This window comes from Canis lupus, chromosome 22, assembly GCF_048164855.1.
Source record: "Canis lupus baileyi chromosome 22, mCanLup2.hap1, whole genome shotgun sequence".
Lineage (NCBI taxonomy): Eukaryota > Metazoa > Chordata > Mammalia > Carnivora > Canidae > Canis > Canis lupus.
Window position 1 is genome coordinate 29,334,498 of NC_132859.1, and position 288,358 is coordinate 29,622,855.

Sequence of the window (288,358 nt, forward strand, 5' to 3'; positions counted from 1 at the left end):
GGCGCAATCCTGGAGACCCAGGATCGAATCCCAATCGGGCTCCCGGTGCATGGAGCCTGCTTCTCCCTCTGCCTGTGTATCTGCCTCTCTCTCTCTGTGTGACTATCATAAATAAATAAATAAATAATTAAAACAAAGTTTTTTTAAAAAAAAGCAGACTACAGAGTTAGCATAAATATTTTTGTAAATTGTACACATGCGTAAAGAAATATCTGGAAAAATGTTTACCAAACTAATATTAGTTTTATCATTGTATAAGATTTTTACTCTTTCATATTTGCTTCTTTATTTAGATTTTTAATGAAATGTATTATTTCCCCTGAATAATTATGGTATTTTCAAATAAATCAATCTATATACCCTTTTTATATTTTTACATAAAAACTTCCATACATTTTTATTTTTTTTAAATAAATGAGGGTGCCTGTGTGCTCAGTTGGTTGCACAAATGGTTGCACAAATCCAACTCTTGATTTTGGCTTGGGTGGTGATCTTGGGGTCATGAGATGGAGCCCCACATTGGGCTCTGAGCTTGGCAGAGAGTCTGCTTGAGATTCTCTCTCTCCTTCTCCTTCTGCCCCTTGCCCTACTTGTGCCCTCTCTCTCATTCTCTCTCTTCCCCCTCTCAAATAAATAGATGAATCTTAAAAAAAATTATACTTAAACAATGCATAAATAAACAAAAAGATAAATAAATTTGGGGCTCTTGGCTGATTCAGTTGGTGAAACATGTGACTCTTGATCTCAAGGTTGTGAGTTTGAACCCCACGTTGAGTGTAGAGATAAACTTAAATACAAAATTTTAAAAAAATTTAAAAGAAAAGAGCATAAAACTTGTACTTGCTTCTTATTACAGTAGAAAATATAAGTGAGTAAGTGGTTTCTTACTTACTCACTGGTGAAAGTGTTCTTTCTTTCCTTCCTCAACCTATCATCCAAGGAGAGACTCCCCGGACAACAGGAATCCTTCCAACACAGGTCAGGAAACAAATTGATTGTATGTTATATATTCTCATGTTATGCATATACTGTTCTAGAATTTGCTTTTTTTTTACTTAGCAGTAATATTATTGACACTGTTCCATATTAGTTCACTTAGATCTACCTCATTCTTCTTTAATAGCTACATAATATTCTATTGTATGATTGTACAAAAAGTTATTTAATGTTTCCTCTATAGATGGACATTTAGTCTGGTAATAGCATTTGCCTTCGCAAACAATGCTGCAAGAAGGGGCACCTGGATGGCTCAGTTGCTTAAGCATCTGCCTTCAGCTTGGGTGGGGATCCCAGGGTCCTGGGATGGAGCCCTTCATCCAGCTTCCTGCTCAGCAGGGAGTCTGCTTGTTCCCCACCTCCCCCTCCTCCCTGCAGCTGTGCTCTCTCTCTCTCATTCTCATAAATAAATAAAATCTTTTAAAAACAGAATGAAACAAAATCCAATGTTACAACAATAAAAAATCCTGTACATATACCCATTTGATAAATTCCTGGTAGTAGAATTACTCTATCAATGACTAAATGCATTTTGGATTTTTCAAACTTATTTAACAACCCTTTATTGAAGATATACTATGTGTCAAGCTCTGTTTTTAGCCTAGGGATATCATGAAGAAAATAAATGTATCCATGCAAGGAACACACATTCCAAATTTGGCCAAATAGCCATTTATATATTTGATATCAATTTATACTATTTTGGAGTGTTTTATTTTTTCTCTATTGATTAATAAAGGGCATAAAAGAGAAAAATAGTTCACTGATATTTCTTTTCATTTTAAACTAAGAGAAAGGTTGACATTTTTGCAAATATTTGTAGGGTACTAAACTTTCTTTTTCTCTGAAACTGATGATTCAGATACTTTCCCCCCCTATTTTGTTGTTCACCTTTTTCTCATTGATTAGACACCTACCTTCCATAACATTTTCTTTCAAAGACTATTTATTGGGCAGCCCCGGTGGCTCAGTGGTTTAGCGCCGCCTTCAGCCCAGGGCGTGATCCTGGAGACCTGGGATCAAGTCCCACGTCAGGCTTCCTGCAGGGAGCCTGCTTCTCACTCTGCCTGTGTCTCTGCCTCTCTCTGTCTCTGTGTCCCAAATAAATAAATAAAATCTTTTTTTAAAAAAGGACTATTTATTCATGAGAGACACAGGCAGAGGAGAAGCAGGCTCCCCGTGGGGAACCCGAGGTGGGACCCAATCCCAGGACCCTGGATCACAACCTGAGCCAAAGACAGATGCTCAACCACTGAGCCACCCAGTCATCCCTATAATAGTAAACTTTTACTATATGTATCACTTTTCTGTATTGTTTATTTTTCCTTAATACATGCATAATTTTTTTCTGAAAAAAATAAATCTACTTTTAAATATATAAGTAGCCAACACAATATTGAAGGAGAACAAAGTTAGAAGATCGACACTGTCCAACACCAAGACATACTCTAAAGCTACAGTAATAGGAAAATGTCGTATTGGCGAAAGAACAAAGAGATCGATGGCACAGAACAGAGAGCCCAGACATAAACCTACACAAATATAATTGACTAATATTTAACAATGGAACAAAGGCAATTCAACGAAGAAAGGGACAATCTTCAACAAATGGTGCTGGAACAATAGACAGCCTCATGCAAAAAAAAAAAAAAATCTAGACACAGATCTAACACTTTTCACAGAATTCACTCAAAATGGCTCAAATAACTAAATTTAAAACAGAAAATCATAAAACTCCTAAAAGATAACATAGGAGACAATCTAGTAACCTTGGGTTAGGCAATGACTTTTTAGATATGAAAAGCTCGACCCATGGGAGAAAAATTGACAAGTTGAACTTCACTGAAATAAAAAACTACTCCGCAAAATACACTAATAGAATGGAAAGACAAACCACAATTTGGGAGAAAATATTTGTAAAACATATATTTGAGAAATGGCTGGTGTTCAAAAAAATGCAAAGAACTCTTAAAACCCCACAATAAGGGGCGCCTGGGTGGCTCAGTCAGTTAACTGCCCACCTTCAGCTCAGATCATGATCTGAGGGTGCTTTGGGCTCCCCACTCAGCGGGAGTCTGCTTCTTCCTTTCCTGCTCGCATTCCTGCTCCTGCTACTTGTGTCCTCTCTTTCTCTCTGTGTCAAATAAATAGATAAACAAATAAACATCTTAAAAAAAGAAAATCTATTAGAAAAAACGCAAAAACCCCCATAAGAAAACCAAACAACTTGATTTAAAAATGAGCATAAGATCTGAACAGATACTTCACCAAAGAAAAGATGCAGATGGCAAACAAGCATAGGAAATGATGTTTAATATTGTATGTCATTAGAAAATTGCAAATGAAGACAATGAGCTATCACTACACACCTATTAGAATGGCTAAAGTCCAAAACACTGATGACACCAAATGAAGGAGAAGATGATGAGCAGCAGGAACTCTCGTTTCTTACCCGTGGGAATTTAAAATGGTACAGTTGCTTTGGAAGACAGTTTGGCAGTTTTTTGCAAAGCTAAACATATGTTTACTATACGATAGAGCAATCACACTCCTATCACACTCCTAGGTATTTACCCAAATGAGTTGAAAACTTATATTCACATAAAACCTGCACATGACTGTTTACAGCAGCTTTATTCCTAATTGCCAAAGCTTGAAAGCCACCAGGATGTCCTTCAGCAGGTGATGGATAAATAAACTGTGGTACATGCATACAATGGATTAGTACTCAGTAATGAAAAGAAATGAGCTATCAGTCAGGAAAAGACATGAATGAATCTTTAATGCATATCACTAAGGGAAAGAAATCAATCTGAAAAGGCTATATATCCTATGACTAGCTACATGACACTCTAGAATAAAGGCAAAACCATGGAGATAATAAAAGGATTGATGCTTGCCAGGAGTTGGGAGGGAAGAGATGAATTGGTGGAGCACAGGGGATTTTTAGAGCAGTAAAACTATTCTGAATGATACTGTAATGGTGGATTCAAGTTATTATACATTTGTCAAAACTTATGGAATGTACAACACAAAGAATTATTTAAAATGTAAATGATGGGTTATTTCATAATGATGTATCAATATTGGTTTACTAATTATAACAAATGCATCATGCTGGGACATCTGGGTGGCTCAGTGGTTGAGCATCTGCCTTTGGCTCAGGGCGTGATCCCAAGGTCCCGGGATTGGGTTCCACATTGGGCTCCCTGTGGGGAGCCTGCTTTTCACCCCCCCACCCCCCATCCCTGCCTATATCTCTGCCTCTCTGTCTGTGTCTCAAATGAATGAATGAATGAATGAATGAGTGAATAAACAAATAAATAAATAAATAAAGCTTAGGGCACCAGGGTGGCTCAGTGGTTGAATGTCTGCCTTTGGCTCAGGTTGTAATCCTGGGGTCCTGGGGTCGAGTCCTATATCGGCTCCCTGCATGGATCTTGTTTCTCTTTTTGCCTATGTCTCTGCCTGTCTCTCTGCGTCTTGCATGAATACATAAATAAAATCTTTTAAAAATATTTTAAAAATATTTTTAGGGATCCCTGGGTGGAACAGCGGTTTGGCGCCTGCCTTTGGCCCAGGGCGCGATCCTGGAGATCCGGGATCGAATCCCACATCGGGCTCCCGGTGCATGGAGCCTGCTTCTCCCTCTGCCTGTGTCTCTGCCTCTCTCTCTCTCTCTCTCTCTCTCTCTCTGTGACTATCATAAAAAATGAATAAAAAAAAATTAAAATAAAATAAAATATTTTTAAAAATTATCATGCTAATGCAAGATGTTAGCAATATGGAGGGAAGGGAGTGAGGGGGCATATGGGAAATCTGTGCTTTTTTTTTTCTTTTCATTTTCCTTTTATTTTAGTTGGAAATCTGTACTTTCTGCATAATTTTTCTGTAATTCTAAAAATGCTCAAGAATAGGCTTACTAATTAAATAATATGTGTGTGTAAGTAGAAACATTCTAGGAAAATATCTTTCTGGAAATGTATCCAATAATTTTATTTTCCTAATTCTTGTCTAAAGCAGACAAACAGTACAGGCTGTAGGAAATTAAAAGACAGCCTATCTTAGGAAGGCTGACCACATAAGAGGAGAACCCTTTCCTATAAGATGGCTATATCAATTATTCATTTTATGTACTAAATACCTACAGGAGTCAGCACTTGACATAAAGGCCAGAAGCAGGTGTCTTTGCTTGAGGACGTCAGTGTCATGAGGAAGATAGACACACAGATGCAGTACTGGATAACAATACTGTCAGCCCAGGGACTATTTCTAATCATTTCGTCCACATTGTATTGCATCCACACGATGCTGCAAACAAACTATTAACCCATTTTACAGGCAAAGACACTAAGCTCAGGAAGGTGAATTAACTTGCTTAGAGTAAGTGGCAGAGTTGACAATCAAGCTCAAGTGTGTTGACCAGCAAAATGGGTGACTTTTCAATCATGCCAGGGACAGAGGTAAAGTCGATTCATTTTAGAAGAAGACAATCAGTGGTTATGTTGCTTAAGAAAGTTGGATTCTGGTTTGAAACTTTTGAAGTTCAAATACCTTAACAGGTCTTTTGTCTTCTATTCGAGATTCTTGCCTTTTCTTGCCACTGGAGTCAATTCTTTGGTTTGTCATTCTCCCAACCGAAGGTCCATCAACTACTGCATGTGGCTCAACAGAAAGATGACCAGACTAGAAAATACTGAAAGCCAAGCTCTCCAGCAGGCTTCCTTTGTTCACCTTAAACCTGTCTGTCAAATTCAAGTTTCCTAGATGTTCCACAACTATGCTTGTAAAAGTCGAGGCAGCAGGCATCATCAATCAGCCTGTGTGGAAGAGAGTTATATTTAGTTGTCTTTTAGGAGCTGTCTCTTTGGATATCACAGAGATTCTGGTACAGCTTGTTACTGTTTGAGGGCTTCTGGGCCTGCGGCAAGAGAAAATGGAGTGGGTGGTTTGCTGAAGTTTTTATAAATACCCCAGTATTTATTTAATGGTAGAAACACACAGAGAGAACACACAGAGTGTTAGAGGAAAGAACACAGCTTAGCTCCATTCATCCTCTGGGCCCACGACCAAGCACTTCCAGTCTGTTCTGAGGATCTGCCTCTGGAGCCAGCTGCAGCCCTGTGTCTGGGGAAGTCACCTGCCTGGCTGCTGGAAGAGGAAGGAAGGAAGGAACAGGGAACAATGAAGCCCTTGTTAAAAGCCAAGTTTTTTGTTGTTGTTGTTTGGTTTTGTTTTTTAAGTTTATTTTCTAATCATGTCACTCCTCTGCTCAGAACCTTTCAGTAGCTTGCCACTGCTTCTAGGATAAAGGTCAAAAGCCCTGATATGGCAGATGAGGCTCTCTAGCCTGCTCTTCAGTTTCATCTCTTCCCACATTCTTTTTCTTTAAAGTCCCTTAAACATGTCCCTGCTCTGCCCACGTGAGGCCTATCCATGCTATTCCCTCCACCTGGAATGCTTTTCCCTCCACTGTCAAAAATTCTAGCTCATTATTCATTTCTCAGCTAAAACATCACTTCTACAAGCTGGACTTCAGCATCATCAAAAAAGTGTTTCCAGGGGCTTCAAATCAATCTTCCCTCCTCATCACCTTCCCAACTCCTTATACTTTTCCTTTATTCGAATTTCTAATGATGTATCTGTATGATTATTTAATTAATGTCTGTCTCTCCATTCCTGTCTTGCTTCCCATTTTCACTCCAGAGCCAATGCATAGACTTATAGTAGATATATCTGCCTTGTAAGGAGACTATAAAATAAGCATTTGATCACTTTAATATTCAATTTTTAATAAAGGAAGTAAAAAAAGATCCTGATTAGTTTCCCCCTTTCTCAATTCTTAGCTGTGCCTTAGTCTGAAGATATACTTCCCTGAAGCTAGTCAATAATAGGACTAAGAAAAAGGACAATGTAGTATCAGAAGCTCTTAGACTCTGCTGCTGGGAACTTGGCCACCAAGCAGTCTTATAATTACACCTGTGTTGTCTGGCATGGTAGCCACTAGCCATGTGTCCTGTTTAAATTTAATCTAGTTAAGGGACACTTGGCTAGCTCAGTCAGTAGGCCATGGGACTCTTAATCTCAGGGTCAAGAGGTCAAGCCCTATGTTGGGTGTGGTGCCTACTTAAAAGAAATAAACTAGTTTAAATTAAATAAAATTAAAATTTCATCAACTAATCAAGTTAAAAAATTATCAATCCAACTAGCCATGTTCCACATATCAATGATCACACGTGGTCCATAATTACCATATTGGACTGTGTCAATGTAGAACATTTCCATTATCACAGCAAGTTCTATTGAATAGTAGTGCTGCTCTAGAATGAACAGAACAGGGAGCCTGGGTGGCTCAGTGGTTGAGCGTCTGCCTTTGGCTCAGGTCGTGATCCTGGGGTCCTGGGATCAAGTCCTAAATTGGGTTCCTCGCAGGGAGACTGCTTCTCCCTCTGCCTGTGTCTCTGCCTCTCTCTCGGTGTCTCTCATGAGTAAATAAATAAAATCTTAAAAAAACAAAACAAAACCAAAGTAATACATGTACATAGTCAAAATGTAATTGTATGTAAAATTTACCAATTTTGAATGTATTTTCTTCCAAAAATGTGAATGATGATAAATATAAAAAAAGAAATTAAAATTATTTTTCGCATTTTAAAAAATGCTATCTTTCTTCCAAAATATTCTGAATGACCTATCAAAACTAAAAGACAAAGTGAAGTTACAGTCAATCACTATCAAATTTCTAGTCAAAGGTATTAAACAAATTGCATGTTTTATTAGCTTCTTAGAAATTTCAGTTAAGTCTTCCATAATTTTTTAAAAAATATTTTATTTATTTATTCATGAGAGACACAGAGAAAGAGAGAGAAGCAGAGGCATAGGCAGAAGGAGAAGCAGGTTCCATGCAGGGAGCCTGATGTGGGACTCGATCCCGGGACTCGATCCCGGGACTCCAGGATCACGCCCTGGGCCAAAGGCAGGCGCTAGACCACTGAGCCACCCAGGGATCCCCAGTCTTCCATAGTTTTATAGAACTGTTTACAGTTTTGCATTTACTACTCATCTATTTGCCAATGGAAAAATCTGTCATTCTTCCCATATGTAATGTTTAGATTTATATACACACACATTTAAGGGTAAAAAATTGACTAATACTACAAAATGTTCCTCTGACACTGCAATGTTAGTCAATACTTGTGCTAATTTAGGAAGATCTTCAGAAGCATGAATTGGAGCACAAAGAGAAGCAAGAAAACAGCTGCCTGGCATGCTGGGAAACAATACTTTATATGCAACAGTCTTTTGCATTCACGCTAAGAAGGAGGATTTGACAAGTTAATTTGTCTTTTCTCTTACCTAAGCATTCCTGCCACTCAGATCCTTCCTGCACTTCCAAACTGTGCTCTCTCATACTCAAACTTCTCAATATTTTAATGCAGGCGCCTTCTGTTTTGAGGATTTAGGACAAGAAAGGCAAGGAAGTGTGTCTCTTAGGGCATGATACGGTTAGGCAAAAGGATGAATGTATAGGTTTACAAGGTTGTCTAGAGCGCCTACCAAGTGACAAATGACAGAGATTCCCCTCCTCCAGTCTGCTTTTGAGTGTTTATGGCATGAGAGATGCTATAAACTCCGGGTCTCAGAGTAGAGACTCCTCTTGCCGGAGGCTAAGGGCCATGCTGTTTTAAAAACTAATTAGAGAGAGACTGCCTGGGTGGCTCGGTGGTTGAGTGTCTGCCTTCAGCTCAGGGCCTAATCCCAGGGTCCTCAAGGGGTTCTGGGTTTGAGTCCCACATCAGGCTCCCTGCATGGAGCCTGCTTCTCCCTCTGCCTATGTTTCTGCCTCTCTCTGTGTGTCTCTCATGAATAAATAAAACCTTAAAAAAAAAAGAAAGAAAGAAAAACTGGGCAGCCTTGGTGGCTAGAGGTTTGGCGCCTGCCTTCAGCCCAGGGCGTGATCCTGGAGACCCCGGATCGAGTCCCATGTCGGGCTTCTTGCATGGAGCCTGCTTCTCCCTCTGCCTGTGTCTCTGCCTCTCTGTGTGTGTGTGTGTCTCTCATGAATAAATAAATAAAATCTTTTTTTTTTTTTTAAAGAAAAACTAATTAGAGAACATTCAATCGTTAATGGAGTACCAGACTATTTTTCAAAAGCACTACAGTGAACTTGCTATAAAGATGGACCTATAAGCTCATGCTCTAAGGCACTTCTACTCCAAACATTTAACAATGATAGTTTACAAATGGTATACAAGGACACAAATTTAATAGGATGCTGCCCACTACCTCACACTATACTCAGCAATTGACTGAAATGCAACAGAACTTAAATGTGAAAGATAAGAACAAAAAAACTCAAAGAGTATGTATAAGAGTATCTTCATGAACTGCGGTAGGCAAAGAGATTTTTGGGGTTTTTAAAAGATTTTATTTATTTATTCATTAGAGACACAGGGAGCGAGTAAGCGAACGAGAGAGAAAGAGAGATAGGCAGAGACATAGGCAGAGGGAGAAGCAGGCTCTCTGCAGGGAGCCTGATGCAGGACTTGATCCCAGGACCCAGAGATCCTGACCTGAGCCGAAGGCAGATGCTCTATGGCTGAGCCACCCAGATGCCCCATCAGGGATACTATTAAGAGAGTGAAAGGTCAAGCCTCAGACTAAGAGAAGAGATTTGCAACATATATATCCATTGAAAGATTCAAATACTAAATACACATTAAAAATCTACTAAATAATAAAAAAAGACATTTTAAAGAGTGTAGAAGACTTGAATAGGCGTTTATTTCACAAAAGTGGAAATCTAAAATGCCAATAAGCAAATGAAAATGTGCTCAACATTATTATGCATGCTGAAAATGCTAATTAAAACCACAAAGAGGTGCACCTGGTTGGCTCAGTGGTTGAGTGTCTGCCTTTGGCTCAGGTCTTGATCCTGGGGTCCTGGGATGGAGTCCTGTATCAGGCTCCCTGCAGGGAGTTGTCCTTCTGCCTATGTCTCTGTCTTTCTGTGTCTTTCATGAATAAGTACAGTCTTAAACAAAACAAAACAAAACAAAACAAAACAAAACAAAACAAAACAAAACCAAACCACAAAGAGATACCATTCTACAACCACCAAAATGAATGGTGAAAATGAAAGAGATTGATGATACCAAAATTTGATAATAATGTGGAATACTGTCATTTTCATATACTGCATATAGGAGCATATATTGGTACAGCCATTTTAGAAAAATGGCATTAATCTATTAGAGGTCATTGTACACTTTCCCTGTGATCCAGCAACCGTACTCCTAGGTATAGGAGAAATGAGCATATATGAGCACAAAAGAGCTTTATAATAACATTCAGGGGCACATAGGTGGCTCATTGGTTGAATGTCTGACTCTCAGTTTCAGCTCAGGTTTCATGGTTGTGGGATCTAGCCTTGTGTCAGGTTCCATGCTCAGTGCAGAGTCGGCTTCAGATTCTTTCTCCCTCTCCCTCTGCTCCTCCCCTGCTCTCATGCTCACACTTTCTACAATGAATATATTTTCTTTTTAAAGATTTTATTTATTTATTCATGAAAGACAGGGAGAGAGAGACAGAAAGAGAGAGAGAGAGAGAGAGAGGCAGAGACACAGGCAGCAGGAGAAGCAGGATCCATGCAGCCTGAGCCACCTAGGGATCCCCTGAATAAATCTTTTCAAAAAACTCAACCAACCAAACAAACAAAAGAGTATTCATAGAAACTTTATTCATATTAAGTAAAGAACTGGAAATATTCATCAATAGGAGAATGGATAAGCAATGATATAGTCATATAATGGAATACTATACAACAGTAAAAAGAAGTGACATATGGCTACATAGAACAACATGATGATGTCATATTCATAACCATATTCACAAAGGGGCCTTACAGTAAGAGTCCATGCTATATGATTAAAGTTACATGAAGTTCAAGAATAGGCAAGACTAATCTATGATAATGAAGCCAGAATAATGATTGCCTTAGGGCACTGACTAGAAAGTGGTGAAAGGGAGGCTTCTTTGGTGTTGGGAATACTCTATATCTTCATCTGGGTGGTGAGTAGCCAAGTATACACATATAAAAAAATTCGTTGAGAGGCACCATTACAATGAGTATACTTAATAGATGTTATATCTTAAAAGTCTACTCAAAGAAAATAGAATAAATATCCCAGAATGACATCCCAGCACCTGTTTTCACCAACTGAAAGAAATCTGAAGAGGATTTTGCTTTTTACAAAAAAAGCCCATTATCAAACTAACTTAGGTCTTTCATAAAAGTGAAGGGGAGGAATGTGAACTTTCTGAAAATTGGAGGATACCTCTATTCAGATATGGAAAATTGTTGCAGAAAATTTAGGTCATATCAAAGTTTGGTTCTTTGAAAATTTGATTTTTTTTTTTAAAGTAGGCTCTATGCCCAAAGTTGGGCTCAGACTCACAAACCTGAGATCAAGAGTTGCATGCTCTACTGACTACACCAGTTGCATATCGCAAAATTTGATTTTTTATTTATTTTTATTTTTTTATTTTTTATTTTTATTTTTTTAAAGATTTTATTTATTTATTCATGAGAGAGAGAGAGAGAGAGAGAGAGGCAGAGACACAGGCAGACAGAGAAGCAGGCTGCATGCAAGGAGCCCGATGTGGGACTTGAACCTGGGAATCCAGGATCACACCTTGAGCCAAAGGCAGGCGCTCAACCTCTGAGGCACCCAGGCATACCAAATTTGATTTTTTAATATAATTTTCAAGTTATTCAAAGAGATAGATACTCACATAATGCCCTAGAAAAGTAGTCAGCCACTCACTTGAATTCAGAAGAAAAAAGTCTTTATTTCTTTTACTTACTTTGTATCTTTATTGTAAATGGTAGGTAGGCTGATAAACATATGTGTTAAAATTTAAGAAGAAAACAATGACAATGGGGAAAAACCATCTCTTTTTACAAGGGCAGTGCTCAGCCAGACACATTTAGGCCTATTATTAAATATGAAAAATTGTTTTTAAGAACAATTAAAAATAAAAATGAATACGATGGCACTAATGGTATTTGGGGGCATGGCTAAGACTCACTGTAGAAATGAGGATTTAATTGCATAAATGCTTGAAAACTGGGGAAAAATAATTTATATCTCTGTACAGTAGGAATCATTTTATAATTGTTTTTCGATAATTTTTCCTTAGAAGGAAAAATTTTATTTTAGAGGTTATTAAAATAAATGTCCAGTAATTACAGCAACTTGTTCCAGAGGGAAGTTAGTCCAAAGAGCTCCGCACTAAGGCAGGTAGGTACCTTCCATGTTTTTATTTTTCCATCACATCAAGCTGCAATCTCTAGAAACAGGTGGCTGTGCCGGAAAGGATGCCAGCCATTGGCCACACACTGGGCCAAACTTACTCTGATATCACCTGATCCAGACTCAGCCCTTGGAGTCTGGGTCCTCAGAGGGGGCAGTTTCAATCTACCTGTGGCTTCAGGCTTGTTGGTGTTTTGCAGAAGCTGTATTGCCTTGGTAGGAAAGAATATGGCAAAAAGGTGCTGGGTGTTGCAGTAACAATAGATGGTCACAAAATTTGACTTTCTCAGACAAGAAGGCATGTCTGAGCAAGGGATGCTAGATCAACAGGGGCCAGCTATACCGTCTGCTGGAGGGAGTCAGGCAATATTGCCAAGGGGAAGGCTCCCTGGCAGGAAAGAGCTTCCAGAGTTTGGCTGAAGTAAACAATTAATTGGGGAGAAGGGGTGGGAGAGGTTGGACTTTGCCAATCAACTGACTGAGTTGAGACTATTTTAAACGTTATGAGAAGCCATGAAAGAGTTCTAAGCAGGGAATTGTGGGGTCAGGTTTGCACTTACAGTTTTAAAACTGTCCTTCTGCCGTCTGGGTCGCTCAGTGGTTGAGAGCCTTTGGCCCAGGGCGTGATCCCGGAGTCCTGGGATTGAGTCCCACATCGGACTTCCTGCAGGGAACTTGCTTCTCCCTCTGTTTCTGTCTCTCTCTGTGGTCTCTCATGAATAAATAAATAAAACCTTTTAAAAAAAACAACACGACTCTGTCCTTTGAAGAGGGGATTGTGATAGAGCCAGAGTAAAAGCAGAGAGACCGATTAGGAAGTTGTTATTAGTAGTCCGGGAAGAGATAATAGTCGTGGAGATAAATATGAACAGATGGGATATAGAGTTTATAGGGATAAATGACTACTAGTACTTACTAAGAACTTTGAGGAACTAGAGATATGAAAAAATGAGAAAAATCAGTTTTATTTTTATTTATTTTTTAAAAAAGATTTTATTTATTTATTTGAGATAAAATGCCTGTGTGAGAATGAGCACAAGTTGGGGGGGGGGGGAGGTGTTTAGAGGCAGAAGGAGAAGCAGGCTCCCAGCTGAGCAGGGACCCCGAAGCAGGGTTCTATCCCGGGACCCTGGGATCATGACCTGAGTGGAAGGCAGACACTTAACTGACTGAGCCACCCAGGAGACCCAAGAAGAATCAGCTTTTACTCTCAAGGATGGCCAGTGAAAGATAAATACATCTAAGAATTTGCTATGTATCTTTCTTTCTTTTCTTTTTTTTTTTTTTTTAAGATTTTATTTATTCATGACACACACACACACACACACACACACAGAGGCAGAGACATGGGCAGAGGGAGAAGCAGGTTCCATACAGGGAGCCCGACGTGGGACTCAATCCGGGGAGTTCGGGACCACGCCCTGAGCGAAAGGCGGACGCTTGACAACTGAGCCACCCAGGTGTCCCACTAATGGATCTCTCTAAATCTTGCTCTTGCTTTTTTCTAGGTGCTTATTGAACATATACAAAACTGGGCTTACATGTCAGTGTGGCTGTTTTTAATATAAATGGTATTATACTATACAAGGTTCATTCAACAGTACTTCTTGGAGATCTATCTATGCTATTACATCCGTATAAAGATCATTCTTTGTAACAGCAACATAATACTCTATAATATTAATATGCCAGAAGTAAACTCCAGTGGTCAAACTGCCCCCTACAATTCCCACTCTCCAAGCCCTTCATTTTCTAATTGTGGCTTCCTTAAGTAAATTGTGTTAACCTCAATAAAGAGGTAAAGTGAGGCAAGATCAAATTACCAGAAATTGAATTTATTTGGGAATAGCAGAGGAATTGCCATTCAGGAAACACACACTGTAGCAAGCTACAGGTGAATCCATTGAATGCTTGGGGTGGGCTATATTTACCGGCAAGGTGGAAGTCTGGCCAGAGTCCAGGCAGGTAAGTTGATTGGCTTGAGGGTAGGAAGAGATTCTTAGTGCATGTTCACAGGTCTTCTATAAATCATGCACTTACAGAAAGCATCCTCAGTTCTTAAGTTCTGTTCTTTTGAGGATGCATGCGATTCTCCATTTCATATCCTCCAGTTCCATTTTTATTTTATTTCTTTATTTAATGAAGTAAATAAACTCTGTGCCTAACCTGGGCCTCAAACTCACAACCTGGAGATCAAGAGTCACATGCTCTACCAACTGAGCCAGCTAGGCGCCCCCCTCTGGTTCCATTTTAGATAGAAAGCCTTTCACAGTTGTAAATACTTCATAAACCCAAACACTGCTTTTTATTTTCTTGGTACTCACTTCGTAAAAGGGCTCTGCACACAGGAACTTACTGAATGCTCACAACAGTCTGATTGTGAAGAGGCAAGCCTCCTGAATCCTTTGCCCTTGAAATGTCCCCCTGCCTGGTGTTCATAACACAATTTGAATAGGCCTTGAAATTGTGGGCCTGCAGCCTAAGGCAGGATGTCATCTGGGTGCTCTGAGCAGGGAAATAATGAAAAATAATGTTCAGTTGATGTCACAAGCCATTCACCATTCAGACAGTGATGTTTTTCAGGGTGGACTGAAATGAGTTTGCTTTCTTCTGCTTCAAAACATCCTGGAAATAGCCTGCCTCCTGAATTCTGAGGCTGACTGTGGAGGGTGAAGGTGATGGGTGAGTTAATATTAAAGCTGGCTTTTTCCCTCAACATTTTATTATGGAAAATTTCAAACATACAGAAAAGTTGAAAGAATTGCAGAGTGACCACTCCTATACCCACTACCTAGATTCAATTATTAACATTTTGCTGATTGCTTTATCACCTAATCTGTTCATCTGCTGATTTGCCCATTCACAGATGCATCAGTTCATCTTTTTTTTTTTTTTTAATTTTTAGAAAAATTTTTAGAGAGGGAAGAAGGGGCATAGATAGAGAGATTTTTTTTTTTTTTTTTACTTAAAAAAAATTTTAAATTTATTTTAGAGAGAGAGGGCATGCAGGGGAAGGGTCAGGGGCAGAGGGAAAGAATCCTCAAGCTGACTCCCAGCTGAGTGCACAGCAGGTCATAGGCCTGGATCCCAGCACCCCAAGATCATGACCTGAGCCCAAATCAAGAGTCAGCCATTTAACCTATGAGCCACCCAGGTGCCCCAATTCATTTTATATTTTGACACTGCCCCCTAAATTTTCAGCATGAGCACCATTAACTGGAGTTTAATATTTATGACTTAAAAAAAATACTTGACGGAAATTTATAACCAGTGCACAAATCTCAAGTGGACCATCTCATCAATCTGACAAGCACCTACGCGTGGAACCCAAGCCCCTATCAATATCTGTTAGACTGATCAGTGGATCACAGCCTTTAAGATTCCCATTTGGTGTGGTGAGAATGGCAAAGAGTCTGCAAAACCTCAGCAGAAGTAGGAGAGAGGAATAATGGGAAAGAGAAGCCACACGAGTGACTGTCCTGATGGAACCTGACCAGAGTCTGCCATTTCCCCTCATCAGGCTGGACTCAAGTTGGGAGATGCCGTTTCCCTTTGTGCTATCTCACATCATTGTTTAAATATACAAACTTTTTTTTTTTTCACTTTATTACTCTGCATTAAAAGTCACAAGCACTTCCAGAGAATCTGGAAAAAAAAAAAAAAAAGAAAAAAAAAAGAGAAAATTAACTGGAAAAACGGGATGGCTGGGGAAGTTTCCAGGCAAAAGCACATTCCTTAAGGCATCTCTGGCTGAGAGCTAGAAGGCATGCAAAGAATTTGATAATACGCACATTATGACCCATATTACACAAAATTATGACTCATATTACGAAAGCACAGCACTTGTGAAGGGTCCCGAGAAACAGCGCTGGGTTTTCAAACGCTGTTTCAGAAAGGCCGACCGAGGGTGCACAACTTTCAAATGAAAAACTGGGACGTGCACTCCACCTTCCAAACGCCACCCTCCTCGTTGTCATCAACAATGAAAACGACAGTTTTCGACAACAGTTGAAAACGCTGAGTGGAGGTTTTTAAAATCTTAATTTTTTTTTTTTTTTTAAGTGTGAGGCCAAAAATCAACACTCTTTCTTTTGGAGGCTGCTTACATTTTTTCCCGGTTAACGTGAAGGCTAGCGATACCAACTTTGAAAACTTTGTGACATTATATAAACGAAAATAGCAAAAGGTTATAATCGCACCGCGCAGAGCTGAGCCCCATGAACAAACTTTCGGTGTTCAAACTCTCCTCGCTGCGAACGGTTTTCATTTTGAGAGCGCACTTAGATAACCGTTTTTTTTTTTTTTTTTTAAACAACCAGGGCTTTTAAACAAAAATTACAGAAAGTATTGTCTTTTTTTTTTTTTTTTGTCGTCATCTAGCAGATGGGATCCAAAAATTGCGGTAGGAAGAAACCGTTAATTAAAAAAAAAAAACAAACAAAAACAGTAGCACAGAAAAGTACTTAGAGAGAGAGAGAGAAAACATTACGCCTTCATTTTGGTGAATTAGCAACAAAGAAAAGGATTAGCTTGGACGGGTCCTTTTCAAAAAAATAAATATTTTTTCCCTCCGGCTCCCGCTAGGGCGGAGGAAGTTGTGCCTCGGGTCGGAGAGGGTGGGATGGAGGGAAGGACAAATAGCGGGGAGGCTCGGCCCGGGCGGGGGCGGGGGCGGGGGCGGCTCGCGGGGGGCGGCTCGCGGGGGGCGGGGGGGGCGCAGCCCGCGGCGGCCGGCAGGTGCCTGGGCTCAGCCCCCTACCCCCGCCCTCCCCGGAGCGTGGCCTCGCCCCCTGGCGGGCGAGCGCTAGGTGCCGCGGCGCGGGCGGGGGGCACAGACCCCGCGGGCGGCGCGCTGGAGGCCGGGGTCGGCCGGGCCCCCACCCCCGAGGGCCGGCCCGTCGGCGCGCGCCCAGGAGCATGCCCGCGGCCGCGGCGCGCGGCGGAGCCCCGGGGAGGAGAGCCGCGGGAGGGCGTGTGCGGCGGCGGCGGCGGCGGCGGCGGCGGAGGAGCCGCTAGTCCCTCCCTCCTGGGGGAGCAGCTGCCGCGGCCGCCACCATCAGCGCGCGGGCCGCGGCCGGAGCGAGCCCGGCGAGCGGCGCGCGCGGGGGAGGGCGGGGGCGGGGGCGGGGAGGGGGGTGGGCGGAGGGGGCGGGAGGGCGTGGGGGGAGGGTCTCGCGCTCCCGGCGACCAGAGCCCGAGAGGGAGACCCTGGCGGCGGCGGCGGCGGCGGCGGCGGCGCCTGACACTCTGCGCCTCCTGCCGTGCTCCGGGGCGGCATGTCCGAGGCTGGCGGGGCCGGGCCGGGCGGCGGCGGGGCAGGGGCCGGGGCCGGGGCCGGGGCCGGGGCCGGGGCAGGGGCAGGGGCCGGGCTCGGGGCGCTGCCCCCGCAGCCCCCCGCGCCGCCGCCCGCGCCGCCGCAGGGCTCCCCGTGCTCCGCCGCCGCCGCCGCCGCCGGGGGCTCGGGCGCCTGCGGACCGGCGACGGCAGTGGCGGCGGCGGGCACGGCCGAAGGACCGGGAGGCGGCGGCTCGGCCCGGATCGCCGTGAAGAAGGCGCAGCTGCGCTCGGCTCCGCGGGCCAAGAAACTGGAGAAACTCGGAGTGTACTCCGCCTGCAAGGTAGTGGCCCGCCGCTCCCGGGCCGGGCCGGGCCGCCGCGGGGGGCTGGGGCCTGCCGCGGGGACCCCCGCCCCTCCCCCGCCCCTCCCCTCCCCTCCCCTCCCGCGCGCGCCCCCGCCCCCGCCCCCGCGCCCGCCTCCCGCCCGGGGCCGCTGCACCGCGGAAGTGCTGCTGTCGCCCGCGCCCAATTAGCTGCTTCTCGGACCAGAGTCCCGTGGGGCTGGACGGAGGGGATCACCGCGGTCGGAGCCTTTCATTCTTCCCCTTCGGAAGGAGTTGCCTCTGCGTCTGCGCTCCTGGGCTGCCCTGGGGCTTTGTTGCTCTGTAGGAGCTCGTCGGAGGCACCTTCCCGAGAGCCGAGCGGCGCTGGCTTAGCGGCGAGCGCCCCGGGGCTAAGGAAACCTCTTTTTTGGGGGGGGGGTGGGCGGGGGGATGTGTGCGCCCCGTCTTCGCGCGTCCTCTCCCCGCGCGCCCCGCCGCGAGGAGCCGAGCTGGGTGGAAGGAGTGAGAGCGAAGTCGGCTTCGGGGCTCGGGCGCTGTGCGGATCCGAGGGGCGGGCCGTCGGGGTGGGCCGTCGGGCTGGGAGCCCGGGGCCAGGGTCCGGGAGCTCCCCGCGCCCCAGGCTGAGGGCGGGGGCGCCGCTGCGCGCCGTGACAGCCCCGTCATTATTGTATTATTACTTGTTTAGTTCAAACGCTGTCCCAGCTGCTCGAGGTGTAAACAGGCTTTGGCAAGGTGACAGCCTGCGCGGCGGGCGCTGCTGCTCAGTTTGAGGACGCGCGTTTCTCGCCGCCCCCTTTGCACCGCAGCTCCCGGCCCCCCGCAGCCCCTCGGCCGCAGATCCAGATGTGGGCGCCGGGCTCCCGGGGTGGGAGGATCGCCCGAGGCCGCGGGGCAGGCTGGCCCTGCGCTGTCAGCAGCGGCTTTGTTTTGACAGGGTGACAGCTGAGGGGGGCGGGGACTTGGCCTTGTCAGCTCCTGCGGCCTGTGGCTGAGGCCGGGAAGACACACTCACACACCTCCCTTGTGCATCTCCCGCCTGCTGCAAACAGGGTCAAGTTCCCAGGTTCCAGATTCCCACGGCCAAACTGCATCGACCGCTTCTGGATTTTGACGTAAAGATTGTTCATCCTGCTGGAACCTCTCTCCCTACAGTGATGCCGTTTTCAGTATTTACTGGAGCTTCTCAAGCGCACGGGAATGTCTGTGCTTACTAACTGCCCTTTTCCCCCACACCATTCACATCCTCGTGTGTGGGATGAATGCCCACCGTGTCCCCTACATGGGTGTAATAAATAATTGCTGAAGGAATGTAGTAGGATCTAGCTCTACTGCTTTTCAAACTTTGAGGTGCATAGGGATCACCTGGGGAGCTTTACTTTTTTTTTCTTAAGATTTTATTTATTTCTTCATGAGAGACATAGAGCACGAGAGAGAGGCAGAGACACAGGCAGAGGGAGAAGCAGACTCCATGCGAGGAGCCAGACATGGGACTCGATCCCGGGTCTCCAGAGTCACCACCTGGGCCAAAGGTGGCGCTAAACCTCTGAGCCACCCAGGCTGCTCACCTGGGGAGCTTTAAAATGCAAATTCTGAATCGGTGGATCTGGAGTGGGGCTGAGATTCTGCATCTCGAACAAACTCTCAGATGATGTGATGCCAGTCCAATGACCACGCTCCAAGTAGCAAGTCCCTGGTTCAGACGTGGGCAATGTTTTATTAATCCCTTTTGAATTCAGCCAAGAAAGCAAACTGCCCTCCTCTGAGGGCAATACAGGGTTGGTGTTTATGAAGGACTGCAAAAAAGATAGAGGGGAGGATACTTCTAAGAAAGGTGAAAGGCCACAAGGTGATCATAAGGGGCATAAGGCTAGTGGCAACAAGGCATGGAGTCTAGTAGGCAGATGGGAGAACTGTGCCCAGAATGGAAAACAAGGTCATTTATTTATTGGACTTGACATTCTGCAGCTGGAATGGGTTCATGTAGTAACTGTCAGTTCAGTCACTTTTTATTAGGTTCCCCACACCAACACCTTCTCTCCCAGCAGCCTGCCTTAATATCTGAAAAATTCCCTGAAGTTTTGGTCCCAAGAACCATGAGCCTATGTGATGTGCCCTGCACTGATGTCTTTGATCCTTTCAGATTTCTGAGAGTGAGGTGTAGCACCTTTCCTCAGGTTTGTGACTTGCGTGGTTTCATGTTCACACGCACAAACTTTTAGGAAGGGAAAGCTGCTCATTAAAGGCCTCTCTTTCTGCTCTTGGGAGACTCTGGACATGTCCATTTTTATTTGCTCATTCGTTCAGTAAATATTTAGAGGGGTCACAACTAGGTGCCAGGCATTGTGCTAGATGCTGGGGATGTGACACCCAGAATGTGTTCTTCTGGAGCTGCTGAGCGTATGTGTACGTGTGCATGCACGTGCATGCATTGTTTGGGGCCCGGGGATGTAGGCAGTAGACCGTTTACAATGTTGTTAGAAAACTCTGCTTGCTTAGGATGGTGTTGGAACCCAGAGGTGGGCAGTTCTAGGGCTGGAGCATGGGTGGGGTAGGAATGGCTTCCTGGAGGAAGTGTCAGTGGGTGCTTAGGACTCTTGGCAGTGCAGGGTGGGGTGACGTGAAGCTTCTTGAAGTGGAGAAACTGAAAGCACTTGTGAAAGCTTGGACCTGGGCCAGCAGGAGCTAAAGCTGCATTGGCTGAGGCCACCAGGTTGGGGGGCAATGTGTGTGGCCAAGAGGGCATTGTGGAATCCAGGAATTTTAACGTGGGGAGTAACATTCTCTCAGATTTGCTTTAAAAAAAAAAAAAAAAAACCAAAACCAAAAACAAAAAAACCTCTGTTTGGTTGGGTGTGAGGGGAGTGTGAGAGAGCAGATCTGTGGTTCTTTATCAGCTTGTCTCTATCCTTCATATAAGAAAGCCCCCAAAGGACAGATTCCTCTACCTTTTGTCACTGATGGGCCCCTTGGCAAAGTGGAGGGAGTAGAGAGGTGAGAGAATGAGGAGGAAAGAGAGGAGTAGTTTACTGGGGGTTATTAGAAGAAAAGCAGGTCCCAGACCTGATAAAAGATCTGGCCTTTAAACTTCACAAACGAAACAGGAGGAGGGAGCTAGTTCACAGCCTGGGTGGTATGCCACACCCTGGAGAGAAGAAAAAAGAAGAAACAAACAAACTTGTTTTGCAGGATCTAGAGTAGAGTTCTTTGAACTATGTTCTGGCAAAGGTTGCTTCAGAGAGTCCCTTTGCTTCTGTGTGACACAGCCAGAGTAATCATTAAAAATGTAGATCTGACCACATTATATCTCTACTTGGGTCCCTTAATTTCTCTTTGCTGGAGTCCACAAAGCCCTGCAGGGCCTGACCACTGCTATGTCTGGCCCTTTTTCAGGGCGCTGCATGCATGGTTCCCTTCTACCTCAGGGCCTTTGCACATATTGTCCACTGGAACTGAAAGCTCTTCTCTCAACTCATTTTCACATTAACTCCCAACTCTTCCTGCCACTCTCACATTTCTTGCATTTCCTTTATCTGCTTGACCAGCCTTTCTGTTATAAATTGTTTGGAACCCCCTTGTGCTTGCTTTTCCTTCCCAGTGCTTTTATCCCAAATTTTAATTGTGTGATTATTTGATATGTGTTTGTCTCTGAATAGATTCTAAGTGGTGTGGTTATTGACTTGGGTGAATGAACTGGAGAGAACTGAGGAAAAGGTTAGCTCTTCAGGATAGCGGTAGTGAAATTTGAGCCTGACTGCTTCTTGACAGTCAGGTAGAGGGAATTCTTTCATATAGTGCATTTTTAGGTATCTCACAGGTGTGCACAGGACTGGGTTTTTAGTGTTATTGAAGAAACTTAAGTAAATATATAAGTAGGTCAAATCTCAGTCTCCATGAGTTTAAGTATAATTTATCTACTAAAAAACCCCATTGACTCTTCCTAATGAATAGGCCATTTATACATGCAAGGAAGCAGTAGGGTATAGTGGCCCACAGCATGTGCTTGAGTTCAGACTTCAGGATATCCAGGGGTGTGAGCTTGGACAATGACTTTACCTCAGCCTCCATTTCCTTGTCAATAATGATACTGTCTCATTGCATAACAGGGAGGGTTTAAACTGGGCTAATCTGTATAAGGCATCCAGCTGGGTGTCTGGCCCAGGGTAAGCCCCTACAGCAGCTCGGAGTAGGGAATACACTGTTAATGTGGAAGTCTGGAAAGACCGTGGGATTTAGAGGATCTCAAATCTCAGCTCTGCCACTCGTGTGATCTTGGGCACAAGTCATCCAGTTTTGCTCTGAGCCTTGATGACTTCCTCTATAAAATGGAGACTAAAACTTCAACCTTGAAGTTAAAAGAGAAGAGGTCCTCCAAAGTTCCTGGAACCCAAAAGTGTCGGATTAATGCTGGGTGAATGGAGTTGCTGCATTGTCTGTCAGAGTCAATGGCCAAAGAGCATTTATTCAGAACCCAGTTGCTTTGATTCTGGGCTGACTGCCATACTTGGTGAGTGACACAGGCTATAAAATTAGGCTGCATTTAAAACATAATGGTTTATAATCAAAGTAACACTGATTGTCGAACATACAGAGGCAGAGAAAAAACTCTCCTACGTTGGCCAGGAGCTGGTGAATGGGGCAGGGAGAGCAAGTTCTTAAAGTTGGGGAGAGCCTCCAACACTTTTGCATTTGTTGGTCACTCCTCCAGAGAGCAAATTTCTTTTTCAGCTGTCAATATCTAGAACAGTGGCTCTTACCCAGGAGCTGTTTTGCACGTGCCCCTCCTACCCCCCCTCTCCCGGGGTATTTGGCGATGTCTGGAGGCATTTTTGGTGTCATTGTTAATGTGAGGGAGGAAGTGGTACTGGCAGCTAGTGAGTAGAAGCCCAGGATGTTACTAAGCATCTCACTCTGCACAGGACATACCTGCCCAACAATTATCTGGCCCCAAGTGACAGTAGTGCTGAAGTTGAGAAACCCTGTTTTAGAGGAAAATTGTATTGACCTGTAGTGCCATGAATACATTTGCAGCATAGGAAAAATTAATGCTTTTAAGGCTAATTTGCATAACACTTAAAACCTGAAAATGTCACTGTGAATCATGGGGCATATTTCTAAACAGCTTTATTGTGGTATAATTTGTAGATCGTAAAAGTCACCAGCTGTAAGCGTGCAGTCAGATGCTTTTGAGTAAAAGTATATAGTTATGCCTCCATCACTACAGTTTGGTGTTATAACTCTTCCATTGCCCTAAAAACTTTCCTCCTGCCCTGGGCATCTTTTTAAAGTGATACTTTGTATTAATTCACAGTTTGCAAATGGAAACCAAATTAAAAAATCTTTTTGGAGCTCATTAGATAAGTAGTAATATAAGAAAGCACAAAACATGCAGGGGTGTCGACAAAATGTTTTCTAAGAGTGGTCCTTAGCCACATAACTCTATAGCATAGAATTATGTCTTGCGTGGTGACTTCTCTAAGAGGCGGTATCATGGAGCATGGAGTCAGGCACACATAGGAAAAATATTTCATTTGGCAGGCACAATACAAAAAGCCCAAGAGAAAGATGACCAAAAAAAAAAAAAAAAAACAAAAAAAAACAAAAGAGAAAGATGACCAAATTTAATTGTTTCCTCATAAACTTTCAGGGAAGATGGAAATTCAAGCCTGCAAAGCCTTCAGATTGCAATTTACCGTTTTATGTAACTGAGAAAGTAGTTTATAGGGCAAAAGAGAACAAAAATCTGCTGAGGAGTGTTTTGTTTTAGGAAGCATGTGTTTGCAACTAGCATTTTGTGATGCAGTGCTGGTGTGTTTTTTGATCTCCTTTTCTTTCTTTGTTTCTTTCTTTCTTTCTTTCTTTCTTTCTTTTTTTTTTTTTTTTTTGGTTTGTTTTATTTCTTTAAACCACTGAGCAGATTTAAACTTGGTTACCTGTCCACATAGGCAGGATTTAATTCTGTGTCTATCAGGGAAATCCACAAGTCTAAGCCATCATAGGGAATGTCGAGGGTAAAACAGACATTTCATGTGAGGTACCTTGGAACAATCAGAACATCTGCTTCTCAGATTAAAGATTTGGATACACTGTGCAGTGCCAATAAAACTTGGATGTCCAAGGCTTAGTGGCTTCTGATTTAGTTTGTCCCTCTCTCCAGGAGAGGAAGGTAGTTGTTTAGGAATGGTTGTCAGTGGTTTCTTATTCTTCATGGTTTCCTACTCCTAATCTGCTGCAAACGCAAAGCACCTGTGGCAGGATAGTAGGCGCACTGACTGCCTGGCTACCTGGAGCAAACTTGGAGAACCCTCCTTCTCCCTCCATGCTGGGTGCCTTTGGGCAGCCACTTAACAGCCTTGGGGTTCAGTTTCCTTACTGGTGAAGTGGGAGTCAAGGCACCACCTCATTGACTCGCTGTGAAGATGGAATACGGTAGCATGTATGAAAGGTCTTGGAATACATGTATTCCCACCTATGTCTATTTTTTTTTTTAACATTCTATTTATTTATTCATGAGAGAGAGAGAGAGGAAGAGACATAGGTAGAGGGAGAAGCAGGTTCTCTGTGGGGAGCCCAATGCCGGACTTGATCCTAGGACCCCGGGATCATGCCCTGAGAAAATGGCAGACGCTCAACCACTAAGCCACCCAGGTGTCCCCCCCCCCCCCCACCTATGTTTATTTTAGTTCATTTCTGGAAACCTTCTGTGGGTATCAGCAGTTTTGTGATAGTGTTTTTGCCAGAGTGTTCAGCCTCCTGTCATTTGATCCTTCTACCTGGGGCAAGAAGAGGGTGAGGAAAGTCATTTTACTAGCAGGGAACTGAGACCCAAAGAGGTGAAGCAACTTCCTCAAGCAGCAGTGGTTGCTCAGGGAAGAGCTTGCCCCCAAAGTAGATCTTTCTAGTGCACAATTTTGCATCCCCTTTCCGTAATATGGGGAGTGGAGGGGATGGTGTTCTCGGTGGCTTACCGAGAGGATTTAGTTTCAGGAGTTTGATGGCTCTCATTTGACATTTATTGTTACTCCTATTGTGAGGTATGTTCAAAGGCTTTCCTAGTTCATTGAGACTGTGCAGGCCATAAAGCAAACAAAATAACCATTTTTTATTATGGGCCTAGACAGACAGATGCATGCCCTTGATTGTTTTAAAGCTGACAATCAAGGATGGCCACTATGCTGGCCCATTAGAATTCCTTGTTGAAAGAAGATGAAAGTGATACCTACAGAGGCTGTAGAAGGTGCCAGATATGCCAGAGAGGCAAGGAATTGACTGTCCTGGACATTTAGAAGTCCAAAAACAGCTCTGCAGAAGACTGCACACAGTAGTGTTTCAGCCCAATTCAGAGGAAAGTCATTTTTGTTTAACTTAATTTTATTATGCAGACAGTGAAGTGCTTATGTCATAAGCATATATAGCTTGATGAATTTTTACATAGGCACACAGCCATGCAGCTGCCACTCAGATGAAGCTGAAGGCCGCTTGTGCCTCCTCCCCACCTCGAGTAACCCTTATTCTTTTTTTTTTTTAAAGATTTTATTCATTTATTCATGAGAGACAGAGAGAGAGAGAGAGAGAGAGAGGCAGAGACACAGGCAGAGGGAGAAGCAGGCTCCATGCAGGGAGCCCGATGTGGGACTCGAACCTGGGTATCCAGGATCACGCCCTGGGCTGAAGGCGGCGCTAAACCACTGAGCCACCCTGGCTGCCCCCCTTATTCTTTTAATACTAGAGATTACTTTTGCTTTTCTTAAACTTGACCCAAATGGGATGGTGTGGTATGAATTCTTTTGAACCTGGCTTTTGTCACTCACATGATGTCTGTGAGCTGCATCCCTGTTGTTGCATATAGAAGTAGTTTGTAAAGACACATTTTTTTAAACTAAAACGTTTTAAAAATTGTCAACCATTTTCAGGATGAAAGTCATTGGATGCGGACTTCATAAAATGAATTTTAATTAAATCTTTGGAAGAAAAGATGAGAATTTGATATTTCCGAATTTAGCATATGTGAATGTTTTTGGAATGTAGGGAAGAACCCTTGAAGGCAAGAATGGGACAAGAAACCAAGGAGGGCTGTAGATAAGCTTTGGGATGGAGGTGGGTGCTGGGGGCCTGTGATGTCACAGCTGGTAAAATGTGTAGCCTACATCTTCTCCTCTGGAGTCTGTATTGGTGAGTCTTTACTGGTAAATATCCATGTGAAGAAGCCCTCCTGTCACACATCTTTGGTTCTAGAAGATGTCTAGAATTATATGTTGTATTCTGCAAGCCATGCAGAACCATACGTGTTGGGAGCTGTGGCAGGGTCTCTAGAAGGCTGGCTAGAACCCAGCCAATAAAGCTCCAACACCTCTGTGTTGTGTTATTGGCCTGTGGGATTGAGATGCAGGAAAGAGATCATCCTCCTCGGCCCTCCCCTCATGGCCCTAATCTCCGAAAGTGTGAGGCCACCTCTCTTCAGGAGTGGCAGTGAGGAGCACAGATTACTCTATTACTCAAAACGCAGTTTCAGCATAACAACTCATCCTTGAAAACTCATGTGTGATATGTAAGCTTATTATTTAATAGAATCATATGGACTATCCACTTATGAAGTAATCTGTTGTGTAATTGGTGTATTTAATGCAACAGGATTTTTGTCTTTTTTACTTGGGTGCACATGTACATGGGGGTGTTGTACCTAATGCCATTTATTTATTCTTCATTTATTTCCATGGGTTGCTTTAAATTTCTACTTAAGTAGCTCCTGTCTAAATTCCTTATGATGGTTCATCCCCTTTCATCACAATTGAAATAACATTGAATCCTTATATATTTTTAAAGATTTATTTATTATTTTAGCGAGTGCACATGGAGACAGCGAGCATACACGGGGGAGGGGCAGAGGGAGAAAGAATCTTTTATTTATTTATTTTTTTAAGATTTCATTATTTATTCATGAGAGACACACACACACACAGAGGCAGAGACACAGGCAGAGGGAGAAGCAGGCTCCATGCAGGGAGTCTGATGTGGGACTCGATCCCGGGACTCCAGGATCAGGCCCTGGGCCAAAGGGAGACGCTCAGCCACTGAGCCACTCAGGTGTCCCAGAGAGAGAGAATATTAAGTAGACTCCCTGCTGAGTGTGGAGTCTGATGCTGGGGGGTAAGAGGGTGCTCAATCCCAGGACCCTGAGATCACGACGTGAGCCAAATCCAAGAGTCAGTCACTTTTACCAACTTAGCCATCCAGGTGCCCCTTGAATCTTTGTAATGAATTGTTTTCATCTCTGGCATTTAATTATACATGCTGATACTCCCTGCATTGCACACTTTTTTTTTCTTTAAGATTTTATTTACTTACTTATAAGAAACACACACACAGAGAGGCAGAGACATAGGCAGAGGGAGAAGCAGGCTCCATGCAGGGGAGCCCGATGTGGGACTCGATCCCAGGACTCCAGGATCACACCCCGGGCCGAAGGCGGCACTAAACCACCGAGCTACCCGGGCTGCCTGCACGCTTTTCTTCTCTGGGTATTGACGTGGTATTATTGTCAAGCGTCATTCTGGTCCATTCTCAAATACCAACTTTTCAGAGATGCCTCCCTGTCAAAAAATAGCAGCACCCCATCACTCTGTAAGGTTATTTGTTTTCCTTTACTTCATCTTCAACACTTGGAAATCATATATATATATTATAATATTGTTTCATTTGTGACAATAGAAGTTTCATGAAGCAGAGACTTTGGTTTGCTTTGTATCCCAGGTCTGCTGACTGTGCCTTGTGAATAGTAGGTGCTCAATATGTATTTGTTGAATAAATGAGTAATTTCATATTCACAGTGCATTTCATATTCAGAGGCTTTGTGAGATTGGAAGGAAGATTTAGAGACAAGGTAACTGAGGCTCAGAGAGGTTTAGTAACTTGTCCAAAGCCACGTAGTCCCAGGGGCAGGGCAGCCAGGGCTGAGGCTAGAACAGCATCTTCCCGACTCTGTAGCTAAGTGTGGTTCCCTGTGAGCTTACAACAGACCTGGTGACCTGCAGTACTTGTTTGATGGCCTGGATTTCTCCTACAATATAGAGCAAGGAGGGTCACATCCACTTTTGATCCTTCTCTGAGGGAATGATGTGAACTTCTGACCACTGTTTCCTCTTCTGCAAATTGGAAGTAAATTGGTATCCCTGGGTGGCGCGGCGGTTTAGCGCCTGCCTTTGGTCCAGGGCTTGATCCTGGAGACCTGGGATTGAATCCCACGTCGGGCTCCCAGTGCATGGAGCCTGCTTCTCCCTCTGCCTGTGTCTCTGCCTCTCTCTCTCTCTGTGTGACTATCATAAATTAAAAAAAAAAAAAAAAAAAAATGGAAGTAAATTCTCACAAGGGAGTTGTAAGTATTGTGAGACTAGTGAGTTAAAACCTATGAAGTGAGTAAAGGCTCTTATCATATATTTTAAAAGTCTATATGGTGTTGTGAACTAGAAAAAAAATCACCTACAAAGACATGTTTTCTAACTACTACTTATATTTTGTTGCTTTGCTGCCCACTTAAACTAAAGGTTACCATAGGCTTTCTTTAATTTGTTGTTCTGTTTGTACCCAGAAGCCCAGTCACAAGGCTTATTATTATTTTTTAATCAGGAGATGAATGGGGGTGTCCGGATGGCTCAGCAGTTTATCGCCCGCCTTCGGCCCAGGTCGTGATCCTGGAGTCCCGGGATTGAGTCCCACATTGGGCTCCCTGCGTGGAGCCTGCTTCTCCCTCTGCCTGTATCTCTACTTCTCTCTGTGTGTCTCTCATGAATAAATAAATAAAATAAAATTTAAAAAAAAAAGAATCTGGGGCAGCCCCGGTGGCTTAGCAGTTAAGTGCGGCCTTCAGAGCCTGATCCTGGAGACCTGGGATTGAGTCCCACGTCGGGCTCCCTGCATGGAGCTTGCTTCTCCCTCTGCCTGTGTCTCTGCCTCTCTCTCTCTCTCTCTCTTTCTGTCTCTCTGTGTCTCTCATGAATAAATAAACAAAATCTTTTAAGAAAAAAATCAGGAGATGAATGAATGCATGTATTTTGCACAAAAGTGTGACTAACGTCTCCTAATGATCCATTTGGAGTGATACACTACCTACCCTTAGGAGGAGGCTTTGAGTAACCTCTGCAGTGACCTCAGGGCTGGACATGGTGGGGATGCTTCCATTAGCTCTATACTCTCTGGAAAAGCCCCCATCATTGCATGCTCTTGGCCCGTGCAGGCTCCTGTGGTATGCAGGAGATTCCAGAAGTGCAGGGATGAGACCTGAATCGTATCATAGTGACTGGTGATGGCAGCTCTAATTTGCATTAGCTCTAACGAGCTGGTGTTGAAACCGGATGGCAGGATGCCAAGGAAGCCAAGGTCAGCTTACTTGGAAATAGCAAAGTGAGTCATGTAACCCAGGATTTGCACATACCCAGGACTACCTGACTCACCCTACCTCCAAGGGAACACATCCATGAGTACTGGTTAGGTGCCTGTGTCCAGGCTCTGTCCTGGTGGCGGGTGAGTGACAAAGGGAAGTGCAAGCCATAAGGAGCCCCTCATCTTGCTGGGGAGACAGAGAGGGAAAGAAAAATTCAAGGGAATAATCAAGCATGAAGTCAGCTCAGAGAAAAACAACCATCAGCTGGGGCAGGTGGAAGTGTAGGGGGGAGGCTCAGCCTAGGTGGAGTGAAGGCGAGAAAACAGCAGAGAAGCAGAAGCGAAGGGAGCAAGACGTCAGAGTGGCTTGGAACATGGACCTAGGGAACCGACTGCCTGGGTTTGAATACTGACATGCTGCTTTCTCGCCGTGTGACCATGGGGAGATTACTTACCCTTTACAAGCCTGTGATTTCATAACTGAAAAATGGGAGAGTGTGATATTGTCAACTTTACCCATTCATTCAACAAACTGTTATATCATGTGCCAGGCATTGATTTAGATGCTGGCGATACAGTGACAGATGGGTTTTTACTCTTGCAGAGCTTGCTTCTGGTAGCAGAAGCAGACACAGTAAACAAGAAAATAACAGAAAGTGGTAAATGCCACATGCCACACAGAATGAAAACAGAGAAGTAAATGAGAGTGCCTGGGGAGTCCTTCCAATACGTGCCCAGAAAGGTCTCTCTGTGGATGGGATATGGTCTGGGGCCTGCCTGATAACAAGGAGCCAAGCTACTGGAGGCGGGAGGGTATGTGTGTCTGTTTACGTGTGTCGAGGGTGCCAGGTGGGGAGTGCAAAGACTCAGGGCAGAAATGGCTTGGCATGCTCCAGGGTGGCCAGGTGACCCTTGTGGCCAGGTGGGGGGCAAGGGAACGAGTGTAGGGGATGAAGTGGGAGAGGTTGATAGGGCCAGATGGCTGAGCATGTATAATTTTCACACAGTGAAATGATTTCATTTCCAGTTCTGATCATTTCCAACAAATGCGTATCAAGACCCAGAACATTTTAAATCACCCTAGAAAGTTATCTTCTGCTCCTTGCCACTCAAATGCCTCCCCCTCAGAAGCAACCACTGATCTACTTTGTATCACAATATATTCATTTTTGATACTCTAGAATTATTCATGTAAAGGATGCCACACAGTACATACTCTTATTTTTTCACTCAGTGTAGTTTTGAGATTCACGCATGTTAGATGCATCAGTGGTTAATTTCTTCTTCTTGCTGAGAGGTATTCCACTGTATGGATATACAAGTTTGTTTATCCGTTCACCTGCTGTTAGGCATCTGGGCTGTTTCAGATGGATTCAGATAAGATTTGGGTTTTAAAGCATCCCCTTTCACTGCTTTGAGAAGAGTACAGTGTACAAGAGAAAAAAAGAGGGCTAGTTGAAGTTACTGCAGTGTAGGTGTAAGTGGGTGATGGCTTGCGTGTGGGTGATGACAGTGGAGAGGGTGAGAATAGCTAGTTTGGGGCAATATTATGAGTGTGAAGGCAACAGGACTTGATTTGTGGTGGGAGGTGGCAGTGAGAAAAAGACAGAAATGAACCTAATATCTAGGATTTTGGCTTAAGCAATGGAAAGGATGGAAACCTCTATTTACGAGGTTGGGCAGGACCACAAGAGAGGCAGCTTTAGAGTGGATGAGAATCAAGAGTCCTTTTCCTGGATGTGTTAAATTAGGTGTGTCTTTTAGTAGTTAAGTTTTGTTTTGATAATAAAATGAGATAATCCACTTGGCAGTTTGGTTTAGTATCTGGAATATGCTAACTGCTCAAAAAAAATAGTAGCTACTATTACAGTTAAAAGTAACTGCTGATCTTAATAAAGAGACCAGCCAAATTGAAGAAAAAGGAAAAACAAATACACAAATCGGGGGAAAATAGGAACCTCTCTCTGGGTAAAGAAGAAACCTGTCGATAGAAAGTCTTGAGTTTCAGGTAGAACATTTTGGACTGAAGTCATTTAATAATAGCGAGTCATTGCACTTTAAGAAGGAGGAGACCCGAGATATTTTAGAGTGCCAGCGAAAAGTTTTAGGTTTTGGTTTTGGCTCCTTGCTCCTTTGCCAGCTGGGGTAACTCAGGCAAGCCACACCCCTTCTGCAAGCATCGAATTACTTGTCCTGTGGGGTTATTGGGAGGGGAAAATAAAATGATGTAGGCTAAAATTGCCTTGGAAAGTATTGGGCAGAAATGTTGGACATTGTTAGATGACATTTAGAGGCGAGTGATGTGTCCCATGCCTGTTAGATGGAGTGGGAGTGGGGATGTATTGAAAGTGAGAAGAAAGCTGTTTCTTCGAACTGGCTATTCAAGGCCTGACCCAGGGCCACACCAGTGAGAATGGAGAAGGTATAAATCTGGGAGAGATTTCGAAAGAAGAATCAGATGGCCTTGGGTGAGGGCAATGAATTCAGATATACTGAGCCTCAGGAGCTGGGAGAAAGGCGGATGCCATTGAAGGGAATAGGTTAGTTGCAAAGGGGTTCTGGGGTTTAGGGCAAGCTTCCTGGGCAGGGATGCCAGGTGTGGGCAGTTGGGAATGCAGGCTGGAGTTCTGCTTTGCAGGTTGGGCTGGTTATGTGGATTGGCGAGTCATCAGCCCGGATAATGACGGATATCATGAGAACGTGAGCTGTCCAAGGAAGCAACATATATGGCGCTGTTTATTTTGCTCATCCCAGCTGACTTGGTACCAGAACAACAGACCGAAGAGTGAAAAATTTTGTCAGCTGGTTGTCTGGCCTGCTCAATGTCAGCCAAACAGTTTGACAAGTCTTTCCAGTGTTGAAGACTGAGCTGTCTGCGTTGGCAAGTTCACCGATAAACTCTGAGATTAATTCTGTGTATATTAGAAGAGATTCAGGGATTGTCTGGGATTTAGGATTCTGGGGCACCAAGTTTCTTGGTCTTGGTGTCATTCAGGACTTCTTGAGGCCCTTCCAGGGATGATGTGTGTTTGGGTGATGCGACTCAGATGTGAGGCAGGGTCTGGTCCCTCCCTAGGCCATTTGGTAGTGCTGGAGTCACTTAGCACCTTTTTAGATAATGCCTGAGGGTTGAGCTTTTGATTCCATCAGACCTCATTAATTAGCATAAAGAGGGAGGTTCCTGACTGAGCTCTAGCCCAGGCCTAGGCTGTCTTCCAGACAGCAAGGTCAGAAAGGTTTTTTGTAGATTTGATGTTGGAGTCATCTTGGAGAGCTTGGAAGAGCAGCATTTGAATTATACCCGGGTCATCTCCTCGTGGCATATTTTCCATTCTCCTCCTCTATCCTTGACCACTCTGCAGTATTTGGTTTGTGACTTTCCAGACCAAAGTGGCACTGTTCATTAATGTCTTCAGAGATGTTTCTGCCTGAATTACCATGCTACTTATCTTCCCTTCCACTTCTGTTTTTACTTTCAATTCCAGGCAAATTTGTCTCCCGCCCCCACTCCTGCCTTCTCTTTTTCACTTAGGCCAAATACCCAGATTTTGGGGGCACCTGTCTGGCTCAGTTGGCTCAGTTGGTGGAGCATGTGACTGGGTGGGTCTCACCTGGGAACTTTTTTCTTAAAAAGATTTATTTATTTATTTATTTATTTATTTATTTATTTATTTATTTATTCATTCATTCATTCATTCATTCATTCATTCGAGACAGAGAATAAGAGAGAGAGACACAGGCAGAGGGAGAAACAGGCTCCATGCAGAGAGCCTGATGCAGGACTTGATCCCGGGACCCCAGGATCACGACCTGAGTCAAAGGCAGACACTCAACTGCTGAGCCACCCAGGTGTCCCGCTGGGAACTTTTTAGAACTGCAGCACCTTGGGCCCCACCCTAGATTTACTGAATCTGAATCTGCATTTTAAGATTTCCTAGGTGATCTGGAGGCAGATTAAAGTTTGAGAAGCACTGCTTCCAATCACAAGAACATTATTTATCCAAATTGCTTCCAAAGCAGTTCCCTTCCAAATTTATTGAGATCACAACAGCTTACGGGGACTTTCAGTGGTGGTGTTTTAAAAATAGGATTAAGGGACCCCTGGGTGGCTCAGCGGTTTGGTGCCTGCCTTTGGTCCAGGGCGTGATCCTGGAGCCCTGGGATCGAGTCCCATGTTGGGCTCTGGGTGGAGCCTGCTTCTCTCTCTGCCTGAGTCTCTGCCTCTCTCTCTCTTTCTCTCTCATTAATAAATAAATTAAATCTTTTAAAAAAATAAAATAGGATTAAAAGATTCCTCCCCCCTCCCCCCAGAGTAACACATGCACACCGTTAACAGAATTCAGGCAGCTTGCTACAGTGACAAATGAGAATGTTGGTTCTCTCCCCTGTCTTCCTCCATCCTGGCTTTCACTCCCTTTCTGTCACCTCCAGAATGAGTCAGTCTCCCCCTCCCCTGCCGTCCAGAGGCTGCACCCTACAGTTTATACTACAATCCAAGGAGGGGAACTAGATTCATTGTATAGAAATCCATTTAGATTCCAGTTAGGGTCAAATGAAGCTGTGAACATGCCAGAAAGTTGGATGTCAGCAAGTCAAGGGTGTTGAATGAAGGAGCCCAAAAGAAGCACCAGCAGATAAGGCTGTATTATTAGCAAGTTTTAATTATTTCAAAGTTTCCATTCATTTTAAAAGCAGGGCAACCTACTTAATGACTTATTCCCATCATTTCCCTTTGGCCAAGACAAATTCTGACAGTGGAGGTCGTAGCCACCTAGACACTAACTTCTTTTGCTTTTTTAGATTAGAAAAGGACAAAGATGGAGGCCCCCATTTGCTGGTCCTTTTTTTTTTTTTTTTTCCTTTCCCCCAAATGTAGCTTATTAAGCTTTTTTTTTTTAATTTGTGAGGAGAAAACATACCTCAATTTTGGGATGAGTTTTGGTGAAACTTTGCAGAAGACCTGTATTTGAAGTGATAATTAGTAATTAGCACTTCTTGCCTTTTAATTTTTATATGTTTAAAGACTTATTTTAGTGAGGGGAGGGGCAGAGAAAGAGGGAGATGTAAGCCAACTCCACGGAGAATTTGGAGCTCAACACAGGGCTTGGTCTCATGACCCTGAGATCACCACCAAAGCTGACCTGAGCCAAAACCAAGAGTTGGACACTCAACCAACTGTGCCACCCAGGTGCCCCAGTTCTTGCCTTAAAAAAACTTTAGTGAGGAACACTTGGGTGGCTCAGTGGCTGAGCATCTATCTGCCTTTGGCTCAAGTCATGATCCCAGGGTCCTAGGATTGAGTCCCATATTGGGCTCCCTGTGGGGAGCTTGCTTCTCCTTCTGCCTATGTCTCTGCCTCTCTCTCTGTGTCTCTCATGAATAAATAAATAAAACCTTTAAAAAAATAAATAAAATTTAAAAAACCTTAGTGAGATATAATTGGATGCCCCAAAAGTCTGTGGTTTTAAGTTGACGATTCAACGACTTTTAGGAAATTGAGTTTTAGATTTCTACCTCTCCCAAAAGATCCTTGCGTCCATTTGGTATCAGGCCTCTTTGCATTTTAGTCTCAGATTATTCAATCTACTTCTATGTCTATAGACGTGCCTTTTCTGGAATTCATATATATGGAATTATGCAGAATGGGACTGGCTTCTTAGGATAATGTTTTTGGGCTCATTCATATAGCATATAATCAGCATCTCATTCTTTTTTAATGCCAAATAATATTCCCCTGTGTGGATATGGCATGTTTTGTTTATGTATTCACAAGTTGATGGACATTTGGATGCTTTCCACCTTTTGGCTAACTGACATGAATAACACTGAGTGGACATCTGTGTGCAAATCTTTGCATGGATATATGTTTCATTTCTCTTGGACAGATACTTTGGAATGGGTTTGTGGGATCATGTGGTAAATTCATGTTTAACTTTTAAAAACATTTATTTTTTTTTAAGTTGTGATAAAATACACATCACATAAAATTTACCATCTTAACCATTTTTAAGTTATACTTCATTAGTATTAAGAAACTCAGCGGGATAACTGAGTGGCTTGGTCAGTTAAGTGTCTGACTTTGGCTCAGGTCATGATCTCAGGGTCCTGGGATAGTCAGACTCCACGCTCAGTGAGAAGTCTGCTTGTCCTTCTGCCTGTATCCCCACTCGTGGACACTCAAATAAATAAAATCTTTAAAAAAAAGGAAAAGAAACTCATATTGTTGTGCAACTATCACTATCTACAAACTCATATCATCTTTCCAAACTGAAACTTTATACCTATTAAACAATAATTCTCATTCCTCCTTCCTTTCATCTCTTGGCAAGCATTACAATCCTACTGATTTTCTGTGATCTGTCTATGCTAGGTACCTCATACAAGTGGAACCATACAGTATTTTTCCTTTTGTGACTGGCTTATTTTACCTAACATACTGTCCTCAAGGCTCATCCATGTTGAAACACGTGTTAGAATTTCTTTTATTTTTTAAGGCTGAATAGTGTATTCTCTTGTATTCATATACTACAGTTTATCCATTTTCTGTCAGTGGACACTTGGGTTGCTTCTACCTTTTGGTTTTTATAAATGTTTTTGTGAACTAGGGTTATGAACTTAAATATTTAAGTTCCTGCTTTCAATTCTTTTGGGTATATTCCCAGAAGTGGAATTGCTAGATCATATGGTAATTCTATTTTTAATATTCTGAGGAACTGTCATAACTTTTTCATAGTGCCTGACCAATTTTCCTTTCCACCAATAATGCACAAAGGTTCCTGTTTCTCTACATCCTCACCAACACTTGTTGTTTTCTGTGTTTGTGATAATAGCTGTCCTAATGAGTATGAGGGGATATCTCACTGTGGTTTGGATTTGCATTTTCCTAGTGATTAGTGATTTTGAGTATCTTTTTATGTATTTATTTGATTATTTGTATGTCTTTGGAGAAATGTCTATTCATATCTTTTGCCCATTTTTTAAAAATTGGGTTGTATGTTATTTTGTTGCGGAGTTGTAGGAGTTCTTTATATAGTCTGAATATTAACCCCTTACCAGGTATTTGATTGGCAGCGTTTTTTTTTTTTTTTTTTTTTTAATTCTGTGAGTTGTGTTCTATTGATTGTATTCTTTGATGCACAGAAGTTTTTAATTTTGGCTAAATCCAGTTTATTTTTTTTCTGTTGCATGTATTTTCAGTGTCCTATCAAGAAATCATTGCCAAATTTCAATGTCATGAAGCTCTTCCTGTTTTCTTTTAAGAATTCTATAGTTTTAGGTTTTAGACTTAAGTCCTTGATGGATTTGGAGTTTATTTTTGTGTATGGTATGAGTCTGGGGTTGAACCACTTCGTTCTTTTGCAAGTGAGTATCTGGTTTTTCTAACGGCATTTGTTGAAAAAACTGTCCTTTCCTCATTCAATGGTCTTGGAAAATCACTTGATTTTTATGTGAAGGTTTATTTTTGGGCTCTCTATTCTATTCCATTGGTCTATGTTTAACTTTTTACAAAACCACCAAACTCTTTTTGACTTTGGCTATTATTTTACATCCTCTCCAACAGTGTTTGAAGTTTCCCATTTCTCTACATCCTTGTCAACATTTATTATTATCTGACAGATTATATGGCTATTGATTATAGCCATCCTCGAGCCATTGTATCTTGTAATGATTTTGGTGTTGACTTTTAAACATTCTACTTTTGTCTAACATGGGGCAGAGAGGTAGTTAAATAGAGTGAAGACCTCCACACACAACCACGGGACTCCAGTTAACGGCCTGAATATACTCAAGGCTTCTTGCAGAAGAAGACTGAAAAAGTTCAGGCAAATCTCTTAACATCTTAGAGCCTCAGCTTCCTATTCTGAATAATGAATACCTTCCTCATACAGGATAAGAACAAGTGTACAAGTGTTTTTCTCACTTGAGGGGCTTAATAAATGTTGGATTCACAGTTTTACTCCATAAATTTCCCTTCAGTGTGTTCTTGCTGTGGGACATCCCTGTCACTGGGTTAAGTTTTCCAGCAAATAGGACTTCCCAGCGTTTTAAGCATGACTGAATCCTGTGAGTCAGCTTGGCTGTCTTTCTCTTGTTCCTCTGGATGTCACCCAAATATCTTCACACCCATCTCATCGACACTGAGTGAACTGTAAGCACCCTGCTCCCTCATCTGTCATCTGAGCCATGATTGCCTGTTTATCCAGTTCAGTTTCTTCTTCATCCTCTGTCCTGGCTTCTGCACACTACAACAAGGGCTGTTGCCATTTAACCCTGGATTCTATTGGGGCAAACCCATTCTTATCCCGGGCCTGCTGGAGCAATCCAGTGGCCTTTGCTTCTTTCTTGGTTCTCCCATGTCTGCAGAGACGTGCTCCTGGGGGAGATGAAGTCATCGGGGCAGCTTTCCCCTCTTTGTGCCCAGGTTGCTAGCTGCTGCAGTAATTGGCTTGGCAGCGCTCTCCCTAAAAGGTTGTCCTTCAGCTGGTACTTTGTTAAAGCTGCAAGGCCAATCCCCTTGGGAGTTCCTGTAGCTAGCAGCTGTCTTGCCTAATTAAGGAGAGATGGGAAAGGTGTTTTGAAGGAAAACCTCTTATCTGGAAGAACAGGGCTGGGCCTGCACTTCTGGAAAGGAGATAGATGATAGATATAAAGGCCAAGGCAGAGGGCATGGGGGCTGTGGCTTGGATCACGTGGCAGAAGGTGCTTTGCTGGCAGTCAAGGATACTGGCATTGAATGTTTTGTAAAGGACAAAACATTAGCATGTCCTCTTTAGTAAATTGGGCAAGAAGTCCCACACTTATTAAAAGTTTTGTGCACTTAGATTTCCAAGTGTCCCATGGTGAATGTACACATGTAGGAAGTACTTTGTATATCCTACCAAAAAAAAAAAATATCCTGAAACAAGTGAGCCAAGCTCAAGGAATTTCCAGATAATCTCAGAGAGGTATAACCTGAACTACTTAGATCCACTTAGGAAATGTTGGGACTATTCTAGGCATAAGCTGTTAGGGTCCATAGCAAATACTTGGGTTTTGGAGGATAGATTCCTCTTAAACTCTAGTGCAGTGATGTCCAATAGAAATAGAATATGAGCTACATATGTAACTCAGCATTTTCTAGTAGCTACATGTAATAGTTTCCTAGGACTGCTGTGACAAATTATCACCAACAAGGTGAGTTTTAAGCAACAGAAACTTGCCTTATTCACAGTGTTGGAGGCCAGTGGTCTGAAATCAAGATATCAGCAGGGCCATACTTCCTCCGAAGGCTCTCAGAAGAATCCTTTCTTGCCTCCTGCAGTCATTGGCATTCCTTGATGTATAGATGCATAAGTCCAGTGTTTGCCTCTGTCTTCACTTGGCCTGTGTGTATGACTTGGTTCAAATCTCTCTCTCCTTTCTTTTATAAAAGCACCAATTATTGGTTTCAGGGCCCAGATTAAGTCTCGGGTAATTTCATCTCCATATCCTTAAGTAAATCGTATCTACAAAAAAATCATATCTATTTTCAAAAAGAGCCTATCTAGGGTTCCAATGAACATGCACTTAGGGGAACACTGTTCCACCCACCCCAACACATTAAAAAAGGAGAAAGAAAAACCAACCATTGAATTTTATTAATTCTAATACATTCTTTAACCTAATATTTCCACAATATCATTATAACATGTAATCAATAGAAAATAATTCTTAGATATTTTAACATTCTTTTGTTTTTGACACTAAGCCTTTGGAATCTGGTGTTTATTTTACACTTAACAAAGCATCTCACCTTGGACCTGCTACCTTTTGAAGACAGGATACCCATTTGTGACTGGCTGCCACATACTGGCCAGCACAGTGGCAGTGCCGTGGGGCTGACAAAACGTTTATACTTTTCAGTGTTTTGCCTGTGTTTTCTTCCTCTCTCCTTTGCGCTCTCTGTCCTTTTATCTTCTTATTAGTTTTCAGGGAATTTCTCTTTATTTGGAGAAAGTCTCAGTTGTTCCGAACAAAGGAAATAAAAGTCTACATTGTGAAAGCTACTGGGATCCCAGGACTCAGCGGGGGAAGCAAAGTGAGCCAGTTCTGAAAGAAAAGTCCTTTATTCAGTTACATTTTTAAGTGTTTATTGTTCGTTGAATTCATTAAGCACTTCTATGGCAAGTAGCTTATTAAACAAGTGTGGTTAATATTTGGGATGTAACGTTTTTTATTAGGAAAGGCAATATAAGTCTTTATTATTCGACAGTCTCTCTGCCATGAGATCTGTGACCCATTTTCAGCCCCCCATGAACACAGCCATTCTTCTCTTGTCATGTTAAGACAAGAAGGGGAATAAACTTTTTTCTTTCTGGGCTGATGACTCTAAGTCTGTTGCAATAGTGAAGTTAAGATTTATATCTCTAGGAAATCTATATTGTCTTCTCCAAGAATTGCAGGCTTGTTACATTTTGGCTTGGACCTCAGTAAAGGGTTTTATAAGCAACCCCACGGGGAAAAAAATTTGGATCTTTGAATTCTTAAATGTGGTTTGTGATAAGGATGTGGTTTCTACCCTTCCTCCCCCACAACTGATTTATACTGAGCCTGTTACTGTTGTTGGAATTTTTCTGGAATTACGATCTCTTCTCAGATGAATTAATGTTAAAGAAAATTAACAACCCATGAATATGAATACCATAGAGAAGAATATAAAGTACAATGTGATTGTCTCTCTTCCTCTTCCCGTAAGTCTATATGTCTCATTTCTCTGTATATCCAAATACATATATGTTTAAATTGCCTATTCACTTATTTTTTAAATAAGAGATATTGGATTATGCTTTGTATTGTTCTATAGTTTGCTTTTTCAGCCTTTTACTAGGACCTAGAGAGGTTCCAAGCCTACCCAGCCATATGGATAAAAGTGGCAAAATAGTCTGTAGTACAAATCTCTATAGTTTAATAAATTATTTTATTGATCACATTTTACCCGATGTATATTTTTCTTTTGCTCTAATAGATGGTATACAAATATTGAGCACATGTGAGTATTTCTGTAGGAAAACTTCCAAGTAGTGCAGTTGGGCCAAAGAGCCATGAACATTGCAGTTTGGTTTCTGAAAGGCTGTACCAGTGTCTCTTCCCACACATGATATATGAGAGGGTGTGTGTTTCCTCACATCTTGGTCACCTTTAGATATCAGCATCAACCTTTTATTTATTTATTTTTGCCAATTTAATTAGTCTGAGAATATATGCACAGGGCCTTTAATTTTTCATTTCTTCATTACTAGTTACTTTGACCAATTTTTATAGGTTTATTGGCCATTAGTATTCATCTCCTCAAAGATTTTTCCTAAGTATTTGATGGCTTTTGCTATTAGGATGATTTTTTTCCTGTTACGTTTACCAGGGGTTGATATATATTGCTGATATAAAGAAAATTTGCTGAGTTTTATATGTTGATCTTATTATCCAGCCAATTTATTGCTTTCTTTATAAAGGTTTTGATAATCTCTAAGAATTGTATAGCAATTTTTATAGTTTTTGTGTACTTCCGGGACAGTGTTGAACAGTAGACGTAATGAGAGCTTCTTTGTTTTGGTAACTTTAATAGGAACGTGTGTCTATTTAGTATAATGTTTGTTTTCAAGTTAAGATAATTTTTTTCTATGGCAAATTTGCTATTTTTGAAAATCAGAAATTGATCAGCTTTTTTGACATCAATTGTAATTGTTTTTTCTTAATTTGTTAAAATAATTTGTTTAAAATGATTATCTGTGCATTCTTGTAATAAACTTTACTTAGTTATTATGTGCCAGTTAAAATACATGACTTTAATTTTGTACTGTTGGATTTAATTTGCAGATATTTTATTTTAGTTTTCTTTTTTTGTTGTGATATTGGGCTAGTGACCTTTTCAGTGTTTTTGCTATCTTTGTTTTTGTGTCAGGGTTATACTGGATCCATAGAATGACAAGAATTTTTCATCTTTGTCTAATGCTCTGAAACAATGTACAGTTCAAAGGAATAATGTGGTCCCCTGCTGTCCACAATGGTAGCCACTAGCCACAGATGACCATGGAGCACCTGATACATGACTAGTCTGAATTGAAATGTGCTGTCATGTATGCCTTGGATTTTGAAGACTTAGTGTAAAAAATATGTAAAATGTTTTATTAGTAATGTTTTATTCTTTTTTTTAATTTTTAAATTCTTATTACATGTCTAAATGGTAATATTTTAGATGTGTTATATTAAATAATTTTATTACTTAAATTAAATTTACTGTTTTAACTTTTTAAAATGTGGCTACTAAAAAAATTAAAAATTTTATATGTGGTTCACATGGTATTTATTTTGGATCATTCTTGAGAGTTAACTGAAACTTAACTATATAAACATCTGATCCTGGGCCTTTTTTAGATCTTTACCTTTTCATTATCTTCTTCTAGGGTTGTCAGAAAACTTTACTACCAGTTAAATCAGGTTTGATAATTTATATTTTCCTAGTAGTAACTTGTTTCATCTAGTTTTACATATTTATTGATGTAAAGTTCTACAGAGTACTTACTTTATTTTTATAGCTTTTTAAATTTATTCATTTGAGAGAGAGAGAGAGACAGAGACAGAGGGTGTAAGCAGGGAGAGAGGCGGAGGGAAAGGGAGAAGTAGACTCCATACTGAGCTGAGAGCCCAACGCTGGCTGGATCCTAGGACCTGGAGATCATGACCTGAGCTGAAGGTGGATGCTCAACCATCTGAGCCATCCAGGCACCCCTATAGTACTTATTTTAGTTATAAATAAATAAATATTTGTAGTTTTGTCTCCTTTCTCACTGTTCTCCCCCCCCGCCTTCATTAGAATTATCAAGTTTATTTTTAAATTTTTATTTTATTTTTATTTTTTTAAAGATTTTATTTATTCATTCATGAGAGACCGAGAGAGAGAAAGAGGGAGAGAGAGGGGCAAGAGACATAGGCAAAGGGAGAAGCAGGCTCCCTGCAGGGAACCCGACATGGGACTCAGTCCCGGGACCCCCAGGATCATGCCCTGAGTCAAAGGCAGATGCTCAACCACTGAGCCACCCAGGTGCCCCAAGAGTTTATTTTAATGGTCTTTTCAAAAATCAATAATTTATTATACTGGTTAGGTATGTGATTTTGTTATTGATTCCCCCCCCCCTTTTTTTTAACATAGTTCCTTTTGTCAATTTTTCTTGAGTTTGTTACTTTTTTTTCTAGATTATTGAATTGAATGAATAGTTGGTTTATTTTTAATCTTCGTTTTCCCCATAAATGCATTTAGGGATGTATGGTTCTCTTTAAAGTGTTGCCTTGACCATACCCCATAGGTTTTGATATATTGTATTCTTACTAGGTGATTGTGTATATGTAATCTGGCCATCTCTTTCTCTTCACCTCTGCTTTGTTATAAAAATGTCCACCAAGATCACCCAGTGAGCCTTTGAGTAACTTCCCACTGCTCTCACCTATAGTGGAAATGGAGCTGATTTATTCTTTAAGGAGCATAACTTTTTAGGTAAATTGTAAGCTGTCCTGTCTTTTGTTAGGTAAGAGCTATAGCCTCTTTCATAGTAATTGGGGCCAGTATCCTCAAACTGCTTCCATTGGTTGCATCCTCAAGTCCTTTCTTTAAGGTATTAATTGTCATAATTCATCATGACCTCACCATTCACCTAACAGAGTACTCCTAGCATATTATCATTATTACTACCATTTATTCAGTATCTACCCACATTAATTGCTTAAGGCCCCAACAGTCTTGTGAAATAGGTATTTTATTTTTTATTTTATTTTATTATTTTATTTTATTTTATTTTTTTATTTTTTTTGAAATAGGTATTTTAAAACCCACTTTATAGATTAGGAAGCTTGGAGAAGTTAAGTGATTCACCTAAGTTCACCTAGTGATTGTTGGAGATTTGAAACTGTATTTCTGAAACTACAAGTCCTTTCCTCTTGACCACAGCAACTGTGCTGTATACTATCACCTGAGGCTTTTCTACCAACTTCAAACTAAGCTGAAACATTTTGCTGTCCCAGTTTTGCCTGTGTTCCTTCTCCTGTTGCTGCTGTGGGTTGGTTGAGGGCAGGGTGTTGAGGGGCAGTGGAGAAAGCGAAAGAGCCCTTGCAAGAGTGCACAGAAAGAACTCTTTCCCAGAGTTGGCGGCCGATCTCTTGTATGAGGGCGGATAGCCTCAAACTTCATATTTTTCCACCGGCCCCTTTTCTCTATCCCTGGCCTCTTTGCTCCTCCACAGTCTAAGGAAGGCAGTAGAGCCTGCAAGAACGTTCTAGTTCATAGATTTTGCTGCAGGAAGATCTTGTCTCTTTCCACGCGACTATCTGGGAAAATTTCCAGGAATCTATTTGCTGAGCAGAGCTTCAGGAGGCACAAGTATTCACCTATTTGATTCAGTATCAAAATCTTATCTCTCCTAGGCCACTGGTTCTCAGCCTTTGGTTTTTAATTTAGGCTGAATTTTTAAGATAAGTGTCATGACTAAAAAAAGCAAGGGACAAGCAGACAGGCTCTAAAAAAGAAAAAGTAATTTTATATTTGTTTATACTGATGATTTTAGAATTTTAAACTATACATGTTCTTTTATCCCCTTCGTAAAAATCTTAGAAAATTCTGACACAGAGAAGTTGTTAACCTGCCTCTTTTTTCCTCTATCACCCGGCTTCAGGGCAGTACCACTGGTCTCAAATTACATAAACATGTTTTGGAGAGCGCAGGCACCTACATATTTAACTTGACAGGAGGTGAGGAATAAGAAGTATGCTCCCAAGCACACATATTCTGTTCTGAAATGAACTGTTCTTCCCCTCCTCTCATCCCATTTGAAGGGCTCCTTGTCTGTAGAGATCTTCCTGACATGCTCTAGTTAGGGTGTGTGTGTTTGTGTTTAAGATGTTATTTTTAAGTAATCTCCACATCCAGGGTGGGGTTTGAACTCACAACCCCAAGATCAAGGGTTGCATGCTCTACTGAGTCAGCCAGATGCTCCAAGTGAGCATTTTTTTCATGGATCCATTACTAGTAACTCTTCCTTTTAGATCAGAGATGCTCAACTTTGTCTACACATGGGAATCAATGTGCTTCAATCAGCTTAAAATATTGATGCCTGGGATCTATCTACAGAGATCTTGATTTAATTAGTCTGGGGTCAATTGTGGGTATCAGGCTTAATGGAGCTCCCCAGTAATTCTAATATGCCTCAAAGGTTGAGAACCACTGTATAGATTATTTTTCTTCTTCTTCTTCCTCCTCTTCCTCCTCTTCTTCCTCCTTCCTTTCCTCCTCCTCCTCCTCCTCCTCCTTCTTCTTCTTCCTCCTCCTCCTCCTCCTCCTCCTCCTCCTCCTTCTCCTTCTCCTTCTTCGTCTTCTTTTGAGAGAAAGAACTCATGCACAGGGCAGAGGGAGAGAATCCTAAGCAGGTTCCATGCTCAGCATAGAGCCTTATGTGGGGCTTGATCCCTAGACCCTATGATCATGACCTGAGCCAAAAGCAAGAGTCGGATACTTACCTGACTGAGCCACCCAGCCGCCCCTAGATTTTTATTTCTGCAGAAATTTGTTGTGTCTGAGGTAACTGGTCCTATGATTGACATGTAGTAGGCTCTCAGTGTTTGAAGAAGAAATAAATAGTGCATTAGAGAGTGGGAAGAGTTCACTTTGCCTCTGCATTCTTCTCGCCCAGCCTCCAAATGCAGAGAAAACATTCCCCGTTAGCATTGTCTTCTGAGATAATTCATTCCTAACAGTGTCCTAAGTGAAAAGCTATGGTACGATCCCATGGATTTCAACCCCAAGCACAATATGGAGAGATTTCTTACCCATAGACTCGTACCTTTGAACCACAAAGTGTTTTGTTTTCAAAGTTGATGGCTCTTGCAGAGGTGGAGTACATAGGCCAACAATGCTTCTTGATTGATTCAGGGCAAGTTGGCTTCTCAAGCTTCCTTGTAATGAGGAACTTCATGTCTCACTGGGTCACTGTCTGAGAATCTGGAGTTATAAATGCTGGCTGTGAGTAGTTTTATTCTGGCCCATACAGACCTAGGCTATGATTGCTAATGTGCCCAGATGCAAAATCTATCACTTTTGTAAGAAGTTAATGTGGTTACCTAGGTGAATGAGGACATAATCCCAGATTACATAATTCCTGGGGTTTTGAACTGAAGTTATTACCCACTGGATCTCTAGCCCTAAAGTTAATCTTGGGCCTTAGTAAGTGATGATACTCTTAACTAGACAACTTGGCATATTTATGGTAATTCCAGGGAATCCTGTGTTCTCTTGGTGGGCCTTGACTAAGATATCAGAGTTGCTTTCCATCTAGATATCAAAGGGATTTATAAATTCTGGAATGTATGATTAATTATTGTGCTTCCCTGTGTATCGGAATGCGTAGTTGGTCCTGGATTAGAAATTAAAAATGAAAGGAATGGGGGATCCCTGGGTGGCTCAGCGGTTTAGTGCCTGCCTTTGGCCCAGGGCGTGATCCTGGAGTCCCGGGATCGAGTCCCACGTTGGGCTCCCGGCATGGAGCCTGCTTCTCCCTCCTCCTGTGTCTCTGCCTCTCTCTCTCTCTCTCTCTATGTCTATCATAAATAAATAAATAAATAAATAAATACATAAATAAATAAATCTTTAAAAAAAAAGGGAGTAGGATGATTTGCTACTATAAGTTAGTGACAGAAAAATGGATGCCTCTGCGAGTAATGCTGAAGGAAAAGAGAAAATGAGGAGTCTTTATACAAATGAGGAAAGGAGAAAAATCAAAGAAAGAAATGAGTTTGGAAACATCTGGCCTTGTGTCCTGGTATTCTCTTCCTATCCCTGTTTCAAGACTAGAGGGTCCTGTTGGGTAAGGAGAGATGACAGTTCAAGTAACCAAGTTAAAGTCCTTCTAATTGCCTGTGAGGCCTTGTAGAATTCCTCCTACTTCCAATTCAGCTCTTTCTTTTGCTCATTTTGCTCTTGCCATGCTGGCCTTTGCCCTCCATTGAGCAAGCCCACCACTCTTGACTTTGCATTGGCTGTTCTGCTTGTCTGGGATGTTCTTCCACCATATATCTGATGGTCAACTCCCTTTGCTCCTTCAAGTCTTTGCTATATTGCCACTTTCTCATAAAGGCCTACTTAAAATTGCAGATTCTACCCTCTTTCCCCTCAGATTTCCCCAGATTCTACTTTCCCCTCAGCCCCCACTTTACACATCTCTTCATCTTTCTTTCCCTGGCACTGTCACTTTCTAATATGCTATGTAATTTGTTAAATTTGTGTTGCCTATTTTCCCCAATCCATCACCACCCCAAGGGCAGGGTCTTTATTTGTTCCTTTCTATACCTAGCAAAAGTACCTGGCACAGAGTAGGCCCTCAATACATACTGTTAAATGAAATGATTCAATATTCATTGTAGTTCTTTGGCTTGGAAATTAGTTCTACAGACTCAAAGGTTTTGGGCCATTGCTGGTTCTCCTTCTAGGTTTGTCCGACTGTATTTAATTGATTTGTTGGGACTGTTGTCATCATTTTTCTTTCTTTTACCAAAGGCTTTTGTGGAAGGGGGTAGCTGAATCAGACCAACTACTCAGAAAATCCAGAGGCTGTGGGAGTCCCTTGAAGAAGATAGGCCACTGTTAGGAGAAGAGTGGTCCATAGTAGGGGTGGTTTCTTCCATCCCTACAAAGGTTATAGGGATGCTTTCTTGGATGCAAGTTCTCATGAGAGTCCTTCTCAAAAACATGGCCCTTGAGAGCTTTCTGATTTCTAAAGAAGTGAATGGCTCATCCTTTGAAGTAGGGAATTTCAAGGTCCCGCTCAGCTTAGTTAACTGAGCAGTGGTGTTAGCAGTCAGGTCCTGCCTGATGCCTGGCCAAACCGAAGAGGGTCACTTGAACTACTCATTGGGGCTTGTGCTACTAAATTGCTGTTTTTGTTCTTGCCTTCTCCATCCTCACTATGATAAAATGTGAGAAGCAGTCAGGTTGGGCTTGCCAGCATTTGCAGGGCCTACTGAAAAGGACTTATCTTCAAAAGCATAGGGACTTATCTTCAGAAACATATTTTCCTTCTTTCACCTGCCATCTTGCCTTTGCCAATTATTTATTCTTTCTTTTCTCACTCTTCTAGATGTATACACTTTTCAGAAACTGTCCCTGTCTTGGAGAATTTTCTGCATGAGGTTAAAGTAGCAGCTATCCTGTCATTTTCTATACATAAGACTTTTACTAACTTCAGCCATCTGCAATGGGGTTTGGAGACTGGGAAGGGTAAGAAGCAGGAAGAGAACACCTGTGATCAAAGATCTAACTCAAAACCAAAGCACAAAAATCTGTGCCATTTGTTTTGTTAGACCAGTGCTATTCAGGAGAAGTAGCATGTGAACTGCATATGTAATTTTAAATGTTCAGTAGCCCCATTAAAAAAGTAAAAATGAACAGGTCAAATGAATTTTAATATCTTTTATTTAACTCTATGCATCTAAAATATTAATGTTTTAGCATGTAACCAATGTGAAATTAATGTTTCAACATGTAACCAATTTGTTTTTACATTACCCTTCTACATCTGATATTTTATATCTGCAGCATATTTCAGTTTGGACTGGCTATATATCATGTGCTTAACAGCCAATTGCAGCTCGTGGTTACTATATTGGACAGTGTACACAGAAAGCTCTTACCCACAGTCAGCTATGTTACATGTTATTTTTATGATTGAAAATAGTTGATATCAAAAAAAAAATAGTTGATATCTTTCTGCCCTCCACTTTATAACCCAAGTCACCACAAAAAGGCTAAAACATAAACCATATTCAGTGTTCTCAGAAAAGGTAGGGAAATGTGAAGAGTAGGGAAGATTTCTGGTAAGCGTTGCTAAAATAATACATACTGGTGTTCTAGTACAAGGAACCTGAGAAGTATCCTAGATGGAAACCCCAGACTGCACTGTGAGGCCCTCTCCATTTCTAAAACTGGGAGCCTACTAAGGACCCGGAGGAGCCAGCAAATGTGGCTTTAGCTGGGTGTGTCCCTCCTCGTGTCCCTGAGATTGCTAACTTCCCCAGTTTGGCGAGTTTCCCTTCTGGTCCATGGGGCAGAGTTGCAGCTGGGGCCTTCAAGTGCTAAAGGCTCAGTAATGGCCGAGGCCCCAGCTGTGTTCCAGGGACATCAGGACAGTCTGGCTTGTCACCTTGGCAAGCTTTATGGATGGACTCTCTTGGAACTCACCACTCCAAGGACATTTGCTTGGGGGCAATGGTAGTAAAGGGCACGGGGTGGCTGTGTAAGCTGCAGTTCTCGGATTCCAGCCAGCAGAAAGGAAACCAACAAAAAGACATTAAAAACTGAAATGTCTAGATCAAACAGCCTCTTTGCCTTTTTCTCTGTTTTTGTTTCTTGTGCGTATGTAGGAAATTAGTCAGGAATGGGGAGGGGAGCTGTCTTATAACTAGTGTGTATTGATCTTGGGTAAAGCATTGAGCCCATTGCTGGCTGTTACCTAATTTTCTCTCTATTCCCTTTTCAGGCCGAGGAGTCTTGTAAATGTAATGGCTGGAAAAATCCCAACCCTTCTCCCACTCCCCCCAGAGCTGATCTGCAGCAAATAATCGTCAGTCTAACAGAATCCTGCCGGAGTTGTAGCCATGCCCTAGGTGAGTTCCTAAATCTTCAAGGGAACTTTAATGTTGCCTGAAAGTTCTAACTTGCTGAATTCTGTGTGTTAGCCAAACTTGCATGCTATTTACCTCTAAGCGAGGCAGTAACAAAAGAGTCTATTTAGTCTCATGAATTTACTTATGGGAGACAAGCCCTGCACTGTTTGCACTGACTCCTTATCCATCTCTTCCCCTTTTCCCTAAGAGCTGGCTTCGACTGGGGGATTGCCAGATAAGATGAAACAGGTCAACTGAGCTAGAATGAAGTGTAACACGTCCTGATTCATTCTGATGGGGGCCTGAGGGTCTTTCATCTCCAGGGTAGAAAGCTCAACCAACTGGTTTTTTGTCTAATTGTTACTACTATTATTATTATTTTATTTTCTGATTCCCTGAACTTTCTGGAAGTGCTACATTTTATCTTTATATTCTTTAGTTTCCTGCTTCTGGTAGCTCTTTCTTCATTGGGGTTGTGCTTGGTGAATGTTTACTTGTGTTTTCCCTTTCAACCTTCTTATCTCTATCCCTGCAAGATAATCATTGTCAGTTTGGCAAGATAGACTGCCAGAGTTACTCAATGGGACTGTGCTAATATGTTCTTGTCCTGATACAAGTTTTAAGATAAAATTTTTAAAATTGTCTTTGGTTAGAGTAGATAAAAGTTAACGGGTAGCTTTCCCTAGATATTAAAATTCTAGTTCATACAGGATCATCTTGGCATATTATACTTACTTTTCCACCTTTAGTTATCTAGTCTCCTATAGAACATCTCTGTCCTGTTTACTGTCTAGTATTGCTCCATGTAGAACATTCTCAATGAAGTGGCTTTTCCCCCTCACCCTTTCTAAGTCGGTGCCTTCTTTTGACATCATCTCTCAATCTTCCTGGTGATATCAAATGATACAGCATCAGGCTTCAAGGTAGCATGGTGTCAGGCCAAGTCTGAATTAATTTTATTTTGTACTCAGCTGGAGAGTATTTCAATACTTATAGAGCAAAAAAGTAGATAATGTGATCTTCCCTGGAAGTTACTGCACTAGACTTTCTGAGAAAGGAAATCGAGAACCGTGATCTCTCAAAAGAAATAAACACACTAATAATTACATCGTTGTATAACTGGTGTCTAAAATAGTGTAAGTTTGATGTTTGAAACAGCCGTGCAAAGGAAGGATTCCAGCAGTCACAGAATACCTTTGCTTATAACTTACCTTTTTCACCATTGATCCTTGAGTGACTGCCCTTTAGAATTTGCCTCAGGAAATATGATGCAATAAAAAACTGGCTCAGAAACTTCTTAACCACTGGGCTTGAACTGTATTTGGTATTGATTGGGAAATCCAATTATCTTACATCAATTAACATTTAAAAACAGAAGTCTTCTTTCTTAGTTGAACAGATTGTCTCCATTCTGAGCATGTAAACACACATGAATGCCCAAAGGCAGAAATGGCCTTTTGGAAAGAAAAGCCAACTTTGTTCCCTTTTATATTTCTTAACAAGCTTTGAAAACAAATACCCTTATTGGATGATACATAATCAAGAATGGGAAAAAAAAGTACATATCCTTTGACCTGGCAAATCCATGCCAGAAATTTAACCTACCTATAAATTAAGATGTGCCCTTAAATTAAACTATAAAGTTATTATAGCCATATCAATGATATTAAAAAAACTGGAAACAACCTAAATATCCCACTGTTAGGAGATAATTGCTTGAATTATGAAAATCTATATTAAAAATTCAATATGGCTATTAAGATGATATATTTTCCAATATGGAAAGACATTCTTAACATTATTAATGAAAAAAAGCAAGTCATAAAGCAATTTAATTGGAGGTTTTGTAATTTAGGACTAAATTAAGGATCCACCAGGCCAAATTCAAATCTTGGCTCTGCAACCAGTCACTGTGAGTTGGGACATGCTATTTCATCTGGAGCTCCACTTTCTTAGCTCTGAATCGAAGTTAATAGTAGTATTTATCTCATAGAATTGTTGTGAGGATTCAATGAGATAAAACACAGTACCTGGCAAATTATTATGCATTACTGATGAAGTTTTGGAATACAAGTGAGGTCCAGAGCTGATGACAAAGAAAGGATTCTTGAGACATCTTTGGTGCAAAATGGTGGTTTTAGTAAAGTACAGGGACAAGCACCCACGGGCAGGAAGAGCTGTTGCTCTGGGCCTGTGAGTAGTGGCTGATTATATATACCCAGGAGTTGGGGGAGGTAAGCAAAAGGGAGATTTTCATATGCTAAGGAGGACATACAAGGTACTGGAGGCCTTGCTTTTCCCTATAACAAGGCATTAACATTAAGACAACTGGAAGCTTCCTGAAGAATGTCACAGGCATCCCACTCTGGGTAGGGGTTGTTTGTGGGTTATCAGCTATGCTTTGTCCTCAGCTAGCCCTGCTCCTTCATCATTACTACTAGCTCTTGTTGTTAGTAGTAGTATTACCAGGCTACTAGAGTTCTTTCACTTCAACCAACAGATATGAATTCTGCTCAAATAAGAAAACTGTTTTAAAAGGATACTGGTAGTACCCAGAAGCTGAAAACAAAGGGAAACCCAGTTTTCAGTGTAGTCCATGGAACCTTAGCTGCAAAAATTTGTAAGCCTTCTGTCCAGGACACTCAACACTGGATGATTCAGCTCCACCTGCCCCTGTCCCTGTGAGTATTGACTTAGAAGGATTTACATCCCTAGAGGATGGAGTCTGATTGGTGTAGCATATGTGATGTGCTGAGCCCTCAGTTGCACCCTTAGAGACCTGCATGGAAGGCGGTCTTTCCCATGCAGGCATGCGGGCTTAAGAACAGCATCATAAGTATAATCTCATTTATCAGTTGAGAAAATATTACATTTTAATAGGTACTAACAGGAATGGATCTGGAAGGATTATGTTGAGTTATTCACAATGCTTTTCTCAGGGTATGGAGGTTTGTAGGCGTTTTAAAAATATTTCCCCCCACTTCCTTCCTTTCTCCCCCCTCTTTCCCCTCTATCTCTCTTCAGTCTGCTTTCTTAAAATTGAAATGTCTGTACACTTTCAAGTGCTCTTGGAATTATTGTCGGAATGCCATAGTTTATTTCTTGGTTTTATCATCAGGGCTCTAGAAAACCTTTTTCAGAGGTTATGCTTCCTCTCCTCTACATCCCTCCACTTAAAAAAAAACTTTTGTTATGGAAAAGCTCATGCATATATAAAGGTAGAAAGAATAGCTTAATAGGTGCATTGTACTTACCACCCAGCTTGAATAATTATTAAAATTTGCCAATTTTTGGAGTGCCTGGGTGACTCAGGTGGTTAAGCATCCGACTCTTGATTTTGAATCAGATCAAGATCTCAGGGTCTTGGGACAGAGCCCTAAGTTAGGCACTGTGTCAGGCTGTGTGCTCAGCAGGGAGTCTGCTTCAGGATTTTCTTTCTTCCTCTACCCCTAGCCCAACATCCCTGCTTGTTCACTTGCACGCACTCTCACAAACAAACAAATCTTTAAATTAAGATTTGTCAATTTCCTTCCCCTCATTTTTTCTTGTCCAGAGTATTTAAATCAAGTTCCACACATATTTCCTATTTGTGCATATTACTTCTTTAAATATTACCAATGAAGTAGAGATATTAGGGCATATGGAATTTGTTAGTCATCACACAGGCCTGAATTCTCAAATGCATTTGAATTTGTGTACACTGTCCTGATTCTACAGTCACTATGCTGAGTATGGTGGATTTAGTTCCTAGAGATCATGCGCATGTGTCAATTTGTAACATTCCTGTACTTATAAATAAATAACCTCCAGGCTTCCCAATTGAGATGATATCTGTTCTGTTGCTTTGCTGTTGGGTACCCTTTCTTTGGTGCAGCCATACATTTTCTCTTGACAGTGAGCTCTGGTTTCATGTGGTCTCCTGACACTTACTTCTTTCCAGGTATCCTTGGCCTGCCATCATTGGATGCTCTTCTGTGTTTCCTGGGTATAAAACATTCAATTGGGAATTAGGGAACAAGAATTCTAGGCCTGGGTCAGCAGTTTACCAGTCCCGTAAATGCTTTGCAGTTCAGTATCTTCATCCATGTTATAGCCACTTGCTACATGAGCTAATGAACACTTGAAATATAGCTACTCCAAATTAAGATGAGCTTTAAGTATAAAATACATGCCAGATTCTGAAAGCTTAGTATAAAGAAAAAGTGAGCTATCTCATGAATATTGATATGTTGAAATGACATTTTAGGAATATTGGGTTGATAAAATATATAATTAAAATTAATTTCACCTGTTTCATTTTCAGTGTTGCTAGTTATAAACTTATACATATGGCTCAAATTATATTTCCTTTGGATAGTGCTGTCTGAGAACTTTCTAGTCCATTTTCTGAAATTGTTATTTGGGATTGTTACAATCAAGTTCATTTTACAAAAATTTAAAAGGGGGTACTAACAAAACACTTCAGTAGCCCAAACATTTCTCCTTATTTTAGTATTAATAAAAATTCCTTATCTTGGGACTACTTATTTAAATAGCAATCTGCTTCTATGATCAGGAAGGAGGAAATAAAGCATTGTGATCAAACACAATTGAAACTTTTGTTGTCATTTTGGATTCCATTGTTCTGAACTGTGCCAGGACGTACTGATTATTACATTTGACTAGTGATAGTTTTTTGCAGTTGTGTGTGGGAGGTTTTTGGTTATTTTTCAGTGCCTTCGCTTTTTTCTGATAAACATACACACATCCATACATCACACAGACACACTCATCTTTAAGCATCACAGTGGTAGAAATTGACAGCTTTTTGTTTTCTACTATGGTTACCTCTGCTTACCTGCTTATTTACAGTAGAAACTTTCTAAAGAAAGTAAAGACTAACATTGACCAGTTATGCTAGAGCTTACTTTCTTGAATAGAAGGAAGTATGAAGTTTTTCTCATGGACTATTTCAAACATTGAAATCATAGGTAAATCATTTGACCCAAATCATTTTCTTTAGCCTTACCACATTTGCATAGACCTCCACCACTTAATCACCCCAGTTCCAATTTACATATGTGTTGTGCAGATTCTAAATGATATAAATAGGGTGCCCAGCACCCTGATACAGTTTTGTGAATCAAGTCAGCATATTTTTTTTTGGCTGAGTGTCTTCTGTTTCTGTTTTTTTTTTTTTTTTAAGATTTTTTTTTTTTTAAGATTTTATTTATTTATTCATAGAGACAGAGAGAGAGAGAGGCAGAGACACAGGCAGAGAGAGAAGCCGGCATCATACAGAGAGCCTGACGTGGGACTCGATCCAGGTTCTCCAGGATCATGCCCTGGGCTGCAGGCTGCGCTAAACCACTGCCACCGGGGCTGCCCCTAAGATTTTATTTTTAAGTAATCTCTACACCCAACACAGGGCTTGAACCTACAACCCCAAGATCAAGAGTTGCATGCTCTACCAACTGAGCCACCCAGCTGTCCGTGTTTTTACTAACGCCATCTTTTACACATAGGTTTCAGAGTTGTTAGGAGCTGTGAGTCTGGTACAGCAGGAGTTAAGGGTATAGTTTGGTAATATATTTCCTGGTCACTTGTTATAAGTTACATTTCCCTACCTTCCTTGGGTCATGAATTTGATTTTCTCTCCATGTGCCTCTTCCCAGCTCTGCCTGAATTGAGGTTTCTTCTCTGTATTCTTCAGTTCTAGCTGCAGTAGCACCTGGAGTCCCCAGCTCCATCCCTGTGCACCTGGCTTCCCAAGAGAGTAGTGATCTAATCTGATCTAAACGTTCTCCTGTTTAACCCCTCTGAGCCTCCCACTACTCTCAGAACGAAATCCTGGTTTTGTAGAGCGTGAAGGATTGTTCTGGCCTCTGCCATCTGGTCCTTCCCCCAACCGTCTATGCTGCATTCTGGCCACCACGCCGCTCCATGTTCTTCGAATGTTCTTGACACTTTCTCCCACCCTTGCAGTAGATGCAGAGGCTCGCAGCACCCACAGTGCTTTTTCTTCATTCTCCTCCAGGGGAACCCTGCTCACCTCCCAGGTTTGACTTTTTAGAGCTTGGTAGAGAGAATAAAGGCTTTCTTGAGGCTTTACTGCAATGTTCCTTGCATAACTATAATCATTTATAATTATATATATACACTATATATAATAAATGGTTTTATAATATGTAATTATCTAATATATAATTTATAGTAATTTATTGTAGGTTTTCTGTAGTAGGCTAAGGTTAAGGACTGACTTTTTCTCTAATTCCTAATAGATTTAGTTCCTGGAGCATAACTGGGCTTTATTCCTTCATTGATAAACACTCACTGAATTCAGGAATAACTAAAAAGATGACTGGTTGCATTTATTTGCAGGGGAGCTTACATAGTTTATAATCTGTACCTGAACTATCCAGAACATTAGTCACTTATCACATGTGGCTGCTGAGCTCTTGAAACATGGCTAGCTTGAACTGAAATGCACTGCAATTGTAAAATGCACACTGGTTTTGAAGACTTAGTATGACAAAAGAATGTAAAATATTGATAATTTTTTACATTGAGTACATATTGAAATGAAAAATCTGGTGTATGTCAGGTTAAATAAAATATGAATAAAATTAATTTCACCTGTTTTACCTTTCTAAAGGGGGCTAGTAGAGTACTTATATGTACATAGGTGGCTTATATTATATTTCTATTGGACTGAACTCATGTAAAGGGCTCTTAATCTTAAACTTCCCTTTTTTCTCCATCCAGAGCTGAGACTATAAAAGAGGAAACCATTTTTAAATGATAAACTTTTGCACATTAGTATATTAAAAAGGTTTCATTGAAGGAATTTGTTTTACCTCTTCTAGCTTTGACCTCAAATTCCCATGAGCAAAAAATGTATTTGAACAGCTTACAAATGCTACGGATGCTCTGCTGTTTGCTTTCTTTCCAGTCCAAAGGAGCAGAGACATGTTAGCTGCCCGCCCAGCTGCTGCCTGTTCACACTGCAGGGCATGTGAGGACTGGCAGGCTGTCCTCAAGAGAAGTGCAGGCCAGTAATACAGGGAGCCAGAGCTCAGAGAGGGTCACAGCCTATGGTGACAGTGTGCTTCCTGTTCCCAGCAAGGCAACAGCTGCACCGTGATCCTTGGCAGCGTGCGTTTGGCAGGTCTCTCTGTGGCACCCTGGGTATTTTGCGAGTCTGGCACAGCACTGGGAGGCGCCAAGGTACATCCTCCTGGAGAGATATAAAGAGAGTAAAACCTCCCCCAGTCTTCTGGCTCACACCTTCCCTCTGTTTCCCTCTGCTCTCTGTGCAGGGTGGATACTGGGGGAAGACCATGGCTGAGGAGAGTGAGCTTTTCCCACAAGTAAAGGCTTGGCCAGTTTTGAGTAATTATATTGATGCTTTGTACCATACTCTTGGAAGACTATTTGAAATGAAAGGGTCCTTTATATATGATTATTAAATTCCGGGTGGATGAAAATTTTTTTTTTTAAAAAACCTTTTATTGGGAAATAGTATCAAATTTATAGAAAAGTCATAGGAATAGGAATAGTAACAAAGGACATCCCAAAGCAAAGTCCCATTTTGCTCAGATTTACCTGTTAATAGGATTATGCCCTATTTGCTTTGTTTTTTGCTCTCATATATCTACAAATGTACAGACTCTCTCTCTGTGTGTGTGTATAAGTCTGTGTGTAGTTGTATATATATATTTTTTTCTGGACCATATAAACATACGTTGCATAGACATGTTGGCCTTTCCCCCCCGAATACAATGTATATTTCCTAAAATTAGGGTATTCTTTTATATAACTTTAGTTCATTTACCAACTTAAGTAAGTTTCTGTGTTAATGTAATATTTTAATGTACTGTTTGTATTCTCCTTTTATCATTTGACCCAGAAATATCCTTTATAGCATATTTTCCTTCACATTAAGCAGCCAGTCTAGAATCACATGTGTAGTTAGTTGTCATGTGAAAGGAGAACACTTTGTCTACTCTACTAATACTCAACACTTCCAGGATATGTCTGGCACCAAATATGTGGGGTTTTACACACAAGCAGTTTTCCAGCTCTCTAGTGGACAGCTACAGGGTGTCTTGCAAATTTTAACTCAGTTCTCACACTAACTGCCTGTAGTTAGTGCAGACCCCACAGGGTGAGGGCTCAGTCCCCTTCCTTCCCCTTACTTCAGGTGCCAATCGCAAGCCCGTGTTTTACCTGTGCTTCTGACCCGCTGGCTAGAGATGGGAGATTCTCATGACCTCTTCCTGGGGTTGGATAATTTTCTGGAGCAGCTCACAGAACTTAGGAAAACAGTTTTTTATTTGATTACTGGTTTATCATAAAAGGATACGGGGTCAGGAATAGCCAGTCACTCAGAGCAAGGCAGGGGGAAAGGAGCACGGAGTTCTAAGTATGCCACTCTCCGAGCACCTTCCTGTGCATGCCAAGCTGGAAGCTCTCAAAACCCCTTCATTTTTTTTTTTTTTTAAGATTTTATTTATTTATTCATGAGAGACACAGACTGAGAGACAGAGACATAGGCAGAGGGAGAAGCAGGCTCCCTGCAAGGAGCCTGATGTGGGACTCTATCCCAGGACCCTGGGATCACCACCTGAGCAGAAAGGCAGACACAGACACCCAACCACTGAGCCACCCAGGCACCTCTCTTCAGACCCTTTCAGTTAGGGTTTAACGGTGACCACATTATGTAGGCATGATTGATTACATCTTTGGCTATTAGTGATTAATTCAGCTTCCAGATGACTTCCTCCTCCCACCACAGGTAGAAGAAAAGGGGCTGAAAGTTCCAACCCTTAGGCAAACAGTCCCCATCCTTTAGGGACTTTTAAAGGTCATTAACATAAGCTGTGATGTGGTTGCAAGGGACTTGTTATGAAAAACAAAAGACACTTCCTTCACATTATTGCACTCATTACTTATGACATTCCAAGGGTTTTAGAGAAGCCCAGTGCCAGGGGGAAAAAAAAAAGAAGCACTATATCAGCAACAAAGAGCAAATATATATTTCTTATTATAAGTTATTATAAGTTACAATATCACAGCAATATCAATATTTCTATTGATCTGGAACAGCTCCTCAGCTTTTTTTTCTGGTTTTTTTTTGGGGGGGAGCGGCGGGTCTTTTATGACATTGACATTTTGGTGGAGGAATGTTTTAAATTTTAAAAACAAACCTGTTAAAGAGCCTAGGAGAAAATACATTTTTGTCATCTCTTGTGTATGAAGGGAAGACCTTTGCAAGCCAGACCTTAAAGAAATGCCAGACCTAGATTTGACTTTATGAAAAATTTAAAATTCCTTTAGAACCCACCCAAAACCCAACAAAATCCAGAAGCATTTACAAAGAAGATGAGAGACACAAAGCTCTTTCAAGGCAGTAAGAAAAAGACTACCATCCCAAAACAGGAGCAAAGGATCTGAATAAGTAGTTGCACAAAAGAACCAATACAGATGGCCAGTGAGTGACCTTGCATGGCCAAGGACATGCAAATCAAAATTGCTGGGGACTCATTAATTTTCAAGATTTACTTAATTACTGAGAAAGATTCCTCACTATAGGCAAGAGTGGGCACATTCTTTCACACAGTTGATAGAGTGTACATTGATGGGCGAAGGTAAACTAGGGAGCATATACAAAAGCTTTATTTATTTAAATGATTTTATTTTTAAATAATCTCCACACCCAACCTGGGGCTCAAACTCATAACCCTGAGATCAAGAGTTGCACGCTCTACCAACCAAGCCAGCCAGGCACCCCTACGAAAGCTTTAAAGGGCAATGATTCAGTGTTATGAGTTCTATGGCAGATTAACTGCTGCAGATTTGTGCATTGTAGTTTACAGATTTTTAATTTAATTAAATTTTTAAAAAAGATTTTGCTTATTTATTCGTGAGAGACACAGAGAGGGGCAGAGATACAGGCAGACAGAGAAGCAGGCTTCATGCAAGGAGCCCGATGTGGGACTCCATCCGGGGACTCCGGGATTATACCCTGGGCTGAAGGCGGTGCTTAACTGCTGAACCACCCAGGTGTCCCAGGTTTTTAATTTTATTTTTTAGTTTTTAGTAATGTGCTTTCAAATTACACGATAGGGGCATATCTCTATAGGTATATGTTAGATGTCTAACAAGTTTTAGATAATTGAAGGTAATCTATTGGCATCAAAAAAGACTTCTTGGGATCCCTGGGTGGCGCAGCGGTTTGGCGCCTGCCTTTGGCCCAGGGCGCGATCCTGGAGACCCGGGATCGAATCCCGCGTCGGGCTCCCGGTGCATGGAGCCTGCTTCTCCCTCTGCCTGTGTCTCTGCCTCTCTCTCTCTCTCTGTGACTATCATGAATAAATAAATAAAAAATCTTTAAAAAAAAAAAAAAAAAAAGACTTCTTTAGAAAAGACTAAAAGGAGGGTTTCTTTCCATTATGAGTGACCCTTTTTAATTAAAAATGAATTATCAGTACAATAAATAGTTTGGCTTTGTAGTTAGAATGAAGTACACCTGGATGTTTGCATGGGTTAGGATGTTTGCACTGTGGGTTCCTGAGTAAGTCCTTTCCAGTTTTGGCCAATAGCTCCAAAGAGTCAGTCTTTGGATTTGGTGGAGATGGGGTTGTTTGAAGAAAGTGATGTTTTAGGAAGAGTACCCTGTACTCAGAGAAAACGGTCTGGGGCTCTTTTGGTACTCTGGGCTTGAGAGCTCAGTCACCACATGGAGAAGTGGTGATTCTGAGAGACAGTGAGGAAGCTCACCTGAATCTGGTGACTGGGAAGATGAAGGAGGTAAAGGACAATGAAGGAATGAATGACAGGCTTCTTGTCACACATGGGGCTGGCTGGGAGGAATTGCCATCTTGAGGAGGGCCTGAGGATTTTGACCCTAGGGTCAAGGTTGTCTTGATGGTATACACTGATGTTGTTGGGATGGGGAGGCACTAAGGTACAGTTAGTTGGTAGGGTGGATCTGATGAGAGAGAGAGCTGACAGCTAGATGGAGAGACTAGAAAAGGACTCTTGGTCAGAAGGGGCCCATAGTTGGAGAATCTGAGAACATGACAGGTCCAAACAACTAAGTATTTGTACAGTGTAGATATAACATGCTTGTCTAGCTTTCTCATCCAGGGAAGCTTCTCTTTCCTAGCAACTTGTATAGACCTTCTACTTTCCCTTCTCAAGCTGATGGTCCACCCTTCTACTGTCATCTGTCTTCACCCACCCCATCATTTATTCTAGGAAGCTTAACCTTTTTCATATAGTATTATCCTTCTGCCTCAGTATACCCCCTTTCACTCCAGACCCACTTTTCCTTTAGTGTCAGAAGAAGAAATACTGATGCTGTTGTGCTGCAAAGTTAGCCCCATTTGTCCAGCACAGCTGAATTTCCCTCCCTCCTCCTGAGAAACGTGCTGTTCCATTCATCCTCCCTCCTGAGTCCTGTGTGCTTTAGCTTACACACACACAGCTTTGAGGAGAGGTCACAGATTTCATTATGCACAGGATCAGAAGGAAATGAACTTCCTCAGGTCTCACTTCTTAAGCATATTGATGTTTTTATCTGGTCTGTTCTTCAGAATATGCTGGGAGATGTTCCCAAACAGTGGTTTTCAAACTGTAGAGCCCCCTCACACGGGGAGGAGATGCCCCCCAACCTCGCCTTCTGAAAAATAGGCACTTCCACTTCTGTTTCAATCAGAACAGCTCTAATTCTGATTAAGAATTCATTTGGGTTAAGCGTTTTGTAACTTAAAGAAAATGAACCATTGGTTTAAAAAATAAATCATAGCTTGTACTTCCATGAGGTAAACCCACTTAATGTTAGCACCTTAGTTACACTGTTTTATATTGTAGAGAATCTGAAGGAATTGATGTAAACTGACTGCTTTCATAGCTTATCACTGAAAAGCAATTAAACATTACAAGGTAAAAATAGTCTTCAATAAAATTATTTCTGTAAATAACTGACATAAAAAATTTTGACCTAGTTGTCTCCAGAATGAGGCCTATGTCCCAAAGGCTTCAGACTGACCTCAAGGAAAATTTTTTAAGTAAAAAAAAAAAAAAAAAAAAAAAAAAAAGATGACCTGGCAAACAGTCTGCCTAAAAGGAAGTCTAATTTTGGACATCTTTTAGAAAATGATGAAGTCATATATTGTATAACCAATAGAAAGTAATAGATTTGCATGTTAATTTTTTATTTACACACATGTATATATGTGTAATTTTTCCATGATATGTTACTTATGTTCTGAGTTTAGTCAGTTACTCTCTTTTTGGTAATGTTGATGTTTTCAAGTTTAGATGTATGTACTAGATTTATTCCACAATTTCTAAGGTAGACAGATCACCAAATTTCCTTCCTCTTCTCTTACCCCTAAAAATGCTTTATGGGGTTCCCATGCATGCACACACATGCACACACACACACACACAGGTCTAGATATGTGCACATCACACTCATCACTAGTGGCCTGTGACGTTGGGCCCATCACTCTGTTTTTCTTTTTCTCTGCATAAGAAAGGAATGAAAAGTGAGTGGCTGCTGCCCCTCTAATTATGAGTTCTTTAATCTGGCTTCCTCATGTACACTTACAAGTCCCAATCTCTTGGTATTTAATCCTCTTGACTCTCTGAAAATGCTTCTTATCGGATATTTTAGTTTGAGCTCCCTCAGAAGCAGAGTCCAAGACAAGGATTTGAGTGCAAGTAGTTTATTTGGCATGAAGCGAGGGGAGTAGGAAAGCTAAATGAGGAGGAAAAAGTGGCCAATAAAGGGTGAATTACTGAGCCGGCTTCCCACCTTAGGCAACTGCTACTTAATTTTGTGGGGGAAATTTTGGGAGTCAGTTTTTCAACCTGAGGGATGAGAGATCTAGGGTATTTATTTTTAGGCTAATGTCTTAGTATTGGGTTGAAGGCTGCTGCTGAGTGGCAGGTAGGTGGCAGAGCAGATTACAGTGACAGAAAAAGCCCTTAGGTAGAGAAACAGAGCTGTTGGTAGTTGGATGCTAGGAGGTATGCCCTGAAGTGGGAAAGAAAGGGGATATGGGAAGGTACCAGCAGCATTCTCTGTCCCAGTCTCCTGATTGAGCTTCATGGTTTATTTAAAAATTTTAAAGATTATTTATTTGAGAGAGCATGCACAAGCTGAGGACAGGGGCAGAGGGGGAGGGAGAGATTGAGGACAAGCAGACTCCTCACTGAGTGTGGGGGCCTTATGTGGGGCTCTACCTCAGGACCCCGAGATCATGATCTGAGCCAACACCAGGAGTCTGACGCTTAACACTTAACCGTCTAAGCCACCTGGGTGCCCCAGGCTTCATAGTTTAATGACAAGAGCACCATGGTCTCTGGAGTAGACTGACCCATGCCTGACACCTAACAAGTATTCCTGAATAATCTTTAGTTTTATCTCCTTTTAAGAAGGCAAACGAAAGCCCACTACTCTTCTACATAGTTTAGTCTTTAACTTCTGTGTTTCAGCATTTTGAAGCCAGCACACCAAGAGCTATATCCAATAAGTTTCCCCTTGAAGTGTTATGTGATAAACATAGTGATAAGTACTGGAGATGCAGAGGTAAGAGACATGATCCTGACCCAGAGGAGTTCCTGAGCTAGGGACTGATTATTGAGTGGCTGATCCAGAAAACTCTTTTCAAGTGAGAAAAGAAGTGAATCAGCTGATCAACAAAAAGTGTGCTTGTGGGTGCTGTGGAATTTGGTTCAAGTGTTCTTCCCATTTGGAACCTGGCCCTGCATTGTTCACTAAGTTTGGATAAAACAGCATCTATTCTCTAAGCCTCAGTTTCCTCAGTTGTCAGATGGGATCGCTAATGCCTACTCATGGGATTATTTGAGGATTAAATGCAATAACCTTAATAAGTGGACTGGATCTGTGTAGAAGAGAGGACAGGGGCCTGGGAGGGAAGGTTGATGGTGAGGTCACTTACTATCGATCTTATAGAACTAGGTCAGAAAAATGGGTTTGTGGGCTTGATCATGGAAGGCTTTGAATCTCAAACTCAAATAGGCCTTGGGATTCTGGTACAAGGAGAGGCTGAAGGAATGTCAGTCTTCACACTAATATGATAATCTTGGCTCACAGCTTTCACAGCCATGGTGGAGACCAGCCATATTCTTATGTGGAAACACAGGAATTAAACACTGTCAAAAAGCAGAAAGAGACCCATAAGTACAAAATGATGGTTGCCAGAGGAGTGGAGGTGGGTGGATGGGCAAAGTGGGTGAAGGGGGTAAGGGGAAGTCCAGGTTTCTAGTTAGGGAATGAATAGGTCATGGGGATAAAAAGTATAGCACAGAGATTATAACCAATGTTATTGTGATAACGTTGTGTGGTGATGGCAGCTCCATGGTGGTGAGCACAGCATAATGTATGTATAGACTTGTCAAATCACCATATTGTACATTGGGAATTAATGTAATGTTGTATGTTGACTATACTTCAATTAAAAGAATTTAGGGACACCTGGGTGGCTCAGCGGTTGAGCGTCTGCCTTCAGCTCAGGGCATGATCCCAGAGTCCTGGGATCGAGTTCCCCATTGGGCTCCCTGTATGGAGCCTGCTTCTCCCTCTGCCTGTGTCTCTGCCTCTCTCTCTGTCTCTCATGAATAAATAAATAAAATCTTAAAAAAAAAAAAGAATTTAATACTATGATGACCAACAAGTGGTGCCAACACTGGATCTTAAACAATCCATTATCAGGATGCATTAGCCACTGGCCTATTTTTGGTCTTGAAAGGGGAGGCTAAGGCTCAGCAAGGTGACAGTCTTTTTTTTTTTTTTTTTTTTAAGATTTTATTTATTTACTCATGAGAGATAGAGAGAGAGGCAGAGACATAGGCAGAGGGAGAAGTAGGCTCCTTGTAGGAGCCTGATATGCGACTTGATCCTAGGACCCCAGGATCACACCCTGAGCCAGAGGCAGATGCTCAACCACTGAACCACCCAGGTGCCCCAAGGTGTCAGTCTTTTAATTATAAGTCGACTTTGTGAGAAGATGTAGATCTTAGAAGAGTTCAGATATTTCCTCTGTCTACAATGTAATCTAATGGACTGGTGTCCCAGAAGGTTTGGAGAGAGACCCTTTTCTATTTTAAAATTGAGAACATTTGCAGTTTCCAACTGATGTGTCACCTATGTTCCTTTGATCTTTGTCTTCAGCTGCTCATGTCTCCCACCTGGAAAATGTGTCAGAGGAAGAAATGAACAGACTCCTGGGAATAGTGTTGGATGTGGAATATCTCTTTACCTGCGTCCACAAGGAAGAAGATGCAGATACCAAACAAGTTTATTTCTATCTATTTAAGGTGAGGTTTTACCATTATAAAAAGGTGTTTCTTCTTTCTCTCATTGTTCAAATGTGCTCAGTTTCTGCACACCAGGTCATGGGTGGGAATGATATGTTTGCCTTCAGGGTTTATGGAAGCATGCATTTTTTCATGAGGGATTCTCTAAAATGACCCACCATGTGTTGAACACATCACTCTCCTTGAAAGCCTTCATATTTGTATGCAGATTTGAATATCTTTATTTGCTTATGCTTATAGATTTCTTTCCATCCACCCATCCATTCATCCATCCAAGTATGTATTGCACACCTGCTCTGTGCATGGCACTCATGTAGGCATGAGGGATAGAGCAGTGGGCAAACAAAGTCCTTGCCCTCATGGAGTTGACATTTCAGTAGAAGAGGCAGACAATCAACCCATAAATAATATATTTGCAGGTGGTGATAAGTGCTGTGAAGAGAAACAAAGTAGGGTAAGTGGAATCAGAATGGCAGGGATGGTGGTGGGTGGGAGGACATAATAATAAGGAAGAGCAGTTAAGAAAGGCCTCTTTGAGAAGACCACAGTTGAGCAGAAACCTGAGTTGGGGGCCAGGATCCATTGCTGAAAATGGCTGAGGGAAGAGCTTTCCAGGCAACAGAAGGAACGCCATCTAGGCCTTGCCCTGACTGAGCTTGGTGTGATGAGGGAACAGCAAGGAGGCCTGTGTAATGGAGCCCGGTGAGCAAGGGGAGGGTGGGAGGAGATGTGGTTGGAGGGTGGCGCCAGGGCCTTTGACTCTCAGGCTTCAAGGGGAGGAATCAAGAATTTCCAAATTTGGGCATCTCACCACTGTCCTCTGTGTCTTGTTGACAGCAGCCCCCGATTTCTGCTGCCACTCCCTATAGCTTCTTCTTCATGGCTCTGCCTCAGCTCCACCTAGGTCACATCCACTCCCTTCCTACAGACATAGGTCTCCCCAGGCTCTGATTGCTGTCAGGCTGGACAGATGGGGGAGAGAAACTGGTGGTGGGAACAGACAGAAAGACTTCTGGTTGCCAAAAATACATTCTTAAAGGGGGCTGACAGAAGAAGTAATTAAAAAAAACAAAAACAGAGGGGCACTGTTGATTATGTTGTATTGTATAATATTTATAAGGTTCTTTAAAAAAGAAAACAAAACGCTCTACTCAGTTTATAGCTAGGAAAGGTTTGCCTCTTTAATAACCACTGTGCTTCATTTTATATGACAAGGATAGGAAAATTTTCCATTGAGTTCCCTCTTTTGCCTTTGACTGCTAGGGATCTCAGGCAAATTTTGTATCCCAGTTCCTGTAGCTGTTTTTTCCTTTTTTTTTTTTTTTTTAAGTCTGAATTTACCTGATACATAATTTTCCCTTCTTCCTATTTATTAGCTTTTATCTTTTTTTTTTTTTTTTGGTGGGGGGAGTGGTTTGAGGATAGAGAGGAGACAGGTGTGGGAGTGAGAATTGTATTTTTAAGCTTTGGGGTCATGTGGGGATATTAGTTCTGATAAGATTAATGGGAGGTGGGGGAGAGGAGAAAGAGAGAGAATGAGAGGACAGGTGTGGGCAGAAAGAGAGGAACCCCTGAATTCCCCACTACCATTATCAGGCCCTGGGCTACTCCAGGTGACAACTTGTTGACATGGCCCTGAGGCCTGAGTCATCCAGATTGAACCCCCTGGCAGGTTCATGCTGTTTAGAGCTTCTTTGGAAAAAGATCTTAGTTGAAGAAAAACAGCGTCTGCATGACTGCAGCGATTATTTGTCTTGGAACCAAGCGCCCTGGCAGCCCCACCGCCCTGCTGGAAGTGAAGGTGGTGTCAAGGTTTCCATCCTGCCAGCCTCCTCTTGATTCCGTTTATAACTAACCAAATAGGCCAGACAGCATTGCTTGGCTTTGAAGTACGTTTTGTCTCTCCTTCTCATAACCTCCCTCATCTTTAACAGCGCAAATATATTTACTCATGGGAACAAAATCTAAAATATTCAGCAGTCTCCCCCAACTCCTCCCAGAGTTGTTCTTTGGGCAAATAGGTAATAAATCATCCATTCCTTGGCTTTTGTAAAGCAGTTCTTGTGTCTCATATGTCTCTATAATTAAATTAGAATGAAATATATTCTACATCTAAGTAACATTTAACAAATTTCAGGCTTCAGTGTTGAAAATAAACCCAGTGGAAAGCTGCTTCCTAAAGCTCAGTGTATCCTAGAGCTTGTAAATGTGGCTCTGGAGCTCGACTCTCTGGGCTTTAGTCCTGGCGCCATCTCATGTGAAATGTGACTTTGGGCAAGTTGTCATCCCCCACTTTCCTTATCTATAAAATACAGACAGTAATAGAGCCTACATCTAAAGGTTGTTAGGAGTATTAAACAAGATAAGACTTATAAAGAACTATAAAGAGTGCCTGGTGAGAGTTAAGGATGCAAATGTTTGCTGCTACTATTAAATTTCTTTTATATGCCCACTCATCCCGGCTCCATCCTTTTGTAGATGGAGAAGTTGAGATTCAGTGTCTCCCTAACCATCAGTTTCTCTCCAAATTGAAACTCTCAGTGGACCACGTTCCTAGATGGTCATATTTAAAGTGGGCAAAGTAGGCAGCCAGAATTATTTGTACTTAAATTCTGCACTCAATCTTTCCATATCCTTAGAAACACATATATTGACGTATCATTCTTGCATGTTTATTTTTATAAAAATGGGCATAATACATTGAAAGGATCAACAGATTCCCCGTGCTACTAATGTATATGGCACCCCTAGAAGAAATTGAAGCCCTTGTAAGACATGGCTCAGGGGGACACATGGGGATCTTCAACCTTGGCTGTTTGTCCATTTCCATTAACTACTGGGAGCATGGTTGCCATGTTTTGCTTCTATTGAAAAGGCAGTAAGTGGAGAAAAGAGAGAAAGATGTAACTTAAATAAACGCATGGTCGTGTCATACCTGGCCCACATGGAAAGGTTACAGAATTTTCCAGCAAAAGTTGAAGGCAAAGGATTTCGATATCAAATTTATTTTCAGATTAGGTCTTGATTAGTGACTCTTGTGTTCCCTTTTCTCTCAGATATTTGCTCTTTGAGGGCTTTAAATTCCAGTGGCAGGATTAAGAGCAGTGTTTTGTTTTGTGGGCATTGAGATGCCGAACACTTGGCTTGTATTCTGTGCATGGAGAGGAAATGAAAAGAGACCGCAACACTGAAAGTTGCCAATTGACAGCCCTGCAGAATTCCTTCCTGAAGGGCCCAGGCCCTAGTTTATGCATATGACATACAGCTGGGACAAACAGCCCTCTCCTCTGGCCTCAAGCGTGCAGAATGGATCTCTGCTTTTCAGGGGCTTAAATATGAACCTACTTAGGGGCTGGATGGGTGGTGCGGCCGATTAAGGGTCCGACTCTTGGTTTTGACACCAGTTGTAATCTGCATGAGATGGAGCCCCGTGTGGGTGAGGAGCCGGCTTAGGATGCTCCCTCCCTCTCTCTGTCCCTCCTCCCCATGTGCCCTCTTTCTAAAATAAATAAATAAATCTTAAAGAAAACCCTCCAGAGCATCAGCATACCTGCAGCGGCTTAGACGGGCACATGCAAAGTGTGAGTGTTGTATACCAGGCCTTGGGTCAGTGGGAATCTAGAAATGGTGGGGAGAAGGGAAAGTAAGTAGGATAGGGGTGCCTGATGGCTACTGCTGGTGCTCTAGGCTGCTCTGGTCATGAGTATGAAGGCAAATTTGGGTTACCTGGTAGTAACCCATTTTATTGATTTAAGGATTTATTTACATGTAGATAAGATTATTAGAATATGGTGACTTCCCTTCAGAGGCTGTGAGGTGTGTGTGTGTGTGTGAGAGAGAGAGAGAGAGAGAGAGAGAGAGATAGACATTGATTTTTTTTTTCTTAATGATTTTTTTTTTTGCAGCTCTTGAGAAAGTCTATTTTACAAAGAGGAAAACCTGTGGTTGAAGGCTCTTTGGAGAAGAAACCCCCATTTGAAAAACCTAGTATTGAACAGGTAAAAATTTAGGAAAAAAAAAAAAGAGAAGCCCCTTTTTATTGCTTTGAGGCTGAACAAACCTAATCTTCCATCTCTATATGTGTCTTCTTTCCATTCTCTATACTTGGCTAGAGATGCTCACTGAGTCTGTAGATTGTCTTGGACTTTTTGCATCAGAAATGCATACTTAATTTAATAAATGATCTAGCTTTTGTCTTTTTTTTTTTTTTTTTTTTTTTAGCTTTTGTCTTTTATGGTTGCTGTATACTCAGAATTCACTGTGTTTGGGGAAGAAAAAAATTAAGCAGAACATGTAGGTCATAAGAACACATGGAATGTGCTTTTTCTTGATGTTGATATTTTAAAATTAAGTCTTTGTCCTTTTGTTTGTCCCTGTCTGAAAAAGCCTATTGAGGTGAAGGGAATTCAGGAGCATTGTGACAAACATTGTAAGTCAAGCAAAAAACACAAAAAAGAAATGAGACTTTGCATCCAGAAATTGACTTCCTGTTACATTGTGATTCCTGGAAAGACATTGGTTTACTTGAGGAATCTGTTGACACATATAGACTTTTTTTGTGAGGTATTGTATCTCTCCTCAAAGTCACTTTTTAGTCTACCATTATTTGGTTAACAAAATCTCAGGCACTCTTGACTGAATTTCTTTATGGGAATGATTATAGAAGCTAGGACATCAGAGTCACTACAAATACAAATAAGAAATTTTATTTCTTATTTGTCTCCAAACTCTATTCAATAAGAATTTATTGCTCTTTTATTTGAAATTAGATTAGATGGGATGTTTTACAGAAACATTAATCTACAGATTCTCTTAAAAGCTTATAATTTTGAATAAGAATTTTTTTTTTTTTCTTGTTAAGCTTGCCAAAGCCAAAAGAGTGATAGTAAAGAGTTTAAATTTTAGTGGTTTGGTTCAATGGAAGACCTGTGAGCAGCCCAGCCTTGTGATTAAAATTTTGGTAATATAAAAACATAATGTTTATCAAAGAACCTCATTATATGTTGACCTACTATTTTGATAGTGCAACAAGAATTATTCTGCAAAATACTGATATTTTATTAAGAGGTTTTGACCTTTTCTGTCTGTGATTTTGATTTTCTCTTTAATGCTTGAGAATTGCAGCAGGCATAGAAGAGCAACCCACAGCTTCTCTGTCTTGTCACTTTTCATCCACTATGATCTGTGGCATGATCCCCTCTAGGCATTTGCGTTTTCTAATAGAGAAAAGGAAGAGATTTTTGTGAATAGAGAAATGTCTGTTCTCTAGCTAATAACCACCAATGGTACTGACTGTGTGGGTGTTCAGAATTAGTATGGTTGCATAGCTGTACGAATAAATTGCCTTCCCTCCTTTTAAGGGTGTGAATAACTTTGTACAGTACAAATTTAGTCACCTGCCATCCAAAGAAAGGCAAACAATAGTTGAGTTGGCAAAAATGTTCCTAAACCGCATCAACTATTGGCACCTGGAGGCACCATCTCAACGAAGACTGCGATCTCCCAATGATGATATTTCTGGATACAAAGAGAACTACACAAGGTAATCAGATGACCAGTTCTTTTCTTTTGGCCTCTTAGAGCCTGTTGTAGACATAAAATTACTACTTGTCTCTGCAAGCAGAGGGTTGCCCTCTTACATGGAAACTCCATCAATTCAGAGAGAATGTTTCTATAATTTAACTTTTTATTAATATCATGATATTTTGGGGGATGAGGTCCCGTAATATCCAGTGTGAGAGTGATAGCTACATGGAGCTACTGAGCACTTGAAATGTGGCTAGTATGAATTGAGATTTTGAAGATTATACAAAAAAAAGAATGTAAAATATTTCATTAGTACTTTTTAATATTGATTACATTTGAAATGATAATATTTTGGATATACAATTAAATAAGATATTAAAGTTAATTTCATCTATTTCTTTTTACCTTTTCAATAACTACTAGAAAACTTAAAATACTTAAAGTGGCTTGTATTGTATTTCTACTGAAAATCACTGACCTAGGTAATCATACTATGACTCTGCAATTATTATATAGAAACTTCACTCATTTAAAAAAACATTGACATATGAATATAATAATGTTAAAAAATTTTTATAAAGGAGTGATCACCCTAGTCCTAGCACCATGTTGAGACTGATATCATTACACATGTTGTCTTCCAGTCTTTGCCCTTTAAATAATTATTTTATGTTAGCTAGAATGAAAAATATATATATATAGAATTTGCATTCTTTTGTCCCCCTACTTAACATCATATCAAACATTTTACTGGTTACATTATGGTCTGTTGAGTTGATGTACTGTAATTTACACAACCTTTTCCCTGTTGGTGGACTTCAGACTGTGCGAATATTCTTGGATTGCACATTTCTTCCCCCTAACATGGAAATTTGTTTTTATTGTTTATGAATTACAGAATAATAGAATTGACTTCAAAAATCTTTGACATGGGCCACACAAAATTGGATGACTTACATTTATTTTTATTTGAATGAGAGTGTCTTGAATTATCCATTCTATTTCCCTTTTTATAACTTTCCCCTTTTTTATTTTATTTATTTATTTAAGCAATCTATACTTACTGTGGGGCTCGAACTCATGACCTAGAGATCAAGAGTCACATGCTCTTCTGAATGAGCCAGCCAGATACCCCATCCTCTTTTATATTTTATTGGCACAGTAAGCTTGCTTCAGAAGGTATTCCTGACTTAAAGTAGGCAATGTTTTTTTGAAAGCCTGAGAGCACTTGTATTCAAGTTTTTAAGTTTTTTTGAGGGACGCCTGGGTGACTCAGCACTTGAGTGTCTGCCTTCAGCTCAGGGCGTGATCCCGGAATCCTGGAATTGAGTCCCACTTTGGGTTCCCTGGATGGAGCCTGCTTCTCACTCTGCCTATGTCTTTACCTTTCTTTCTCTCTGTGTCTCTTATGAATAAATAAATAAAATCTTAAAAAAAAAAAGCTTTATTTATGAGAAAGAACAGGCAGTGTGAGCAAGGGGAGGGGTAGAGGGAGAGAGTCTTCAAGCAGACTGCCCACTGAGTGCAGAGCCCAATGAGGGGCTTGATCTCAGGACCCTGAGATCATGACCAGAGCTGAAACCAAGAGTCAGATGCTTAACCGACTGAGCCACCTAGATACCCCTCCAGCTTATTTTCTGTAACAGCAGATGACCTGTAGAAATGAATATAGTTTAAGATAAGTTACCTCTCTGATCATTGACCAGATATTCATGAGTGATATCTCCTTTCCTCTCCTCCTTTCTTTTAAAATATATATGATTTGAGTTATAAAGTATTTCCTTACTAATTGACTTTTATGGGAATTACAGATTCGCTCAATATCAGTTTTTTAAATTCTATCTTTTTTCTATACTTTCATTTCAGATTTTTTCATGAAATAATATGGTTCCTATATTATTTTAACTTGTTTATAATAAGGGTAGAAATAATAAATCTATCAAAAATACAGTGATGACTGGCTGGCTCAGAGGACCTTGCAACTCTTAACCTTGGGTTCATGAGTTTGAGCCCCATGTTGGGTGCAGAAATTACTTTAAAAAATCTATCTGTCTTTTAAATCCATCTATGAACAATTGGCTAAGCTGAATATTTGCCAAAGGCAGACCACTGAATGTATTTACATATACTCTTAACAGAGGAAAAGTTGTTTCATCGAGAAGGAGAATTAAATGTAAGGCAACATAGAAGAGATCACTGTATTTTACAAACCAGTAAAAATGCTATGTAGCATTTGGGAATTACCAAGAATTGGGAATTACCAAGAATTACCAAATACTTATGGAGTAGTGAAATTAGAAATCAAACTGTGAAATGAACAGTGGGTTTGAATCATAGCTCTATCCCTCCCTAGTTCTGGATGTTTCAGACCAGTCATGTCACCTCCTTGACCTTCAGTTTCTTCATCTGTCCGAGTCTCATGAGTACTGTGAGTGTTGTGTGTAGTGTCTGGCACACAGAGCAGGCACTCGGAAGAAGCTAGTCATCATTTTCCTCCCACACATGTTGTTCTCTGAACCTCAGTCACTGCGTGGGACTCTTAAGTGAGAGCATGTACAACTGCATGAGAGTGTCATTATTTGAATATCACTTTAGAAACTAAAATAACAGGGAATAGAAAGACAGCAGCAGATTCCTTTCTGTTGGCCCAGCATCTTGAGCCAATGACTGAGGGTAGAAGAGTGGAGTCCGACGATGGTGAAGAGAAACCTGCTGAGAGACTCGAATGAATACACCCTGATGAGTTCTGAAACCTGCTGATCTCTAGGTGGAATGTAGACCAAGAGCCTCTTAATAATAAATAAGGAAATGAAGGTAGACGACACTCGCCTCCTCTGCTTGCCTGCTATCACACCATGTTGATGATGAAAGGAGAGTACAGAGAAGCAACCTGTGAAAATTATGAGAATCAGTAATTGTTTCAGAGTAAAATCTCATTGTCATGACAATTTAGGATTTTAATAAACCACATTCCACTACAGCATGGTGTCTCACTGATACTAATCTTCTCAAAAATGGGTAATATTACAGGCTGCAGGTTTTATCTTGATGTGTAAGTGAACCACAGGACCTGGAATGCTGGTTCAGCATATAATTGACAGCAGTTGTAGCAATTAGAAGGGGCGGAACATTTACTTCTGGAGCTTAAACATCAGCACGAAAATGGGGGAAATAGGACTCTGTGGAAGAGATCAGACTGAGAAAATTATTATTGCAGACCCAACCTGTGAAGATTTTCCAATAAAAATTAAGTGCTCATTGAACAGTAGAACTGCTTAAATGACTCTCTGCTCTGAGTAAAGGAAAATTACAAATATTTTACATATTGAAAATATTTGACATTGTAATGTTAACAGATAATTGATACCTACTAGAAGTATATATCCCCTGGAAATCACTGGATTTAGAAAAAGCTCTGGACAAATGTTTTGAAGTTCCCCGAATTTCATGATGGTGCACTAATATAATTCCATGAAGAGACAACATGAAAATAAAGTGTCAGAAGAATGTGACTTTTTAAAATATTCTGGCCAACAGAATTGGCTACTGGAAGCAGCAAATAATTAGTCTTAGATTCTGAGTTGTGCAGACCTTCTGAAAGGTGTAATGGTCGCCCCTGTATTGGGGAGATGTTCTATAAGAATACAGTGCAAGTTGGATATAACTAAGTTGATTTCGGTGAAACAGTTTCATGTAACCATTGCTCTGTGTTACTGAGCATTCATCATGTAAGTCTAGAACAGCACTTATCAGGAAGCATGGAAAGAACAGTGGGCTAGGGGATAGAAGATCCTTCCATTTATTTCAGGTGAACTAGGAGAGATCACTTAATTCCTGCAAACCTTAGGATTTTCATTCCAGCAAGTAGGATGACATGGTCTATGCCCAAGTTCTCCAGTCCTGTTCACATTAAAAAAAAAAAAAAAAAAAAAAAAAGATTTTAGGAATGCATGGTGGCTCAGTGGTTGAGCATTTGCTTTCAGCTCAGGTCATGATCCTGGAGTTCTGAGATCAAGTCCCACATGAGGCTCCCCTTGGGGAGCCTGCTTCTCCTTCTGCCTATGTCTCTGCCTCTCTCTCTGTGTCTCTCATGAATAAATAAATAAAATAAAGAAAAATATTTTAATTTATTTATTATAGAGGGAGAGAAAGCAAGGGAGAGAGAGCATGAGCAGGGGGAAGGGTAGAGGGAGAAGCAGACTCCCCACTGAATGGGGCTTAGTTGACCCCCAGGATCATAACTTGAGGAGAAGGTGGATGCTTAACTGACTGAACCACCCAGGTGCCCTGTTCTGTTCACATTTTAAAGAAAGTAAGGTAGTTGCAAATTATCATAGTGCTGTCAAAACTCTTGAGTTATTTGCATACACGTGCCATTTTTATTAGGCATACGAAAATGAATAAACTGTCCTTTTACTGCTTTTTAGAAGACCTGAAGCCAGTCATTTAGGTAAAATCTTTTCCTATGGTTGCTTAAGTGTTTGGAGGAATGTGTGTGCAGAGACGAGGCACATAAATTCCCATTTCTTCTTTCCATCCCACTACTCCCAATGACTGTAGTAGCATTTATTGAAATAGCACCAAAAGACCACACATTGACTCAGTCTCTGTCTTACCATACTGTGTACCTTACAGATTTATAAAATGCAGTTAATCTTGCAAGTAAAAACAAAACAAAGTTAAAAAGCATAAACGGTAGTCTATAAAATGACTTTCAGAGGAAATGAATGGAAGCCTATTATTCGAAACATTTTACTAGGCAGTAACAGTTTGTGTTGCCTTCCCCTCCCCTGGAAGATTGCATGGCCTGTTAAGCACTTCTTTATAACACTTTATGATTTTACGATAATATTTATGACCTACCATTGCTGTCGCAGAAATAACAGCAGTTTTAAGTAGAGTATTGGACATCTGTGACCCCTCAACAGATGGAAGTGCTCTTAAGACTCAAAAACAGAAAAAAAAAAAAAAGGAGACTCAAAAACAGGGCCTCCCATAGATACATAGTGTGAGCCACAAAATTTTCTAGTAGTTACATTTAAAAAAGTAAATAGGCACAGGACATTAATTTCAATAATGTCTTATTTTACCCAATATATAAATATTATTTCACTGTGTGATCAATGTGAAAAATTACTAATGATTGCATTTTTATCTTCTTTTGTGTTGTCTTTAAAATCCAATGTGTGTTTTATACTTATGGCACATCTCAATTCACTCCCTCTAAAGCTAAATGGAGTTCCTATGGAAGCAGTAAAGTTATGTTTCATGGAAAAATATTTCACACTGTTTCCATGTCAAAGTAAATTTTAAATTGATTAAATGATATTAAAAATTAAGCTCCTCACTTGTACAAGCCATGTTTCAGATGTTCAGTAGTTACACGTGGCTGGTAGCCATCGTATCAGCACAGATAGAGAACATCTCCATCAGCATAGATGGGTGTTTTGGACAGTACTGATCTAAATTCTGAGAATCTTCAACCTTCCATTGCAGAAAATTGGACATATTTTTAACATTATAGTCCTGTGATGGCCTAAGTCTCGTGAAACTGAATTTCTGAATTATTAAGGTTTGTAATTTTAACTATTAACGTTTGTTGTTTCATAATTAGTCACTTGGGAGCTGGCCACCCTTCAGCCCCAAATATCGTATAACCTCATCAGGTGGCCACAGACTAATATCCAGCCTTGAAGGTGATGCAGTTCTATGTGAAGTGCCTTATGAATTACAAAATAAATGCACCTCCTAACTTGTCTGCCACCAGGACCACTGTTTCTGGTTTGACAAGATACAGTAGAACACTTAAGATGCCCATTTTGGTACTGTAATCATAAAATGACATTTGGGTATAAATTATTAAGACAGAAAAGCTGAGAGAAGAGTTGGAATAGTAGCAGGGTTTTAAGGTCAATTTTGAATTTAGGCAGGTGAACTAATGAAAATTTTCTTTCCGAAAGATGAACTACCACCACCACTACCACCATCACACCACAGGGAAGATACAAAGTGATACAGAATAAGAGAAAGAGAGCAATAAGTACAAGTTAATTACTATTATTCCACTCTTTATTAAGGGTTGGAACATTCATCAGGAGCTTCCCATTAGCAGTTTGGGCATATTAGAGCTCTTCCTCCCACTTTAAAGGTATCAGGAAGGCACACCAAGAAGAGAGGTGTTAATTTTTTGGAAAGCAGTCCTGTCCCGGAAAAGGAGGTTTGGATCTGCTGCCAAGGAATGAGGATTTGTGTGATGAAGCTTCTGACCCCTGGTCTGGCAACATCTTCTGACCCCTACTGTACAGTTATATTACTGGGTCCTGGGAATTTGAGACCTTGCATCCTGGGAGACTATAAAGAAAGAGGGTCGATTTTGAATAAACTTTGATTCTCTAGCTTCTCTTGGCTGAATGAGCCTTCTCCATTGTTTGCCCTACATAGCCAGTGTACCCCAGAACCGCGGTCAGATCTCAAGAAAGCCTCTGGCTTCCCCCTGGGCCTGGGCACTCGTCCAGCTTTTGTAATGCCGAAGTGCATTTTTAAGTTGAAGGCTGAGTCATTGAAGACACACTTAAGCGACAGATGGTGAAGCTTATTACTTCCTGCGTTTTGACTGAGTTTTGAATAGTCTTGAAGATCTTTATCTTCTCATCAAAGCTTCAGGGGTATGTGAGTGCTGTGTAGGCATTTTAAATTTTACCCAGAGAACTAGATGTTGGAATTCTGAGTCATTCACAAATGGGACTTCCTCAGCTTCTCCTTTAATATCTTCTTTTATTTAAACTACCACTTACATACCAGAAACTCGAATTGCACCTTGCACTTTCCATATCATGCTCATAACAATTCAACGAGGTAGGTATTATTGCTGCCCCCCCCTTTACAGGTAAGGACTAGGAGACTTATAAACATGATTACATTTCCCCAAGTCATGCAGCCAGTTAAGTGGCAAAGCAGGGATTTGACCCCAGGACCGTGTGACTGTAGGACTCCCTGCATGATGCTGCAGAATGGAATGATTTTCACAGAACTGGACCCAAATGCTTGTATATGGGCAAACTAAACAAATTTCCAAGTTTCAGTAGCTGGCAGTGGTACTACTACTCGTCAATGCAGACCTAGTTTCTTCTGCTGTGGTTAGACATCCATCAATGGATGTTTCAGATGGACCTGGGGGCTTAAGGTATATTGATGGTGCTTGTCTCCTCTTATCACAGGTGGCTGTGTTATTGCAATGTGCCCCAGTTCTGTGACAGTCTACCTCGCTATGAAACCACCCAGGTGTTTGGGAGAACACTGCTGCGCTCAGTCTTCACAGTCATGAGAAGACAACTCCTGGAACAAGCGAGACAGGAGAAAGACAAACTGCCACTTGAAAAAAGAACTCTCATCCTGACCCATTTCCCAAAGTAAGAGAGCGCCCTTGCAGGTCTTTGATTGTGGAGCTTGAGATTGATAGACATTCACCAAAGCCTGTATCAGTAACAAGATCAGGAATGATAGGAAAAGCGTCCCAGGGAAGAGGGAGAAGGGACTCTCTCCTTCTCAGCTCCCTTTTTAGGTACTACACAGTGTATCTGTTGTTAGTGTGGGATTTGTGTTGCTGTAGTGCCACCTCATCTCACCTGGGTCCTTGTCTTTGGGTCTCGGAATGGGGTTGTGCTCTGTTGGGTATATTCAGCTGCCAGGGAGCTAGCGGAAGATGGAGGAGAGTGGTAGAAACAGTTTCCATCTACTCAGCAGGACAACCCAAGTGGCTGATTTTTTTTCCATCCCACATCTCCAACCCTTTCTAAGTCTGGTGAATCACTTCTGCCTCAGCTACGGTCTACCTGCCCCTCACTCTTTGAAAACTAGACCCCAAGGACGGGGCTGGGTGGGAATAGAGAGACTTCCTTCAGAATGATCTTTGTACCTCTCTACTCAGTTTTTTGTAGAATATATGTAACTCTTGTGTACCTGCCAGAGCTCCAACATATAAATAATCAAGGAAATATTTTTCAAACAAAGGAAATGTGTTAAAGGAATAGGACGTGGGATGCCTGGGTGTCTTTGTGGTTAAGTGTCTGCCTTTGGCTCAGGGCATGATCCTGGAGTCCTGGGATCAAGTCCCACATTGGGCTACCAGCATGAAGCCTGCTTCTCCCTCTGCCTCTCTGTCTCTGCCTCTCTCTGTGTCTCTCATGAATAAATTAAAAAAAGAAAAAAGGAATAGGAAGTTGCAGTGTTGTACCATTGGCCTTGGAAATGCATTTTCAGTGCTAAGACCAAAATTTTAAACTAAAAGCCTGGCTGCTCATGAGAGGGGCTGCAGGTGCAGTTGCCTATTAGTCATGGACCAGTGACAGCAAGACACTGAGTGAGACAGTTTGTTTTGTGGGCGTCATGCTGCCTAGACCAGCATTTATTGTGGACAAGGTCGAAGGTATGATTTGAAAGGGCTTTCTAGGTATGATAGAGCCTTCCTTCCTTATACCGTGAGAACTGCTGGTGTAGAGAAGAGTTTAAGAGAGGAGGTATTCTCTTTAACCAGAGACTGATGATGCCCTATTTTAGTAGAGAAACTTGATTTTTATTATTAAGTTTTATTATTTTATTACCCAGTTTGTTTCTCAGGAAAGACAGCTTTAATTTTTAAGAATAAGGTCCAAAAAAACAACAAAAAATGTTTTTCTGATAGAAATTGACTGAAAATTCCTTTACAGTTTAACACAAATCCCAAGCTGTGGATAGAAGATGTCATGGGTAATTCTGATGAGCTTTAGCTGAACTCCCAATATTTGCACATAAATCCTAGCATCCTGAGTTCCGGTGTTTTCTTAAGGCAGCCGCTACCGGAGACTGAGGCATGACATGAACATTTTGGTATTCTCCAGGGAAGAAGATTCAGAAGTACTTGAAGCTGCGATTTGGGTATTGTGCCTACATGGGTTATGATCTCTGGGCATGCTCGTGTATACAGTAGCTGCCTTTTAGCTGGTCTGAGCTCCTTTCGTTCAGGATTTACAGCAGTTTTCTTATTTCTCTATTACATTGCCACATAAGCAGCATTTTTATATTTTTAGATTATAGTTGTCATTCTGTGTTTCTAAGCCAAGGAACAAAGGGGGCCCTCCCCCATCTTCTATGGTACTTAAAGAGAAATTTTAATTACCTTAGAGAGTAACAGGTTGTTTTTTTTTCCCCATAGCAAATTCATTTTGCTTCTTGCAGATATTTGCTAATTATAGTGTGTTATGTTCCTTCATCCCATAGTTCTGGCATGCTTATGCTGTTGGATTAAAAAAATCCATGCTGTTTTTTTCTCTTCTCTATTACTAATGGTAGGGTAAAACTACCACCCACTTCTTCTTTTAAACCCCCTGTCAGTGAATATGACAAGACTGAGGCTGATAAGGATTTATACCTATAGCCTTGGCAGCGGAATCACATATATGGAAGCTTCAGGTGCTGTTTGAGTCTTGGGCACTGTCACAGTGTGAGAGCTATAGCTGGCTGCACACCATTCCTTGATATTGCTGTGATTCTCACATGCATTTGCAAGGTTGACATCCTTAACTTCCTCCTCCTCATAAGTGCCCTTTCTAATACGTGGCTTTAATTTGTGCCTTTCCTAGGGTGCCTGGGTGGTGTGATCAGTTAAGCATCTACCTCTTGATTTTGGCTCAGGTTGTGATCTCAGGGTCCTGGGATTGAGTCCCACTCATGTCAGGCTCCCTGCTCAGTGGGGAGTCTGCTTCTCTTCTAGTCCCTCTTCCTCTCCTCACCTTGCACTGGCAGGAGCTCTTCCTTCTCTCAAATATATAAGTCTTTAAAAATATGTATACAAAATGTAAAAAACAAAAAACCTGTGGAAATATGAAAAAAATGTATACATTAAAAAACAAAAACAAAATTTTTGCCTTTCCCTCCATCCACTAGCATACAAGGTGGTTTTTAGAAGGGTTTAGTATCTATATTTTATCCTAAAAGTGATGAATGCACATTCAGATGAAAATTTGATCAAGAGAGAACAAAGAAGCAAAAGATGCTCCCCCTCCCTCCAACCCCCAAGCCCTACCACTCGGAACTACTTTTAGTGTTTTTCTCCATGGATTGTTTTCTTTATTTCTGCAGTTTTGTATTGTATATATACACAAAGCAAGTACTCTCATCATTGCATGAGACTATTTATTATAATGAAATAACTCTGTTTATATATACATATATAACACGCATATATGTATATAGAATTATTTTTCTTAAATTAGTGATGGAACTCTTCCTTGGTGAATCTCTGCAGGGCTTTTTTTTTTTTTTTTAAATAAGATTTTGTTTATTTATTCATGAGAGACACACAGAGAGGAAGAGACATAGGCAGAGGGAGAATCAGGCTTCCTATGGGGAGCCCGATGCCGGGACTCAATCCCAGGACCCAGGGATCACGCCTTGAGCCAAAGGCAGATGCTCAACCACTGAGCCACCCCTCTGCAGGGCTTTGTGAACAGTGTTCTAACCAATTACTGATAGAGAAGAGCCTAGAAAAGGGAAAGGAAATTTACCTCCATGATGAAGGGCAGTTGGGGAAATCTGGAGGGCTGTGTAAGATGGGAAAATGAGAAAAGGCCTCAAGCACCTTCTTTTTCATAGCAAGATCAGGACATGATATCAGTAAGGATCTTACCTCCTATTGCTGTCAGTCTTGCTGTGATTGGTAAGAAACATACTAAAATGTTTTAAAAAGTTAATGGTGGCTTGCTTAGGAAGTGACTCATGCAGTTTCTATAAACCATGAATTAAACTATCATGTGCGGGTAGGTACTTATTCAAATGGTACCTTGTTCTTAAATCTGAGATTTGTTCTTTTTTTTTTTAAGTTTTTAAAAAGATTTATTTATTTATTTGAGAGAGAGTGTGCGAGCAATCGAGTAAGCAAACACAAGTAGGGGGAGGGGCAGAGGGAGAGGGAGAAGCAGACTCTCCACCCCCTGGGAGCCCCATGGGGGAGACTCAATCCCTGGACTCCAGGATCATGACCTGAGCTGAAGTCAGACGCTTAATTGAACCACCTAAGTGACCCTAAATCTGAGTTTTAATCTGAGTAGCAAGTAAGAAAATGCCTAGGACCTTTCCCGATCTGTTTTCACTTTCACAAAACAAACCTCTCCCACCCTGAAATAATTTAAATTCTTATAGGCATTGATAAATGGGAAGAACAGTGGTACTTTTAGTGATTATGATAATGATATGGATCCTTGGTCAGTTATCCAAAACTTTGATACCGATGTTTCAAAATTTAAGATTTATTTTTAAGGATTTTATTTATTTACTTGACAAAAGGAGAGAGAAAACACAAACAGGGAGAGCAGCAGGCAGCGGGAGAGGGAGAAGCAGGCTCCCTGCTGAGATGGTTAGGGGAGCAAAATGCCATAGATGATTAGGGAGCCCAATGTGGGTCCTGGGGGCATGACCTGAGCCGAAGGCAGATACTTAACCAAGTGAGCCACCCAGGGCACCCCAAAATTCAAGATTTAAAATATTTTGTCAAGGTAATATAACACATATATCACAGCACTAAGGGTAGGGGATATCCCCCTAAATCAAATCCACTTTTAATTGTAAAAACTATAGATAATTTTATGTATGTTCAGGTTAGATTGTTGCCAAATGGGTTATGGGAGATCTTTTTTTAAGAACTTCTGGAGTTCAAAATTTCAGAGACAGAATAGTGGACTCATCATATTCAACCTTTATTACAACATTGCAGTGTGAACTTCATGGGGGCAAGATGGTGGTTTTGTTCGCCTTGCCCTCACAGCACCTAATAGAGTGCCTGGCACAGGGCAGACATTCAACCAGTATTTGTTGAAAGGATGAATGGAGTACTTACTTGGGGTCAGGCACTATTTTATGAATGCACATTAGCTTATTTCTCACTATGACCCTATGCAGGAATTAGTGTTGATGTTTCTGTTTTATGGAAGAGGAATCTGAGAAAGAAGAAAGTTAAGAATAATTTATCTTAAGGGTCACAGAAATTAAGTGGTGAGCTTGGCAAATGGATTCTAGAGTCCAAGCTCTTAGCCTTTTCTTATATTTCCCCCCTGGAATTAACGTGCCTTAAAAAGAGGCTTGTAGGAAGGTATTCCAGTACCAGATGTGTAGTCTTGTGTTGCTATTTTAATCATTGTTCTTCACTTTTGATACACATAGATTTAAGGTACTTCAAAAAATTTAGTCACTCAAGCCTGTTCTCAGGGACTCTGATTCAGTAAGCCCGGGCTTGGCTATCTATATTTCTAACAAAGTCTCCCTGTGATTTCTGTGGACCCCCAAAATTTGAGATCAATTTGGTTTATGACATAAGTATAACATAGCAATCAATCACATTCTAATCCTAGCCTGGCAATTTCCTCATTGTGGAACTTTGAGCCAGTTATTTAATATCATGCTTAAGTTTTTTTTCTGTAAAATGGATATAATAATGGGTTCCATTTCATAGGTTTGTGATAATAAAAATACGTAACCCATTGGGTTGATGTGAGGATTCAGTAAGAAGTTCACAGAACAGTGCAGGCACATGGCAAGCACTTGATAAATATTAGCTTTTGTGGTGGATAATGACAGTGGTAATAACAGCTCCATGGATGGTGGAAATCTTGCTCTGACGCTGAGGAGCACTTAGTGGAATGCATTCCTACAGTTAATGACACTGTGCAGTCTATGTTGTGTCAATCCGTGGAGAATCAAAAGAGAATAAATTTGTAGAAATGCATTTCCTTGTTTGAATATACAGGCCATTAACAAAGTCATTATTTGAGTCATAATTCATGAGCGTATTTCTGAAGTGAAGGTAAGATGCTGATATTGGGGTGCTTGCCATAGATGGTTAGGGCTTTCGTCCCTCTGGTAATATATTAGTTTTTTATCTTACTGTTGCTTTTACTCTTGTGTCTAGGTTTCTGTCCATGTTAGAAGAAGAAGTTTATAGTCAAAACTCTCCTATCTGGGATCAGGATTTTCTCTCAGCCTCTACCAGAACCAGCCAGCTAGGAATCCAAACAGGTAAATTTCTCTTTGCATAAATCCAAGAACAATCAGGAAGTGTTAGTCACAGCTCAACTCTGCATTTATTTGTGTTTTTCACCAAAAAATTGAAGAATAGAGCCAACAAAAAAGTAACAGTTTGGCGAATCTTGCATCTGCATCAAGGAGAGCAGGTGCAAATCAGTTAAAACCACTCCTCCTTGTGCTATTAGGTTTGCTTTGCTTGCACATTACAATCTTAGAGGAGGTGTAAAATACCACACAGCTCAGCTCTGTAGTCAAACGCTGGCTTTTTTTTTTTTTTTTTTTAAGATTTTATTTATTCATGACAGATACACAGAGAGAGAGAGAGAGAGGCAGAGACATAGGCAGAGGGAGAAGCAGGCTCCTTGCAGGGAGCCTGATGTGGAACCCAATCCCTGGACCCTGGGATCATGACCTGAGCCAAAGGCAGATGCTCAACCACTGAGTTACCCAGGCAACCCCTGGCTCTTTTTAAAGACACTTTAAGTCTCAGTCAATGTCCAATTATGCCCAGGAATCAAGTCTTGGTCTAATTTCTGAATCTGTGATGTCTGTTTCTTGCATCAAGTTACTATCATGGATAAAGGTAGGATGGTGAGTGGAAGAGAGTAGTCTTGAATCTCAGGTCGTGAAGGACTTCCAGTGAGGCGAGAGCACTGTTGCCATTGCCCTGAGTGGCATCAGCTGGTATTTTATGGTGAAGGAAGACTAGTGACTTCTGATCCCAGAGAGAGGATCTGAATTGCTGCCTTTGACACTAGGAAGACTCGGATAAGTTTAGCAAGAGATGCCAAAACAGTAATTTGTATGTGGTCATGGGGAAAAAGAATGCAGAATTTTGATGTCAGAGTTTTTAAGATCTCTAGCTCAGTGTGTATTATTTTTGCCTCCAGAAAAAAAAAATACAGTTAATACAGTTCTGTGAATTTTGACAAAACACATGCTGTTGTATAACCACCAGTACCATCAAAATACAGAACAGTGGCTTCCCCCCAGAAAATTCCTTTGTAACCCTCTGTAGTCCATCCCATTCATTACTGTACCTCCAGCCTTGGCAACCACTGATTTGTTTTTTGTTCCTGGAGTTTGCCTTTTCTAGAATGTCATATGAATAGAATCATATGGTACACCATTTTCTGAGTCTGACTTCTTTTACTCAGCAGAATACATTTGAGGTAGTGATTAATTTTTTTTTCACCTAGAGCCCAAGTTTGGATATAAATATAATTAAATCTCTGCGAAGCACAGTACTTAGGGAATGAGGTATTTTGGGTTGGATCAAATCCTTTTTGTTTGAATTCTTGTTTTTAGAGACTTGAGATTTTAGCATTTACAGGACATATTCTCTGTGGTGGCTGGACATATCTATCCTCTTTATTGCTCTGTCTGTCCCTGTGCTGTTCAGTTTGTCTTTATTTCGTCTGGTTTTCAAGTGGTATCTCTCCCACAAACTCTTTCCTTATTCTTCCTATGCCTTCTAGCAAGGACTGGATCTCTTTTCTTCCAGACTTTCATAGAACCTTGACTATATCTTATCTTGGGTTCTCTAACTTGGCTGCGCTATGGCATCACTTGTGTTGATTTAAAGTAATACTGATTTCTGAGGCTTTTCTCGAGAGTGATAGAGTTGGTTGAGGCCAGACGTTGAGACTTTTAAAAGCTCCCCAGGTGATTCTGATGTGCAGCAATATTTGAGAACACTTACCTCATGCTATCCTAACCCCATTTTTCTGTAAGTCTTGTGTTTCCTATGGGTGTGACTCCTGGGTGGTCAGAGACTGTTTTGCCACAATAAAAATAACATATATCCCCTGAGAAATTGGTGAGACACCGAAGCTCAGAGAGGAGCACCAAGTTGCCCACTATCATAGTTCCTAAGCATTGGAACTGGGCTTCATGCCTAGGCTGTGGAATTCCTTAACTACTTTACTACATGAAGAGCCAGACCTCTAGCCACTACCACACTGCCTTACTTAGGCGTGTGCTGCGAATGTGCAGGCAAATGCTTGTGGGAGGAATGAGTGAAGAACACAGTTTCCTCCTTCAGGCAGGGGGACACCGAAGCTGACAATCAAAGTTGACAACGGGGTCAACCTCGTTCTTTTCTGCAAGGTCTTCCTGAAAGGATTCCTCTGTTTGTGAAAACTCCCATTCGCCCTTTCCTGCTGAAAATGCCTCCCAATCAATTTCCAGTACATTTATATGCCTTAGCATATGATAGAGAACGCAGACATTGTCTCTGGCTCTCGGGGTTTCGTATTTATTGCTGTGACTACGGTTGTAACCCAGTTGAACTGTATTGTCCTCTTTACTATTACTGAAAGCTGTCAGAAGCAGGCTGCCTTCTCCTGTTCTCCTGTAATTGCAGTGTGTTCTCTGGGGGGAAAGAAGAGTGTAATCATCTACTTAATTGGCATGTCTGCACGTCTATGCAGCTGTGATAAATGACATTCGTAATGATGGCTCTGAAGGTTTGCAAGATACTCAGATGTCTTCAGAGTCACCAGAGCTTCCTCTTTGTGTGGAATCACTCCAGTGTACTTTGAGATTCAGTAGGTCTGTTTCCTGGAAGGAAAGCCGTATAGCCTGGCACTATAGTATATTCTGAGTGCAATGGATTGGTGTCTCTCTATTGCTCCATTAACTTATTCCATCACTTTGTTGGCCGTTTGGAACGTTCTCTGGGGACTGAACTGTGGCTGTGTTGAAATTTAGTTGAACATTCTCTCTGGGCATCTGGCTGCACTGCCATACTCTGTCCTGTATATGACCAGTGTCACTGAGAATGTCTGTATCCTTCATCTCCTCTCACCCCACTAGCTACAAATCAGCAGCACACTAGCAAAGCAACATGCTATTTCCTCCAATGGCTTTATAAAACAAAAGTTTTTTATTTGTAAATACTTTCAAACTTACAGAAAAGTTACAAGAATAGGACAAATAAATCTTATATACTGTATATCCTCTGCCCAGATTCACTACTTGTTAACATTTTGCTATATTAGCTTTATCTTCCTCCTCTCTCTCTTTCTCTCTCTTTTTTTTTTCTCTAAACTATTGGAAAGTTACAAACATCCTGCCCCTTTGCTGAGCTCAGTGGGTATCTCCCAAGAACAAGGACATTCTCTTACTTAACAACAGTATAGTTATCAAGTAAGGAATTTAAGCTTGATGCAATATTATTATCTAATCTGTAGACTGTTTTCCATTTTTGCCTCTTATCTCAATCATGTGGTTTATAGCAAGTTTTGTGTCACATCAGGAGGCACATGATGTTGGCCTCTCTCCTTCTTGTTGGTATAAGCTTGATCACACGTAGTGTGTACATGATTTCTCCACTGCAGTGTTACTATTTTTTCCTTTTGCAATAAAAAAGTGTTTTTATGGAGATGTACTTTAAAATTATCCTGTCTTCATCAAAATTACACTCCCAAGGTTTGTCCTGCACAGATGATTCTTTCCTGAATCAATTATTTTATGCTGGCTACCAAATGATTCTCCCCCACCCCCCACCCCCCCATCATTCCTTCCTTTTTATTTCTTGGTATTCTCCTGTAAGGAAGACTTTTACCTTCTGCCTATTTATTTATTTATTTATTTATTCATTTGTTGTTTTATCATTGTGGACTCAGATATCCTTACTCTATTCAATGGGCCATAATTGGTTACTTTTTTTTTATTGTCATGTTCACATTGGCCCCATGGCTTTTATTTTAATTAATTAATTTTTAAAATATTTTAAGTAATCTATATACCCAGTGTGGGGCTTGAATTTACAACCCCAAGATCAAGAGTCGCATGCTCCATCCACTGAGCCAGCCAGGTGCCCCTCCATGGCATTTATTTTGACAATGATTTTGTTGTGGTGTTGGGCAGGAATGGGATGGTTGCATGTGCACGTGGTTCCTTATTGCCTAAGAAAGGAGTCACCTAATACCTTTTTTTCTTTTTGGGGCCAGTTATCAGTCCACCTCCTGTAGCTGGGACCATTTCATATAATTCAAACTCATCTTCCCTTGAGCAACCTAATGGAGGGAGCACCAGTCCTTCCTGCAAAGGCTCTTCTGGGCTTGAGGCAAACCCAGGTAAGCTCTTAAGGGGACATAAGAAAGGGCTATGGTTTTCCATAGAAGTTCTGTTATAGGAATGCCAAAGGTAGATTTAGGCCAACTACAAATTGTGAATGTCCAGGACTATAATGGCTGGAAATCACTTTGAGCTGTATTGGTTAGTTATTGCTATGGACAAAACAACCCAAAATTCAGAGGCTTAAAACCATAATCATTTATTATCATAGTTAACTCATTCTGTGTGTTTCCTGGAAGGTAGCTGATCTCAGCCAACCTCATTCAGTCTTTGCTAGGCTTGCTCATGAGTCTACCTGTTGACCAGGGGCTCTATTCTGGGCTTGGCTAGAACACTTAAGCTAGAGAATCTCTTCATATATTTCTCATCCTCCTGAGATCACTGGGCTTCTTTTCTTTTTCTTGGGGCAGAATATGTCCTTTTGATGATGGGAAAAGCGCCAGAGAACAAGTAGAAATAGTTTCTTGAAGCCTAGACTCAGAACTGGTATACCATCACTCCTGCCTTATTTTGCCATTTAAAGCCAATTACATGATCAAATTCAGAGTCAAGAGGTGGAGAAAATGTACTCTACTTCTTTTGTAGAAGACCCACAAAGTCACATGGCAGAGTGTGGATACCAGGAGGGTAAAGACTTTAGCCACTAATGTAATTTGCCAAATCTTAATCTTACATGCATTTCACAGTTGTAGGATGTTCTGAAGGTTGCATTTCTGTCCATGGGCTTGACATCAAACAAATCTTGGATATGACCAAAATTTGACATTAAAGAAGTAGCATAAAAGAGGGAAAGAAGAAAATTTTAAATGTAGGGCCACATATTTAGCATGTGTGCCACCATTTACTCTATCTCTCACTTCTGAGAGAGACATTACTAATCATTCCAAAAACTCTTTGCCAGTGAGCTTGGATGTCATATCCTTTCTTATCATAACACTGTTAGCAATTTTTCAAGTTTGGGGCATATTAACTATAAACCTCAGCTACAAAATAAGTAATTCATAGAATTACTCCTGGGGAATTATGGAATTTGAAGGCTTCTTGGTCAAATAACTAAAAATATTCTCATTTACCCTCAATAACAACTACAAAAGTTATAAAAACAAGAACTCAGCAAAAGCCATTTAGTAAGTGACACGTAATGTTTATGGAAGCACCTCATATAGATAAGATACTTTACCTTGTTCTGGTCCTTTACCTGAGGATGGTGAGAATGTTCTATGGAAGTATGCTTAGTGGGATTCGGACACGAGGAATAGATTTGAACATCTAAAAATTATTTTAAATTTTAATTATAAAAATTAATACATATTATGACAGAAAGAACCAAGCATGACAGTAGAAAGGAAAGAAAGCTACCGTATAATCTAAGGAGGAAAGTGGGAGAAAGTTTTCTTTGCCTTCGCAAGGCCTGTCCCGCATGTTGAAAATGGCCCTATTCACTTTGTGAGGTATCATATTATGGCAACAAAGCATTGTGAGAGATAAAGAGGGTTATTTTATAGTGAAAATAAATTTACCAGCAAAATATAAGATTTCATTAGTATATTTCAAATACATATAAACATACACAATATACACATATCTATACATAAACACATGTATACATACATGAAAGAGGATGAACAGAACCACAAAGAGAAATAACCTGATCAACCAGTGGTTGAATGCTTGAAGCAACATCTCTGAGTAATTCATAGTTCATGTGGACAAAGCTATCAATAAGGATATAGAAGTGCTGAAAACATAATCAGTAAGCTTGATCTAAGGGGGATGTACAGAGATCATTACCCCTAAGAGTCAGAAAATACACATTATTTTTAAAAAGACACTACACATTTACTAATAATCTGTAGTATTTTAGGTTCTAAAGGAGTTTCAAAAATTTTTGATATTTTGTTACATGGACCATGTTCTTTGACCACAAAGGGACTAAATTTAGAGATTAATAACAAGTCATAACTAAAATCACCCCTTGCATGTACAAATGAACAAACACATAACTCATATAGCAAGTTAAAAAATTACCAGAGAAAATAGGAAATATTTGGAATGGATCTGTGGTTGGTGGTTATTATGACCTCCACCCTTCTCTTTCCCATCTTGCACTGCCACCTCTTCCCTGGGTAAATGGAAAGTTGACTTCCATGCCCATCAATGTTCATAGAAAATTAGTTGGATTAGTTGGCATGTATTAACTGCTTTGTGTTTAAGATCATCCATTGTTTGCCCTTTTATTTTGATCATCACAGGAGAAAAGAGGAAAATGAATGACTCTCATGCCTTGGAGGAGGCCAAGAAACCTCGAGTTATGGGGGATATTCCAATGGAATTAATTGACGAGGTTATGTCTACCATCACAGACCCTGCAGCAATGCTTGGACCAGAGGTCAGCAGGGTAAACCAGAGCAGCCAGCTGGTAGACCCCTTCTGTATTCCGCGGTCATTTCAATTGTTGGAAATGGGGGTGTTATGGGAGATAGCAGGTTTTGCTATCCTGGTTTGCATTTAACCAGGTGGTCAATGTATGGAGGGCAAAACAAGCTAGTAGAAAGGTGATTCCCCTTGATGAATAACACATCAAGGAAACAAACTAATAATCTCACACAGTTGTGGGCATTCCCACTTCAGCTTTTTATCTGGAAATATTTAAATTTTCATAAATGTTAGAAACATTTCATGATAGAGATCCATATTTAATTTAGATTCACCAGTTGTTAACATGTCACACATATATTCCCTCTGTCTGTGTCTCCTATGAACCATTTGGAACCATTTCAGAATTCAGTATAGTGTCACAACATTTCACCCCTATTTTTACCTGTATTTCTTAATATGAAGACTATTCTTTTACATTACCACAGTGTAGTTGCCACAATCAGAAAATTTAGCTAGGTTATGTTTTCTGACATATAGATTGACAAACTATAGCCTACAGGCCAAATCTGGCCAACTGGCTGTTTTTGTAAAGAAAGTATTTTTTTTTTTTTTTTTTTTAAGATTTATTTATTCATGAGAGACACACAGAGAAAGAGGCAGAGACATAGACAGATAGAGAAGCTGGCTCCCCACAGGGAGCCCGATGCAGGACTTGATCCCGGATCCTAGGATCACATCCCGAGTCAAAGTCAGACGCTCAACCACTGAGCCACCAGGCACTCCATAAAGAAAGTATTATTTAAACATATATTTTCTATGTCTGTTTTACACTACAAGAGCAGATTTGAATAATTAAGACAGGTGATGTATGACCTGCAAAACCTAAAATACTTGTTATCTGGCTCCTTTATAAGAAAGTTTGCTGACCCCTGGCCTAATATATTAAGAGTCCACATCTCATTTCCCCAAAGAACCATGTATTTGTTTGTCCTTAGAACATTTGTTGCTATTATTGAAGAGTCAGCCAGGGATCATGAATTACATTTACACCTTTCTCTTCATTTCTTTAGTCTCCTTTATTCTAGAATAGTTCCTCAGTCCTTTTTTTTTTTTTTAAATGGTAGTGCCATTGTTGAAGAATCCTGCTCACTGGTTTTGCATAAGGACCCCTTTTTGAATTTGTTTATTTACTCATGATTGGATTAAGTAAACCAGTTTTGCTAAAAAGGTCTGCTGTTATTGCATTGCATCCAGGGGCAAGGCAATTTAAGATGTTTCTGGGGCACCTGAATGTCTCAATCGGTTAAGTTTCCCACTCTTGTTGATCTCAGGGTCATGAGTTCAAGCCCTGTGTTGGGCTCCACTCTGGGCTTGGAGCTACTTTAGGAAAAAACAAAAAGATATTTCTGACAGCTTTCAGGAAATGAAGAAATGGCTTGGAGATTATTTTGTAAAATATCTTTCAAAATTTTTTTAGCATGGCATTGCTACATCATTTTTTAATTTGTCATGTTTCCTGAGATACTCATTTTATGGTATTGAGGATAATTTAAAGAACTGGACTGTTTTAAGAGAAAGATCTCATTGTAAGATGATTATTTTTCCCATTTCCTGCTAGATATCCAGTCCTGGGATCTAGGCAATAATATCTTTTGCGTACTTGTCTTTCAAGGATTTAGTAACCTTACAGATTAGTTTAGCTCAGGTTTTTCATCTGCAAAGTGAGGATGTTATCACACATTTCAAAATTTGTTGAGTGAATTTTATAGTGTACTGGAGTTGGCTTGTACAGGTGTGCACAAGGCAGTTGTTAAATTTTCAAGAGTTTTGTGAGCGAGTTGTTAAATGTGTTGGTAGCTTGAAATTGACCACAGTGGCACCTGGTCACCTGATCAGCCAGCTGTAGACCAACGGGATGAGCAGGTGCTACCATTTGGGGCTTTTCTTCCCTGAGGAACTATTTATTGAACATTTACCTATATACCCCTGGATGGATTAAATAGGATGGGGAGCATTAAGTGCTGGCAAAATGTTGTGCTGCCAGCTGTGGTTGAGAGTTGGTCTGCAGATACTTCGGAAAGAAAACTGCCCTCCAAAAAGAGGTACCAACACTATAAATGTGACTGCCACTATTGGGACTGTAATGAGAATTTTGGGGATCTGTCATCCTGAGGGTCGTGTAAAGTTCAACCAGATGGGATTCCTTCAAACCAGAGGTGGTTAGCACACAGGCCAAATCTGGTCTGCCCTATTCCTCTTATAAATAATATTTTATTGGAGCACTACTTCATTCATGCATTCATACATGCTTGCACAAGTGGAGGGAGAGAATCCCCAAGCAGACTCCCTGCTGAACACGGAACCCCACATGTGGTTTGATCTCACGGTCCTGAGATCATGACCTGAGCTGAAATCAAGAGTCAGATTGTGATTAACTGACTGAATCACCCAGGCGCCCCCCCATTCATTCATGTATGTCTGTGTCTGCTTTCATACTACAACTGTGTTGACTAGTTGCCACAGAGTCCTTATATGTATTATGTAGCACTTTCCAGGAAGGTTTGATGACTCCTAATCTATACCATATATCCATGTACACATGTAATTCTAATACTCTAATCTTTCAAAATGCTTTACCTCCCTTTGCCATTTTGTTTTTGTAACTTGTGTGATATTCAGGTCCCCGAAACTCCACAAATGTGTATCTTAATTAGAACAAATAAGAGAAGCATGGAGATGTCCTATCCCCGTTGTCTTAAGAGAAGAGTTCTATGTAATTTTTTTCCTGTCTCCTACATCACAGACCAATTTCTTGTCAGCGCATTCAGCCAGGGATGAGGCAGCAAGGCTGGAGGAGCGCAGGGGTGTGATTGAATTTCATGTGGTCGGCAATTCCCTGAACCAGAAACCCAACAAGAAGATTCTAATGTGGCTAGTAGGTCTACAGAACGTGTTCTCACACCAGCTGCCCCGGATGCCAAAAGAGTACATCACACGGCTTGTCTTTGACCCGTAAGTGGTATTTGGCTCTTCTTTCTTATTTCCCTTTTAAATGAAGGAGGAACCACTCAGATAATGGAAGCCAGCCTGAGTCAGCTACCAAATCTTGCTGCATCTTGGCACACTGGGGAATACAGAGCTACATCAAGATAATTGCCATGACCAAAAGCAGTAAGATTAATATTTCAACAATTCATATACTTTTTTGTTAATAATAATGAAACTTTGTATTTTATGTTGCTGGTGACCTATGGTTCTTTCATTATAGCAGTGAAGAAGTATAAACAGCAAAAATTGTCCTTTTTCAAAGTCAAAATATTCTTGATTTTGGTATCTTAACTAGGTATCACTGTTGCTGGGTCTTAACTTTGGGGAAATTTATTGGGGTATCAGATAGGTACATTTGAAAATCCATTGCTTTAAACAAAACTCAAACAACAGAAAACCTAAAGTTCTCTAATTGAATGTATTTTAACATATATAGCCTAGCAGCCTATGTGGACTGTGATTCCTTTGGTCACTTTAGACAGAAGTTCTGACAGGATTCTATATTGGAGGTTTCAGCAAATTATACGTGTGGATTTTGTATTCTCTTCCATAATGTTTCTGTAATATTTTTGAATCAGAGTAAACCCTTCAGAAACATATGTACATGTCCATAAAGCCACATTTGTCTGTGGCAGTGCTTTCCCTCCCTTGTGGGTCCCTTGGCAGTGGGTGTACTGCCATTCCAGTACCAGTCAGAATCTCAACACATATTTTGTTCTTTATAAACCTCAGACCCTTCTTAGGTGGCTGACATTTTGTTCTGCTGAACGCCCTGATAAATGAAATCTTGCCCAGGCAAGCTTGCTCTAAAAAGTCTACATTAAGAATGTTCTACTGAGATAGTGTCTAGATAGAGGAGGCTTCCATAGAAACTCAATAAGGACATTCTCCTCCTTTCCTGTTTGGTTGATAAGGAACACTCCAAAAAGTATTTTAATGTAACTGAAATAGGTGTAAAACTTTGCCATAATCTTGTTCTTTCAGGAAACACAAAACCCTTGCCCTAATTAAAGATGGCCGTGTCATTGGTGGTATCTGTTTCCGTATGTTCCCATCCCAAGGATTCACAGAGATTGTTTTCTGTGCTGTAACCTCAAATGAGCAAGTCAAGGTAAGGGTAACCCAAGGTGTCAGAAGAAAAGCAGAATGTGGTGCTTCTCACTTTAGTGCATAGAGCTTAGTCAGATCTGTCTTTGTCATGTCTGTAGAAGGTTTGAGGTGGAGTTCAGGACTTTGTGAGAAGAATCCTCTTGCTGCAAATGTCTGTGTATCTGTGTGAAGAGAACAAACGGTTCCACATCCCAATAGGTCAGGTTGGGCACAAGGACACCACACAGCCCCAAATGTAACTAAAGTATAGTCAATGACAAGTGAAGGGAGGTTTGAAAAGAAATCTCACTGTTGCTTAATTTACATATGCATACATGTACACACACCAGCTAGTGACACTGAACCATGAGAAAGGATATGGTGTGATGCAGGTTACATGATATAGGTGTCTTACGCTTAAGAAAAATGTCTTATGACTTTGTCCCTAAAGGGGGTCAAGGGCTAAAGAAATTCTATAAAGGGAGTCATGAAAAATTTGAATAAATTTATGACTAAAATTTAGAAGTATCCATGCAGGATTTGGAATGTGAGGGTGTTTTGGTGTGTGTGTGTGTGTGTGTGTGTGTGTGTGTCTGTGTCTGTGTGTGCACGCGCTCATGGCTAATTTACCTTTCCAATTGTCCTTGGCACTGGTCCCTTCCTCCCCAGGAGGTAGGCTGTTTTATTGAAACTGCAGTTGGTGTTGCAGTATGACTGGCATAAACTGTAGACTCCCTGTTGGCAGAAAGACCTCTGGTCTAGTGTAGTTGTGTTCTGCTCTGCTGCCTTTTAGGAAAGTGGAACCAGGAAATGTCTGGTTAAACTATTATTCATTTGGTATTTTGGGAACTCTAAACAGTATCATGCAAAACTAGGGCAAATGGTAGAAAGATTAGTAGCTCAGGATTAGATAGCTGCTGAGAAAAATGACCGGAAGGTCTAAGGCCCCGTTACCTAATGAAATACAATGTCACCTGCAAATGTGAGCCATGTGTGTAATTTTAAGTTTTCTAGTAGCTATGTTTAAAAAAAAAAAAAAAAGAAAGAAAGAAAAAAGGAAATGGGCAAAATTAGTTTTGAAAACATTTTATTTTACCAGTAACCAAAGTGGTGCCACTATAACAATAGGTACTTGATGTCACAGAGAATTACTAATGAGACATTTTATATTCTTTGTTTTGTATTAAGTCTCTAGAATGTGGGGTGTATTTAACACTACAGCGCATTTCAATTTGGACTAGCCACATTTCTGGTGCTCACTGGGCACATGTGGCCAGTGGTTCTCATATTGGGCAGTACAGGTCTGGGGATGTGGTTGCTTTCTCCAGCTGCAATGAAGCAGTGTCATTTATAAAAAGTAATAGTAAGTCACTGGAAGGAATCATTCTTTGCTTGAGGGCTACAGCCAGTGCTGCCGGCACTTCTGTTTTCATTAACAGCTTTTACCCTACTCACGATGCCTATTATAGCTGTTGTGATTTCTTTTCACAAAGCACAAATGGGGCTTTTTGTCTTTGACTCATAGTACTAAGCATCCAAGGATAAACAAAATCCATCAGTCATACGTCTGTCATTCTGACTGGGGAAGGTGAGAGCCCAGACTTGCTTGAAACTGATGTCTGGCATTTTTACAAGAAATTCTGACAGTGTGTCTTTAGATGGTGCTGTTGCTATGCTTATCACTTTCTTATTTTTCCCTAGCCAAAGTGAAAAACAATTCAAGTGTCCAGACTTTAGAAACTTGCTTAAAAGGAAAATTTGTTTGGCTTTTCATAGGGAGAGGGAGCTGGAAAATATGTCCTTGGTTTATAATTTCAGAAAAAGGTTGCAAAATTTTTGTTTTCAGAGAAAGCTACACCAAGCACCTTGTTTGGAGAGGTTGATTAAGGTTGACTTGGACACTTTTAGGGATACCAGAGGAAAACTAAAGGTATTTAATATGAATTGGTTGCTTTGTCTTATTACTTCCCAGAAGGGCAATTTTCTTTTTTTTTTTCTCCCAAACCATGTAATTTTCTAAAGACTTGCAGGAAGGTGGCCAAACATTACAAACTCAGTAGGAAGAACTAGAAAAAAGCTACGTTTTTGTAAATGATTTGAAACTGTAGTTCTAGAAAATGAAGATTAGTCTTTCACAACTGAATGGAATGGTTAAGTTTGATGAAAGCCAGTGCTGGTGGTACCTATTTGGAAAAAACGTCAAACTCATAAGTGGAGGTTTTATATTTTTATTTAATATGTTAAAAATCATGCCTAAATGTTGCTTTAGAATTTCTATCCACTTATTTTAGAGAGGCAGGCTTATGTATAAATTCCTGTGAATGCTTTAAAGAAGTTTGTATGTGAATTTTCTTGCTCAAAGCACACACAAGATAACATTTCAGAATTTACTTGAAAAACTCATCACCTGGTTTTAGAATTAGCTTGTTATCTAAGAACTATTTGGATTTGAAATTATATAAATTTAAAGTTACATAACTAATATTTATATATTATAATAAATATTTTTTATTTTTTAAAGATTTTATTTATTTGAGAGCAAGCATGAGGAGGAGCAGAGAGAGAGGGACAAGCAGACTTCCCACTGAGCCACCCAGGCACCCCAATATCGTAAAAAAAATTTAAATAAACATTGAAGTTGCTAGATGGATTTAGAAAAGAAACCCTTTGGGGATAGTTAAAAATAAAGGTATATAGGGAGTGCTTGAGTTGCTTAGTCGTTTGAACACTTGACTCTTGATTTCAGTTCAGGTCTTGGTCTCAGAGTCATTGAGTTCAAGTCCTACATTGGGTTCACACTGGGTGTGGAGCCTACTTTAAAAAACAAAAAGAAAAAAATATAAGGGAGGGGTGTGGTTCAGTCAGTTGAGCATCTGCCTTCTCAGGTCAGGATCTCTGGGTCCTGGGATCCAGCCCTCCATCTGGCTTGCTGCTCAGTGGGCAGTCTTCTGCCTCTCCCTCTGTTCCTCTCTTCCCCCCTTTTATGCTTCCTACCCGCAAAAAATGTTTTAAAAAAGAAAAAAAAAAAAAAAAGAAGAACTGAAGGCATAGAAAGAAAAATGTTTCTAGGTGAAAATCTAAACATTTGCATATAATAATCTTAATATTTCTAATGTCTCTTTAACCAAGCAAATATTTAAGTTACCACTACTGCCCTCATACTAGATAGAGGATTCAAGTTAAAGGATATAGACTGTACTCTCAAGTGAATAGAATCTGCAAAATTTCTGTGGAGAGTGACAAATTAGTGGCCAATGATGCAAAATATCTCATGCAGGTTTTGAGAAGCTATTTACAAAAGAACCATTGTTCTTAGAAAAATCATTGGATTGTGGGCAGAGGGTAGAAAATTTATAATCTGTTAACTCCTTACAAAATGGAACAAAACCTAGCTCCCTTCCATGAACCATGTCTCTGTTACAGTGAGTTTAGTCAAAAGGTCTTCTTTCTTTCTTTCTTTCTTTCTTTCTTTCTTTCTTTCTTTCTTTCTTTCTTTCTTTCTTTCTTTCTTTCTTTCTTCTTTCTTTCTTTCTTTCTTTCTTTCTTTCTTTCTTTCTTTCTTTCTTTCTTTCTTTCTTTCTTTCTTCCCTCCCTCCCTCCCTCCCTCCCTCCCTCCCTCCCTCCCTTCCTTCCTTCCTTCCTTCCTTCCTTCCTTCCTTCCTTCCTTCTTTTTTTAACCTTTTTAGAGACAGAAGACGGGCAGAAGGAGAGAGAGACTCTTAAGCAGGCTCCACCCCCAGCACGTGCTGATGCTGGGCTTGATCCCACAACCCTGAGATATCACCTGAGTGGAAGTCAAGAGTTGGAGGGCGTCTGGGTGGTTTAGTCAAAGTCCGACACTTAGAATTTGGCTCAGGTCATGGTCCCAGGGTTGTGAGATCGAGCCCGTGTTGGGCTCTGTGCTCAGCATGGAATCTGAGAGTCTCTCTCTCCCTCTTGCTCTGCCCCCTCCACCTGCTCTTTCTTTTCTCTCTAAATAAGTGAGGGGCACCTGGGTGGCTCAGTGGCTGAGTATCTGCCTTTGGCTCAGATTGAGATCCCAGGGTCCTATGATGGAGTCCCACATCAAGATCCCCATGGGAGCCTGCTTCTCCCTTTGCCTGTCTCTGCCTCACTCTGTGTCTCTCATGAATAAATAAGTAAAATCTTTTAAAAAAGTAAATAAAACTTGAAGAAAAAAAGTCAGATGCTTAACCAATTGAGTTACCCAGGCTCCCCAGAAGGCACTTTTCTTAATAATTCCTAGATAATGCTCTTCTATGCACATGCAGTTCTCTCCAACTTCCCTTTTTTCGATTTTTTTCATTTTCTTTAAAAATCATTTTCATTTACACTGATAAATACATTTTCAGGTAAAACAAAAATTTCACTCTCCCTTCCAATATGGCCACCATGTTGGATAGCAGAGATAAAGAACATTTCCATCAGTGCAGAAATTTCTATTAGATACTCCTGATGTAGAGCTATTTTATGCTTTTTCTATAATATTTCATAATATGGAAGTACCATAATTTATACAATCATCTCCTGTTGAAGATATTTATGCTAATTTATAGTTGTTTTCTGTCACAAAACAGTGATCTCTTTGGAAATGTTTTTCTGGACACTGAGAAGTGAAATTGCTGCAGGATTGAATATGACTGGTCTAAATGTAAAAAAATATTTCCAGATTACCCTTCTCATGGGTTTACCAATTTACATTTTCACCAGTGATTTTGGAGGGTACTGTTTCCTGACTTTACTGAAACTCACTGGGTACCATCAACTTTTTTTTTTTTTTTTAAGATTTTACTTATTTTTTCATGAGAGACACACAGAGACACAGGCAGAGGGAGAAGCAGCCTCCCTGTGGGAAGCCCGATACGGGACTTGATCCCAGGATGCAATTATGCCCTGAGCCAAAGGCAGACACTCAACTGCTGAGCCACCCAGGCATCCCGGGTACCATCAACCTTAAAGATGGTTGCATAAGGTTGAGTGAAATATCACATCTTTTGATGGAGAGCTCTAATTACTGTTGAGGTCGAGCATTTTATGTATTTTTGTTGGTTATATTTACTGTCTGTTTCCGCCTTTGACAATTTTTCTTTTAGGATGTCTTTCCATTTTTGTACTGATCTCATAGAAGATATTAAATCTTTGTAATATGTGTTAACAGTTGTGCCCTCTCAATTTGTCATTTGTTTTTTGTTTATAGTATTTTAAATTGTTTATAATATCTTTAAGGAGTTTTAAAATTTGAAGTAATCTACATAATAATCAGTTTTTTCCTTTATGCTTTTGCATTTTGTAATTTTTAAGGAAGCCTTTTTGTATCCTTACATTATAAATACACTTTTCTGTATCTTTTTATAATACTTATGTATAGGTTTATTTTTCTATACATTTAGATTTCCAATCTATCTTCTTACCTTGTTTTCCATTGGACAAACTCTTAAGGCCTAGCTTAAACTTGTTATTTTCCTTCTATACCCTCCTCCTTCCCCCTCTTAGTTATCTTAAAGCCTTTTTCTGTATTTTTTTTTTTTTTAAGAAAGAGGTAAGTGCAGAAGTAGAGAGAGAGAATCTTAAGCAGGCTCCACACCCAGTGTGTAGCCTCTCATGGGGCTGAAGCTTAACAACTCTCAGATCATGACCTGAGCTGAAATCAAGAGTCAGGTGCTTAGCCGACTTGTACTTTTTTGCATTATAAGTACAAATACATCACTCTACACCAATGCTACACAATAGAAATATATCTTGAGTCTCAAATGCAAGCCACATTTTCTAGTAGCCATATTTTAAAAAGTAAAAATAAATAGGTGAAATTAATTTTGATATTTTTTATTTAACCTGATATGTCCAAAATATTGTCATTTCAACATGTAATAAGGATAAAATGTTACTGAGGTGTTTTTATTTTATTTTTTCCCCCTGATGTGTATTTTATACACTCTAGTACATCTCTGTTTAGCTGGTCACATTTCCATTGCTCAAAAACCAGATGTGGCTACTGGCTACCATATTTAACAGCACAGCTCTATACTGTTATTATGTATTTATATGTTTATTTTTCCCATTTTACCATATCCTCAAGAAGAGAGACATTTTGTTCCTCTTTTTATCCAAGTTTTATTGAAACTAAGAATATATTAGTATTGTGAAATGTTTGGGAAAAGCTAAAATGTCCTTGGGTAACATCAATGGAAGAATAGCTTCTAGAATAATGAGCTGTTAATACTGTTCTCCTATTTACCAGGCCGACCATCCCCTAATTATTATTATGTCTAGTCCTTCCATGCTTTTGAAGGGCATTGTTACACCAGATAAAGCCCTGAAAAGAGTGATTAGATTAATAAGGGGTCTTCCAATCATGCCTTTAAGAAACAGCTGAAACCTCTATTTCACTTAGGGTTTGGGAGGTAGGGATGGGCATTAGAGAGTATAGTCTTAAAGGGCTTGAAGAGTTGTTAAGAGCAGGAATGAGTCTTTGTTACTCTAAGAGTAGAATAAGGTCAATTAGTAGGAATAACAAGGGGTCAGACCTCAGATAAACTTTAGGAATGATTTTTCAACCATAACAATCCCTGAAAATGAACTGGTCTATCTAAAGACCAAGGGATCACCTTATACTGGAGGATTCTAACAGCTCACCTTTTCAGTATAGATGGCAGAAGACTTCTAGCATCACATGGGATAGTGAGAACAAATCCTTCTCCCCCTGTCTACTGCAGTTCCATGAGATCATACCTGTAAGCACATTTGAGTTCTTTAGAAAAGTTGTCACCAAATTCTAAAATATTTGTATGAAGGTATTTGTGTCTGGCTGTTTGAATATACTTTTACCTCTTTTAAAGAGGTTCTAAAACAATCACTTTAAATTTATAGATTTTCTCTAACCTTTGTATGTCACTAAAAAACCTGGTACTTGCATTTTTTTCATATTTCAGCCATTAATTTATTTAATATTGTTCACTGTCTTATTTCCTTATATCTTCTGGCTCACTCAGAGATTCTGGATTTCTTTGACCTTGCTTGGAAAAGCCTGATAAGACAAAGATGAAAATCCTGTGTATGTGATAATGATACATTTCCTTGGAAGGGTTGCTAGTGTTGTATACACATTCAGGAAACACTTAGGTTAGTTAATATTCTAATAAGGATTAGCACTTTTCATTTATATTGCTCTTTGCATCTCAGTTCTCAAATACTTTAAAGATAAGCAGAAATCATAATCAATATTAACTCCCTAAACTTCTTTATTAATATTCAGCACATGCTCTTTAGGATTGAACCAGCAGCTTATAGCCTTGGTGTGTTATTTTCAAAGAACCAGAAACTTGTATTTTAAGATGATGATTATTATCTCAATTCAAGGATTTTGAATTTTTTGGTTTTGTAGGTCATTTTCAAAGTTCAGGAATGCAAGAAAGGGTGTTAGTGTTATATTGGTAAAATATATCAAAGTACCAACTCCTAAATTTGCCAACATTTCCCAGTGAATTTGTAAGAATGTCTTTTCTCCAGAACCTAATATATTTATCTGTATACTAACTTCTACATAGGGCTATGGAACACACCTGATGAATCACTTGAAAGAATATCATATAAAACATGATATCCTGAACTTCCTTACATATGCAGATGAATATGCTATTGGTTATTTCAAGAAACAGGTAAGTTTTTCACTGTGCAGCCCTGTTCTGTCATTTCTTTTCTTAATATGTACTTAGGTTAGCCTTCATCCAAATAAGTATTTCCCCTAGAATTTTCTACTTAAAAGGACATACATTTATTTTTTAATCCTTAAGAGTAAGCTTCAGATTGTAGTAAAGGGTATGACCAGTACATAGTAAATACTAAATACATATTTTTTGAGTGAATGAATGAATGTCATCTATAAATGAAGTATAATACTGCATTCTGGAATTCTAAAACGTGGTATCCCCAGACTAAGGAGAAGTTCCCGGGCTAGGTGGGTAGAGTTCTTCATGAATGAGAGAAATAGATTCAGTCTCTGGAAAGCTTCCATTTATGACAGCAGAAAGAAAATTCTGAAGTTTATAAAGGGCTCCTGACAGTCCTTTGGCAGCATGCAGCAGGCTAGGAGCTTGGCTGTCTTTGTCCTTTCTTACCAGAAGTTTTCAGCTCAACTTTTTAATGCTTATTCTCTGGCTGCATATTTTTTAATAAAGATTTTATTTATGTATTCATGAGAGACACAGAGAGAGAGAGGCAGAGACATAGGCAGAAGGAGAAGCAGGCTTCCTGTGGGGAGCCCGATGTGAGACTTGATCCCAGGACCCCAGGATCATGACCTGAGCCAAAGGCAGACACTCAACCACTGAGCCACTCAGGTGGCCCCAGCTGCATTTTTTTTTTAAATAGTGCTTTATAGTTCCTAAACATTTTCATTTCGTTTTCTAACTACAAAAGTAAAATTATTGTAGAAATTTTGGAAGACACAGTAATGCAGAATGAAGAAAAATCACTTGTACTTCTACCACCCATAGAGATTTACTGTTAATGTTTTGATATATATACCCTTCTAACAATTGTTCTATGTGTGTGTTCATGTGTGTGTGTGTGTGTGTATATATATATGTATATTATACGTATATATAAATATAAAGCTTGGCTCATATTATATGTAATTTAATAACTTTCTGATTATCATTTATATAATTTTTGATGGTTCTCTGAAGTTTTATGGTATAATTAGAAAATAATTCATTAAACCAATACTACAGTTTTAGGACATTCGGGTGTTTCTTATATTAAGTGTACATTATAAGTATACAACATTGATTTATGAGAACTCTTTGTATATGAGGATATCAACCTTTTATGATTTTTCTCCCATTTGTCAGTTGTTTCAACATTGCTATGACTTCTGATGTACAGATTTTTAAAGATTTCATTACATAAAATCTATTATCTTTTTTTTTTAATAAGTTTTATGTGACTGGAGAGTTTTTCCTCCTCTGATATCAGATAGTTAATCTCCTATTTGTTTTCTTCTCATTCTTTGGGATGTGTCTCTGACTTTTATAATAAAACTCATTAGGGAGAACTCATTGGGATTGTCAACTGAAGTTTTGAGTGTCAGCTTTCTTAGACTGCAAATGTCTTGTGAAGCTTGAAAATCAGTCATGACTTGATGGGATGAGCACTGGGTATTATACTATATGTTGGCAAATTGAATTTAAGTTAAAAAAATAAGAAATTGGTTATGGTTCTTAAATAACTTGTCTGTAGTCCTCTTTGAGGATGATGGCAATGATTGCTTGGAAAATCAGTTTTTGCTGAAAGGGAGGCAGGAAACTGCTGATGATAGTTCTGGATTCCAAAATAACTTACTGTAAAGAACTGAAATAGGTACTATAAGGAAAATTATGTTTATATTATAAATATATGAATATATGCCCTACAGCACCAGGTTATTGCAGATTAAAGTATATAAATGAATATATTGCAAGTAAATGTTACTGACACAACTATACATTATGATGGTCTAGAAGTTTTTGCCTATACAGTAGGGGTTTCATTTCTTCAACATCAAAGTTCTAATTATTATATATATATATATATGTTTTTTTTTTTTTTTTTTAAGATTTTATTTTTAAGTAATTTCCATACTTAAAGTGGGGCTCCAACTCACAACCCTAAGATCAAGAGTATTATGCTCTGGGATGCCTGGGAGGTTCAGTTAGTTAAGCAGCTTAGGTTGTGAATTCAGGGTCATGAGATCAAGTCCCACATCAGGCTTTGTGCTCAGTATGGAGTCTGATTGAGTTTCTCTCTCCCTCTGCCCCTGACCCTGCTCTTTCTCTCGCACTCTCTTGCTCTCTCAAATAAATAAAATCTTAAAAAAAAAAAAAAAAGGGAGAGAGAGAGTTGAATGCTATACTGACTGAACCAGCCAGGCACCCCTAATTATTATATTTTTTTGATAAGCTTTTCTTTCAGAACTTAGATCAGTTTTGATTTGTTGAGAATCCTGGGGTCCCCTTCCTAGTTTGGGAGAAATTGTGCAGTTTATTATTTATTTTATTTTATTAAGATTTTTTTTTTATTTATTAGAGAGAGAGAGAGAGACAGGCAGAGACACAGGCAGAGGGAGAAGCAGGCTCCACGCAGGGAGCCGGACATGGGACTTGATCCCGGGTCTCCAGGATCAGGCCCTGGGCTGAAGGCGGCGCTAAACCACTGAGCCGCTGGGGCTGCCCAAATTGTGCAGTTTAATATAAAACTCAATCTTATATTAATTCTGTTAAAAATCATTTAGTATAACTTGTGATTTACTAGGATTATTTTAATGTCTTCCTGTTTGCACAGTTTGATTTTAATGTTTCTGAACTCCACAGAGGGGTTTCATGTTAATCCTTTCCAGAATGGTATGATGACAACTTGAAAGAAGTGTACTTTGCTGCCTACCATATGGTTTACACGCAGTAGAAATTTGATGCACAACAGCCATTATGAATGAGTTTATTTGCTTTGCAGGGTTTCTCCAAAGAAATTAAAATACCTAAAACCAAATATGTTGGCTACATCAAGGATTATGAAGGGGCCACTTTAATGGGATGTGAGCTAAATCCCCGGATCCCATACACAGAATTTTCTGTCATCATTAAGAAGCAAAAGGAGGTAAACATGTGACCAACTCCTCTTCCTTTCCATGCAGGCCAGTCTTCTTTGGGTGAGTTGTGCATCTCTGGGCTGTGTGTGGATGGCTCTACTGCATATCATAATTTCAGTTTGCTGTGGTTTGTATAGATTTCTTCTTTGATGGTATCCTTGATCTGTTTCCTCTCTAGGCACCATTCCTAAAAGGGTCAACACTTGTTAAATTTGTGTAAAACACAAAATGTGAGGATATCTTACCTGTACCTTCAAGACCTTTTACACTCTAGCCTCATCGACCCTTCCCAAATTTCCCTCTTGGCTTATCTAAACTCGTCTCTAAAAGTCATTACTGATGCTTTAAGCCTGGTCTTAATACATTACTCCCCTCACTCTCCCAACACACACACAAATTGGAACGCTGCGGCCTGTGTTCAGTTTCTCCTTTGAACTTCTCTAGCACGAGTTTGTTCCACTTACTTGATTTTTGTTATTTATCCTCTTATGTAGGTATTTATCTCACGGTTTATTCATGTCTGCTTTTAACATTGCAACTTCTGAAGGCCTGTATTTCTAGGAATTCAGTGACTTGTTATCTGATTTTGGGGTGAGGTCTTTTATGCATATAAACAAAAAGAGGAACAGTGAGAGGACAGGTTGATAGATATGACAACATGGTAATTTTACATTTGTCTAAGACAGAAGAAAAGACCATAAAAAGAGCATAATTGGGGAGGGTGCAGAGGCTGTTTATTAAATGAATGAATTTTATGTTAAGCCCAGGATCACCTTCTTGCTACCCCTAGTTTGTTGGAGTTCAGCAATGGGCTTTGAGGCTGTGACATCCCTCATCAATTCCACTTTATACCTCGTTATTCATTCTAGTGTCCTTTTTCCCTAGCAAATAACTGAAAAAAGACATCTGTCTTCAACCCATCTTTGTTTTCTGGTTTCTACTAATGTCCCTTAATCCCAATTCTTAGTTGTTTGTCAGACATCATTGTCATAACAGGCATAAAACTCCATACACAGGGTCTGGTGCATAGTAGGTGCTCAATAAATATTTCCCTTTTTCTTAAAGGGGAAGAGGGGAAGGCCAGGCTTGTTCTTATGAATGTGAGTGAAAGCCTTTTTTTTTGAGGGGGGGGGTAATAGAAAATAAAAACAACCTTTGTTGTGTCTTGCTCAGAGATGCCAGCCTTAGAGAGAATTCCAAATAGGGTACTTGGAGAGTTAATAAAAGCACAGCAGGCTCCTTTCTCTGTCTCCTTCTGAAGAGCTAGCTTTCTTCATTGTTCTCTGGAGTTTAATGAGCAGGTCTGTATTCAACAGCTCTGTGTTCAGCTTGAGGGGCTGCTGGCCAACTAGAGCCATCACCAGGCAGTCAGCTGCCCTTCCCTCCTTCCTCCTCTGACAGCACCCATGCATCTTTGGTGGAAGCAGACAGCAGGATTCCCCTGCAGATTCGCCTAGTCCAGATCTGTTAGCTCTTACCACGTACAGGGGGAAGCCACAAATAGCTAGCAAAAGCAGTCAGTTGTTTAGAAGATAATGCTTCCTCCCCTTCCTCTTTCTCCTCTCCTCTTGGATCTCATCTCCCTCTCTCCTCACCTTCCCTGTTTGCCTCCATTCTTAACACCCACCCCTGAGTGGATGATGGAGGCTGGGAGCTACCTGTGAACCTAGTTTTTTTCAAAGAAACCTGAAGTCACCATAATAAAATATTGTGTAGGATCTTCTTCCACAGAATTCAAATGATTATCACAAGGGTCTTTATTCCAACTTTTGAAAACCCCCTTGCCAAAGACAGGGACTAATGATAGTAACAAATAAGTTATTTGTATATGGAGGGCTTTCCTGGCCCCTGAAAGCATGCAAGAGCAGAGTAAGTTGTGGTTGTGGCTAGTAGAGATGGAGAGAGAAAGCTAGTACAGTTGGACAGGGGAGCAGGGAGTTGAGGGCCACTTTGTGAGTGTTGACTCCAAGGGGAGAGTGGGTTCCATAGGGGCCTAGCTTCATTAGAGGGGTCTTCATGGGAAATATGTTTTGAACTGTAGTAAGCCTGCTAAATCTCAGCAGCATGGGCGAAGATTCAGAATCCAACATAAGTAGATTCATGGGCAGTTAGGATCATAGGTGTGCTGGTAATAAAAGCCACTATATGAGAAAGTGTGAGTAGGTCATGAGCCGGTGGAATTGAGTGTATATATGTGGGAGCGGGGGTGGGGTGGGGCGGGGAGTGCTGGGAGGGGATACTTCTCAAATCTTCATCCAAGCGTGAGACAACAAGGGATTGGATTCGGAGGATCCAAAGTAATCGTGAGGCCAGCCAATGTGATTTCTTTGTAAGAACACCTGCTAAGACTTGGTAGCATATTAAAGATGGGGGAGTCCCCCCAGATCTTCTGTTTGGGAAGCCTAAAACTGAAGGGATGATACAGGAGAAGGATCTGAAGAAAGATGATGACATGGTGGAGAAGTGGACACATTTTCGAAGGAAGTAAAGATAAAAGACTGAAACAGAAGTAAAGTGTCCCCTTTCTCCAGAGCAACTGTGTGAGGCACAGAGGGGTTAAGACGTCATTATGAGTCATTCACCAGGATCCCTTCACTTTCAAGGTGCTTCACAAGGTTTATGGAAGCCATTGGGGTGGGTTATCACATCTGAGAAAAATCCCTGATAAAGAGAAAAAGTTTTACAATTATATTCAAAATTATATTTTCTAAAGGTGTTTAATTAAGAGACTACCATTGGGATTCTCTTTCCAAAAGACTTAGACTGGGGAGGGGTGCCTGGCCAGCTCAGTCAGAAGAGCATCCAATTCTTGATCTTGGAGTTGTCAGTTCAAGCCCCACATTGGGTGTAGACATTACTTAAAAATATTTTTCTTTTTTTTCCGATTAATTTTTTTTTTTTTTTTTTTTTTAAAGAGAGAGTGTGCATGTGTGCTAGTGGAGGAGGGGGCAGGGTTAGAGAAACTCAAGCAGATTCTCCATTGAGCTGGATGCCTTGCGGGGCTGGATCCCACAACTCTGAATTCACTACCTGAACTGAAATCAGGAGGGGGGGTTGCTTAACCGACTTAACCCAGGTGCCCCCCCCCCCCCAAATAAAATCTTTTTTGAAAAAAATAAAAAGACTTAGACTCAAATAGACAAAGGGAGAACATCCATTTAGATCTGTCCTGTCCAAAGTGACAGCCACTAGCTATATATGGCTTTTGAGCACTTGATATGTAGCTAGTTGAAATTGAGATGCACTTACATATAAAATATACTCTGATTTTGAAGATTTGTTAGGAATCAAAGAATGTAAAATACACATTTTTTTCTATAGATTATATGGTGCAGCAAGAATATTTTGGACATAATGGATTAAATAAAAGTGTGTTGTTAAGATCCAATTTTACCGGTTACTTTTTACTTTAAAAAATGTGGCTACAGGAACATTTAAAATTATATAAACAGATTGCATTATATTTCTGTTGCACAGCAGTAAACTAGATTTACCAGGAATATACTTTTACTAGTCCCATTCACTTTAGGAAGCTCTTTGTTTAATTGTTAGGATTAAAATGCATTCATGCTGGAGCCTTTACCAATGATGATACGTTTGAGATCAAGCTGTTAGGAATTGGAATTTTTGTTTTCCTTTGCACATTCAATTAGGGACTGCTACCGAGTGGTTTTTTTTTTTTTTTTTTCCTCTCTTCAGATTTGTATTTAAATTCTCATTAGTTCACATATAGTGTAATATTGATTTCGGGAATAGAATTTAGTGATTTGTCATTTACATACAATACCCAGTGCTCATAACAGGTGTCCTCTTTAAGGTGTCCGCCCATCCCTCATCTAACCCACCCCCTTACCACCACCTCCATCAACCCTCAGTGTATTTTCTACTGTTAAGAGTCTCTTATGGTCTGTTTTTTTTTTTTCTCTCTCTCTCTCTTTCATTCTCTTGTTTTGTTTTTTCTTTTCTAAAATGCAGTTATGACCGTTAATCTCTGGATAGCTATTTTTAATTATTTTCTTTTTTTTTAAATGGGAAACTGCACTGTTTTGGAAATAGTTAACCTCAGTACATTAGGAATTATTGTACAAAACAAACACCTCTCCAAAATCCTTAATCCATCCTGGCTGCTTACACCAGGAGTTGTGTTGCCTCAACAATTTGGAGCTGCTTTTTTGATGTAAACAGTATGGGTTAGGGCTCATGCCTTGGAATTTTTAAATAATAATGTGTGCTTTCTAATCCAAAAGGGAACAGTTAGTTCCCAGTTGGGGAATGTGAAGAGATCCTGGGGCCGGGGCTGGGCTGGGTAGCTGATGCACAGGGCCGCTTTGCTGTTCCCCAGAGAAGACAGGGCACAGTAACTGGCTTCTGTGGTAAAGAGGACAGTGTGCCCTAAGGGCAGTGTGTCCTCTCAATATTGGCTTCTTTGATGGCTGGGGACAAGTATTCAAAGGCGGTTGTGTAAATGCCACTAGAGGGGGCGACCCATAGCAACGTTTTCATACCTTACCTGTTCAGTAGCTTTCACTCTTTCGCCCTTTTTGTGTCTTGAATGAAGACTTTATTTAGGAGACTAAGACTTCTTGGGTTGACTGACTTCATCCATGGCCACAGACTCTGTCACTATAAACGTGTTCTCTTCCTGTGCTTTACAGATCATTAAAAAGCTGATAGAAAGAAAACAAGCCCAGATTCGAAAAGTATACCCTGGACTTTCCTGTTTCAAAGATGGAGTTCGACAGATCCCAATAGAAAGCATTCCTGGAATTAGTACGTACAGACCTTTTGTTCGAAGCAAAGTCTTTTGGTGATGCCATGAGATGTGTTTGAAACAATTGCCTGGGTGCAGCGATTTGGAGAGCTTTTTGCCTTGCCTGTCTCCATCTGTGGTGTTTGTAGTCTTAAGAAGGGAGGATGTGCTTTCCCTTTGTCTTTTCTCTACTCAGTGCAAACAAATCAAGGAGAACATAGATGACCCCGTCTCATAGCTGTTAATATCCATCATTTTTTTCAGAGATGGCTATGTATAGCCTGGGGGGAAGTCCACTTTTACAAATGGGGAAATTGAGTTGCAGAATGGTTAAGTCCTTTGACCTCAAAGAGCACATGGCCTGCAGCTGTCAGAATGAGAAGCAGAGGCATGCTACTCTGCAAACCTGTTACTGTTTGCATCCTTGCTCATCGCTGTCATCGTTGCAGCCTGCACAGGCCCCTGCTTGGCCAGATTACTCTCTCCACATTTCGAAAAAAGATGATTGGAAAACATATCATTTGTTTGGAGTTCCTTATTTTCGAGTAGTTTCCCCAAGGGTTCTTACCTGTGAGTGTTAGAGATGAATCTTCTTTGATGAAAATATGTAATATAGCTGTTTTTGAAAGCTATTGAGTAGCCACACTTCCATTTCAAATCCGGGATCTTCTAGTATATTGAAGATTTAATACACGACACAAAACCAAACACACTACAGTTCTCCAGAAAAAAAATAAGACCCTATTTGGGCAAGTGATATTCCTTCAATATGATAGCTACCCTATAACAGATCTTACTTTTACTTCTAGACCTAGAAATTTCACTTCCCCTATATTATCCCTGTTAAGGGCAGAATAGCTGTCATATTGCTGAATGCCTATGTGTGCGAGGCATTCTTCTGTTTAGTTTTTTACATACATCCACTCTTCTCAAAAGGAATGACGGCATCTAATCTTTAGAGTTCTGCCTTATAGGTTGATAAATTATAGAGGCGAATTGTTAAGTAACTTATCTAGGATAAATTAGCATTTTTTTTTAAAGTTTCTGCTTGCTTTTTTTTTTTAAGACTTTTATTTATGCATGAGAGACAGAGAGAGAGAGAGAGAGAGAGAGAGGGAAAGGCAGAGACACAGGCAGAGGGAGAAGCAGGCTCCATGCAGGGAGCCCCACGCGGGACTCGATCCTGGGTCTCCAGGATCAGGCCTTGGGCTGAAGGCGGCGCCAAACCGCTGAGCCACTGGGGCTGCCCCAATAAATTAGCTTTTAAGGAGAGAGCAAGAAATCAAGTCCAGGTCAATTGGACTTAGGCTGTGTTTTCTTTCTGCTGCACTAAGCCATCTTCTATTAAAAGCAGGGTCTTTGCCAAATAAAACAGAGACCGGGACAAAGTTTGTCCTAACGTAAAAATAACGGTTTAATTCTTTCACCTGGTGATTAGCAAAAAATGTTGATTTAGAGTTTAAAATATACATACACCCCCAGTCCTGGATGTCTTTGTTTTTTTATGCTTTCCTCTGAAAAGTTGGGAGTTCCTGCTTTAAAAAACACTAACAGAAAGTGCTGTTGGCCGTCTTGGAAATGTTTCACGCTGCTAACTGTAGAAGGAAGTAACTAATTGCAGTTGATTTCTGTCTCTTCCCAGAAATAGACTTTTACTGAGGCATGCCTATAATTTATCTTATTTTTGATAAGTATTTTGTTATTCTCTTGACCAAAAGCAGTTCTCATTTAGTGTTTAATTTCGTTGATATATAGGAGAGACAGGCTGGAAGCCGAGTGGAAAAGAGAAAAGGTAAGTAAGATGGGTGAGAGGACATGAAGGGAAGTGATTTTTCTTTCCTCTCAGCACCTTAGAGGAAGTGGGCAAGCTGCATGTAATCACCCATTACAGCACTTGCTACGTTTCAGTTTTCGTTAAAAAATTCTGGGATGGTTCCCATTTTAGGTTTTTGTAAAAATAAGCGGAATAGGAATCCCCTGGCAAGAGGGCAAAAAACTAATCATTGTTCCCTGTTGTTACTCTTTCCTTTCAAGTAAAGAGCCCAAAGACCCTGACCAGCTTTACAGCACGCTCAAGAGCATCCTCCAGCAGGTGAAGGTGGGTGTTTTCTTTTCATTCACTTCATGCAGATATTTTTGAAATGATTTCCCACATGGAATTTCCATATTAGATACCTTACTTTTTTCTTTACTCAAGAGCCATCAAAGCGCTTGGCCCTTCATGGAACCTGTGAAGAGAACAGAAGCTCCGGGATATTATGAAGTTATAAGGTTCCCCATGGGTAATGCCATTAACCTTTTCTAAGTATAGATGTAACACTCTCTGGATGGCGGTGTGGGGGACAAAATGTTGCTGAGGTTGATTGGTGCTCTTCTGTTGTAGGGTAGGGTGTGTGCTGGGTGGTGGGATTCCTGCACCCACTGAGGGGCAGTGGTATATAGCAGAGTCATAAAGGACAGGTGGGTGGCTGTGTTGTTTAGATGTGCCTGCAGCCGACAGCGACAGCACTGGAGGCAGACAGCCCAGGTGGGGAACTGCACGCAGCACGAGATGTGAAGCCGGCTGTTTGGACAGAACTTTGTTTCTGTTCTACCTGATGGGTTGCAAATGGAAGACTTTAGGTTATCGTCCTGATGTATTTTGAGCCCTTTGAGGGTCTTTAAAAGCGATACAAACAAAGTTGGATTAAGCTGCTTGCCTGCTGTACTAGTGGAGGGAGAAAGTCTAGTAACTCAGTTCTCGATTTTCCATGCTCTTGATGGATACTATTAGTGTCACTATTTATACTCCCTTTAAAAGCTTTGTTCCACATCCAATACCAGACAAACAAAAAATTCCTTTAGAAATGTAGAGTTGTGGAATTTGCTGCTGTGCCGACCCATGCTAAAGTGATTAATTGAAGTAATTGAGCATCCGATTAAACTAGTTCGGCATTGTGTAGATGACAGACAACTAGCTGAAATGTTTTCAGTCAGTGGTGTGGCCATTATTTTGGAGACAGCCTGTGTCTTCTGTTCCTTTTCTACTTGTAGTCTGTTCTTGGTACTAAGAAGGTTTTAAAATCTGAAAGGAAGAACAAAAGGGATACTTTAGCTCCCTGATAAGAGAGTTATTTGTAGGTGTTTTCGATAGCATTAATTTTCACATGAATGTTCTATAGAGTCATTATAATGGTTTTGGTAGTCTGTACTCCATAAAGTGGACCCACACCCATATGCTTTTCTCTTTTCTCTCTGCCTTCTCTTTATTTCAGTTATGAAAACTGAAGTGTGAGGGTTGAGTGAGTCTAGAATTCGGAATGGAAGAGAGTTTGGGGAATTTTCTTTTCTCTTTTTCCTTTCTTAAAGGTTTTATTTTTAAGTAGTTTCTATACCCAAAACAGTCGCTCGAACTCACAGCCCTGAGAGATCAAGGGTTGCAGGTCCTGCTGACTGAGCCAGTCACATGGCCCTCAGTGTTTTGTATCATGTAAAAAATGTGTTAAAACTCTTTATGCCCATTTCCAAACTTAAGTTAACTGACCTTTGCATCCTCATCCCCTGGACCGTCTCAGCTTCTCTTAATGAAACTCTCATAGGAGGTTGTATGATTCTGGGGAGAATAACTAGCTTTCAGCCCTGCTCATGTACACTGTGAAGACCTGCAAAGGTAGGTCCAGAAGGTCTTGTCTGTCATCGCCTACTCTCAGCCTGCTTTCTGGAAGTGTTTTGCTTGGTCCAGCATGGGAAGAGTATGAGCCTCTCCAGTTGGATACCACCTATGTGCATAGCTGAATGCTCATGAGGGGAATGTCAGCCCCTTTGAGCAAGACCAGTGGTGGACTGAGGTGTGTTCTAGACATAGTTAATTAAAACAGTGGACGGTGCTGTTTAGGGGAGCAATAATATTTTTCTTTGGGTGCCTTTAGGTGCTGCTGAGTGAAATGTGTAGTCTTGCCCTTACGATAGTCATGTTTTTGAGAACAAGATTGACAAAACAGTAATTTTACTTTCCTCCATTATTGCCTTCTCAGCTTTTTCTAAAATATTTTTCTTCTCTTTTTCTTGTGCTCTCAAAAACTCTTTTTCTCCCATATGAATGAGGTCTAACTTGTGTCATTTGGGGAATCTCATTCAGAACATTGTCTGAATAGTTTAGCCCAAGCTTGTCTTCTTACCATGCATGGATTGCTACACAGGGTTTTCCTGTTTATCCAGAACTCCTGGGTTGGTGGGAGGGATGAAGGTAGAATAATTTAATGAGTAGAATAGTTTTATGGAGACATACGTGGTATCACTGATAATTAATCACCTTTTTAAACCCATGTCATTTGATCAGCTAAGCCCTCCAATAAAGCTAGAGGAGAAGGATGTTATTTGTAACTTAATAGAATAGAAATATAGAAAGGAAATATGCAATATGCAGAATAGATTGTAATTATTCTGAAAGATCCAAAAACTTCTATGACTCTCATTTTGTTTCTGCTATATTTTAGGCTCTCCCCAGCTCTTACTTCCTCTCTTCCGGTTAATAGCTTGAAAGCTTTTGGATAAACATCTTTGTATTTATTCTTTTTTTCCCCTTTTGGTTATATAGCTCTTTATATATTGGACAGCATATCTTAAGTGGTAGGCATGTAGGTGGTAAGGTAAATATCTAACTTTACCTGGAGAGGCACAATTAATTTCATTGCTCTTTTTTTCATTTTATAAGAAGACATCTTATTCACAGTGAGGTGAGACATCTAGTGGGTTATTTGCTGAGCCTTTATAAAGTATCTTAACACTTGCCAATTTATCTCACCTTCCAAACTGTTGTAGTTAGAGAAGAAAGATAATTAAAAGTTGTACTTACAGATGTGATGGCATACCACTACCCAAGAGAAGCTTTAGTCAAAGGCAAAAGTACACATTTCCCATTTTTTCTTTGGTGTTTTATGGTAGATTTAAGATTTTGATGTAAATGAATTCTCCCCATTTTTGGATGTTGCACATAAATTTATATATTTCACTAACAGATGACCCTGATGTATTTAGTAAGTTTCTTTCCTTCTAGAAAATTTGATAATATAGTGGGAATTGGGGTTATTGGTAGAGGTGTTTCTTTAGTAATTTTGACTTATTTTTCCATGCACAGTTAATATAATTTTTAATGACAGAACCAGACTTAGAGACAGGTAGGGACCAATAACTAAATGAATGTTAGTATCTTCTTTTTTAAGATTTTATTTATAATTTTTAAAAAAGATTTATTTATTTATTTGAGAGAGATATAGAGAACTAGAGCCAGAGGAGAAGCTGAGGGTGAGGGAGCAAGAGAGAAATAGACCCCGGCTGAGCGGGAAGCCTGATACAGAGCTCCATCCCAGGACTCTGAGATCATGACCTGAGCTGAAACCAAGAGGTGGTGACATAACAACTGAGCCACCCAGGTGCCCCTGTTCATATGAGAGAGGAGAGGGAGAGTGTGTGCACATGGGGGGAGGTGCAGAGGGGAAAAGAGAGAGAGAGAGAGAGAGAGAGAGAATGAATCTCAAACAGGCTCCACCCTCAGCGCAGAACCTGACGTAGTGCTCAATCCTATAACCCTGAGATCATGACCTGAGCTGGATTCAAGAGTTGGACACTTAACTGAGCCACCCAGGCACACCCAAATGTTAACATTTTTAAATCTTTATGGAATTCTTTAAATCAGTTCTAAGAGTGAGGAGTAAACAAGCTCCAGAATATTCTTACAAGTTTAGATAAAGTACTGTTTTCATTTGTAAAACAACTTAAAGCAAATAAATATACTGGGGAAATATTTTTATAATAGTCTCTCAAGGCTTACTTGCTTTAGAAAATAAATTGTTTGTGATTTTTTTTTTTTTTTTTTTTTACTGCCTGTGATTCTTATTTCATGGACAGAGCATGAAACTAAATTCATTTGAACTATTTTATATGCAAGAATACTGTTTTATCTGTAGACTTATTTATGATCAGTTTTTCTACTTTAGTTCTGTCTCTACAGCACCAAAACTGTGAATTTAATGAAACAAACTCAGTCTTATTGTTTGGATTTAAGTAATGAAACGATTCAGACAAATGTTCCACCTGCTGTACTCCGTGTGGATAGAGCCTCTTCTGTATAATTCTGAATGAATAGCTAACAGTGCTCAGTTTATACTTTTCGCTGCTAATCTACTTAGCTTCCTTGTGCTGAATAGGGGATTGGGCCAGATGACTAATAATGGTCCCTTCAATGTGAAAATGCTGTGATTTTACACAAGAAGCCTTCACAACAGAAACAACATAAGATTTAAGAACTGTTGCCTTGATCCTATGAACGTCTCCTAAGGGAGGGCATTGGGATGGTAAAAATGTAGCCAAACTGATGACATACATTTCTCTCCCTGTCTCCCTTTTGTCAACTGGTGTTTAAAAAGGAGTCAAAGATTGCTAATATTTTTTTTTCCTGTGCAGATCTGAAAACCATGAGTGAACGGCTCAAGAATAGGTACTACGTGTCTAAGAAATTATTCATGGCAGACTTACAGCGAGTCTTTACCAATTGCAAAGAGTACAACCCCCCTGAGAGTGAATACTACAAATGTGCCAATATCCTGGAGAAATTCTTCTTCAGTAAAATTAAGGAAGCTGGATTAATTGACAAGTAATTTTTTCCCCCTCTGCTTCTTAGAAACTCATCAAGCAGTGTGCCTAAAGCAAGGTTGTTTAGTTTTATAAAGAATTGGACATGATGTATTGAAGATACTTGTAAATGTAATAATTAGCACTTTCGAAAAACAAACAAAAAAACCTCTTAGCTTTTCAGATATGTATTTAAAGTGAAGTCATAGAACATTTTTATTTTATGGAATAGATTTTAATCTATTTACTACTATTAATGTAAATTTTCTATGGCATGTCCATTAGCTGAATATTCAATAATAGATGATCAGGGGTTTCCTCAAAACCTGTGTATGAGGAAATTGCACATAGTACCAAGATTTGGGGGAATGCAGAAACCTTTCAGACCATGAATGTTTCCATTTTTTTCTAATGGAATGTGAGAGTTTATTTTTATTTTATTCTGAAGGACTTTAAGGAAGGGATACATGATAAAGCCTGTAAAAGGTGAAATATGTGATGTTTGAAGTCTCATTGTAGACATTTTATATATATATTTTTAAAAACACTCATCTAGATGAGGTGCTTTGAGCAGTTCTGAAAAATGCAGTTCCGGAAAAGCAACTGCCTTGATTCCTAAGGAAGAAATTCTAAATAATGCAAACTTTTTTATAAGCATCTGGGTTTTTGATAATTCTGTCTACTTACAATAAACTTGTGAGCACATAACCACTATTTTAATAATTATTTTCTGTACACAAATGTGTAATATTATATTTGACTTTGCTTATGCAGGCCATAAGTTCCAAAAGGCAATCTCCTGATGCACAGAGGCATATGTTTAAAAACACTTGAGATTGAATCAACATGCTTTAATAAGAAAAGATGCATAATCTACATATGTATCAAATTTGGTGAATCCTTGTTCTAACGAATAAGGATTTTTTTCTCCTTTTCTATGATATACACAACCCCACTGATAATGTATTAAGTGAACATTTTTCCTTTTCCATCTCCAGATTATATTCATTGTCTGAGGTGAATTAAATCACCAAAATTTGCTGTCAGTATTTTAACACCTACATTGGAAGACAGACCCAGGGTAATATCCCACTAAAGTCCATCATGCAACCTTATTAACTGGTCTTGGGATTCCGGCTTAGTGCTTGGGTTTATTTCCTGATTAACACTACATAGAAAAGTGGGACATCTGCCATCCCAACTCTGGGAGAACCAACTAATATCAAACAAATGAAGGCCATTTTGATGGTCTTTGACACTAATTTTTATGATACAAATTTATAAACTGATTTTTGTAAAGGACTAGGTTTTAAAAGTATATTTAACTTGATGTTTTCTATCAGCATAAATGAATTAAAATGATCACTTAATAGTTGTTAAAAACAGTTGCCAGAGATAATCTGCAAGAAGGAAGAAAATCTGCAAATGGCTGTTAAGTGGGAAGTATTATGTTTTTAAGATGTAAGAGATATTCAGAATGCTCACACTGAAAATTGCCTCAACTTTTTTAAGTATAAGAAACCACCCTGAGTGGCATCTAGATTTCTAATGAAGAATGATGATACAGTTTGGATTAAGTATCTTGGACTGGTTTTAAACAGTGCTTTGTACTGAATCTGCTGAAGCATCTGTCCAGCTTGGTATCCTGTGAAAGTTTGTTATTTTCTGGGTAGACATTCTTATAGAGTATTGTCTTTAAAATCAGATTGTCTCTTCTATATTGAAAGCATTTTTATGTTTTCTAATTTAAAAATTAATATTTTCTTATAGATATTGTGCAATAAAGCTGAAGTAGGATGTGTGGTTTTTGCAAATGCTTTAACAGCGGATAAAATTTTACATTTGTAAAATTAATATATTGTACTGGTACAACATAGTTTTAAATTATATTTTAAAAAGCTCTCAGTTTGGTGTTGTGTTTTCTTCTTCTAGCCCATTAAATTTAACAGGGCAAGTGTATGATCTGGTTGATGACCATCGACTATGTCCATAATTCTTAGATTTTAGGCGTCTTGTTGAAGATGTTTAGAATTGTTGCGCTTGTTAGAAGTTTCATAAGAATTCACAGCCCCACCAGTGAGAAAAGTTCATGAGACACTTGAGTGTGTCTGTGTTTTTTGGGTGGTCCACTGTGCATCTTGCCCACTGTCATTCATTAAACAAAAAAAAATCCCAGTGAAAGAAGAGTGTTATTGGTTTAGAAATTAAAGTTTTTTCCCAGTTTTTCTACTGTGCATCTGTGAAATAGATCAATGAAGACATAAGAAATACAGCTGATTCTTACATATTTCATAAAGAGCTTATAATGTCATTCAAAATGCTGACTGCATGAAGGAATACTGTATCCTGTTGGGAGTATGAGAGAACCCACCAAAGAATACTTTTTCTTTCTGAATCCTGAACCAAGTGAGAAGTCAAAAGAATAAGGCATATGATGGCAAAAATATCTTTATTAATAATAAAATGGACATTGGAGAATATGGCTTATATATCTGTGGGAAATGGGACTAATATGGAACCGATGAATGTGATTGGCTCACCAATAGCTTTGCACCCCTGTCAACTTCCCCTCCAAGGGCAGGGCCTTTGCCATTAAATTTAGTGCATAGCCAACAACAATGGTGCTCTCTGAAGGAAGGCCCACTCTGAAGAGGCACAGGTGAGGGAGCAGCCATACAGGGCAGTCCAGGGCCTAAATGTAACTCAATTAGGTAAGTCCCTTACAGGGGAGGGATAAATAAGGCAGAGGGAAGCCACAGGGTGATGTCCCTCCTTCTAAGAAATGTAAACATCTGGATTGTAGAATATGTCTCCTTTCCACTCCATTCCCGTATATTCATATAAAACATTGCTATAAAGTTGTATTATTCAACACATGTAAAAACTGGTTGTATTCATTAGAATAGTGAAAAGAAGACTTGGAGGTTTTCATATTACCTAGAAGTGAAATTTAGAATTATGAAACCTAAGAAGTAGAAACAAGATCAGACTGAGGCACTCTGGACAGGTTAATAACGTATCACTGCTTTTAGCTGATATTCTTCAGACCAACCTCACTATTTTAAGAGATTCTAAGAGCTATATAAGGCAGGGTTGTGGAAGGCAGCCTGTGGTCTTTTCCATATTGTACTGGACTGGTCTGTTCCAGCCCTCATTAATTAGCAATCTCCTCTTAGCAAAGTAGAAATGATACTTTGGAGGGAGGGCTTCAACAAAGTAGAGAAGATGCTGAGAGGAGGTGAGAGAACACCCATAAGTGTCATGAAAAGCTTTCTAATGTAGTTTATTTATGCCTTGGTTTTTTTATGGGAGTATCTTTACTTTTTTTGTGGAAAAAAGCTAACAAAGCTAGAGATTTTCTCTGCGTTTATTAGAAAGTAGTATATTTCAACAAGGCAGAGAAAAGCAAGGAAACCAAAAGGCAGTGTTCCTACTCTTCCTTGTTATTGGGAAGTCCAATACAACCTTGGTAGAATTAGTTTAAAAAGATGAGAAACTACATGTCTAATTTGTATATATACGTGTGTATGTATAATCTAAGCTGAATCGAAGGTTGTCAGTTTTAACTGATGAAGGTTTGAAGTTCTTTAAGAGAAATCCCTTGGAGAATTTGTTGGAAGGTAGGGACCTTCTCAAAGTCATGCACATGTTCATGCATATGCACTTTCTGCATATCACCTTTCTAAAATTCATTGGTCTCTGTTATTTGCTCTTTGTTAACCACCCACTTTCTACAGTTAAGAGATGGGTATCCTATTTATGCTTAAAATATCTAAGAACAGAAAATCTGCCCTTTTCCCCCAACAGAGCAGTCCAGCAACAGAATAAGCAAAGGGCTATAAGAAAGTGCTTAAGTTTGGTTAATGTTGATTATTTTAAAGAGTTGAAGAGAATACACACATGGTTTATATAGATTTTGTGATCAAGTTCTAATTCATATTTTCCCCTCCATACAATGCTATTAATTCAGTGTGCCAGCACGGTTCTACTCAACACACTCACTTGTACAGCTGTAGCTTGTTTTGTGGTAAACTCAACATTCCTCCTATATTTTTAACATTAAAAAAGAAATTGAAGTATAATGAACATAAACATGCAATACACAGTATCATACAAAACACGTATAATACAATAGAATATACAGGTCTCAGGTATAAGGAAAAAGGAGTATTAATCTTAACACAAACTCTTTCGAAAAGATGTGGGAAGACTTCTGAAATCATTTTATGAGATCAATATTGTTATCCTGATATTGAAGCCAGGAAAAAAAAATTGTAAGAGAAACTTTGGTCTAACCCTCACACACACAGATGTAAAGATATTTTTTTTTAAAGATTTTATTTATTTATTTATTCATGAGAGACCCCCAGAAAGAGAGAGAGGCAGAGACTCGGGCAGAGGGAGAAGCAGGCTCCATGCAGGGAGCCTGACCTGGGACTCAATCCAGGGTCTCCAGGATCACGCCCTGGGCTGAAGGCAGCACTAACCTGCTGAGCCACTCGGGCTGCCCAGATGCAAAGATCTTTAACAAAATATTAGCAAATGAAACTCAGCAGTATATAAAAATTTTAAGAGATCATGACCAAGTGGGGTACTTTTGATTAAGTCAAGGTGGATTTAACACTGAAAACTGATTAATGTAATTAACTGTATGAACAGCATAAAGGAGGAAAAAACAGGTTCATCTCAATAGATGCAGATAAAGCATTCGACAAAGTTCAACAGTAATTCATAATTTAACAGAAAAACAGCAAACAAAGAATGAAAGGAAACTTCCTCAATATGACAAAGGTTATCTATAAAAACTTACAGCCAACATCACAGTAATGCTGAAAGACCAAATGCTTCGAAGGTTGAGATCAAGGCAAAGGTGTCTGCTCTCATCACTTCTATTCAACATAGCAGAGGTTCTAGTGAGTGCAGTAAGGCAAGAAAGGGTATACAAGTTAGAAGTGAACTGTATTTCTAGACTATAAGATCATGTACATAAAAAAGTTCAAAGGATCTACAAAAAAAGATAAACTAGTGAGTGATTTTAGCAAGGTCTATATATGAAAATCAATTGTATATCCATAAATTAGCAACAAACAAGTGGAAAATAATCTTTAAAATACACTTATAATAAGTCAATATGAAATGCTTAGGATATATTAACAAAATATGAGCAAAAATTAGACAAGACTTCTCAACAGTAAAATTAAGACCATAAGAAAATGAAATGTTGGGATAAGTAACTGTCAATTTACATCAACAAGAGTGAGGGAAAAATTAAATTCATTTCTAGAAAAAAGAATTTGACCCTCATCAAAATAACTTATAAAAGAGATGCTTCAGAAACTTGGACTTTGGAAAGTCAAGTGTACAAATTAAACCATTTCAGGATAACCACTTAATAAAAGCAGAAATAAAGACAATGCACGAATCCAATAATAAATAATAAAGAAGAAAAAAGGCAGAATAGAAAGCATAAAGAAAATTGATAGAAATAAATTATAGCAGTTATCACAATAAACTGAAATGGACTGGATTTGCTAGGTAAAAAATTACAACTCACTTTGGACCAAAACCAAAATTGAGTAACGTGGTCTTTAATTAGTTATATCTAAAACATTAACATAGGAAGGCTTAAAGAAATGGAAAGAAAAATGATACAGTATACTAATATTAACTATATATAGGCAAATATTAACCATATATAAGTTGCCTTACCTATATCAGACGTTACAACAAGCATTATGAGGGAAAAAGATTACAACAGTAATAAAAGGAATAGTTTTAGAAACTATTCTAGAAAACAAAATAAAATCCAGAAATTTTGTGGAAGATCTTATGTTTTTTTTAGCAAATGATGAAACGAGACAAAATTGCTAAGGCTATAAAAAAACTTGAAAATGTTATACACTATTTTCAACAATTAAAGAATTTATATTTTTTCTAGCACACACCGTTAAACATTTGTAAAATCTGACAACTTACTAGTTAGAAAAGATTTAACAAATACCAAAGAATCAACACTGTACAAATAATTTTTTGATGTATTACCAAAAAAAGCAGCACTCAATAACAACAGTAGAAATCTCCACTTTAAAAAATAAGTAACATGCCATTAAACAGAACAGATAAATACGCAATTCCTAAGGAAAAGGTAATTTAATGAAATAGAATCAAGAATTAGGAAACTTATTTAAAAAAATAATACAAAAACTTGCCCACAAAACACAGGATAGTTTTAATAGCGTTTCACTGAACCTGAATAGGTAACAATTTGTTCCATACAGGAAAAATAGAAGGTTCTCAACTAATTTATGAGGCTAGTATGGCCTTGCTACCAAAAATATATAAGGGAAAGGATATAGGCAAATTTTATTTGTGATCATAGGTATAAAAAATCCTAAGCAAAATATTAGCAAACCAATTCCACCTCTTTAAAAACAAATGGTCTTTCAAGAAAAAAATAGAAGAAAAACTTCGTGACACTGGATTTGGCAATGATTTCATGGGTAGACAAAAGCAAAGACAACATAAGGAAATACTGATAAACTGGACTTAATCAAAATTGAAAACTTTTGTGCATCAAAGGACACTGCAAAAATAAAAAGGCAACCCACATAATGGGGAAAACATTTGCATATCACATATCTAATAAGGGATTAATATCTAGAACATTTAAGGAACTCCTAAGATTCAACAACAAAAACCACCCAATTCAAAGGCAGGCATACTACTTGAATAGACATTTTGCTGAAGGTATACAAATGGACAATAAACACATGAAATGACACTTAACATCATTAGTTATTAGGGTCAGACCACAATAAGATACCACCTCACACCATTTGGGTATTATGAGAAAACACAAAACAAGTATTATCAAGAATATGGAAAAATTGGGGACACCTGGGTGGCTCAGCAGTTAAGCGCATCTGCCTTCAACTCAGGGCATGATCCTAGAGTGCCGGGATCGTGTTGCACATTGGGCTCCCTGTATAGAGCCTGCTGCTTCCTCTGCCTTTCTCTTTCTGTGTCTCTCATGAATAAATAAAATCTTAAAAAAATATATGGAAAAATTGGAACCCCTGTGCATTGCTGGTGGGAATATAAAATGGTGCAGCCACCCTGGAACACAAAATGTTGCTTCATCAAAATATAGAATAACTATATGATCAACAATTCCACTTCTGGATATATATATTCAAAAGAATTAAAAGCAGGAACTCAAACAGATCTATGTACATAGATACTCATATATTCATTGCAGTATTATTTCTAGTAGACAAAAAGCAGAAACAACCCAAATGTCCACGGATACATAAAATGTGGTATATATACCCAATGGAATACTACTCAGTATTCTAGTACTTGAGAACTTGAAAAGGAATTAAATTCTGTTAGGTGCGGACATAGATTAAACATTATGCTAAATGCAATAAGCAGACACAAAAGGACAAGGATTGTATAATTCCATTTATATAAAGTCCCTGGAACAATCATTTATAGAGATAGAAAGTAGAACAGTAATTACTAGGGACGGTGGGGGTGGAGTAAATGGAAGTTATTTAATGGGTACAGGGTTTCAGTTGGGGATGATGAAAAAGTTCTGGAAATGGATAATGGTGATGACTGCACAACAATGTGAATGTACATAATATTACTGAACTATACACTTAATGTATATAAACAACAACAACAAAAAAACGTGACTATACAGTACCCAGCCCATAGCTAGACAAAGAAACCAAGAGAAAGAAACCTCGATGTATGTCAAAGACAGCAAGATAGATTAGTCCATGAATAGTGCTGGGACAATTGGGCTATTCTCATGGAAAATGAAATAAAATCAGATCCTCATCTGACAAAATACCATAAGGTTTAAAGACCTACATGAATAAGAAAAACTACAAATTTTAGAGAAAAACCTTAAGGGAAAAGGTGATAGAGAACATTAATATTTAAAATTCCTGAACATCAAAAAACATAAAAAAGGTAAAAATAAAGTGGAAACATAGTTAAAGCCCGTGTAAATAAAAACAAGGAATACTAGCTATAATATATAAAGAATCCATTCTATTAAGAAAAAGACATTTTTAATTGAAAAGTGGGCGAATTACACAATAAGCAATTCATAGAAGGTTAAGTGACTAATAAAACATTTGAATTCTCCAAGTAATTAATGAAATAACATCTCATAAGCAAGTAAAACAAAGAGAATCCATTTCACATTCATTACTTTAGGTAATTTCAATGTCCGATAGTACTGACTGATAATGTGTGAGGAAACCGGAACTTATAAATTGCTGATAGGGTGATACACTTCTAGTGTCAGGTGAATTGGTACAACCACTTTAGGGAGCAATTCCCCTTCTAGGTACCAACTCCATGGAAACTTATTCACATGTGTGCAAGAATGTAGAATATTCACCACAGCACTAATTTGTAATTATGAAAAAGTGGAAGCAAATTGTCTCTCAGAAGAATAAATCTAGTTTATTTACATAATACTATACAATGATGAGAATGATCTACATCTGCCAACATGGATAAATCTCAAAAACAGTGGTGAATTAAAAGCTGCAAAATAAATATATACAGTGTAACATTCATGTAAAATGTTAAAATGCAAAGCAATTTTTAACAGTGTATGGGTAAACACTACAGCAAGAATACAGAAATATTAAACGTACACATTTGGAATCACCCAATAGAGAGCTTTCTGTGGTGATGGAAATGTTCTGCAACTGCACTTATCCCAATATGGTAGCCACTAATTAAGGAACTATTCTTTAAGTCCAAGACATAACAATTTGGGATTTTGCTGAGGTATCACTGAACAATGTACACATAAGAGCTTGATGTTCAGAGCTAGTCACTTACCCAGTTACTGAGCCTAAACAACCATCAATTCTATAATAATGATCTCCTATTTTATTTGTAATTTTAAATACAACAGTGATATCAGGGATCTACAAACAACTTAAGGTATACCGTACTATGCATGTCAAGGATTTATTTTATTCAAATATTATATAAAGAGTTTCAAAAGATCCTTGGTTTGTCTTCAAAAATCATTCATTCTAATTAATTCCCACTAAAGGCAAAAATAAAGACACCAGAAGCTTATAACGAAAACATCTTAATTTGATTTTCATTTCTAAAATTTTTGCAGAAGATACATTTTGAGTAAAATGAAGAGTTTTAGGCAGTTTAAGAAATAAGGATTAGGCCCAGTTATTTATATTTAAAAGAAAAAAATTTTTCTTTTAAAAAAAAATAAACCAAATGTATTAGTGGTATGAAGAAAAAGCATCACATTTGAAGTATTGTTTTGAGATTTTCGTGGTCTAGAGTTCGGTCACAGAACATTCCATGGCAATGGTTGAACCCTATTGTGTACTATCTTAGAGACTCTCTATTGGAGAGATGGAGCAATATGGTATAGGATGAATTTAAACAGCATCCAACAAACACTTCACTGTATTTGCTTCATACTTTTTTTTTAGAACTGCGTCTGGAATCCTTTCTCTGTTTGAAAATAGGAGAATTCAAGAAACACAAATCTGTAAAAGGGTCTCCTCTTCTCAGTTTCCTATAAGGATAAAAAGAACTCTTAGGCATAATTAGAAGCATCTCAATACTAACTCACTCTTCATATAAAGTTATTGTAAAATATGCCAGTGCTAATCTTCCCACTTCACTTTTTAATCAAAATTTTATATTTCAATAAGACTCACTCTTGAACAAAGCTCCAAATATTACTCCCCTCACCATGTACCATTAAGAGTGGGTTCCACAAATCAGATACTTACGAAGCGAGTGTGGGTTCCTTATAGTTCATACTGACTGCACACCTGCGCTTTGGCAGAGACACTGCTGGGCTTTCTTTCATTTTTGGAGAAAGAGAAAGTTTTCTGATTTTTGCTTCAGGATATAAGGGGACATTGGTGATATCCTTCAGGCTAAAATGAGTTGAGCAGTGAGTTTCAGGTAGTGCACCTACGAAAACAGCTTTTATTGAACATGGTTCCAAATGAAAGAAAAAAGAAACACAGGAACTAAAATTGTGTGCAATTACATATCCTAAACATATGCAGAATCCAGCATTTTATTGTACAGATTTTTTGATCTATTTATCATTTTTTCATCCCAGTAACACCTAAATATTACTGTAGATGTAAAGAACTGATGCAACAGATTACTAAACTTAAAATTCTTTTTAAAAAATTATAATTTTTTAAGGATAAAGAAGAATTAAAATTTAAAATTTAAATTTAAATTATGGAATTTCATTTTAGTTCCACCTTGCTCCACAGAATCATCAATATCAAAATTTATCAGGTGGCTTCCTATAGTCTTAAAAAGCCACTTAAACTTTATTAAATCCATGAGAATTCTTTATCATAGCCTCTGTGGAGACCAGCAGGAAATGGGTTCCCTCTGGTAAAGCTAACATGTTAAAAAGTTAACCAATGTTTTTCCTATCTTAAGCATCCAAATTTTCTAATTTGAAGCTGTATCTATATTGGGTGACAGGTACGCACCCAGCACATAGAAGGACAATGCAAGACAATCTCTTCAAACAGTTTTAAAAGGCAAATTGTCCAAGACAAACTAAATTATAACTGTAAATGCCTATATTTAGCAACCATGTTCTCCAGGGTTATCTAGGTTTCAAATTCTGTCTTTCTTCTGACCCCACATAAATGTATTATATTACACTAATTATTCCAATTTTTAGATTGGAAAATATGGCTAAGCAACATCCAATCCATGGTTATATTCTAGAACAATGCTTCTCAAAATTTTGTATATATAAATTCCCCCAGAGCACTTGTTAAAAAGATGCAGAATCTGATTCAAGGGTATGTCTTGAGATTCTGCATATTTAAGAAGTTTCAATGCAGTGGTGATGCTGATGATCTGGGGATTAAACTCTCAGTAATACTATATCAGAATGTTATTTTTTTTTAAAACTTACTGTGTAAAATTTCAAGAATACACAAATACAGAGACAACAATATAAGGAAACCCCAGTTCCCCACCTTCAGTAATTACCAACCTTTTGCCAATCTTGTTTGATTTACTGTAACATAATAGCATATTTAAAAAAATGTATTTGCCTACTACCACTGCCTAACTGGTTGACCTTGGAAAGTCATTTAAAATTTTTTAGGCTTTGGGCAGCCCAGGTGGCTCAGTGGTTTAGCGCCACCTTCGGTCCAGGGCGTGATCCTGGAGACCCAGTGGGGCTCCCTGCATGGAGCCTGCTTCTCCCTCGTCCTGTGTCTCTGCCTCTCTCTCTGTGTCTCTCATGAATAAATGAATAAAATCTTTAAAAAAAAATAAATAAAAATTTTTTAGGCTTTAAGAGCTCTTATAAACTATACAAACATGATGATACACTTCATAGAATTTTTCTGAGTATCAAATGAAATAGCATTATAATGTTTTGGGAATGCTACAACCTATATGTATTAGTTCTATACACTAACTAAATTTCCCAGATGAGAATCTTTGTGGCCAGATGTAGGCTATATCAACTTTTTGTTTCTTTTTTTTTTTAATTTTTATTTATTTATTATAGGCACACAGTGTGAGAGAGAGGCAGAGACACAGGCAGAGGGAGAAGCAGGCTCCATGCACTGGGAGCCCGACGTGGGATCCGATCCTGGGTCTCCACGATCGCGCCCTGGGCCCAAGGCAGGCGCTAAACCGCTGCGCCACCCAGGGATCCCTAGATCAACTTTTTGAACCATACCTACTTTTGATAAAACTAATAAAAACAAGATTTTTCTAAGCAATAGTTTTTAGATGTCTTACAAATGTCTTAGAGAAGAATAGGAAGCCCATTGAGTAAAAAGTTTGGTCACCTTTCATTAACTAGAATGAATCAATTTAAAATCATAGTTCCTGTTATATTGAATATAAAACAAAGCCATTAAAATGACAGGTTACTGGATTCAAATTTGTTTTCATTTTCAAGGGCCTGTTTCAGATAAGTGTATAAAAGATGTTTTAATTCGATCTAGCTCCACTAAAAAGTTTTTCCTTACCTTGGAAGCCTTCATTTACTGAAAGTAAAAATGCTTTCTAACAAGTAGTATTTTTCTTAAAGAAGATTTAAATTAGCTTAAAGCAGGTCATAGCCATACAATTGCGATTTCCACCCCCAAGCCCCCATTGTTTAATCAAACTGTAACTTCCCCCAAAGAGACAGATGGCAAGTCTCTAACCTCCCCCAGAGAAACAGATGGTAAGTATAGCATATAAGCATCAGGAGTGATCATTTATTATAAACATTAAACATGCAAGCGAACAAGTAGATCACTTACTGATAGGAGTTTCTGTAAGCTTAGAATCCTCCATCTCTTTTTCATTTCTGTATTTTTGTGCTCTTTTAGGTCGAGACCTGGCAAGTGGGCTATCTGGTTCACTGGAGAGATCTTGACTGTACTTGCAAGTGGGCAAATAAAGGTCATCAGAATCATCTCCTGAATCACTTGATTCATAGATGCTCACTTCAAATTCCTTATTGTTTTCTTCTCTGTTAGAATCACTGTTCATTTTTTGCCGGAAAGGGGTGAGATGAATACCTTCTACCAAATTAAAATTGTAAGCATCATTGGAAGTGACAGATTCATCCAATTTTTTTTTGGAAACAGTCTTTTTATTTTCACTTTTGCTCCCTTTATACTTTGATCCAGATTTTGATTTTCTCCTTCCGTTAGCTTTTCTTTTCTCCTCTTTTCTTCCTTGTGCACCTCTATGCTTATTTTTAGCTTGTTCAAATTTATGTTGTAAAATGTTTTCTTTTGTTTTATTAGGTCTTCCTGGGTCTGTCAGCTTTGGTGATAAGTTAATTTGATCCTTATTCCATTGACAAACACTTTGTTCCACATTTTCAGATATGTGCATGTTTACTAGTGGGTCTTCACATCTAATTCTTTCAGATTCAGAGGGCTGCTGTGAGAAATGACTGATTTCAAAACCATCCAAGGCATTGAACTGACATAGATTGTTAAAATGTTTCTTTAAACTTCGACGGACAGATACCGTTCTAGGTAAAGCATTGTCGTAAGTAGATTTATCTTCCTCTGAATCTAAATCAAATTCCAGGCTATGTTGAGAAACAAGTATTTGCTCTGAGAATTAAAAAATACATGAGAAAACGTTTTACGTTTTAGTAATCTTAGAACTCAAAACTTAAAAATGGAATTAATAAAAAGTCATTCTATAGTTCTTCCACATTTGCTGTAAGTAAAATACAAATCTGGGGAACTTAATACTCCATTTATTTTGCAATGCTCAATTAATGGTTTCTACTTGACTTGTGAAAGAATCTTATATAACCTTCAAAAATATTCTAAATGGGGTCTCTCTATGTTCCTGGTTTAAAGAAAAACTAATAGGCTATATGTATCTATGTATATAGGATTCAGTGGGAAAGAATCTCATATTCTAAAGTAGAACAAGCATACTGAGAAAGTGGGAGCTAAAGTGTTCTTCGAAAAATGAGTAAGATTGAGATAATTGCAAAGCCCTTCAGGTAAGAAATATAATCTGCATTTTTAGGAAAAGTGAGGATCTTTGGTTCTGCTTATTCAAATGCTATTCCTTCTTCAAAGCTTAGTTCAAATAGAGAGGACTGATATTTGAGAACAGGGACATGTCAATTTAGAAGTAGAAAGAATGCGATGGCTTTGGAGATCAGCTTTGAGTTTAAACATTAGTTTTTACCATTTGGGCTACTTCTTGTGAGATACTTTACTTCTTTGGGTCTACATAAAATGGGACCAACAGCACTTACTTTCTGAGGTTGTTGTGAGGGTCAAGTGAGAAAGTGTATATAAAATAGCTAACACAGGAGCTTGGCACATAGTAGGGCTCAGTAAATTCCAGCCGTTTATAACTGATTATAGATTTGGCAAAATGAATGGATGTATTTTTTTTTAAAGATTTATTAATTTATTTATGATAGACATAGAAAGAGAGAGAGAGAGGCAGAGAACAGGAGGAGGGAGAAGCAGGCTCCATGCCGGGAGCCTGACGTGGGACTCGATCCCGGGACTCCAGGATCGCGCCCTAGGCCAAAGGCAGGCGCTAAACCGCTGAGCCACCCAGGGATCCCTGAATGGATGTATTTTAAAACTGTCATTAGTCCATGTAAAATAAACAGATTTACTTTGAGCAGAAAAATGCCAGATAAACAAAGTTTAAAAGTTAAAAAGAAAAAAATTAGAGAAATTTAACTATGTTACTTGTTCACAAAGATCTCATCTTGCCCTTAACAATATTTTTAATTTTTATTTGAATTACCTTCTATTTGGAATGATTCTCCTTGTTCTGGAAGGTGAGCTTCCTGAAGAGGAACTTGTCTAGCCAATGAAAAATAGAAATTTACTTAACAATATAATAAAAAAAATTTAAGATTTTCTTAAAATTAAGCTTTTCTCTTTCTTTAGTATCATTTCATAATTCTAAATCAGTGTATCTGTTCAGTATTATCAAAGAAAACAACAACAAAAAATTAAGCTGATACAGAGGCTGGTTTGTTATGAATGACATTCAACTCCCACTGGAAGAACTGCCTATCAATGAAGACATGCCATAACTCCTCATTTCATTTAGCTGGAGAAACAGCCAATCAGTACTGACTTACAAAATATATTACAGAAATGCAATTTGATTACTCAACTCTTTAGCAGCCTGCTTCATCATTAGCTGAGCTGTTGATTCTTTTTTTTTTCTTTTTTTAATCTCTTGGTAGTATGTATCTTTAATGGTGCCTAACTACTGACCCCTCTGAAATTAATACTACTTATTTTCTTTAAAAATCTTCTCCCTCTTTGGCTCATGAAAGAATTTCCTTTATGCTTTCATACTATTACTGGCTGTTTCATTCTAATTTTATTCTTTGTTTATTATACAGAATGTTTCTCTAAACATCAAAAATTAAATATAGGTTTAGGTAATAGAGTTAAGGTAACTAATTAGTAACAACTTCGGGAATCTTATAAGAAGTAAATTACCCCATCTTCCTTTTTGATCATTACATAAATATTTTGTCGGGTCTTACAGTTCAGTAGTTTTAAAACAATTCATGATTAAAATTAATATGGGGATGGAAGTCGTCTTAGTGATTACTTTTGTGAAGAGGAGGGCACAGACTTGAAAGGGACAGGAGGAGATGGCATCTGGCAGTAGTTTTAATTGGGGATAATTACATGGATGCATGGTACTATCTGGAGATATTTTTGGTTCTCATAACTGGGGGAGGGAAGTGCCACTGACGCTTAGTGGCTTAGGCCCAGGATGCTGCTAAATGTCCCACAATGCTTAGGATAGCCCTCCACAACAAAGAATGATCTGGCCTAAAATGTCAATGATTCTGAAACTGAGAAAACCCAGCAAGAAGGAGGAGTGCTCTATGTCATAATTGAAATTTTGGTTCCACAGGTGTATGTATTAGTCAAACTCATCAAACTGTGTAATTAAGATTTGTGCATTTTACTGTATGCAATTATAACTCAGTAATTCTAAACAAAGTATACTTGATCCAAGAGAAGGGGAAGAGAGTATATGGGGGTCTGACCTTATTTAGGAATGAACCGGATTAGCAAGACAGGGTGATAGCTGTGTTAAACATGATGTTTTATTTCATTTCTAAACCACATTATTTGTAGTACTGGCAAAATATGGTCATATGAATAACCAATCCTTCTTAGAATTAAAACATGACACAAGAAAAATATAACTGAAAAAACTCAGTTATATTTACATAACTAGCTTATTCCTAGACTCAAAAAAGTAAAATATAAGAAAGGTTTGGCTTGGCTATATGTAACAGAGTATCAACGTACCAAATTTTTTAAAAAGCATTTTTAGTAGAGAAAAACATCAGACTCCAAACACCAGAATCTATACGATGCAAATTTTCTTTCATAAATGTATCACAGAATTAATTCTTTTTTTGTAATTAGTAATCATAATAATGAATTTGATACTAACGGTAAATCCTTCACAGATAAATCCCCAAGGCTGTTGTCATTATTGGAGTCCATTCCAGAGGGACATACTTCTCGGTTCTGTTAATATATTAAAACAAAGAAAACATTGGTATAATTGAAATACTCATAACAAAGCATTCATTTATTCAACAATAAAAATGGATGAGCAGTCTACTGTGGTGCTGGGTGTTGTTCTCAGAACTAGACCTACAGCAGCTAAAAAATAGATTTAGCTAAAAAATAGATTTAAGTCTAACCCTCTTAAAGCTTACATTATAGTGTAGGGAGAGAAAAATTTAAGACAAAAGGAAAGAGAAACATAAATAATTTCAGATATTGATAAAGTGCTAATCAGGAAATACTCAGAGTTGAAGTGACAGAGTACTTGAAGTTGGAGGGTTCTCTTAGCATGACTTTCATCTGAAATGTAAAGAATGCAAAGGAGCCAGTCATTGAAAAAGCAGGGAAAGAAAAAGCAGAGGAAACAGCAAATACAAAAGTCATGATGTAGGAAAAACCTTGCTGTGTTTAGAAAAGAAAGGCCATTGTGGCTAGAGTCATCTATGACCTTTCTTAATAAGAATGGTAGGGGATGTGCATGCAGAGGCCTTGAGAGTTACAAGTTTGGATTATAGTCTAAGTGTGATGGGAAGTCACTTAAATGTTAAGCAAGAAGTAAAATGATCTAAGTTTTAAAAAGACCAGTCTGGCCACTGTGTGAAACATGGGGATTGAAAGGGACCAAGAGCAGAAAGAGTGAGGAAGTCATTGTAGTAAATCTAGTAAGACATGCATATTAGATAGGACTTCAGTCCTATGACTATAGAGGTGAAGCCCAGTGGAAGGTGTTGAAAGACCAAAGTGTGCTGAGAGTGAACAGAGATGGAGGTGGGGACAGTGAGGGAGAGGGAAGCCTCTTTAGTTTTATTTATTTTTAAAGATTTTTATTTATTTATTCATGAAAGACACAGAGAGAGAGACAGAGAGAGACAGAGAGAGGTGCAGAGACACAGGCAGCGGGAGAAGCAGGCTCCATGCAGGGAGCCCAACGTGGGACTCGATCTCAGGACTCCAGGATCAGGCCCTGGGCCGAAGGCAGGCACTAAACCGCTGAGCCACCCAGGGATCCCCGCCTCTCTATTTTTACTTGAACAAATGGATAGGTTGTTTTATGAGATAAGACTTACAGAGAGGCAGAATTACACAATATTTTTGGGAGAGGGAAAATAGAGTTGGGCTTCATACAAAATATGTTTGAAATCCTTTATAAATATTTAGGTGAATATATCAAAGACTAGTCATGTGTGTGTGCCTTTGTAAGTCTTGAGCTATAAATTGGAGGTCATCAGCAGACAGTATTTAAAGCCATGGGAGGAAAAGATAGGTCTAGCTAGGACAAATGACATTTGAAGGTAAAGAACTGAGCAAAACAGACCGACAGGGAATAGTCAGAAAAGCAGGACAACTTAGGAGAGTATGATAGTAAGAAAGGCAAGAGATCAAAGTATGTTGTTTATTAATACAAGGTCAAGAAGAAAGAGAAATGGCCAGTAAATTTGGTCACAAAAATTGGGGTTTGTGGGCACCTGGACAATGACCATAGAATGATGGGGATACAAGAGTGAGTTCAAATGTAAATAGAAACTGAAGAAATGAAGATAATAAGTGCTGTTCTCTTTGCCTTTTTTTTTTTTTTTTTAAATTTGGTTTGTATTTGTTACAACCTCTTAAAGCAGAATGTGACTTGAGCACTACATTTCCACTCACAAAACTTGGGGAGTTACTTCTTGAATAGCTTCACAACACGCTTAAGGAGGCTTAGAATTTCGCTAAACAACGCTCTTCTTTGGAAAACAAGCCCTATCCGTGGCTACTCCCATCCAGTTGGTTCATTTCACTACTAGTTTCTAGAAGCCTGGTATATGCAGTTGAGAACTACAAGGGACAGAAGATTTAAAAAGACCCTAGAAGGTGAAAGTTGTTTTAACCAGTATTTCTTCTTTTACACATCTGCTGTAAAGGGAAGCAGAGAAATGAGGAGTTAAGGGATATGAAACCAGGAGAGGTTTTATTTATTTTCTTTTCTTCTTAAGGCAAGAGATACTAAAGCACATCTGTATGATAGCTAGAATGATTCAGCCAAGAGGGAAATACATGTTGAAAGAGCACAAACTTTCTAGAGGAAAGTCCTAGAGATGAGAAAAAGGGAATCTGAAGCACAGGGGAGGGCTCAGCCTTCAATAGGAGCAGAGGCTCTTCTACCACTGTGACAGGAGGGAAGATGAAGAACACAGGGTAGACATAGGCAGATTTGTCGATTTGTATTAGGAAGGTGAAAGCTCCAGACAAATTCCATAGAGGTCATTCTAATTCAGTTCAGTTGTTTTTTGAAAATTTTTTAAAAAAGATTTTATTTATTTGAGAGAGAGAGAAAGCATGCACTAGCAGGTGGTAGGGGTTAAGGGAGAGGGCATAGCAGACCCCTGGTGAGCAGGGAGCCAAATGCAGGGCTTGACTCTGGGATCATGACCTGAGCCAAAGACAGATGCCCAGCTGACTGAGCCACCCAGGTGCCCCTGTTTTTTTTGATTTGATGCATATATAAGATGCTGGTATTATGACAGGTTAAAACTTTAAAACTATTCAAGAGAAACAAAACAACTAGAAATTTAATCCTGTTAAAAGTCTTAAATTTAGGGGCATCTGGATCGCTCGGTTAAGTGTCTGCCTTCAGTTCAGGTCATGGTCCCAGAATCCTGGGATCTAGCCCTGAGCCTTGCTCATTCTGTGTCTCTCTAATAAATAAATACAATCTAAAAAAGTCTTAAATTTATTTTCAGTATAGCTAAATATTCTAAATTTAAGTAGTATTATTGCTAAAGATAAATAAAGGAGACTATTTCATTACAGAATAATATAATTTAATAACAAGTTACTAAAATGATTCATTATAAAAGCTAGGGAATAAAAAGCTATTAGAAATTATGTTGTAGGGATCCGTGAGGGGCTCAGCGGTTTAGCGCTTGCCTTTGGCCCAGGGCGTGACAAGTCCCACGTCGGGTTCCCTGCATGGAGCCTGCTTCTCCCTTTGCCTGTGTCTCTGCCTCTCTCTCTGTCTCTCATGAATAAATAAAATCTTAAAAAAAAAAATTATGTTGTGATTAATCCTTATAAACTAAGTTAACTATTGATAGGCAAGAAAAATATTCTTATCAAAGCATTTTAAGCTTTTCCATCACTGATAAATTGACTTGATAAACACGGAAGCATGAGTATAGAATGATGGTTGAAAAGGAGTGACACATGTAGCAACTATATGGCAGAAAACAAACTTTGATATCTTAAATGCTAAGGACACTTTTGCCCAGCAACTAATAATATGGTTTAATGAATACTCAAAAATCATTGTAAATGTCAAAATGCCTGCAATAACAATTTTTTTCCTACTGTTCGGGTACTCATTTTTCACTATTCTATATATGATTTCACCAAAAACTTAGGAAAGGGAAAAGGAAGATTCAAATGTCTCTGGAGAGATTTTTTTTTCCCTCACTAGTTGACCGAACAAGGAAAAGAAAAAAAATCAGGAAAGATTATATTCTGAAGGAAAAAAAAACACAACCAACCTTTATAAGCAAGCTAACCCTCACATGAAGAAAAAGCAATTATATCAAATCTTTATAGACAATTCTTTGCTACACTCTATATGCATATATTGTATATATGTATGTATATTCTCTATATGATAGACAAAATATGGAATCATGTTAGTTGCAGGGAAGCAAGAACTCTTTCACTGACTCCCCCTGGCAGCAGAGAGCTGACTAATTCCCTTCCTGAGTCTATAACCTTCCCCTAATCACTATGGTCTGGCCTTTTCTCTGGTTTCCTGGCCTAAGTATCCATACAAATGTCTTTACTAGCATAGCAAACAGATGACCACCCAGAAACAAAGTAAACTTTCTGTTAATACAGAGTTAATGTATACTTTTCCTTAACCAACTAGTAGGTAAAAATGACTCTCCAAGAGAGCACTTCAATTCTTCCCTCCCAAAGTAAGGGAGTTCTTATAAAACCTCACTAGATATAACAAAACTACATAGAAGAGATAAGATTTATACCACTGATTAAAACTTCTGGTCTACATCAAGCTTTTAGACCTTTAGCTATCTTTGACTCACTTAGCTGAACAGTTGAAGGGACTAGCAGTGCAACAGGTTAACCTCATTCTTCTGTACTTTGTCTTGCTACCTACTTTCAGAACCAAGTTATACAAGCTCAAGCCTCAATCACATATGTGCTTGAAGTTTTCTTTAACTGGCCACAAACAAGAGCTGTGCTGAGGCACTGAAGAAAGAGGTTTTGATCAATTCTCTACTAACAGAGCTATCAGTAATTAATTTAAATCAAACATAATTAATTGATCTATCAACTCATGGCTGTCACACTTTTTCCTAAGAACTTCAGTCTTTGTAATGAAAATACCTGAGAAGTTTCTTCTGTTTGTTGTGAAGTCAGTTTTTCTTTTAATGCATACAGCTGACACGTGAGATAATAACATTCTCTTCTCAGTTGCAAGATGATATCTTGGGCTTCTCTCACTTTAGACTTTTCATTTTCCAAAGCTAAAACTAACATTCTGTTGTTGTCTTGGTAGTTTTTTAGCAGTGTAGAAGCGTTGGCTAAAAGAGAATAAAAAAATTTTTTTATTATGTATTAAATCCAAACTTAAAAAGTGATGCAAAAGCACACGAAAATCTCTTACAGATTATTTGGCATGGCGCAGCTATAAAAGACTTTCGTTTGCCAATCTCTGCCAAATTTTTATTCCTTTTCTCTTTCATCCGTCTCTTTATGTCTTCAAGACTATCTTGAAAGGACTTTTTAAGGCACCTTTCCTTGGCCATCTTCTACCTAGGAACTTAAAACAATAAAAAGCATTTAATTTTTCTAAGAGATAATATCAAATACAAAACAAGACTGAAAACACAGGCTGTTTGTAAAATGGATTAAACAGACTTAATAACTGTAGAATTAGCTTAAAGAAGGTGGCTAACCTGGTAATAACTTACATTTTGCAGCTTTTAAATCTCATTAATATTTTGGCATAATATTATCCTCCTCAGGTACTTTATAGGGAAGGTTAATAAATGTGCATTTCAACTCAAAGACTCTGTAATATGCCACTATGTATTAACAAATATCCGTGGGGCTTACTATATAGTAGGCATTATGGGAAATACTTAGTATTCTATTTTGATGTTGTTATGTTTCCTACAGACCATGTTTATGACCAACATTTACTGTTTTAGTATTTACTAGACTTACAGCATTAATTTAGAGGTAATGATATATGTGGGCTTTGTTTTCCAGTTCTTCCCTCACTTGATTAACTTTCTTCCATGCTCTTTTAACCCAACACTTAAGATATGCACACACTCAAGAAAGTCAAGGTGATCTTCAGGTTTTTAAACTATGTAGCACTATATACAGTTTTAATAGACTATCATAACAATTATAGAGCTAGAAAGAATAGGAACTGAGGCAGGGGAACATGCTAGTTTTCTCAAAGTTTATTTTTAAAACTCAGGTCTGTTAGCTCCTAGTAAGTCATGAATATAGCAAACAATCCATTAAATAATGGTTGTTCTACATACTGTTAAAAGTGGCAAAACAAGTGCTGATAGTGTCATATGCTAATACATGAATATACTTAAATTTTTCAATGCTGCAAGTCAGATTTGGTTCAATATTCTGCTACTAAGCCTATCAAACTACTTTTCATGAGCATCTTTTAACCTAGATTGCACTCTGCAGATCTTAAAATTACAAAAGGAAACCGGCAATACAGTTTATAAGAATAAAATTCTTATTCTTACAGTTTATAAGAATAAAATTCTTATTTCCTACAACCATATACACAATTTTCACTACAAAAGATACCTCCATCTCCTCTAAGTTAGTCAAATATTTTACTGTACCTTATCTTTTCTCAGATATCTTCTCCAGACCTTACTTATTTTCCTCTATACAGTGTCTGGAGGTATTAACTATAGATATGTAGATCTCATTTATTATTTTCTGACAGTGGAGGCACAACACATACTGAGATGTTTCTGGTAAAGCAAGCACAACTATTTTTTTTAAAGCACTAAGGTTAAGTTGTACAAAACAATGTATCACAATGGAATTTTTTTTTCTTTCTTTCTTTCTTTCTTTCTTTCTTTCTTTCTTTCTTTCTTTCTTTCTTTCTCTCTTTCTCTTTTCTTTCTTCTTCTTTTTTTTTTTTTTTTTTTTTTAATTCATTAGAGACAGAGAGAGAGGCAGAGACATAGGCTGAGGGAGAAGCAGGCTCCCGGGTGGCCTGATGCGGGACTCGATCCCAGGATCACGACTTGGGCCAAAGGCAGATGCTCAACCACTGAGCCACCCAGGCGTCCCCACAATGGAGTTTTTGAAGTTCTAATCGGAGATGTTTGATAGCCATACAGATTAAGTGACCGATCAAGTTAGTTTAGCAAAGCCTTACCTAAATATCTTTCGTGATTCCCTTCAAGCAACTTAAAATCACAGAAGAGATTTGGTGTACCCAAAGTTCCCTGTCTAGCCCATTAACATGGGGTACGGTGGAGACAACGCATGAAACAGGTCACAGCGCAGGACGAGTCCGTCTGTATTCGGGTGAGGGGTCTAGATTCAGAAGAAGCTAGAATATTTGATCTCCGCCATCATTCTTTCAGCATTCCTGCTGCGGAACGCGGCAGCCAGGTAGGGCAGCGATCAAGGGTGACCGAAACAGCAAAACAAGGACACCGACGGAATCGCGCCGCACAAAGAGCTGCCAGTTTGTGTGCCCTTACGTTAAGCGCGGCTTTTGGAGGTGCCATGGATGCCTCTACACATCACCGAATCCACAAAATCCTGCAAGGCGGAAAGTTAGCGTACCCGTGTATTTAACCAGAGTAAACGGGGGCGTGGGAAGGCTCAGGCCGGGTGGGTGAGCAGAGAAAGGCACCGGGTCAACCCGACTCCACGGCCCCCACACCGAACTCAGAACGACAGAGAGATCCCTGGAGGAAGAGGCACGGGGGCCACAACACCCCCGTTCCACACCTGGAAGACCCGCGGCCTCCTCTTTCTCGGAGAGGCTCCCGCGAAGCGGACGTGGGGGTGTCGCCCGGAGAAGGCCCGGAAATCCTCCTCCCGCAGGTACGTCCCAAACAGTACCTTGGTCACCACCTGTGCCGCAGCTGTCGCCCTCCTTGCATCCCAGAGTTCCGCGAGGCCGTCCTGCCGGGGTATCCCGAGCTTCGGACCCTCCAGCCCTAGGCTCCGCCAGCGGGTCGCCCGCCAGCTAACGCGAGCACATTCGAAATTCTCCGCCGCGCTCCCCCATTGGGCGGCGGACGGGCGGTCACGTGAGGCGCCGGCGCCGCCAGGGACGCGGCAGAGCCCCGCCCCGCCCCGCCCCGCCCCGCCCCGCCCCGCCGGGCTGCCCACGTGACCCGACCCGAGCCTCCACATCCGGCGTCTGCAGCTCCCCGGCCTCTGGAGGGCGGAGTCTCCAGTCAGCGCGTCGGCCTGGGGGCGCTTTTCCGCGCGCAGTCGTTGGCTTTTAGGGGCGGAGCCGCCGGGAGATCGTGAAGGGTGGGTATTTCGGAGCGTTCGACGAGCTTCCTGTTCACTTTAGTTTTGCGGTTTCCCCGTCTTGGAGATCGTGCTCGCGGGCTCCCTCTTGTGAGGAGAATCTCCAGAGTGGTTTGCCCGCCGAAGCGGTCGGCCTGCTGAAGAGAGGCATCTGGGAGGGATATGAAAGCCAAAGTAGGAAGCGAATTTCGGATTAACGGGACGTTATCAGGGAAGTTCCAGATACCTGAAATATTCAGCGCCGGGTTCTTCGTCTGGCTGCCTGTGGCTCTTCAGCGCGAGCATCCACATGGCTACTGACCGCCTCAGCAGCCTGGGAAATTTTCCTTATTGATTTTTAAACTCTCCCCCAGCCTTTCCATGCCCCGTCGATCACCCGTCCGGTCAGTTCTGCCTTTTAACTTTTTTTTTTTTTTTTCACGTGCAAACCCCACAATTTTCCATACCCCAATCCGGCCGGATTCCTCCTCCCTTTCTGTGAACTGTAGCGGTACCTACTCTGACCGCAGCCTCCACTCCCTTTTGTTCCTCACAGAGTGATATTTTGATAAAGCAAATATGATGGAGTGCGAAACTCTTAAGTGGCTCTTCACTGCGTTTAAGATCGAGTTCAAACTCCCAAAGATCTTTGGGCTTTAGAGAGCCCTATGGTTTCTACTTTCACTTCTGAATTTCATTGCCTTGTAACTCGTCTTGCTACTTTTTGCCCATGCTGGGTTTTTTGTTTGTTTGTTTGTCAAGAGCAGTCTTTCCTTTACCGGGGTTGCCTTCGTCGTATTCATGCTGCAGGTCTTATTGTAGAGGTGAAATTTTTCCAGAAAGCCTTATCTGCCCCTAAAGCCTCCTTAATCAGCCTGCTTTGTTCATCCTTGGTGCCGTGCACGCACTTTTCCTACTTTTCCTTTCGTACCCCTTGTGGCCTTGACTTATCATTCATTGTCTGTTTATTCAATTTGCATAAAGGTAGAAACTATATGTGCCTGTATGTAGTTAAATATTCAGCATCTACTTAGCAATTTGCCATTAGTAAGTATTCACCGAGACAATAAAAGAATGCGTAAATGAAATGTAAGCAGTTGTTCTGAATTTAGGCATTCAATTCATCATGAAATTTGTTTTTTAGATAACATTTACATCCTTATTCTTTATTTAAAGGATTTTATTTATTTATTTATTCATTCATTCATTCATTCATTTATTCACAAGAGAGACAGAGGCAGAAACATAGGCAGAGGGAGAAGCAGGCTCCATGCAGGGAGCCCGATGTGGGACTCGATGCCAGGACCCCGAGATCACACCCTGGGCCAAAGGCAGATGCTAAGTAGCTGAGCCACCCAGGTGCCCCCACATCCTCAGTCTTGTCTAGACCTCACCCTCATGCCTTCTTGGCTTGATGGAAGAGATCAGAACATCTGTCTTTAGCCAACAACTTGTTCTCCAAGTGTTATGAGCGGGATCACTTCCATTATTCCTGGGGTGTGGCTTATATGTGCAGAAGCATCAAGAAAGGCTTAGTGGTAGGTACAGTACAGCTGCTGCTTGCACTGCAGCTCAGGGTATGGGGCCTGCCACTTACACCAACCTCAACTGATGACATTAATCACTCTGTTCTGTAGGTGTGGGCAGTGGCCCTGGCAAGATTGGCACAGGTGCAGGGTGGGGAGGAGATGCTACTCGGTTTGCACACTGCCCTGGTAGGTCTGCGGGCGTCACGGTCATAACCCTGCACAGCAGAGTCAGGCAGTCATGGACCTACCAGCAGGAGGACATCCTGGCCACAGTGGAAAATTTGTAGCCAGAAATGAGAAACATTGCAAGGCATCTTAACCAAGAAGTTGCAGTTCATGCGTATCAGTTGAGGTGGTCCAAAAGACTTGCTAGGCTCACTTATCTAAAGAATATGCAGAGGTGTGGAGTGCCCGGATGGCATAGTTGGTTAAGCTGAGAACTCTTGATTTTGACTTGGGTCACAATCTCAGGTTGTGTGAAAGAGCTCCAGCCTGGGGCTCTGCGCTGAGCAGGTGGAGTCAGCCTGGGATTCTCATTCTCCCTCTGTCTCTGCCCCTCCCCCCCCTTGACTCTGGCTCTCTTATTATTATTATTTTTTTAAGATTTTATTTATTTATTCATGAGAGACGCAGAAAGAGAGAGAGAGAGAGAGGCAGAGACACAGGCAGAGGGAGAAGCAGGCTTCACGCAGGGAGCCGATGTGGGACTCGATCCCAGGACTCCAGGATCACGCCCTGAGCCGAAGGCAGGTGCTAAACCGCTGAGCCACCCAGGGATCCCCATCTCCGGCTCTCTTAAAAAGAATATGCAGAGGTTTGTTTCAGAGCTGTATGTTTGGCATAACTGCCACCCCTTTAGAGCCAATGAGCTGGTTTGGATTCTGGTTCCATTGTGGGTCTTCATGTCTGTTGCTCTCTGGAATTCTGTCACAGGGGCAACATATTCAGGAGCAAACTTTGCTGTTCAGGAACCAGTTAGCTATCGATGGGGTGCTAGAGTTTCCTGACCTCACTGTACTAGTGGGGTTCTGCCTGTCTCCACTGGTGTCATCGTGGAGATTTTTGCTCTGCAAAAAATTGGAATGTCTCATTTTCAGACATACATCGCACACTTTGTACAGTATTGGTGTTGATGATTCTAACTGCTGTGACAGTACCTTCATTGATGGTCTTCCACTGGTGATGTTCTAGCTTCACGGGACATTTACAGAACCTACTGATGTGTTCTGCTAGGTTTTGCCAACTTTGCCTAATACTGGTGACCAAGTCAGATTCAGACATTCCTTATAAGGACCTCTTTGCTGCCTTTACACTAAGTTCATTTCAAGAAAATGACATGCTTTTCAGTAATTTTCAAACAGTTGCAGTGTCACTATCACAATAGATTTAGGCTTAGAAATTCAGATGTGATTTAATTTGTATTTAAAATCATGAATTGTGTGAAGTGCTGTACGTTAAGATATAATCAAAATATATTTGACAATACTTAAAATCTTTTAAATGCTAGAAATGTAAAGAAAATTTTAGAAATGAAATCCTAAAAAATACAAAAGTAGAATCAAAGTGTCTGGTTCTGCTTATAAAATTACTAGAGGTGCCAGAACTTTGGAAAACAGGATAATATACTGAATGATGTAGAATTATATTGACAAATCCTATACATTAAAGTTTTATAAAATAAGAGAATCCAGGGAAGTGCTTCTTAAAATTTTGGAGGCGTGGAGGATTATGGACCCGTTTACACATTTGCTGAAGGTATGGTTTTCTTTTCAGAAAAATCCTAGCACTCATAACATGACAGCCTTCATTGATGACTCCCCTTGCCCCACCCTAAGTCTTTCTGGTAATTCCTGGTTGAGAAATATTTTTCTAATGGAACACACAATGGTGAGTTAATGTGTGACTTTTATAAAATGGACTTGAGTTATAGGCAATAGAGTAGTCCATGAAGAAGGTACCTAATATGGTAGGTGATGTTGCCTTTCAACACTACTCAGAAAGAATACAAAAAGACACTTAAGATACAAAAAATGTGTTTTTGTAAGATTTTATTTATTTGAGAGAGTGATGAGAGAGAGAGACAGAGAGCAAGCACAGATGAGTAGGAGCAGAGGGAGAGGAAGAAGCAGACTTCTCTACTAAGCCAGGAGCCCAAGATGGGGCTTCATCCCAGGCCCCTGGGATCATGACCTGATCCAAAGGCAGCTGCTTAACTGGCTGAGCCACTCAGATACCTCTAACATGGGAAAAATTAAGAGGTAATATAAATTGTGTGTCCAGTTGTTCGCTTGTTTGATTTGAAAAGATGATAAAACTCATTGCAGTTTGGGATATTTATGATTAAATTTGACAGTCATTTGAGAAGATAAAAAAGGATCAGAAAATTTTTTTAATTTTTAAATTTTTTACATTGCTTGAGGCCAGAGGTTATGAATTGGAAAGTGAGAGCAGGGCTGGCTTTCTGAGCATGTGACCTATGCTCAGAAAAGTCTTGCACTTGGTTTAATGTTCTGCTCTTGCCATTTTGAAATGCTTAATAATGTATCTTTGAGCTTGTGATTTGTAAGTGAAGTCTGAAAAGACAATGGAACATGCACATGAACAAATGAGATAACATGCAGTATATGTGACCATCTTGTCTCTTGTTGCCCCATTGCCATATCGTGTTCAGGAGATTTGCTAAATGGCTTCCATGGCACACATACTTTATACTTGGAGCTCTGTGCTGAGAAGGGCTTCATAACCTGGTTTACTGAAATTCTTGAAATTCTTAACAATTTTTAAAAGATTTTAATTCCAATATAGTTGACCTACAGCATTATGTTAGTTTCAGGTATACAATATAGTGATTCAACGTTTTTGTACATTGAGTAATGTGATAAATGTACTCTTAATCCTTTTCATCTATTTCACTCACTCCCACTGGTAGACAACCAGTTTATTCTCTATAGTTAACAGTCTGTTTCTTGGTTTGTTTCTTTTTTTCTTTGTTCATTTTCTCTGTTCATTGTTTTGTTTCTTAAATTCCACATATGAGTGAAATCATATGGTATTTGTCTTTCTCTGACTAGCTTATTTCACTTAGCTTTACACTTTGTAGATCCACCCATGTTGATGCAAACGGCAAGTTTTCATTCTTTTTTTAATGACTAATATCCTACTGTGTTTGTGTGTGTGTGCATGTGTGTGTGTTTGTGTATTTTTCTCTTTATCCATTCATCTATAGATGGACACTTGACTGCTTCCATAATCTGGCTATTGTAAATAATGCTGCAATAAACATAGGGATGCATATGTCTTTTGAATTACTGGATCATACGATAGTTCTATTTTTAATTTTTTGAGGAATCTCCATATTGTTTTCCACAATGGCTGTACCAGTTTGCATTTCCACCAACAGTGCACAGGGGTTCCTTTTTCTCCAGAACCTTGCTAAGACTTGTTTCTTGAGTTTTTTGTTTTAGCTGTCTGACAGGTGTGAAGTGATATCTCATTGTGGTTTTGATTTGCATTTCCCTGGTGATGAGTGATGTTGAGCATCTTTTCATCTGTCTGTGAGCCATTTATATTTCTTCTTTGGAGAAATGTCTACCCGTTTTTTAAATTGAGTTATTTGGGGGTTTTTTGGTATTGAGTTGTATAATTTCTTTATATATTTTGGATACTAACCCTTTATCAGATATGTCATTTACAAATATCTTCTTCCATTCAGTAGTTTCAGTTTTGTTGATTGTTTCCTTTGCTGTGCAGAAGCATTTTATTTTGATGTAGTCCCAATAGTTTATTTTTGCTTTTGTTTCCCTTGCCTCAGGAGACATATCCAGAAAGATATTGCTATGGCTTATGTCAGAAAAATTACCTTTCCTTTCAGGATTTTTATGGTTTCAGGTTTCACATGGAGGTCTTTAATTCATTTTAAGTTTATTTTTTTGTGTATGGTGGAAGAAAGTGGTCCAGTTTCATTCTTTTGCATGTAGCTGTCCAGTTTCCCCAACATTTGTTGGAAGGACTGTCTTTTTCCTGTTGTATATTCTTGCCTCCTTTGTCAAAGATTAATTAACCAGATTTTCATGGGTTTATTTCTGGGCTCTCTATTCTATTTCAAAGTCTCAATGATTTTATCTTTAAACTTGTATATTCATTCTGGGTCTCACTGAACTTTCACACCTCTTAACCTAACCTGACATTGATTACTACCAGATAGTTTTAAGAAGCTAAACTTGACTTTATGGAGTCAATGAAGCCCGTTGGATCATCAGCAAAACTTTAACTGAAATTTAATGTTTTTAAATGTGCATAAAATCACTATTCTTCCTGCACTTGTGTAAATGACTAGGCCAAATTTAATGAGATTATTTCACAAACAACTCAGTTGCTGTAATTGTCTTTAGTAAAAATGGGGTGACTATAGAGAAAAAAAATTGTATTTCAATAGAAAACTATAGTGTGCCCATTTCAATAGAAAACTATAGTGTGCCCAATTCTATTTCTGCTCACTGTCTCTGAGGTTTTCTTATTAACCTGTAAGCTGTATTGTACCCTGAATTCTTCTGATTCTTCTAGTTTGTGTCCTCATATCTGGCCAAAACTCTTCAAACTCACATTTCCAATTCTCTCCTACACCTGTGACTTAGAATCACTAAAACCCAAAACTACCCTTTTCTCCATGCCCTATAAAGGGGGACAACTACATGTGGGCTGGAATAGCAGATTTTAGCTACCACAAACAAATCTGTATGTATGTCTGTATGTATGTACATATGTGAAAATGTAATTTAACTTGTGTGGACAGAGAGGTTTTCTGAATATTTAAGAGTTAAATCACTTTTGCTTATGTTTATGACTGCTTGAGGTTGAGCCTTTCTGAATATTTTAAAAATATATACCAATAAAACTACTCTGAAAAGGTATTTCCACCATTTGTAGACCATGTGACCTTGAAGTGTGTGCTATTTTTAATCCCTGTATCTAACTCAAGTCAAAACTCTACTTTTTTCAAAATTGTATTTTTTTAAAAAAAAATTTGCTTTTGAAACTTGAAGTTTTTAAAATAATGTGATATGATTGCTGTTGTCCTGGTCCCCAAAGAGTTTTCTCTGTCAAATCTTGAAATCAATAAAGATAGAAAGAATAACTTGGAATGTTAAACAAAACAAAATAAAAAACAAAGGAAAACATGCAAAGCTTCAGAGGTATCACCACAACAGATCATATATGTACAGTCTTCATACCTGTCTCTGTATAGGCCACTTAGAGAGTTCACCAAAACACCTTGACGTCATAGACATTAAAGTTGCAAACCAGGAAAATCCATCAGATTGAAACTGCCATCTTCAATCCACCATGTAGAGATGCTTCCAGCTCAAGTCTAGAAATATTCTTCACTGACTGCTCTTTAGACCAGAAACTAATTTTTAAACTAGCTTGTAATTTGCTCTATTAACCTTTGTTTTTCTTTTGTTTCCATAGAAGTATCTCTTATTAAATACCTGATTGCTCACACTATATAGCAATAGTTCTACTTAGAAGAAACTCCTACTTGCAATACTGTCTCTTGAAGTGAGACATCATCTTACTTATCCTGTCCTGAATAGTCATGCCATGATTCATTATTGTAAGACACAAATGCAATATTCAGATACTTATTTCCACCAATCCAAAAAGTTTTCTGAGATCCACTTCCAAAAGGAGACAATGGGTCCATATATTAAAATCTAGAGACTTGGTTTATTGGAAAAGACATCAATGAAAGATTGCAGTTGAACCTTATTAGAAGAGACCTTATCTACTACAAAATCTCTACAGTTACAACAAAAATCTATAAAATTTTTAGCCAGCATTATATTAGAGAACCACATAGCCTTAGGTTATTTACTAGCTGAACAAGAAAGAATATGTATTTTTATTAATAAATCATGTTATGCTTATGTAAATAACTTGGGGGAAATTGAAACCCGATTACATTTTATCCCCCTCAAAATGCAGACTGACTTGGAAAAGTAAAATTTGAATCTAATTGTAACCCAGTTGATCTTTATAGTTGGTTAAGTTTGGATGAATGGACACTTTAGCATTACTCTTGGTCACCGTGTTGTTTTCATGGTCTTTTGAAGATCACGAACCAGGATTTCAGTACTGATCATTCAAGTTCATGTAATTTTTGTTCTCATAAAGATCACCTGATAAGTCAGTAGCTGCTGACAAGTATTTAAGCTTTTGGAAGTATTTTTCCAAACACTTGGTATTATCCTGTTGTTAGGATATTGTTTATATCCCTTATATATTCTATTGTCTCAAGAGTCTTTAATGCTTATCTTGATTCCCCCAAGATGCTTAAATAAAACTTAAGCTTTCTTCATGTTAGTGTTACCTCTCAGCTTCCTGGACAATCAGCTACAAACAAGTAAGCTTAGCAGTTATACTTTATAAAAAATGTAAGTTTCTAGTAACCAGTCACATACACACACACAAAGTACCCCCTCATTCATGCCTTATGAATTGAGTTGTAACTGCTGACAGTTGAGCTTCAAAACACTTTTGGTTTGAAGTCTGCCGATTCAGTTTGTCTCTTGCTCGGTAAAATATTCATATCAAGTAAAGCTCTCTGAATTTTCTCTTAGCAATGTGTTTTGAGTCCTCTGAAATGCAGTGCTCAGGTTCCCTGTCAGTACCTCTTTATCTTGGTATATGGGGGACTAACAGCACTCAGAAACCATGCTTTTCATTTGAACCAAAACTTGCTTCAAACACAGAATGGCAATGGTGTTCTATAAAACGTAAATGAAGAACATAATTATTTTCTAACAACTAACACTGAAAATGATGACATAGAAAGAAAAAAACAGGACAACCTAATTCCTTTTCTTTTCAGTCCATCCTATAAGTAAGCTGAAGGTTGAAAGTGTTGATAGAATGTACATACATAAAAACTAAAAACAGTTTAGTCTCGTGCAGCTTTTCTACTGTTCTGGTAAGAATGAAATACATATGCAGGCAAGAGCTATTAAGATGTGAATTATGTGATTTTGGTGATTGTGCACATTTAAGTTAAATGCCATTATGTTTGCATTTAAAACTAGTGTTGTACAATATAAAGATGAATGGTACAATTCATGCTAATGTTTGAAATTTGAAGTTCGCTTTTACTTAGAATGGCATTAAATGTCAAATGAATAAAACACAATGATAAATTGAGAGAGAAACCATGGAAAAAAGGGAAAAGCTTTGTATTCCAGTACCTTTAATTGCACTTTCATCTTACATTTTGAACATGGAGCCCCACATTTTCATTTTGTATTGGTCTGTACAAATTGTGTAGCTGGCCTTGAGCAAGGTCTTGAAGGTTCTGACTTTGGAAGGTGCCTTGCCCGTTCTTATTTTGATAATGGTCAAACTTTAGATTAAGTCTTTTTTATAGGGCGTGGAAGAATAAAATGGCTGAGCCTGGGGGACTCTGATCCACCAAAGAGGGAAAATTTCAGAGTTAGAAGCATAGGTAACTTTTGTTAATTTCAGAGTGACTTTGGCTTAGTTCTTTTTCTATGTTTAAACTTAATTATTTGAAATCTATCTTTCTTTCTTTCTTTCTTTCTTTCTTTCTTTCTTTCTTTCTTTCTTTCTTTCTTTCTTTCTCTTTTCTTATAGGCATTTATTGCCATAAACTTCCCTCTTAGCACTACTTTTGCTGAGTGCCATAAGTTTCAGTATGTTGTATTTCCATTTCTATATGTTTCAAGATATTTTTTTGATTTTCCTTTTTTTAAAGAGTTTTTAAATATTTATTTTATTTATTTTTTATTTTTTAAGTAATCTCTACACCCAACATGGGACTCGAGTTTCCAACACCAATATTAAGGATCATATGTTCTACCAGCTGAGGCAGCCAGGTGTCCTGATTTCCCTTTTTTTTTTTTTTTTTTTCCTGATTTCCCTTCTGAGTTCATTTTAATCCATTGGTTGTTCAGGATTGCTTTAATTTTTACATATTTGTGAATTTTCTAGCTTTCCTCCTACTGTTGATTTCTAATTTCATACCATTGTGGTTGGAAAAGATACTTGGTATGACTTCAGTCTTTGTAAATTTGCTAAGACTTGATTTGTGACTTAAGAAATAGTCTATTCTAGAGAATATTCCATGATGTGCTTGGGAAGAATGTGTGTTCTGCTGCTGTTGGATGGAATGTTCTGTATGTCTGTTAGGTCCATTGAAAATATAGTTCAAGTCCTATGTTTCTTTTTTGATTTTCTATCTGGATTATCATCCACTGTTGAAAGTGTGGTATTAAACCTCCCCCACCCACCCCCAGTTATTAATTGTTGCCTATTAATACCTTCAATGTATTAGCGTTTGTTGAATATATTTAGGTATTCCAATGTTGGATACATTTATATTTGCAATTGTTATGTCCTCTTAATGAACTGACATCTTTTTCATTATATAATGACCTTTTGTCTCTTGTTTTTGCTTAAACTTTATTTTGTCTGAATTAAGTATAGATACCTTCACTTTCTTTTGGTTTCCATTTGTGTGGAATATATTTTTCTATCCCTTTACTTTGTCATGTATGCAAATTCCACCTTCTTAAAATATGTTTAATAGGGTTATGATTAGCTAGACTTATCTAGACGTTCCTGATTTTTATTTTCACTAATGTTGATTTACTTTTAAAAATCCATGGTAGGAGCACACTAAAAACAATTTGAGATATGTAGTAATTAATTGTCACAATAGAAAGGGGTTATTTCCCTTCTTTTTTTTCTGATGTATATTATTCCTTCGAATATTGGGAATTGCTTACAGTTTGAGTGTTTGTGTTCTTCCCATATTCTTAAGTTTGAAATCCTAATTCCCAGTGGGAATGTGTTAAGAGGTGGGGCCTTTGGAAGGTATTTAGGTCACAGAGGCAGAGCCCTCATGAATGGGGTTGTTAATGTTTTTATAAAAGAGATTCCACAGAACTCCCTGGCCCCTTCCACCATTGAGGACACAGGGAGAAGTCACTGGCTGTGAACCAGGGAGCCCTCATTAAAAACCAAATCTGGCAGCACCATGATCCTTGACTTCTCAGCCTCTAGAACTGTGAGAAATAAAAATCTGTTGTTTGTAAGCCACTAGGACAGTGATATTTTGTTATAGCAGCCTAAACAGACTAACACTCTTATTAAGTAAAATAATTTATAGCGCACTGATAATCTATAAATAAAGAGAAAAAGGTATACATAGGACTTTATTTAGGAAAACAAGGTATACACCTATGTAAAGTTATATAACAATTAGGTAATAACTAAGAATGCTAATGACCTAAGATAAAAAGGAAATTAATATTGTAAAATGTGAGTTAGAAAATGAATGTTGGGACACCTGGGTGGCACAGTTGATTAAGTGACCAACTCTTGGTTTTGGATAGGGTCATGATCTCAGGGTCATGCGGTTAACCCCTACATTGGGCTCTGAACTCAGCCTGGAGTCTGCTTGAGTCTTTCCCTCTACTTTTCCCTCCCCACTCTCTCACTCTCATTCCTTCTCTCTCTAAAATAAATAAATAAATAAATAAATAAAATCTTAAAAAAAATTTTTAGTTGAGGAAATTGAAACAATGGAGCGACTTTAATAAAGATTTCATTCATTCACAGAACAATTTTTTTTGAGAGAGAGTGGTGAGGTGGGGGCAGGGAGGGGTAGAGAGAGAATCTTAAGTGGGTTCCATGCCCAGCATGAAGCCCTTGAAGGGCTCGTTCTCAGAACCCTGAGATCATGATCTGAGCCAAAATCAAGAGTTAGATACCTAAGTGACTGAACCACCCAGGGGCCTTAAAGAACAAATGTATTTTTAAATACTAAGGCAGAGACTGCTGTTGCCTACCTAACATCCCTTCTTTCCTCTTCATAATAGAACCACTCTATTATTGGAGTAGTAATATGTACAGTTTTAATAAACATTTCAAACCTCCCTTTTACAATAATATCTAATATGAGTGGAAGTCCTTGTATAGGGAACTATGTAAGTTTCATGACACATTGTCTTAGGCTTCTAGCTTATGAAAAATGTAAATCCTAAACCAGGTATAGCAGAAATGGCCATCTTTCATGTCACTTTACATCATGCCATAATTACTTATTTTGATGTCTCTCTTCCCTAAAATGTGTAAACTCTATCATGACAGGGGCTGTGTCTGTCTTGTTTAATATTGGATCCTGGAAGAGGCACAGAATAAATCTTTGCTTCATGAATGAATGAATGAATGAATGAAGCAACGACTGTCTGAACTTTGTATTGAGAAGGATTCTGAGTTAGTATTATACTGAGGGGAAATAATATCATTGTCAATTTGTTATGAATGTCATAGGCATGCCATAGGAGAGGGGATACGTACCTGCCAGACATGTGTCATTTTCATTAAAGCTTTATCTTATAAACACAAATCACTAATGTTATGTTATTTGATGGCTAATTTTGCTTTTGTGTTATGTGTTGATGTAATGGAAGAACTGATAGATCAGTAAAACAGTTATAAGTATTATAGAAATAGTAAGAATGTTGAAGTTTAACTAAAATTTGTTTTGTTCAATCTCGTTCAAGTTCTAGATTTTGGAGGCATGATTTATTGAAAGTTTCACAGGTTTTTTTTTTTTTTTAAAGATTTTATTTATTTATTCAAGAGAGACACAGAGAGAGGCAGAGACATAGGCAGACGGAGAGGCAGGCTCCCTGTGGCGAGCCCAATGTGGGATTCAAGATCCCAGGACTCTGGGATCACACCCTGAGCTGAAGGCAGACACTCAACCACAGAGCCACCCAGGCATCCCAGTTTCACAGTTTCTTGAAGTGGTTTCTTGTATTTCTCTTCCGACAATATGTTCCTGCCTCACCTTATTAATGACTTCACCTAATTTAACCACCCATTACAGAGCTGTATGGCTAATTATTCTGGTGCAAAGGAGGGCTAAAGAGAACAGAATCAGAAAGATTATTCTGAAATTGCATGAAAAGACCTAAAACTCTGAAATTTCAGTTGCAACCTTCTTCCAATACATTCTCACTCCAGTTTTTAAGTGAAATTAAATAGAGGTTGAAACTCTCATACAGTTTTTCTTGTCATTAAAAAAGCTTCCTGAATCATACATACTCTATTCATTTTGACTAGAAGCATGTTTATTCAACATTCATTTCTATTATACAAATATTCTCAAGTGTCTACATTTGATACTCTATTTTGACACATTTGTGTTTATCCTTGGAAATCTCAATTCCATTTGATGTTATTGTATAATTTCTTTCATAAACAACTTTCTTCAAATAGGATCTTTCTTGGGTATACTTAAAGACTAGACTGGCAATGTACACTAAGAGAAGGCAAGTTTTGCTGTAAAATGGCACTATGTATCAAAGTAAAAAGGGGCTGATGACTGAGAAAGAGGCCTATAGTGAAGGAGGTACAACAAGTAGAATGAGGTTTCTAGAATAGTCAAGAGATGTGCACATACTTATAATATTCCAAACTAATTATTTCTTAGATTATCTATGGCAGTGCTATTATATTAGCATGTCTAGTTACATATGAAATTATCAGCTTCTTGTGCAAAGTGAAACAATAGAAAAAATTTCAATTTACTAGTTTTCCAGCATTCTTGTCTTTTAAATATTATTTTGCTTAGATAGAAATGCAGTGTTTATTGATAGCATCAAATTTTGATTACAATTTAGTATGGAGTTATAATAAAAATGAAATATGATTTACTCTAGGCACTTGTAGATTTTACTAGCAAATTACCTCATTTACAGAACATTAGTGAATTATCTCATCTGACAGTGGTTGGCTAACTTTGCCAGGTTGGGAGAATGGAAATGTGCACTGAGGGAAGATAAATTTTACCTTACCTAAGAGGCAGATTCTAACATACAGTCCAGTCTGAGGACCACTGCTCTAAATGACCAATTCTGGAACAACTGGTCTCCTTAGGCAATCCACTCTCTTGACCACTTAGATTGTAATCTCCTTTCTGGAGCATGATCTACCTTTCTATCTCTACCTGGGAACAGATCTATTCAATTTGAAAGTAAGTAGGAGACACTGTGCTCCTGTTGCTAAAAACCTTACATATCTCTCCTAGGAAAAAGGAATATTCTCTTGCATAATCTCAGTACAGTGAGCAAAATAAGAAAATTTTACATTGATACAATATTTTCAAGCCTACAATATGTATTTCATCAATTGGTGCAATAATGTTTTTTATAGCTTTATTTTTTCTCAGGTTCATGATCTAATCTAGAATTACTCTATTAGTTTGTTTTTCAAGATTCAGTTTGATTCTAACTCCTTTGCTACAGTATGCTAGAACAGGTTGGCTGGGTTCAGTCCCCTTTAGTTAATTGTCTTTTGCCTTTCAAACTATAGCTTTATTTGTGTTAGTACGCCTTCTTGCCATCAAAGTCTTTACATATAAAAAAGCCACAAATAAATTTGCTTTAACTTCCATTTCAGCCTACATTTACTCCTACAATAACTGTCTTGGATTACAAACATGGCTCTTCAGCGAGCCCTGTGAAATAGTTGAGTCTCACCTATATGCTTTTCAGGTAGGCCATCTTAAAAAAAGGTAAACTACTGGACACCAAAAACATGATCCATGAAAGGAAAAAGCCATCTATTGTATCTTATTCAAATGAAAAAAAAAATTGCTCTGTGAAAGGTCCTGTTAAGAGGATAAAGAGACAAGTTACTGACTGGGAGAAAATGTTTGCAAACCACTTGCAGTAGGTTGAAAAATGGGTACTTAAAAATACCAAGTCCGATCACTGGAACTTGTAAATGTTAATTGGAAAAAGGGTCTTTTTTTTTTTTTTTTTCCTTTAAAACTTTTATTAGAGGTACCTGGTTAGCTCAGTGGGTTAAGCGTCTGCCTTTGGCTCAGGTCATGACCCCAGGGTCCTGGGATGGATCCTGCATCCACCACCCTGCTCAGCAGGGAGTCTGCTTCTCTCTCTCCCTCTGACTCTCCCTCCTGCTCATGCTCTTGCTTACACACACTCTCTCTCTCAAATGAATAAATAAATAAAATCTTTTAAAAAAACTTTTATTAATTAATGTTTTCAAAATACATAGAATTTGACAAGAAAAGGGGTAATTTTCTTGTATAATGAACACCTAATTAATTAAGCTAAAGATTTTGAGATAAGGAGATTATTTTTGGTTACCCAGGTGGGCCCTAAATGTCATTACAAGAAGCTTTATAAGAGAGATACAGTGATTTGACAAATACACAAAGAAAGAAAGATGATGTGAAGATGGTAGTAGAGAGTGGAGTGATGCAGCCACCAGGCAAACACACAGAGGAAGAAGGAGATGGGAAGATTGAGCAGAGAGAGAGAGGTGACGGTAAATTTAGGAGTGCTAACAGCCACTAGAAGCTGGAAGAGGCAAAGAAAGTCTTTTATTCCAGAGGTAATTTAATCCTGCTAATACACTGATTTTCGACTTCTAGCCTCTAGAACCGGGGGAGAAACAGAGTTCTATTGTCTTAAGACACTCCCTTTGTGTTGATCTGTTACAGCAGCTATAGGAAAACAATACAACACCAATCCAATAAAGAGCTACATCTTGATTATATAAAGAATGTTGAAACTCAGTAGTAAAAAACAACCTAATTAGAAAATAAGCAAAAGACATGCACAGACATTTATTTCACTGAAGAGGATAAACCAATGGCAGAAAAGCACATGAAAAGATGTTTAACAGAATTAGCCATCAAAGAAATGCAAATTAAGATCACAATGAAATTTCAACTCTACACCTATCAGCAAGAGTAAAATAAAAAAAAATAATGGCAACACCAAATTCTGGTGAGGATGTGGATAAATCAGTATAAATGATCCAATCATGTATAAATGATCCAAATTAGGAATGTAAAATGGTAGGAATGTAAAATGATACAGCCACTCTGGAAAAAAGTTAGGTAAGTTCTTAAAAAATGAAATATGTGATTATTGTATAATTCAGCTATTGTGCTCTTGGGCATTTCCCCCCAGAGAATTGAAAACTTATGTTTACACAAAGACTTGTATATAAATATTCATAGAAGCTTTATTTGTAGCAACCCAAACCTGGAATCATTGCAGATGTCCTTCAAATGGTGAATGGTTAAACAAATTGTGGTATACCTATACCAAGGGTAACAAATAAAGGAACCTTAATACATGCAACAATTTAGATGAATCTCTGAAGAATTATGTTGAGTGGAAAAAGTCAATACCTAAAGGTTACATACTGTATGATTCCATTTATGTAACAGTTTTGAAATAACAAAATTTTAGAAATAGAAGGCAGATTCCTGATTGTCACTGAATAGAAATAGGGATAGAGAGTGGGTTGGGAAGAAGGTGAGTATGCTTATAAAATTGCAGCATGGGGCAGCCTGGGTGGCTCAGCAGTTTAGCTCCGCCTTCAGCCCAGGGTGTGAACCTGGAGACCTCTGATCGAGTCCCACATTGGGCTCACTCGATGGAGCCTGCTTCTCCCCCTGCCTGTGTCTCTGCCTCTCTCTGTGTGTCTCTCATAAATGAATGAATAAAATCTTCAAAATAAATAAATAAATAAAGTTGCAACATGAAAGACACTTGAGATTTACTTTTTTTCCCTGTTAAAAAATAAGAGCTTTATTGAGTTATGATTTACACACCATACAATTTACCCATTTACAGTATACAAATCAATGGTTTTTAGTCTATTCACAGACACTTGGAACCATTGTCACAATTTTAAAGGATTTTCACTCCAAAAAGAAACATAACTGCTAGAAGTCATTCCCCATTTCTCCCAACCGCCTTCCTCAGCCCTAGGCAATCCCTAATCTATTTTCTGTTTCAATATGTTTGCCTATTTTGCATATTTCATGTAAACGGAATCATATAATATATGGTCTTTTGTGACTGGCTTCTTTCACTTAGCATCATGATTTCAAGATTCACCTAAGATGTAGCACAAATGCATTCTTCATTCCTTTTTATTGCTAAGTAATATGCTATTGTATAGATATGCCACATTTATTTATCCATTCATAAGTTGGATTTAGGTCCTTCCTGCTTTTTGGCTATTATGAGTAATTCTGCTATGAACATTTATGTAAAATTTTTTTGTGTGTGGGCATTTGTTTCTATTTCATTTGTTTCTATTAGGATCTATACCTAAGAGTACAACTGCTGGGTCATATGGTAACTTCACATTTACCCATTTGAGGAACTGCCAGCCTGCTTTTTGAAGCAGCCACACCATTTTACATTCCTGCTAGTAGAATATGAGGGTTCAGATTTATCTACATTCTCATGACATTTGTTACTATCTTTCTCTTTGATTCTAGCCATCCTAACAGGTGTGACATGGTATCTCAGTTACTTTTAATTTGCATTTCTCTGATGTGTTAATGATATTGAGCATTTTCCCATGTGTTTATTGGCCATTTTTATGTCTTCTTTAGAGAAATGTCTATTGAGATCATTTGTCCGTTAAAAAAAAATGGGTTGTTTCTGTTATTGAGTTGTAAGAGTTCTTTATTTTTAATGATTTTATTTATTTATTCATGAGAGACACAGGGAGAGAGAAACAGAGACACAGGCAGAGGGAGAAGCAGGCTCCCTGCAGGGAGGCTGATGTGGAACTTGATCCCAGGTCCCCCCCCCCCCCCCCCCCCCGTGGATCACAACATTAGCCAAAGGTAGAGGCTCTGCTCAATCACTGAGCCACCAAGGTGTATTTTAGAATAAATTCTTTTTATCAGATACATGATATATAAAAATGTCTTCCCACTATGTAGGTTGTCTTTTTGCTTTCTTAAAGGTATACATTGAAGTACAAACGTTTTTAATTTCTTTCTTTTCTTTCTTCCACTGGTGTTTGTGCTTTTATTGTCATATCTAAGAAACCATTGCCTCATTCAAGGTCACGAAGATTTACACCAATGTTTTCTTCTAAGAGTTTTATAGTTTTAGTTCTTATATTTAAGTCCCTGTGGTTTATCTTGACTTTGGTGGATACATAAACCTACACAGGTAAAAATACAGAGTTTAATACACATATACACACCTACACACACAGCAGATGAGTACAAATAAAACTGAGGGAATCTTATTAAGATTGGTGGATTGTATCGTCAATATCTTGGTGTGATATAATACTATAGTATTATAAAATGTTACCACTATGGCAAATTGAGCAAAGTGTACAGGGATCTTTGTATCATTTCTTGGAACTGCATGTGAATCTAAAATTATGTCAATAAAACTTTTGATTAAAATTAGTAATCTTTAGAAATTGCTATTTTTCCTCTTTTTGCCCAATTAGTGGTTGTCACTTTTTGAAAAAAAATTTTTTTCCTCTATAAAAGGGCAACATAACAAGTATTGCCAGATGAATTAAGAGCATTCTGTGGGTATAGGTAATTCTTGTCTTTAAAAATAAGAAATAGGTTGGATGCCTGGGTGGCTTAGTGGTTGAGTGTTGAGCATCTACCTTCACCTCAGGGCGTGATCCCAGGGCCCTGGATTGAGTCCTGCATCGGGCTCCCCGCAGGGAGCCTGCTTCTCCCTCTGCTTATGTCTCTGCCTCCTCCTCTGTGTCTCTCATGAGTAAATAAGTAAAATCTTAAAAAAAAAATAGGAAGATTCTTTTGTTCCTCAGCAGGTGTGTGCAGTGCACCAGAGACTGGCTCTGGTGATCTGGTCATTATACTCTGTCATCTCCATCTTGAGGATGTAGGGAATTATGCTATCAAAATATTGACAATGAGGCCAGTAAAAATAAATAAACAAATAAATAAAATGAAATAAATTAAGTTCTGTTACTGTTGGAGCTGATAGCCTGTGGCCAGCGGATATATGAGAATCTGGGCCACTCAGAAGGTGTCTTCTGAGTAGGGTTTCTGAACATAGTCTTGTAAGTCTATCTCTATTTTTTCTTGGACTTTTTCAGTCTGGTTTGTGCTGGTCAAACCTGGATGGTCAGGACTAAAGAGAACTGTAGCTTTAAGGTGTGCATACTCACCGCTGTCTATGTTCAGCTTCACCCTACTGTTAATAGAAGTCCTACTGATGCTTCCAGATGTGCTCCTTGACTTGCTTTATCCAGTAACCAGAAAGTTTATCTTCATTGATGCAGTTCTACAGGTGGTTGATGGTAGCTGCCAGGATATTGGAGAGACTTAAACCTGAGCACACTGGGTCAGGCCAAGGGTGAAGAGCTCATTCCAACAGGACAGCTTGAGGCTGGCGTTGCATCCCTGACCAAGTGTCTGAACTGCTGGGATTGGCCTGGGGTGATGCATGGGGAGGAAAAGCAAGTGTGATGTAGACTTGCAGATGTAGCCCATGTTGAGGTACTCGTATCATTATGAGCTTACATGTGTTCTAAGTGTCTAAAAGGAGGAAGCCTTTGACCTCAATGGTGGGTGGGGACTGGTCTCCAGTGATAACATGGATGCTCCATGGATCCTCCACTGGTGTCTGTCCTCCCTGCTAGGCTTGGAGACATGAAGCTGTCTGTGGTATTAGTGCTTTTGCTAACATATCAAATGCTGAAAGAATCTCACTTTCAGACTGGTTCTCCCATGGTGTTTCCAAAGCATTACCATTGTTAAGGGGTTTATATAGGTCTACAAAGGAGGTTACTATATTTGCTAGTATGCCCAGAGCCCCCTTGCTTGTCTCAGGTTTAGAATACATGGTCAGGAGAACTACACCATCCTGGCATATATCAAAGGCTCCTGGATGATTTCAAGTTTCTTAGTTAAAGCAGCACAATTGCTTGGTTTCTCCCATTGCACATTAAATGCCCCCTAACCCCCAAAGGGCTTCTGTTCTCACTGTATAGATTACATTTCCATACCCGTCTCTAAGCATTTTTTTATTCAACAAAACTGACAGCTGTGCTGGTGATGCTTATTGATGATACAGTCTTGGTTGCTTTGACAGATGTAGCTCAAATTTTCCTTGTACCTCTTTTGAATACATTTTGCATTCTTCACAACTGACATCTCCATCCATAGCAACAACCAGGAGCTTTGTGGCCACAGACCATATAGTACTTCACCCCCTGGGGCCGCAGTATGTGGGCCTTCCAGAGGAAATGCTCTGCAGAAGCAGAGTCCCTTATGATTTGGATCCTGCCAAGGATGAGGTTATCCCAGGTGGTGAGAATGAGCTACCTGGCACTGGATGTCTCCAGGAAAGCTGGGATCCCCTTCTCAGTCCCAGCTCCATCTGGAATGGTGCTTTCAGAATCCAGAGGTATCTACCACCACGGTGACTATCTGGATTTTCTGTCTGCTGGTCTGTAGCAACCTGAGCACACTGAGGCCAGGCTACAGCAGAGTGAGCGGAGGTTACCTGGGTGCACCTGGACGGCCTGAATTTCTCATGCCGGAAATTCCTGCAAGAGATCTGTGTGCAGTGCCTCAGCCACCCTGCACTGAACCAGTCTCCCCAAATTTGTAGCTGCCTGGGAAGCGAAATCACCAGAGAAACTCGAGATTTGGCACCCAAGTGGCCTAGAAGCAGGTAAGGTGTCTGTGGAGGCCCTAGGCAGAGGGTAGGGCACAAGAGGCCCAGCTCCCAGGCATTTGGCTGGTGGCAGGAGCCTAGGGTGGTGGGCTGATAAGGCTGTGGGCCAGGGGGCAGAGGGCATAGGGGATGGTTGTGGGGCAGAGGGCATAGGAGATGGCTGTGAGCACCCCGGGGTTGTGAGGAAAGATTGTTATTGTTTTTGTCAATGCAAGGTCAGAGTTCATGACCCCTGTGGCTCTGTAACTGGCTTGCTTTTTTCTTTAAAGTTTGAAAAATTACTTTATGAAGCCTTAGGAACTACTAAGTATAATTGATCTGTAGTCCAGAGTTAAATAAAATGTAATAATAGCGCAACTCCAAAATAAAAGTTGTGAGACCATGAAATTTCCCAACACTTGATTTTAATACATTGTGTTGATTTTCTAAAATGATTCAGAGACAATATTTACAGTAGCTGAAGTATTTATGAAAAAATCTGGCATCAGGTATTTATATATGTGTATATGTGTGTGTGTGTGTATGTATATATAAAACCCAAGATTATATGAACTAGGAAATAATTGTATGTCTCTACAGCAGTACTAGAGTGTACAGTTTGAGACTGAGATTTATATTTGGAAAGGGAGCAGACGTTTCCAAAATCTGCTCATCTTTCCAATGTGCATGGTGATGGTACTGAAGGATAACCCCACACTGGATTTAGAAAACTCCACACATGAATTGATTCCAGCTGTGAGGACCTGCCTTTCAGGCAGACATCTGGGCCTGCAGTCAGATGTGGACAATCCTTGGGTGATTTGCCACCTGCCTCATAGCCCAGATCTGTAGACATTTCTGCACAACTACTAACAACATCCAGTCCCAGGTCACTATGACCTTCACCAAGAGCTAGGTGGACTGAGAAGACTTGTGGATAACTCATGGTGGCTCCATTTCAGGCTTGGCAGAGCTGGGACACGATGTGATTAAGATTCTGATTCTACCATGACTACAGCAGGAAGTGAAGAGGCTCTGCAGTGTCCTGGATGGCCCTGTGCTGAGCAACATCAACTGCATCTGAGTTGACCACATGCAGGGCCTCCTCCTGAAACACTATGCCTTAGTACCAGCTGCTCCCACATCTGATAATTAGGATTCCTGTGGGGCAGAATTTGGGGCCCTGGACTCCTCCTTTCCTCCCATGTGGCAGAGCTCTGGCCAGGTTGCTCTACAGGCTCAGTAGGTCAGCAGGACTGCTCTGATCACCCCTCATCATTGGTCCACAATGACCTCTTACGGGCCCCTCAGCTTGGTCCTAGGACCTCTGTTTTGCTAAAGGTTCCGGTGCCACCATACTGCCCATCCAGACACAGGTGTGTCTGTGAACTGCTGCTCCATCTTACTCTTCCCCTCCTCTAACCAAGTTTAGGATAATGTCATTGTCCTCCATGACTCTTATACCCAATAGGTCTTATCCCTCAGCTGTTCATCTTCTGGTGCAGGTTCTAGCACTACCTCTCCTGTCACCACCACTATCCCCAGTGTGCAGCCCACTGTACTACTGATCTCCATGGCCACAATTGCACCCCCACCTTCCTTTGGTCCCTGGTATTGTCCAGAAGTATGTCATGGTCTCTCTTCCCCCAATAGAGGAGGGGCAAAGGATGCCCTATTACCCATCCTTCTCCCAGTCCTCAGCCCCCTCCCAACTTGAGGGCAGTGCCTTCTGTGAGAGAAATAGGAAGCTGGGGACAGCCCTCCTCCAGCTCCAGGGACTCCAAAGGCTAATGGCTTCTAGTCCCCTAGATCTGGCTGCTCACATCACCCTGCTCCTTGATGCTGTTACACATCAGTCTACTTTCTTCTTCCCCCCAGATTCTTACATGCATGCTGGGTGGCAGACTGTTTCTCCCACATTACTTTCTATTTAGATACTGTGCAGCCAATTCCATATCATAAAAGTTTGATTTGTTAAAAAAAAAAAAGAAAGAAAGAAAAGACTTCAATGTAAGACCTGGAACCATGAAACTCCTGGCAGAAAACATAAGCAGTGAGGCCCCTTGACAGTGGTGTTGGTGATAATTTTTTGGATTTGACACCAAGAGCAAAGGCAACAAAAACAAAAATAGACAAGAGGGACTACATCAAACTAAAAAAGCTTTTGCACAGTGAAGGAAACCACCAACAAAACAAATGGGAAAAGATATTTCAAATGATATATCTGACGAGACTAATATCCAAAATATATAAAGAACATATACAACTGAACAGTAAAAACCCCAAATAATCCAATTTAAAAATGGGCAGGGAACCTGAATAGACATTTTTCTGTTTTGTTTTAAGTAGGCTCCATGCCCAGTGTGGATGCCAACATAGGGCTTGAACTCACAACCCTGAGATCAAGACCTGAGTTAAGATCAGGAGTTGAATACTTAACTGACTAAACACCCCTGAATAGATGTTTTCCCAAAGAAGGCACACAGCCAACAGACACATGAAAAGGTGCTCAACATCACTAATCCCTGGGAAAATGAAAATCAAACCCACGATGACATACCATGTTACACCTGTCACAATGGCACTACTTTCACAAAGACAAGAAATAAGTGGTGACAAAGATATGGAATTAAGGAGATCCTTATGCATTGTTGACAGGACTGTAAATTGGAGCAGCCACTGTGAAAACAGTATATAGTTTCCCCCCAAAATTAAAAATAGAAATACCATATGATCCAGTAATTCTACTACTGGATATTTTTACCCAAAGAAAATGAAAACACTAATTTGAAAACATATGCACCCCTATGTTAATTGCAACATTATTTACAATAGCCAAATTATGAAAGTCACCTAAATGGCATAGGTGATATATGGGTAAGTGTGTGTGTTGTGTGTGTGTGTGCACACACACAGACACACACACACACACATATATATATAATAGGTATTATATATATAATAAAATGGGATGTAACTCAGCTATAAAAATGAATATGATCTTGCCATTTGCAATAATATGCATGTACCTAGAAAGTATTATGCTAAGTGAAATAGATGGAGAAATTAAGTAAGGAAGTTAAAAAAAAAGGTGAGTTGTTAGGACGGATAGAAAATGGAGACATTTATAAACTTAAAGTTAATAATGCTAATTGGAAGGAGAGGTTGTTAAAAGAGCCTGGGTTGTTTGAAACAGAGATTTTTGAAATGAAGCAATTGAAGGAAATGAAAAAGTTCAAAGTATCACCATGGGAGTAGGTAGCTAGGATAAAGTTATGAAGAAGTTAGGGACCTCTGAGGTCAGTTATTCGATTGATTGCCTATGTGGACAGTGAGCTCCCCCAGCATTTATTTATGGCAGAGCTTGGAGGTGAGTCATGTGCCAAGTCACAGGTGAATGACGGGGAATGACCTAAAAAAGGAAAAACAGGAAGAAATGAGAGGAACAATAGTCTGGATTGTCAGAGGATAATCTACGGTAACCCAAGAGGGCTATAGGGCCAGCCAGCAGTACCCTTGGGGAAGTCCAATTTCAACTAAGTCAAGGTGGTAGATAGAGGAGGGATTGTGGGCCAGGCTGAGATTATAGGGAGTTTGTTGATTATGAATCACCAGGTGTTCAACAGGTGTAGTAGGTTTTGTAGAAGGGAAGTGGACAAAGGATATGAGACCAGGTCATGGGCCATGCAGTACAAGTATTAAGGGATGGATGGTATCCTGAAATGTTGTTGAGGGGGTGGTTTACATTTTGGATATTGATATTTTAAAGCAAGGACTAGAGCCAAAGTGGATTTAACTCTCAAACCTACTTTTTGAGGATGAGTAGGAACTAATGAGTAGCAGCTAATGACTTTTTTTTTTTTTTTTAAGGCCAGATAGCAGCTAACAGAATCAGAATCATTTTCTTTCCTGCTGGGTGAAAAATGATATCTCCTTGCTGATTTAAATTGCATTTCTTTAATTTCAAGTGAGGTTGGGCATATTTTCATGTACTTTTAAAACAATTGTTTTAAAGTAGATTATCTTTTTCTTCTTTTTAAAGTTTGTACCAGCCCTTAGTAAATTGAGGAAATTAGCTCTTTGATATATGCATTACAAATATTTTTTCCCATTATTTATTTGTCTTTGACTTTGTTTATAGTATTTTGTCATGTAGCAGTTTTTAAAAGTTTGTTCTAGATTTACTAATCTTTCTTTTTTATGATTCTGGGGTTTTGTTCCTTTTACTTTCTAATATTATAAATTATTTACTTGTGATTTGTTCTGGAAGTTTTTGGAATTCATTTTAATAGTAAAATCTTTTTTCTATTTGGAATTAAATTTGGTATAAGAGGTGAGGAAGAGATCTAGCTTAATTTTCTTAGCAGATAGATGTTCAATTGTCCCAGCACCACTTAGCTACTGATGTGAAACGTTGTCTTTATCATAAATAAAATTCCAGGCCTATTTTAGGCCCATTTTAGAAGAACAAAGGTTTATGTAAGACTGCATGGTATCCTTGAGAGGCATGTTTGGAGTGAAATAAGACTAAATTCTGATTTTAGCACTTGGTGTTGACCTTGGCCAAGGAACTTCTCTGAGTTCTAGTTTTTTTTTTTTTTCCATCTTCAAAATGGATATGATCATAGCCTTTGAGGACTATGACAGTGTGTGAAATGCACGCACTAGAGCAATGTAAGCAAGGAAGAGCAAGAAAGGGGAAGGGAGGTCAGAGGAGTAAGGAACCAGGTTGTCTGATACTCTGTAGGCCATTGTGAAGATTTTGTTTTTTCACTTGAGGGAAATGGGAAACTGCTAAGGATTTTGAACAGATAAGTGGTATGATCTAATGTATTTTTTTTTGTTAAAAAAAAAAGGGCTTTTGTGTTGAAATTATACAGTAGAAGGAAGCAGGGCAGAAGGGAATTGCAGTATTGAGAACAGAGGTGATGAAGGATTAGACCAGGATAGGAGCAGAGATTTGGGTAGGAAATGATAGGATTCTGGATGGAGTTGCCATCAACTGAGATGGAAAGACTTGTGAGTAGAGCAGATATGAAGGCAAAGATTGGGAGTTGGGAACTGATCATTAAATGTGTTAAATGTGACAGATTTACCACATATCCAAGTATAGATGTTAGGTGGGCACTGTACACACTTGGGGCTCAGGAGAGAGAGCCGACCTGGAGATGAAATATGGGAGTCATCAGTATATGTACTGTGCTTAATATATTTAAAGTCATATGGCTGAGATAAGATCACCAAGGGAATTTATAAGACTGAGCCCAAGGACTCCCTGACATTGGGGAGAAAGGGGAAATCAAAGAAAGCTGGGTAGTGTCCAGTAAGGTAGAAAATACTGACAAGCAATGGTGCTTTAGATGGTGGAGTGGTAGAGGTGAAAGCCTGATTGGAGTGTTGTTTAAGAGAACGTGAAGAAGAGAAATTGGAGAGAGGGAGTCCATACTTTTCTTTTAAGAAGGCTGAAATGAGAGGGGTATGGAGGAGGTGTTGTTGGGGAGGAGGAAGGAGGAAAATGTATAACATTGTTGCCTGGAAGAGTCATGCATTTGTTGATCAACTACAAGTGTTTGAGTGGGTTTCTCTCCAAATGTGTCTAACATACTGCTGTTGGTATGTGAGATGGTTTTCAGTAGTACTTCAGTACATGCTTGGACAATCTTAGTCGTCATACTGTGAGCACACGGTGTATTTTGAAAAATACAACTAGCATTCATAGTGATATAAAAGTAATATAGCATAAAGTTCTTTTTGAAATAAATTTATTTCAATAGAAAAAATGAATCAGTTTAAAGAAAAATATTAAGCAATGCTGGAGCACCTGACTGGCTCAGTGAGGAGAGGATGCAATTTTTGATCCTGGGGTCGTGAGTTCAAGCCCTGATCCTGGGGTTGTGAGTTCAAGCCCCACATTGGGGGTAGATGTTACTTAAAAATAAATAAACTTATAAAAAAGCAGTACAGGTAGTTGATAGATGTGGTAAGTTTACACAAATACTTTAAGCGCAGGAAACACATGCTTAGGGCACTCAAGATTCTTTGTAATCCAGCTCCTTATCTGTGTAAAGTCACACTTTTCTTTCTCAATCCTCCTAAAGAATCTGTCTCATCACTATTTATCTATTCCCATCCTGACTGTGCATGGTGTATCTTCTCTGAATCCTGTATTTTGACATTGGAGTATTGTTATTTGTTTAAATATTGTATCATTTGTGTATTTTATTTTCTCAATGAGAATTTCAATCAGCTTCTACCTTCCCCCACTCACACACAAACATATACATAAATACCCACACACAATTCTCTTTGGAAATGCATTTGCTACGCAGGTTGCTGGAACCTTTGTAATGTTGGGTTCTATGGGAAGATTGGAAAGCCAGACCTAGGCTAGTGTCTAGTAAGATGGGACTTAAGCTGCTGTGAGGTCGATGCAGGCTAGGAGAGCCAGAAAGTTCCAAGTGCAATGTCCAAAAGTCACAACAATCACAGACCTAGCTCAGTGTTTGGCAGGATAAGGTGATGAGAATATGGCAGCAAACGCTCCCAGGTAGCAGTCCGTGGGCAGTCAGGAAAGTGCAATTGTGAAAGCAAGGGATTCTGCACACACTGAATTAGATTAACACTTACCTGCTCGATTATGGGTGGCCTTGGGAAGAAGGCCTGTCAGACTCAGGTGAGTGTCAGGATCTCCCTTCACTACTGAAGAAGACTCCTGGTTGGTAGAGGCTTATTTTAATGAAACATACCTGGATTTGAATCCTAGCTTCATCTATCTATGTGACCTCAGTTTCTTCTCTATAAAATGAAGATAATGATTCTTAATGATTGTTAATTAACTAAACTGCTTACATGTGAAGAGAATCTAATATCATAATCAATAATGGTAATGATACTTTAATTATTAATATAGTTAAGAGAAATTGGAGAATCCTCACAGACAGACTAATGAGTAACTAGGTAATAGCTTTACCAGACTACGGACTTGGACATGGTAACTTGACTTATGGTCAGTAAAAGGATAAAGTACTTTATTTTCTTAAATCATTGGTGGACTGAGCTGGTCAATATGCCAATCATCCAATAGCATGAAGGGACTGTATTATTTCTAATAGGAATTGGACCTTTGGGATCCTAGATGTAATTCCATTGCTGTATTCAGAATGTTAGATCACTTTTGAGTGCTTTTTCTAGTTTTAAAAATGATGTATAGAAATTAAAGAGGACTCAGCTCATAAGTTATTATGTTTTTTATTTGTTTAACAAGTATTTATCGAATGCTTCTCCAGTAAAGGCAGTGTGCCAACATGCCCCAAGGAAATGGAGGTGAATAAGATAGGGATTGTCTCTGCTCTTATGGAGTCAAATAAGCAACTCATGTCTGGTTAGTGAATTATGATTGTGATACATGCTAGATGAAGTGCAGGATGCTAAGAATGCAGCTAATAAGGGGATCTGGTCTAATCTAGGGGTGGTTGTCAGGGTGTTTAAAATGAGATCTGAAGGATAAATAGAAGTTAGTTGGGTAAAGTAGGGGGAAAAAAGGAGCACTTCAGGAAGAGCATGTGTTAGGGCCTTGAGGTTGGAGGACCATGGGTTTCCCAGGACTAAAAAGATGTTTAGTGTGGCTGGAATACAGAGAAGAATCAATGTCTCAGAATGTGATTGTGATGTGGATGAAGGCCAGTAAGGCAGGGCCTTCTGGGTGAAATTAAGGAGTTGGGATTTTGCCTTTAAAAAAATGGGGAGGCCAATGTACATTAGTGAAATGAACTCAGAGATCACTCTGGCAACAGTGTGGAAGGAGGTGGGGAACAGTGCCAGAATGAAGAAGAGAGACCTGTTAGGAAGCTACTGTAGTGTTCCAGTTAAGACATGATAGGGGCATACACTGAGGTGGTGGCAGCAGAGGAAGAGCGCCATAGACCAATTTGAGATATTTATAATAGCTCCCTTGGGAAAAAAGGCTACTTTTGTCAGAGAAGGAAAGGCAAAGGTTTTATTTTTAGAGTGAAGAGGATATTGGCTGATTGTCTTCTATCTCCACAGAGAAGGAAAGAAGAAATCATCTTACAATTTAATGAGGGAGAATTTGGGATTACTTGTTATAGTTATAGACCTGCCAAATAGAAGCTGTGTGATTTTTAAATGAGGAGCTTTTAAAGTAGGATGGAGAAATCCATCCTGGAGGCAAGAAGATGAATCCAATGACCTCTTGAACTATTTTCTATTTCATAATTTATTATTCCACAGTACATTTGCCTAGTATATCCCTTGTGAATACTAGGATATATTTTTATTTAAAAGTCATCCCAAACTTGAGCACTGAGTATTCCCAGAAGTTTTCCTGGAGCATTTACATATTTTGTCAGTGTGAGAAAGAGAGAAGCAGATCTGGATAGCTAGAATAGCCCTGGAACACACAGCGAGGCCCTGGCATTCTGTGGAACACAAACAACCGTTGACAAGACCACTCTGTGCCTATGGTGGATCCAGACAAAAACAAGACCACTTAGTAATCATGTTTAAGCACAGGGGAAAACATGAACAATATCTAAACCACAAAAACAACCAAATATCTCCCATATCCTGGCTGCTGGGAATGGTTGCTGCTGCTTTACCAACAACAGCCTTGGTATCATTCCATTCTTCTTAGCTTCTACATTAGAGTTATAGAGATGCCCAATCATGAATTACCCACATCCTGATAACATCCAATCCAGAGTAACTTTGCTTTTGTGAACTCTCCCCCATATCACTTAACTAACACAAGCCTAAATTCTATAATAAAGCCTTTCTAATAATACCTTTCAGGGAGCTGACCTGTGGTTCCCCATAGGTGTGTTCTCCATTCCTGCAACAAGTCAAGAAATCCAGCTTTTTCAACTATAGGTGTTTGCACTGGTCTTTGGCTCAAGAGCATTAGTAAGCATAAGGAATAGTCTGCGGGTTTTGTACTTTTCCCACCCTTTTGCTATTGGAATAAAGAGTTCAAATTTTAGGGGCACCTGAGTGACTCAGTCGGTTAAGCCTCCAGCTCTTGGTTTCAGCTCAGGTCATGATCTCAGAGTCCTGGGATCAAGCCCCGCATCAGGCTCCACACTCAGCAGGGACTCTGCTTGAGATTCTCTCTCCTCCGCCCCTCCCCCCTTCCCAAATTGCACTCGCATTCCCTCTCTCTCAAATAAATAAATCTTTAAAAAATTCACATTTTCTATATTCTGCTATATCATATAGCTGATATCTTCTAATTTCATATGCGATGTCTTGACACCTATACAATCACAGCAATTCTGGCCAGGTTCTTGATTAAACATTGTAGCCTACTTCTTTGTCTTTTTATATCACCAAGTTCTTATGTCAGGGGAAACATAATCATTGACAACAATCTTTGACTTTCTTGTTATCATTTTGCAAGTGGAAAATTATGCAAATTGATAATGTGAAAAGTGTAACAATCTTAGTCAAATCATATTGCTTGTTCATAATAATGAGGCTTTTCTATCTTCAGCAAAAGTGGCTCTTTTGCGCCGAAGATTTTTAGTTTGTCCACATCTGTGAGAGATTCCCAAAGGAACTTTGGTCTGTGGTTAAGTATTCATGGATAATGCTGATAGTTCATTACTCGTGCATGGGCAGGCTGACTTCTTGCACATTGCTTTCTTTCAGCGAATTCTGGTGTATAGAACACAGTACCCAGCAACATCCTGTATGCAGTAGATTTGAGACAGACTTTTGGGGAAGATGGGCTGTTTATAAGTACCTACATTAGATGGCTTTCTGTGTTTGAGTGTTGTGCTGTGGGGAGGCATGCTGCAATGCAATGCTGCAAAGGAAACTTACTTCAAAATTACACAACCCTTACTGCAACTTATATTACATGCTGGTGAAATATAAATTCTCGAATGAAAATACCATCTTTCTTTACATGCATTTTGGGTGTTTGTATGATTAAAGTAATTATATATTCATTCTTCATGTACTTTTCTTTAGTCAGTGTACCATCCTCCCACCCCTCTATATTTCTGGATGGAAGGCTCCCCTTTGCGAGTCAGCCAGTAGCATGATGAAAGAATCAACAGGTGATTATTATGTGACACTGGCTGCTAAAGAACCATTTTACCATTGTTTAGGAATTAGAATAAGGATGGGGATCAGAATGAGGAGAAGGTCTAAGGAAAAACAGTTTTTTTTGCAGCTAAAACTATCACTTCCTCTTGTGTAATGTTTCAAATCTTGGATACTCTGAAGATGTCACTCCATTTTAATACTAACAGGGAAGAGAGAGAACCAGGAATGTAAAAAATGGTAAGAACCAAGATTTTGAGTGTCCACTAGGACATAATTTATATTTTGTTTTGTAACATTATCTTAAATGAAATAAGTTAAACCTTTTGAGTAGTTATGAATAGATATTGAATATATTTGTCAAATTGCTTATGATTCATTAATTCTCAGGCATTAAATGCTAACCAGTAAAAAGTTACTTGTTACTTTTAAATTACTAAATTGAATCTTTTAAGAGCATGTGTTTTTACAATTTAGAATTTTCTTTCTTTTTTTTTTTACTAGTAAAAAGATCACTGAAGGTTTTCTTCTGGAGCAGTTTCATAAAAAGGATGGGACAAATACTCAAAATCTTAAATATTCTCATATTAAAAAGCTACTATTATTTTATTTTTAAAAAAGATTTTATTTATTTATTCATGAGAGACACACACAGAGAGAGAGGCAGAGACATAGGGAGAGGGAGAAGCAGGCTCCCTGTGGGGAGCCTGATGTGGGACTCGATCCCAGAACCCCAGGATCATGCCCTGAGCTGAAGGCAGACACTCAACCACTGAGCTACCCAGGCATCCCTAGATGGACTATTTTAAAACTAGTTTCTATTTTTGTATCATCTTTTTAGAGGATTCTTTCTTTTCTTTATATTAATTTTTAACCTATCTGGTTTTGAAAGAATTCTAAATTTACTGAAAAGTTGCAAAAGCAGTAGAAAGATCCATAGACCTCTGTCTGGATTTTTAAAAAAGATTTTATTTATTTATTTGACAGAGAGCAAAAACAGGGAGAGTGAGAGAGGGAGAAGCAGGCTCCTCACTGAGCAGGGAGCCTGACATGGGGCTTGATCCCAGGATCCTAGGATCGTGGCCTGAGTCAAAGGCAGACGTTCAACCAACTGAGCCACCCAGGTGTCCCTTCTGTATGGCTTTTATCAAGATTTTCTAATCGTTAGCATTTTTGCATTCTCTTACTCTATCTCCGCACACGCACACAAACACACAGATATGTACACATGCATATTACCGTGGGCTTTGTTTTTTTCTGAACTACTTGAAAATATGATGCATACATGATGCCCTGGAAAACCTTAATAGTTAGAGTATATTTACTATGCAATAATCAAAATCATGGAATTGACATTTATCTAATATTACCATCTAATGTATAAATCCCACTCAAAGTTTGCCTAGTTCCTCCAAAATTTCCTTAAGGGTCCAAGATCCAGTCCAGAATCATGTATGCATTTAGTTGTTACTCTAGCTTGGAAAAATTTCTAAAGCTTTGTCTTTCACGAACTTGACATTTTTGAAGAGTAAATGCTACTGACATTGCAGTGTCTTCATTTGAGGTCACCTGATATTTCCTCATAATTTATGCATTTGGGGCAAGAGGATCTTTTTTAATTTCTATTTTTGTGTGTGTTACATAATATAGATAATTTGTCAGAAGAGTAGCATGTGTATATAATTTATAAGCAAATAAATGGAGGTCCATGCACAAAAATGTTTCTACTAATGGTGATACATGAAGATAAAGAGTTGGAGGACACTGTGCTAAGTGATAGTTAGGGAAACCAGCCACAGTTTATGAGCTGAATGCTAGAAAGAAGAGATTGAGCATTTTTTAACATGGGCATTGTGGAGCCCAGAAACCTTGAGCCAATGAATTATTCTGGTTCTGGGTTAAGACCATAATTTTATGCCTCACATCTTTGTGTGATCAGATGCTTTACTCTAATTTCAAAATGTGTGATGTAGAAATTTAAAAACCTATGTTTTCCATTTATTTAGATACTTGATTTTTAATGGCTGTCATGGTTGAAAAAGTTCTTCCAACAGTATATAAACTCAAATACAAAGAGTGTATCTTTGATTATGCTTTACAAACTGTGATACTCATCTTTCAAAACTAATACAAATTTACATAAATATTTTTGTTAAAAAAAAGGAAATGTTTACCTATGGAAGGTTTATAATTCAAAAAAATAATATGTATGTTTAATATGTACTGAAACTATTGAAAAATTTTAACAAGTTAAAATAGTTTTCCAAGTTTCTTAAGTGTGCATGTATTAGAGTTTTGATGGGCTATATAAGTTTTGGTAACAATAGCATGTAATAATGGAAACACTTCCAAACTTCTGCTTTCATAAAGCTCTCTCTGTAGCATAAATGTCTTTCAAAAAGTAGTTTATTTTCTCACTTTATTGTTAAATTGAATATTTTGTGGTATGTAGAATTCTCATGTCCATCAACTGTCAGCACATTTGAATCACTTGATTTTTTTGTTGTTAGAGAAAAATGAAGAACTCATCTTTTAGTCAGTCAACTCTTAAGGATTTTGCCAGTCTCACCTGCAATTCTCTGTTTGATTGCTTTACTGGATGCTGTGATGCACTGCTATGTTTCCACTATGTTGGTGGCTGAGAGGTCATTCTCTAGGCATTGCACTCAGTGGAAAGATGTATCACCCCTTCCCATGGGGCAGCTCTCATCTAAAGACTGGTCAGTGCTTGATATAAAGGCTCAGACAGTCTACTGCAAGGTGTAAGAAAACTAGAGTGCCAACCCAATGCCAGAGCTCCCCATGGGATTGGTTGAGGACATTGTGATAACCATCTAAATTTAATTTCTCCCTCTGTTCAATCTTGCCTTCTGTACTTACCCCATGGTTGATCTTGAGGGCACTCTCCAGGAAAATTTTTTTCCCAGGGAATCTGATCTAAGAAAGTTACGTTCTATAAAGATGTACAGAATCCCTTACATTTTTAAGTATCTTGTGTTGAAAGCTAAGGTTCCCTATGGTATCCTATAGCACTTTTCTTTTTCTTTTTTTAAAAAATATTTTATTTATTCATTTGAAAAACAGAGAGAGGCAGAGTCACAGGCAGAGGCAGAAGCAGGCAGAGGGAGAAGCAGGCTCCATGCCGGAAGCCTGATGTGGGACTCGATCCTGGGTCCCCAGGATCAAACCCTGGGCTGAAGGCGGCACTAAACCGCTGAGCCACCCGGGCTGCCCACTTTTCTTTCTTTTTTTTTTTTTTTGAGAGAGAGAGAGAGAGAGAGAGAGAGCAAGTGCGCATGTGCATGAGCAGGTAGGGGAGAGGGAGAAAGAGAGAGAATCCTAAGCAGGCTCCATGCTGGGGCATGGAGCCCCACATAGGGGTTTTAATTTCACGACCCTGAGATCATGACCTGAGCTGAAATCAAGAGATGGATGCTTAACTGACTGAGCCACCTTGGAGCCCCTATCCTGTAGCACTTTGATTTCATAAAGCTTCTTTGAAAGCTTTGTTGCAATAGCTTGCCTGTGAATGATAGAGGGAATGCATTTCATGTGCAGTACTTTATACCATTTTTGGGGAACTAAAAAAATTCTGATTCAGATAGTTGCCTAAAATAGTGTAGACGTCATAATTTAGAAGTTATTTATTATTGAGGGAAAATGTTATTTGGTCCTTTTTTTTGGTAGCTCACACACACAAAAGCCCCTCATATGTTTTATTATTGGAAACAGAATCCAGAAAATACCATAGCTGAAATGTGTTAGAGGTATCAGCGTTTCATCCAAGTATATAGCAAACCTTCAACACTAGGTAATTTGTTCCAACATTTGTTTCTTCACTCTTCTATAATGCTTTCCATATATCATTCAACAATATTTGCTGACAAAAATATGCATTTTAGGTTTCTCTACATGCTTTTTGATTTGTTATGTTTCAGCCATTTTAGCTGTAACAGAAAGAATAAGTATTTCCCCACTGGGTGTGGCTGTGCCTTTTACCTTTGCTTTAAAATGAGAAACCTCAAAAGAAGCTTCTAAATATTTATTACCACATTTTATGACACTTTGTAAAATTCTATATTAGTGTTGCATGACTTTATCAATCTCTGAATAATTGTAATGGTTTTTCTTCAGGTTTGAGATGCTTAGTTTTAACATATCCCACTAATCTTTATGGCATGATGCTACCATTTGCTACTTCTATTTCTGGCAGTATGACAAACTAGATTATCTGGAAAGCTTTCTGCTGTAAAACACTCACATATGCTAGATAAAATATAAGACAATATCATTTTAAAATATGTAACTGAATGAGAAAGCATTAAGGAAATTCCCAATAAGCAAAAAAATGAAGTACAAACTGAAAACTAGAGCCAAACCACACTGGTTCGTGCTTTGACAGCCTGGGCAGTGGGATTGAGAAAGAGCGATGGAATCCTTGTCTCTGTCACATAGAGGTTTAGATATTAGTGCCTACACAGAAATAGAAGATAATGTCTTGGGGTTTTATGAATTTAAAGATTGCATTTGAGATACCATAGAAAGCTGGGGCCTTTGAAGATTCATACTAGAAAAACTGTCTACTCATGGTGCAGAATCGTGTCTGAAGGGCACTTATATGACTTCATATAGATTTTAGATAGAAAAAGTCTTTGATGAAAATTAATAACTATATCCCTATCCTTACCCACAGTTGGGATTAAAATATTCCTAGTTGCCAAGTTTTAGAAACTCTGGGCCAATAAATTAAGGTAAGAGTGGCTTGAGTATGTGAAAACCCTGAGCATTTGGCAAAGTAAATATAAAATCTCTTTGGAGAAATACTGTCAATCCAGATTGTGCAAGATTTCCACCAATTGCATCCTGAAGCATCCTGAAGAATTCACAATACAAAATTACAAAGCGCATAAGAAAACAATATACCATCACTGAGAGTCAGTGTACATATATCCTGTCAAGAACTTCAGGTAAGACAACTACTGAACAGTAAAGATAAAATAACTGTGCTTAAAACAGTTAAGGATGTAACCAGAATCAAAATCATGAGAAAAAAGTAGACACCATGAAAAAGTCCAAGAAGATTAGAAAAAAAAGAAGCAAATGCAATCAAACAGAACTTTTAGAAGTGAAAAATACAGTTACATTATAAACTCAGTGGACAGATTGAACAGTAGTTGGTCCCAGCTGAAGACAGACTGAATACATTGGAAGATGGATCTAATTGGAAATGGTGATGCAGTTACTTTCATTTTGCCTGTGGACATTGCACCTTGCCCATCTGGCTTCTTCTCTGTAGAAAGCCTGTTTTGAGTTAGTTTCCCATCCATTGTTCTGCTTTCCTGTGCAAATTCTGGCTCCTTTTCCTCTCAGTCTGGATTTCTATGGGCAGACTATTTTATCGGCTATTCCTGCATGTGGTATGCTTTGATATCCTAAGTGAATCTGGTTTCTTATTGATAAAGGGTACATTTTCCTAATACTGAAAGAAGCTGCGTTTTAGGGGTGCCTGGGTAGCTCAATCAGTTGAGCTGCTGCCTTTGGCTCCGGTCATGATCCCAGGGATCAAGCCCCAGATTGGGCTCCTTGATCAGCTGAAGGTTTGCTTCTCCCTCTCCCTCTGCTCCCACCTCCTCTCCGCCATGCTCTCTCAAATAAATGAATAAAATCTTAGAAAGAAAGAAAGAAAGAAAGAAAGAAAGAAAGAAAGAAAGAAAGAAAGAAAGAAAGAAAGAAGCTGCATTTTAGATCACTGAGCCACTAATGGTCAGCCTAGAGGGAAATAAGAAAACTACAGATGGGCAAAGAGACCTGATTGAAAAAAATAAATAGATAAAACTATTCCATAAAACAGATAATCTAAATTTGCTCACTATCTGGAAAAGATTATAAACTTGATAAATAAGATAACTTAAAATAACTATATTAAGAATTGTACTAACAATTAAGAAGCTCTTAGGAATTAACCTTGTTTCAAAAAAGCAAGTTATCTATCCTAGTTAATTTACTGATATCAGGAATGCTATAGATAGAATATGAGAAAATTCATCTAAGCAGATTAGATAAATGCATTATGTTAGTCAAGGTGCTGGAAATAGTAATTCTTCTAGGTATTTCAAGCAGAAAAGAATTTATCATATTTCATCAAAACTTATCAACTGTTAGATGCACTACTGTGTTTTTTGTAAAGATTTATTTATTTATTTGAGAGAGATATAGAGAGAGACAGACAGACAGACAGAGATAGAGAGCGGGGGAAGAGGCAGAGGAGAGAATCTTTAAGCAGATGTCCTGCTGAGCATGGATCCTCATGCAGGGCTCGATCCTATGATCCATGAGATCATGATCTAAATTGAAACCAAGCATCAGACACTTAACTGACTGAGCCATTCAGGTGCCCCTTGCACCACTGTTTCTAAGAAATACAAAGTGCTATTAAATTATGGCAAAATGGCCTTAGTAAGTCTTTATTTTTTAAATTTAAATTCAAGCTAGTTAACATATACTATAGTATTGGTTTCAGGAGTAGAATTTAGTAGTTCATCACTTACATATAACCCCCAGTGCTTCATCCCAACAACTGCCTTCCTTAATGCCCATCACCCATTTAGCCGATCTTTCCCACCCACTTCCTTTCCAGCAACCTTCAGTTTGTTCTTTTATGGTTCGCCTCCTTCTGTGTTTTTATCTTATTTTATTCTTCTTTCTCTTCCCCTGTTCATCTGCTTTATTTATTAAATTCCACATATGAGTGAAATTATATGATGTTTGTCTTTCTCTGACTTATTTCGCTTAGCATAATACTCTCTAGGATCATCTATGTGCCTTAATAAATCTTGAGTAAATTGATTATATCTGTCTTTTATTGTTTTGAAATTAATCTATTTTGAGAAATTTCTTCTGCTTTTGGTTGCATTGCTTGGCATGAGATAGGCAATCTTTTTATATATACTTCAGTAACAAAACTGGGAAGTTCTGATATAAGGTAGGGATTGGCACATTAGAGCCTGTGGGCCATACCTATAAATAAAGTTTTACTGGCACATAACCATGCCCTTTAGCTTGTCTGTAGTATATGGCTCCTCTTGTGCTACAATGGCAGATTTGAACAGTTGTAACAGAGATTGTATGACTCCTATGGAAAGGCTGGCCATATAGATAAAAAAGTTTGCCAAAGTCTGCTATGGGGAAATATGTGTTATAAAAAGAGCTACCATTTATCAATATTGTGGCACACTGTAGAAAGTACTTTATATGGAGTAGAAGTCTCTTATCCAAGATGGCCAGGACAAATGTTAGTTGATTGGTTGAAACATTCATTCTGTCAGCAAATATTTATAGAACACCAGTCATCTACCAGGCAACAAGTGTAAGGGGCTTGGAATTCAGAGGGTGAACGAAACACACAAAGATCACTGTCTTTGTGGAGCTAACATTCTAGTTGGCCATGGTAGGTCAGGATAGAAGGCCCTAAGTGGAGACAGAAATAACAGAATTAATATGTAAAACAAGTATTACATAGCTCACGACAGGTATGTATGAAAAATAAAACAGGGAAAGAAGTGCTAGAGGGAAGATTTTACCATGAAAATAGAGAAGTCAGGGAAGTCCCACAGAGGAAATGGCATTTGAATGAAGACCTGAAGGAGGTAAGCACAGGGTTTGCAGATATCTGTTGGCAGAGTGTCCCAAGTGCAGGGAACAACATTGTGAAGAAAGTGAGGGAATGTGCCTCATGGTTTAAAGAAAAAGTAAGAAGACTTATATGTTTAGAACAGAGAAGTAAATAGGAAATAAGATCAAAGGAGTAAGAAGAAATGGGAGTAGGGATGGATTATGTAGCGGATTATGGAAATGGAGCAGATTATGGTCCGTTGTGAAGTCTTCGGTTTTTCCCATGAGTGAGATGGGAAGTCATTGGAAGTTTTGAGCAGTGGAGCAATGTGAACTCACCTAACTGGAGATCTCTGCTGCTTTGTGGATAATAGATGGAAATGGGGCAGAGCCCATTAGAGAGGGGTTTGGAGGCAATTAAGGAGCATTTTCAATAATCCATGTAAGAACTGGTGGTTGCTTAGGCCATTGAGGTGGTGATGAAGATGGTGCAAATATAGATGTAAACTTTTCATGGTGGAAAGCTTTTGATATATAAAAAAAATTGAGAGAACAATTTAATAAGTCCCTCCCATCTTCAAAAAGATTATTAATTTAGGACCAGTTTTCAGTCATCTATAGATGAATGCCAAGTGTTGTTGCATATTAGGACCACCAGGGGGAGATTTAAAAAATCCTAATCCCCAGGTTGTAAATCTGGGCATCCCATACCTATTATATCAGCATGTCTGAGGTGGAGCCAGGCATCAGTACTTTTAAAAAGTTTCCGGGTGATTTCAGTGTGCAGTTAAGCTTGGAAACAGACTGCTTAGCCCCTGGATACTCAAAATGTTGTTTTCTGTCCAGCAAATGTGGTCTTCCTACCATCAGTGTTGGCATACCTGAGTTTGTTGTAAATGCAGAATTTCAGGCCCTACCACACCTCCTGAATCAAAACTTGTATTTTAACAAGTTCTTCCAGTGATTTATGTTCACATTAATATCTGGGAAGCACTGTGTGTATGTCTTATGCTTTTGCAGAAACTGTCTTATCGGACTCACCCTGCTGGTTCAGTCCCATTTATCCTCTAAGATTGACTTTAGGCATGCCCCTCCTGGAAGACATTCTCATCCTTTGACATACTCTGGCTATTCTGGGGACAACCTCTATTTACCTTCACTATATCCCCTATTATATATTAGTCATTGTAGGCTTAGCCAATAGATTGTAGAGATTTTTGCCAAACTCTCCTAAATTTTAAATGCACAGTGGCAGAGATTATATCACTGGTGCTCAGTCAGTGTTCATAGATATGAGTGGCTAAGGTGGAAATTGTTCAGGTGGGACTCACAGGTCTAGATGGGGCCCTGGACCTATCATATCAAACCCCTGGACAGGCTGACTCTAACAAGCAGTGATATGTCACTTTGATCATTGGGCTGCTTGAGGCTGTTGATTTTCTTTTATCTTTCTTGCTGTGGGGAGGGAGACTGTGGCTTGCAGGGTGTGCACTCATAGCCAAGGGGAGCTCTGAATTCCATAGGTGTACCTTGCTCACAGCTGTGACAAAGAATGAGGGGTTAAGATATCTTGAATTTCTTCAAAGGTCTTATTAAAGTGGGTTCCTATAATAAATTTTTTTCCAGCGGTGAAACCAGTACACAGAAAAGCACAGTTGTAGGAAGGTGGTCAGAAAGTACAACCTTGTAGTCTTAAGATAAATAAATACTATGGGTGTAATGTGCAGCATGATGACTATAGTTAATGCTGCTGTATGGTATATAGCAAGTTTTTTTTTTAAGGTTTTATTTATTTATTCATGAGAGACACAGAGAGAGGGAGGCAGAGACATAAGCAGAGGGAGAAGCAGTCTCCATGCAAGGAACCTGATGTGGGACTTGATCCTGGATCCCAGGATCATGCCCTGAGCCAAAGGCAGACGTCCAACCACTGAGCCACCCAGGCATCCCAGTATATAGCAAAGTTAGGAGAGTAGATCCTAAGAGTTCTTATCACAAGGAAACTTCTTTTCTCTTTTTCTTTATATGAGAAGATGGAAGTTAACTTACTGTGATAATCATTTCATAATGTAAGAACCCATTATGTTGTATACCTTAAATTTATACACTAATGCATATCAATTATATCTCAATAAAACTAGAAACAAAAGAAAAGCACAAAGAAAATATACAATATTTGTAATCCTATCCATCAAAAAAAATTAACCTTTTTGGCTTACACTATTTTGGCATTTATATGGAGAAAATAATACAGTTGACCCTTGAACAACTCAGGGGTTCGGGGCGTTGACATCTTTTATCCCCAATCCTGACACAGACAAGAGTTCATTTATAACTTTTGAATTCCCCAAATCTTTACTAATAAGCTACTCTTGACTGGAAGGAAGCCATACCGATAACATAGTCAATCCACACATATTTTTTATGTTCTGTGTATCATACACTGTAGTCTTACATAACGTAAGCTAGAAAAAGGAAAATGTTAAGAAAATCATAAGGAAAATCCATTTACAGTACTATACTATATTTATTGTACTATATTTATACATACTGTACTATATTTTTTTGAGGATTAAGTGGATCCTATAGTTCAAACCCATGTTGTTCAAGGGTCAACTAAATTGTATTACCTGTTTTAGGAGGACTCACATCATCTGCCCCCATCTTAGTACTCTCTTCCTTTTCTTCTTCTTCTTCTTTAAAGATTTTATTTATTTATTTGACAGAGAGAGAGCATAAGTAGGCAGAGCAGCAGGCAGAGGAAGAAGGAGAAACAGATTCCTTGCTGAGCAGGGAGCCCAATGTGAGTCTCCATCGTGGGACCCTCCTATCATGATCTGAATTGAAGGCAGATGCTCAAATAACTGAGCCACTCCTGACTTCCTTTTCTTCTACAGGTTCCCTCTACTTGAGCCACACTCACCTCATTACTATTGTTCATGTACACCAGACATACTCTACCTTTAGGCCTTTGTTTTAGCTCTTTTCCAAGTGGGACCCTCTCCCTAAATACCATTCTCCTTCCAGTCTTTGCTCAGATTTCACACTCTCAAACTAGCCCTGCCTGACAACCCTATTTAAAACTGAAGCCCACCTCCACATTTCCTTAAGCCCACCACTTCCAGTTCCCCTTAGCCTGCTCCACACTGCATTTCTTCAAGAACTTAGGATTTTTTTTTAACATATAGCAGAACATATTATTTTATTACATCTGTTGTTTGTTGCCAGGCTTGCTTTCCTTCTCTTCTACCTCCCTTGCTTCCCCTACCTTCTAGAATGTAAACTCTTACAGGCCAAAGGATCTTTTTGAGTATAACAGTGATTGGTATATGGTAGATTGTCAATAAATATTTGATGAAGGAAGGAATGAATATATAATTTTAATTAAAATAGTAACATACTGTGGCATACTGTTTTGTAGACAGTGATAAGCTCTTGGTGTTTTTAACTTGGCAATATACTGTGTCCATCTTGTCACATAAATAAATATTCTTTGACATGGTTATATCTCTGAAAGTTTTTGATTTCAAACAGTTTCTGATGAAGTTTTGGAATATAGGTGAGGTCTGGAGCCAATGACCGAGAAAGAATTCTTGAAACCTCTTTGGTGCAAAATGGTGGTTTTATTAAATCACAGGGACAGGACCTGTGGGCAGGAAGAGCTGCTGCCCCAGGCCTCTGAGGGGTGGCTGATTATATACCTCGGAGTTGGGAGGGGTTTGAGGATAGGGTACTCCCCAAGGAATTTTGGAAGCAAGGTTTTCAGGACCTTGACGGCCTAGTTATTGTTGGGAAAATGTCACTTATTACCTTTAATAAAACCTGAGTCATGAGACCCTTCAGATGTGTATCGGTGGGCCATGTGCTTGGAGGATAATTGCTAACAAGTATCTTGGGGTTTTAGAGATAAAAGAAATTTCTAAAGGAATTTTTATATGTTAAAGTAGGCTTACAGGTCCTGGGGGTTGGGCTAAGATTGCCTTCTGCCCTTAGCAAAGTATGAACAGTTGAGTCTGTAGAGGAATGTCACTCTCCCTCAAGGACTTGTCAGTGTGCTTTGTCCTCAGCTAGTCCTCTGTTCTCCCATCACCAGGATATACATATTTACATAGTTATATATTCATATATAACACTATTATATTAAAAGAACAGTGGTAGAGAAACTGAGAGAATAAAAGATCTGAATTATATATTGAAATAATAACATTGCAAACAGAAGCCTTACAGAACTTAAACTTTTTTCTCCTCAGTCATTGGTATGTAGCAGAACCCCTCTACAATTCTGTTTGGGGTCATCCATTCTCATGCAGTGGCTGCTCCTTGTCTTGAAAGTATCTGTAACAGCAGCTGCCCTTCTCCCTAAAGGGGAACAAAACCAGCTGCTTCTCGTCCTCCTGGCCCCTGCCCCTGTTTCCATGGTTGACTAGTCCTCTGGTTGATGATTAAATGGCTCCAGACTAAAATACACTTTTTATTTTTAGGTATCATTTTCAGATTTTGGGGGGAGATTGTGTGTCACAGGAAAGAAAGAAGCAAAGGCTCTTGTGATTAATGAAAAGAAAGAAGTCTATTTTGTCTTTAGTCCCTTTCTTTGTTTCTTGTTCTGGCTTATTCTCCCTTCTCCATTGTCCTGTTGCTGACCATTGTGATTGTGAGACCACCTAGGGCTTTTTCATCTACTTACCAGCATGGTTCACGCATTCCAAATGACAGCAGAGACATAGGAAACCATATCTCAAACAGAGAAAATGGCCAGTCTTTCTTACTATTCTTCTTTGGCATTGTGTTGTTTTTAATTTTTCTTTCTCTCTAATTATCCAGGGAGACAGTGAGCATTAAGGGCTTTACATTGGACTTCAAATGAAGTCAGAAATGGCATCTTCTGTTTTCAGAAATGAATTTTTTTAAAAAATGAGCTTTTCTGAAGTGTACATTACTCTTTTCATTAGAAGAAGGAAAAGTTCCAAGAAGGCTGGCATGCTGAATGCCTTAAAGAAGAACTTCAACTGAGATGCCAGATAAAAGTGTAACAAGAATTTCTTATGGCTTAAATAACTGCAGAGTAAGAGGCATCTATTGTTACTATCCTGTCCATTTTTTTCTCTTTATCTTTTCTGTGTTGTGCGTCTATCTTTTTTTTTAAAAGTTATATTTCAAAACCCATTACATCTTTCAACCCAAAAAGATTTCTGAGAAGTTCTGTTTTTAATGGAAAGATGAACTTGCATAATAAAATGTAATTCATAAAGATAATTTGAACATAAAGTAGACTACAAGAATATCTTTTTAGAGTTGGAAGATGAATTTGGTAAGTCTGACATGTATGCCTAAAAATTTTATAACATGTATTTGTGAGAAATGAGAGTAGATATCAATATTCTTTCTGAGTAGTCCAGATAATTAGAAAAGAAATAGAGGGGAGAAAAACCCACTAGAAATAAGAAGATTTAATTTCAAGTGTAATCAGAAGAAATATGCCAAGTAATTCATCACTAATTCAAATAGTCAAGAAAAATCTAGGAAAAGCCCTAGGAAGCATAATTAGCTATGCAGAAGGTTGAAACATTTGCAAAATGTCACAATTATGAATTGCAACTTTTTCCCCCCATGAGACCTGAGAAATGCTTCATCAACAAATCCCAGAAGACTTTTCAGCAAGTCTCGACAGGAAATGCTTGTATTTGATGCAGGACTTTTTACCTAGACGGAGAAGTGGCCAACTTTGGAAGGTTTGCTTCTTATTATTTGAAAAGCTTTTTGGAAGTCTGCCATTTACACTTTCTGGGCTTCATTTCCTCTTCATGAAAAATGGGAAGAACTGTGCCTGTCACCCGTTTGTCTCCCGAGGGTGTTGTAGAGCATGTATAGGAAGTCCATTTACCCACAATCCTGTGCTCTGAATGACAGGCCAATGGGCCTCTCTGGCCCAATAATGTATTCCTGGTTTCTTCTGCCTCAGGGAAGGGATTGTCTTATTATCCCCTCACCTCCTATTGATATTATTTATTTGTTACAGTTTCAGACAGCTCTTGAATACAAAACTCAAAAACTTATCTTAGACAGGAACCTTGACCAAAGGATCCATTCCTAGGCCTGGCTGCCATAAGTGCTCTTCACAAAGCATGCTGGGAGTGGTTCAAAAGTTCTGCTCTCTGTGGCTTCCAGGTCTGCTCTGGGCTCTTCCTTGCTGTCACTGGTTATGTCTGAGACTATGTGGAGATGTTATTGGGGGAGGGAGTTGGGGAGGTCTAGGATTATAGGATGTTTTTTATTTCCTAAATTTTCTTTCTGCTGTTTATAGGCCAATTGGAATCTCACCCCTGTGGCTTTGGATAGCAGGCAGGGGGAAATTTACCTTCGCTTTCCTAGAGCTGTATTAAGAGGAAATAAGCACTACGGTGTTTGGGGTGGAAGTGGCTTCAGTTTTCCCTGAGACACAATACTGTCATTGATGATTAGATTCTGTGGGCCTATTAATAACAATATAATTCATCTATAGTATGGGTTAAGAGGACTTCTGTGGGCTGTAATACACTGTCTTTAACATTTTTTCTATGAGAATAATGTATCCCGAGGTACAAAAAATGGACTTAAAATGTTTGGAAGGCAACCCATTTCTCAGTCAAGAACAGGGGAACTGATGTGGAGTTGGCATAATGGAGAGTTGGTGGTCAACTTGGCATTTACATAGATCCTCATTTCCCTACTTGGTTTAGGAGGTTGAATGTATGCAATTCTTTTTTTTTTTTTTTAATTTTTTTTTTTTATTTATTTATGATAGTCACAGAGAGAGAGAGAGGCAGAGACACAGGCAGAGGGAGAAGCAGGCTCCATGCACTGGGAGCCCGATGTGGGATTCGATCCCGGGTCTCCAGGATCGCGCCCTAGGCCGAAGGCAGGCGCCAAACCGCTGCGCCACCTAGGGATCCCGAATGTATGCAATTCTTTAGTCAGGTAAGGGGGTTTATTTTCTTTTCTATTCCTCCCCCAACCCTTGATTGCCCTAAAGCTTTTTTTTTTTTTTTTAATGCAATGACATTTTATTTTTGTACTTTGGTAAAAGGGTTCTCTTTCTTTTTCTTTTTTAATTTAAAGCACTCAATTATAAATTAATGCTAACTTTTCTTAGTTGTGCGGGTCACACTTTTGGAATTCATCTTTGGATCCTCTTTTTCTCAGACCTTGTACTCAATCTGTCAGCAAAAGAGGTTGTCTCTACATTCAGAATATATTCAGAACTCAGTATCTTCTCATTCGCTCAGTATTCCCATCCTGGTCCAATCCCTGTCATTTCTTGCCTGGATTTTTGCTGTAGCATCTTAACTAGTCACCCTGCATTCATACTTTCCTCCAGCAATCTATTCTGCTACAGTTGTCAGAATGATCCTGTCAAAGTATAATCACATCTTGTCCCTTTGTTGTTGTTGTTTTTGCTTTACTTCTTTTAATGGCATCTCATCTCCCTGGCAGTAAGAGCCAAAGTCCTGACAATGCCCTGTGCAATTTGATCTCATTTCCTACTCTCTGATGTATACTCTGTCACCTGATACCAACTCCTTCAATGTCCCTCCTTCACTCTGTTCCAGACAGATCTCTCACTTCCTTCAGGTCTTTTTAGATGCCACCTTCTCAGTGGGGCCTTTCCTGAATATCTTACATAAAATTTCAACTTCCTACCTCTCTTGGGCTTCCCACAATGCCCTTCCTTGCTTAATTTTTCTCCATAGCATATAACACCATCTGCTGTACTGTGTATCTCATTTGTTTGTTCAGGGAAATAGAAACCTCACAGAGGCAGAGATTTTTTTCCCAGCACCTAGAACTGCCTGGAACATATAGTAAGCAGTAATATATACTTATTGAGTGAATGACTTAATGCTTTTTTAAATACTATTGAGATAATTATGTGATCTTTCCTCCTTAAATAGTAATACAGTGATTTTTATTAATAGCTTTTAAAAGAAAGGTTTTATTTATTTATTCACGATAGACACACACACACACACACAGAGAGAGAGAGAGAGAGAGAGGCAGAGACACAGGCAGAGGGAGAAGCAGGCTCCACGCAGGGAGCCCAACGTGGGACTCCTGGATCTCCAGGATTACACCTCGGGCCGAAGGTGGCACTAAACTGCTGAGCCACTGGGGCTGCCGTATTAATAGCTTTTTAATCTGAAACCAAGCTTAAACATTTTTGGGAGGAAGCACAGCCTGGTCATGTGGTATTATCTTTTAAATTAATTGCTAGATTTAGATTGCCAGTGTTTTTAGTCTAAGCTTTAATCTAAGCTCATTAGTGGTATTGCCCTTTCTTCTACCCTGCCTTTGATATAAAAGATATACTAGCCTCATAAAGTGAGTAGGGAGTATACCGTTTTTCAGTCTCTATAAGAATTTGTATGAGATCAAACCAAGAAATATTTAGATTTTTGGTCATAACTCACCTGTTATATAGGCCTGTGTGTGTGTGTGTGTGTGTGTAAATATTGTGCATTGTTGACTCTCTTTTTTAAATAACGATTTTTTAAAAGATTTTATTTATTTATTCATGAGAGACGCAGAGAGAGAGAGGCAGAGACATAGGTAGAGGGAGAAGCAGGCTCCATGCAGGGATCCTGACCTGGGACTCAATCCCAGGTCTCCAGGATCACGCCCTGGGCTGAAGGCGGCGCTAAACCACTGAGCCACCCAGGCTGCCCACAAACTTGTTGGTTTTAAAAGTTTTTCTTAGATTTAGATGGGTAAAGTTTTATACATATATATGTGATTATGTGGGTGTATATGTATATATATGTACATAAATATTATGTATGTAATGGAGTTTGTGCCCTTTATTTAAATATTTGTATTTAGTAGGATAAAGTTATTCATAATAATCTCTTTTTAATCTCTGTACTGATGCATCTGTAATGATGTCTACTTTTTCATTCTTAACATTTTTGGGGACGGCTTCTCTCTTTTATTCTTCATCAATCTGTTAGAAGTTTGTCAATTTTATTAATATTTTCCAAGAGCCAACTTTTAGTTCACTGATCCTCTTTCTCTAATTTATTTTACCCTACTAAATTAATTTTTATCTTATTTTATTATTTTATTCCCATCTTTTTAACTTTTGTTGTTTTGTTCCTTTCTAACATCTTAAGTTGAAAGCTCAATGAATTAATTTTAAACTTTTCTTCTTTTCTAACAAACTAAATAATACAATTTGCATAGGTATTATTTTCTTTATAATTCAGTTCTGTGTTTACTTTAATTGTCATTTTGATGTTTTCTTTTAGCCTGAATTGTTTAGAAAATTTCTTCATTTCCACAGACATTTAAAAAATTCTTTGTAATTGTCAGTTTAAAATTACATTATTAAATTAAAATTATTAAAATTTTGTTGAATTTTGCTTTATAGGTAGCAAGTGGTCAGTTTTTTAAAGACTTATTTATTTTAGAGAGAGACCAAGCAAGCAGGGGGAGGGTGGCAAAGAGAATCTCAAGCAGACACCTTGCTGAGCAGGGAGCCTGATGCGGGGCTCCATCTCATGACCCTGAGATCATAACGCTGAGATCACGACCTGAGCTTACACCAAGACTTATATGCTTAACCTACTGAGCTACCCAGGTACCCCTGTTGACTTCTTCTTTTAAATTTAACGCTGTGCTTTTGATGTGTACATGTTGAAAATCTTGATATCATTTTGGTGAAGTAACCCTTTTAATTATGAAGTTGTGATTCTTTTTTATAATAATGCTTTTTTGCTACAAGATTATCTGATACTAACATAGCTATACCTTGCACAATTGTATATTTATAGTTTTCTGTTACAGAGGAAATATTGGCAGCAGTAACAATGTTGAACAATTGGACACTGGATATACAAAAGATAATATGTTCATATTTTGGACAACTATGCATCTATATCAAATGGTATTATACATAATAACCTTTATTAAGAAAAAAAAGCTTAAAAAAAGAAAAAACAAAGCTTGAAAATAGCTGTATTATATTGATATTATTTTTGTACCTTCTAGAAACTTATATGAATATATGTACAACAAATAACCTGTTACCAACTAGAATGTAATTTTGGTTACATTTGGTGGAGAATTTATGAATGGTTTCTAAATTCTTTTGTTTTCTTTCAAAAATGTATTTCTATATTATTTATTTTGAATAATGATCATGCATTACTTTTCTTAATAGAAATACAATATATCCTTTTATATGACAAAAAAGGGAACAGGAATTTTAGCTAGAGAAATTATTACTCTTCAAAAATTACAGTTTCAAAATATTCATTATACTTTCTTATATGCAGTGTAAAAATTTTTAAAGATTTTATTTATTTATTCATGAAAGACACAGAGAGAGAGAGAAAGAGAGAGAGAGAGAGGCAGATACACAGGCAGAGGGAGAAGCAGGCTCCCCTCAGATAGCCCGATGTGGGACTTGATCCCAAGACCGGGATCACACCTTGAGCCAAAGGCAGATGCTCAACCACTGAGCCACCCAAGCGCCCCTAAAATTTTTTTTTATTGGTGTAAAGTACACATAATCTTTGCCATTTTAACTATTTTATTTTATTTTATTTTATTTTATTATCTTAAGTAATCTCCACCCCCAACATGGCTACTCTGAGTTATATAGATTTTAATTTGTAAAACACAAATATTTGGGGAGAACAAGAATAAGAAAAAGTTGCATGCAACTTTTCTTCAACAACTGTAATCATAAACTCAGGATGGAATGTAAAATAATGACTTTCAAAAAGTTCTGTTATTAAATGATTTTCTATTTCACACTGTATATTTTAGGAGGACAGAGTGAAGGATAGAATTTTAGAAGTTCAAATGCAAGTTTCTTTTGGAACCATGAATAAATAGAGAAAAATCTCTTCGAGTGTGACCAGGGGAATGAGCAGGTTGTATGTAGAAAGTATTCTTTCCTTAGCACCCCCCTCAGACATTAGCAGATGAACAGCAACAATGTAGCAATTATACAAAGCCGTCACTTGGTGGAGCTAGAATACTATACTATTCTAATATACTCATACAGCAAATTTCCTGGGAAAAATGGTCTTATGACAAAATTTAAGACTAATACCCCCAATTGCCAAATACCAGGATACATAACCTTTCAAGAATACTTAAAAAATTGTGATAGAGTTTAAATAAACATCAAACTTAATGGGCATAAAGGTGTTTTGCTTATTGCAGCCATTAAATTGCAGTCTTTTCATCAAGCTGAATTCCACACTATGTATAACCCTCAACCCCAGGAGTCAGTGACATAGGTATATCATCTACTGATTCAGTGACATCTCAGCACATTTCATTTGGCACTTAAAAACCCACAGTCATTTCACTTGCTCTAAAATCAGTTAAAATTTTGCTGTAAAATCAGGATGGGCTTTTAGGTAGCTTCATGATGCCTTGAACAAAGTGGTCAATAGATGTTCACACAAGTGTTTGTTGATAGGGATCCACTGGGCATATTGGAGATTATAGGGCCCCTCCAAAAATTGACCAAACCTTTAAGATGAAATTTTAGGGTAGCCTTTAAATAAAGGCTACTGTTGGGAAGCCTGGGTGGCTCAGCGGTTGAGCGTCTGTCTTCGGCTCAGGGTTGAGCAGTCTGAGGATCAAGTCCCACGTTGGGCCTCCTGCGGGGAGTCTGCTTCTCTCTCTGCCGATGTCTCTGCTTCTCTCTTTGCCGAGGTCTCTGCTTCTCTCTTTGTGTCTCTCATAAATAAATAAATAAAATCTTCTAAAAAAATAAATAAAGGGTAAAGACTATTCTAGACTTGGGGAATCCTTTCCAGGAATGATTGAACTCTTTTGAAAGATTCTGGATGAGAGCCTTTCTTACTTTGATCTTTCTAGAATTGAAAAATCAAAGAAATGTTTATATTTATATTGATGTGTGGGTAGGTATTGTTTTGTGCCTTTATCAAGGTTACATTTTACCAAACTTTCCTCTCATCTAGTAGATATATTCCAAAAGGATTGAATCTAAAATACAATTAATATCTTTCATACTTAGATCTTAACTGAGGTAAAACCATTGCATGCTTTGACTATGTGAATGAAATGATGAAATTAACATAGATATAGAACATGACAATGATATGGGAAAAATAATAATTGAGGATTTTTAAAGATTACTTAATTTTGCTTGGTTCTGATACTCTCCTATTTGTATCTTTCCTGTTTTCATAGAAGGCTTGCTTTTTTTGTAGTGTGAAATATTTCGTTTGACACTGTAGGTGACTGTATCAGGGAGAAGTGTGGAAATAGGTTAATAAGCTTTCTGTTACACAGCTTTTTTTTACACAGCTTTCTTTCCTACACAGTTCTGGTAGGTCCAGGACTTGATTCTGAAGCCTATTGTAGTTTAGGGCTCTTTTATATAAAAGAACATAAAATTAGAAATGCAGAATTAGGCATGAGTCCACTTTTATTTAAAAGTTGAAAAAAGTAGCAAGTTGAAAATTTAGAAAAGTTGGAAAAACCCCTAAAACATCACCCAGATCCATAGAAACAATATTTTTGTTAATGAACTACTAACATATCTTTATAATAATTTTCCAATCTAGCTTTTGGCTCCAAATATTTGCAATCTTGTTTCTTCTCTACAATACATGTAACTCCAGTGCCTGATACCATATTTATGGTATCTTACCATAACAAAACAATGCTTCTCTACAATACATGTAACTCCAGTGCCTGATACCATATTTATGGTATCTTACCATAACAAAACAATTCACTATAGTGGTCAGTAGGAATCTTTTGGGATTCATTTGTGGGTCAGGATAGCCAGTAATAACATAACTATACAGAAAAGTTACTGCAAACCACATAAATAACTCCCAGGAATTTCAAACTAAATGTATCCCCAACTCAACATCTCAGGGTTCTAGAAGAGTCCCATGCAAAAGAAGAGCCCTGAAATATAAACTTCAGTAGCTCCCCAGGAATTCTACCCGTTAAAAATCATTCTATTGTATTGTACCTCACTTGGTTAAAGTGGTCTTTGTCTTTAGGGTAATTAAAAATTTGGACACCACTAACACTAACAACACTCACAAACAAAGGGATGGTAAGTTTGGAGCAAATTATCCTCAAAAATTATTTCTCATACGAATAAGCAGGATACACATAAGAATGTTATTTCAAGATACTGTTGTTTAAGAATTGTTTGTTGGCATTAACAAAGAGTGCTGAAGGAAATAAAAACACTGGAAGTTAATTCTTACATATTTTTCTCATTCACTGTCATTCATGTTATATACCATTTAAAATATCATTTAAAAATTTAGCTTAAAAGTCACACTTTCCTATTATTTAATTTGTATTCTTAACCTATCAGCAATATCTGCAAATCCATCAATTAGATCATTGGTTATTTCCTGGAGCATTTTCACATTATGGAAATAAAAACCCCCAAACTAAAACCAACAAAGCTGTGTATTAAATATGAAATTGTGTTTGGCTTAATGATGTAGGGAAATGTCTTGGTTCCTTAACAGAGCATCCTATGCATGTCCTCCCTTTGTTGAACATTAAAACTATAGTAATAGGAATAGTCAGCCTTTATCAAGTGATTGCTCCAAGCCAGGTACCGCTCAGCTAAATGCTTTTACTGTATTCCTTATTTAATTCAAATAGTTCTGTGAAATAGGTACCATTTTGCAGATGAAGAAACTGAGGCTTAGAGAGTTTCGATGAGAAGCCTAGATCCATGCAATTTGTTAAGTAGCCTGGTGTCTGGCATAGACATTTAAAAAAATTTTTTTTAAGACTTACGTATTTATTTTAGAGAGAGAGAGCTTGAGCACATAAGTAAAGGGAGGACAGAGAGAGGGAGAGAGAGAGAATCTCAAGCCGACTCCACAGTGAGCCCAGAGCCCAGTGTGGGGCTCAATCTCATGATCCTGAGATCATGACCTGAGCTGAAACCGATTCAGATACTCAGCTGATTGAGCCACCCAAGTGCCCCTGACATAGACTTAAAAAAAAAATCTACTTTGCAATAATGTCACAGAAACATTGAAAGGATAGCAGGAGAGTTTGAAATGCATAGATACCATGTGAGTGACTACTACTTTGAAAAGAAGAAGTCCTATATTTAAGAGACAGTAAGCACAGGAAAAGACAGCAAAAGTCCAACACTGGAGTCAAATCGATAGGTTTGTATCCTGGCTCCATCATTTACTGGCTGGTTACCTTTTGGCAAATTGCTTAACCTTCTGTACCTCAGTTTCCTCTTCTGTTAAAAGAAGATAAAATGAATGAGGTATGAGGATCTAATGAGGTGATACAAAGTATTTAACCAGTGCCTGACAAAGTCCCTGCAAAAAGGTGTAAGTCATTATTGTCCATTAATATTTAAGCTTATTTGTCTTTTGAAATAGAGTATATGGCTTGTGCAATGCCAAGTTAACAGCATAAAACTATTTCTTTATCTTGTCTTTTCTAATGCATATGTTATTTGGTTAAGGACCTCTAGATATATTGGAGAATGTGATCATAGCAATATTATAATATCAATATAAAAATGCAGTTTTGTTTTAAAAAATGAAAACACTTCCCAGGAAAATAAAATTTTAAAAGTCTGTACCATATTTATATTTTACTTTGATTTAAAGGATATTGCCACTGTGTGGAAGAATTTCCTATCCAGGTATGTGCCTGTAGATGTTATAACTTTTCAAAACTTAATCTACTATTTATGTTATAAAATTATTAATATCTTGTAGCTCAGCAGAAACAGTAATATAACATAATGAGAAAAGTTGCATCTCCACTCCTGATACTCTTAATAAACACATTATTCATTTTTTATTCAATTTAACTGCAAATAGCTATATTGAAAACATTGCCACAGGGTACGTTTCTATTTTAGGGTGACAGGAGAATAACTCCTGAAGACTCTCAGAAGTAAGAAACAAAAAATAAATTGTAGAGTAGATGGAAAAACATAAAAGATTCTGATCTCTATGAATAACTGTATTTCCCAAAGGAGTAAACATTAATGACTTTAATTAGATTGTAATTGCTCATGAGAGCAAGTTCTTGCATGAGGTAAAAATACCTGACAATGAGTTATGACTGAGCATTTCTGTCAGCACCATAGAACAGATTAATGGCTATGCCATTTGAAGGCGGGGCATTCCCTAAATGTAAACTAAGCCCTTAATCAGTGCCAACATGATGAAAAGCCACTCTTCTAATTAGGTCAAATTTTATTCAGTCTTGACAGTTTTGCGTCATGTTGGGATTTAAGACAGGATTGTATTTATAGAAGACACCAGGACGTTATTTCTTATGAATATTTCTTATTTCACAAATAGTATTTAAAAAATGAGATTTTTGTGGAGGGGTATTTTCTTTTTGTTTTTCTCATTTACTTGGAGGAACTGTCTTGACATAATCTGGTTTGGGCTTAGATTTAGGAATTTTCTTCTATTTCTTGGAGTCTGTATTTTCTGTTGGAGTCTGTATTTTCTACAGCAGCCACCTTTGGCCCAGGGGACTTTTAAGAATAGATGCATTTTACAGTTGCCTTAGGTATTAAAATGACTGAATCACAGGCTAACAATTTTAGTCAAGGATTTTCAGTCCTTATTGCAAAGACAATCTGACATGCCAAGTTACTAAATTTTTAATGATTTCTTAGTTTATCTTGTTTTTGATACTTTTGAAGGGAGCATCTAGGTTTGGGGAAATCTAGTCCTCTCAGGACTTTCATGGATCATGTTTTTAGATCCATCTAGTAGTCTGGGCCTGGGCATTTTGAATAACAGATTTCATGGAGATTTTGTAATGACTTTATCTCTCACCAGACTCACTATTTTTCACTATGTTGAAAACGTGACTATGAGTCACGTTTCCTATGCTACCTGTCAGAGCTTATTAAGTTCTTCCAAAGCCACAGATTCCATGTTCAATGCAAATTAGTCTGGCAATCTAAATCAGTGAAGCAGGTGAGGGAAGATGGGGGTACACTGGAGGTACAGCCTCGGTCTGGTAGGGATAACGATATTCAGCCATGTGCTTTTTGGGTGCCTACTATAATGGGACCTTATGAGTAAAAAGATCTGGAAATCCATTTTTACGTAAAGTCTTTGATAGCTAAATATTAGCACAATTAAAAGAAAAACTTAGTAAACCCAACTATACCAATGCCTGCTATCCTTTTATGACATCTATAAAAAATTTTTGAAAAAAAAAAAAACCCACCCAAAACAAATACCTTTTCAATCTCTGTTACATTCCTTTTTCACACTGCAGACCAAAACCAAAATGCATTTGAAGAGAGGCTATCCAAACCAACATATTGTTCTAGTATCATATTCTACTATATGTTTCACTTCCAGGTAGTATCTAAAATTAATGCAGTTGTAATTTAGTTGCATATGTTTTTATATGAGTAACAGTATAATACAGCAGTGATAATGAGCCATATTCAAAGAGGAAAGATAAGTGAGAAATTTATCCCATTGATGAATGCCTAGTTCTCCTGTTTATTTAAACCTTTGGGCGTCCATGCTGCTGGGTGGATTAAGGAACAGATGGGGGGAGTTGTGATTTAATAGACAGAGTTTCAGTGCCAATTCTGCCTCTAACTCCAGGTGCCCCTTGGCAAAAAAGTCATTCTGTGCTGTAGTGTCTTGTTTTGAAAAGCCACTAAAAACAATTAAGATACTCTGCAAATACAAAATGGTATCTAAAAGCTTTCAAATTGTAGAGGATGTAATTCTGGATAAACCATTTTTTAGTATCATAAAAAGAATTTTATGTACAGCCTATGTGTATGTGTGTACATAGAGAAAGGCAAACAGTCATAATATGTGTGAAAATCCATCTCTATTTGGAATGAAATTCTGCATTACTGCACCATGAATGTCTGACATAGACTTAAGAGGGCAAAAAGAAAAAAATATATAAAGATCATAGTGAGGTTCAAAATTGAAAATGAATCAGCAAGCAATGGAATTAAGTGAAGAATAAATTAATTTAGATAAAAGTATAAACAATCCTGGCTAATTGTTGGAAAGGATATATTTTAGTTTTTTTCCAGAATTAAGGGATATGTTATTTATTAAAAACAGTTATCTCCTTTTAAATCAATAATATCTACCTGTACTTTACTGATTGATTCATATTAATTTTGTAACATGTAACCTTGGAATAAAGGTTTTTTCCCTCACCTACTGGGAGACCAAATATAAGTCGAATATAGGATCCATTTTAATTAGTGTGGCAGTGTGAATAACCATGGCATTTAAGGGTTTGGCCTGACAGCTCTGGGCCTGACTCCCAGTTCAGCTTCAAATGTGGTATGTACCATTGGGAAAATATGCTACTTTCAAATCTTCAGTTTCCTTTATCCACAACTGGAGACAATAATATTATTCATATCAGGGGACACTGCAATGTTTATAGAAAATAGTCTATGTTTCTCTGTTTATAATAGCACCAGCCACATAGCAAGTGCTCAGGAAGTGGTAGCTGCAATTGCTATTACAAAATGAGTGACTTGGGGGATGCGTGAGTGACTCAGTAGTTGAGCGTCTACCTTTGACGCAGGGCGTGATTCTGGGGTTCTGGGATCAAGTCCTGCTTTGGGCTTCTTGCATGGAGCCTGCTTCTCCCTCTGCCTATGTCTCTGCATCTCTCTCTTTCTGTGTCTCTCATGAATAAATGAATACAATCTTTTTTAAAAACCTGAAAAACAAAATGAGTGACCCCACCAGTCCAGATCCATTCTGGTAAGTACAATGGGAAGAATTTTATTTTGATGAATTTCTTCAATAAGCAATCTTAAGAATAAGGTAAAGAACTGACTATCACTGTCAAAAGGGCATGCAGGATATGCATTATTTGACAAGAAAAAGAAAGTCTGGTATGTGTCCTAGTATTTTAAATAAAATTAAAGGAGATTTGAAGAATTATTAAAAGGATACTTCTATTTATTTGCAAAGTGATTGAAAAGAAAAGACACACACACATAGGTTGTATTAGGAGATATTTGGAATAAAACTGAAACCTGATGTGACACACTGAAATGAAATTATGTGGTAATTTTAAAGAACCTCTTTCTCTGGAGAGTTTGTAGTTTATGTTTCTTTGGTGGATTGTCGACCTCGAGGTTGGTATTATTAGCCTTAAGGTTAATAATTCTGCCAATATTTTATTTTTGTCCAACGGCAAACATAATATATTCAATATAAAATTTGAATAAGAATCGAGGTGCTATTGAAAAATAATAGTTCGTGGATTAGAATTAACAATTATGGTGGCATTTCCCCAGTGCCATAAAAAAATAGCAGTGTTACTTTGCACTTAGAATAACTTGAACAATTTTTGGACTCCTACAAAATTTTAAACCTTAGTCTTTATGGGAACATAAAAAGAAAACAAAGGTTACTTGGAAATGGTATGGTTTTGAGTTCACAGTGCATGGTTTGTATAAGTAAATGTTTTCAAGCTGGGATTTGAAAAAGTGGTCTTTGGGACAAAGATCAGAAGTTTCTATAAGTAGATTTGGCTAATGATTTAATATAGGAATATGTGGCAACAGAATACCCAATCTAGAATATAACTTGGAAACAAATTTCAAGACCAACACAATTTGAAGTTCACAGTGAGACTTTTTGATATTACTAAAGGGCATACTTTATGAAAGAATCAAGGAACTGCTTAGGTATGTATTTTTATTTTTTTGTAGGTGAGCTTCTTATCTAGAACTTCTGTGGATCCACAGGGCAAGACTCTGTTTAAAATGCTTTGTGGAATCATGTATTATTTTTCAAAAGACCTATGTAAGAAAGAGAAAGTATTGGATCCTAAGGGTACCTTAAACATAGAAAAGGTTTATTAGATCTGGCAGCACAGTTGAACTTGAGCCTTTTGGCAAACTGAAAGTGGTAGACAAATTATAGGACCAGCAATCTCTGTAAAAATCTATGAAACATGTAAATGGATAGAAATTGATCATGCAGTCAGCTGTAGAAAACTTGAAACATATGAGGTAGTCAACATTTATGGAGTATCTTTTACTAGGTGTTGAAGTGAAGGAGATGGAAAGAGTTGGCATGAGGTAGATCAAGAGGTCAGTATAATCTAGGTGTGGGAGTGAGATCACCATGCAGAAGCATCTGAGGACCTGTCATTGTGAAAAATGTTCAAGTTGCCAAAACCAGTTGTAAAGAATGACTGTCAGCCACTTGATACTTACCCAAAGAAGAGGTACTTGTTCTTATCATCATGAAAATATTTAAAAATATTAAGTGAATCTGGTTGCATTTTAAGATAAATATTCACTCCTCTCCCCTGCCTTTGCCTTTTTTGGGTTTCTGTTATAAATGGTCCAAGGACCACTTTCATGTACCACCTTCATATTTATATGATAAAATATTTTTAAAACTTATTTTTTCACTAAAGAAAGTTTATATAATTTTCATAAATGGAAAGCTAATATCACTAATCATAAATCCTTGGTAACTTTACTTAAAAGTGAAAGCAATGAAAATAAAAGAAGTGTTATTAAAGTCTGGCTAGCTACTTTGGCTTGTGAAAGGCTCTAATTCTGAGGCATACTCACTCTTTGTTAAAATAAGCATAAAAAATGCCCATATCCTTTTACCCACCAAATGTAACTTCTATGAATATAGACTGGAGATTTGTTTATGACTACACCAGATGACCTATGTCCTCGTTATCTATTGAAGCACTGTTTGACATAGCAAAAGATTAGTATAAAATAAATGCTTATTGATAGCGATTAGTAAAATGTGATGGTACATCTACACAATAGAATATAACGGAACTGTTAAAACTCTGTGGAAGATTTTATGTCAAGTAGATTGTTATATGAAAAAAGATTCATTTGTAAGGGCACCTGTGTGGCTTAGTCGAGTCAGCATCCAACTCTTGATTTTGGCTCAGGTCATGATCTCAGGGTTGTTAGATGGAGCCCTGTGTCAGGCTCAGTGCTGAGCATTGAGCCTGCTTGAGATTCTCTCTCTCCCTCTGCCCCTTTCCCCTTCTCACCTCACGCTCTCTTTCTCTTTCTAAAAAGAAAAAAAAAGATTCATTTGTAATATAAACCTATACATACAGATTTTTATATATTTTATAAAAACATTTGTTTTATATATTGTATGTATATATTTTATGTATTATTGTTTATTGTATATATTATTTATATACTATTATTTATTATATGTATAGAATATCTCTGGAAGCCTTGTTAAGAAACTAGTGATAGTGGTTGTATCTTGTGGGGAGAAAAGTGTGGGTAGATGGCTCAGAGTGGAGCAGAAGGGATCCTTTGTACCATTTATCCTTTTGGACACTGTAAATCACAGAATGGCAGTTAAAGGGTATAGACTCGATTGCCTCCTTCTGCCGCTTACTAGCTATGTGACCTTGAACATGCTACTTAATTTCTCTCCATCTCAGTTTTTAAATCTATAGAATGGGGATATTAGTTTTACTTACCTCATGAAATTATAATGAAGATGAAATAAAATATGTGGAAAGGGTTTAGAACAGTTCTTGGCATGTGGCAAGGCCATATAAATATTTGCAGTTTTATTGTTGTTCCATGTGCTTATTTGATCAATTTAAAAAAACAAATACTTTTGGGTTGCCTGTGTGGCTCAATTGGTTAAGTGTCTGCCTTCTGCTTTGGTCATGATCCCAGGGTCCTGGGTTAGAGCCCTGAGTCCTCAGGCTCCCTGCTCAGCAGGGAGTCTGCTTCTCCCTTTGGCCCCCCACCCACACCCCACTGTTCATGCATTCTCTCTCTCAAATAATTAAATAAAATCTTTAAAGCAAAATAAAAAAAAACCCAAATACGTTTTACCAAGTATTTTCTAGCAAGAATCGACAACTGTGGGTTTCTGTACATGATAATCAAAAAGAATTAAATGAACAAAAGAATAGCTGCCTCACTCTAATATTTAATGTTAGTTGCTAAAACCATCTTTGCTACTTTTTTAAATCCACACTTCTAAAAACTCTGCATAAAGGAACTAATCCTGATGAATAACCATTCTCCATAGATTTGTCTTGTGCTCCATTTCTAAACACCTGACTGTGAACATTTTATTTGCTTTTTTTTTTTTTTTGGTCAGCTAGCATTCTCCATATATTCTCTTCAGAGTTTTTACCCTTATGATCAGGGTTCACTGGAAGGACAGGAAATCAATTTAATGGGTTAAAAAAAAGAAATAGAAAAAAGTAGAAAACATCAGAATATTTACTTCACAGTAAAGCTAAGTGGTATTTTGTGAAACTTTTGTCTCCCTGTCCAAAAAAAGTCTGAAAATTGTCACTTATTTCTGAAAACCCAGTAGCAATTTTCTCATGTTTATGAGGATGATTGTGCAAATTTCTACTATTGTATGTTTGAGGACAAAAGTCTTATTGAACTAGGAACTCCGTGGAGCAAGTTGGAATCTCCAGTAATACTGGACCTGATACAGCCATCTCCAGCCCTAAAAAGTCTCAGTGGCGTGAGCACCCCAGCAGCCTCAGGAAATAATTGAGGGCCTAGGGAAAGATCTGAAGTTACCAACCACAGATTTGGGTCAACTGAAATAGGAGACTAAAGACCCAGAAACTATATAATTATTGATTGGTTCACTCCTAAAATGAGAATATGCCAAATAGCCCAGCATGTTTTCTTGTTTTCAAATGTTCTCAGAATTAATATGGCAATCTATTTTATCATCTTCTATGGAATATCAAAATATCAGACAACATTAAAATTTCTTGTCATGTTTTATTTATATATTTATTTATTCAAGTTTTTATTTAAATTCCAATTAGTTAACATACAGTGTAATATTAGTTTTGGGTGTAAAATTTAGTGATTATCACTTACATATAACACCTGGTCTTTAGCACAAGTGCCTTCCTTAATCCCCATTAAGTCTATAACCCATCCCCCCTCTGACCACCCCCTGGCAACTCTATGTTCTCTAAAGTTAAGAGTCGGCTTTATGATTTGCCTCTCTCTCTCTCTCTCTCTCTCTCTCTTTTTCCCCCTATGTTCATTTGTTTGGTTTCTTAAATTTTAAATATTAAAAAAAATCTTGATGCGTTAAAAAATTTGTATATTACTCTGTGTATTACATTCATTGTTTTCTCAGTGTCAAAATTTCCATTCCTGTCCTAATTATAAGAAAATTAGAGAAACTTTAGAGAACAGAGAAAAATATAAAGAAAATAAAATTATAAAATACTAATTCAATGGGATATATGCACCCTGATGTTAATAGCATTAACATTTATCATTATCTTATAATAGTCAAATTATAGAAACAGCCCAAGTACTCATCCACTGATGAATGGATAAAGAAGAGGTGGTCTATACATCCACACACTGGAATATTACTCATATATTAAAAAGAATGAATCTCTTGCCATTTGCAACAACAATGACATGGGTGGAGCTAGAGTGTATTATGGTAAGTGAAATAAGTCAGTCAGAGACAAACAAATACTTATGATTTCACTCGTATGTGGAATTTAAGAAATAAAACAAATGAATAAAGGGGGAAAAAAAGAGAGAGGGAGGCAAACCAAGAAAGAGACTCTTAACAATAGAAAACAAATTGATGGTTACCAGAGGGGAGGCTATTGGGAGAATAGGTACAATAGGTGATAGGGATTAAGGAGTGCACTTGTGATGAGAGCACAGGCTGATGTATGGAAGGGTTGTATCACTATATTGTATACCTGAATCTAATATCACACAGTGTGTTAACTAACTAGAATTTAAATAAAATTTAAATAAAAACTTAAAAAAATAATAAAACAACACTTTGATTTCTCTTGTGATTCTGTGTTCATGTCCATTGTATGATTGACATTGGTACATTACTAATTAAACTTTGGAACCTATTTGGATTTCCCGTTTTCCTACTGTTTCCACAGTTTTTCTCTTGTTTTGATTGTCACAGCTTCTTGGTAAACTTGAGAACCACTTGTAGAAAAGATCTTCTTGAAATTTTTATTTGAATTTTATTAAATATGTAGATTAATCTGTTAAAAATATTCCATGCTCATGGATTGGCAGAATTAATATTGTGAAAATGTCAATGTTACCCAGGGCAATATACACGTTTAATGCAATCCCTATCAAAATACCATGGACTTTCTTCAGAGAGTTAGAACAAATTATTTTAAGATTTGTGTGGAATCAGAAAAGACCCCGAATAGCCAGGGGAATTTTAAAAAAGAAAACCATATCTGGGGGCATCACAATGCCAGATTTCAGGTTGTACTACAAAGCTGTGGTCATCAAGACAGTGTGGTACTGGCACAAAAACAGACACATAGATCAGTGGAACAGAATAAAGAACCCAGAAGTGGACCCTGAACTTTATGGGCAACTAATATTCGATAAAGGAGGAAAGACTATCCATTGGAAGAAAGACAGTCTCTTCAATAAATGGTGCTGGGAAAATTGGACATCCACATGCAGAAGAATGAAACTAGACCACTCTCTTTCACCATACACAAAGATAAACTCAAAATGGATGGAAGATCTAAATGTGAGACAAGATTCCATCAAAATCCTGGAGAAGAACACAGGCAACACCCTTTTTGAACTCGGCCACAGTAACTTTTTGCAAGATACATCCACGAAGGCAAAAGAAAGAAAAGCAAAAATGAACTATTGGGACTTCATCAAGATTGATATTTCTATGATACTTAGGTTTCTAATCCAGGACCATGGTATCTATTTTAGTAACTAAGGGTTTCATAAGCAGTCTCTAGCCTCCTATAAGCTATTCACTTCCCATTTTAAGTTTCTACAATTATGTCTTTGTATTTTATCATGATATCATTCATATTTCTCACTGATATTTTATAGTTTTCTTCATTTAGAACCTGCACGTTTTGTGTTAAAGTTGTTTTTGGGTACCTAAGATTTTAGGTAGATAATTTCTCTGTATATTACAATAATTTTGCTTTCTCCAGTTATATATCTGTACTTCTTATTTCTTTATTATGTTTTATTGACTTGCCTAGAGTTTTAAAGATAATAGAAAATAGGAACTCCTGGGTGGCTCAGTGGTTGAGCATTTGGCTCAGGGCATGATCCTGGAATCTCAAGATCGAGTCCCACTTTGGGTTTCCTGTATGGAGCCTGCTTCTCCCTCTGCCTATGTCTCTGCCTCTCTCTCTCTCTCTCTGTGTGTGTCTCTCATGAATAAATAAATAAAATCTTATAAAAAATAAAAAAATAGAAAATAACAGAAGTATCAAATAATAGAAAATGGTGATCTAGTAATGCTCCTATAATGATGAAAATGGTGACTTTATAACGCCCTGGGATATAGAAGGAGAACTAGAGAATGTGATGTTTTTGTAGGTCAAATGAAGAAAGAGTTTTGGGAAGAAAGGAAGGATAGACAGTGTGTAACGCTGTTTATAGTTCAAATAGAAGATGAAAGAAAATTATTCTTTGGACTTATCATTGTGGAGGTCAAAGATAAATTTTGTTGGAGTGTACAGGGCAATGGACTGACTGGAGTGCTATAAGAGAAAAAGGAGTGGAGAAACTTTGGAGACACTAAGTATAGACAAGAATTTCCAGGAGTTTTGCTTAAGGGGACAAGAGAAATAGAGATGTAGCTAGTGACTAAAGCCAGAACAAACAGATTATGTTTTTTAGGGTTTTTAAGGTGGGAGAAAAAAATGAAGGTGGGAAATACAGCAAGTTTGTATGGTGATAGAAATAACCAAATAGACAAAATAGTTTCAGAAAAGAAAGGGAAGAATTGCTGGAGAAATATCATCTTTGGGGTGGGGCATGCACATAATTTATAAGTGTAGGGTTTGGCCATTGATAGCAGTTGGGCAGTTCATTTCGGAAGACAGAGTTTATGGAACACAGATGCTGGTAGATAGGTAAATATAGTAGGGGCAGTTTGCACAAGTTCTTTTCTGAATCTTTCTATTTTTTCATTCAGATAAGTATGAGAACAGGCAGGAGGTGGTATAATTTGAAGAGAGAACAGAAGATGTGAAAATTGCAGAGGATTATTAATGGACTCCACGGAGGGATGTCTGGAGTTAGTGGGAAGGAACTTAAATTGAGTCTGGTCACTCTGGTTGAGTGATTTTCTCCATCACCTTTTCACATTGTGAACTCGGGGTTGTGAGATTGAGCCCTGTGTTGGGCTCTACACTCAGTGGGGAGGCTGCTTCTCTCTTCTCTCTCCTCCACTCTTTCTAAAATAAATAATAAATAAATACGTACATAAAAATGTTTCAGAATAACTTATTAAGAAACAAGTCTTAGACATTATCAGTAAATGGTGTATACATTTCAGCTGTCCAAGATAAAAGAGAGGCTTTGAATGCAAAAAGTCAGAAATAGAAATAAATTTGAAAATTAAAAGAATAGAAAAATCAGACTGTGGAAAATAAGAAACAGGTAAATATGCTATATACACTTATATTTGGATCTGTATGTCCTCATGTTAAGTAGGTAAGATGAGGATGTATAGGGGTGGTGAAGGGATCAGCCAGGGCAAACAGAATGGGCCAAAATCCATCCTACAGGGGCACTTTTAAGAACTCGGACAGGCTACCCCTGAGAGGGATTGAGGTAACAAAATGAAAAAAGGGGGATGAGTTTTGACAGGGTGTTATCCAATACATCTTGTGTATATCTCATAATCTCACAAAAAGAGAGTTGGCATTTAGGAGCTAGCCAAAAGATAGAATTATATATTTTCTTTAGCTTCCTAGAGAAAGAAAGCTCCTTAGCTTTGCTAGATTTTGTGGAATTTTAATTAAGATACCAGATATCTCAGCCATTGTTAACAATATTACTCTAGATGTTTAGCTCAGTATAATTAAGCCCATTTCTTTTAAAAGCAGTATTTGTTTATTTTCAGTGCTTATATTCTGCAAAACAAAGGTATGATCAATAAATTTGGTAAAATACTTTAGTTTTGAATAGCATTGGCTCCATTGAATAATACAAAAGTTATTTAATTACTGGAATTACTTCCAAGGAAGCCTCCTCAACCCATCTTCCCTAGTACTTTTATTGTGGTGAACATTGTAGTGTCGTTAAGCTTTGATCTGGTAATTTTTGGTATTGTATATGGGATCTAACTAGCAAGCTGCATATTATTTTATGCCTTTGACATTGAATTTTTATTGCTTAGCATATTTTGGGGGGGTAATTTTAAGTAGAAAATCATTTAAAAAGTCCCTCAATTATCCATACATGCTTAAACATTTTAAGGGGAAAATTCACATATAAAGCAAAACAGGTGGCTTATTTTTCCAGGGAAAGTTGTACATCTTCTTTGCTTTAGATTCTGAAATATACATTAAGGTAAAATAATGGAAAGTTACACTTAAAATATAGATGTATAGATGCATTTTTCCAGGTGTGATTGATTGCAATTTTAGGTAAAGGCCAAATGCTACTTAGAAAAACAAATCTCTTTACTGAAGGGTTTTATAGTATGCTTATTTGAAGTCTTATTCAACTGTCTTAAACACAAGAACATATAAATCAAGCTATATTCAAGTAAATGAAACTACAGTTAGCAACAAATACAATTCTAGAGAAGTGACAATACACAAACTTTTGTCACACAGTTTCAGGAGAAATATGTGGGCAAGCAAGTTATGGGCATAATTAAAAATACGTAGTGGATTTTTCTGGGCAATCACATTGTCAAATACTGCTGAGTCAAATACATTTCCTTGTATGCTTTTACTTTCTGTTTGTTACCCTTTTTTCAATTTATGAAATCAAATTCTTCAATTTATGAATCATTTCAACTTATGAAATCATGATATAAATGCTGTAAGAAAGCTTTTAAACTAGGTATTATTGTAATAGTGCCTAAAAGTGAATGGAATTTGAATTCCCTCATTCTTTTTCTGTGTTCAATGATAACAATTTTGACCAGGACAAGGCCTAGGAATCTTGGGTTTCTTCAAGCTGGCCTTAATCCTGAATCTGATGGCTTATGATTGCTCACATGTTGACACAACTTATATGCCCCTCATTTCAATGAAAGTTTTCTAACATCTTTGATATAGGCTGATTTTTATTTAAATAAATTCCTAAATATTTATTAATCAGTCATTACTGTACATCCCAGAAAGATCCCAAAATCCCATATTAAAGAGTCACTTTCAGAATAATCATGTTGGAAGATTCTAAGTTCATGGTAGTGTTGTTCAAATCATTCTCAGAATTGTGTGCATGTGTAATTATTTTTTAGTAGATTTATTGTGGCAAATATTTATTCTGAGGATGGAATATTTTTTCTTTTTTTCAAGATTGATTTATTTATTTTTGAGAGGTGGGGGCAGAGGGAGAGGAAGAGAGAATCCCAAGCAGTTCTATGTGGAGTGCAGAGCCTGTCAAGGGGGTTTCTTGAGCAGAAACCAAGAATTGGATGCTTAACCATCTGTGCCACCTAGGTGCCCCTGTTTTTTTTTTTCTCTTTTTAAAATTTACTTATATATATATATATATATATATTTTAAAAGATTATTTATTTGTGAGAGAGAGAGAATGCACAGGGTAGGGAGGGGCAGAGGGAGAGGGAGGGAGAATCTTAAGCAGACTCCATACCAAGCTCAGAGCTAGACATGGGGATCCTGAGATCATGACCTGAGCAGAGTTGGACACTTACTGACTGAGCCACCCAGGCACCCCTGTTTTTTTTTTTCTTTTTGAATATAACATTTCCTTCCTCTGATTGTAAACGTTTATCACAAAACAATGGAATATGATAATCTTTCATATTGTTTGAAAAACATGTCTGAAATGAGAAGAGACTCACATCAGACACATTCTAATTAAAATGCCAAAATTTAAAAACAAGGAGAGAATATTAAAAACAACTTTTTATGTATAAGGGAACTCCCATAAGATTACTAGCAGATTTTTCAGCAGAAGCTTTGTAGGCTAGAAGAGAATGGCATGATATATTAAAAGTACTAACAAAAAAAGAAACTGATCAAGAATACTCCATCTGGCAAAATTATCATTCAGATGTGAGAACAGATAAAGAATTTTCCAGACAAGCCAGAGCTAAAGGAGTTCATCACCACTAAACTGGCCTTAAAAGAAATGTTAAAGGGGCTTTGTTAAGCTGAAAACGAAGGGCACTGCTAGTAAAAAGAACACATATAAAAGGATAAACATTATTGGAAAGTACATAGCCATCAATAATTACTTTAAATGTAGATGGACCAAATTCTCTAATCAAAAGACATAGAGTAGCTGAATGGGTAAAAATACAAGACTCATCTATATGATACCTACAAGAGACTCACTTTAGATAAAGGACACACACTCTGAAAGTGGAGTGATGGGAAAAGATACTCCTTGTAAATGGAAACCAAAAATAAATATACTTAGACAAAAAGACTCGAAAACAAAGGCTGTAGTAAGAGACAATGAAGGGAATTATATCATGATAAAGGGGTCAGTCCAAAAATGTGATATAGCATTTGTAAATATTTATACACCCAATGTAGGAGCACCTGAAGAGATGTAGCAAGTGTGAACAGACCTAAAGTGTGTTATAGACAACAATACAATAATAGTAGGGAACTTGAATACTCTACTTACATCAATTCAGACAGAAAATCAATAAGGAAACATCAGTCTCAAATGGCATGTTAGACTAAATGGACTTGGATATATATAGAACATTCAAATGCAACAAAATACACTTTCTTCTCAAGTATACAAGGAACATTTATAAAATAGGTAATTATAAATATAAGAGGACTGATATCCTACCATTTTTTCCAACCACAATGTTATGAAACTAAAGATTAAACTGGAAAATTCACAAATATGTCGAAGTTAAACAACATGCTACTGGACAACTGATGGGTCAAAGAAGAAATCAAAGAGAAAGAAAAAATACCTTGAGACAAATGAAAAATGGAAATACAACATACCAAAGTTTATGGGATGCACCAAAAGCAGTCTTAAGAGGGAGGTTCATAGCAATAAATGCCTACCTCAAGGAACAAGAGAATTCTCAAACAAGCTAATTTGAAGTATACTCAAGGAACTAGAAAAAGAATAAATGAGACCCAAAGTTAGTAAAAGGAAGGAAGTAACACAGATTAGGGGCAAAAATGAATGAAATAGAGACTAAAAAGACAATAGAAAAGATCAATGAAGGTAAAGAGCTGGTTCTTTGAAACAAGATAAAATTGACAAGCCTTTAGCTAGACTCATGAAGAAAAAAAAAGATAGGTGACTAAAATAAGTAAAATAAGAAATGAAAGAGATTTACAGTGGATACCATAAGAAACAGAAAGGATCATAAGAGTCTACTATGAACAATTATATGCTAACATTGGACACCTAAAAGAAATGGATAAATCCCTAGAGACACACAAATCTAACAAGGCTAAAATCTCAACAGATCAATTGCTAGTATAGAGATTAAATCAAATTTAAAAACCTCCAAAAAAACAAAAACAAAAATAAACAAACAAACAAAAAAACAAGAGTCTGGGATCAGACAGCATCATTGGTGAGTTCTACCAAACATTCAAAGATGGTTTATTACCAATCGATCCAGTGTTTACAAATGCTTCACAAAAATAATAAAGGAGATAACTCTTCCAAACCCATTTTATAAGGCCAGCATTACTCTGATACTATGATCAAAACAAGGATGCCACAAGTTAAGAAAATGAAATGCCAATATCCCTGATGAACTAGATTCAGAAATCCTCAGTAAAATATTAGGAAGCCAAACTCAACAATACATTAAAAGGATCATACGCTGTGATCAAATGGAATTTATTCCAGGGATGCAGGGGTAGTTCAACATCTGCAAATCAGTCACTGTGAGGCACCACATTACCAAAATGAAAAAAATGAATCAATGAATCAGTAAAGTTGCAGGATGCAAAATCAATACACAAGTCTGTTGCATTTCTACACACTAATAATGAGCTATTAGAAAGAGAAGTTAAGAAAATAATCTCATTTACAACTGCATCAAAAGGAATAAAAGACCTAGGAATAAGTTTAACCAAAGATGTGAAAGGCCTGTGTATTGAAAACTACTAGACATTAATGAAAGAAATTGAAGAAGATACAAATAAATGGAAATATATTTTATGCTCATGGGTTGGAAGAACTACACTGTTAAAATGTGCATATACTACTCAAAGTAATCTACAGACTCAAAGCAATTCCTATCAAAATTCTAGTGGCATTTTTTTCACAGAAGTATAATAAACAATCCTAAAATTTATATGAAGCCATAAGAGGCCCCATATAGCCAAAGCAATCTTGAGAAAGAACAAAGCTGGAAGTATTTCATACTCTGAATTCAAACTACATTAAAAATCCATTAAAATCCTATTAAAAAGCTATTTAAAATCCTATTAAAAAATCCATTAAAAAGCTATAGTAATTAAAACTGTATGGTATTTGGCCAAAAAACAGACATAAAGATCATATAGATGAATGAAACAGAATAAAGAACACAGAAATAAACCCAATTAATTTATGACAAATGAGCCAAGAGTAAATAATGGAGAAGAATAGTCTTTTCAATAGATGATATTGAGAAAATTGGACAGACACATGCAAAAGAATGAAACTGGACCAGTATCTTATACCATATTCAAAAATTAATTTAAATAGATTAAATACTTGAATGTAGCCCCTGAAACCATAAAATTCCCAGAAGAAAACATAGGTAGTAAGCCCCTTGACATAGATTATGTTGATTTTTTTAAAATAGAATTCCAAAAGTGAGATTATTGGTCAAAAGTCTATGACATGTAGATTGTAGCTACTGCTTTAGAGTTTTAAAAAGGGCACTACTTAATTTGCATCAGATAAGCTATCTGATTCCATCAGATAGGAGCAAGAATTGGGAGAATAAAGGTTCTTAAAGAGTAGGTGATTCTTTAGCTGTTAATTATTTACTTACCTTCAGAAAAATTATTTATTTTAAACAGAGTCATTACCTGTGCTCCCTTGACACTATGGAATGCTTTTATTTTTCTCCTAGTTCTTGTGTATAATGTACCTAATTTGGCCTTTTATCATAGAAGATAAAAAATATACCTTTGTGATATTATCAGTATATAGATAGTATTTTTTTATAGATAGTATTTGAATTGAAATCTGTACCTCCTAAATCTACCAGAGAACCTGACACATAATAGGAGATATTGTATTAATAAGATACTTAACAGCTTGAGATAGGAGATGAGATAGCCAAATGTTGGTATGATCTAGATGATGCTTCCCTTCCCCCAAATCTAAATGTTTTATATTACTAGATGTACTAGAATGTATTGCTAAAGGTGGTTGTAGAAACCAATATATTTGAAATCTGTCTGATCCTTCTATATAAAAATAGAAAAGAACCACCTGTTTAATCAGACACTGGACAATGACAATGTATATTGGGAGGGGGCAGGTAGAGACTAAGAGATCTGGTAGAGAGAGTAGAATCTAAGGGTTTGAACCTTAAAATATGGCTCAAGGTCATTCTAGGGAATGGTTTCTGGAAAATGTACCCGAAGTTGTGTTCCAGATAGCAAGATTAAACTCTGGAGGAGTGATTGTGAAAGACAGGAAAGTGTTCTCTGAAATGTGACTAGAATTCCAGGGTGAGTGCTTTCAGTTCAGGACAGGACAGAAATACTGTGAGCTTCAAGTATAGGAGCCATCCAGATGGTGCCTGAGGACAAACACCAGGGATGAGAAACTCAGACATTGGTGATGATTGAGTTTCTCAGAGAATGGGGCAAAAGTAGGGACACTGGATGCATATGGAGCACCGAGATTGGGAGTCTTTTATTCATTCATTTATGTGACAGATATTTATTGAAAAATGTGTAAAACTCTGTGCAAGGCAAGGGCAAATGGTGGGTACTGAGGACTAATACTACAACACAGTGAAGAATTGTGAAGAAGAACTTGTGTTAAGAATTGTGTTAAGTTCTGAAATGGTTTAGCAGCAGGAATGATCTAGAATGTTAGCTACATTCTGTCAGAGTGGGTTGAAACTTCAGGTGGAATTTGCATGCATCAGCCCAGGGCTGAATAAGGCAGGACAGAGTCATTTCTTTTCAGTTGCTTTGGAGGGTGGTGTTTTGAGGTGGTCAAGGCTATGTAGTCCAAGGAAACAAGCTTTTTCAAGGAGCCTAGATTCTGTGGATCCAAAGGACACAGTTATTTCTGGTTAAATCTCTCAGATAATGTTCTAACCAGCTAAGAAGGATATTATGTTTAAAAGAACTTAAGTCATTATAAGGGGCCAGAGCAGCTTTCCCTGTAAGTGACTGCCAAAATCTTGTCATTTCATGGGAGAAGGAAGAGCTTCCTCCTTCACCTAGCCTGCCAACTAGAAAATTATTATTTTTAGAAATTATTTAATTTATTATTATTATTATTAGAAATTTCTTTCTGCTGTGTACATGTGTGAAATTCCATCATGACTCCTCATTAGTTTAGCTGAAAACATATGAGACTCGGTCTTGAATTGCTTCATTAAGATCTGTATTATTTTAATCAGTGAGGAAAGGGTATGAGTGTGCTTTAAAAGAGTGAATCTAAGAGAAGGAGGGGAAATGTTATTAATGTTACTAATGGATGACTAGGATAAGGAAAGGGGAAGGATATAAAATGCCTGCAAACCACCTTTGACTGTTTTAAAAACTACCTTTCAAGGAGACAGAATCAAAATTCTTGAGTGGACCCCCTGTCATCCTATGCTCTTTGAAATGATAACAGTATTTTTGCATTATGCCAGTGGTGTTCTGTTCATAGATTCCAAATTCCCTGGTTAACCTGCTGAAAGGTTATTTTGTTACATGTAGAACCCAATAAAATTATTGATTTGAAGTGTTTGTAGGGTGAAGCTCAATTCAGTGAATAAATTAATAAAATGAATAAATGATAAAGGAATTGAAACATAATAAATTAATAAAAGCCTCAATGTAAAATGCCTTTTAATATGTTCAGGAGGGAGTGTTTCAGCTACTAAATGGATTGCAGTTAAATGAATTAAAAAACAAAATAAATTTTAAAATGCTCCATTATTCATTAAAGTACTTTAGTGCCTCATTAATCTATTTTAGATCACTTAGGCCCATAAGTGCCTATTGTCAAAAGCTGATAAAGTGTGAGGAATTGCTTTTCATACCCTCGAGTCAACTGAAAGCAATATCACTTCTTAAGGTGTTAAGGTCGAGTCTATAGAGCATAAAGTAAGTGTCTTTGCAGCTTGCAAACTTTTTAAGAGAACTATTTGGGGGAGTTATTTTCATGTTTAGACAGCCACACTTTAAAATTTGTTATTCTTTAAAACAATTTTAAAAATGAAATAGAAGAAACTTCTCCATTCTAAACAACTCCATTTCCCTCCTTTCTCAAAGAAAGCACCGTTAGAGTGAGACACCTCAGTGGGCCAACCTGAAATAGTTCCTGAGTTGAAATTCAGATGCAATTTCCAGTTTCTTTTGAGCAGTATTGTGGTCTCTGAGAGGTAAGTTAAGGTAAGTCCTTGAAACTGTAGGACTTCTAAGAATAAATGTGTTTAAATGATTTTACAGGCAAATTTACACTTAAAGTTTACAAACATGTGTGATAGAGGATGCTGCTTTTGTGCTTTGTGACCTTGGTTAAGCCTCAGTCCTGAATTGGGAAGTGACTGGTAGTGGGGATGGCAGATTGAATGGCAATAATGTTCCCTTCTACGCCTCATGATCTCTGGTTCCTTTAAAAGAAATTTAGAATAAACAAAATCACAGAGGTTAACATTTTAACACCCAGGGCACAGAAATGGTCATGAAAAAACAAAACAAAATGAAGAGGTATATTAGAATGTCTTTGGATGAATGGATTGAAGATGTTGACAGGTGGTGACTCTTTTCTTGTTACCCACCCACCATCAATTAGGAACATCTGTTTTTACTGTGGGGATGTTGACACTCTTCTGAACATTCTTTAGAACAAGCCATTTCATTGAGGCCTAACTTTGATTTAATGAGAGTTGGAAATCTAAACAGTGGGAAAATCCATACCATTTGAGGTTCTTTTTGTGCTGTGTCACCTAAGAAAGTACAGTGGAAATACTGATCCTCTTCTGTTTATTCCCCTCCTACCCCACAGTTCATCGCAATCCTGGGCTTCTGTTAGATGTATCAGAAAAGAAACCTTCTCATCCATGGGATAAATACTCATAGGACCAAATAATCTTTGGATGGTCATTTTTCTGGGATATAGCCTGCCAGAAAAATGAAGGCAGATAAAGAAATCAACATACAACCCCCAAAATTCCCAAACCCAACAAAAACAAACTAGACTAGAGATAGTAAGAGAGGCAGAGCTTTCAAGACATCAATCACTTGCCTGGGCCAAGCCATGCCTGAACTCTTGAAGTTTTAGTTATGTGAGCAAGTAAATTCCTTTATCAGCATTAGCTGGATGGAATTGTTTTCTATCATTTGCTCTCAAAAGAGCAAATATTAGAAAAAAAGTAATGTGAAATGCCTGCCATCTATCAATGTTAATTAGTATGTTTCTTCTTCTGAGATGCCAATGATTATAATATGTATAATTTATTTAATATTTAAAGAGGCAAAAATGCTGCTGTATTAAATATATAGATCAATGTTTAGATAAATTCATATTTTGGAAATACTAAATGCAAAAATATGCCTTAGAATGAAATAAGGAAATTTAAACACTTTTTCTTAATTATGATAGTTGAAATTATTCTTTTGATTAAATGACAAGTTTGAAGGGAGATCAGGAGAATAAGGAGAGAAAGCACAGTAGAATTTTGGAACAGGAACTCTGTGGGTAAAATGAAATCTTATAGAGAGAGATTGGAGTGAAGGACTTTGAACATTACAAAGCGTAATGATGACATTGGGTAATATACTACTTTGATGCAAGAGGTTAGCTAAGAGTAAGATAATGATAGTGCTGTATACTGCGCTCAGCATAAAAGATAGGATAGTCACCATGGTGGTGAACCACCATTGTGGTTTCTGCCTTCATCAGGATTGCAGTTCAGTGGTCCAGGCTTGTGGATTCATCTCTATTCCTAATAGTCACTTGCATCTTTTTCCTCAGGTCCTGGCTTATACTTTCTGTTGATTCTTCTCTTCCCCTAGGGAGCCCTATTGACAAGACCCAAGTCATTCCATGCTGCATATTTCCCGAGAAATCTCTTTATCAATCTTTCCAAAATCTATCATCTAGCCTCTTTTTAAATTTATTTTTATTTAAAAAAATTTTTTTTTTAATTTTTGCGAGAGAGTGAGAGCAAGTGAGCACAGTGGGGAGGGAAGCAGAGGGAGAGGGAGAGAGAGAATCTAAGGCAAGTTCCATGCTTAGTGCCAGAGTCCCATGCAGGCTTGATCTCACAACCCGTGATCATGACTTGAGCCGAAATCAGAGTCCAGTGATTAAGGGACAGAGCCACCCAGGCACCTCCAACCTCTTTTTATAGACTTGATCCTTTCAAAGCCTTTATGAGTTACATAACAGGTTTTCTTGTTTTCTTATAAGGTCTGTATATGAAGATGGGTTTCTCTCATTTACCTTGGTATCCTACTGACAAAACCAACACAGAAGGAGTCCATTCTAGCTCTACTGAAAGCGTTACACTTACAATTTATAGGCTATTTATTAAAAATCTCCCTATCTTGTGTGGTGGTGGATGTTATCTGGACTTATTGAGATCATTTCACAATATAAAAAATAAGAAATTATTATGTTGCACACCTGAAGCTAATATAATGCTATAAATCAAAAAAGAATCCCTTAAACATACTTAACAAATTTATAATTACATACATTTAAAATAACATTGCTTAGAGATGTCTTATTATTGACTCTGAAATATCATGTATTTGTATGACAAACCCTTCTTATAATTCAGAATGACCAACTTTTTTTATAACCTTATATAACAATTTTATTAGGGAGTACTCATTTTAAAATCACTTGCATATTTTCTTTGTTTTTTCTTTTTCCTATTTTGGTTGTAAGCATTTCAGAGCTCAGTTTTGTGATCCATTGTAGTATTTTCTCTTTCAATGATTTTATTTTTCTTGATTTAACCTTTTCTTTCTCTTATTTTAGTTGATTCTTTTTCTTTTCTTCAGAGATCCTCTTAAATTTATGTCTCTTTAAACTGCTTCAAAATTCTTTCTTCAAATAGGCTGGTCATAGTGGTAATATAGGTTTCTACATATCAGACTGTGCTTTAGAATACAAGTTGGAAATTAAAATTATATTTTGTGCAGTTTTGGAGAAAATTTTTATTCTAATTTTTAATTAATTCATTTGTTCATTTATACCTCTCCTTATTACCCCAAAGATACTAACTGGCTTTCAGGAAATATATATAATGAAGAAGCATAGTGTTTCTTTCCCAAGACATATTCTGGAATATTAATAGATATCATGACAAAACTGCTCCATGTTTAGAATTTTGGCTAAATGAACTTGAATGGGTTTTTTTTTAAAAATTCAGTACTAAGTGACTTTTGGGTATGGCATGGGGCTGTAGTTATTATGCAACATTTCACAAATACATTTTAAAAGGAATATAAGAACTAGTGCTCTAGGAAATCCAGTTGGAAAAATGCTTACTTAGTTAAATAGAAATAAAATCAACAGCAGGAAAAGCCAAGATAGAGTAAATTATACCAGAAGGGAAAAAAAACACAATAAAGTTTCACATGATTTAGCTGTAAATTTGTTTTTGACCTTCCTAGAGGTGAAAGCAAAAGAGAAACATGGTTCACTACATAATTCTCACTATGGGAAGAAGAAAGAACACATTATTTCCTTGGGGGCAGGCATACTGACACTGGATTATGACAAATGTATTTTGGTTGGATCACATGAGAGTTTGGGTCTTTTTTTGTAGCCTTCCAAATGTCAACCTTTATGTAGGTGACAGGAGAATAAGCAGGGTAGGTTTTACCAGAACCAGGGGTCCAGTAGTCAGGCTGTTTCATCAGTTATCAGACGTGAGTTCTTGTGAAGTCAGTTCAAGTGTGAAGCAGCAGACAGGAAAGAAGCAAAGTCTGAATGTCAGAAAGATACAGAGAAGTCGCTGGACAATTTCATATAACCACACGGCACCTCTTCCTTGGGGTTCTCTTTGAAAATAAGCTCCTGTGAATCAAAACCAAATATTATCCATCCATCCACCCATCCATCCATCCATCTTCTATTTGTTTAAGGGGATATTGTATATGTCTTTTTTAAGGCATCATTTTAAGTTTTGAAAATGAGGGTGGGATATATTTTCATACATGGTTTTATGTTTTATGTGTTCCATCTATATAGTGACCATGAGATAAAACTGTTGATCTAATCACCGAGTTGATGGAATTCTTCATTTGTCTAGGATGTGGAAGTTGACCATATTCTTGTAGAAAAGATAGCCTTTACAGTCACTTTATGAAACCTGTCAACTTTCTAAAAACTAGGTTGATCAACCCTAGTTTTTTCCAACAGATAGAGAACTTGATCACTTGTTCAGTAGTTTATTGATGATATTTGGAAGGATAATTATGTGCTATATTTCTTTATGCCATGAAAATAAATAATTCCTCATCTATCATTCTTTATGAATTACAGCAAAGAAGCTCAGATGAAAACTTCAGAAGTTTAATTTTCAACATTAAAAAATATTAGATTATGATGGGTCTGAGCCTAGCTCCATCATCTACTTAAAATAGTTGTGTGGACTTAGGCAATTTCCTAAATTTCTCAGAACCTCAGTGTCTTTGTTAAACAGAGAAAATTTAGTTACAATCTTGACAAGGTTGTGTTGAAGAATGCATAAGACAATATAAGCAAATTGTTGGGGCCTGACATACAAAAATCACTCAATAATTTTTAGATATGATAATGCTGATTGGCTATTTTATGATGAAGCTTAGATTCATGACTACGGTAGTACTGTTTTTCAAGATCGTATAAACAGCAGATAATTCATTTGTACCCAAATGAGGAAAGATAAGATCAACTATCCCCTTCTTTCTATTGTTATTTTAAAGAACAGCTGATTGCTGTGAAATGACAGAGATAGATATATATTAAAACAGTTTATTTTCAAAGAACTCTTGCCACACCTGACAGCCCCAGAGATTACTGGCATTCAGCACTGAATTTTAAAGTTCAAACTCTGTTTCCATTATTTAATGAAGATTTGCTATTCTATTTTTCCCCAGAAATTATAGTTTCATTGTTTCTGTGTGAACTTCCATTAAGAATGTCATATTCTTCTAATCTTAACAGCTGCTTTTAGAAATCATCATTGTAGGATTTGGGAAAATATTAATTGGATTGAAGGAACAGTAGCAGTTTTATGTTACTATCTGGGAAACAGAAGTAGAGGGAATGATTAGGAAGGAAACAATGTCATGTCTATTATGGCATCAATGCATTTTTCTGTGGACCTTTATCAAGAACATAGTTGTCATTTTACTATACTTACCTGCTTTCTTATAGATAAGAGAGTCATTTGTGGTAGAATAAGCTGCTCAAGAAGAGAGAGAGCAAGTTAAATAATTTATTAGAACAATTGTTTTCATTGCTTATGGCTTGTAAATGGAAAAAAAAAATCAATGAATTCATTTTATGTTGAGAAAAGATTCCAAAACAAAATGTCATAGTCATATAACACTTGAAGGTTGGATGTATCTAGACCATGAAGACCCTGAGCTGCTCTAGGTTAATATTGTTTCTAGAGTTCAGAAAGCACACATTCTATAGAACATAATAATTGACAAAAGACATTTTTGCATATTGTATATATGATTGTGTTTGCATTAACATCAACCCCATCTGTGCCAAATGGCACATCAGCATTTCAGAAAGAGATACTATTACTACAGTTTCTAGTTACTTCAGTTTTTAGATATGTCCCACAAAATGATTAGTAACTTTTATTAATTGATATAGTTACTTACTGATAGTTTCTAAATTAAAAATCTAGTAAAAATAAAAAATTCCAACAATGTGAAAAAAACAAAACAATTTTAATATAAGACCACGGCAGTGATTATACTGATTATGAGTAAACATTGTGAATACATGTTCACAATAGGGCATTTCACAGCTACTTATTTGTTCTGAAGAATTTTATTAAAAGTAATAATTAATCAAGCCTTATTTAGTGTTAGCATTTCATTAAGAGCAGGGATGGTTAGTGCTATTGTTTTATATAGACCCAGAGACATCATTTGGTGAAAGCCTAATTTACCTGACTTCATTGATCTTTTCCTTTCTTTTAAAAATTTCAAATGGAATCTCAAATGAATAAATTAGTGAATTTATCATTTTCTCCATAATACTGTCATAAGGACAGTTTGATAAAATAGCTCATTATAGTCAATGATGTGAAATATGAGTTTCATCAGCATATTTTCATCAAATGCAGCCACAGAAATTAGTTTGCTATTATCAAGGACTGTGGAATGCAAAAATAAAATTAAGCATGCTATTATACTGGTTAGATTTTGGGATTGACCCAAGTGAGTTAAAATTAAAAAAAAAAAACTTTTAATGACAGAAGAAAATCAAAGAAATCACAGAAAAATTAATTGACAAGTGATAATGCTAGTCATGTAATGACTGAAATAAGTTGTCATTTCCTTCAAAGGTAGCTTTCAGGTCTACTTTTTTAATGCAGTCATAATGCTAAAATGTGATTTTTTTAATGTTTTCTTTTGGTAAAGCAAATAAAATCCTGTATATAATAAGGACTGCTTGTTATCTCTATTGTTTTGGAGAATTTAGCAATTGGCAGTTCCTATTGTATCTATATTTTAAATCCTCATTTTGCTTAAAATGGGACATTTAAGTAATGGATAAGTCTTCTTGATTTTGACTGGTTTATGATGAATGTATATACATCCATTGAATGCTAATATTAGAACATTTCACTCTTAAAATATTTATATTAGTTAACTCTTGTTATAAAATACACATAGCCAATCACCACAAAAAGTAATGGCATACAAAAAAAGCATTTATTTAGCTCAAGTGCCTGTGGGTTGATGGGGTTGGATGTTCTTGGCTGGGGTAGCAGCTGGCTGGGTGAATCAGCTCCAGGGACTTCTCATCCTTCTCTTGGAATCAGCAGGTTTTCTAGGCATATTCTTCTTACAGCAAGGGTAGAAACACAAGAAAACACGTGAGAACATCTGAGGCCTTTTAAGATCTAAGTTCAGAAATGGCATATGATCTTTTCCAGAATATTGGTCAAAGTCATATGGCCAAACTCAAAGTCAAGGGATGGGGCAATATGCTTTGTTATTTGAATGGGATAAACTACAGAATCATATGGCGAAGAGCATGGATACAGGGAGGGGTGGAGAATCTGGCCTAGAGATGAGATTTACCATAACATCAGTTTCACTGAGGTAATAGTTAAACACATTAAGTCAAGCCATCATTAAGATAAAGAAGATAAAAGGAGATTTTAAAAAGTTGCTATGCTATGTAGCTTTTTTTCACAAAATCATTGCAGGTGTGGGGATGTTCAACCAACCCATTATAATGTAAATTTCTGATATATCATAAATCAATGGTAGGTGTTAAAAAAATAAAATGCTGTGTATACTATTTTGTGGAAAGTTGGAATATTTAAGTAGATAAACAAATAAAAAATATGTATGTTTTTTTGATTACACCAGAGGAAACTCAGATACTATTATTTGATTTAATTTTTCAACTTAAAGGTTTTAACAAAAATGTTTTATCTCCCTTAACTCTTTTTTTCTTGACTTTGTAACTGAACTATAAAAGTCACAATACCTAAAGTATCCATAGCCCCTCTAACCCAGCTCAAATGTACATTGTGACAGATGAACCTGAGCAAATTTTGTTTTGAAGTAAGTAAAGATTAAATCATAAATAACAGTGAGATGAAAATTTTTATGGAAATATTTTGTACTTTAGTGAGCAGAAAATCTGAAATCTTGGGAATCTGAAATCGTGTCATATTTGAAAATAAAAAAAGATTGTTCTGTTCATTCTTATGTAAAAGCTAAAGAAGTGATGAGAAGAGTAGAAAAATAAGTCAGAAGAGAGAAAGATAGTAGAGAAATCAAGAGGACAGAGCGTGGGAAGTACAGAGTAAATTTTGGAAGAGTCCTGAGAGTTACAGATATTCAGGGATTATGTGAAGCTTTCTGATAGCAGAGAAAGGGAAGTTAGCATTAAAATGTCAGAAAGTAGAAAAGCCAAAATGTAATTTATATTTTAGTATTTGATAATGGTAACACGTGTCATTTTAAAACTACTTTGGCCATGAGACAGCTCAGTAGGCTGGAAGAAGAAATGTTTTATGAAAAGGAAAGTGTCACTGGACCATTGTTTTTAGGTGGGGTTCCTCTGAAGATGTGTACGTTTATATAATTGGACTCTGAGAAGGCTTTTTGTTTGAAGTAGTGTGACAAAGTAAGTCACAAAATAGAAGAATGGAGCCTATATAAGAGTGTAAAGTTGAACACATACATGTAACAGAGTGATTGTAATATTTCAGTTTATATCACAGGATATCATCTATCTTCCTGGAAACACAGCAGATGGAAATGTAATAATGTTGTGCTAACCTTAAACAGAAAGTATATACATGAATGTGACTGAAAACTAAAAATAAAGGGAAGCATTGGCAGATTTTTAAAATATTGACTGACCTGTATTAATGATTAAAAACCTCAGAAAGAGCAGCCATAGAGATTCTTTGTGAAATCCAAGGCAACTACAGCAGTATGGTATATAGTGATTAATAAGAGTATGGACTTTGGAACTAAATAGAACTGAGTTTGAGTAGTGTTATTTTCTACCCAGCGCGAGTGACATTGGGTCAGTAATTCAAATACCCTTTGTCTCAGTTCCTTCATTTCTAAAATAAGGATAATAATATCTACTTTATAATCTTGTGAAAATAAAATGAGTGTCTAATGAAAGCACTGTTGCTTGGTTATCGGATAAGAGCTCAACAAATGTTAGCTATCATTATTACTATTATCAAGCATTCAGCTAATACAAAGGACCTAGGTTTAAAAATGTGCATTTTTCATTCTTAGAGAAAAGATCAAAGTGAAAGGAGCTCTCCATCTGGCTTATTGTTAATTACAATGGTAAATGACTTTCTTAGGGAAAAAAAAAAGAATGCTCATCAATGTGTCATATGCTTTCTCAGAAGGCTAGCTTTAGGTTCTAAGGTCAGAAGTCACTTGAGAAGGCTACAAACGGCTAGTGTCAATAGTTGGTACATAAGGAAACCATGAAGAAGTTTTAGGGCTTTTTCTCACCCTGAGAACAACTTAAGTCTTTGAATGGCAATCCAGAACAAATAGATGGAGGCTAATTTAACAATCATTTCCATCTTCACTGGGGCATGTGAGGCTACACAGCATTGAATGTTTTTAATATGGTCTTATCTTTGTAAGAGAAAATCTTTTGAAGACAGGAAAATGTATTCCACCTGGAGCATTTGAGGTCAGAATGTATTTAACTGCTTATTATTCAGAAGCTAATACCTGGATTGAGTAATATATGAAATAAATTCTTACTGTTTCTATGACTGCTAAGGGGTATTATTTTTATTGCTAAATGTTGTAGTATTTAACTTGAGGAGGTGCCTAATGAAGAGCAGTGATATTTTGAATATTGTCCTGAATATACTTTATTGTTTCAATCCTTTAGATGATCCTGTTATTCAGGATGACATATAATTACAAAATAATTTTATCCCTCACTATAGCATCATAGAAATCTCAGTCTCTCCATAGGCAAATTTAAATATTGCCTGTGTCTAGATCCTCTTAAAAAGTAATAAGGCTTTTTGACAGTTATGACTTCATGTTGTTTCTAATGACACCTTCTGCACATTTGTAGGCTTTGAAGTAAGATGTTATCATATTCTTCAAGTCCAATTTCTTGACAGACTGCCATATTCTTCTGATTGAAGCTAGTAAACACAGTTCCAGAGGGATTACAAAGATAAGGAATGAGGTATTCTATTGAATGCACACCCTCTTGTTACCACCTCTTGCTCTAGCCATTGTTATGGTGATCAGATCCCAGAAGGCTTTTGTGAACTTAAGACATGCAATCAGAAAGCAGCTCATCCCAAGCCAAAGTCCCCATACCTTTCACTTTCTGCTCCGGGATGGCAGGAGACACCGGTGAAAATCATGTCATTATTCACCTAAGAAGTGGGGCTGAGTAAACACCAGGAGGCCATCCTTGACCAGTGAGGGATTGGAGTTAATGAATCACTGTTTTTCCCTTTTGTTGCTTATGAACCAGGTATTATTATTTTTTAACCCCCGTTTTTCAAATGAAGAAACTGAGGCACAAAAAGGTTAAGTGATTTGATTAAAGTCACTTAGCTAGTAAGTGACCAGGCAGTCTGGTTGCAGTCTGTGAGCCTAGCCACTCCACTCCACTCTCTCGTTTCATTAGCAGAACTATTCTTGATCCTCTTTATTATTTCACAAATGCATGAAATTAGACAATTTTGGGAGATCTCACTCTTTGCCACGTGACTTCTCTCTGCAAATGCCTAAAAAGAAACGCTGCTCTCCTGAGCTACATATAGCTGTGGGAAAGAAATCTCAGAAATCACTTCCGAAAAATGAACAAGAGGGTTGTTTCTTATCTTTTCCTTAACCACATTTTCCAAAAGCATGAGTGTGTGCACACTTGGTTGTGCTCATGTGCAAATGTGCATACTCACATGCTCTTAGAGTTAATATGATTCCATTATCTTTTAGCGCTTAAAGCTGTGAGAAGTCTGCACTCAGCTTCTCTTTCCTTATAGAAAGTTTCTCTCTACAAAGAAGTTTGTGGAATTCTTTTTCAATTTTGTTTATTGTAAAGTGTTCATGTATTTACGTATTTAGAGAGTGTGCATGTGTGAACACAAGTGGTCGAGGGAGAGTCAGAGGGAGGGGAGAGAGAATCTCAAGCAGGCTCCATTCCCACCCTGAGATCATGACCTGAGCCAAAATCAAGAATCGGTTGCTTAACTAACTGAGCCACCCAGGCTCCCATCTTTTTTCAATTTTGAAACGTAAAAACTTTACCAGGATATATCTTGAAGTCTTTCATTTTATATTAACTGCTTTTTTCCTGGAACATATGGGTTTTTTTCCTTTTAATATATTTATGTCCTGCATCTTAGAACAATTTTCTTGTGACACATCTTTTCCCCCTTTTCTTTAGGTATAACACCGATCTGTATGTTGGATCTCTAATGTCTATCTTCTGCATGTCATCTTGGGTCTGTGTGCTCTTGTGTTTCTCTAAAATCTGTTCTCCATGTCATTGATTAAGTTTTCTGAAGTACAAAGTCCATTCTCTGCTGCTTGTAGTTTAAAGTTTAGCAACACCATTATTTTATTTTCTTCTTAATTTCTTTCCTTAGCATCGCCAGATCTTATTTTATCTAATTCTGTTTTTTTAAATTTTCCTATTCTATAAAGCACATGTTTTCTTTATTTGTAAATTTGAAGTAAGTTGACTCTAAAAAATCCTTTTGTATCCTGAAATTAATCTTCCCAAATGCCATCTCTCTCTCTCTCTTTTTTTTTTTTTTTTTTTTAAGATTTTATTCATTTGACAGAGAGCACAAGCAGAAATAGCAGCAAGCAGAGGGAGAGGCAGAAACAGACCCCCTGCAGAGCAGGGAGCCCAACTTGGGACTTAGTTCCAAGACTCTGGGATCATGACCTGAGCCAAAGGCAGATGCTTAATTGATTATGCCACCCAGGTTCCCCCCAAGTGTTGTCTTTACCTATTTTTAAATTTCTATGTTTCTTTTCTTCTGTTCTGGGAATTTTATGCAAGTTTTAAGTTTTTAAAAAATTTGTTCATCTTTGTTTGTTTTAAAGATTTTATTTATATATTCATGAGAGACACGAGAGGAGGCAGAGACATAAGCAGAGGGAGATACGGGCTCCCCATGGGGACCCGATACAAGACTCCATCCCAGAACCCCGGGATCACAATCTGACCCAAAGGCAGATGATCAGCCACTGAGGCATACAGGTGCCCCTATTGGTTCATCTTTCAATGAAACTGTAACTGGTGCTGGTTTTTTTGTTTTATTTTGTTCTTTAGGCCCTCTGCTTTGAACACGAGCTGGATGGCTAGGAGATGGCCTAGCACATGTTCTCTGCTTATATTTTCATGATCGGAGAGAGACATCACATGCCCTCCTTAATGTCCATCACCTAGTTACCTCATCCCCCCACCCACCTCTCCCCTCCATTGACCCTCAGTTTGTTTCCTGTGGTTAAGAGTCTCTTAAGGTTTATCTCCCTCTCTGATTTTGACTTGTTTTATTTTTCCCCTCCCTTCCCCCATGATCCTGTTTTGTTTCTTAAATTCCACATATGAGTGAGATCATACAATAATTGTCTTTCTCTGATGGACAGTTTGCTAGCATAGTACTCTCTAGTTCCAACCACATTGTTGCAAATGGCAACATTTCATTTTTTTGAAGGCTGAGTAGTATTCCATTGTGTGTGTGTCCACATTTTCTACACTTAAATTTAAAAGGATTTAAATTAAGAGTTGCTAAAATATTTTTTAAAAATATTTTTTATTTATTTGACACACACACGCACAGCGCACAAGCAGGGGGATCAAGCAGGCAGTGAGAAAGGGAGAAGCAGGCTTCTGACTGAGCAGGGAACCTGATGTGGAACTTGATCCCAGGATCCTGGGATCATGCATGACCTGTGCTGAAGGCAAACACTCAGCTGACTGAGCCACCCAGGTATCCCTTAAAATATTTTTTTTTTAAAAAGGTTAAATTATGCTTTATTTAGCAGGATGAAAAAAAATCACCTTATTTAGTATACTTTGCCAATGCCACAATTTCCTCATTAACCAAAGCATTGCTATTTTGCATTCTCATTCCTAACAAGTTTTTGTTATTCTTATAAATGTAATTTGTAGTCCTTATTGCACTCAAAAGTTTCACAAGTTCTTAAGAATTACTATAGTTATTCTGCTTATATAGGTCAAATATAAGTTCATTTTTCCTTATTTCTCTTTAACTGATACTACTTTTTTTTTTTAACTAACTTACTATTTTTTATCTAGATATGCATTATGGGAATTACTTAGGTCACAATAATCCATACCTAATTGATTTAATTCTGCCACTATTTTGTGCTCATTACTTTTCTCTTTTTATTCTGTTCTAGTTTTTTGAGCTACTATTTTTATAATTAGGTTTATTTTTATTTATTTATTTTAAAGATTTTATTTATTCATTCATGAGAGACACACAGAGATTGAGAGAGAGCGAGAGAGAGAGATAGAGAGAGAGAGGCAGAGACACAGGCAGAGGGAGAAGCAGGCTCCATGCAGGGAGCCCGACCTGGGACTCGGTCCTAGGTCTCCAGGATCACGTCCTGGGCTGAAGGCGGCACTAAACCGCTGAGCCACCCGGGCTGCCCTATAATTGGGTTTAGTCACTACCAGTCTAGTGGTGAGGCAAAATACTCAAATAATATTCATAATAAATACCAACTTAACATGACCTTTTTCAGGCAATTATACAAGATGTTCTTGCTTGTGAAAAACTGGGGAGGCCTGCATTTTGAATCTATAGGAATTAGACTTAAACTAGAACGTCTGATAGAAAATCAACTTTCAGTCAGTAAATTGACACAACAAGCTAATAAGAACATTTTGTAATTATTTGGGTGATTTGATTAAGGTAGATAGCCAAATTGGATAGATTAGGTAAAAAAAAAATACTATATTGGGATGAAATATCAGTTTGGAAGGACTATATATATCTTTCACGTGGAGTAAGACTGCTATTCATGGATTCCTTTTTCAGATGCTTTTTTCAAATGAAGAGACAGGGATGAAATCAATTGGAAAACTCCACATGGTGGTCTCATCTGAGCCAGATTAAGCCTTATCCTTGTGTATTGTTTAGCCTACTTAGCTATTTTCCTTTCTCTAGAGTTTATTACCTGGAAATTCCATGAGATGTAGTTTGATTATAGTGGATCACTACCAGTGGACTAGAATATCCTACCCAGAAGATTTAGCTTTTATATGTGTAATCAGATATATTCCAGAACTTTCACTGCTCTAGAAGATGAATTATCCTTATTTTTTGAATTTTAAGGATTATATTTCAGAAGGTATGATGCTTAGATCTGTAAGTTCTACTTTTCTTATGCTCTCTCTCAGTGAGTAGCACCATAATCTGTCCTGTTATCTAGGTGACAAACACAGGTGTTCAACCTACATGTCTCCTACCTCTTCACTCTGTTTAGCCCATCATCAGATTCTGTTTATTTTACCTTCCAAATGTCTTCACTATATCTACTTTATTATTTTTTAAACCTTTACTGCCAACCCTCTGGTCCAGGTTTTCATCATCTTTCAGCTGAACAATTGCAATAGCCTCCTCATGTGGCCTCCCTATATCTGTTATAGTCTATGTCCAGTCTGTCTTTTCCAATCTCCATTTAGCAAAAGCACATCAATGGATAACCCTTGGCTTTAAACTAGGCATGGATTGGCATCATCATCTTTCATGATTCTCTTACTCTGTGCCTCCAGCTGCACCAAACTTCTTATGTATTACAAAATGCCCAACTCTTTGCAGATATAGGGGGCTTTCCAAATGCTGTTTCATTTACCTGGAATGCCACATCTTTTTGCTTATAAATACCTAAATTATTACATAGGTCTTGAAAGGAGCTGATGTCTGAGCAGAGATATTAGGGATGTGTAATTTAGAAGATCACTAGAATGTGGGAGTAGTGGAGGCACCACATAACTAGGCAGGGCTTGGTCATGAATAACCTTATATGGTATGCTGAATATTGTGGATTTTTATCCTGAATGTGATGAAGAAACCATTCCAGTCAGCATATGCAGAAGTTTAGATGATTAAATAAGCATGTATTAAAAATATCTTTTTAAAAGGCAATATCATATAATGAAAGAATCATACACCATGACCAAATGGAATTTATTCTAGGGATGCAAGGATTAATCAACATGATACACTGTATTAACAAAATTAAGGATGAAAATTTTATGATCATCTTAATAGATACAGAAAAAAATCATTTGACAAAATCAGCATGCATTCATATTAAAAACTCTCAACAAACTGGAGATGGGGGAATGTACCTCAACATAATAAAGGTCATATATGACAAGTCCACAGCTAGCATACTCAACAGTGAAAAGATGAAAGCTGTTCCTTTTAGATAAGGAGGGAGACAAGGTGCTCACTATCCCTACTTTTATTCAACATAGTGCTAGAAGTTGTAGCCTGAGCATTTAGGCAAGAAAAGAAACACAAGGCATTAACAATTAGAAATGAAGACGTAAAACTCTCTCTACTTGCAAATAACATGATATTATATATAGAAAATCTTAAAGGCTCTACCAAGAAAACTGCTAGAACTAATCAACAAATTTAATAAAGTATAGGATACAAAATCAATAGGTAAAAATTAGTTGCATTTCTATATACTAATAATGAAGTAGCAGAAAGAGAAATCAAGAACACAATCCCATTTACAATTGCATCAAAAAGAATAAAAGACCTAGGAATAAATTTAACCAAATATATGAAAGACTTTAAGTTTACCAAAAGCTTTAAGACATTGAAGAAAGAAATTGAAAAAGACCCAAATAAATGGAAAAGTATTCTGTGCTCATGGATTAGAAGAATTAATATTATTAAAATGTCCATACTACCCAAAGCAATCTACAGATTCAATGCAATTTCTATCAAAATTCCAATGGCATTTTTCACAGAACTAGAATTATCCTAAAATTTTTATGGAAACACAAAAGACCCTGAGTAGCCAAAGCAATCAGGAGAAAGAAGAGCAAAACTGGAGGTATCATGCTCCTCAATTTCAAACTAAAGTACAAAGCTATAGTAATCAAAACAGTAGGTATTGGCATAAAAACAGATCAATAAAACAGAACAGAAAACCCAGAAAGAAACCTGGTCAATTAAGTTATGACAAGAAAGCCAAAGGAGAAAGGATATTCTCTTCTTATTGAAGAGAATCATTTATTATGATTTATATACATTTATTGTTATTATAACATCATTTATTATGATGTTAGGAACAGCCACACACAAAAGAATGAAACTCGACCCTTATACCATAAACAAAAATCAACTTCAAATGGATTAAAGACTTGAACATAAGACTTGAAACCATAAAATTCTTAGAAGAAAGTATAAGTAGTAAGCACCTTGACATAGGTTTGGGCAATAATTTTTTTTGGATTTGATGCTAGAATTAAAAGCAATGAAGCCAAAAATAAACAAGTGGGACTACGTCAAACTAGAAAGCTTTTACACAGCAAAGGAAACTATGAACAAAGTGAAAAGGCAACCTACTTAATAGAGAAAATATCTACAAATCGTGTATCTGACAAGAGGTTAGTATCCAAAATATATAAAACTCATACTATTCAATAGAAAAACTATCCGATTTAAAAATGGGCATAAGCACTGGGGATAGTGCAGGAGCTGGTGCCAAAGAAGGTACTGGTAGTACCTTTTTAAAGAACTCTCCAGAGCCAGAGCTTACTGACTTGGAACCTAGAAGCAGAGAGGGAGAATGACTCCAGGCTGGGCTTGCCTTCTTGTGGAGTGGTTTGGCTTATCTGAATCAGCTGTAGAGCATGTAGGTTCTCAACTCATGGGATAGAGATGCGATATAGTAAGGGGACCTCTGGAGCGAGAGAAGGGGCAGAGAGGGCCAGGTCAGGTGCTTGCCCAGCCTGGCAATTGATCCCAAGAAAATCCTTCCCTTTGCAGTCTTTTCACCACTGCTTTTCATGTGGTTATTTCACTTTGGTGTTTCCTGGTGGGAGTGGGCAGGTTGTGAAGTAAGTCAGCCTCTTCAGAAGCTGCACCCCCCCCCTTCCTAGCCCCTGCCACACCCCAAGTGGGCCTCTGCAAGGCCTGGCCTCTGCTTTAGGAATCTTACACTTATGAAGAAGGAAGGTGGGCACTGGCCCCATAGGCAGTGCTCAGTTTGTATGACATGAGGAATTCAGGCTCAGAAGAAAATGTCTTAGACCCGAGGAATAGATGGAGGATAATCAACAGAGACATGAAGACAAGCAGACCTCCGGTAGCAGCGCCAGTGAATTTGCTGACACCTGTGTGGGTGTGCCCAGCGGTCAAGGGCAGTCTTCCAATTGTGAGTATGCTTCCTGGTTTTCATCATATTTGGGGAAAGCGGTACACACCACACACACACACACACACACACATATTTATATATATATGTGTGCGTGCACATAGAGATAATGCTTGTGACTGAAAGGAGAGAAAACTGGAATAGACTACCCATAGCCCTGTATGCTAACAGGAAACAATGTTTTTATGGAACAGAAACGTCCTGGTAAGTATGATTCTTGTAGCTTTTTTTTTTTTTAATTATTTAAAGCGCTACAAAAATATTTTTGGAAAATATACTTGTTTGATTTTGTAGGGCATTCCTCACTGAATTTTTCTGTGGTCTCTGCACAAGTCTCTGATTGGCAAACACAGGGTTCTTGACATTATAGCCAGGTTTAAAGAGAATGAGAATTATTAAATACACTGGAATTAGAATTAAAAAGAGAGAGAGAGACTGAGAATTTGGCTGATTGCTGGTGGAAATGTCCAGTTGCGCGTGAAGTTCAAGCTTGAGGAAGGCAGCAATTGTTGCCATCTCTGAGAATCACTAAAATGCCCCCAAAGTTCTCTGTTGAGAAAGACAGCACTCCTTATGAAAAGGATGCTCCGTCTCAAGCAGCCAGAGCCTGTTTCTGAACACTGTAGGCACAACCTTTGGAAAAATATTTCAAAGCATAAGGGCCAGTGAAGAAAGTGACTGGTAGAAATCATGCCACAGGGAACGTTTTGGTAGGTCATGCTATAGTTCACACCTGAAGCCTGTCTTGTTTAATGTCCAGTCCTGTTCAATTACTACATGATTCTAACATTTCCAAAATCCCTTTTTATAAGAAAAAGTGGGCAGAAACACGAATAGACATTTTTCCAAAGAAGATATACAGATGTCCAGTAGGTACATAAAAAGATGCTCAACATCACTAATTATCAGGGAAATGCAAATCAAAGCCACATATTATCTCACACCTGTTAAAATGGTTATCATCAAAAAGATAAGTATTGGTGAGAAAGTGGAGAAAAGGGAACCCACATGCACTATTGATGGGAATGTAAATTGGTGCAGCCACTGTGGAAAACAGTGTGGAGGTTTTCCAAAAAATTAAAAACAGAGCTACCATATGATCCAGCAATTTTACCTCTGGGTATTTATCTGAAGAAAATAAAATCACTATCTTGAAAAGATGTCTGCAACCTCTTGTTTAGTGCAGCATTATTTACAATAGCCAAGACATGGAAACAACCTAAGTGTGTCCATCAACAGATGAATGGATCAATAAAATGTGGTATAAGGACACCTGGATGGTTCAGTGGTTGAGTGTCTGCCTTCGGCTCAGGGCATGACCCGGGTATGGTGATCGAGTCCTGCATCGGGCTCCCTGTAGGGAGCCTGCTTCTCCCTCTGTCTATGTCTCTCCCTCTCTCTCTGTGTCTCTCATGAATAAATAAATAAAATCTTTTTTTTAAATGTGGTATATATAGACAATAGAATATTATTAAGTCATAAAAAATAAGGAAATCCTGCAACATTGACAACAACATGGATGGACCTTGAGGGCATTATGCTACGTGAAATAAAGCAGACAGAGTAAGGCAAATACTGTATGATCTCACTTATATGTAGAATAAAAAAAAACCCACCTCCAAACAAACTCATAGATACAGAGAACAGATTGGTGGTTGCTAGAGGTAGGGATGGAGGGTAGGTGAGGTAGTCAAAAGTTACAAATCTCCAGTTAGAAGATAAATAAGCTCTGGGATCTAATATACAACATGGTTATTATAGTTAATAATATTATATTGTGTACTTGAAAGTTGCCCAGAGAGTAGATCTTAAAAGTTCACATCATAAGAAAAAAATTATAGCTGTGAGGTGATGGATGTTAGCTGAACTATTGTGGCCATTATTTCACAATACATACATATATCAAATCATTATATTATATACCTTAAATTTATGCAATGCTATATGTCAATTATATCTTAATAAAAGAAAATTGAATCATAAGTCTTATACAAATATAAATACACATCAAAGATTTTATTTATCTGATTAATGAAGGAATCAGTGAAATACAACTGTTTCAAAAGAATATTAAAAAAACACATGTAGATATAAATGTTGTGGAGTAGTGAGATAAATTTACAGATGATAAAAAAAAATTACAGATAGATGCAAAATTGGTCTGTATCCAAAGGACAATAATCAACTACATTTCCACTGGACACAATTCATTTGCATTTGTATAAACAAAAACACTTGCATTACAATCTGTTTTCTATAACTTAAAAAGAGTTGAAAAATAACTCAAACACAATGAAAGGTAAAGATAAGATCACACTAGTCAGGTCATCTAATAATTTTTTTAAACCATTGTAAAGTTTTTCACAATTGTTGCTGACCAATATTATGTGCCAAGAAGTATGAATAATTTATGTGAACATAAATAACATAAAGGGAAGAATGATAGAAAATAAAGCTTGAGATTTTTGGTAGCGCTAGATAATGAGGGACATTTTATGTCATGTTTAATCTTAATTTTCATCCTGAGGGTGATGGAGGGACTATTGAAGTTATGTAGAGGGCTTTCCCCAACTGTACTTGCCTCTTATTACTAAAACAGCAATTTCTGCTTTGAAAGATATAGTTCTAGTAGAGTATTTTAGGTCAATTGTGAAGTTCTCTTGGATTGGGCATTTTCACAGGGTGAAATGGAGATCAAGTGGCCATCTGCAAGAGTGCACACCAGCACACCCAATTTTAACCAATCTTTGATCTTAGTGTAGGAAGCACATCAACACACCCAGTGTTTAACCAGTCTTTGATCTTAAAAACCCAAAATACTTTGTGTGAGTTATCTGTTATCATGTAACAAATTACCCCAAAACGTAGTGGCTTAAACATCAATAAATATTTATTTTCTTAGTCTTTCTGGGGGTCAGGAATTCACGAGTAATTTAGCTTGGCTGTTCTGGCTTGGGGTCTCTCATGAGATTGTCAAGATGTTTGCTGGTTCTGTCAAAATGTGAAACTTGACTAGATCTGGCATATATACTTCCAAAGTGGCTTCTTCATAAGGCTGGCAACTTGATTGTTGCTGTGGGGCCTCAGTTTCTCTCCACATGGGCTTTTCCACCGAGTTGCTTAGATGTCCTCATTACATACCTCTGGCTCCTTCCCAAGAGAACAATCCAAGATAGAAAAAGAGCGAGATAGAAGCCATCCTTGTAATGATTTAGGCTTAGAATTAACATGGCATAACTTCTAGCACACTCTGTTTATTAAAAGAAAATCACTGAGTTCAGCCCACATGCAAGTGGTAGAGAATTAGGCTCTGATTTTTGAAGGAAGGAATTTCAATGAAATTACAAACATGTTTTAAACCCACTACATGTATAATTGGCTTTAACTCATCCATTACCAGTTATTTATATTACAAAGTTGTATCAAAACTGCACTCATTCACACTTTTGATTAATCCCTATTTGAGCAAGGATACAGGTTGCTGTTTTAAATAGCTCCCTACTGCATTACCACTATAGGTCGACAAAGTTATAGTACTCATATGTGTGTATTATACTGATTCAGTTTGTGTTCAATATCTATATTGTGTGTGTATATCAAGCCCAGGAACAGACCACCCTTTTTATGGAAACGCCAGCTTTATTTACATCAAGCTTAAGTATAAAGTGCATTGAAGGTTTTCAGCTGCACTCACCCATCTTGGCACACTAAACTCCCAGAAAATCTATCAAATCTACAGACTTGTCTGTTTTTTTATTTCAGATTAAAATGATTGCTGCCATATAATGTGTAGTGTATGTCCTTGTAAGTTAGTAAAATGAACACACTTGGATTTCGATGTTCATTTCTGGATGCCCATGCAGCTTCTCTTTTGGTTAATTGTTGATCTTGCATTTTAACCAGCTCTCTACTGACCTTTTATATGGAATTGGTGCAGTTTTGTTTTTGATGTCTTCCCATGAACTTCACAGGCAAACTACTCTTTCGGAGAGAAGTTAAATTTATTTAATATTGAGGGATGTTGCAAGAAGGGGGCTGAAAAGTTACCCTGTACTTGTTCTTGGGAGAATGTAGGCAGCCAGTATTATCCATTGTTTCACCTCCCGTGTGGGGGCCCTGATGACAGGTCCCTATGAGCTTGTTGACAGCAGTTTCCTGCTAAGAAACAGCCCCCTTATACCATATGTTTATTGTTGTTCAAGAACATTTCACAAGCAATAAGTTTTAACACTCCAGGGTGCCTCTAATTATCTGAAGGTAGATGGCAAAATTTTCAATCTAGTTTGTAAAACAAAAGTCTATCTTAATTCATCTTACTAATACATACAGAAACAATAATTACTTTCAGAGAAGGAAGATGTAGAGGGAGTGGTTGTTTAGAAATTTAAGAAAGCATAGCTGGCCAACTTCTAAACTTGGAAATTATGGCCTGAGAGGGAGAGGGACATATTTGAATCCTAGGTGTTGGTTGACTTGGTCCCTGACCTGCCTTTGCATTTTCTAGATGGTGCTAATCTAACCTAACCAGAACTGATCAGGGAACCAAGAGAGGTTCTGTACGTCCACTGTTAAAATTTTAGTAAGAAACAGTGTTTAATAATTTTGTTTAATGCGTGGTATATTGATTGGTATAATGATGATTAATTACATTGTACAAAACAATGGAAATGACACTGAAATGTCCTTGAGTTTCCCTATCTGGAGAATACTCAAAGGCATTATGGTAATCAGGTTGTACTCCTTGCCTTTGTATTCACAAGAAAGCATGCTCATTGAGATATATTATTAAATGAACCTTACAGGGACACCTGGGTGGCTCAGTGGTTGAGCATCTGCCTTTGGCTCAGGTCCTGGGATTGAGTTCCGCATCAGGCTCCCCGTGAGGAGCCTGCTTCTCCCTCTGCCTATGTCTCTGCTTCTCTGTGTCTCTCATGAATAAACAAATAAAATCTTAAAAAATATACCTTACAGTTTTCTAAATAAGTTCTGATGTAGATATTTGATTTTTGAAAATTTATTTATTACTGTATATATAGAAAACTTAAAGCTTACCCTCCATCTTTACTTATGACCTCATTTAGACACGAGTCCAAGCAGATATGGCCCTGCCAATGATTTTGTATCCTCCTGTTGTCATTGTTGATGGTATTTAGAGAGAAGATAATTCCTAAGAATATGCTGAATGGAAGCATGTGTTTATTAACTATATTATTTTTTGTGAGCCTTGTGCATTATGTCTGATGCCACCTTCTGTTTCTTTTTTTTTTTTTTTAAATTTTATCTATTATTTATGATAGTCACACGGAGAGAGAGAGAGAGAGAGAGAGAGGCAGAGACACAGGCAGAGGGAGAAGCAGGCTCCATGCACCGGGAGCCCGACGTGGGATTCGATCCGGGGTCTCCAGGATCGCGCCCTGGGCCAAAGGCAGGCGCCAAACCGCTGCGCCACCCAGGGATCCCCCACCTTCTGTTTCTTGAGAGGTCCTGAGAAATTAATAAAACATGTCTCACTTAATGCTATCTGAAATCCCCTATATTATTTATTCTCTAAATGTCTTTTATTTTATCACCGATTGAGGCATTTAGATATCCAGATAATGTACAAGAGTTTTTCAGTTTATCTGATTAATTCAGGATTAACCAAATATTTAAGGAAACAGGATTTGAAACATCGACTTTCAGTGTAAAAGAAGGGGTTATAAATTAATATCATATGATTTACTTTTAAATGTAGGATTTTGGAGAACTTACGACCTCCCATATTTCAGAGTTCTAGTACTTGCTCTTTCCACCATTTGGGGAGTGAAGCGTTGGTGGATATTATGTTGAATAGATTGGAGATTGTTTTTTGAGCAGGCCGATCTGCCCAGAACCCTCCCATTTCAATTTGCATGGAAGGATATGCATGGTGCTATTCTAGGTTGTCAAACCATATAGATCAGCCATTGTAGGCATAGAGAAAGGCTATATCACATTTTGTTTATCCATTTACCAATTGATGCATTTTTTCCAGTTTCAGTCTCTTATCAATAAAACTATTAGGAATATTTTAAATCAAATCTTTCTTGCTTTTTATTTTCATTGTGGCAAATTTCAGCCAGATACAATAGTAGACAAAACAGTATAATGAATCCTTATGTGCACATTGGGCAAGTTTAAGAATTGTTAACTTATGGCCAATCTTGGTTCTCCTCTACACTATTCACTTTTCCCATAATTGCATTATTTTAAAGCGAATATTTGATTTCATAATATCACTCTGTCTGTAAATATTTCAGTAAATATCTCTAAAAGATAAATACTATTAGCACACGGGAAAATAACATTGACTCCTTCAGTTCCTATATCTAAATCTAAATTGGATAGCTTCAGTGTTCACATTGATGATTTTTGTGTATCATCAATTTTAAAGTTTGAGTTAGCAAATATGGTCCACACACCTACTTGATTAGTATAATATTCTGTCTCTTCTGAACTGTAGTTTCCCTCTTCATCTCTATCTCTGCTTTTTAGAATTCATTTGTTGAAGAAACTAGGTTGTTACTCCTGTGGTTTCCTATAGTCTAGCTTTTGCTGACTGCATTCTCATGGTGCAGCTTAACATGTTTTTATTGCCCATGTATTTCTTGTCTGTTGGTAGTTGGATCCAGAGGCTTGATCAGAATCAAGTTTCATTTCTTCATCTTTTTTTTTCTTTTTGCAAAAACACCTTGGGGGGGGGGTTGTTCTTCCTTCTGGAGATATATTATTCATGGCTTTCTCTCTTTTGGGATATCAGCTATTTTTGACCCTCATTCATTTCTCCTCAATTAATTAGGAGTTGTAGTATGATGCTATTCCAGTGCTTCATAGTTGCTTTTACTTCAACTAGGGAAAACTCTCCACATCTACTATATCTATAGTTGATAAAAGGGAGCAAGAATGAATACTTCCTTTTTTTCCCTTTACTTACCAGTTTTCAAAATAGTGAGCTGATTCTCTAGCATTCTCCAATGGTGACCATGTTTTTTATTTGCATCTTTTTAAAGATAGCATTATGGATTGAAATTTAGTTACATTGGATATAATTCCATTTTAATATCAGCCATGTGTATACTACTTTACATAATCATTCCAAATCTACTTCTGTGTTCTCAGAGTAGTTGAGCTTCCTTTCTTTGCTAAGTCAGAGAAAGAATCATGCAACAAATTGGAGGTGAGGTAGAGGAGGCAGGAAGGCAAAATATTCTGATCTATTGGCAAATCAAACCTGCCTTTGGAGCACAAGAGAACATTTCAGTGGGATGGAACTGTTTTATACCTTGATTGGCTACATTTATAAAAGTGATAGAACTCTACATTTAAAAAAGGTGAATTCTCTATATATGAATTATATCTAAAAGAAAATCATAATTCTAACTTGCTTTTATAAATATATTCATACTAATGTATATTTTTCTTCTGTATTTTAAACTTATTTGTAGTGGCTTAATAAAAAATTGTCATTAAAATGCTTGAATTTGGAGAGCGCCTGGGTGGCTCAGTAGGTTAAGCGTCTGCCTGTGATTCAGGTCATAATCCTGGGGTCCTGGGATCAAGCTACTTGGGCTCTCTGCTCACTGGGGACTCTGCTTTTCCTTCTTCCTCTGCTTCTCCTTCCCTCCCACTCATGCTCTCTCGCTCTCATGTACTCTCTCTCAAATAAATAAATAGATCTTTTAAAAAATGCTTGAATTTGGGAAAAATATATCCATAACTCTAACTTCATTATGCTGACTTCATGATTTACATTCAAAATTTTTTTTTCATTATGTGAAAATTTGAGTTAGGTAAGGTTAGTAGTTCAAACTTTGTTGCACATTAGAATCACCTGGGAACTTTTTAAAATCCTGATATCTGAAATGTCTGAGTGGGAAAGAGGCATCAGTATTTAAAATTTTCTCCCTGGTGATTCCAGTGGGCAGCCAATTTTGAGAACCAACGATGTGGGTAGAGTCTTCATTGGTTTTTAACTGTGGCTGTGTATGGAATCGCTTGAGGGCCTTTAAAAGAGATTGCTGAGCTGCCTCTCCCCTAGTTTTAAGTGGTCTGGGTTGTGGCTTGAGCATTAGGGTTTCTGAAAGTTCCCCAGGTGATTCTATGATGCATTCAAAGTTGAAAACCTCTATTTTATATAATGTGACCTCAAAAGCTGTGTAGGGCTTGATGTTTTCCTGCCACTGACTGTTGTTCTCAAAGTGTGGTCCTCAGACCACTAGCATCAGTATTACCTGGAAAAGTGTTCTCAAAATCCATCCCAGATTTACTGAATATGAAACTCAGAGGATGTGACCCAGAAATCTTTATGTTTCAAGGCCTCCAAATGATTGTGTACAGTATAGTATGTGAAGCATTGCTTAGGGAATTTTGGTGGCCATTCCTTAGTTATTTGCTGTGGAGATGGACTCTCTCACTGCTAAAACCTGCAGGAAGCTCCTTGTGGATTTGGCTATTCTAGCATCTGAACCCCAAGTCAAAGAGACATTATTTTGATAAATTTGATTGCTCTTATGCCCAAGTGACATTATGAATGGCGTGGGGCTCTAAGAATGGCCACTCTATTCACACAGAGTTATTTTAGCAAACTATGGAAAATATGAACAATAGCATCTTTTAGATTTATCCAATTACACTGCATTGCTATTAACATGCCCTAGTTTTCTGTGATTCTGTTTTAGAATTTGAGGTCTTCCTTTGTTGGTCCTGCTTTGATTTAAAAAAAAAAAAAAGAGGCAAAGCTCATCCTGAAAGAGAGCCACATTTATAACAGAAAGTCCAGGGACTTCAGTGATTCCTCATAACAATGTCTTCTATTTTAATATAACTCCAATTTTTTATTTTATTGTAACAAGACTTCATAGAAAGTTTAAAAAGACAATTTGCCCCAACTCCATTTTATCCTGACTTAGAAAGATCTGAACATGTATACCTTAAAAAACAGTAGTATATGGAAGAGTTTTATTCTATGTGTGGGCAGGATGGGACACAGATCCAATCATTTTAAATCTATGATTTGGAATGGTGGTTGAAACCAGTAACCTTGAAGTGAAACTATCTTATGGTTTGTCAAAAATAGGCATAAAGTAAAGCTGACAATATTCTTCATAAATGAAACTCTAATTGAAGATAAAAAATTTCACTATCTACAATGTTACATGATACTTTATCTCTTCCTCCAACAAAGGAATATTTGCAAATTCTAAAACAGACTCATACTTTACCTCTTTCTCCCTACCCAAATATTTTAATATTTAATAACAGGATGGAACAGTAAAACATTTCTTAAATGTAGTCCCAGCCACTTTGCTAAATATGTATGCCACCTATATATGTTTGAGATTGATGTTTGAATTGCCCTAACACAATTTCATTTCTTTTTCTTTTTTTAATTTTGTAAGACCTTATATTTTTTAGAGTGGTTTGGATTCATAGCAAAATTAAGAAGGTACGGAGATTACTCATGTACCTTCTTGCCCCCATACATGCACGGTCTCCTTCATTATCAATATTCTTCATGTAGTGGTACATTTGTTACAATTAATGAGTCTATATTGATACATTATGATCAAAGTCCATATTTTACATTATGGTTAACTCTTGATGGTGTACATTTTACGGGTTTAGACAAATGTATAATGGCATGTACACATCATTATGATATCATACCCAGTACTTTCATTGGTAAAAATCCTTTGTACTTTGCCTATTCATCCCTCCCCATTGCTTTTACATTTCAGCATTATGAATAAGATTCTATAAACATCTGTGTACAGGTTTTACTAGAGACATAAGTTTTTAGTTCCTAATACCAAGGAGTGAGATTGGTGAATCACATGTTTAGTTTTGTAAGAAATTGTCAACCTGGGATCCCTGGGTGGCACAGCGGTTTGGCGCATGCCTTTGGCCCAGGGCGCGATCCTGGAGACCCGGGATCAAATCCCACGTTGGGCTCCCGGTGCATGGAGCCTGCTTCTCCCTCCGCCTGTGTCTCTGCCTCTCTCTCTCTCTCTGTATGACTATCATAAATCAATAAAAATTAAAAAAAAAAAAGAAATTGTCAACCTATCTTCCAAAATAGTGGTATTGTTTTGCATTCCTACCAGTAATGAATAAATTCAATAAATGAATTATTGCTGCTCTATGTTTTCACAAACATTAGATGTTGTTAGTGCTCCACATTTTCGGCATTGTAATAGGTTTGGAGTGGTATCCCATTGTTGCTTTATATTTTTAATTTTGTTTGTTCATTTGTTTTGTGTTTTAAATTACACATGTAAGTGAAATCATATGGTATTTGTCTTTCTCTGTCTGACTTATTTCACTTAGCATAATACCCTCTATGTCCATCCATGCTGCTGGAAATGGCAAGATCTCATCCTTTTTTATGGCTGAATAATATTCAATTGCAAATGTATACCACATCTTTATCAGTTTATCTATTGATGGGCACTTATGTTGTTTTCATGGTTTGGCTATTGTAAATAATACTGCAATAAACATAGGGGTGCATATGTCTTTTTGAATTGGTGTTTTTATTTTTTTCAGGTATACTCAGAAGTGGAATTACTGGATGATATAGGTTTCTATTTCTATTCTATATGGAGATTTCTAAAATTTTTGAGGAACCTCCATGCTGTTTTCCACAGCGGCTGCACCAATTTACATTCCCACCAAGAGTGCATAAGGGTGCCTTATTCTCCACATCCTCACCAAGACTTGTTATTTCTTGTTTTTTGATACTAGCCATTCTGACTGGTATGAGGTGATATCTCATTGTGGTTTTGATCTGCATTTTCCTGATGACTAATGATACTGAGAATCTTTAGATGTGGCTATCTGTATGTCTTCTTCGGAAAAATGTCTATTCAAGTTATCTGCCCATTTTTAATCAGATTATTCTTTTTTTGGTGTTGAGTGGTATAAGTTCTTTATGTACTTTGAACATTAATTCCTTATCACATATAATTAGCATGCAGTAGATTGCCTTTTCATTTTGTTGATGGTTTCCTTCATTGTGCAAAAGCTTTTTGTTTTGTTAGGATCTCAATAGTTTATTTTTTCTTTTGTTTCTCTTGCCTGAGGAGACATATTGAGAAAAATGTTGGTAAGGCTGATGTCCATGAGGTTACTGCCTATGTTTTCTTTTAGGAATTTTACTGTTTCAGGCCTCATATTTAGGACTATGATCCATCTCAAGTTTATTTTTGTGTGTGATGCAAGAATGTGGTATTTCATTCTTTGGCATGTAGCTGTTCAGCTTTTCCAACACCATTTATTGAAGAGATTTTTCCTCCCATTGTATATTCTTGCTTCCTCTGTCATAGATGAATTGACCTTATAAAGGTGGATTTATTTCTGGGCTTCCTATCTCGTTCTATTGATGTGTGTTTGTTTTAGTGCCAGTACCATACTGTTTGTTTTCTGTAGCTTTGCAGCAACCTGGGATTGTGTTGCTCTAATTTTATTTTTCTTTCTCAAAATTTTTTTTTATTTTTAAAAAATATTTTATTTATTTATTCATGGAAGACAGAGAGAGAGAGAGAGAGAGAGAGAGAGAGAGGCAGAGACAAAGGCAGAGAGAGAAGCAGGCTCCATGCAGGGAACCTGACGTGGGCCTTGATCCCGGGTCTCCAGGATCACATCCTGGGCTGAAGGCGGCGCTAACCCACTGACCCACCAGGGCTGCCCTTTCTTTCTCAAAATTGCTTTGCCTATTTGGGGTCTTTTGTGGTTCTCATAAATTTTAGGATTATTTGTTTTAGTTCTGTGAAAAATACTATTGGTATTTTCATAGGGATTGCGTTGATAATGTAGATTGCTTTGGGTAGCATGGACATTTTAATAGTATTAATTCTTCCAATCTATAAGCATGGTATATCTTTCCATTTTTTTGTGTGTCTTCAATTTCTTTCATCACTTTTTATAATTTTTCTGAGCACAGCTGTTTCACCTTCTTGGTTAAATGGATTCTTAGCTATTTTAGTCTTTTGATGCAATTGTAAATGGGATTTTTAATTTCTCTATCCACTACTTTGTTATTAGTATTTAGAAAGCAACAAATTCTTGTATATTAATTTTGTATCCTGCAACTTATTATAATAGTTTTTCTTTTTTGCTGGACCCTTTAGGATTTTCTATATGTTGTATCATTTCATTTGCAAATAGTGATCGTTCTACTTCTTTCCTACCAATTTGGATGTCTTTTATTTCTTGGAAGATTGTATGTTTTTAGGGATTTATCCATTTCTTCTAGGTAGTTCCAATTTGTTGGCACATAATTTTTTTGTAGTAGTCACTTATAATTCTTTGTATTTCTGTGATGTAAGTTGTAACTTCTCTTTCATTTCTGATTTTATTTATTTCACTTCTCTCTTTCTCTCTCTCTCTCTCTCTCGCTCTCACTCTTGCTCTCATTTAGTCTGGCTAAAGGTTTATCAATTTTGTTTAGTTTTTCAAAGAACTGATTTTTCATTAATCTTTTTTTCCTTTTTTTTTGTCTTTTTAAGTTTCTCTTCCATTTATTTCCACTCTGATCCTTATTTTTTCCTTCCTTCTATTAACTTTCAACTTTATTTTTTTGTTGTTGTTGTTCTCTTTCCTTTAGGTGTACGGTTAGCTGTTTATAGATTTTTCTTGTTTCTTGAAGTAGGCCTGAATTGCTAATAACTTCCCTGTTAGAGCTACTTTTGCTGCCTCCTGAAGATTTTCTTTTCTTCCTAAAGATTTTGAATTGTTGTGTTTCTACCTAAGTATACAGTAGTTTATATTAAGTTTATAGTCACTTAAATTTGAACATTTCTCTAGTACTTGAAATTTGACATCATACTCCTCTCTCCATGTTTTACATATATGGTGTAATATTTTACATATTTTTATTTTGTGTATCCCTTAACTAACTTTTGAAGATACACTTTATTTTTTCACTTTTATCTCTTAACCTTTGAACTAGTAAGTGATTGATCTTCTACTTTTACTGTATGTTTGCTTTTAGTCATGAAATTTTTTCCTTTCATAATTTTTTTACTTCTAGTTATGGTCTTCTCTTTCCACTTGAAGATGTCGTTTTTAATATTTCTTGTAAGGCTACTTTAATGGCATTTAACTCCTTTAACTTTCATATATTGGGGAAACTCTTTATCTCACTTTCAATTCTGGATGATAATCTTGCCAAATAGAGTATTCTTGGTTATAGGCTTCTTTCTTTCATAATTTTTAATATATCATAGCACTGCTTTCTGGCCTGCAAAGTTTCTGTTGAAAAATCAGCTAATAGCTTTATGGATTTTCCCTGTTTGCTTTGAGATTCTCTCTTTATCTTTAAACTTTGCCAATTTAGTTGTCATATGTCTTGGTGTGGACGTCTCTGGGTTCAACTTGGGTTGAGCTACTATGCTTCCTGGATCTGGATATCTGTTTCCTTCTCCAAGTTAGGGAGGTTTTGGCTATTATTTTTTCAAATAAGTTTTCTGCTTTTTCTCTCTCCTCTGTTTCTGGAACTTCTGTCATGGGACTGTTAGTATGCTTGATGTTGCTCTAGAAATTCATTAACTTATCCTCATTTTTTGGAATTGTTTTTTCTTTGTTGTTCTGTTTGGTCTTCCACTGTTCTGTCTGCTGTCCTGTCTTCCAGATCACTGATCTGTTGTTCTTTATCCTTTAATTGCTGTTGATTCCCTTTAGTGAATTTTTCATTTCAGTTGGTATGTTCTTCAGCTCTGACTGGTTCTTTTTTATATTTTCTATCTCTTTGTGGAATTTCTCACTGAGATCATCCACTCTTATCTCAAGCTTGATTTGTATCTTTATGAACATTAGTCTTGAACTCTTTTATTAGGTATATTTTTATCTCTGTTTTGTTTAGCTCTTTTTCTGGGGGTTGTCTTATTCTTTCATTTGAAACACATTCCTCTGTCTTTACATTTTGTCTCCTCTCTGTGTTTGTTTCTATGAATTCAGTGGGTCAGCTACATCTCCTACTCTTTAAAGTAGTGACCTTATGTAGAATGTCTTGGGGTGCCCTGTGGCACTATCCCCCCTAGTCACCAGAACCAGGCACGCCAGGTGTGCCCCTGTGTGGACTGTATGTGCCCTTCTGTCCTGACTGGGCTGCAACTGCTACTGGTACTTTGGTTGTTGGGTCTGCCCCTCAGCCTGGTTCTCAGCAATCACTGGCCACAACTGCTGTGAGTGCAATGGTGGGCAGGGGTTGCCCACCAGTGGTTACTTGAGAGGTCCAGATTTACCAGGCATGCTGGTGAGCAGGGCTGCTTCGTAGTCCAGCTGGCTGCAATGAATTGCCATGACTGCTGGGGGTGCAGTGATAGACAGTGTACCTAGAGCAGTTTCTCCACTGTGGCTGACTGAGAGGCTGGACTATAACTATTGAGGCTGTATTGATACATGGGGCTAGATCCCTCCTTCCCCAAGGCAGGAGTTGCTCTTCAGGGGCATTGGTCCTGGCAGGGTCTGCCCACTAAATTTGGTGGGGTGGGAGCCACTTGGAAGGGGTGCCTGCCAGGCAGGTGGATTCACAGGAGAATGCTTGGGGGCGAGTGGTGCTAGCCACTCCAAGGTTGATGGACAGTTTCAGAACTGGGTCCCACAAGCATCTATCTGGCTAGCTAGGCTGAAGGAGGGCAAGAAAAGTGATATCCACCAGCACTTCTGTTCCCAGAGAAAGTTCCTGCAGATATCTGACCCCCTGACATATGCCCTAAAATTAGTTAATAAACCTTTTAAATATTACTTAGGTACTTCTCAAACTGCTCCTTCTTAGGCTGGGTCTCAGACTGAGTGATATAGTGTGCTGGCTCTTTCAGAGCACAGGTTCAATTTCCTATAGATCTTTGGCTCTCCTTGAGTTAAACTGTGCTGATTTTTAAACCTCCGGAAGTTTAGCTCCACTGATTTTCAAAGCCAGCGATTATGGGATTTCCAGAACCAGGGATGCTTGGTGTGGGCTTGATCCCTTCACCGATTCATGTTTATGATATCCTTCCTGCTTGTGGGTAGCCCTACTCGGGGTTTGGTTCCCAACTATGTCTCTAGCCCTTCTACTCTTTTGTTATGGCCTACTCTTAATGATTTCAGCTATGGGCAGTCTGTTCTTCTAGTCTTTAGGTTGTTTTCAGGGTGAGTTGCAATACATGTAGTTGTTACCTTGGTGTGTCCATGGGAGGTGGTAAACTCAGGATCTTCCTACTCTACCGTTTACTAAGTGATGGCCTTGTCTCGATTTTTTTGCCTTTCATTGCAATCTTATCCACTTGTTTGTACATTAGTAACAATAATTTGGGAATAAAGACTTTGAATAAGAGACTTAAGTGAATGAGTTGATTAAAAGGAGATTAAGATTTTGAATTATTACAATGAAAAATTAAAAAAATATTCTAAAATGTTAGAGAATGACATTTAAATCCTCATGTGCCAAATAGTTTAATCTAAATTTTACTTTAAGGTAAATGAGAAAAACTAAGTGGCAATTAGAGTACTTTGTTAAAATAATTCTTGGTTTGGATGGCAGCTGAGATTAAGAAATGGAATTGAATATTTAAAAAAAAATCTTTCTCTTTGTGTCTTCCTCAATTTCTTTCAGAAGTGTTCTATAGTTTTGAGGGTATAGATCCTTTACATCTTTGGTTAGGTTTATTCCTAGGTATCTTATGCTTTTGGGTGCAATTGTAAATGGGATTGACTCCTTAATTTCTCTTTCTTCAGTCTCATTGTTAGTGTATAGAAATGCCACTGACTTCTGGGCATTGATTTTGTATCCTGCCACGCTACCGAATTGCTGTATGAGTTCTAGCAATCTTGGGGTGGAGACTTTTGGGTTTTCTATGTAGAGTATCATGTCATCAGAGAAGAGGGACAGTTTGACTTCTTCTTTGCCAATTTGAATGCCTTTAATGTCTTTTTGTTGTCTGATTGCTGAGGCTAGGACTTCCAGTACTATGTTGAACAGCAGTGGTGAGAGTGGACATCCCTGTCTTGTTCCTGATCTTAGGGGAAAGGCTCCCAGTGCTTCCCCATTGAGAATGATATTTGCTGTGGGCTTTTCATAGATGGCTTTTAAGATGTCGAGGAATGTTCCCTCTATCCCTACACTCTGAAGAGTTTTGATCAGGAATGGATGCTGTATTTTGTCAAATGCTTTCTCTGCATCCAATGAGAGGATCATATGGTTCTTGGTTTTTCTCTTACTGATATGATGAATCACATTGATTGTTTTACGGGTGTTGAACCAGCCTTGTGTCCCAGGGATAAATCCTACTTGGTCATGGTGAATAATTTTCTTAATATCTGGGGGCATCACAATGCCAGATTTCAGGTTGTACTACAAAGCTGTGGTCATCAAGACAGTGTGGTACTGGCACAAAAGCAGACACATAGATCAATGGAACAGAATAGAGAACCCAGAAGTGGACCCTGAACTTTATGGTCAACTAATATTCGATAAAGGAGGAAAGACTATCCACTGGAAGAAAGACAGTCTCTTCAATAAATGGTGCTGGGAAAATTGGACATCCACATGCAGAAGAATGAAACTAGACCACTCTCTTTCACCATACACAAAGATAAACTCAAAATGGATGAAAGATCTAAATGTGAGACAACATTCCATCAAAATCCTAGAGAAGAACACAGGCAACACCCTTTTTGAACTCGGCCATAGTAACTTCTTGCAAGATACATCCACGAAGGCAAAAGAAAGAAAAGCAAAAATGAACTATTGGGACTTCATCAAGATAAGAAGCTTTTGCACAGCAAAGGATACAGTCAACAAAACTCAAAGACAACCTACAGAATGGGAGAAGATATTTGCAAATGACATATCAGATAAAGGGCTAGTTTCCAAGATCTATAAAGAACTTATTAAACTCAACACCAAAGAAACAAACAATCCAATCATGAAATGGGCAAAAGACATGAACAGAAATCTCACAGAGGAAGACATAGACATGGCCAACATGCATATGAGAAAATGCTCTGCATCACTTGCCATCAGGGAAATACAAATCAAAACCACAATGAGATACCACCTCACACCAGTGAGAATGGGGAAAATTAACAAGGCAGGAAACCATAAATGTTGGAGAGGATGCGGAGAAAAGGGAACCCTCATACACTGTTGGTGGGAATGTGAACTGGTGCAGCCACTCTGGAAAACTGTGTGGAGGTTCCTCAAAGAGTTAAAAATATACCTGCCCTATGACCCAGCAATTGCACTGTTGGGGATTTACCCCAAAGATACAAATGCAATGAAACGCCGGGACACCTGCACCCCGATGTTTATAGCAGCAATGGCCACGATAGCCAAACTGTGGAAGGAGCCTCGGTGTCCAACGAAAGATGAATGGATAAAGAAGATGTGGTTTATGTATACAATGGAATATTACTCAGCTATTAGAAATGACAAATACCCACCATTTGCTTCAACGTGGATGGAACTGGAGGGTATTATGCTGAGTGAAGTAAGTCAGTCGGAGAAGGACAAACATTATATGTTCTCATTCATTTGGGGAATATAAATAATAGTGAAAGGGAATATAAGGGAAGAGAGAAGAAATGTGTGGGAAATATCAGAAAGGGAGACAGAACGTAAAGACTGCTAACTCTGGGAAACGAACTAGGGGTGGTAGAAGGGGAGGAGGGCGGGGTGTGGGAGTGAATGGGTGACGGGCACTGGGGGTTATTCTGTATGTTAGTAAATTGAACACCAATAAAAAATAAATTAAAAAAAATAAAGATAAAAACATCATCATCTATTGTTTAGATGAAATTCAATTAAAAAAATCTTTGATTAGTGTAATGGAATTTAGGGATGGTGTCTATGAATCAGAATGAAAATCTTTGGTGGTGAAAGTTTTTATTCTATATTTCTTATATTGAAAGGAAGTTTTCCAAACTAAATTTTGGGCTGTAATTTTTATTGAAATAAGTACTTTGTAGCAACTTCAGAATACCTTTTCTGTGAGCAAGTTTCTAAGATTTGCTGTGCCAGCTGCAAGTTTTGAAGGGCCTGTAGGAAAATTCTCTTGGGCAGCTCAGGACTCTGGCACAGTGATGGGAATGTGACTGTGTAAATAGCAGGTACAGGATTAGCTAACCTTCCTGGGATGTGCAGAACTAAGCAGCCTATTTCTGTAAACATGGAAACCAGTTTAAAAAGAACCAAAAGGATATGGATTCTTTTATTGAAGCTAAAATAAGGTCTACTTAAAGTCTCTGCTTTTGGGGATGCAGATTTTTGCTTAAATTTAACTTTAGGCTTACTTTTCCTTCATCATGCTGACTGTGACCAAATAATTTAGATTTTTCACTCTTCCTTTGTTGAGCTATGGAAATTTATAGTTATAGTAAACAAGAAAGAGGTGTGTTTGTGGGGAAGTGTGTGACTGTGAGTATCGATATGGGTATGTGGAATATAGCAGTGTTAAGGATTTGAAGGGAAAGTATGAAAAAGTAGAGAATAATAGAGGAATTTGAGAATTATGACTTTATTTAATGTCTTATAACTTAATATAAATTAAATTTAGCTAAGGAGAAACATATTTATGGAAAATTGTGTTCATTTATTTGACAGTATTCCATTCCAGTCCTCAAGTTTTTAAATTTCAACTTTTAATCTTTATCTTTCATAAAGATAAACTCTGTGCCTTGTTTAATTTTTGTACTCATAGGTTAATCAAATAATATTATGGCATATGAATGACCCAGCCACCAAATGCATAGAGTTATGCCTGCAGGAAGGAAGCAGGGCTTGCTGGTGGGCTGTTTTATATCCGTATTTCTAGAGGAGTCCACATTGCATTCTTCTGAACTCTCTAAAGCTAGGAACTGCATTTCTGCCCCGTTTGCTGGTAAGATAATAAATTACATTTACAAGATTAAGGCTAGTTCCTTTGAAACATTTCTAACATTTTTAGGCCCTAATTTTTCATGACCAGAGTGCCTACCTTTTATTATACCAGTACTTTTGTGCCAGTACGACATAAACCAAAGCCAAAAAGCAAAAAATAACAACGCAACCATCTGATAATAAATTCTTGACGTGTATTGGATAACAAAAGAGACATGTCTTTCATCATGTTTGAGCCTCTGAAAACACTTGGTTTTCTGTTTTTGGCTCTTCAAGTGGCTTATTACACATGTATTATTTATTGCTATATTACAAGTTACCCTGAAACTATCCTCTGAGAAGGCCCTCAGCTTAAAACAATAAACATTTCTTATATTACATAAGGAGTGGCATAGCTGGGTAGTTCTGACTCAGAGTCTCTCATGAGGTTGCAGTCAAGATATTGGGTGGACTGAATGCTATTCTGGGCTGTAGGATTTGTTCCCACAAGGTGTCAGGTTAGTGCTGGCTCTTGGTAAGAGTTCTTGCCATGAAGACTTCTGCATAGGATTAATAGATTACTCCCACAACATGGTAGCTGGCTATCCGCAAGAAAGTGATTCAAGAAAGAGCAGGGTAGAATTCATAATATTTATCATCAAACTTTGGAAGTCACACACTGTCACTTTCACAATATTCTCTGGTTACACAGATCAAGCCTATTATAGATGGTAAGGTATGAAAACCAGTAGATGGAGGTCTTTGGGGGCCATGGTGGAGGCTGGCTACCACAGCATACATTTCCAAAAGTCATGAAGAAAAATGAGACCATAACTGTGGGTTTGGAATCTTATAACTGACTAGAACAATTGATATTCTTAATCTTAGGAAGCCCATGATCCCATTACTTTAAATGTTGTATTTAGAATTTTGTATTCTATCTTGGCTTTAAAAAAGAGAAGGGTATTGAGGACAGGCATGCAGCCTTTAGGTTGAATCAGTTAATGGTCAGAAAGGAACTAACAGTCTGCTATAGGTCAGGCACTTGACATGAATTCTTTCTCTCATTTATGCTTCACAACAACTCTTGGAGGTAAATGGTGTTAGTTTCATTTAGCGGAGTCAAAAATTATGGTCCAGAATAATTCAATAATTTGCTCATAACTACAGCACTACTAAGTAGTTTAAACCTTATTCAGATCTATGTTTGTTTAGTGATAAAATTTGTGAATTTCTGATTGCATTATATAGTAGTGGGCAGTCTATTCCAGGTGGGTGGGTACCATTGCTTGCTGTCTTCATTAGTGAATGCAAGGCACCTTGCAGGCAGATAGTAGGCAACTGATAAATATTTGTTGAATAAGTGAAGTTAATTAATGCCTGTATATACTGAAATTACTACCTGAAAAATACGTTCTGATCCTCAGAAGTGACCCTTTAGATGTATTCAAGATCTCAGACCTGGATGAATTATACCCCAGAACATTTAAAAAAAAAATCTCTGCTTATAACTAGATGAAATAATAGTAAACATGGGTAGCAGTGTCTGACATGTATCAGGTACTCAAAAACTGTTTCATTACTCACTTTGCAATTGTAGAAATTTTGTCCATATCACTACATGATCAGGAATACATGTATACATTCCAAAAGTTATAAAGGGAAACATCTTACTTTTTCAAAAAACACCAAGGATTCTGAACATAGTTATTTTTGCCTTCAATTTCAGACAAAATTTTAAAATAGGTCGACAAAGGAGTGGTTTAGGTGCTTTTAGAATACAATGATCATTAGGCGCTAGCCTTGGTGTAGGCAAGCCAACCTGGTCCTAGGCTGCCTGTTTTTTTCCCCCAACTTTTTAATATCGGTCTTCTCCATCCTGGCCTCTTCTCATAGTCTAATGATTTGATTTATGTTGGGAATGTAAGATCACGTGGTATCAACTCGACCTTCACAATAGCTTGAGACTGACTAAAGTTCAACCCCATGGGTAGCCAATCATGTCTATGGGACAAAACCCAAAAAAACCCTGGACACCAAGGCTCAGGTGAGTTTCTCTCATTGGCAGTACCCCATTGTATATTGAGTACTTTTGATTGCCAAGAGACTTTAATGCAACCCATTTGTAATAAACTCTAATCTGAGTATAACAGCTTTCAGTGTGTTGGTTTCAGTTCCATCTAGTGAATTATGGAACTTGATGGTGGCCTCAGGGACCCCTGAACTTTTAATTGGTGTCAGAAGTGAAGGAAGCCTTGGGAACTTCTCTAACTTCAGCACCTGGTCATCCAGTTGTACATGGAATAAAATTGAACACCTTATAATGACCTTAAGGATCCTAAATGATAACCTCTGCCTACCCATCCAATCTTATTTTGTACAACTCTCTGCCTCACACATTACCTACAACCACATTGTTGTCTTTTTATTTGTTTCTCAAATATGGCCATAGCATCTTTGCATGAACTTTTTTTTTCTTTTGTATCATTATAATTCTAGATACTCACAGGGCTGATTATTTTATTAACATCTCACTTAAACATATTATCTGTTCCAAAAGGTCTTCCCTGATTACTCACACTAAAGTAGCTTCATTTACCCACTGACTCAGACTTTTGTCACTTTTTACCATGATCTTATTAATTTATTTGACTATTTGTTTATGTGTCTTCCTCTGTGGAAAACAAAAACCTTGTCTATTTTGTCACTGCTGTGTGCAAGTGCCTAGGACAGCAAAGAATGCATTTATTAAATATTTGTTAAATAGAGTCATAATATTTGTTTCCTTTTTAAAAAATAGAATATGTAAGCTGGAGGACCAAAATACTATTATAAGCCATGTGTATATTTTATATTGAAAGATATTTAACAAACCATCTTTCAATATCCTTGCATCCAAGCATAGCTAGTTGACAGTTGATGAATAAATCTGTTTTCATTTGGTGATGTACATTAAAGTTTTCTTTAGCATTTTGATTAGTGAATTGAAAAGATATGTATATCTCTGTATATATAATTATATATTTTTAGTGATATATATATATATATATACACAATTTTCAGATAAGACAAACTTGAGATTCAGACAATTAAAATTCGAAAAGATCAGAACACATAGGGAAATTGAACAGAGACTTTTAAACATGAGATTGAATTAGTATAAGTTTAAATAATTGCCCTCAGTTAAAAAAATAGGGTTGAGGAAAGATCTTGTAAGCCCCCATTCTATAAGAAACAGCTAAGGAAACTAGAGATGTTAACCTTGAAAAAGAGAAGATTTAAGGAGATGTGATAATTTGTCTTCCAGTATCTAAAAACTATCATGTGCAATAGGGATTATATTTATTTTATATAATCCAAGAGCTACAAATGAAACTAGCACTTGGAACTTTCAAGCAAAGGTACATTTTGATAAGGAAAAATATTCTAGCAGAGCTGTTCACAGTGAGAATGGGCAGCTTGGGAAATGTTGACCTACCTTGTTGCCATTTAAAGCATTTAAATCTGATCTGGGTGACCAACCATTTGCTAGGCAGATTGATGGGAAGTGGAACTGCATACTTTTTAAAGACCTTTACAGGTCTCAGAACTCTCATGGTTTAGAAAAATCTGGGGACTAGTTTCTAGGAGCTTAGGGAATCCAAGAACCAGATGTTTAAAACATGATGATATGGAAGAGTCAAAGATGGCAGGTCCAGCAAAGGATAGACATTCTGGCCACAACTTCTTTGACACTTCTCTCATCAAAATAGAGGCCAGCCTAATGACTCACTTTAATGGATACAATGCAGTAGAAATGATGCTGAATGATTTGTGAGATGATGTTAGAAAAGATGATACAGATTCTACTTGACACTCCCTTGGGATGCTTACCCTTAGAACCCAGTCTGTGCTCAAGTCCAGAATTATACCTACTGAGTGACTTACCTAAGGCATTTAACTCTCCCACATTTAACAGTCACACAGAAGACCACATGTAAGCATTCCAGACATATCTTCAGCTAAGGTCCTAGCTGGAAGCCAGCATCAGTTAACAGACATCAAGTAAGCAAGACTTCAGATGGTTCCATCACCCAGCCTTTGAGCCCCCAGGTGGTGCTGCATGGAACAGAGATGAGATATCCCCATTGAGCCCTGCCCAAATTGCAGGATTATTTAATGTTTTAGCCATTTTACCTTTTTTTTTTTTTTTTTTTTTTTTTAGCCATTTTACCTTTGGTGAGGCATGGTGAGATGAGGCCAGAGACAGATCAAGAGAGAGACCAGAAAGAGTTTTACATTTTTGTTAGACTCACAGTTCCCTGGGAGAGAACATGGCATGCTATGCAGAGTTACTTGGGGAAGCACCAGGGTTCATTACAAGTCAGAGGAGGGGAGAACTGTGGGAAGGAAAGGGCAAGGGAGGACAAGCAGGCTGAGGATTGGAAGAATACCAATAGTTATGGGGCATAGGGCTGTCCCTGCTTTTCTGATACCTGCACTGGGGTGATTATGGCAGGCTCATAGTGGCCCAGAGTGTGAGAGCCAGATGAAGAGGTTTTTGGAGTGTGGATTTAATCAGTTGTTCGAGAGGGGGAAGTGACCAGCCCCTACCTAGAACCTCAAAAGTGGGTCAAGACAGAATTTATAAAACTGTATCACTGAGCAAAATAAGTGTTGACATTGTTTTAAACCACTAAGTTTTGGGTAGTTTATTGTATAACAATAGGTAATTGGACTACCTTGACTATTAGTAATTGTAAAAGCCCTCAATATGGAAAGTTGATTGAGTTCTTCTGGATTCAGGGAGAGTGTAATATCTTCCATTGGCTTCTAGGGCCCCTTATGGAACCCAGAAGGATCTCTCTGATCTAAAGTTCAGATTTACTGACTTAGTGGGTCATAACCTGGACTATAAAACCTGGTCCCAGACTTATTTCTGTGGCTCTTGTGAAGCCCAGAGGATGTTATTTCTATGTGTATTCCCAGAGCAGCAGTGAGAGAAGTACTTTCTGGGTCTCAGGAAGAAAGAATGTCTATTTTGATTTACTCTGTGGATGAAGGTATCTCTTACAGTTTGGATCCCCCTCAGAGTAAAGACTGAGACAAGAATGGGTGCTTTCTTTGGGAAATGATCCCAGAAAGCAGGAGTAAGGGAATGTGAGAGTTAGAAGGAGAAAAATTCAATATAAGGGGGGTGATATCAAGGTTGTTGTAGGAAACAACTTGATTTTTCTGGAGCCTCCTGAAAAATTACCTCTCAAAGATATTCTCCCATAGGATAGGAATCAGAGATATTTATCCAACCTTTCTCATTTCCCCTTGGGTTGAGGGCAGTCCCTAAGATAGCCTGGACTGTACTTGCACATGGGCTGAGCAAGTTTCTGTGGCATCATAAAAGGCCTTTTGGTAGAAAGCAGAAAGATGAATGACACATCATAATTTGGGGCACTGTCACCCTTAGGGTAAGCTAAGTTTATGTGGAGTTTAGCTGAAATTCAACATGTCCAAGGCAATGTGCTATGGGACACCAGAGGTGTCTGCCACCAAATCAGAAGGGGAAACTACGCTGGAATTGGAGTGAGGCCTGAGTTCCAACCCACAATTATACTAACTCCTAGCATTTACTGCCAAGCTTTAGTTTTCTCATATAGAAGACAGAGATAATATCAGGGCATACTGTGTGGAAGATATGGAGCCAAGCACAGTGTGCCAGTATGCCAGTAGGAGAAGTGAATTGGCTGGTCACCAAGGGGTCTCAGGAGGAATTCTCCATAATCCACAGACTAGGGTTTTCCCAATAGTGGTGCCTTTTTCCAAAGCAAGGTTTGTTAACCAAATTCATGAAGACTGATGTATAAACCAGTGTGGAAATTTATTAATTTAAGAGAGAAAGGTAAAGATTGCTAGGAATGGACAGTGGTATTCTTTAGTTAGGGCATATTGTCTTTATAGGCAAACTATTTTGGAAGTTCAGTCGAAGTCAGAATGTTTTTTTTTTTTAATTTATTATTTATGATAGTCACAGAGAGAGAGAGAGAGAGAGAGAGAGGCAGAGACACAGGCAGAGGGAGAAGCAGGCTCCAAGCACCGGGAGCCAGGTGTGGGACTCGATCCCGGGTTTCCAGGATCGCGCCCTGGGCCAAAGGCAGGCGCAAACCGCTGCGCCACCCAGGGATCCCCACAAAGTCAGAATGTTGAGTGGGAATAGGATTCAAAAAAAAGTAGGAGGTTTCATGGTTTGAATTTTGAAACACCAGGGTAAAAGTGGCTTTCTGTAATCTTTTCTATAATAGAAATACTAGCTTCTCTGACTTGTCATTATAAATGACCCAGTCATTGGCAAATATCTTCAAACTTGCTTTATCCATGTTTGGGATTCAATGGGCTTTTATAAATCACTTTGCATATCTCTATCACTATGCATTTTATTGATTTTGCAGTGCAACTCTCAGAGGGCAACTTTTCTTTTTTCCTTTCTTTCTTTCCTTTTTTTTTTTTTTTTTTTAAACCAAACCCTTCAGGGGGCAATTCATCCTCAACAATGCCTGACAGTGTTGTTGTACAGTTTAAATGACATTGTTAAACTGATAAACATTGTGTGTGTTACTCTTCACATTATTAAATCATGGAACCCAGTGGGCAGTAATGGGCTCTGGCAAGTGGAAGAGAGTTCAGTAATCAATGAAATAGAAAAGTATTTTTTAACATTTCTACTTTCCTGGGGGGACTTAAAGGACTTTTGTAATCATGAATAGAAGAGTTAATATTATTTTGGCTTTTCATTAGCCAAATGCTGTGCTTAAACCCAGACTACTGTTGATCAAATTATAAATTGATCTTAAAAGCATGTGAAAGATTTTATGAGGAATTGTCAAGTCTAGTAAAAGGGGAAAGAAAACATTTGCGAATTTGGGCTTTTTGAACATAAAATATTATTTTTAAAAGCTACATTTGAAAGAAATAGTGCTAATCTGAAATTGGAAGCCTGGAGCACTTGCCTTGTTCTGCCAAGCACAAAGCTCAGATTTTGGCCAATTACCTCTCTGGAATTCAAGTTTTTGCCAATGTACAGAAAAGACCAGATTAGTTAATTCTATTTATATTTTAGCTCTAAAATGTTTTTGATACAGGTACTTAGGGAGTCTTGGGAAGTACAGCAGTAGAAGTCAAATAACTTTTAAAAGAGTGAATATTTTAGAGGGAAAGGAGAAATGAGAAGAGCGTCATTTTTTTTTGGAGATGGGAAATCACTAACAGGTAGTCCAGAAAATTAAAGTGTAACATTTAAAATTTTCTGGGACTAAATTGTAGGGGAAAGACATGGGCAACATGAAATGAGCTGGTATCCTTACTCCTAACATGCAGTCTGTGCTTGTCCTAGTCTGTTTGGGCTGCTGTAACAAAATTACCATAGGCTGAGTGGTTTAAATAACAAACATTTGTTTCTTATGGTTTTGGAGGCTGGGAAGTCCAAGGTCAAGGCGCCTACAGATACAGTGTCCAATGAGCATGTGCTTCTTAGTTAATAGATGGCTGTCTTCTGGCTGTATCTTCACATGATGAAGGAACTCTGTGGAGTTTCTTTTATAAGGGTACTAATTTCCTTCATATGAGGACTCTACTTTCATGACCTAATCATCTTCTGAAAACTACACTTCCTAATAACCAGCACATTGGGGCATAGATTTCAATTATGAGTTTTGATGGAGGAGGAGATCGTGAATAGTCTATAGAAGAATTATTTCAATATAGGCTTCAGATATGCTGGTTGCAATAATAGACACTAATAAACTCAACCCCTGTAAGCGGTGCTTCTAAGAGGCACCATTGAAGTGATGAGTACCGTCTGAAAGTCACAGGCTGAGGTATGTGCAGAAAGGAAGGCAGATTAAGAGGATAGAAACACTTTCCCTCTCACCAGTGTTATATATCCAATTATTTGTTCATTCATATTTGGTATGACTAAGTGCCTCTTTGGTATTACTGAGTACCTCCCCTGTGTGAAGCACGGTGCCAGTTGCTGGGAACTGAAACAAATGAATGAAAAAATGGAAGATCAGGAACACCTCTCTCATGAAATTTATTTTAATCTACCTTTTTGTTATTAAACTTGTCTTCCCATTCCTCTTCCAGAGTGCTGTCCTGTAAGTGCCTCACTCATCTTGGTACTGAGCCTGGGCTTGCTACTTGGTAGGCACTCAACAAATATTTGTTGAATTGAATTTCTATTATCCCCTTTGCTCTTTCTGCCTTTTCAAAAAAACCTTCTTTTCCCATTTTTGTCTCAAAAGATTCTACTAATATTTTTTCTCTAGGACTTAAAGCACTTGGCAAACATTTTCCAAGATCTTTACAGCCTGTCTCTGAAATTGATAAGAAGTACCCTGATAGCAATTGTACCCATCACTGGCTATGGTCTCTCTTGGTTCTCTTATATCCTATTACTGATGGTTCATTTGAGCTTCCACAGCAGGTCAAGACACAGTTTAATAGTTCTCATGGCTCATTTTGGGCATCTGCAGGGCAGTAGTCTCAGGAAATATGTGGACTTCAAAGGTACTTACTGGAGGCAAATTCAGATCAAAGCAAACAGCACAGTAAATTTGCCAAGTGTAGGCTTCGTGTTCCACAGCATAGGGGCCCTATAAAGGTCTCCTGAGGACATAAGCCAGCAAAAGCCACCTGGAGTTGTATTTTTCCAGTCCTTCTGGAGATTTAGGTGAGGTCATTGCTGTTGATTCCATTTTGGAGTTTGGCAGCAGGAAGGGATCTTGGGATTTAACTTTGTCCGAGTGTCACTACATTGAAAATAGGACAAAATAGGACGACGTTTATGACAAGGCTATTTGCTTTTTGCATAATGTCTGGAATTGAAGAACTAAAAATACTACTAAGTTAAAACTATCCTCAATTAATTCCTATCACATTCCAATGAGATGGATGAGGAATATGTTAATTTTTTTTAATAGAAAAGCACAACTGAATCCCTTAATAATTATTGAGGGTCCCACATCAAATTAACAACAGCAATATTCACATACAGACATCTAGTATAACAATACAAAAAAACTTTTTGTTGTCAACAACTAGAGCACATTTGAAACTGTCTAAACTGTTGGACTTTGCTAAGATTAAAGGTCACAAAACATATAGTAGGTGTACATATAGTAGGTATTTTATCTAACATCAATATAGCTTGATATTTGCATTGTTAAATGACTCTTAAGTTTAGATTTGTCTAAATGATTCCTCCTTTTTATTTTTTTAAAAGATTTTATTTATTTATTCATGAGAGACACACACAGAAAGGCAGAGACACAGGCAGAGGGAGAAGGAGGCTCCTTGAGGGGAGCTCGTAGTAGGACTCAATCCCGGGGCCCCAGGACGATGCCCTGAGACTTGGCAGACACTCAACCACTGATCTGCCCAGGTGTCCCTGATTCCTCCTTTTTAAATAGGCAGTTTGTAAATAGTTGTGCCTTTTTATACTTGGGCAAATTCCTGTACGTGGGCAGGAAATATCCTTAAACCTGGAAGAGCAGTTGGAAAATTAATTGATAATAAAGCAACTAAGCGAGCCAGTCCTTCTTTATGTACATGTGCCGGTACATCATCAGAGTGTATATGTGTCTGCGTGTTAGCTCCTAGATTTTGAGTTATCAGCAACTCTTAAAAAAAAATAGAACTGTTTACAATTCTGCAGGGTTTTTTGTTTTAAGATTTTATTTATTTATTCATGAGAGACACAGAGAGAGGGAGAGAGAGGCAGAGATACAGGCAGAGGGAGAAGCAGGCTCTATGCAGGGAGCCTGACATGGGACTCGATCCCAGAACTCCAGGATCATGTCCCAGGCTGAAGGCAGGCACTAAGCCACTGAGCCACCTGGGCTGCCCCAATTCTGCAGGGTTTTGAGAGAAGGTTGTAGTAGGAAGCAATTAGCCAAGATAGTAATCCTTCCTAGGCACTACTTTAGAGATGTGCATTAAAAAAGTCTCTATCTTAGAGTTAATACATGCACATGGTTAAAAAAAAATTACAAAATATAAACAGGCAACTCATAGTTATAAGTTTCTCTTCTGTCCCTTGTCCTCCATCTGCCAAAGCCCCTCAGCCATACCTAATCATTCTTCTTAATTTCTGACATATCCAGATTTTAAGAGTTTTGACAAATGCATATAAAAACTAATTAAAATTTCATTTCTTTCTTCCTTTCATTTACACAAAAGGTAACATATTACAGCCAGGCTTTCATAGTTTGTTTTCATCACCCAACAAAGGATATTGGTGATCTTGCTTTAGCAGGATGTAGAGAGCTCCCTTCCAGCTGCATGGTACTTACATTGTTTCAATCAGTATTTTTCAAATTTTGACATATATCAGAATCACCTGTAGGATTTGTTAGTATAGATTATTAGTATAGATTTGTTAGTATAGATTATTAGTATAGATTATTTGTTAGCCTAGATTATAGTTATTTGTTAGTATAGATTATTGACTTCTATCCCCAAATCTGATTCAAGGGGTTTGCTGTGGGATCTGACAATTTGCATTTCTGATAAATTCCCAGGAGATGTTGATGATGGGGACCATACTTTGAAAATCACTGTTCTAGATGTACCATAATATGTGTAGTCTGTGGGCAGAAAAAAGGGATTTTTCCAGCCTTTCGCTGTTACACACTATGCAGCAATAAATATTCTTGTTCATATATCATTTCATACAGGTGTAGGTGTTTCTGTAAGATGAATTTCTAAAAGTGAATTTTCTGGGTTGAGGGTTGATTATACAAATTTATAATTTTGATATTTGGTGGTAGTTCCAATTTATGTACCAGCAGTATATGAAAGTGCCTATTACATCATACCAAAAAAGGCACATCATGACTAGAAGCCCTAAGGTTCCCTGAGGGAACCAGGGAAATCTTTCTGTATAACGTGCTTTGAACTGACATTTGATGAAGAAGAGTTTACCAGATAGATGAATGGGGGAGGATGTCCCAAACAGAACAGCCTATGCAAAACCAAAAGGTATGAAAAAGCATAGGTATTAGTGAACTATAGGAGTATTAATACTTAAAGAGTAGGAATGGAAGAGGGACCGCTCTGATTTTCTAATTCATCTTTATGGTGGGAGAAGGACCTCAAACCCTTTAAATTGGCTCATTTTTGAGCCCCACACTCTCATATGAAGGTTTCTCTCATATTTCAAGTAGCCAGTTTTCTCTTTTTTAGTTCTCTCATCTGGTCCTCTTTTGGCCATGGCATTCATGGTTTGGATTCGTCTTTGTTTCAAATGAAGATTTATCTGAGGCCTTGCTGCATGAACTTGCCAATTTAATGTTCCATCCATTTCCACATAATTCTTAATGAGAGAGCTGGAGGTTAATAGAAAAATAACATAGAGGGAATATGTCTTAGTCTATAGCTTTAAGAGTATATGTTCGTTCTAGTTTCCTTCAGTATTTGGCTATAACCCTCCATTCTCATTTTTTCCCCTCCCTTCTGACATGGTATCACCAAGACCTAAAACCTGACTGACCAGATTCTTTTTTTTTTTTTTTAAGATTTTATTTATTTATTCATGAGAGACACAGAGAGAGAGAGGCAGAGACATAGGCAGAGAGAGAGAAGCAGGCTCCATACAGGGAACCTGATGTGGGACTTGTTTGACAGGCACTAAACAGCTGAGCCATCCAGGGACCCCTGACCAGATTCTTATCAGCCGTGTAGGCGGCCTGTCCCCCAGGGTCTGAAGAAGCTCTTTGAGCTAAAGTCTAATGATTTGATAAACACTGTGAAGGACTCCTTTCTTTAACAGACCATGCATGGGCTGGATTTCTTTCTGAATGAGTCACTAAGGATGGTTACTAAGGAAGGGCCGCTAAGAAAATCTGGCTAAACACTCAGGTCATGCACACCCTTATATGTGAGTAGTCAAGACTGTGGACCCCACTGTCAAGAGCATTGAAATATTAACTTCAAGAAACTCCATGAACAGTGACACAAGATTGAAATAATTCCATGTATCAATCTCTTGGAATCCACTGGGCAAGATCCCCTCAGTGGTCAGCTCTTTACTCCAATAGGACAGTTTATACTAATATTTCTCTTTTCCTTTCTAGGCATTCCTCTTTTAAGATGCCTTTAAGAGGATCCTAAAACAACTGGCCTTTGCCACCACCTCACAATAGATGGTTCAACCATTTTTTTGCAGGAACAATGCAAATTACAGCCTTTAGGAGGCAGTTGCTTAGACTCTGCTTCACTCCACTCAGGAGGTTTATGATTACTTTGGTGTTGTTCAGCTATGAATGATAATCACTCACCTTGAACAAGAGGGCAGACTGGCAATGTTGAACTTTACCTGAGCCCTATGTTCCTGGAAAATAGTGATGCCACGCCCTGGTTTTTGTTTTGTTGTTTGTTTTTATGTTTTTTTTTTTTTTTTAGCACTATTTACTCCTCCCTATAAAAGGAAAGCTCTTTCTGTCAGACTTTTGAGATGCTTGCAGATATGACAGTCATAACATGAAAGTTTTCAGCTCCTTTGGGGAATACCAAGGATCAGGATTGCTAGATCATATGTTAATAGTATGTTTAGTTTTGTAAGAAAGTGCCAAACTGTTTTCTAAAGTGAATACCTTTTTAACTCCCACCAGCAATGAATGTGAATTCCTGCTGCTCCATATCCTCATCATTATTTGGTGTTGTCAGTGTTTTGGAGTTTGGCCAGTTTAGTACATGTATACTGGTATCTTGTTTTAGTTTGCATTTCTCTGAAAATATATGATGTGGAACATCTTTTCATACACTTATTTGCTATCTGTATACTTTCATGAAGTGCTATTGAGGTGTTTGGCTCCTTTTCAAAATAACGTTGTTTGTTTTTTGTTGTTGAGTTTTAAGAGTTCTTCATGCGCTTTGGATAGCAGCTCTTTATCGGGTATGTCTCTTGAAAATAATTTTTTCCAAGTCTTTGCTTGTCTTTTCATTCTAATAGTGGAGTTTTTACTTGGCAGACATTTTCAGAAAAAAAATTTGTGGAAGATTTTAGAATTATTTAACCCCTCATTTCTCCAAAAAATATTACCAAATGTTTTGTTAGTATACTTTTCTGAGTTATCTATGTCTATCGCTGGTTTTGCATTAATTTATAACTTTATAAGCTTCAGAAAGATAATAATCATGATTCTTCTTAGAAATGCAGATAAATTGTGACCAAAATGTAACTGGTTATTGCCCTGATCTCTTGGTCCCTTTTAATAAATTTAGTTCAGTATTTCTTCCTATCTGTCTAGGTGTAGTTCTTTGAATTATTTTTTGAACTGGTTGTAACATCTTACTGGTTTCCTCATTAATTAATGCTTTACATGAAGTTTTTGACACATGTTCATTTTTTATTCATTCGTATGAGAGTCATGATTATACCTTCAAAAAAAAAAAACCTATCCTTTAACAGATAGAGAAATTGCTATAATGTAGGTTACATAGCTAGTGGAGACTTGTCACACAAGACTTGAACCACAGAGCACATGCTCTTATTCCTCATGTTATGCTTAGAAGTTAAAAGATAAATTGGAGAAGCAAAAGCATGTTGCCTTTTGAAACCAATATGCTAATGGTTTAAGCCATTGTTTCCTATGGGGAACTCAAATTAAACAGATAAGTTCATTTAGGAAGACTTGGAAAACCTACATTTTGCCTAGAATAGGTTCCGCCAAAAGGCATCTCTTAGCATTTGGGAATCAGAGCAATTAGCAGAGAAATCAGGCTGCTCTGCTGGGCTTAAGGACATTTCCTAACAAAGCCTACTCTGAATATGGAATTTTTAATTAACATTTTGAGAGAGTGGTCACATGGGGTAGTGTGCTCAGGGTGCTGTGGCAGTTGCTATGTTTGAGTGAAGTCCCTTAGTGTTAATAGTTGGATATCTGCAGATTAAGTGCAGACAATACTTGGACAGACAAGTGAAAAAGTAATTTTTTGATGCTTTCCCCAGCTGCTGCTGAGAGATTAGCTGGGATGTTATCCAGGTTTTTTTCATTGTAGCTGATAAAACTTTATGAGAGCAGCATGTGAGTTTCTACATTATTGCTGACTTAGCTGGGAAAAGAATCTGGAGACATTTGTACTCCTTTTATGGGTTGTCAGTCAATTAGTTTAGGCTTTGCTTGCTGGACATTGCTCTTGTTGGGAGGAAACATATTACTAGAGATAGACAAAGAAACCTATACACAACAGTTATTCTAGTATTCTATTTCCCGTTTCATCCCATTTTGTGGCCCCCATGATCCATGTCTCCTGAGGAAAATAGGTTTTTTCAGTGTGGCTCTTTGGGGGATGGGTAATGCCATTCATGGTTGTTGGGGTTTCCTTGATACATATAGTGGTCAAAGTGGGAATTACGGACTTAGGCAGAAGGTGGTATGTACATGATATTCCCTTGGCTAAAATGATTGTTCAGGAATGTCCAATTAGAGTAAAGTTTAGAGCTTTTGTTCAATTGTTGGGAAAACTATCATCTCATACCCTGGACCTGTTTGAGAAAGAAACTGTAGCTCCACTTTCTGCTAGCAGTACTCTTATATCCATAAGAAAAGCCATCCTGAAGATCAAATGGATATAGAGAGAAGTGCCTAAAGAATCACAAAAACCAAAACTAAAGCCTTAATGAAATTGCACATAAAGCTATTTGACCTCTGGACTTTTCAGTGACTTGAACTTGTAAAGTCCCCTAATTGTTTGAATAAATCTAATTTGGGTTTTCTGTCACTCACAATGAAGGATTCCTTCCACCAAATATGGGATCTTTTTGTGGTCCCTACTGCTTTCTGCTCTACTCACAGTGCTGTATTAAATATGCAGAGGGGATTTCTTTCTTTTTTTTTAAATAAATTTATTTTTTATTGGTGTTCAATTTACCAACATACAGAATAACACCCAGTGCTCATCCCGTTAAGTGTCCCCCTCAGTGCCCGTCACCCATTCACCCCCACCCCCCGCCCTCCTCCCCTTCCACCACCCCTAGTTCGTTTCCCAGAGTTAGGAGTCTTTATGTTCTGTCTCCCTTTCTGATATTTCCCACACATTTCTTCTCCCTTCCCTTCTATTCCCTTTCACTATTATTTATATTCCCCAAATGAATGAGAACATACACTGTTTGTCCTTCTCTGATTGACTTACTTCACTCAGCATAATACCCTCCAGTTCCATCCACGTTGAAGCAAGTGGTGGGTATTTGTCATTTCTAATAGCTGAGTAATATTCCATTGTATACATAAACCACATCTTCTTTATCCATTCATCTTTCGATGGACACCAAGGCTCCTTCCACAGTTTGGCTATTGTGGACATTGCTGCTATAAACATCGGGGTGCAATGTCCCGGCGTTTCATTGCATCTGAATCTTTGGGGTAAATCCCCAACAGTGCAATTGCTGGGTTGTAGGGCAGGTCTATTTTTAACTGTTTGAGGAACCTCCACACAGTTTTCCAGAGTGGCTGCACCAGTTCACATTCCCACCAACAGTGTAAGAGGGTTCCCTTTTCTCTGCATCCTCTCCAACATTTGTGGTTTCCTGCCTTGTTAATTTTCCCCATTCTCACTGGTGTGAGGTGGTATCTCATTGTGGTTTTGATTTGTATTTCCCTGATGGCAAGTGATGCAGAGCAGAGGGGATTTTGGATCATGACTTTGACTTGAGTCTCTTCCTGTGGAGGAGCTGAGATTATGCTAATATCCTCTGGGAGATCTAAGAATCTTTTTCATTTTGCAAGCTCTTTTTTCCTAGTCCTAGCTGGTCTAATTCTCTCTCTCTCTCTCTCTCTCTCTCTCTCTTTCTTTCTTCATGAAAGACACAGAGAGAAAGAGGGGCAGAGACATAAGCAGAGGGAGAAGCAGGCTCCCTACAAGGAGCCCAGTGTGGGACTCGATTCTGGACCCGGGGATCACACTCTGAGTGGAGAGTAGACACTCAACTGCTGAGCCACCCAGGCATCCCTAGAGGTCTAATTCTTGACTGGCTTTCTGTGACCTTCCAAGGAAGTAAAAATTCTAAGGAGAGAATGGAATTGACTCCAATTAGGAAACACTGGGGAACTCTGGACAGTGTGTCATGGAATTTTCTTTGGGAAACAGAATTCTTATATTTGTATATCTTTAAGACTAGGAGAGTCATAATGCCTGACTCCCCTACCAGCTCTGTAAGCTTCCTAAAGCACAAGAACCATGTTTCTTTTATACACTACAATATAAATATGGTGCCTAACCATGGTGGCTGGGCTCTAGGAAACATTTAATAATAAGTTAGAAGGACAAGCAGATGAACAGGAGTCAAATAGTACAGAGGTTTTGGTAGGTTCCTTTTTATACTCTAGCAGTAAGGGATTTTTATTTCAGAACTCATTAATATAATTACATATTTCAGGTTTATCTAAGATAAACTTTCTGGAAATTTTACCTCCAACTCAATTCTTTTTTGAACCTTTTCTTATAAATTCAAAAGAAACCCATAATCTTAATTTCTCTAAGATGAAAGTTTTTCATTTGTAACTCTTTTTTTTCCTTTAAAGATTTATTTATTTATGAGAGACACACAGAGAGAGGCAGAGACATAGGCAGAGGGAGAAGCAGAATCTTCGCAGGAGCCCGGGACTTGATTCCCAGACTGGAATCACGACCTGAGCCGAAGGCAGCTGCCCAACCACTGAGCCACCCAGGTGTCCCTAAATTTGTAACTCTTGAACAAGGGTTAGGTTGATGAAATCTCTATAGGCCGAGTGTAAATAAATGAATAACATATATATACCTGAAGAACTATATATCACCTTGCTTTTTAAAAATCAGGAAATAACATGCTAAATCAAGGTCTATATATTCTGTCTGCATACTTTTGGTATTACTACTTCAGTTACAAATAGCTAAACATGGTAAAGATAGAAAAAAAGAAGAATGCCACTGTTAGTTCCTTTTCTTTGCTATAAGACATTAGTTGAAATATTAACTTTTTCCTTACCTAAAGGACAGAAACCACGAATCCAATTCTGCTAACTTCCAAGGAAGACTAGATAAGAACCATTCAATTACAGGTTGCTTATTTATCTAATTCTCTTGGCAGGATTTGCTTTTGGTGAAACAAATCACCTGTTGAAGGGGGGAAAAGCCATTTAAGTGATTAAAATCTACTTCAGCTAATTTCCTCTTTAACCTATTTGTAAGCCAGCAAGAGCTGATAATTGTAATGAATAGTTCTAATGGGAAGCTTTAGTTGACATTTAGATCTCATTAGACTTTGAAAAACCTATGCCATCTTTTTCTTTTTGGGCTCTTTTGCTGGGAGTAGCTTTCAAGGTAGGCCTCAGTGCATGGAGTTCAGTGCATAAGCTTTGATGTTTCAGAATTTTGGATCCAGTTTTGCCATTACCACTGCGTGGATCTGGACAATTCTTGATTTTTTGAAAATTCATTGTTACATTTATGAAATGATTTTTCTGATAGATTGTGATGATAATTAAATGTGCTAATATAAAGTGGTGAGGTTAGAGGTGCAAAGTGCTTAACAGTGTCTGGTGTATGGTAAGCACATATTAACAGGGCTCATTATTAATAAGAAGTTCTGAAATGAAGAAGCCAACTAGATGAAGAGGGGGTGCTAGAAAAACAAAGATCAGTTTCCTCTTTATAGTTGTCAGTGGTAGAAAACTTAGCATACAAGTAATAGATATTTGCTCTATTATCAAGAAAACCTTAGAAACAGATATCTTTTCAAGTTCTGATACCAAATGACTTCTGTGGTATATGTACCATCCATTTGGATTTCTTTTAAAGGATATCTTATCTTAGGGGTCAGAGTGTATAATATTTCTTGAACAGGAACATCTTAGTCTCAGTGGAGAATTGAAATCAGTTAATGTGAATGTAAACCTTTCTTCTTGGTGTTTTAAAGTATATATCATTTAAAGGTGAAGAAAGTGTAAAATGGAGAAAAGTGACTGCAGGACCTGGTGAGTATAAATGGTGTAAAAAAATGTGTGAGAATGAAAAAGGAGAGAAAGATTAGTAGCTTCCTGATATGGAGCATATGTATATACATATAAGGGAATATACATATATTCATATACATATGAATATAATATACATATATTCTTGCTATTTTGAAGGCAAGTCATAATGTCAATTTTTACCCTTTTTTTGAAGCTGTAGAATATGAATTTGTTATTTTATTTGTTACTTGTCTTAGACAAATAAGTCAACTCTTGATCTTCTTTGCAGCAGAGATAGCAGGGTTTGTAAGTTGACTTAGGTATGTATTAGAAATTTTTGTTGTGTGCATGTGAGGGGAACAGTTCAATTTACTGTCTCAAAATATTTTGTTCAGGCTAACCTTAAAATTAAATTGTGTTTTTGAACACACATCAATTGTTTCTGCCTTTAGGAAGACCACTTAAGGCCAAATTAGATGGATTTAAAAATGTGCAAGTAATTTGTAGTGTAAATGGTCTATATTCAAAGAGAAATAATAGGGAGTACCTGTTTTTATTTCTTCAGTACTATGCTTTGAGTCTAGATTTAATCTCTTGTTTATAGTAGAGGGCTGAGGAATTTTTCCCTAGTCCAGAAGTAGTTTAGCGTGGAGATAAAAATAGCCACATGTTACTGAAAGAACAGAGTTTGGTACCTCTGCTCTCACTTTATTTATTTATTTATTTATTTATTTATTTATTTATTTATTTATTTCTCTCCCTTTAAAAATGTTTCTTAATTTACAACAATATGCTGATTAAGCATAACAGAATCCTATTGTAGAAAGTGAGGAAACATCCTAATCAGAAATAAAACTCTGAGTAGTTGAGGCAAGAAGTGAGGCCTCAGAACTTGACACTTTTTTATTTCTCCTACTTTGTAATTTCTCTTTACATCACCTACATTGTGCTTTAAGCTATCATTTCTGTCTTGATGGCGAACCTTGTCTTTATCAACCTTTCTTTACCCAGGCTATCTCAGGACCAGTTTCTAAAATAGCCTCTTGAATATCATCATCTTATTTCTCTGGGTGAAGGGGGTTGGAACAAAAACAGGAGAAAACACAAAGCCTCTTATTATTTTCTTTGTTAAACTATAGTTAAAACTGAAAAGCCATTTACTCTCATCATCCAAATTCCTGGGTCTCCAGTCTATGCAAATAGGTGTATTTCTATTTGGGAGAGTACCCTCTTACCATCTTTCTCCTGAGAAATAAAATCATTTAGCTCCTGCTGCATCTAGATTGTCAAGGAGTTTGCAAAATGTAGGTATATACTGGAGGTTGTTTTTGCTTTTTGTGTTTATGTTCAGTGTATTCTATTGGAAGGTATTATGAGGGCTGGAGAGAGAGAGAGGGATTAGATGGTGTCTGTAGTTTTCATAAACAGCTGGGGCTATGAGCAGAAACTCTTTAAATTGCACATTCAAAAGTAGCATCTGGCACAGTGGGAACAATAGAGCTCCAGGGACCCTGGAAGAGGTAAAGTAGGAGAGCTTGTCAGGTTTCTTGTAGTTTTAACTCTAGACCTCATGAACAGAATTAACCAATGAAGAGTAATGATTGCTTTAGTGTCTCAGAAAACACAGCTAATAGGATTTCAGCCTGAATGAAAAGCATGTGAACTGGGATTGAAGAAGCAGGGGTGCGTATATGACATAAATGAGCTTGAGAGTACTGGTTCTCAAAGTGTGGTCTTTGGACCATCAGTATCAGCATTACCTGGGAGTTTGTTAGGAATGCAAATTCTTGGTCCCCAACCCAAATCTACTAGATGAGAAACTGGGGGTAGGACCCAGAAATCTATGATTCAAGGAGTCTTCCTGGTGATTCTGATGCATGTTAAAATTTGAGAACCATTATTTTAGGGCACTGGGGCTACTTTTCTTTACTGGGTTACCTTAATGAGGAGGTGGCTTTTATCCACCTATCCCCACCACTGATTGCTTCAGGCTTATGAACAAACAAATTGTGGGTAGCAGATCCAAAAAGTGATGATGAACTTGGAAGGGCTTTGCATTTCATTTTCTAAGACCTGAAGTAGACCCTTTTTAAGTGTTCTTATTTCCTCCCAGGCCTTAGCTCTCTCAGTCTCTATACTCTTGGAAGATCCCATCACTTGTTATTTCACTGTGGGACTGAGCTGTCCAAAATCGTAGCCACTAGTCACATATGGCTGTTTAAATTAAAATGAAATAAAATTAAAATTTAATCCCTCAGTCACAATAGCCATATTTCAACTGTTCAGTAACCACATGTGGCTAGGAGCTACTGATGTGGCTAGGAGCTACTGTATTGAACAATATAGAAATCAAACACCTTCATTTTCTAATACTAAACTTGTAAACCTATGAGTAGTTTGCTCGTTTCTGTGGTGTAAGTACTCCTATCATGACTAATTTCAAGCTACCGACATATCACTAAAGATGGAGTTAGTTGCAAAGAGATACATACAATTAATTAACTCTTGAGAGACAAAGTGAATTGGTTCCAAGTCATCAGTTTTATGGGAGAAATTCTGATGGCAAAATATGCTGATTCTGTTCTTTATATTCTAATTTCATTTTATGAGACTGGCTTTCCAAGAACACAATATTAATAGCATACTAAGCATGTACATATACAATTTGACTTAAAACATCTTTTCTGTGTCAATAGGGAAGACTATTCAAAGTGAATTGGGACCAGTGTCTTACAGTGCCTGTGCACTCAAAACTAAACCATATAGGATGTTAAGGTGCATATGTCCTTGTCTGAATTTTATGAGTCACCAGCGGTGCTTCATTGATTATTTCTAAGAAGTAGAGGTGTTTATAGTCCAATCTGGTTGTGAATAGTAAGCCAAATAGTAATGACTTGCTTATTAATAGAAAATGGAAAGATTGTCTTTGATCTTTGAGGCCATGAATAGCTTGCAAATAATACTGTTAAAGGTGAGCAATGTGCTTACCTTTTAAAATATTTTCCATTTTAAAAGTGCTTTGAAATTCTTTTTGAAAGATGGAAAATTATTCTTTTAATTACAAGTTAAATAAAACCCAATTGATATTGCAGCCAGGACTAGTTTTTCAGTATCATAATCAGATTTGGCAAAGACACCCCCCCCCCCATTTTTGATCAGGACATTAATCTGTGTGTGTGGGGATCCCTGGGTGGCGCAGCGGTTTAGTGCCTGCCTTTGGCCCAGGGCGTGATCCTGGAGACCCCGGATCGAATCCCACGTCGGGCTCCCGGTGCATGGAGCCTGCTTCTCCCTCTGCCTGTGTCTCTGCCTCTCTCTCTCTCTCTCTCTCTCTCTGTGTGACTATCATAAATAAAAAAAATTAAAAAAAAATCTGTGTGTGTGTCTGTATGTGTGGTGACAGTGGAGGTTTATAGTCTTGAATGATGCTCTTGCATCACTAAAATAGCAACTCATCTGTTAGATAGAAGTAGATTTTAGTCTATGGATTTCATACCCCAAACACTTGGAAATGAGAAAGCTAAATAATTCTTATCCTATTTCCTTTATTGAAAAGGAACCCCTCCCCCCCCAAAAAAGGAAAAGGAAAATCCCTTAAGTCTGAATGCCTCTGTAACTAAAACTGTTTGTTAATTGTGATAAGCATAAGTGGATGAAGATTATTAAACTGATAACCTCATTGAATCCATTTATTTTTGCAGAAAAGTTATACACATTTGTGTCAGAGTGGGTCATTTTTAGGCCATCGGGAGTCTGCTATTCTAGTGCTGGCCCAGCTAAAGCTAGGTGTCCTTGAATGACAGCTGCTAAAAATTCAATCAATAAGTGGTGTCCAAATGTCAGAGAGAAGCAGGGACAGGTGGAGACAGTGTGCAGGATTTGATTCTGGGCAGTCAGAGTTTAAGTTTGACTTAGAAAAGAAATAAGTCAGCATCTTTAATCCCCAAACGTTATACACCATCTAGTCAGTAGACTTAGCAAAGGTCAAGCAATCAATATGGTTGGCATTAGCAGAGATAGGTTATGGGAGACGGTTTTACTCCTTGAAATTGTTTTTTACATTCCAATGTAGAAAGAGGTAGGCAGACTGTCAGGTGGAGTAAAACAAAAACAAAAACAAAAACAAAAAAAAACTTGTATGACACTGAAATGAGCAAATCATTGGTCAAAGGCTAAATTAAGAGATTCAGTGAAATTGGGAAGTAATGGAGGGATCCCAGATGGCTTCCTCATTTGTCTTTGTTAAGGGTTTAATATTTTGAATGTGCACCTATCCTTTGGGAAAAATTGGGCTGCCTGATATATCATCAATCCAGCAAGATGGAAATACCAGGAGAAGCATGGTATGGTACAGCATGTTGTTGCTCCAATTTGACTTAAACTAGAAAAAAAAGAAAAAACAAGAGTAAGGTTTTGCCCTTGTTATTTGCAAGATCACTTGGAACATGGTAAAGACAGTGAAAATATTAGATTCTCCTGTTAAATTACATTTATAGATTTACAAACTGAGGGGAGAGGGGGTAATATATTTTCCATTCACATATTATTTCTAAATAGGTAGCAGAACAGTTATGGAATAGAAAAAGATGAATAAGAAACTGAGAAGGAAGGAAAAGTGACTTGGTTAAAAACCTAGTCATCTGAGAACTGATAAGTCATTTATGAACATATTCAAATAAGAGAACTCATCAAGGCCATTCAAAAGTCAAAAGCCAAATTCCTTCTTACAAAAAAAATTCAGATAGTATGTGTGTTTTGATTTTCACCCAGAAAAACTGCTATTGCAATTGATCAAGAAATTAACCTATGACAGTCTAATTTTTAAAATCTTATTTCATCACATGTTTCTAGAATTAAAAAAATTAGATGTATATTTTTCAACCAGAGGTTGTGAGATAGTAGGAGACAAAATCAGAGACATTTTCCTGCTTTTTCTTTAGTTCTAAATTGCTCTAGAATGAAGTTGGGACCAGGTATCAATGAGGAATTGATGGCTTTAAGTGCTCATTTATGTTAGATCCAAAGGCTCTGATATAATATCTTCTGTTAGCTGGGGTGTTCTAGATTTCACAGGTAGAAAAGTTATCCCCAAAGTTTAATAATTTACTTTTATTCAATCTTACCAGGACAATCTAGAGAGCACTCTTATAGGTTCATCAGTTGAGAAGAGTATATGTGAAGAAAGTGTATGCTGGAAATGTGGAGTGTTACCTAGCAGGTTTTATTGATTTTCTGAGCCTGTAGTAGATTTGTCATGGCTTCAAGTCTTTTTTTTTTTTTAATTAATTAATTAATTAATTAATTAATTATTTATTTATTTATGATAGTCACAGAGAGAGAGAGAGAGAGGCAGAGACACAGGCAGAGGGAGAAGCAGGCTCCATGCACCGGGAGCCTGACGTGGGATTCGATCCCGGGTCTCCAGGATCACGCCCTGGGCCAAAGGCCAGGCGCCAAACCACTGCGCCACCCAGGGATCCCTGGCTTCAAGTCTTTAACCCATCCCTATAAGTACACCTTTTGCCCTAAGACTGCATTTCCTCCAATGCAGAGAATCTACTTGCCTTGAATCTGGACAGGTTCTGGGAATTGCTTTGGCCAGTGGAATGCAGTAGAAGTGACAGCATGCTATATCTGAGCCTGCATCTATAAAGGTGTTGTTTCCCCTTTGTTCACTTGCTGAGACCACTGCCATGAGAAAAATACTGGCCTCTGGCTGGGTGATGAGAGACACAGTCTCATCAGCCCCAGACTTATGAAAGAGCCCAGATGATACCAACAGCAAGACTGTTCTGGTTGACAACCCTAGATGCCAGATCAATACATGCTCAATGCTGTATGCCCTTGATGTTTTGTGATTGTTATGCAAGACTATGGTGGTAAGAGATAAATGATACAGGGCACAAATTTCCAGATAGACTGAAAGTAGGAAGTTCTGATTAACCCTTCATGGAACCCTTGATGCTTTATTAAAATAACAGGAAGACCTTGAAGTAATGGGCTGGCTTAGCCCAATCACCTCCTGAGAGTCATTTATCTAACTGAGTTGATTTGACCTGGGGTCCAAGGTTTCAGCCCTCTGTCTGCTAATATCAGTATGCAGATGGATTTGTGTCCCTCTGAATCTGAAAGACAGGTGTCTAGAAATTATCAAGTTAATGCTCACACAAGACCTCCTTGCATCTGCATTCTCAAAATTTAAGCAAGGACCTTAGAAATGGCTTAATAATGGCCACTGACTTATCTGTACTTGCAATCAAGGCAGAATGAGCAAATTTTCCAGTAGAATATATTTTGGGAATTTAAATACATGTTCTTTTTTTTTCTCCAGGCCTATATCTGGTATATATGGAATTAATCAGTGTGCCATCCTTTAGAGACCACCATTACATTGTCTTCTGGCTTTTACTTCCATGAAAGCCAGAAGAGGTTTTTGTGCAAGCCCCAGGGGTTTTTGAAGCTCAGAGGGACAGGCTTTTACCTCTGAAGAGAAGGGGAATTTGATTGAAAATAGAGGCTACTTATGATTCATTCAGAGGAATTTTCCCTCTCCATCATCTTATTTGCCTAGTGATTTGATCCTATGTGGCTCTTCAGAGCCCACTGTGAGATGATTTGCTTCAGCTGCACTGGATCTTTTTCAAATATTTTCCAAGGACAAACACCCTCCCTACAGGTTTCCTCAGCTGTAGTGATTGTCTTGTCTGGGGATTGTATTCTGATTAATTTAACTTTAGCTTCCTTACTGCTTCAGTGGATTCCAAATTTGTCATGGTTTAAAAAAAAAATTCTCTGGGGAAGTTTCATAAACGAAGTTGGTGAGAACAGGGCTTAGGATTTATTCTGCTGAGCAACCTTTAGAATGTGGTGGGGGTACTGAGAAGTACAGAGAAGAAGAATGGAAGGAATGCCAAATCCTTCCTGATACATGTTCATAGGTCAGGCATAATTCAGTTCTGCAGAAATTTCAGTGATCATTGTTCTGTATAGAGGTGCTCCATCCAATTGAGTAGAAAGCAGTGAGAAGCATGAGATATGTGACTGCAGCCAGCAGGGGGCGGAAGCATCACGGCCAAATGCCACAACCTCTATGGAAGTTGCCTGTGCCAAGTATTGCACACTGTTCTGGAGGCCAGCTTGTTCTGAACTCCATGCAAGCCTTTCTTTTTGTAAGATCTTTGCTTTCACTAAGTCTCTTCTGCTGACAGAATAGGCAGTAGAGTCAGTATGTCTGGATTTGAAACCTGGCTGCTCCACTTGTTAGCTTTGTCATCTCTATGTACCTCAGTGTTTCTTATCTGAGAAATGGGAAAGGACAATTGTTGTGGAGATGTGAGGATGATTGAGCTAACTTATATAAGCATTTGGAATAGTGCCTGGCAGTTATTAAATATAAGATCAATATTAGCTAATAATAGTATAACCTTTCTCTTTGCTTTCCTCCCTCCTTCCTCCCAAGTCTGATGTAAAAATAAGTAAATGTAGCAATAGGTTATGGAGGTTGATTTCTCTTCATTCTTCAATACTCATCCCAAGAGCACAAAATCAACTCAGTGGCATTTCTGCCAAAAATGCTTATGCTAAATCTAATAATGAGAAAATATCAGACAAAACCAAATTGAGGGACATTCTACTCCATAACTAGATTGCTTCAAAAATGACAAGGTCAAGAAAGACAAAGAAACTGTTCCAGACTGTAGGGTACTAAACAGATGTGACCCCAAATGCAGCACATGAGTTAGGAATTTATTTTGCTATAAAGTATATGTTGGGATGATTGGAGAAACTTGAATAAAGAATGTAGGTAAGACAGTGGTATTAGATCAGTATGAATCTCCTGATTTTGCTAATTGTAGGCTGCGGAAGAGGATGTCCCTGCTTTTAGAAAACATACATTGAAGTATTTAAGAGTAAAGGGGGCATAATTTCCATAAGTTACTCTCAAATGGCTTTAAAAATGTGTATTTGTATATACATGTATTATATATGAGAGAGCATATTTGGCATAACATTTAGTACATCTGGATGAAGGGTGTATGGGAATCCTTTTTACCATTCCTGCAACTTTTTTGTAAGCCTGAAACTGTATGAAAATACAAAAAAAAAAAAAAAAAGAAAAGAAAAAGAAAAAACAAAAGTAAAAATAAAATCTCTCATCTTAGGTGCTTTCTTCTCCAAGAAACTTTTCTGATGTTCCCCTGTCCCAGGGAGCTTAGGTGAGGTAGATGCTCCTGCTCTATGTATCCTTGACCTGTGACCTATCTCTCTGCCATAACAGCCATTACATTGTAACTGCCTGTTTATGTCATTCACTGTGAGCCCAGCCCAGAGGCAGGGATCCTGTTTTATCATTCACCTTTGTATCACCTGAGCTTTGCTAATACCTGGCACAAAGAGGAAACTCATTATGGATTTGCTGAGTGATAACATAGAACTTGGCCTTATGTACAAGGTTTGATTTTCTAGGGGCTTGTTGTGAATTTTAGGCTTGCTTTTTAGGTTTCATAATAGTAGGGATGTGGTGCTGGTTTGAGACTTGGCACATCTAGTCAGGAAGCCAAGTTCTGTCATAGTGTGCATGAGGGAGAGTCTCTTCAGTTTATTTATACTTAGCTGTGATTCTCTAGCTTGGAGATGCTGTGAAGGTAGAATTGGAACTCTCTGAAAGAAAGCTAAATAATCAGTGAACTCTCTTTGTCTAGGCATTCAATCTGAGGGAATGCCACTGTATATGGTCAAAGTCAAGCGTGTTTAGTATTAAGGAAACATATTTTTTTCTTAAAATGTAGCCCCTAAATGCAAACCATGATTTCATGTGGTGTGCAATGAGGAAACAGAATCTGAGCTGGGTGCAGAACTGACTGTAAGGGCATTAGTGAGAAACATGTGTTTGTATGTGTGTGTGTTTCCTACTCGTTCCCCTTTTATGGGCAATGTTTGGGATTTTTAAAGGTAGCTTTGTTTATATATAATGAGCTGATGTTAAAATGTAATGTCCTAAAGATGCACCTCATTCCTTTATTTGATTTCCTATTAATTTACTCACTGAAGAATGTCATTGTGGTCACCATTTCACTACTATTCTTATCTAATATTAACTTTCAAGCTAGGTAATTTTGCTATTTGACAAAGAAAACAATACAATAGATAATAAAATCCAGTGTTTTTATCTTTACTAGAAGCCATAGAAGCCTATCTGGAAAAAGTTCAAAAGTATGCACGCGACTCTAGAGAAGAAACTCAACTAGAGACTGTAAGAAATGTAAAGCCAAGCCAGGTTTTGTGCTGAGGTTCTTTATTTATAAAGAACTCGGGCTATAGTGTACATCATCTTTAGAAATCTCCATGAGGAAGAAAAATTGGATGTAGGGGCACTGGTCAGTATGAATAAATGAGGAAAAACACTAACTCCCAACACCTGAAAGATAATTCCCTTCTACATCCCACCAATCAGAGATTCATTTGGAATAACAGGTTCTTCTAAAAACTGCTAAGCAAGTTAAGGTGCCTACCACCTATATTTTAGTGTGAATTTGTTTAATCAGGCATCTTGATTGCATTTCCTCTAACATCTAGCTAGGAAGGTGAAATAGTGGTCTTGGTTGGAGGGAATTGGAGGAGGAGGAAAGAGCAATTTTAGAGGAGGAAATAGTTTGGTAAAGGTACTGACCAGGGGGGAAAGTGCTGAAGTGAGATTCTTAGAAGATGTGTAGATAGTATCTTAGCTCTTGGAGTCTGGGGAAAAGAGGCAGGAAGAGGAGCAGAAGTGGTCGAGGCTCCAGAAAGAAAAGGATGAAGTAGCCAAAACAGGTGCTTACTACAGAGCTATGGTGGTAGGAATCCTGCTTAGCATGTCACCAAATAACATGTAAGTCATGGTGCTGTAATTGTCTGTCTTGAAGAATTACCTGGCTTGTTTCTCTTAAAGAATGAACTGTCATACACATCAATGTTTGTCTTATAATAAAGTATACCTATGTTGCTGATCAGTGAACACTTAATTAAACATATAATATTCCTGACAACTTTGCCATGCCTCTTGATACTTGTCAGGGATCTTACCACCTGGAACTTAATTTCTCAACAAAGTTTGTAGAGTATTTGGACAAAACTAACTTCCACTGAACTTTAAAAATAAAATGAACAAATTCCAGAGCAACCAACTGAATAATTCTGTTATATGAGCCATCATTATAAATGGCTCATTTATCTAAATGGCATTCAATCTCACATGGACATTCAAGATTTTTAAGACAGACAATGGTTATTTCTCCAAACCCTAAAAATCCCATAAGATAGGGGCAGCAGGCAGAAAGCTTTCATTCTTGTCAAAATCAATCTTGACTTCAGGATATCGCAGTGACTATGTGCCACTGTCACATTCTTGTCCACTCAGGCAAAATACTTTTGGTCCACTTAATGTCATTCTAGAACTATGAGCCTTTTCAGTATAAAACCAACAGTTGAAGATTAGTAAAGGTCAGAGTTCAAAATTAGGGAAGAGGGGTGCCTGGCTGGCTTAGTAGGTAGAGTATGGGATTCTTGATCTTGGGGTTGAACCTCACATTGGGTGTAGAGATTACTCAGAAGTGAAATCTTAAAAAAAATTGCAAATTAGAAAGAAAGAAACCAAGAAATGGAACTTGAACTTGCTGAGGGCTTTGTGAGGAGGGAGGGAAAGGGAGAAAGTGTAGGGAATGAATAATAGGGCAGGGTACATATTCTTGCAGATTTCCTAGTTATTTGTCATCTGCTCTCAGATTTTCTGTGATAAGTCTCCCAGGATAACTTGGAAAAGGACGTATATTCTTTTGGGGGAGAAATAAAGGCATAAGTAAGAATGGTTTAAAAAAAAAGCTGGTAAATACATTTATGGCCCAGTCCAATCCACCTGCCCTGCCATTGCCTTTATTTGGGCAAACATCTTCTCTCCTCTGGGCAGTTATGATCATCCTGGAACTGCTCCTGTTGCCTCAGCCTGAGCCTTCAGAGTCATCTCATACTCTACTATAGGGGAATTTTTCTCAAATGCAAGTGTTATTGTTTGACAGCCCTGCTTAAAAGCTTTCAGTGACTTTATATTTTCTGTGGAATATATCTCCAGGTTTACAGCATTAAGAACCTTCGTATTCTATTCCTCCTACATTATCTCTTATGACTTCCCTTTATTAATTCTAGCTTCACAGAGTTTTTATAATTTATATCTGAGCTTTCCTATATATGCCTGACAAACTGCTACTCTACTTTTCAGAGGCAAGATCAGAATTTTTTTTTCTCTTTGGAAGCACCCTCCTCAGGCCCCACCTCCTAACTCCAAGAAGTCGAAGTGAATGTATTCATTAATGTTGCCACTCTACCTAGCATACATATCTAATTGCATTTTTAAAATAACCAATTGCAATTGTTTTTGTACTTACCTCCCATGCTAGATTTTGACCGTCTTCAAGGTTAATATCTAATTTATTTATTTTTGTAGATGTAACACATGGCATGTAATAAGTGCTTAACAATTGTCTATTGGATCAATGAATGATGTGTTCATACTTGAATCCTGGCATTATTTGGTAGCTCAGTAAGTAAAAACCAAGGACTGTTTGCCAAGAGGCAGCCCAGCACTGGGCTGGGTCCCCTATGGGGGTTAGGAAGTTAGGAAACAGTGGTTGAAGAGAAGGATTTGGGTCAATGCAAATGTGGGTTCAGTTTTTAGGGGACAATAAGCAGTAGCTGGTGAGAGTGTCATCTTACTGAATATTCATGATATTATGGAAAAGTATTGCTTGCTTAAGTAATGTGAATGAGAAATATATCATAGTATAGGTGGCCATGTACAAGTTTAGATTGGGATGAAATAGATGGAAATAGGATTAGATTAACATGAATTGGTTGGCAAGTGCCTTTTGTGGTCAGTAAGGTATGTGAAGCTGCAGGTGTGGTAAAGAGCAATGGGTTCTATGGTTCTGATATTCTGTCAACTATATTGAGAGAAAGATGAGTGGCTTCTGGGATAGGTTTGTGCAGAGAACAAAGACTGTGATCTTATTATCTTTTAATGTCTGTATGTCTGTTCTTGCTTATTTAACTCTCTTTTAGAAAATCTCCTTTTTGACTGGAGTCAGACTAAGAAGTAGACAGCTTCTGTCTACTTGGTAATCTGTTCCTGGCTTTTTTTTTTTTTTTTTTTGGCTTCCTTCATTCTCTTGGCCAGAAGTTTAGCCTATTCTGTAGCCTCTTCCTTATTTTCTTAGTATGCTGTTTCCTCAAAGCAACATATTGTTGTTTGTTGTTGGAGGACATGGGACATGACAAGATGCCGAGTCTTGGCTGCTTTGGTTCTAGGTTACTCACCTTTTTTATTTAGGAGCTTTCTCACAACATACTAGTAGGCATCATCTTCTTTAGAGAGACTGAAGAGTTTGTGGATTCTCCTAGCTCTTTTGGACTCCCCGTGAGAAGGCGTAGTAGTATCAGTAAGCCCAGGAAGGTCCTTCTCCCCTTTTTCACAATGACCAAGTTGAGAGCACTGAGACTGGCATCCACAAGGCAACCCTGAACAGCTCTGCACTTTCTTTCTCCGGTCCTCCCTGGTCTGTAGCAGGAACACCCCTCACTCAGCAGCAGGTGGACACGACTGTGGGTCAGGACCTCCTGCTTCATGGGGAATCCTTGTCTGTCATCAGCACCACTGATTTGGACCACGTAACCCTTCTATTCTTCACTCAGAGGAGCATCAGCAGCGTCTGTGGCCATACACTTCTCATAAAAGGTATGAAGTTTGAGTTCATCCTCTACTTCAATGAGTTTCTGGCAGCCAGTAGCTGGGTAAAAGATGTTCAGCTTCATCTTGAAGCAGCCTACTGCCTCTGAGGTACCAGAAAAAAGAACAATTGTGATCCTATGTTTTACTGCATCAGGGCTCTCCTCCCCCAAATAAGAGGAACCTTCCCACTCTATGCAGTAATGCCTCAGTGATGAGGAGCAATAAAGATTCATGAATTCTCTATTTATTGGTGCTGTAGCAGCTGCTACAGTTAGAGGCTCATAGCTTGGTACCTCAGCTGTATATAACTTTCTGACCCAGTATGTAGCTCTTTTAAAAAATATTTTATAATGAAAATTTTCAAGCACACAAAATAGATTTTACCCAAGTACTACCCATGACCTAGTTTTAACAAATACCAACATTTTGTGGTCCTTTAATGACCTATTTTAAAGCAAATTCTAGACTCATATTGCTTCAGATATCAGTATATCATTATGCATCTCTGATAAGGATATTAAAAATAATATACTACCAAGCCATTAACACATTCAGGGTTGCTTTTAGTATGTGTGAGGGACTGCCAGTCTTCCTTTCACCTCATCCCACTGCTTTATCTGCTGTGCATACTGCTCGCCATTATGCCTGAGCCATTGTCTTTCTGAGAGAAGAACCAGCCATTGTACCCATTCTCCTTGTGTTAGCAGTCTTTCATTTGCAAAATACCATCTGTGACAAATGAAGTTTCCAAGCTCATACCTGATACTTGAATTAGCAAAAAGATATATTTAATCTGTAAACCAATATAGCACTTTTTCACATCACACTTCTTCCTGATATGTGAAAAGAGTTCATTTAAAAAAATCAGATAGTGTATTTAAAGATCTTAGGCGAGGAAAGAACCTGGATAGATGGTAGGGAATTTCAATTTAGCAGAACTTCTGTTTTGATTTTTAGTTCAGAAGCCAGAGTTTTGAGATTTATATCTTAAGCCATTAAAGGACACTTTTAGAAGTTTTAGAAGTGATGTTTAGGATAATAATAATAATCACTTTTATAATTTATTTTTTCCTAGGAAAGCTGGTGGGAATGAATCCCTTGGTACTTTTAACTTATTGAAAGTGTAGTCTGGAGTTTCTAGACTAGACCACAAGCTTCAATAGAACAGATATCTAATTATCTTCTACCCTGCAGGGTTGATTGCACCTAGTATATAGTGAGTTCTAAGCATAGTAAGTTCCCAGTGAATATATGTTGAATGGACAAATAAAGATAATGTGCAGTTTTTCCTCCCTTTAAGATGTCCTATTAATGAGGTTGAGATCTAGCAAGATTTATGAACTATTCCTTTCCCGCCAGCAGAAGCCACAGATGTTGACTTTGTCCTGTACTCCTGACTCATCTCCTCCCTGGTCTTTGGTTTGGATTATATCTTTCTTTCACAGCTTCTCTGGGATGCTGCTGCCATCAGTTATTAGCACATGACTGCCCCAGCATCTGTTCTTTCTTACTGAATACAGAACTGGGAGAGAAAGACAGGAACTTTACTATTTACACTATATCACACCAGCTTACCTTTAGAGAGTGATAATGTGGGTTCCAAGAGGGAGAAAGAGAATGAAGTGGGTAGAGATTTTTGAGTTGTTTATATTAAGATTGAGATTAAGCAGCAACCGCAAATGAGAGTAATGGTTATGTGCCGCAGTGTCCTCCTGAGTTTTTAAGATTGGAGGGCATCATTTACTGTAATATCAAAAATGAAGTGTTCCTCACATGGGGACTTTTTTTTACTTTTTAGAGAAAAATTGCTCTCATTTGTGGGTAACATGTAGGGTAGAAATGAAGAAGTCTGTTAGTTTCAGTGATTGCATCTAGCTTAGTTTCTCTTGCATTTCTAGGATTGTAGCCTTTGTTAGTAAAACGCACACAAAGGTGTTTATGCAGACGAGCACCTGCCAATTCAGATCATTTGGCTTTTTTTCCTGGAGGTGTGGGAAGAGGGGTTAATGGGTGACTGGGTAGGAATGGCTTTTATTTTTATTCATTTTTTTATTTTTATTTTTTTAATAATAAATTTATTTTTTATTGGTGTTTAATTTGTCAACATACAGAATAACACCCAGTGCTCATCCCGTCAAGTGCCCCCCTCAGTGTCTGTCACCCATTCACCCCTATCCCCTGCCCTCCTCCCCTTCCACCACCCCTAGTTCATTTCCCAGAGTTAGGAGTCTTCATGTTCTGTCTCCCTTTCTGATATTTCCTACCCATTTCTTCTCCCTTCCCTTCTATTCCCTTTCACTATTATTTATATTCCCCAAATGAATGAGTCCATCAAAAGATGAATGGATAAAGAAGATGTGGTTTATGTATACAATGGAATATTAGCCATTAGAAATGACAAATACCTACCATTTGCTTCAACGTGGATGGAACTGGAGGGAATGGCTTTTAAAGAAGATCTATTAACTGTAAATTTTGGAGAAATGAATCATGACTGTTGTTTTACTTCATTTACACAAATTTACAAATAATATGTGGTTTCAGGCAAGCAGGCACCTGAATGAATGAATGAATGAATGAATGAGGAACATGTGATTCCCAGCTTTGGCATCATACCTTTTTTAGAATCTTGATCTTTACTAATTTCAAGTTACTGGTTTAATAACTGTAATAGTTACTGGTTTAAGTCTGTTAACTAGGGTACACTGATTGCAATGACCAGTAGACTTCAAATATATAATGGTTCAGATGTAATAGAAGCTTATTTTTTGATCATGTAATAGTAGTGGGAATGTGAACAAGTCACTATCATTCAGGAACTCCGGCTAACAGCGGCTCTGCCATGTAGAGGCTTCCAAATGGCTCCAGTTTTTCCTTCTTCTTTTTTCTTTCTAGTTAGTTTGTTTAGGAAAAGAGCAGATTTGTAGTGGGATACATAATTTCTCCTTGTAATCCATTGTTTAGAATTCAGTTACATGGTCACATCTAACTTCAAAGGAGTCTGAATAATGTAGCTGTTTAACCTAGGCTCTCTAGAAAATAGAATCTGAGGCAAGGACTAAGTGCAGATGTTTTATTTGAGATATACAAGTCCTAGGACAGCAAGAGTGGGAGAAAAGGGAAATAAAGGATGGTAAGCAGTGAGTGCAAGGTAACATGCAGGCTATTACTTTTTAAAGGAGCTGAAGGGGATAGCAGGTCACTTAGCAGGTTGGCCACTTGGCCAGGCTGCATGGTGAAACATGATTCAGAACATTCCGTTGGAAGGAGAAAGGAGAGAGAATTTATCTGCCTGGTTCGTTTCCATCTCTTGCTTCTTACTGGTCAAAATTTGGCTCATAGTTTGCTCCTCAGCACTACTGATTTGCACCATCCAACATCTTCAGCAGCTTCTCAGAAGTCAAAATAAATGATCTTCAGTGTGGCATTTCATCTGAATCTGAGTTAGAAAGAGGCAGGAGAAGACAAGCATGCGAGTGTGGCTGGTTGGCCTCAAGTAGCAAAAATTCTGAGTATGTTGGTTGTGGTGGCAGCTGTCTGGAGGATAAGGGAAGCCAATACAATCTGTAAATTGCAAAAAGGTGTCTTACAGTCTGCCCCTTGCACCATTGAGATCCATTTATGCCCTCTAATTATATGTGGTTCACGAACAAAAATATGGGAACAACATTTTTCTGTTATTTCTAAAACAAGAGGACATCTTCCTGGAAAGTAGAGGTACAAGTTCAGTCAATAAGAGTAACTTTCAAGGTGCATTTTCGTAGAAGAGACAAAGCGGGAAGTCAGTGGAAAGCTACTACAGACCCTGCTTTTGTAGTTTATCCTGGGCTATAACTGAGATCTATCTTTTCTCTCCTCCACATTCCATTATAGATTTCCTTACCCTCTACAAGTACTTCCACTGGTATGCCTGCGTAGTTGGGTGACCTTCATTCTGAGGATTTTAAGCCCTTTGTTGCCCTGCGTTATTGGATAATGGTTGTTACTATTGGTCAATGATGGTTAGTACTGGATATGAAAATACTGAGATGTCTTAATGAGCATTTGTAGTCTTAGACGTTGTGTAGAAGCAACCCTAAGGTCTTATGGCTACCGAGGTTGATTTGCCTTAGCCAGTACTTAACTCCTTTTTGCAATTGCCATGTCATGGAGAGTTCAAACTGTACCAGTGGTAGGTGTGGCTTCTCTTTCAGTGGAACCATCATTGCATCCCTTGGCAAGTGTTCTTCTGGGAATTAGAATCTGTAACCCCACAGAGCCTTAGGTTGCAGAATTGAAAACAAATGCCACAAGTGGGCTATTTGGTGTGATAAGAGGGGACACTCTCATTCCTCTTTGTTCTTGGACTTTTGTATTCAAATTATTGGAGACATAGTATCACATGTCAAGTTTTGGTGTAGCTATGGAGGTCACAGTGTCAAATCTTCAGTGAATTGTTCCTGAGCTGGCACCTTAGTGGAGCCTTACACATCATTCCACTATTCTTTGGCTTGGCTGCTTCTGAGTGATAAACTCATTTGTTAGAAAGGCATGGATGATCTTAAAAATATACTTTTTTAGTCAACAACAAAATGAAAACACAAAAGAGGTGTGTCGATAATAATGCCAGCTCCTGAGGTGGAGCTCAATTCCAGAAGCCCAAGATCATGACCTGGAACTGAAGGCAGCAGCTTAACTGACTAAGCTACCCACGTGCCCCTAAAATAATCTTTTAAATGAAAGAAAGGGGTTCATCTTTTAAAAATTCAGAGTGGATTTTTCGTTGCAAATTAGATTAGTTTCAAGGTTGCAAGTGGCTTTGTTTATCTTTTGCCAGAATATATAGTAGAATTGTGTGTGTGTGTGTGTGTGTGTGTGTGTTTTGTCCCTGGAAGTAAATTTTCCAAGGAGAAACATGGGAAACATTCATCTTTAGGCAATAATTACTTTCTAGTCCTTCAGGGCTTATTTGAGCCTCACCTTCTCCAGCAAGCCTTTCCTAAATTCTTTAGTTTATGGCAAGCTTGTCTTCTCTTAATTCGCACAGAAACTATTTCCCATCTTTTTGTTATTTTTACTGCAAAACAAGTTTTACAAGATCACAATATAATAAATGGAAGGAGAAAAAAACTCTTAAAATCTTGTCATTTCAACAAATTAAACCATTTTCATTTTTCAAAATTACATTCAGCATTTGTATGCATATATAATTTATATGACATTGGATATTTTTGTGATCATAGTATAGATATATATTTGTGGTCATTTCCTCATTTGGCAATGCAGGATCACTTTATCAAGTTGTTACATGATTTTCATAATTTTATTTTAAATAGCATCGTTCATTACCTTTTAGATATTTTATAGGAATATTGCAATTAACATGTCTGAGTGAACTCAGCTTTTCCATTCAAATTCATGCAATTTTAGGCAGAAAAAGTCTTCAACTTCTCCCTCTCATTGTTATCCACTACTTCCATTCAGTTGAAAAGTCTAGTTTTTCTACTGCCTAAATATTTCATAATTATAAACTCTTTTTTCCTACCTTATCATTGGCTTAGGCTTCTTGAGGCTTACCAGTCTAATTGTAATAAGCTAGTATGGTTACTACTAGAATGTGGCTACAAGGTTTTTAGTCAGTCCTCCTTATGGGTGTACAAGTAATCTTTCTAAAATAAAAATGTGATGCTATTACTTCTCTGCTTAAAAACATTCAGTAATTTTCCTTTGTCAGAACTTAAAACTGGGGTTATTTTGCACAAAAATGTAGATTTCTGGTTCATCATGGGGGGTTGGATATCTGGCCACAGTGGGTCTGCATTCCAGCATGTCACCAGAAGGCTGAAGCCGAGTGGAGGCTGTTTCTACCGACAGGGCATATGCTCTCCAACCTGACATGGAAGTTAATCTCAATCTGGCCTGGCTCTTAAGGGCTTTTGAGTGTGAGACCCTTACTGTCCAGGCTAAAGCCTGAATTCCTTTGAATGGCACATAATGTTCTTCATCATAGGCCCTGTGGAGTTCTTTAACCTTTTCATTATATTCATCAGAAAATAGACAGTGGCTCCCACATGCACCTTAGAATGCCCTCCTTCTTTTCCCACCATTGTCGTGTCTAGTAGAAGCTCTTTTTCTCCCTTCCAGACATAGCTGCCTCACTATCTCCTTTACAAAACTCTTGATTTCTAAAACCTACAGGGTGGCAGAATGATCTAAAAAGGAATTTTACTTCTCATCCCATTCTATGTCTAGTTAGGAGACAGGGCAAGATACTTTCTCTTGTTGCTGCCTCCTTGCTCCTTCTCATGCCCCTATGTGTCTGGGTCTCTTCCCTGACTTCCATATTCCCAATCCTTTCTTGTTTAATTCTGCAGATGTTTATAGGAGGGCTGTTGAAGGCACTGGATGCTCAAGGGGATGAGTGAGGGTTCCTGCAATGGTAGGGCTTATATCCCTGTGAGACAAGTGCTCGTGGTGGCACCGTGAGCAAATGCAGTGAAAGGTGATTTGCTTACATTTAAAAAGATTTCATAACAGAATGGTGGAATCATGTATTCTTCATAACTCTGTCTTATACCTTCTTCTCATCTTTACATTCCCTTCTTTGCCTCTCTGATATTTCATCTTAGAATGTGACAGTCAGTTGTCTGGTTTTGAATCAGACCCCGTTATTTATCTGTGACATTGGTCAGGACCACTTACATTTTCCATGCCTGTTTCTTCCTCTTCAAAATCAGAGAAATTTTAGTACCTACATTATGGGACAGTTGAGAAAATTCAACTGTTGAGATATCCATTTAAAATATTTAGCATTACAAAGAATAAGCATTCAATAAAAGTTAGCTATTGTTAATATCATTATTTAGTTACTCACATGCTCCACATCATTTTCTGGGGACTTATAAGGCTATAATTATAATAATTCTAGCTAACATTAAGAGAAAGTCCAATGCACTGGTTAATTATGCATGCTCTGAAGCCAGACTGCTTGGGTTCAGATCTATCACATCCTGCTTTACAAGTATTATAAGCTATGTACCTTTTCCACATTTGTTCCCTCATCTTTAAAGTGGAGAGAATAATATTGTATATGATACAGGACTGTTGTGAAGATTAAATGGGTAAATATATATAAGATGCTTAGCACAGTGGTACCTAGGAAGTGCTAAATATCTTTTGAATTACTTATTTTTATTGAGCTGTGCTAAGAGTTTCATACATGTTATCTGAGGTATCCTGAGATATCTTCTCAATGTAGAAGTATAATAGTAAGTCTTATTGTACAGATGAAGAGATAGAGATGTGGAGAATTTCAGTAGTTTGCTCAAGACACACACCTGTTAAACAAGAGAGCTAGAACTCAGAGCCAGTTAATTCTGAATCCAAAGCCTGTGCCCTTACTGTCACTGTCCTGAGTGTCAAACTCACACATTGACCTGGCTAGGAAGCATCTCCCAGAGGTTGTCTCATGTGCACTCATATCTGATGTCTCCAAAACCAACCTCATTATATTAGCTTCTGAGCCTGCTCCTTCCTCAGGCCCACTGTCTTTGTAAATAGGGCTCCCTACTTTCCAGCTGTGCAAGCCAAACACCTAGAGAGAATAATTATACTTGATTGTTCCTCTTCATCAACTACCAATACCTGTGGCTTCTTACTCTGAGAAGTCTCTTCTATTTGTCCATTTCTTTATGTTTTCATTGCTTGCACACTTTCTGAGTAAATGTAATTATGTAATTACCTTTCTGTGGAGCTATAGAATAGCTTAATGAGACACAGAATATTACTTTTACCTGGTTTCCTTTTAAAGCACTCTCTTTCTTCATTGGAAGAAATGATTGGGACAGAGGACCTCCCCTCATAAAAACCACTCCCCACACTAGAATCATATCACAGGTAAGGATATTAGGTGATACTAAGGTATGGTAGGACAAAGGGAAGTTATTTTTTTTTATGAGCATAAGGGAAAGAATTTGTGGTCAAATACCCAGTAGGGAAGAGGAGAGAGGATAGAAGAAGGGAAGAGAAGGATAGAGGAGTAGGGATGAATAACCAGAAGATGATAAGAAGATGAGGGCCAGGGAAAATTCATAGCATGGAGAGCCAATAAATATTTTTAAAATGCTATAGCTTATGTCTCCAGGGCTTAAAAAGAAAATGTTATCGCTTAATTGTGACTCTCATTTGCTTTGCTGTGAAGTAAATCCTTTCTTTTTCCTCTACAAAAATTTTCAAAATCTTTTAAGAATTTGTGAGGGTGTATCTGTTTTTGGGCAAGTGAACGTAGCTTTGTGACTAGGTTAATGTAGTATGTCACAGAGAAATCATGAGTCCAGAAGGTAGAGGTGGCCATGAGCAATAGGCCCCGTGAGAAGTTCCAGAAACTAGAGCAGAACTTTGCCCCCGTCCCGCCCCCGTCAGTGTTGGAATTGTTGAGAGCTCTAGACAATTAGTCCTAGCTCTCCAAAGAGACAAGGGATCTCCAGCTGACATCTGATTTACATTTACATCTACATAAAATTGGTGCTTCCTATGTGACAAAATGCTGTTCTGAGAGAACCAAGTAAATCTAGAGTTTCTTTTCTTCTTTGTGAAAATACAGGCAAATAATTGTTTTAATTTCAAGAGTCAACAAATCAGAAACTGATTTGGAAAGGACATTCCAACAACTTGGATTTTATTCACAGTTCTATCTCTTAACTGGGTTCCAAGGGGCTTGCCAATGGGAAGTAATTGAACTTCTCTGTGGCCTCATGTTTCTCATCAGTAAAATTCAGGAATTTAGGCTAATCATTGTTTCCTAAGCTTTGATCCGTGTAAGAGTAGTTATGGTAATTTCCACATTTCTGTCCATAGGTAGAATGACTATATGTCCAACTTATTTCATATAGGCCCAGTTTTTTCCTGTTTCCTGGTATAATTATTAATAGTGTCCCATTTCACTCTCAGATGTCCAGATGTGGATAATAACACCATAATTACCATAATTATTAATTATACCATAATTATTAATTATACCATAATTATTAATTATAATTAATAAGAGTTCTTGAATAGAAAAATCTTAGGCTAAATGATTTTATTTATTTTTAAATTTCATTTATTTACTTATTTGAGAAAGAGAGAGAGAGAGAGAGAGCGAGAGCACAAGCAGTGGCAGAGGGAGAAGCAGTCTCCCGGCTAAGCAGAGAGCCTAGTGTGGGGCTCGATCCTAGGACTCTGGAATCATGACCTGAGCTAAAGGCAGACACTTAGCCAGCTAAGCCACCCAGGCACCCCAGGTTAAATAATTTTAAACAGGTGTCCTAACTGCAATATTTTGCAGATTTTAAAAATTTATTTATTCACGAGAGACATAGAAAGAGAGGCAGAGACCCAGGCAGAGGGAGAAGCAGGCTCCATGCAAGAAGCCCAATGTGGGACTTGATCCCAGATCCCGGGATCATGCCCTGAGCCAAAGGCAGCCGCTCAATCATTGACCTACCCAGGCATCCCAATTTTGCAGGTTCTTTAATATGCTAACATGTGTTATGATTCCCAAGAAGAGAGGGGTTACAGTTTCCAGGATCTTGGCTTTGGAACCCTTATTTTGCTTCTTCTGGGAATAAGTTAATGGAACTTATTTTGGAAAAATGTATTAAATCATCTTAATTCAATAAATACTTATCAACTTCTATGTGCCAAGCCTTGGAAAAGGCAATGGAGAAATAGTGATGGCTAGAAACTAATTTTGCCCCAAAGTAGTTTATAGTCTGAGCCATAAATGAGGTGATTGGTGGTAGGAATTAAGAGAGCACACAAAGAATTGCAATTCAAGGTCACATTCTAGTTTTAATATTTTGCTATGATGCCAATTATAGACTGAGGTAAAACAGGGAAAGTCCAAATCCTAAATGAGTGGTATAATCTATTAGCATTATGTCAAGTGAAGTTTTCTTCTTTATTTTTTTTAAAGATTTATTTATTTATTCATGAGAGACAGAGAGAGAGAGAGAGAGGCAGAGACATAGGCAGAGGGAGAAGCAGACTCCTCGCAGGGAACCCCATGTGGGACTTGATCCAGATCCTAGGATCACACCCTGAGTCAAAGGCAGCCACTCAGCCACTGAGACTCAGGTGTCCCTTCTTTCTTCTTTAAAGTTATTATTATTAATATTATTTTCTTGCTCTTGGGTTCTTATTTATTAGAACCCAGGAGCCCATCATCAGCCCTCCTCCTACTTCCAGAGGTGTGGCCCCAAAGGCCAGTAACTGGCCTCTCCAGAGCAAGCAGCCCAGAAGTTCTACTTGGGTCAAAGCAAACAAAACAGAAATGTTCTCTGGCAGGTAGATGGCTCCTCCCAAGCCTACAGATGTCAGCTCTGGTCTGAGTGCATATTCTCCCCAGGACTTACGGTTCACCAGCTCCATTCTAGCACTGCAAACTGCACCCCCACCACCACCCCCTGCCGCCATTTAAGGACTTCCTTGTGCTTGGTCTGCCACTTGGCAGGGTCCTGGAGCCAGCAGAGGCTGTGAAGTCAGAGGAGGAGCCTGGGCCTGAATGAATGCCTTTCCCGCTGTGTCCTCCCAGGAGCCTAGCTGCTGAAATATTCCTGCTAGAACTTCTGGAAGTCTTCCTTAGTGAACACAGTGCCCTCAGCTGCCTTCTTCTTGGCCATAGCCTGGTCACAGGCCTTGTGGCCCCAGTTCTGGTACACAATTTGCTAGGCGACCAGCTCAGCCACCATACTTCTTAAACTTCAGGTTTACTCTGAGGTTGATTTGATACTCTCCCTTCAGGAACTCATCAAATACCAACTTGGGGACCTTTCTGTTAGCTAACTTCCATAGTTTCTGGGCTTGGGTCGCATTCACTTTCCTTGTGTGCTTCACCAGGCTGGCCTTGGCCTCACCTGGTTCCCAGGGTCTTGGCTGCCCCCGTAGCATCTAGTCCTGCTGCAGCAGGGCCAGTGACATGGCTATACTTAGCTCTGCTCACACGTCCACAAATTATTATTTTTTAAAATAATTTTGTCCTGAAATTAGCTTGGCTATTTTTGTTTTTGAAGATTTTATTTACTTATTCATGAGAAACAGAGAGGCGGAGACAGGAGAAGCAGGCTCCATGCAAGGATCCTGATATGGGACTCAATCCTGGGACTCTGAGATCATGCCCTGAGCTGAAGGCAGAAGCTCAACCACTGAGTCACCCAGGCATCCCAAATTATTATCATTCTTAATTCCAGTTAGTTAACATAGAGTGTGATATTAGTTTCAGATGTACTATATAGTGCTTCAGCACTTCCACACATCACCTGGTACTTGTCACAAGTGTACTTCTTCATCTCCATCACCTATTTCATCTTTTCCCCCCAGCCCCCCATCAGTTTGTTCTCTATAGTTAAGAGCCTATTTCGTGGTTTGTCTCTCTCTGTTCTATTTTTCCTTTTTTCCTTTGCTCATTTATTTTGTTTCTTAAATTCCACGTATGAGTGAAATCATATGGTATTTGTCTTTCTCTGACTGATTTCGCTTAGCATGTTGCAAATGGCAAGACTTCTTTTGATGGCTGAATCATATTCCATTATATATATATTCAACTTCTTTATCCATTCATCTATGATGGACACTTGGCTGCTTCCATAATTTCGCTATTGTAAATAATGCTGCAATAAACACAAGGGAGCCTGTATCCCTAATTTAGTGTTTTTGTATTTTTTGGATAGATACCCA

General features: G+C 38.3%; 2 protein-coding genes, 2 long non-coding RNA genes and 2 pseudogenes across 14 annotated transcripts in view; 2 read left to right on the top strand and 4 right to left on the bottom strand.

Moving 5' to 3' along the window:
- The first annotated feature begins 17,572 nt into the window (after window positions 1-17,572).
- KAT2B (lysine acetyltransferase 2B) lies at window positions 17,573-117,357 on the top strand. Of its 7 annotated transcripts, XM_072792931.1 has the most exons (20): window positions 17,804-17,929; window positions 18,982-22,436; window positions 48,835-48,961; window positions 64,149-64,294; window positions 68,200-68,292; window positions 68,681-68,857; window positions 69,655-69,836; window positions 77,038-77,229; window positions 82,758-82,864; window positions 86,830-86,955; window positions 89,209-89,345; window positions 92,139-92,347; window positions 93,368-93,494; window positions 101,017-101,127; window positions 103,958-104,101; window positions 108,749-108,863; window positions 110,599-110,635; window positions 110,878-110,941; window positions 111,041-111,125; window positions 115,285-117,357. In XM_072792931.1, the coding sequence occupies exons 4-20, from the start codon at window positions 64,190-64,192 to the stop codon at window positions 115,476-115,478; spliced, it is 2,205 nt and encodes a 734-aa protein (XP_072649032.1). In that variant the 5' UTR covers window positions 17,804-17,929; window positions 18,982-22,436; window positions 48,835-48,961; window positions 64,149-64,189; the 3' UTR covers window positions 115,479-117,357. The 7 variants fall into 7 exon arrangements, with proteins under 7 accessions (XP_072649027.1, XP_072649032.1, XP_072649028.1 ...); XM_072792927.1 differs by lacking the exons at window positions 17,804-17,929; window positions 18,982-22,436 and adding an exon at window positions 22,529-30,118; XM_072792928.1 differs by lacking the exons at window positions 17,804-17,929; window positions 18,982-22,436 and adding an exon at window positions 30,151-40,014.
- A 3,667-nt stretch (window positions 117,358-121,024) lies between these two features.
- Window positions 121,025-138,879, bottom strand: SGO1 (shugoshin 1). 3 transcript variants are annotated; one of them, XM_072792936.1, is made up of 9 exons: window positions 138,681-138,879; window positions 137,983-138,124; window positions 136,219-136,374; window positions 135,939-136,135; window positions 131,455-131,531; window positions 129,763-129,821; window positions 127,779-128,588; window positions 125,256-125,442; window positions 121,025-125,035 (listed from the first exon to the last, which is right to left on the bottom strand). In XM_072792936.1, exons 3-9 carry the CDS (start codon window positions 136,358-136,360, stop codon window positions 124,933-124,935), a joined length of 1,575 nt encoding a protein of 524 aa, XP_072649037.1. In that variant the 5' UTR covers window positions 136,361-136,374; window positions 137,983-138,124; window positions 138,681-138,879; the 3' UTR covers window positions 121,025-124,932. The 3 variants fall into 3 exon arrangements, with proteins under 3 accessions (XP_072649037.1, XP_072649036.1, XP_072649038.1); XM_072792935.1 differs by lacking the exon at window positions 137,983-138,124; XM_072792937.1 differs by lacking the exon at window positions 137,983-138,124 and having other exon boundaries at window positions 138,567-138,879.
- A 2,535-nt stretch (window positions 138,880-141,414) lies between these two features.
- Window positions 141,415-141,943, top strand: LOC140614467 (cytochrome c oxidase assembly protein COX18, mitochondrial pseudogene; annotated as a pseudogene).
- A 15,332-nt stretch (window positions 141,944-157,275) lies between these two features.
- Window positions 157,276-160,710, bottom strand: LOC140614382 (nuclear receptor subfamily 2 group C member 2 pseudogene; annotated as a pseudogene).
- A 56,153-nt stretch (window positions 160,711-216,863) lies between these two features.
- LOC140614103 (uncharacterized) lies at window positions 216,864-251,296 on the bottom strand. 3 transcript variants are annotated; one of them, XR_012014996.1, is made up of 3 exons: window positions 251,181-251,296; window positions 249,872-250,042; window positions 216,864-217,008 (listed from the first exon to the last, which is right to left on the bottom strand). It is a non-coding gene; the product is annotated as an uncharacterized lncRNA (long non-coding RNA). The 3 variants fall into 3 exon arrangements; XR_012014998.1 differs by having other exon boundaries at window positions 216,864-217,011; XR_012014997.1 differs by lacking the exon at window positions 216,864-217,008 and adding an exon at window positions 229,996-230,238.
- A 16,287-nt stretch (window positions 251,297-267,583) lies between these two features.
- The window catches only part of LOC140614104 (uncharacterized), a 21,413-nt gene continuing 638 nt past the window's right edge, over window positions 267,584-288,358 (bottom strand). The window contains exons 2-3 of the long non-coding RNA XR_012014999.1: window positions 276,253-276,767; window positions 267,584-268,288 (exon numbers count right to left, since the gene is read on the bottom strand). This is a non-coding gene — a long non-coding RNA (uncharacterized lncRNA). The remainder of the gene's footprint in view (window positions 268,289-276,252; window positions 276,768-288,358) is intronic.

Coding starts and splice junctions, on each gene's coding strand:
- SGO1 (XM_072792935.1), bottom strand. CDS start 136,360: ATGGCCAAGGAAAGGTGCCTTAAAAAGTCCTTTCAAGATAGTCTTGAA. Junction 136,136..136,218: donor TGCGCCATGCCAAATAATCT/GTAAGAGATTTT, acceptor ATTCTCTTTTAG/CCAACGCTTCTACACTGCTA. Junction 125,443..127,778: donor GCTTACAGAAACTCCTATCA/GTAAGTGATCTA, acceptor CTGTTTTCGTAG/GTGCACTACCTGAAACTCAC.
- KAT2B (XM_072792926.1), top strand. CDS start 17,588: ATGTCCGAGGCTGGCGGGGCCGGGCCGGGCGGCGGCGGGGCAGGGGCC. Junction 48,962..64,148: donor GAGTTGTAGCCATGCCCTAG/GTGAGTTCCTAA, acceptor CTTTGTCTTCAG/CTGCTCATGTCTCCCACCTG. Junction 64,295..68,199: donor TTTATTTCTATCTATTTAAG/GTGAGGTTTTAC, acceptor TTTTTTTTGCAG/CTCTTGAGAAAGTCTATTTT.